General features: G+C 40.5%; 1 protein-coding gene, 1 non-coding gene and 2 pseudogenes across 8 annotated transcripts; 2 read left to right on the top strand and 2 right to left on the bottom strand.

Moving 5' to 3' along the window:
• Positions 1 to 84,739: 84,739 nt before the first annotated feature.
• MAPRE2 (microtubule associated protein RP/EB family member 2) lies at positions 84,740 to 270,908 on the bottom strand. 7 transcript variants are annotated; one of them, XM_053571095.1, is made up of 9 exons: positions 266,794 to 270,908; positions 242,540 to 242,601; positions 170,199 to 170,326; positions 143,348 to 143,493; positions 139,870 to 140,083; positions 101,350 to 101,489; positions 95,634 to 95,792; positions 92,743 to 92,872; positions 84,740 to 87,859 (listed from the first exon to the last, which is right to left on the bottom strand). In XM_053571095.1, the coding sequence occupies exons 3-8, from the start codon at positions 170,317 to 170,319 to the stop codon at positions 92,744 to 92,746; spliced, it is 909 nt and encodes a 302-aa protein (XP_053427070.1). In that variant the 5' UTR covers positions 170,320 to 170,326; positions 242,540 to 242,601; positions 266,794 to 270,908; the 3' UTR covers positions 84,740 to 87,859; position 92,743. The 7 variants fall into 7 exon arrangements, with proteins under 7 accessions (XP_053427070.1, XP_053427067.1, XP_053427069.1 ...); XM_053571092.1 differs by lacking the exon at positions 266,794 to 270,908 and adding an exon at positions 265,284 to 265,437; XM_053571094.1 differs by lacking the exons at positions 92,743 to 92,872; positions 266,794 to 270,908 and adding an exon at positions 265,284 to 265,437.
• LOC128572243 (uncharacterized) lies at positions 90,949 to 91,080 on the bottom strand (annotated as a pseudogene).
• On the top strand, positions 102,494 to 104,185 carry LOC128571579 (protein spinster homolog 1-like; annotated as a pseudogene).
• A 2,913-nt stretch (positions 270,909 to 273,821) lies between the features above and the next one.
• On the top strand, positions 273,822 to 273,928 carry LOC128572255 (U6 spliceosomal RNA). Its single transcript, XR_008376147.1, has one exon. It is a non-coding gene; the product is annotated as a U6 spliceosomal RNA (small nuclear RNA).
• The last annotated feature ends 14,430 nt before the right edge of the window (positions 273,929 to 288,358 follow it).

Genomic DNA, 288,358 nt, shown 5'->3' with positions numbered 1-288,358 from the left:
TTTTGGTGTTGTTGATGTTGTTTTATTTTTTAATTTCAACCTTTTCCACACAGATCCTTTTTCTTTCTCAATTTTTCTAGTTTAATTATAATTTCCCATTGTTACCTTTTTCAATAAATAGAACTTCATTTTTGCTAGTGTTTCTACCGCTATTATTTGGTTTTCCACCCAATTTTATCCCGTAAAGTTTTCTGTTTGCTTGTTTTGGATGATTTATAGCATTTTTGTCTTTCCTCTCTACTTGGTGGAGGTGGGGTACTGTGTCTGATCAGGTTGGCAAAGAGCTGCTGACCTTAAGGGAACCAACCAACTGAGCACCCCTAGAAGGTGGGTTTTTTTTTTTTGTTTGTTTCAACCTTTTATTTTTATTTTTTTTCCTTTTTGTATTGTTGGGGATCCATTGAGGGTACAATAAGCCAGGTTACACTGATTGCAATTGTTAGGTAAAGTCCCTCTTGCAATCATGTCTTGCCCCCATAAAGTGTAACACACACCAAGGCCCCACCCCCCTCCCTCCTTCCCTCTTTCTGCTCCCCGCCCATAACCATAATTGTCATTAATTGTCCTCATATCAAAATTGAGTACATAGGATTCATGCTTCTCCATTCTTGTGATGCTTTACTAAGAATAATGTCTTCCACTTCCATCCAGGTGAATACGAAGGATGTAAAGTCTCCATTTTTTTTAATGGCTGAATAGTATTCCATGGTATACATATACCACAGCTTGTTAATCCATTCCTGGGTTGGTGGGCATTTAGGCTGTTTCCGCATTTTGGCGATTGTAAATTGAGCTGCAATAAACAGTCTAGTACAAGTGTCCTTATGATAAAAGGATTTTTTTCCTTCTGGGTAGATGTCCAGTAATGGGATTACAGGATCAAATGGGAGTTCTAGCTTGATTGCTTTGAGGTTTCTCCATACTTCCTTCCAGAAAGGTTGTACTAGTTTACAGTCCCACCAGCAGTGTAAAAGTGTTCCCTTCTCTCCACATCCACGCCAGCATCTGCAGTTTTGAGATTTTGTGATGTGGGCCATTCTCACTGGGGTTAGATGATATCTCAGGGTTGTTTTGATTTGCATTTCTCTAATATATAGCCATGATGAACATTTTTCATGTGTTTGTTAGCCATTCGTCTGTCGTCTTTAGAGAAAGTTCTATTCATGTCTCTTGCCCATTGATCTATGGGATTGTTGGCTTTTTTCATGTGGATTAATTTGAGTTCTCTATAGATCCTAGTTATCAAGCTTTTGTCTGATTGAAAATATGCAAATATCCTTTCCCATTGTGTAGGTTGTCTCTTTGCTTTGGTTATTGTCTCCTTAGCTGTACAGAAGCTTTTCAGTCTAATGAAGTCCCATTTGTTTATTTTTGTTGTTATTGCAATTGCCATGGCAGTCTTCTTCATGAAGTCTTTCCCCAGGCCAATATCTTCCAGTGTTTTTCCTATGCTTTCTTGGAGGATTTTTATTGTTTCATGCCTTAAATTTAAGTCCTTTATCCATCGTGAATCAATTTTTGTGAGTAGGGAAAGGTGTGGGTCCAGTTTCAGTCTTTTACATGTAGACATCCAGTTCTCCCAACACCATTTATTGAATAGGGAGTCTTTCCCCCAAGGTATGTTCTTGTTTGGTTTATCAAAGATTAGGTGGTTGTAAAATGGTAGTTTCATTTCTTGGTTTTCAATTCGATTCCAAGTGTCTATGTCTCTGTTTTTGTGCCAGTACCATGCTGTCTTGAGCACTATGGCTTTGTAGTACAGACTAAAATCTGGTATGCTGATGCCCCCAGCTTTATTTTTATTACTAAGAACTGCCTGAGCTATACGGGGTTTTTTCCGGTTCCATACGAAACGCAGAATCATTTTTTATAAATCTTGAAAGTACGATGTTCGTATTTTGATAGGAATGGCATTGAATAGGTAGATTGCTTTGGGAAGTATAGACATTTTAACAATGTTGATTCTTCCCATCCATGAGCGTGGTATGTTCTTCCATTTGTTAATCCTCTGCTATTTCCTTTCTGAGGAGTTCATAGTTTTCTTTATAGAGGTCCTTCACCTCCTTTGTTAGGTATATTCCTAGGTATTTCATTTTCTTTGAAACTATGATGAAGGGAGTTGTGTCCTTAATTAGCTTCTCATCTTGACTGTTATTGGTGTATACAAAGGCTACTGACTTGTGGACATTGATTTTATATCCTGAAACATTACTGTATTTTTTGATGACTTCTAGGAGTCTTGTGGTTGAGTCTTTGGGGTTCTCTAAGTATAAGATCATGTCATCAGCAAAGAGGGAGAGTTTGACCTCCTCTGATCCCATTTAGATTCCCTTTATTTCCTTGTCTTGCCTAATTATATTGGCTAGAACTTCCAGCACTACGTTGAATAGTAAAGGTGACAGAGGACAACCTTGTCTGGTTCCAGTTCTAAGAGGAAAAGCTTTGAGTTTTACTCCATTCAGATAGCTTCAATCAGTTTTAGAAATGTGCCACCTATGCCTATACTCTTCAGTGTTCTAATTAGAAAAGGATGCTGGGTTTTATCAAATGCTTTTTCTGCATCTATTGAGAGGATCATGTGATCTTTATTTTTGCCTCTGTTAATATGGTGGATAACGTTTATGGACTTGCGTATGTTAAACCAGCCTTGCATCCCTGGGATGAAGCCTACGTGATCATGATGAATAACTTTTTTGATGATAAGCTGTAATCTATTGGCCAGGATTTTGTTGAGACTTTTTGCGTCTATATTCATGAGTGAGATTGGTCTGAAATTCTCCTTTTTGTTTGGGTCTTTTCCTGGTTTTGGTATCAGGGTGATGTTTGTTTCGTAGAATGTGTTGGGAAAGATTCCTTCTTCCTCAATTTTTGGGAATAATTTCTGCAGTACAGGAATAAGCTCTTCCTTGAAGGTTTGATAGAATTCTGGAGTGAAGCCATCTGGACCAGGGCATTTTTTGGTTGGAAGAATTTTTATTGTTTCTTTGATCTCAGTGCTTGAAATTGGTCTGTTCAGGAGCTCTATTTCTTCCTGGCTGAGTCTAGGGAGAGAGTGTGATTCCAAATATTGATCCATTTCTTTCACATTGTCAAATTTCTGGGCATAGAGTTTCTCATAGTATTCGGAGATGATCTCTTGTATCTCTGTGGGATCAGTTGTTATTTCCCCTTTATCATTTCTGATTGAGGTTACTAGAGATTTTACTTTTCTATTCCTCGTTAGTCTGGCCAATGGTTTATCTATTTTATTTATTTTTTCAAAAAACCAACTCCTTGTTTCATTAATTTTCTGAATGATTCTTTTGTTTTCAATTTCATTGATCTCTGATTTGATTTTGGATATTTCTTTTCTTCTACTGAGTTTAGGCTTAGATTATTCTTCTTTTTCCAATTCCATAAGATCTCCTGTGAGATTCTTGATGTGCTCTCTTTCTATTTTTCGAATGTGGGCATCTAAAGCGATGAATTTTCCTCTCAAAACTGCTTTTGCAGTATCCCACAGGTTTTGGTAGCTTGTGTCTTCATTGTTGTTATGCTCACAGAAGGTAATGATTTCCTGTTTTATTTCTTCCTTCACCCATCTGTTATTCAACAGAAGATTGTTTAATTTCCATGCCTTTCGGTGGGGTCGAGCATTTTTGTTAGAGTTGAGTTCCACCTTTAGTGCCTTATGGTCTGAGAAGATACAAGGTAAAATTTCAATTCTTTTGATTCTGTTGATATTTGTTTTGTGTCCCAGGATATGATCAATTTTGGAGAATGTTCGATGGGGTGATGAGAAGAATGTATATTCTTTATCTTTGGGTTGGAGTGTTCTATATGCGTCTATCAAGCACAGTTGTTCTAGGGTCTCATTTAAATCTCTTATATCCTTGTTTAATTTCTGTTTAGAGGATCTGTCCAGCTCTGTAAGAGGAGTGTTAAGGTCCCCTGTTATTATGGTATTATCAGATATCATATTGCTCAGACTGAGGAAGGTCTGTTTCAAGAATCTGGGAGCATTTAAATTGGGTGGATAAATATTTAGAATTGAAATGTCTTCTTGTTGTATTTTTCCCTTGACCAATATAAAGTGACCATCTTTGTCTTTTTTGACTTTAGTTGCTTTAAATCCACATGTATCTGAAAATAAGATTGCAACTCCTCTTTTCTTCTGAACTCCATTTGCCTGAAAAATTGTCCTCCAACCCTTGACTCGGAGCCTTAATTTGTCTTTTGAAGCCAGGTGTGTTTCTTCCAGACAGGAAATGGATGGCTTGTGTTTTTTAATCCAGTCAACCAATCTATGTCTCTTCAGTGGGGAATTCAAGCCATTAACATTTATTGAGATAATTGATAAGTACGGTAGTATTGTATTCATCTTATTTTGTGAGAGTCCATTGCTTAGTTTTATCTTTTCCATCAGTGTGGAGGTTAGGTTCAGTCCTTTAATTTCTGAGTTCTTACTTTGCTGCTGATCCATTGGGGTGGTCAGGGTGCAGAACAGGTTGAAGTATTTCCTGTAGAGCTGGTCTTGTCATGGCGAATTTCCTCAATGTTTGTATATCCGTAAATGATTTGATTTCTCTGTCAATTTTTAAGCTTAGCGTAGCAGGGTACAGAATTCTGGGCTGGAAATTGTTCTGTTTAAGTAGATTAGAGGTAGATGACCATTGTCTTCTTGCTTGGAAATTTTCATTAGAGAAGTCTGCGGTCACTCTGATGGATTTGCCTCTGTAGGTCAACTGGCGCTTACTCCTGGCAGCTTGCAGAATCTTTTCTTTTGTCTTGACTTTGGACAGGTTCATCACAATGTGTCTTGGAGAAGCTCGATTAGAGTTGAAGCGACCTGGGGTCCGATATCCCTCTGAAAGCAGTGTGTCAGAATGTTTGCTGATATTTGGGAAATTTTCTTTTCTAATATTCTCTTGTATGGCTTCCATTCCTCTGGGGCATTCTTCTTCCCCTTCTGGAATTCCTATAACTCGTATGTTGGAACGCTTCATGAAGTCTCATAATTCTGACAGTGAACGTTCTGCTTTCTCTCTCTTCTTTTCTGCCTCTTTTACTATCTGAGTTATCTCAAAAACTTTGTCTTCTACCTCTGAAATTCTTTCTTCTGCATGGTCTAACCTGTTGCTGATACTTTCCATTGCATCTTTAAGTTCCCTAATTGACTGTTTCAGTTCCTTCAGCTCTGCTATATCCTTTTTATATTCTTCATATCGTTCATCTCTGATTTGATTCTGTTTTTGAATTTCCTTTTGGTTATTTTCCACTTTATTAGCAGGTTCCTTCATTGTTTCCATCATTTCTTTCATTGTTTTCAACATGTGTATTCTAAATTCCCTTTCTGTCATTCCTAACATTTCTTTATAGGTGGAATCCTCTGCAGTAGCTACCTCATGGTCCCTTGGCGTGGTTGTTCTGGGCTGGTTCTTCATGTTCCCTGGAGTTTTCTGCTGATTCTTCCTCATGAGTGATTTCTTTTATCTGTTTCCTTGCCCTAATTTTCCTTTCACTTCCTCTTGCTCTTTAAGTTCCTGTGCCTGTGGACTAAGGGTTAGAGGACCAGAAGGGTGAGAAGGTTGAAGAGCAAAAAAGGGATGAAAGAAATGAGGACTGAGTGTTAAGAAAAAAAAAGAAAAATAGAGAAAGGAGAGGGTGTGGGTAAAAGGAGTATTTACAAAAAGAAGAGAGGCACAGAAAGAGGGAGACAGAGCAATATAAGTGTACAGTAGGGTACTTTGATACAACCTTAAAAAAAACCACCTTCTAGGGGTGCCCAGTTGGGTGGTTCCCTTGAGGTCAGCAGCTCTTTGCTAACCTGATCAGACACAGTACCCCACCTCCACCAAGTAGAGAGGAAAGACAAAAATGCTATAAATCAAACCAAAACAAGCAAACAGAAAACTTTACGGGATAAAATTGGGTGGAAAACCAAATAATAGCAGTGGGAACACTAACAAAAATGAAGTTTTAATTATTGAAATAGGCAGCAATGGGAAATTATAGTTAAAGTAGAAAAATTGAGAAAGAAAAAGGATCTGTACGGAAAACGTTGAACTTAAAAAAGAAAACAACATCAACAATATCAAAATAAACAAAAAAAAAAACAACCAAACAAAAACAGAAAAAAAAAAAAAAAACACAACCAAAAACAAAGCAGTATGTATATGTTATTGAGTATTGTCTGGACAACATGTGGTCTTCTGGAGTATGAGATGTTAATCACAGTTCTGATACGACTGGAGGCTGCTAGTTTCTCAAACCCCAGCAGGTAGACACCCTAAATGTCTCTTCAGCCCACTTAAAAGGCACTTTGAACTTGTTCACTGTCTGAGCAGAAGCTTTCCCAGGGAAGTGCTTGTCGCTGGAATCACTGCTGAAGTGGCTATCCACTTACCCAGTGTGCCAAAACTGGTCTCCCTCTGCCCCCGAGTGTTAGGGCTGCTAGGCGGCTCAGACCGTGCCTTTAGGCTACTTGGTCGCTGGGTTACCGGCTCCCACCCAATTCTAGCTCTGCGACCCTGAGGGCGGAGCTTGCCGCGGCAGATCGCTCAGAATGGCTGCCTGTGACCCAGAGCCAAACACTATTATCTCCGTCTGGCTCAGCGGCTCAGACTTGGGCCCTAGACAACGGCCAAAGTTCTCCACACTCCTGCTCAGGCTCTCCCCAAGGCAGTTCAACTGAGTGCCAAGTCCAAAGACACCAAAACAGTTCACAGGTAAGGCCTTTCTGGTCTGCAGTCTCGCTGCTACTGAACTTACAGTTGCTGGCGGGTTTAGACGGATTGAACACACTCGACCATTTGCCGGTTTTCCACTGTTTTAGTCCTCCTCTTGGGGTCCAGAAGTCTCTCGCTGACTCCCTGTATCCTCCCAGGGGTGATGATAGGCAGATCCCACCAGCCAGAGATGCCTGGAGTCCTATCTCCCCAGACTCACGGTGCCCAGATGCAAGGAAGCTGTTACTCGGCTGCCATCTTGCTCCGCCTCCGAAGGTGGGTTTTTTTTTTAAGGTTGTGTCAAAGTACCCTACTGTACACCTATATTGCTCTGTCTCCCTCTTTCTGTGCCTCTCTTCCTTTTGTCAATATTCCTTTTTCCCTTCCTTTCTCTATTTTTCTTTTTTTTTCTTATCACTAGGTCCTCCTTTCTTTCATCCCTTTTTGCTCTTCATCCTTCTCACCCTTCTGGTCCTCTAACCCTTAGTCCACAGGCACAAGAACTTAAAGAGCAAGAGGAAGTGAATGGAAAATTAGGGCAAGGAAACAGATAAAAGAAATCACTCATGAGGAACAATCAGCAGAAAACTCCAGGCAACATGAAGAACCAGTCCAGAACAACCCTGCCAAGGGACCATGAGGTAGCTACTGCAGAGGATTCCACCTATAAAGAAATGTTAGGAATGACAGAAAGGGAATTTAGAATACACATGTTGAAAACAATGAAAGAAATGATGGAAACAATGAAGGAAACTGCTAATAAAGTGGAAAATAACCAAAAGGAAATCCAAAAACAGAATCAAATAAGAGATGAACGATATGAAGAATATAAAAAGGATATAGCAGAGCTGAAGGAACTAAAACAGTCAATTAGGGAACTTAAAGATGCAATGGAAAGTATCAGCAACAGGTTAGACCATGCAGAAGGAAGAATTTCAGAGGTAGAAGACAAAGTCCTTGAGATAACGCAGATAGTAAAAGAGGCAGAAAAAAGAGAGAGAAAGCAGAACATTCACTGTCAGAATTATGGGACTTTATGAAGCATTCCAACATACGAGTTATAGGAATTCCAGAAGGGGAAGAAGAATGCCCCAGAGAAAAGGAAGCCATACTAGAGAATATTATTAAAGAAAATTTCCCAAATATCACCAAAGATTCTGACACACTGCTTTCAGAGGGATATTGGACCCCAGGTCACCTCAACTCTAATCGAGCTTCTCCAAGACACATTGTGATGAACCTGTCCAAAGTCATGACAAAAGAAAAGATTCTGCAAGCTGCGAGGAGTAAGCGCCAGTTGACCTACAGGGGCAAATCCATCAGAGTGACCGCAGACTTCTCTAATGAAACTTTCCAAGCAAGAACAATGGTCACCTACCTTTAATCTACTTAAACAGAACAATTTCCAGCCCAGAATTCTGTACCCTGCTACGCTAAGCTTAGAAATTGACAGAGAAATCAAATCATTTACGGATATACAAACATTGAGGAAATTCGCCACGACAAGACCAGCTCTACAGGAAATACTTCAACCTGTTCTGCACACTGACCACCACAATAAATCAGCAGAACAGTAAGAACTCAGAAATTAAAGGACAGAACCTAAACTCCACACTGATGCAAAAGATAAAACTAAGCAATGGACTCTCACAAAATAAGACGAATAGAATACTACCGTACTTATCAATTATCTCAAAAAATGTTAATGGCTTGAATTTCTCACTGAAGAGACATAGATTGGCTGACTGGATTAAATATCACAAGCCATCCATTTGCTGTCTGCAAGAAACACACCTGGCTTCAAAAGACAAATTAAAGCTCCAAGTCAAGGGTTGGAAGACAATTTTTCAGGCAAATGGAATTCAGAAGAAAAGAGGAGTTGCAATCTTATTTTCAGATTCATGTGGATTTAAAGCAACTAAAGTCAAAAAAGACAAAGATGGTCACTTTATATTGGTCAAGGGAAAAATGCAACAAGAAGACATTTCAATTCTAAATATTTATGCACCCAATTTAAATGCTCCCAGGTTCTTGAAACAGACCTTCCTCAGTCTGAGCAATATGATATCTGATAATACCATAATAACAGGGGACTTTCACACTCCTCTTACAGAGCTGGACAGATCCTCTAAACAGAAATTAAACAAAGAAATAAGAGATTTAAATGAGACCCTAGAACAACTGTGCTTGATAGACGCATATAGAACACTCCACCCCAAAGACAAAGAATATACATTCTTCTCATCACCCAATGGAACATTCTCCACAATTGATCATATCCTGGGACACAAAACAAATATCAACAGAATCAAAAGAATTGAAATTTTACCTTGTATCTTCTCAGACCATAAGGCACTAAAGGTGGAACTCAACTCTAACAAAAATGCTCGACCCCACCCAAAGGTATGGAAATTAAACAATCTTCTGTTGAATAACAGATGGGTGCAGGAAGAAATAAAAGAGGAAATCATTAACTTCCTTGAGCATAACGACAATAAAGACACAAGCTACCAAAACCTGTGGGATACTGCAAAAGCAGTTTTGACAGGAAAATCCATCACTTAAATGCCTACATTCGAAGAACAGAAAGAGAGCACTTCAAAAATCTCACAAGAGATCTTATGAAGTTGGAAAAAGAAGAACAATCTAAGCCTAAACTCAGTAGAAGAAAAGAAATCTCCAAAATCAAATCAGAGATCAATGAAATTGAAAACAAAAGAATCATTCAGAAAATTAATGAAACAAGGGGTCGGTTTTTTGAAACAATAAATAAAATGGATAAAACATTGGCCAGACTAACGAGGAATAGAAAAGTAAAATCTCTAGTAACCTCAATCAGAAATGATAAAGGGGAAATAACAACTGATCCCACAGAGATACAAGAGATCATCTCTGAATACTACCAGAAACTCTATTTCCAGAAATTTGACAATGTGAAGGAAATGGATCAATATTTGGAATCACACCCTCTCCCTAGACTCAGCCAGGAAGAAATAGACCTCCTGAACAGACCAATTTCAAGCACTGAGATCAAAGAAACAATAAAAATTCTTCCAACCAAAACATGCCCTGGTCCAGATGGCTTCACTCCAGAATTCTATCAAACCTTCAAGGAAGAGCTTATTCCTGTACTGCAGAAATTATTCCCAAAAATTGAGGAAGAAGGAATCTTCCCCAACACATTCTATGAAGCAAACATCACCCTGATACCAAAACCAGGAAAAGACCCAAACAAAAAGAAGAATTTCAGACCAATCTCACTCATGAATATAGATGCGAAAATTCTCAACAAATTCCTAGCCAATAGATTACAGCTTATCATCAAAAAAGTCATTCATCATGATCACGTAGGCTTCATCCCAGGGATGCAAGGCTGGTTTAACATATGCAAGTCCATAAACGTTATCCACCATATTAACAGAGGCAAAAATAAAGATCACATGATCCTCTCAATAGATGCAGAAAAAGCGTTTGATAAAATCCAGCATCCTTTTCTAATTAGAACACTGAAGAGTATAGGCATAGGTGGCACATTTCTAAAACTGATTGAAGCTATCTATGACAAACCCACAGCCAATATTTTAGTGAGTGGAGTAAAACTCAAAGCTTTTCCTCTTAGAACTGGAACCAGACAAGGTTGTCCTCTGTCACCTTTACTATTCCACGTAGTGCTGGAAGTTCTAGCCAATACAATTAGGCAAGACAAGGAAATAGAGGGAATCTAAATGGGATCAGAGGAGGTCAAACTCTCCCTCTTTGCTGACGACATGATCTTATACTTAGAGAACCCCAAAGACTCAACCACAAGACTCCTAGAAGTCATCAAAAAATACAGTAATGTTTCAGGATATAAAATCAATGTCCACAAGTCAGTAGCCTTTGTATACACCAGTAACAGTCAAGATGAGAAGCTAATTAAGGACACAACTCCCTTCACCACAGTGTCAAAGAAAATGAAATACCTAGGAGTATACCTAACGAAGAGGGTGAAGGACCTCTATAAAGAAAACTATGAAATCCTCAGAAAGGAAATAGCAGAGGATATTAACAAATGGAAGAACATACCATGCTCATGGATGGGAAGAATCAACATTGTTAAAATGTCTATACTTCCTAAAGCAATCTACCTATTCAATGCCATTCCTATCAAAATACGAACATCGTACTTTCAAGATTTGGAAAAAATGATTCTGCGTTTTGTTTGGAACCGGAAAAAAACCCATATAGCTAAGGCAGTTCTTAGTAATAAAAATAAAGCTGGGGGCATCAGCATACCAGATTTTAGTCTGTACTACAAAGCCATAGTGCTCAAGACAGCATGGTAGTGGCACAAAAACAGAGACATAGACACTTGGAATCGAATTGAAAACCAAGAAATGAAACTAACATCTTGCAACCACCTAATCTTCGATAAACGAAAAAAGAACATACCTTGGGGGAAAGACTCCCTATTCAATAAATGGTGTTTGGGGAACTGGATGTCTACATGTATAAGACTGAAACTGGACCCACACCTTTCCCCACTCACAAAAATTGATTCAAGATGGATAAAGGACTTAAATTTAAGGCATGAAACAATAAAAATCCTCCAAGAAAGCATAGGAAAAACACTGGAAGGTATTGGCCTGGGGAAAGACTTCATGAAGAAGACTGCCATGGCAATTGCAACAACAACAAAAATAAACAAATGGGACTTCATTAAACTGAAAAGCTTCTGTACAGCTAAGGAGACAATAACCAAAGCAAAGAGACAACCTACACAATGGGAAAGGATATTTGCATATTTTCAATCAGACAAAAGCTTGATAACTAAGATCTATAAAGAACTCAAATTAATTCACATGAAAAAAGCCGACAATCCCATATATCAGTGGGCAAGAGACATGAATAGAACTTTCTCTAAAGATGACAGACGAATGGCTAACAAACACATGAAAAAAATGTTCATCATCTCTGTATATTAGAGAAATGCAAATCAAAACCACCCTGAGATATCATCTAACCCCAGTGAGAATGGCCCACATCACAAAATCTCAAAACTGCAGATGCCGGCGTGGATGTGGAGAGAAGGGAACACTTTTACACTGCTGGTGGGACTGCAAACTAGTACAACCTCTCTGGAAGGAAGTATGGCTAAACCTCAAAGCACTCAAGCTAGAACTCCCATTTGATCCTGCAGTCCCATTACTGGGCATCTACCCAGAAGGAAAAAAATCCTTTTATCATAAGGACACTTGTACTAGACTGTTTACTGCAGCTCAATTTACTATCGCCAAACTGTGGGAACAGCCTAAATGCCCACCAACGCAGGAATGGATTAACAAGCTGTGGTATATGTATACCATGGAATACTATTCAGCCATTAAAAAAAATGGAGACTTTACATCCTTCGTATTAACCTGGATGGAAGTGGAAGACATTATTCTTAGTAAAACATCACAAGAATGGAGAAGCATGAATCCTATGTACTCAATTTTGATATGAGGATAATTAATGACAATTAAGGTTATGGGGGGGAGCAGAAAGAGGGACGGAGGGAGGGGGGTGGGTCCTTGGTGTGTGTCACACTTTATGGGGGCAAGACATGATTGCAAGAGGGACTTTACCTAACAATTTCAATCAGTGTTATGTGGCTTATTTTACCCTCAATGAATCCCCAACAATAAAAAATAAAAGAAAAAAAATAGAAAATTAAGTCATATAACTGCTACAGGAAAAGGATCTGGTATCATTTTGAAAAGCCTGCATATCAAGGTGACAAAATCAATTACCTCTATGGAATTTCTTTATTCTCTGTATTCTGTGAGACTTAGCAAAACTTATACATCTTTATTTTCACTGGCCTTTTTGGATACACAGGTGACATTTCAAGGGCTAAACAACACCTTAGCCATATTAGTAACACCCAGGGAAGTACTGGAATTATTAATTCATGTTAGATTCCAGTTGATGTTAAATTTCTTTTCTGGTCCTTGTATTTTGCAGTGTAATCTCTATAAGTTGACCATCCAAGAAACTGTAACAAAGTGGTCCACATACAGACGTGGTCCACATAAGGAACTAGGCCTCCTGTACTGACATGTACATGTGGTTCTTATCCAGTCTGTGAAAATTAGATCAACTTAAGGACGTGGTCAGTGTAGGGAGGTGATCAACTATGGTGGTTCCTATTGTACTTTTAATTTTTTTTTCAAATTTTTGATAATAGTTACATAAATAAGTTACTACAATTATCTTTGCACAGATGAAAAGGAAATGATTCTAGATTGATTAAATTTTATTCCAGGCAGAAACAAATTGTTTATGATTAAAGCTTCCTTAATTGCCATATAAACTTTTAACTGTGGCTTATATCCTAAAAATATGAGCCACTAAAATTGGAGAGTCTCTTGATCTGTGCATACAGTTTTCACGTGTCCTTTGCGATGCTTTATTCTAATTAGTAAGTAATCAAATTGCCAAGTTATGTTTGCAACTGGTGTTCTAATTAGTTTGAGATGGCAGCTCATTCATATGAAGTTACATTAGAAGGCAGAATTAGTATTGTATTTTTTAACTGTATTATTATTTCAGATCAGGTTTCTGCTGAATTTTACCTTCTATTTGTTGGATTTGGTATCTCCCTATTTATTCAAGAGAGAGCAGATCCCACGTATGTGTTCTGTAAACTTTGCCATTTCCCCTCTCCAGAAGGTTATCAGATACAGAGTAAGACATTCTGTAAGTAGGGATGATCCTGACTTCAAAATTATATATTTTCCTTTGCAAAATGTGTCAGGCAGCAGAGATGGTAAAACAATATAGGTTTTGAAGTTAGGCCAAAGTTGGAATCTTAATGTACTAATTACTGTTAGCCCTCCATAGCTCCAATTCCTTAACAGGGATTCAACCAACTGCAGATGGAAAATATTTACAGAAATAAAAAAAAAATTAGGTTGGTGCACTGGCTTATACCTTGGCACTTTGGGAGGCCAGGACTTTGAGATCAACCTGAGCAACATAGTAAGACCCCATCTGTGCAAAAAATAGAAAAATGATCTGGGCATGGTGGGGTGCACCTCTAGTCCCAACTACCCTGTTTCCCCGAAAATAAGACATCCTTCGAAAATAAGACCTACTTACAGGAAAGATAAGATGTACCCTGAAAATAAGACCTAGAACATCTTTGGGAGCACACCTTAAAATAAGACACTGTCTTATTTTTTGGGAAACAGGGTACATAGGAGGCTGAGGGAGGAGGATGGCTGACAATGAACTTTGCTGGGTGCCACTGCATCCCAGGTGCCTGAGCAAGACTCTGACTCAAAAGGAAAGAGAGAGGGAGAGGGAAAAGAAGGGGAAGGAAGGAAGGTAGGAAGGAAAGGAACCCAGTAAAAAATAGTACAAATAAAAAGGCAATGCAGTACAGCAACTATTTACATAGCATTTACTTTGTATTATGCATGGTGAGTAATCTAGAGATGATTTAAAGTTGTGAAAATTGTTTATACGAATTTATACGAATTATTATTGTCATACCCAACTAAATTGGAGGTGAGAGATCACAGGGATAAAGCATTCTGTGAACAAAGTGCCTTCTCTAAAAACTGACTCAGAAGCCCAGCTGCTGAAAGGACCTGCCATAACCTTTAGACAAGTTTCAGAAAGGACCTGCCCCGACTTTAAGGCTAGTCTTTCCTTCCATCATCACTCAGTAACCAGAGCTTGGCAGCTTCTGAAAGACCTTGACAGAGCCAATGAACTTTCTTTCAAAATATTTTATGTTACATTTCTCTTTTTCAGTAAAACCCCAACTGTTTTTTTGTTCTCTGGACATACTGAAGACCACTCTGGTTGGTGAGTATGTCCTGAATTGCAATCTGTTTATATATACATTCTCAAATAAAACCTTTTTGCTAAGAGAGTCTTCTCTATATTTTATTTGATTTTTTGGCAGTCTATGTGAAGACATACTTCAGTTATACACAAATACTATACCATTTTGTACAAAGGACTTGAGCATCCTCAGATTTTAGTACCTGCAGGGGCCCCCTGATAAGAAGGGAAAGCTGTGCTAGTTACGTTGTGCAACTAGTAATGTACACTACAAATTAAGCTTTCTAACACACAGTTGCTTTAAACTTAAAGTAGGCATGTCATCTCATCCTGCCACGGAGTTTTGAGCCACAGTATGAAAGAATACAAAAGGTGCTCAGGCTCTGCTGGGCATCTGTGGTTTTATTTATTTATTTATTTATTTATTGTTGGGGATTGATTGAGGGTACAATAAGCCAGGTTACACTGATTGCAATTGTTAGGTAAAGTCCCTCTTGCAATCATGTCTTGCCCCCATAAAGTGTGACACACACCAAGGCCCCACCCCCCTCCCTCCGTCCCTCTTTCTGCTTTCAAGCATGAATCCTATGTACTCAATTTTGATATGAGGACAATTAATGACAATTAAGGTTATGGGGGGGGAAGCATCTGTGGTTTTAAATATGGCCTTTTAATTCAGTTAGCATCATTGAGTACTCACTATTGTCTCCATATCATTTAAAAACAAAATTTCCAAATGACTTCTTAACAAAAGGATACAGCATAGAATATTTTACTACAATAAAATAGTAATTGATGTTTTATTTATTTATTTATTTTTATTATTAAATCATAGCTGTGCACATTAATGCGATCATGGGGTACCATTCACTGGGTTTATAGACCGTTTGACACATTTTCATCACACTGGTTAACATAGCCTTCCTGGCATTTTCTTAGTTATTGTGTTAAGACATTTACATTCTACATTTACTAAGTTTCACATATACCCTTGTAAGATGCACCGCAGGTGTAATCCCACCAATCACCCTCCCTCCACTCACCTTCCCCCTCCCTCCCATCCCTTTCCCCCTTCCCCCTATTCTTAGGTAATAACTGTGTTATAGCTTTCATGTGAAAGCCATAGATCAGTTTCATAGTAGGACTGAGTACATTGGATACTTTTTCTTCCATTCTTCAGATACTTTACTAAGAAGAATATGTTCCAGCTCTATCCATGTAAACATGAAAGAGGTAAGGTCTCCATCTTCCTTTAAGGCTGCATAATATTCCATGGTGTACATATACTACAATTTATTAATCCATTCGTGGATCGATGGGCACTTGGGCTTTTTCCATGACTTAGCAATTATGAATAAGGCTGCAATAAACATTCTGGTACAAATATCTTTGTTATAATGTGATTTTTGGTCTTCTGGGTATATGCCTAGTAGAGGAAATAGGATTGATGGCAGATCTATTTTTAGATCTCTAAGAGTTCTCCAAACATCTTTCTAAAAGCAATGTATTAATTTGCATTCCCACCAGCAGTTCCCTTTTCTCCACATCCACGCCAACATCTCTGGTCTTGGGATTTTGTGATCTGGGCTAATCCTACTGGAGTTAGATGATATTTCAAAGTAGTTTTGATTTGCATTTCTCTGATGATTAAAGATGATGAGCATTTTTTCATATGTCTGTAGGCCATGCCCCTGTCTTCTTCAGTGAAGTTTCTCTTCAAGTCCCTTGCTCAGCCTGTGATGGGATTGCTTGTTCTTTTCTTGCTAATGCGTTTGAGTTCTCTGTGGATTCTGGTTATTAAACCTTTGTTGGAGACATAACCTGCAAATATTTTCTCCCATTCTGAGGGCTGTCTGCTTGCTTTACTTACTGTGTTCTTGGCTGTGCAGAAGCTTTTTAGTTTGATCAGGTCCCAGTAGTGTATCTTTGAAGCTGCTTCAATTGCCTGGGGGGTCCTCCTCATAAAATACTCACCCAGACCGAATTCTTCAAGGGTTTTCCTCGCACTCTCCTCTAGTATTTTTATAGTTTCATGTCTTAAGTTTAAATCTTTAATCGAGTGAGAGTCTATCTTAGTTAATGGTGAAGGGTGTGGGTCCAGTTTCAGTCTTCTACAGGTCACCAGCCAGTTCACCCAGCACCATTTGTTAAATAGGGAATCTTTTCCCCACTGAATGTTTTTAATTGGCTTGTCAAAGATCAAATAATGATAAGTAGCTGGATTCATCTCTTGGTTCTCTTTTCTGTTCCATACATCTACTTCTCTGTTTTTGTGCCAGTACCATGCTTTTTGATCACTATCGATTTATAGTATAGTCTGAGGTCTGGTAGCATGATTCCTCCTGCTTTTTTTTTATTTCTGAGTAATGTCTTAGCTATTTGAGGTTTTTTCTGATTCCATATAAAACCAAGTATTATTTTTTCAAATATTTTTTAAAGTATGACAGTGGAGCTTTAATAGGGATTGCATTAAAATTGTATATTGCTTTGGGTAGTATGGACATTTTAACAATGTTGATTCTTCCCAGCCATGGTATGTTTTTCCATTTGTTAATGTTTTCAGCTATTTCTTTTCTTAGAGTTTCATAGTTCTCTTTATAGAGATCTTTCACATCCTGTGTTAGATAAACTCCCAAATATTTCATCTTCTTTGGCACTACTGTGAATGGAATACAGTCCTTAACTGTTTTTTTCAGCTTGACTATTGTTGTTATATATAAAGGCTACCAATTTATGAATGTTGATTTTGAAACCTGAGACACTGCTGTATTCCTTGATCACTTCTAAGAGTTTTGTAGTAGAATCCCTGGTGTTTTCCAGATATACAATCATATCATCTGCGAAGAGCGAAAGTTTGATCTCTTCTGATCCTATATGGATACCCTTGATCACCTTTTCTTCCCTAATTGCAATGGCTAAAACTTCCATTACAATGTTAAAGAGCAGTGGAGACAATGGGAAGCCTTGTCTGGTTCCTGATCTGAGTGGAAATGATTTCAATTTAACTCCATTCAATACGATATTGGCTGTGGGTTTGCTATAGATGGCCTCTATCAGTTTAAGAAATGTCCCTTCTATACCAGTTTTCTTAAGTGTTCTGATCATGAAGGGATGCTGGATATTATCAAAAGCTTTTTCAGCATCAATTGAGAGAATCATATGGTCTTTATTTTTTAATTTGTTTATGTGCTGAATTATCTATCCTTATAGATTTATGTATATTGAACCAGCCTTCAGGATAAAACTGACTTGGTCATGATATATAATTTGTTTTATGTGTTGCTGGATTCTGTTTGTTAGGATCTTGTTGAATATTTTTGCATCAAGATTCATTAGTGATATTGGTCTATAATTTTCTTTTCTTGTTGGGTCTTTTCCTGGTTTGGGGATCAGGGTGATGTTTGCTTCATAGAATGTGTTGGGTAGTCTTCCTTCTTTTTCTACATTTTGGAACAGGTTGAGTAATATAGGTACTAGTTCCTCTTTAAAGAGTTGGTAGAATTCTGATGTGAAGCCATCTGGTCCCGGGCTTTTCTTTTTAGGGAGATTTTGTATGGTTGATGCTATTTCAGAACATGATATAGGCCTGTTCAACATTTCCACTTGATTCTGGCTGAGTCTTGGAAGGTGACATGCTTCCAAGTATTGGTCAATTTCCTTCAGATTTTCATATTTCTGAGAATAAAGTTTCTTGTCATATTCATTAAGGATTTTTTGAATTTCTGAGGAGTCTGTTGTTATTTCGTCTTTGTCGTTTCTGATTGATGAGATTAGAGATTTTACTCTTTCTTTCCTGGTTAGTTTAGCCAAAGGTTTATCTATTTCTTTCTTTCTTTCTTTCTTTCTTTATTTTTATTAAATCATAGCTTTGTACATTAGTATGATCATGGGGCACCATTAACTTGGTTCAAAGACCATTTGACACATTTTCATCACACTAGTAGACATAGCTTTCCTGGCATTTTCTTAGTTTTTTTGCTAAGACCTTTACATTCCACATTTACTAAGATTCACATATACCCTTGTAAGATGCACCGCAGGTGTAATCCCGTTAATCCCCCTCCCTCCACCTACCTCCCCCTCCCTCCCCTCCCTTTCCCCCTTCTCCCTATTCTTAGGTTGTAACTGGGTTATAACTTTCATGTGAAGGTCTTACATTAGTTTCATAATAAGGGTGAGTACATTGGGTACTTTTTCTTCCATTCTTGAGACACTTTACTAAGAAGAATATGTTCCAGTTCCATCCATGTAAACATGAAAGAGGTAAAGTCTCCATCTTTCTTTAAGGTTGCATAATATTCCATGGTGTACATATACCACAATTTATTAATCCATTAGTGGATCAATGGACACTTGGGCTTTTTCCATGACTTAGCAATTATGAATAGGGCTGCAATAAATATTCTGATACAAATATCTTTGTTATGATGTGATCTTTGGTCTTCCGGGTGTATGCCCAGTAGAGGGATTACAGGATTGAATGGCAGATCTATTTTTAGATCTCTAAGTGTTCTCCATATCTCTTTCCAAAAGGAATGTATTAATTTGCATTCCCACCAGCATTGCAAAAGTGTTCCCTTTTCTCCACATCCACGCCAACATCTCTGGTCTTGGGATTTTTGTGATGTAGGCTAGTCTCACTGGAGTTAGATGATATCTCAAAGTAGTTTTGATTTGCATTTCTCTGATGATTAAAGATGATGAGCATTTTTTCATATGTCTGAAGGCCGTGCGCCTGTCTTCTTCAGAGAAGTTTCTCTTCAAGTCCCTTGCCCAGCCTGTGATGGGATCTCTTGTCCTTTTCTTGCTAATGCGTTTGAGTTCTCTGTGGATTCTGGTTATTAAACCTTTGTTGGAGACATAACCTGCAAATATCTTCTCCCATTCTGAGGGCTGTTTGCTTGCTTTACTTACTGTGTTCTTGGCTGTGCAGAAGCTTTTTAGTTTGATCAAGTCTCAGTAGTGTATTTTTGAAGCAGCTTCAATTGTCCGGGGGGGTCCTTCTCATAAAAAACTCGCCCAACCCAATTTCTTCAAGGGTTTTCCCTGCACTCTCTTCTAGTATTTTTATAGTTTCATGTCTTAGGTTTAATCTTTAATCCAGTGAGAGTCTTTCTTAGTTAATGGTGAAAGGTGTGGGTCCAGTTTCAGTCTTCTACAGGTCGCCAGCCAGTTCACCCAGCACCATTTGTTAAATAGGGAATCTTTTCCCCATTGAATGTTTTTAATTGGCTTGTCACAGATTAAATAACGGTAATTAGCTGGATTCATCTCTTGGTTCTCTATTCTGTTTCAGACATCTACTTCTCTGTTTTTGTGCAGTACCATGCTGTTTTGATCACTATTGATTTTTAGTATAGTCTGAGGTCTGGTAGCGTGATTCCTCCTGCTTTGTTTTTATTTTTGAGTAATGTCTTGGCTATTCAAGTTTTTTTCTGATTCCATATAAAACGAAGTATTGTTTTTTCAAGATCTTTAAAGTATGACAGTGGAGCTTTAATGGGGATTGCGTTGAAATTATATATTGCTTTGGGTAGTCTGGACATTTTAACAATGTTGATTCTTCCCAACCATGAGCATGGTATATTTTTCCATTTGTTAACATTCTCCACTATCTCTTTTCTTAGAGTTTCATAGTTCTCTTTATATAGATCATTCACGTCCTTTGTTAGATAAACTTTCAAGTCTTTCATCTTCTTTGTCACTACTGTGAATGGGATAGAGTCCTTAATTGTTTTTTCAACTTGACTATTGTTGGTATATATAAAGGCTACCGATTTATGAATGTTGATTTTGTAACCTGAGACGCTGCTGTATTCCTTGATCACTTCTAAGAGTTTTGTAGTAGAGTCCCTAGTGTTTTCCAGATACACAATCATATCATCTGCGAAGAGTGAAAGTTTGATCTCTTCTGACCCTATGTGGATACCGTTGATCGCCTTTTCCTCCCTAATTGTGGTGGCTAAAACTTCCATTACAATGTTAAAAAGCAATGGAGACAATAGGCAACCTTGTCTGGTTCCTGATCTGAGTGGAAATGATTCCAATTTAACTCCATTCAATATGATATTGGCTGTGGGTTTGCTGTAGATGGCCTCTATCAGTTTAAGAAATGTCCCTTCTATACCAATTTTCTTAAGTGTTCTGATCATGAAGGGATGTTGAATGTTATCAAAAGCTTTTTCTGCATCAATTGAGAGAATCATATGGTCTTTATTTTTTAATTTGTTTATGTGCTGAATTACATTTATAGATTTACGTATATTGAACCAGCCTTGAGACCCTGGGATAAAACTGACTTGGTCATGATGTATGATTTGTTTGATATGTTGCTGGATTCTGTTTGTTAGAATATTGTTGAATATTTTTGCATCTGTATTCATTAGTGATATTGGTCTATAATTTTCTTTTCTTATTGGGTCTTTTCGTGGTTTGGGAATCAGGGTGATGTTTGCTTCATAGAATGTGTTGGGTAGTCTTCCTTCTTTTTCTACCTTTTGGAACAGGTTGAGTAATATAGGTACTAGTTCCTCTTTAAAGGTTTGGTAGAATTCTGATGTAAAACCATCTGGTCCCGGGCTTTTCTTTTTGGGGAGATTTTGTATGGTTGATGTTATTTCCGAACTTGATATGAGCCTGTTCAACATTTCCATTTGATTTTGGTTAAGTCTTTGAAGGTGGCGTGCTTCCAAGTAACGGTCAATTTCCTTCAGATTTTCATATTTCTGAGAGTAAAGTTTCTTGTAATAGTCATTAAGGGTTTTTTTTTTTTTATTTCTGAGGAGTCTGTTGTTATTTCATCTCTGTTATTTCTGATTGATGAGATTAGAGATTTTTACTCTTTTTTTCCTGATTAGATTGGCCAAAGGTTTATATATTTTGTTGAGCTTTTCAAAAAATCAGCTTTTTGGTTTATTGATCTGTTGTATTATTCTTTTGTTTTCAATTTTATTTAGTTCTGCTCTGATTTTGGTTATTTATTTTCTTCTACTGGATTTGGGGTTGGAGTGTTCTTCCATTTCCCGTCTCTTGAGATGTCCCATTAAGTTGCTTACTTCCTCTCTTTCTGTTCTCCTGAGGAAGGTTTGCAGTGCTATAAATTTCCCTCTTAGAACTGCCTTTGCGGTGTCCCAGAGGTTCTGATAGTTCGTGTCTTCATTGTCGTTTTGTTCCAAAAATTTGGCAATTTCCTTCTTTTTTTTTAATTTTTAACATTTTTTTATTATTAAATCATAGCTGTGTATGTCAATATGATCGTGGGGCACCATACACTTGTTTCATAGAATATTTGACACATTTTCATCTCATTAGTTGACATAGCCCTCCTGGCATTTTCTTTGTTACTTTGCCAAGACACTTACATTCCACATTTGCCAAGGCTCACATGTACCCTTGTAAGATTCACCACAGGTGTGATCCTTTCAATCCCCCTCCCTCCCCACGCTTTCCCCTTTCCCCCTGTTCTTAGGTTGTAACTTGGTTATAGCTTTCATGTGAAGGTCCTAAGTTAGTTTCATAGTAGGGGTGAATACATTGGATATTTTTTCTTCCAGTCTTGAGACACTTTACTAAGAAGAATATGTTCCAGCTCCATCCATGTAAACATGAAAGAGGTAAAGTCTCCATCTTTCTTCAAGGCTGAATAGTATTCCATGGTGTACGTATACCACAATTTGTTAATCCATTCGTGGATCGATGGGAACTTGGGTTTTTTCCATGACTTAGCAATTATGAATAGGGCTGCAATAAAGATTCTGGTACAAATATCTTTGTTATGATGTGGTTTTGGTCTTCTGGGTATATGCCCATCAGAGGAATTACAGGATTGAATGGCAGATCTATTTTTAGATCTCTAAGTGTTCTCTATATTTCTTTCCAAAAGGAATATATTAGTTTGCATTCCCACCAGCAGTGCAGAGGTGTTCCCTTTTCTCCACATCCATGCCAACATCTCTGGTCTTGAGATTTTGTGATATAGGCTAGTCTCAATGGAGTTAGATGATATCTCAAAGTAGTTTTGATCATCATCTGATGATTAAAGATGATGAGCATTTTTTCATATGTCTGAAGGCTGCTCACCTGTCTTTTTCAGAGAAGTTTCTTTTCAATTCTCTTGCCCAGCCTGTGATGGTATCCCTTGTTCTTTTCTTGCTGATGTGTTTGAGTTCTCTGTGGATTCTGGTTATTAAACCTTTGTCAGTGACATAACCAGCAAATATCTTCTCCCATTACGCTACCAGACCTCAGACTATACAGAAATCGATAGTGATCAAACCAGCATGATATTGGCACAAAAACAGAGAAGTAGATGTCTGGAACAGAATAGAGAACCAAGAGATGAACCCAGCTACTTACCGTTATTTAATCTTTGACAAGCCAATTAAAAACATCCAGTGGGGAAAATATTCCCTGTTTAACAAATGGTGCTGGGTGAACTGGGTGGCAACTTGTAGAAGACTAAAACTGGATCCACACCTTTCACCACTAACCAAGATAGACTCTTACTGGATTAAAGATGTAAACTTAAGACATGAAACTATAAAAATACTAGAAGAGAGTGCAGGGAAAACCCTTGAGGAAATTGGGTTGGGTGAGTTTTTTATGAGAAGGACCCCCCGGGCGATTGACCCCCCAGGCGATTGAAGCAGCTTCAAAAATACACTTTTGGTACTTGATCAAACTAAAAAGCTTCTGCACAGCCAAGAACACAGTAAGTAAAACAGGCAATGTCCTTCTTGATCTCATCTCTGACCCAGCTATCATTCAGTATAAGGTTATTTAACTTCCATGTTTTTGTATGAGTATGCAGATTCCTGTTGTTACTCATCTCAAGTTTTATTCCATGATGGTCCGAGAAGATGCATGGAATAATTTCTATTCCTTTAAATTTACTGAGGTTAGACTTGTGTCCTAAGATGTGATCGATTTTGGAGTAAGTTCTGTGGGATAATGAGAAGTATGTGTATTCAGTTTTATTGGGATGAAATGTTCTGTAGATGTCTGCTAATTCCAAATGTTGGATGGTTAGATTTAAATCTAGAATTTCTTTACTCAGTTTTTGTTGGAGGATCCATCCATCACTGCCAAAGGAGTGTTAAAATCTCTGACTATGATGGAGTTGGAGGAAATCAAGTTGCTCATGTCTGTTAGAGTTTATCTTATGAATTGAGGTGCATTCTGGTTGGGTGCATAGATATTAATAATTGAAATCTCATCATATTGAGTCTTACCCTTAACAAATATTAAGTGACCATTCTTGTCCTTCCTTACTTTTGTTGGTTTAAAGCCTATTGTATCCACAAATAAAATTGCAACACCTGCTTTTTTCTGGTTACCATTTGCCTGAAATATGGATGACCATCCTTTCACCCTGAGTCTGTATTTGTCTTTTAAGTTAAGATGTGACTCTTGTATGCAAGAAATATCTGGCCTAAGTTTTTGTATCCAGTCAGCTAACCTATGTCTCTTTAGAGGGCAGTTCAAGCCATTCATATTAATGGAGAGTACTGATAAGTTTGGTGAAATTTTGGGTATTGAGTTTTTTGAAAGTCCAGTGGGCATTTTTAATCCTTTGCCATTGAGGAAGTTGTAGTTTGATCAGAAGTTTCTGAGTGAGTTTACTTTTGTAGTAGAGGATTTGGTTGGTTATTATGGAGGATAGGTCTGAGTATATCCTGAAGAGCTGGTTTGATTATGGCAAATTTCTTTAGCACATGAATGTCATTAAAGTATTTGATTTCTCCATCATAAATGAAACTCAGTTTAGCTGGGTACAAGATCCTGGGTTGAAAGTTATTTTGCCTCAGGAGATTAAACGTTGACGACCACCCTCTTCTGGCTTGAAAAGTTTCAGCAGAAAGATCTTCAGTCATTTTAATGTTCTTCCCTTTGAAGGTAATATTTTTCTTTCGCCTGGCTGCTTTGAGAATTTTCTCCTTCATGTTAATTTTAGTGAAGTTAATTATGATATGCGTGGGGGATGTCTTATTGAGGTTGAGTCATGCTGGGGTTCTGAAGCTATCTGCTATCTGAATTTCAGGTTCTCTAGGCATGTCTGGAAATTTTTCTTTCATAATTTCATGCAGAAGGGCCTCTGCACCCAGTGAGGCCACTTCATCTGTTTCATGAATTCCTATGAGTTGGATATTTGCCTTTTTCGAGTTATCCCAGAGCTCTCTGAGAGAATGATCCATTTTTGCTCTCCATTTCTCTTCCTCTCTGAAAATTTGGCAGTGTTCAAAGGCTTTATCTTCAATGTTGGAAATCCTTTCTTCTGCTTGGTCCATTCTGTTGCTAAGGGATTCTACTGTATTTTTCATATCTTTGAGGGCTGCAAATTCTTGCTTCAGTGTGTCTAAGTCTTTGGTGGTTTTGTCTTTAAATTCGTTAAATTCTTGAGACAGCTTTTGAATTTCTCCATGAATTCCTAGTTCCATTTTGTTAATCTTGTTTGCCATCCAAATTCTGAATTCAATGTCTGACATCTCAGCCAGTTGTTTGTGAATGGGATCTTCAATTACATCTGCCATATCTTTCCTTGGGGGGGGGGAGTTGATCTATTCTGATTATTCATATTACCAGAGTTTTTCCGCTGATACCACCCCATGATTGTTTTACTGCCTTTGATTTCTCCCCTGGTGTTTTGTCAAGGACCCGTACAGTGCTGTGGCCTGAGAAACTGGGGCCCTCTTTGGTGTAGAGGGGCTAAGTGGTTCTGTCTTGTTTTCAGCTGGTTTCTATTTGACCCTAGTAAAATAGTTACTCTGGGTTGAAGTCTCAGCTATGGAGAAATACCAGCAATTAAGTCACCCCACCCACCACAGGCAACAAATGGAAAAGGAAAATCAAACCTTCCTACAACCACACACTCAGGGCACTACCTGGATAGTCCCCAGGTGAGTGGCTCAGTTCAAAAGGTCCAAATCAATTGTCTCAGTCAGCAGCTGCCTTGGGTGGGAGAGTTCAAGAGGTCCCTGGGAACTGGATCACAGGGGTCTGGTGACTGCTCTAATATGGCTTGCTCCAGTGCTGCGTGGAGTCAGGAAGAGCCTCCCAGTAAATAGATCAGTCTGGGAAGATTGATGCCTCCTTCCCCACCTTGCAGCTCTGTCATACCCAGTCGCTGCTAGCCCCACTGGGCTGTGACCCAGTCAGTTGTCTGCGGTAAGCAGATACTCCGGGGGTTTGTACCTGCCTAAGTCACAGGGTAGTCTGTGTCTGCTTGTCTAGGCTGCTACTCTCTGTCTTTATCCAGCAGGGGGTGGTGTGGCCTGTCAACCTCGGGCACTTGATGGAGTCTGGAGGTGTTCACTCGGTTCCAGCCCCACCCTTAGTTTATGTTACTGAGTGAACGGAACAACCCTGTGGGAGTTTGTTTCTGACCCTGCTAGATTCCTCTGCAGAGGAGAGGCTGATTTGAGTTCCCAGAACCTGTGCCTCAGGCCCTGTCTTTAGTCCTGTGGGTTTGTATTTGCAGCACAATCAGTTGTCGGCTGTAGCCTCTTGGCCTCCTTTGTCTATAGGCTGGTGATTCCCTGAGGGCCAGGAGCATCTTAGGCTCAGTAAAGCGGTCCTCTGGATCAGCCCCACCCTGGGAGTTTCCTGGCTCTGCAGGTGCATTTTCTAGTCCCCGTGTTCCACCCAGGTCAGTGCCACCTCAGGCAAACCCTTTACTCACGGGGCCTGTGTTTCAGTCCCAGGTCTGTTCCATGGTGGTTGCCATCTGAGAACAGCCTCATCTGGTTGCCCAGGAAGATAGGACCAGAGGCTATGGGATATCTTGGGGTGGGCCTTGTTATTGCTGAAGACGGCTTTTGCTCTGCACCTCGGGGCACCTCCGCTCCAGTGTAATTCCCTCTTAGCCGACCATCGTCTTCTCACTCTTTTGCTACAGAGTCAGCACTGGCCAGCTGCAATCCAGGTCCTGTGTACACCTCTCAAGAGTTCACCCAAGAATCTGGACTCCTGGGGGGGCACGTCTCCAGATCACAGAGTGAGAGTGGAGGGGAGTGCTATGAACTCAGAGTTGCAGGTCGTAACATCAAGCTCATTGAGACCAAATGAACAAATAAACAGATACAAAGGTTACCAGGCACATGGGGCCATAGATACAGAGACAGACGGAAACACATAGACATACAGGTAACATCCACGACAACAGCAATATAAGAACAACTGCAATAAAAATAGTGATAATCGTAAAATAATTGAAAGAAAGGGAAAAAAAGACAAAAAGTGGTGTTAGTAGGAATGTAAAAAGAGAAACAAGAAGAAATTAAAATTAGAAGACATAGAAATAAAAAATACATCTATATAAAAAGTAATAATAAAAAATTATCGAAATCTCCTCTAAGAAAATGGTGAGGAAAAAACAGACAAAAACAAAACAAACAAAAAACCCCCCACCAAAAAAACAAAAAAAAAACAAAAAAACAACAACAAAACAAAACAAAACAAAAAGGCACCAACTACAAAAATATTCTTGCATGTAGAAATATACCTATATATATCTATATGTCTGCTGTCGGGATCAACTTTCGTAGGAATATATTCATACTGCAATATATTTTCTGGATACCAGGTGGCTCTGTGAGTGGTTCCGAGGCTTATACCTGATTTACAGTTTATACTGACACCATGGTAACCACCTTCCATGGTCGATCGCCATTTTGGAATTTCTGTAAAAGTTTGTCACCTAAGAATTGTGTAACCTTGGCTGTTTTTTTCCAGACAGCACTTGCGACCGACGTTCCCACTCAGTGCAGGTGTCCACAATTCTTAAGTCTTTCCACTCTGTTCCCAGGTTCTCCTGCAAACTGGCGACTGCAATCAGTTGTAGGGGGAGTGGTGCTGAGTTCACGCCGTCGTTGGCGGGTTTGCGGTTTTAGCTGCTGTAGCTGGCTCCCGGGGCTGAAGCCAAGTTTGCAGCTTTAGCAGCTAAAGCTGGGTCCGCGGCTTCAGTAGCTGTAGCCGGTTCCCATGGTTGGACCATTCGGGGGACTTATTCTGAGTTTTATGGTTCAGAGTTTCCCTTTTGGATTGGCACCCCCCAGTTCGCCACGCAGCCTGAACCGCCAGCCCCCTCCAACACCTGGGGGAAAAGTGCCCACCCTTTGGGGTAGTTCAAAATGTCTGTTTCCCAGGCAGGATACCTTCCCTCCAGTTGTCCAACAGTTTGCCCAGCTCCCCAAGGTTTTGAGTGGCTCTCCTTTCAGATGCCTCCCTCAGTTCAGGAATAATTATTTGTCAATTGGGTTTTGTCAGCATTTACAAGCTGCTGACCTCCGTAGGGGAGGGGCCTGTTGGCTGGCATGGCCGAGCAGGGGAGAATCTCTACAACAGAGTCTGTGGTTTTATATTACCCCTCATATATAGCAATCTGCCAGTTCGCTGGGCGTCTCCAGCTGTCTGTCCACTCCAATAATCCACAAACAGGGAAGGTCCAGACCACCTTTACTCTCACCTGATGGCTTGGGAGAGGTGGGCTACACGTCTGTCCTGTCCGCCATCATGCTCTGCCCCTGAGGTTTATCTATTTCATTGACCTTTTCAAAAAAACAACTTTTTGATTTATTGATCTGTTGTATAATTCTTTTGTTTTCAATTTCATTTAATTCTGCTCTAATTTTGGTTATTTCTTTTCTTCTACTGGGTTTGGGGTTGGAATGTTCTTCCTTTTCCTGTTGCCTGAGATGTCCCATTAAGTTATTAACTTCCTCTCTTTCCATTCTCTTGAGGAAGGCTTGCAGTGCTATAAATTTCCCTCTTAGGACTGCCTTTGCAGTATCCCAGAGGTTCTGATAATTTGTGTCTTCATTATCATTTTGTTCCAAAAATTTGGCAATTTCCTTCTTAATCTCATCTCTGACCCAGCTATCATTCATCTTAAGGTTATTTAACTTCCATGTTTTTGTATGAGTATGCAGATTCCTGTTGTTACTGAGTTCAACTTTTATTCCATGGTGGTCCAAGAAGATGCAAGGAATAATTTCTATTCCTTTAAATTTACTGAGGTTAGACTTGTGACCTAAGATGTGATCAATTTTGGAGTCTGTTTCATGAGCTGATGAGAAGTATGTGTATTCAGTTTTGTTGGGATGAAATGTTGTCTATATGTCTTCTAAATCCAAATGTTGGATGGTTAGGTTTAAATCTAAAATTTCTTTCCTCTGTTTCTTATTGGAGGATCAATCCAACACTGCCAAAGGAGTCTTGAAATCTGTGACTATTATGGAGCTGGAGGAAATCAAGTTGCTCATGTCTGTTAGAATTTCTCTTATAAATTGAGGTGCATTCTGGTTGGGTGCATAGATATTAATAATTGAAATATAATCATATTGAGTATTACCTTTAACAAATATGAAGTGACTTACTTTTTTGGTTTAAAGCCTATTGTATCTGCAAATAGAATTGCAACACCTGCTTTTTTTCTGATTACCATTTGCCTGAAATATGGACTACCGTCTTTTTACCCTGAGTCTATATTTATCCCTTAAGGTAAGATGTGACTCTTGTATGCAGGAGATATCTGGCCAAAGTTTTTGTATCCAGTCAGTTAACCTGTGCCTCTTTAGAGGACAGTTTAAGCCGTTGACATTAATGGAAAATATTGATAAGTGTGGTAAAATTTTGGGTATCGAGTTTTTTGAAAGTTTTTTAATCCTTTTGCCACTGTAGAAGTTGGAGTTTGATGAAAAGTTTCTGAGTTTACTTTTGTGGTAGAGGATTGGGTTGGTCATTATGGAGGATAGGTCTGGGAATATCCTGAATAGCTGGTTTGGTTATGGGAAATTTCTTCAACATATGAATGTCATTAAAGTATTTAATTTCTCCATCATAAATGAAACTCAGTTTAGCTGGATACAGGATCTGGGGTTGAAAGTTATTTTGCTTTAGGAGATTAAAAGTCAATAACCACCCTCTTGTGGCTTGAAAAGTTTCAGCAGAGGTAATGGATTTCTTACGTATGGCTGCTTTCAGAATCTTCTCCTTCATATTAACTTTAGTGAAGTTAATTATGATATGCCTGGGGGATGTCTTATTTGTACTGAGTCATGCTGGGGTTCTGAAACTGTCTGATATCTAAATTTCAGAATCTCATGGCATGTCTGGAAAATTCTCTTTCATAATTTCATGGAGAAGGGCCTCTGTGCCTTGCGAGGGCACTTCATCACTTTCAGGGATTCAAATGAGGTGGATATTACCCTTCTTCAAATTATCCCAGAGCTCTCTGAGAGAATGATCTGTTTTTGCTCTCCATTTCTCTTCCTCTTTGAGAGTTTGGGAGCATTCAAAGGCTTTGTCTTCAATGTCAGAAATCCATTCTTCTGCTTGTTCCACTCTGTTACTGAGGGCTTCTACTGTATTTTTCAGATCTTCGAGGGCTGCAACATCTTGTTTCAGTGTGTCAAAATTTTTGGTGCTTTTGTCTTTAAATTCGTTAAATTCTTGAGACAACTTTTGAATTTCTCCTTGAATTTCTAATTCTGACTTTTTAATTGTTCTTCGAATTTCTTTCTTTCTTTCTTTTTTTTGTTGCAGTTCAGCCGGGTTTGGGTTTGAACCTGCCACCCTTGGTATATGGGGCCAGTGCCTTACCTACTGAGCCACAGGCGCTGCCCTTGTTCCTCGAATTTCTAATTCCAAATTTTCCTCCATTCTATTAATCTTGTTTGCGATCCAAATTCTGAATTCGATTTCTGACGTCTCGGCCAGCTGTTTATGAATGGGATCTTCAGTTACATCTGCCATATCTTTCTTTGGGGATGTTGATCTATTCTGGTTATTTATGTTACCAGAGTTTTTCTGCTGATTCTGCACCACGATTGTGTTACACCATTTGATTTTTCCCCTGGAGCTTTGTCGAGGACCCGTACACTGCTATGGCCTAAGAAACTGGGGACCTATTTGGTGTGGTGGGGCTAAGTGGTTCTGTCTTATTTTCAGCTGGTCTCTGTTTGACCCTAGTGAAACAGTTACCTCTGGGTTGAAGTCTCAGCTGTGGAGAAATACCAGCAATTAAGTCACCCCGCCCCCCCCCCACAGGCAACAATTTTAATAGGAAAATCAAACCTTTCTATAACCATTCACCCAGGCACCACCTGAATAGTCCTCAGGCGATTGGCTCAGTTCAAAAAGTCCAAATCAATTGTCTCAGTCAGCACCTGTCTCAGGTGGGAGAGTTTAAAAAGTCTGTGGCAACTGGATCACAGGGATCAGATGACTACTCAGATATGGCTTGCTCCAGTGCTCCGTGGAGTTCGGAGGACCCACCCAGCAAATAGGTCAGTCTGGGAAGTTTGATGCTTCCTTCCCCACCTTGCACCTCTGTCACACCCAGTCACTGATAGCCCTGCAGGGCTGTGACTCAGTTGCCTCTAGTGAACAGATACTCCAGGTGTTTGCACTTGCCTGAATCACAAGGAAATCTATTTCTGCTCAGCCAGGCCCCTGCACTCTGCTTCTCTCTAGCAGAGGTAGGTGAGGCCTGACAACCTCGGGCACTTGATGGAGGCTGGGTTGTGTTCACTCAGTTCCAGCTCTGTCCCGATTGATGTTACTGACAGAACAGAACAGAACAACTTTGTGGGAATTTGTTTCTGTCCCTGCTAAATTCCCCTGCAGAAGAGAAGCTGTTTTGAGTTCCCAGAGCCTGCACCTCAGGCCGTCTTTGCTTTTGCAGGTTTGTATTCAGTTAGTTGTCCGTTCTAGCCACCTGTCTTCCTTTGTCTATAGGCTAATGATCCCCTGAGGGCTGGGTGTGTCTTAGGCTCAGTAAAGCGGTCCTCTGGGTCAGCCCTGCCCTGGGAACTTCCCAGCTCTGCGTGTGCGTTTCTAGTCCTTGCGCTCCACCCAATCTGGTACTGCCTCAGGGAAACCCTTTACTCATGGGGCCTGCATTTCCATCCCAGATCTGTTCCGTGGTGGTTGCCACCTGAGTAGCTGCCCGGCCTCCTCTGGTTGCCCAGGGAGACAGGGGTGTGGCTTCAGAATATCCAGGAGTGAGCCCTATTGTTGCCAAAATCTGGCTGCTGCTCTGTGCCTCGGGGCACCACCACTCTGGTGTGGGTCCCCCTCAGTCGACCTTCCTCTCCTCACTCCCGTGCCATGAAGTCAGCACTGACCAGGTGCAGTTTGGGCCCTGTCCACACCCCTCGAGAAATCACCCAATAATCTGGACTCCTGGGGGACAGGACTCCAGACCTCAGAGTGAGAGAGGAGGGGAGTGCTGGGAGCTCAGAGTTGCAAGTAGAGAATATATACAGTTTTATACAGTTTTATGCCTGGCAGGAGAACACTGTGGCACCCTAGTAGGGGAGGTAGGTCCAGTTTTTAGAGGGTCTCTCCCGTGTGTAGTGGGAGTGTAGTGGAAGGACCTTTGAACTCTGCTCATTTGTTTGTGAGGCACTCCAAGCTGTTCTCACGGGGGAGGGAACTCCCGTCAGCTTGGTGATGGATTTTGTACATTTTGTTTGTATCCTTGGGGTCGCAGCTCACCTCAGCGGGGTTGATGTGTGTTCTTCAACCTTCTCTCTTGGTGCAGCTCTAATCCTCCAGGTTACTTGCTAAATTTCTGTCCTTTAACTTGCCTTCTGGACGGGAGCCTCTGTGGAAAGCTGGCTTCAGTCAGCCATCTTGTCTCTGCCACTGTAATTGATGTTTTATCATAAAACCTCTCTTACTTGTATTTCTGCACATCTATTATACATGTATAATAGTGATTAATATTGATTAGTGCACACCTAAACCCAGAGGACTTTTCCAAATGATTAAAAAAGGCAGGTGATACGATTTAATTTTTAAGCATTTTTATTATGTTCTAATTCCATAAAAATCAGTAATCCAATTGACTGGCTTTCCTTTTGGGTCCAGGCAAAAAAGTCTATAGTTTCATTTTACATACTACTTTTGATGATGATAAATACATAAGGAAACTGCCTATTGACTAGAATATTTTTTTTATGATAATTCCAGATAACCAACACATTGAAAATTATTAAGAGTACTATCACAGCTCCCATTATCCAGGGCTTACTATGTTCCAAGCTCTGTGTATTTTTTATCTAATATCATTTAACATTAACTCATACAAGGTTAAGTAAATTGCTTAGGGTCACATTGGCAGTAAGGGGCAGAACCCATACTTGAAGCCATAACCACCTTCACGTAAAGCTTGGCCTCTTGATTACTATGTGATTCTAGAGTATTTTTATAATGTCCTGTGGTTAAATCCTTTCTGAAAGTTTCTGTGCTAGGAAAATGAATTGTGCCTTAGTTATCTTATAATACACAAATCAAGGCTATTGCAATAGGAGGGAAAATGTATTGACAATAACAAACTAACACCACATCCCTGAGGTGTCTGGGGTAAAAGGTCTCACTGTCTTTAACATCATTGTTGAAGACTTGAGGATTCAACAGTGTGAAAGTCTATTGTGAGTCATCTCCCTACGGTCACAGCGAGGATGTAGTAATGGAAATTGAACATTTCACTTCAGTAGAAAACAAAAGCAAAGAATGGGAGTGCTTGCTGGTTATCTCTGCAGAGAGACAACCTAGCAACCTGAGTATGTGACTATGAAGGATTCTAATCCGTTGGTGGAGACACCCTTAAAGATGGCAGCATCGAGACCTATTGCATGTGTGATGTGTGCTCTTTATTCTGGCTGGAGGATCTGTTCTCAATGGCATACACGAGGAAAATAATATTAAGAACCAGCTCATCCAAATTTAGCCTTAAAAAGTAATTTTTGAAAAGATATAGTTGAAAACAATCTATGAGCATACATTTATGTGTGGTTGTATGCTAACCATTCAGAATAAAGAGAACTCTGTGAGCAGTATTGCTCAACGTGAAGAGCAGTAGCGTTTGGGAGTCAAAACTGGGGTTTGAGTCATTGTCACTGTCCTGCCCACTTCTAATGTAACTTCTAAGGCTCAGATTCCTCTCCTGTACAGTGGAGATAGTAATATGTACCTCACTGTGTTGCTGTGGGGATTACATGAGGGAATTGAATCGTCTCTATATAGAAAATATAAATTGTCTATGGAAAGCAAACAGTGTGGAACTTGGTTTATAGGTACTCAGTAAATGATCATAGTCAGAGCCCTGTAGCCTTTATTTTAAAACTTAAAACAGCTGAGCTAATACGGCTGACACCCAGGACACAGAAAACAACAAAAAGAATAAATTAAATTAGCTCAAGGTAAGAAAAGTGAATTTTCAGCAAAATCAAGGTGGGAAATAATGAGGAAAAAGAAGCTTGTAAGTTGTGTTTGATAAAGCTCTCCAGGTCGCCAGGGAGAGCGTGTGGAGGAGTGAGGATTTAGGTGCAATCTGCTCGGGCAGCTGCAGGAAGAGTGTGATACGAGGCTGCTTTGAAGTTGGCTCAGGTGCAAGCGTAAGTCACATGCCCCCACCAGTGTTCAGATGCTCCAAAGTTTAATTATTCAAATGACTTCTCCGGGGGATATTCCAGCTGCTTGCAAAGCCACTTCAACCATGCCTCATTTATCACAGTCGGGAACACACAAGCGTCCTCCTACTAAAAAATATATTAGTTTATAATGGAAGATTGGGAGATGGAAAGAAGGGCTTATAAGTGAAAATGCTCCAGAGCTTCCGTTGCTGCTGGGGCAGTTCTAAGATTAGCAGGCAACATTCTTGACCTTAAGCAGGAGTAAGATTTCTTCCCAGGTAAGTTCCTCAGCCTGCTTTAAATGAAAGTGTTAGGGTAGAAGAAAAACGTGTTTTCCCAATATAATTAAAATTTTCCAAACAGCAATTGAAACAAGAAAATATAAATATTTTAAATGATCATTTGGCAATCTTCAGCACTTGCCAATAGAAACCTAACATTTTCAACTAGCTTTTTTTTTAATGTAACACTTTATGTTACCTTTCCTAGCACACAGTGTGGCACATAGTAGGCCTCATGTATTTTCTTTTCCTCTGCCCTTTCTTATTTTTCCTATTCAGTGCAAACTTCAGAGCTTATTAGCAACCCAGCTCACAATACCACAGTAGTGTTTTCTAATGAATGACATGACATATTTGCATGATAAAAATCCTTTTTTTTTTAACTTACAAAAAATGTCTTGTGTAAGATTTATGCTCCCCTTCAGGGTCAAGCGTTCCCTGTTCTCACAGGCTGTGAAAGCTGAAGGCTTTTGACAAATGGTAACAGTGGATTTTCTTTTCTCTGCAGTAAAAGCCATAGAAAAGTTTATGGACTTGTACTTAGGTTTTATGAAGGGGAGATGAAAACATCCACTTCCCTTTCCCAGAGGCTATTTCAAAGAATAACCTACTTATGTTCTAAATTCATGTGCAAAGCTAGTAATTTATAATTGCTGATTTGACTGAATGTATAATCTCAATCTTAAAGCATTTCAAGTTCTCTTTGGCAACCGCAGGGAGTTTCCATGTTCTGAAAGAGAATGTTCATTTTATTTTCTTCTTTAATTATCAGAGATAGTGGTTTTTATACAACCAAAAGAGGTAAGTTTTGATCAAAAGAACAATACAGATGATATGATGGGATGATGTGGGATACCAAATCATGTAGAATGTTAGGTAAGCACAGACTTAAAATCGAACTCCTGTCCTTAGTACTATCAGAACACCTATAGTTAGGTTTTGTTTACCTTATTCAGACTTAAAAGAGAGAAATTCCAAACCTTACTTTAGTATCCCATTACTTATGATGACAAAGATAAATTTCTTCTCCTTTGGTTGGCCCATAATTTTGTGTTGCAGGAGAACCTCAAGCTAAATCATTCAACCTCTCTCCCTTCATTCCGTCTTTCCTTCTCTCTCTCTCTTCCTCCTCCAGAGTCTCTTCCCTCTCCCCAATATTATAAAAAGCAGAATTTTTCTCTCAGTTCTGGATGCTGGGAATACTGAGATCAAAGTGCTTATAGATTTGGTAACTGCTGAAGGCTACTTTCTTGTTCATAGATGGAATCTTTTAGCTGTGCCCTCACATGGTGAAAGGGCCTAAAGTTTTTATTTCTATAGTCATTAATTTGACCTGAAACACAGCAATTTTCCACTGTCTTTTCTTGTTTTGTTTTTTGAGACAGACTCTTACTATGTCACCCTCCCATAGAGTGCTATGGTGTCACAGCTCACAGCAACCTCAAACTCTTGGGCTTACTTGATTTTCTTGCCTTAGTCTCCAAAGTAGATGGGACTTCAGGTGCTTGCCACAAAGCCTGGCTATTTTTTTGTTGTAGTTGTCATTGTTGTTTTTAGCAGGCCTGGGCTGGGTTCGAACCCTCCATCCCTGGTGTATGTGGCCGGCACCCTAACCATCGAGCTATAGACATCAAGCTACTTTTCTTGTTTTTTGTATTTATTTTTCCAGTTTTTGGCTGGGGTCGGGTTTGAACCCGCCACCTGTGGTATATAGGGCTGGCGCTCTACTCTTTTGAGCCACAGGCACCACCCCTCTTTCTTGTATTTTTTTTTTTTTAATAGGACATTTTGGTAGCACAGTATTGTCACAAATTATTTCTTAGAGGACACAGTAACATCTCAGCTTACAGCAAATTGAAAAAAAGTGTTGGATAAAGCTCTTGTGGCCATCACAAGACATTTGCGAACCTCTAAGTACCGTGGTGGATTTAGAAACCTCAGGTCTCCCTGTGTTTCCTTTTCTAGAAATCTAACATGGGATTAGAGTCAATTCCCAGTCACCTGGGAATCTACCTGGATGAATAGCAAGAAATAATCTGCTCTAGGTGCCAGCCAGACTTGGGGGAGCTTAAGTAGTCCCTAGAAGGGTAGATAAATTTTTGAAAATTCTAGCACAGTTTTAAAACCTCATAGGAGAGGGTGGCAAGCTATGGTCCCAGTGTTGTACAGCCTTGGGGACATTACTCAATCTCTCTGGGCCTTAGTTTCCTCACCTATAAGATGGGGGTGATGATAATAGCAGAGTCATTTTGAGGACAGAATTATTTTTTGAAATGTATATATGGCCTGGCATATAGTGACTCTGATTGTATATATTTACAAAAGAAAATCCCAGAAAAGGAAGTTACCAATGTAGTCTAGAGCAAGAGCTAGTAGACTCTGATCCATGGGCCAAATCTGCCCTCCCATCCATTTCATCTCCAGTTTTGCTGGAACGCTGCCATACTCATTTATTTATGTATGCATTTAGGTATGTTTCCATGATACCACAGCAGAACATAGTAGTTGTAACAGAGACCAGGTGACTAGAAAAACCTAAAATATTTGCTTTTGGCCCTTTACAGAAAAAACTTACAGGCTCTCATTTACAGTTTTCGTTCTATTGCATTGGTATGTGGTATACTTTCTTTATTCAGTACTAAATGGTTTTTGCCACAGATTCGGCAAAGTGCCTCCAGCTACTCCTTCCTTTCCCAAATGCCTGGGAGTCTGTAGGTCATGAAACTCCCATGAAGCAGCACATTGTACCACCAAGGAAGCCGACAGGCTGCCCAATGTCACAGAATGAATTGTGACTGGATCTTTTGTGGTAGTACTGTGGACCATTGATACTAATATGAAAATTACCTTCTGAGCATTTCTGCAAGATAATTTAATTTTAGAGCTCATAAACAAGATGAGAGTTATGTGGTTTAACAAAAGGTCTCCTTATGTGTACATACCCTTGCCAAAAACATGATGAAATCCTGAAATATGGCAAACTTAAAGTGCACTTTTAGATTTACATGAGGCAAACAGAATTGACTGGTGTCTCTGTTCGTAAATATTACTGCTGCTATTAGGAGGAAACGTGGACAGTTCTGTCAAATATGAAAATCATTTTCTTCCTCACTGTGGGGCCCTCATCCAAATAAACCCACTCATGCCAAAGTCCTGCAGGCAATTTTTCTTTTTAAATTTTGTTTCATAGTAAACTTACTCACTCTTCCTAGCATCTTAACTGTGAGGTCTGATAATAAAGTTCATGAACTCATCTGAAAAAAAGTGCTGCATGCCTCATTGCTGAATATCATTGCAGTCACCTTCAAAGTACTTCCCCTTGGAAGCTATGCACTGATCTCAGCACCTAGTTCACCCTTCAAAGGAATTTTGTAACTCTTTTTTGGGAATGGCCATCAGAGGTATCATTGTATTACCCTGATGTCCTGAATGTCCTCAAAATGTCTTCCTTATAATATTTCCTTTATCTTTCGGGTAAAGAAAAAAATCATTGGGCCAGATCAGGTGGGTAGGGAGGGTTTTCCAATATAGTTATTTATTTACTGGCTGAAAACTCCCTCATAGACAGTGCTGTGTGAGCTGCCGCATTGTCATGATGCAAGAGCCATCGGTTGTTGATGAAAAGTTCAGATCATTTTGATCTAACTTTTTCACGCAGTGCTTACAAATAGTAAACTCAGTGAACTGTTCAGTTGGTACGAATTCATTTTTTTAATTCTTTTTTTATTATTATTAAATCATAGCTGTGTACATTAATGTGATCATGGGGCACCACACACTGGTTTTATTGACCGTTTGACACATTTTCATCACACTGGTTAACATAGCCTTCCTGGCATTTTCTTAGTTATTGTGTTAAGACATTTATATTCTATATTTACTAAGTTTCACATGTACCCTTTTAAGATGCACTGCAGGTGTAATCCCACCAATCACCCTCCCTCTGCCCATCCTCTCCCTCCCTACCCTCCCTCTCCCCCTTCCCCCTATTCTTAGGTTATAACTGGGTTATAGCTTTCATGTGAAAGCCATAAATTAGTTTCATAATAGGGTTGAGTACATTGGATACTTTTTCTTTCATTCTTGAGATATTTTACTAAGAGGAATATGTTCCAGCTCCATCCATGTAAACATGAAAGAGGTAAAGACTCCATCTTTCTTTAAGGCTGCATAATATTCCATGGTATACATATGCCACAATTTTTTAATCCATTCGTGGATCGATGGGCACTTGGGCTTTTTCCATGACTTAGCAATTATGAATTGGGCTGAAGTAAACATTCTGGTACAAATATCTTTGTTCTGATGTGATTTTTGGTCTTCTGGGTATATACCTAGTAGAGGAATTATAGGATTGAATGGCAGATCTATTTTTAGATCTCTAAGTGTTCTCCAAACATCTTTCCAAAAGCAATTTATTAATTTGCATTCCCACCAGCAGTGTAGAAGTGTTCCCTTTTCTCCAAATCCACACCAACATCTCTGGTTTTGGGATTTTGTGACATGGGCTAATCTTACTGGAGTTAGATGATATCTCAAAGTAGTTTTGATTTGCATTTCTCTAATGATTAGGATGATGAGCATTTTTTCATATGTCTGTAGGCCATGCACATGTCTTCTTCAGAGAAGTTTCTCTTCAACTCCCTTGCCCAGCCTGCGATGGGATCACTTGTTCTTTTCTTACTTATACATTTGAGTTCTCTGTGGATTCTGGTTATTAAAACTTTGTTGGAGAAATAACCTGCAAATAACTTCTCCCATTCTGAGGGCTGTTTGCTTGCTTTACTCACCGTGTTCTTGGCTGTGCAGAAGCTTTTTAGTTTGATCAGGTCCCAGTAGTGTATCTTTGAAGCTGCTTCAATTGCCTGGGGGGTCTTCCTCATAAAATACTCGCCCAGACAGATTTCTTCCAGGGTTTTCCCTGCACTCTCTGCTAGTATATTTATAGTTTCATGTCTTAAGTTTAAATCTTTAATCCAGTGAGAGTCTATCTTAGGTAATGGTGAAAGGTGTGGGTCCAGTTTCTGTCTTCTACAGGTTGCCAGCCAGTTCACCCAGCACCATTTGTTAAATAGGGAATCTTTTCCCCACTGAATGTTTTTAATTGGCTTGTCAAAGATCAAATAACGATAAGTAGCTGGATTCATCTCTTGGTTCTCTATTCTGTTCCATACATCTACTTCTCTGTTTTTGTGCCAGTACCATGCTCTTTTGATCACTATCGACTTACAGTATAGTCTGAGGTCTGGTAGCGTGATTCCTCCTGCTTTGTTTTTATTTCTGAGTAATGTCTTGGCTATTCAAGTTTTTTTCTGATTCCATATAAAACGAAGTATTATTTTTTTAAGATCTTTAAAGTATGACATTGGAGCTTTAATAGGGATTGCATTAAAATTGTATATTGCTTGGGGTAGTATGGACATTTTTACAATGTTGATTCTTCCCAGCCATGAGCATGGTATGTTTTTCCATTTTTTAACGTTTTCAGCTATTTCTTTTCTTAGAGTTTCATAGTTCTCTTTATAGAGATCTTTCATGTCCTTTGTTAGATAAACTCCCAAATATTTTATCTTCTTTGGCACTACTGTGAATGGAATACAGTCTTTAACTGTTTTTTCAGCTAGACTATTGTTGGTATATGTAAAGGCTACCGATTTATGAATGTTGATTTTGTAACCTGAGACGCTGCTATATTCCTTGATCACTTCTAAGAGTTTTGTAGTAGAGTCCCTAGTGTTTTCCAGATACACAATCATATCATCTGCAAAGAGCGAAAGTTAGATCTCTTCTGACCCTATATGGATACCCTTGATCGCCTTTTCTTCCCTAATTGTGATGGCTAAAACTTCCATTACAATGTTAAAAAGCAATGGAAACAATGGGCAGCCTTGTCTGGTTCCTGATCTGAGTGGAAATGATTTCAATTTGACTCCATTCAATACGATATTGGCTGTGGGTTTGCTGTAGATGGCCTCTCTCAGTTTAAGAAATGTCCCTTTTATACCAATTTTCTTAAGTGTTCCGATCATGAAGGGATGCTGGATATTATCAAAAGCTTTTTCAGCATCAATTGAGAGAATCATATGGTCTTTGTTTTTTAATTTGTGTACGTGCTGAATTATACTTATAGATTTACATATATTGAGCCAGCCTTGAGATCCTGGGATAAAACTGACTTGGGCATGATGTATAATTTATTTTATGTGTTGCTGGATTCTGTTTGTTAGGATCTTGTTGAATATTTTTGAGTCTATATTCACTGGTGATATTGGTCTATAATTTTCTTTTCTTGATGGGTCTTTTCCTGGTTTGGGGATCAGGGTGATGTTTGCTTCATAGAACGTGTTTGGTAGTCTTCCTTCTTTTTCTACATTTTGGAACAGGTTGAGTAATATAGGTACTAGTTCCTCTTTAAAGATTTGGTAGAATTCTGACATGAAGCCATCTGGTCCCGGGCTTTTCTTTTTAGGGAGATTTTGTATGGTTGATCCTATTTCAGAACTTGATATTGGACTGTTCCACATTTCCACTTGATTCTGGCTGAGTCTTGGAAGGTGACATGCTTCCAAGTATTGGTCAATTTCCTTCAGATTTTCATATTTCTGAGAATAAAGATACTTGTAATATTCATTAAGGACTTTTTGAATTTATGAGGAGTCTGTTGTTATTTCATCTTTGTCATTTCTGATTGATGAAATTAGAGATTTTACTCTTTTTTTTTCAGGTTAGGTTAGCCAAAGGTTTATCTATTTTATTGACGTTTTCAAAAAACCAACTTTTTGATTCATTGATCTGTTGTATAATTCTTTTGTTTTCAATTTCATTTAATTCTGCTCTAATTTTGGTTATTTCTTTTCTTCTACTGGGTTTGGGGTTGGAATGTTCTTCCTTTTCCAGTAGCTTGAGATGTCCCATTAAGTTGTTAACTTCCTCTCTTTCCGTTCTCTTGAGGAAGGCTTGCAGTGCTATCCATTTCCCTCTTAGGACTGCCTTTGCGGTATCCCAGATGTTCTGATAATTCATGTCTTCATTGTCGTTTTGTTCTAAAAATTTGGCAATTTCCTTTTTAATCTCATCTCTAACCCAGCTATCATTCAGCATAAGGTTATTTAGCTTCCATGTTTTTGTATGAGTATACAGATTCCTGTTGTTACTCAGCTCAACTATTATTCCATGGTGATCCAAGGAGATGCAAGGAATAATTTCTATTCCTTTAAATTTACTGAGGTTAGACTCGTGATCTAAGATGTGATCGATTTTGGAGTATATTCTGTGGGCTGATGAGAAGTATGTGTATTCAGTTTTGGGGGGATGAAATGTTCTGTATATGTCTGCTAAATTGAAATGTTGGATGGTTAGTTTTAAATCTAAAATTTCTTTGCTCAGCTTCTTGTTGGAGGATCAATCCAACAATGGCAAAGGAGTGTTGAAATCTCTGACTATTATGGAGCTGGAGGAAATCAAGTTGCTCATGTCTGTTAGAATTTCTCTTATAAATTGAGGTGTATTCTGGTTGGGTGCACAAATATTAATAATTGAAATCTCATCATATTGAGTATTCCCCTTAACAAATATGAAGTGACTATTCTTATCCTTCCTTACTTTTGTTGGTTTAAAGCCTATTGTATCTGCAAATAGAATCGCAACACCTGTTTTTTTCTGATTACCATTTGTCTGAAATATGGACAAGCATCCTTTCACCCTGAGTGTATATTTATATTTTAAGGTAACATGTGAATCTTGTATGCAGCAAATATATGGCCTGAGTTTTTGTATCCAGTCAGTTAACCTGTGCCTCTTCAGAGGACAGTTTAAGCTGTTAACATTAATGGAGACTATTGATAAGTCTGGTAAAATTTTGGGTATCGAGTTTTTCGAAAGTCCAGTGGACATTTTTAATCCTTTCACCATTGTGGAAGTTGGAGGTGGATGAAAAGTTTCTGAGTGAGTTTACTTTTGTGGTAGACGATTGGGCTGGTCATTATGGAGGATAGGTCTTAGAATATCCTGAAAAGCTGGTTTGGTTATGGGAAATTTCTTCAACATATGAATGTCATTAAAGTATTTAATTTCTCCATCATAAATGAAACTCAGTTTAGCTGGATACAGGATCCGGGGTTGAAAGTTATTTTGCTTTAGGGGATTAAAAGTTGATGACCATGCTCTTCTGGCTTGAAAATTTTCAGTAGAGAGATCTGCAGTCATTCTAATATTCTTCCCTCTGTAGGCAATGGATTTCTTACATCTGGCTGCTCTCAGAATTTTCTCCTTCATATTAACTTTAGTGAAGTTAATTATGATATGCCTGGTGGATGTCTTATTCAGATTGAGTCGTGATGGGGTTCTGAAACTGTCTGCTATCTGAATTTCAGAATCTCTTGGCATGTCTGGAAAATCCTCTTTCATAATTTCATGGAGAAGGGCCTCTGTGCCCAGGGAGGCCACTTCATTAGTTTTGGGAATTCCAATGAGGCGGATATTACCCTTATTTGAATTATCCCAGAGCTCTCTGAGAGAATGATCCGTTTTTGCTCTCCATTTCTCTTCCTCTTTGAGAGTTTGGGAATGTTCAAAGACTTTGTCTTCAATGTCAGAAATCCTTTCCTCTGCTTGCTCCACTCTGTTACTGAGGGATTGTACTGTATTTTTCAGATCTTTGAGTGCTGCAAATGCTTGCTTCAGTGTGTCAAAATCTTTGGTGGTTTTGTCTTTAAATTTGTTAAATTCTTGAAACAACTTTTGAATTTCTCCTTGAATTTCTAATTCCGACTTTGGCATTGCTGCTCAAATTTCTAATTCCAAAATTTCCTCCGCTTTATTAATCTTGTTTGCAATCCAAATTCTGAATTCAATTTCTGACATCTCAGCCAGCTGTTTATGAATGGAATCTTCAGTTACATCTGTCATATCTTTTCTTGGGGGGTGGGGGGGGTTGATCTATTCTTGTTATTCATGTTACCAGAGTTTTTCTACTGATTCTGCCCTATGATTGTTTTACACCATTTGATTTTTCATCTGGAGCTTTGTCGAGGACCCATACAGTGCTATGGCCTGAGAAACTGGGAACCTGTTTGGTGTGGTAGGGCTAAGTGGTTCTGTCTTGTTTTCAGCTGGTCTCTGTTCAACCCTAGTGAAACAGTTACTCTGGGTTGAAGTCTCAGCTGTGGAGAAATACCAGCAATTAAGTCACCCCACCCCCCACCCCCACAGGCAACAGTTGGAAAAGGAAAATCAAACCTTCCTACAACCACACACCCAGGGCACCACTTGATTAGTCCTCGGGTGATTGGCTCAGTTCAAAAGGTCCAAATCAATTGTCTCAGTCAGTACCTGTCTCAGGTGGAAGAGTTTAAAAGGTCTCTGGCATCTGGATTGTAGTGGTCTGGTGACAACTCAGATATGAATTGCTCTTGTGCTCCATGAAGTCAGGAGGACCCGCCCAGCAAATAGATCGGTCTGATGCTTCCTTCCCCACCTTGCACCTCTGTCACACCCAGTCACTGATAGCCCCGCAGGGCTGTGACCCAGTTGCCTCTAGTGAACAGATACTCCAGGTGTTTTACCTGCCTGAATCACAAGGAAATCTATTTCTGCTCAGCCAGGCCACTGCGCTCTGCCTCTATCTAGCAGGGGGAGGTGAGGCCTGACAACCTCAGGTGCTTGATGGAGGATGGGGTGTGTTCACTTAGTTCCAGTTCCGCCCCTGATTGATGTTACTCACAGAACAGAATAACTCTGCGGGAATTTGTTTCTGTCCCTGCTAAATTCCCCTGCAGAAGAGAAGCTGTTTTGAGTTCCCAGAGCCTGCGCAACAGGCCCTGTCTTTACTCTTGCAGGTTTGTATTTGGTTAGCTGTCAGTTCTAGCCTCCTGCTTTCCTTTGTTTATAAGCTGATGATCCCCTGAGGGCTGGGTGTATCTTAGGCTCAGTAAAGTGGTCCTCTGGGTCAGCCCCACTCTGGGAATTTCCCAGCTCTGCGGGTGCATTTTCTAGTCTCTGCACTCCATCCAGGCCAGTACCGCCTCAGGCAAACCCTTTACTCACGGGGCCTGCGTTTCTGTCCCAGATCTGTTCCATGGTGGTTGCCTCCTTTGAAAATGCCCGGCCTCCTCTGGTTGCCCAGGGAGACAGGGGGTGTGGCTTCAGAATACCTGGGAGTGAGCCCTATTGTTGCCAAAAAACGGCTGCTGCTCTGTGCCTTGGGGCACCATGTGGTTCCCTCTTTGCCGACTGTCCTCTCTTTACTCCCATGCTGCAGAATCAGCACTGACCAGCTGCAGTTCATGCCCTATCCACAACTCTTGAGAAAACACCCAAGAATCTGGGCTCCTGGGGGACAGGCCTCCAGACCTCAGAGTGAGAGTGGAGGGGAGTGCTGGGAGCTCAGAATTGCAGGTAGAGAATATATACAGTTTTACACAGAAATTTAATGTTTGTTCGTTGCTCTAATTTAAGCTCCAACATTCTCAATGAAGGCACATAAAAACACGCAACAACAATAATGAACACCACTCAGCAACACACACAGACAGGAACACACTGATATACCAAGATTGTGAAACCTTACTGAGCTGTTTGTACCATGCTGCCAACATGAGCGCACAGTGGTAAGTGTGCAAACCTAAACATCAGACCTCATGTTCATTGGATCTGTCCGTATTCATCCTGAATGCTCATTTCCAATAAGAACTCCTATCCTCAGACTACTTTACAAGTTCAGTGGTGTACAAGAACAGGTAAGTTTGCATAGGTCCTACATGAAAAATAAAATTTTATTAGTTTACCAAGTTTTTCCAGATAGTTTGACATAAAAAAAACAACTGTTATTCTTTCAACCCATTTGAAAACACTAGGCTAAGTCATGCCTACATATCGACTGAAAAAAAAAACTGATAGAAGAAAAAGTCTTCACATTAATCTAAAGATATTGAGAAACACATAACCACTCAGTAATGCACAGATAATTAGGGGCTTTTTTATTAGCATTGAGACTGGCAGAAAATGCCATCAGTGACCTGTTTCATTCAGCAAGTACTGATTTAAAACAGACTCTATGTAAAGCATGTGTGACCAAGCTTCTTTATATTGGGTTAGATACACTGGAATCAAAGTCCCAATATAAGGCTCAAATAAATATATTTTAGCAATTCTTATTTCCCAAAATATAAGTTGCAAGCATTTATCCACTGTAAATATGATAGCATGTATGAACAAAGGATGGTGTAATCTTATTATAAAACATTCATAATGTATAAAACCTCACATAATCAAGAGAGGTAGCTGGGCATGGTGGCTCACACCTGTGCTCTGGGAGGCTGAGGTGGGTGGATTGCTTGAGCTCAGGAGTTTGAGACCATCCTGAACAAGAGTGAGACCCTGTCTCTACTAAAAATAGAAAAATTAGCTAAGCATTACAGTTTGGGTGCCTATAGTCCTAGCTACTTGGGAAGCCAAGGCAAAAGGATTGCTCAGGCACAAGAATTTAAAGTTGCTGTGAGCTATGATGCCATGGCACCCTACCCAGGGGGACATAGTGAGACTCCATCTCAAAAACAAACAAAAAATGAAGCAGATAAAAGTAAGGTTTCTTAACTTGTGGATTGGCAAATTGAAAGTTTGACAATGTGTTGGGTGTGAGGGGGAAATGACTGCTCTCAGACATTGTTGTTGGAGGTTCAAATTTGGGGCAATTTGACAATATACATATATGGAAATGTTTTCCTTTGAGTCAGTAATTCTACTTCTAGGAGTTTATTCTATGGATAGTCTCACCGATGTATAACAACGTATGTACGAGGATGTTCATTGCAGCAACATTGTTATAACAGTAAAAAGCTGGACCCAACAAAGTCTATAATGTGTCTGTTATGGACTGAATTTTCTTCCCCAAATTCATTTGTTGAAGCTCCAACTCCCCAGTACTTAGAACGTGACTGTATTTGGAAATAGGGCTTTTAAGAGGCAAGTAAGGTTAAATGAGATCACCACAGTGAGGCCCTACTCCGATGTGACTGCTAGCGTTATAAGAAGAGGCAGAGACACCAGAGAGTAGTTGTCATTCACTGTCCTAAAGAACCTGAAGAGAAATATTCACAGCAGTTTTTATTTCCCTGCTTAGATTCTCATAAAAGAAGGAAAACTAAGTTCTACACAACTGAGACCTAGAAAGTGCAATTTTCTGAGAGATCAGATTTCATTGGGAATTATTAATTTTGTATTTATTAATATTTAAATGGATAATTCTATACCACAAAAGAAAATATAATATGATATAGAAAGGAATAAAGCAGTAAAGGGAAAGATGTAAGGAAATGATTTAACAGAAACTCTGATTCTATGGGACTTCATGGTGTTGGAGACTATAAGAAGTTCATACTGGAGTCCAGTTAAATTTATTCTAAAGTGTGAAAAGCTGAGACTGTAAATAATTTAGGAGGTAGTTTAATCGGATGGTTGAGAGCATAATTTTTGGAGTTAGACTATGTTAGTTAGGGTCCCAGATGGAATCGCCTGATAACATTCCAATTAGGTTGATTTATGGGAGATTTACTACAGGGGCTACATACAAGAATAGAGGGAACTCACACCAAGTCATGTACTATCAGAGCTAGCAACAACAATGGGTGTTACCACCTCTGACTTAAAGGGGTGAGGGGCAGGGGATTCCTGGAACCCTGAGAGAGAGACTCATGCAGAGAGCATCTTCTTGGGAAAACAGTGATCTTCAGTTGAGGGCTACAGAAAACTTGAGGCAACTCCATCGGGAGGGGGCATGGGGAATAATCACCCCAGCCTTTGTCTCATTCCTCCCTCTGATCTCCTGCTTGGGCTCTCATTGGCTGAAAAAACTAGATTCTGGAAGGCAAGAACACCCATTGAGGCAATTCATAGAGGTCAACCACCTGGTACCGAGCTTATCTGGGGGGCAAGTGAAGAAGTCGGCACACAGACCCATCTGAATTTGAGTCGCAGCCTTGCTGTTTCTCAGCCACGTACCTCTGAGCAAGTTATTTAGTCATTGGAAGCCTATTTCCCCATATGTAAATTGGGATTGGCAATCCTAATCCAGAGGGGTTTTGTAAGGATTAAAAGAGCTAATTTCTATCAAGCCTTTGGTGAGACGCTTCACTCATAGCCCTGATCAATAAATTCTATTTTGTTTTCATCTTTATTGTCATCATCATTGCATTTAATCCTCTAAAGATGGTATTTTTAACACATGCCAGCTCTGTCTTGATTTCACAAGGATTTTGGGGCTGTTTTGAACCCTTGATGAGGGGAAGCAGCATCTTGTGCTGTCACTTGGCCCCAAATTGTCCCCAGTCAGCTAAGCCTTGGAAGCCCCAGTTTGACTCCTATCATAGGTCTGACAACATATCACTCAGCTTTTTTGTTTATAATTTTTCATTTTACATGAATTTATTATGTTGTCAGAGGGTGATGATGTCACCATAACTGTCTGGTAATAATTTCTGGAAAGACCAGGAGACACCAAATGCCATTGTGGCTGGGAAAAGGACAATCACCTTGTTTTTTTGCTTTTGAATTCACTTTTTATTCAGTATACAAAAGTATGCAGTTACTATATTTTCATTTATTCAACTTCCAGAATATTCCTTGTGTCATTCTTTCTTTTCCATTTAAATATTCAGGAAACCAAAATAAGAGAATAAAACACACGACTTGTTCAAGGAAAGAAAGAACAAGAGCAAGAAAATAAGGGCCTTTTCCAGGGTCTACTAAGTGGCATGGAAAATGCTGGGAATTTGACACATTTCACATTTAATCCTTAGAGCTACAAATTAATTAATGATGAAAAATCTAACAACTGAGTAACAGATTTAGAGGATGATTCCTTTAATACATTAATTGCCAGGATCCCTCATGTAGTTTCTGCAAAACGGTAAACATTTTTGTAGAGCCTATTATGGACAATTCATTTTATTTTTGTTTAGAAACGTGATGTTTTTTGAAATGCCTTTGGAAGAAGCATCTGTACATCTCAAAATAAGACACACAGAGTGAGTAGAACATAATATTTCATTGAATGGGAAAGCATTAACTTTTCAACACTGTGCACAGCTTAATTTATCATAGAAAGAAAGTACGTGAGAAAATTTCTTAGAGTAACATGTCTTCATAATTGTGATTTCTTGGGTTGTGGTTATTTTTAGCATAACCACCATCTAGCAAACCCTTGATTTTGCAACACATAACATGAGCCCATGAGCACTTTCTTTTCAGCTCCTTATTGCACACACTCAATTTTTCCATCATAATCATTGGGACTTTCCTGGCTTTCCTTTTAGTTTGATTCTCCCTTCTCATAGTTAATAAAATGACCCCCACTCCGGCCTTCATCTGACATTAACTGTTTTTAAAGCGAAAAAGGAAAAGTGGATGGTATATTCCTTAAGAGCTCTAATAAAGGCAATGTAATAACCAGTGTTCTCCAATATTAAAAAATAATATAAAATTAAACACTTTCCCCTCATGCTGGCATGGATGTAGAGAGAAGGGAACACTTCTGCACTGCTTCTAGACCGCACACAAATACAATCTCTGTGGAAAGAAGTATGGAGAATTCTCAAAGAACTAAAAGTTGACCTTCTGTCTGATTCCACAATCCCCATCCAACTAGGCATCTACCTAGAAGAAAACAAATCATTTTACCACAAGGACATTTGCACTAGAAAGTTTACTGAGCTCAATTCACAATTGCCAAGACATGGAAGCAATCCAAGTCCCCTCCAACTCATGAATGGATTAACAAACTGTGATATTTGTATACCATGGAGTAGAATTCAGCCATAAGAAAAGATAGAGACTTTACATCTTTTCTGTTTACCTGGATGGAGATGAAATACATTCTTCTTAGTAAAGTATCACAAGAATTGGGGAAGAAAAGTCTCCAATATACTCAATATATTGGATATGAAACCAATATATAAACAACTACACGCCCCACACGGAAAAAAAAAAACCCACAAGTACAGACTAGCAAGGGGAAAGGGAGAGGTGGGGGGGGGAGGGAAAAAGAGGAAGGGTTACTGGCAAGTTCTCACCTAATGTGCACAAGGTGAGGGTTTTCAGCACGCCTCCCGCGAGACAGGCTCAACTACAACTTGAAGTTTACCATAGAAATGAAAACAATGTAACCTAAACATTTGTACCCTCCTATTAATCCGATATTTTAAAAAAGATGTCCTTCTTAATTGCCCTCCTTAAAGCAGAGAAGATACTAACCCAGCTGGTTATAGAGACCTTTGATGGTCTGAGGGAGTGTAGATGGGGGACATTTCAGATGGAAGCAGAGCCAACAGACCAGAAATCCCACTGAAAAGCTCTCATCCAACTTCAGAACCCCAGTTCAGACACAGTCTCCATTCCGCCAACGGGCCCTGTCTAATTCAAGGACATATGGCAAAAAACTAAACAAAACAAAACCAATAAAACAAAGCAAAAAAGCCCAGTCCCTTTCATCTGTCATCCAGAATCAAGAATCCAAGGAGCAATGAAAATGTCACAATAAAGAAACCTCAATATTACTGCCCCGGAAAATAATTTATTTACACCATGTCAGTCCGATCTCTTCAAGGTTCTCAAGACCCCATCCTCTTCCCACTCCCCAAATCCATCGCAAGCTTCCACAAGTGAGGTGCCCCCGCCCGTTTGTGAAAGCCTTTCATCCTACACAGCTGCTGAGTGGCAGGGGCACCAAACCTAGCATTAAAAAAGGAAATGTCGGGCAGCGCCTGTGGCTCAATCGGTAAGGCTCCGGCCCCATATACGGAGGGTGGCGGGTTCAAAGCCGACCCCGGCTGAACTGCAACTAAAAAAATAGCTGGGCATTGTGGCGGGCGCCTGTAGTCCCAGCTACTTGGGAGGCTGAGGCAGGAGAATCGCTTAAGCCCAGGAGTTGGAGGTTGCTGTGAGCTGTGATGCCACAGCACTTTACCGAGGGCCATAAAGTGAGACTCTGTCTCTACACAACAAATAAAACAACAACAACAACAAAAAAGGAAATGTCATAAACATTGCTTCCAGTGAAGATTTCATAGATTTTTTTAACCTATTAATGTGAAGATGATAAAATTTAGATGATAATTTTTAATTATTCTAGAAACACAGAACATTCTTTGAAGTAATTAAATCAATGCCTCACATACATAAAGAAATTCTGACATTCTTTTATATAACGTATTAGTTTATTTCTGTATGCTGGATTTCATTTCATTCCAGAAAGGATTTGTGGTTATCAGAATGCCTTATGATCTTATGTTAGAGGCTCTCTTCCTAAAATGCTTTTGAGTTTGTTCTTTAAAAACTATTTTTTTTTTTTTATCCTAGGCATTCCCTGGTTCCTCTTACAGCAACTGAAGCTGGAAAAAGGTAGCGCCAAACCAGAGCTCAGAATCTCTGGATTGACTACCTCTCCTACCATGATAAACAGGGAAGAATGTGTTGATGAATGTAATTCTAAAACACAGAAAAGGAGAATCTAATTTGGCTATACTGGCTCTGCGCCCATAGCACAGTGGTTATGGCACCAGCCACATACACAGAGGGTGGGGGGTTTGAATCCAGCCCAGGCCAGCTAGACAACAATGACAACTGCAACAAAAGATAGCCGGGCATTGTGGTGGGCACCTGTAGTCCCAGCTACTTGGGGGTCTGAGGCAAGAGAATTGCTTAAACCCAAGAGTTGGAGGTTGCTGTGAGCTGTGACATCAGGGCACTGTACCAAAGGGTGACATAGTGAGACTCTGTCTCAAAAATTAATAATAATAATAATAATAATAATAATTTGGCTATACTGATCAAATGAGTAGGGGAGGAAGAGATGGTAAATTCATACCTATTGAGTATAGTACGCACTATTAAGGTAAAGGGCACATTTATAACTTGGACTCCATCTGTACAAAAACAAAGCATGTAAACAAAATATGTATCCCCTAATATTTGGAAATTAAAAAAAATGTTTAAGAAGAAAAAAGGATAAAAGCAGATAGTTAATGTCAGAAAGTTGTAAGGAGGAAAATAAAGATTAGCAATAAAATTGTTAGGTTATTGCAGATTTCTTTTTCTAAAAATTCAAAATGCTTCTTATAACATAATTTTATGTAATATCATATTCTAAATAAAGTTCTATATCAACTTCCTCCCCCCCCCCATTTTCCCTACACAACACACATATAAACATACACACATGTGCTGAAGGGGAAATCAGTTTGATCCTTAGAAATGGTTTGGTTAAAACTGAATCTCGTCCAGTATCAAAATACAAATGTACGGAAAATCAACTCCAGAAGAGTATGGGAAATATTTCCTAAGTTCACCAAAGTTGGTTTGGTTTTTTTTTTGTAAAGAAATCTAGCATAGTGATTCAAACAGTTGAGTTTATTCTAAAAGTTCATTTATAAACCACTTGGCTAGCACTCAAAGCTCAATTTTTTGTATAAGCAATGTTACACTGTTATTTCCATTTTCAGGCTGGCTCCTAAAAGTTTAACACAAGTGAAATTGAACAATGTTGCTCTAAACTCACAGATTATTTTGTACTTGAAGGGTCATCAAAGATCTTCAAGTCTAGTAAAACCATTAAATTGTAAAAGGGATCAGAGAGGTTAAGTGGCTCACTTGGGGTTATCAGCATAACCAAGAGAGGACACAGGTCTCCCAATTTCCAGGCCAGTGACCTTTCTAGTATATTATAATTTATGAAATGGAATCACCATTTACCACCTTTTATCTCTGAAAGGTTACTTCTGAATGAGTAGATATCACTTTAGCACTTAAAAAAATGTTTTCCCGTGTATTAGGTTCACAAAATCTTCACTACAATCTTATGAAGATGGTGAAGTAGATCCTGTCCTAGTTTTAAGTGTTAATGACCCTGAGGCTCCAAGAGGTTAAACCAGCCATCCCTAGGCACACAATTAGTAAGGGGAGGACTTGGGAGCAAACCCAGCTCTTCCAATCCTGAGGCCACTGTCCTCTCTTCCATTGACTTGGGACAGGAATTTGGCCCGCAAGGCTGCCCTAGGGTGTCCCGGGCAGGGGTAGCTAGGCAGGTGGGAGGCTGGATCAGTCATGGAGATAGGTGGGACCTTCCGGGGAGGCTGCAGCTTTGCTGAGGCAGCAGACATAGGACAGGGAGATGGGGAATGAAGACCCAGGGCTGTGCTGATCATGCAGCTTACGGTAGTTCCCAGTGCCATGGTGGGAAGGTGGTGGTGGGTGGTCTTCGGTGGTAGGAGGCTAAAAAAAACGACAGAGGGAGTGAACCATGCTTACTGTTCTTACGTTTATGTCGCTTTTCCTTAGAAACTACCCATACGTCAGTGCTATCTTTATAGATCATCTGGCATATGGTTGATTTTTAAATAAAATTTTTTAGATGGACAAATGATAGTTGAGTCTATTCACGGGATACATAGTGATGTTCTGATGCACATAAGAGACGATGATCAGGGGATTAGCGTATCTACCATCTCAAATATTTATTATTTCTTTGAATGGGGAACAATCAGTATCTTCTAGCTATTTGAAACTGTGTGTTATTAATTATAGTCATCTATGACAGCATAGAACACAGCACTTAGTAGAACCTGGTGTGGATTAGGCCACAGCTCCGTGACACTTCACAAGTACATGTTAAGGATTTAATTTGAATCCTTATTGAATTAACCTAAATGGAATTAACCTAAACCTTCTCTTTAAACAGAAGAAAAAGCTACAAAATGCCTTTTTTTTTTCAATGAATTTCTGCTTGAAGAACAAGTGTTCAATTGGGGAATATAAACTTAACATTTTTAGTAAATCTGCCACTACAGCTTTATGGATTTTTAACCTTTACCTTTTTAGAAAGAAGGAATCTACTGAGGCTGGAAGAAAAATTGATTTCAGCTGCAGCTTTAAAAAGTCTCTGACACTGTTTGCATATTATGAATGTGATTTTTTTTTTTAATTCCCCAAAGAAGAGAGAAAAAGTACTGGGACCTTTATACAGACATGTGTTGCTGCTAATAGGACAGGCTGGGAGGAGTGCCGGTTGGGTACATTTGGGCTTAGGGGTGTGCGCAAAGATTCCTACTGCTTGTTTGGTAGTGAAGAGGGAGTTGGATTCCAATCTACAGCTTGGTGCACTAAGGACAGAAGAAATAGAATGTGTGGGTGGCGCCTGTGGCTCAGTGGGTAGGGCGCCGACCCCAATCACCGAGGGCGGCGGGTTGGAACCTGGCCCTGGCCAAACTGCAACAACAACAACAAAAGTAGCCGGGCGTTGTGGTGAGCTCCTGAAGGCCCAGCTACTCGGGAGGCTGAGGCAGGAAAATCGCCTAGGCCCAGGAGTTGTAGGTTGCTATGAGCTGTGACACCACAGCACTCTACCAAGGGTGATAAATTGAGACTTTGCAAAAAAACAGCCGGGCGTTGTGGCGGGCGCCTGTAGTCCCAGCTGCTCAGGAGGCTGAGGCAGGAGAATCCTGGAAGTCCAAGAGCTGGAGGTTGCTGTGAGTCCTGTGACGTCATGGCACTCTACCGAGGGCGGTAAAGTGAGACTCTGTCTCTACAAAAAAAAAAAAAAAAAGAAATAGAATGTGTAACAGCAGCCTGCAATCTGGAGGCTTAATGGACTTGAAAATGGCTCCACAGTAACATCGCGCTCCAGTGCCACACGCCGCAGTTCTAGGTATTATGTCACGTTGGGATTTAATTTGCATTCTGCAGCGCTTCGTTTTCATCGGGAGGGGTCTGTTTGCTCACTGATGTTTTTAATTTATTACCCCGCTGTTGCAAAATGTATCACTCGGAGTTGCTGGTCCTGTTCAAGTCAGGAGAGGGAGGGGAAAACCCACATGGCAGGACATGGAACTAATTTATGAAACGACCAGAAGGCAATGTGGGCCTTCTTCATGCTGTTTGGGTTACCTCATTCTTTCTTTATCCCTCTCTTACCCTTAATTTTTTCCTTTTCTTTAATTTTTAATTTTTCTTGTTCTGTACTCCTTTGATTTTTTTTTCTAACTCTTGTCTTTCTCCATCCAGATTTCACCTCATCTCCTACCTATATTGATGCTGTTTTTCTTTATATAATCATTTCTCTCCCACTTCTTCTATTCTTATTCTTTGGGTCTCAGAATTCTCTCCCATTCTTCCTCCAGAACTCACCCTCAGTTACCTCCTACCCACCTGTTTTCTTTGGTTTACTAACTTTTCCTTCTTTGTCCATAGTATTTTCTGAATTTAATACTCCTTATTTTTAATTGTGTCATGGAATGTAAGAAAGAGAGGCTGGTTTTAAGCTTATAGCCTATACGCTAAGATGCTGTTTAGGTATAGGAGACAGTTTTCCATTTCTCCTTGTCTAGGCTTACTGAATCATCTTGAAGACGTTGGATAAAAAATAGTTTGTGAATCCAAAATATTTTTCACGTTCGTATAATAATTCTGCTTAATTGTGAGTTATACCTACCTTGCAAATCTTCTAACTTGGTTATATACTAGTTCAAGTGTGTGTAAAATAGTTTCCATTTGGGGAAAGACAGCACAATATTGTGGGAAAAAATACGGACCTTTGAATCAAACAGATGTGAATACAAATCTGGGCTCTGCCGCTAATTATCACTATAAAATGGGAAAAAATTATTACTAACATAATTTATCGATTTATTCATTATTCTTATTATTATCTCAAAGTTCACAGAGAAGTGTGTACTAGAAAGGTGAGCCCCAGACTTTTTGGCACCAGGGTCCACCTTCATGGAAGACAATTTTTCCATGGCCCTGGAGATGGGGGGAGGGATGATTTGGGGATGGTTCAAGCTCATTACATCTCCACCTTGGATTATCTGGCATTAGAATCTCATAAAAAGTGTGCAACATACATCCCTCACGTACACAGTTTACGGGAGGGTTTGTGTTGCTATGAGAATCTAAGGAGCTGGTGATCTGACAGGCAGCAGAGCTCAGGCGATGGTGCGAGTGAGGGGGAGCGGGTGTGCGTGCAGATGAAGCTTGGCTCACGGGCCGCGGCTCGCCTCCTGTTTGCAGCTTGGTTCCTAACAGGTTACAAACCAGTACTGGTCCCTGGCCTGGGGGCTAGGGATCCTAGTACTAGAATGTCTGCTTACCCACCAGTTAGCTGCATCAAATTTTATCATTTTTTAATATTAATTTCAGATTTCTTTCTTTTCATTGAGGATTAAAATATTATAGCAATTACTTAATTGCTGTAGTCTCTTCAACTCTGAATAGGTCTATAACCATTTGGGTATACCTGTACCCAAAGACATGAGAATTAAACAGCATGATATGTCTAAAGTCTCTGCTGTATGGTAAGTGCTTAAAAATAAATTTCTCCCCTTATGTAAATAATTTTAGTGGCCCTTTAGGCCCCATACAAATTTGTTAAAAAGATACAGAACATAATTTTCCTGACTGTAGGTAGCCTCTAACCATGATTTTGTTTTTATAAAATAGAGATGATTTCCCTACCACTTATTTAGAAACATAAGCCAAAATTTAATACTTAACATGTTAAATTTTGGTCAGCATTTCAAGAACCAACTACTTCTTCATTAAGTGCATTTTGAAAATAATATTTTCTAGTCATTGGATTGTTTGATTATAGAAAGTGAAAAGGCTACTTTCCCTGGCACATGAGCACATGGGAGTTGAAACACTTTCTAAATGACTTTTCCAGATGTCACGATGGGAAGTGTTTCCTTTTGGCAGGTGATTCGGCTGCAGTAGCATCTGCCCTGAAATAGGCTGTGTCCAGGCAAATGAAGAAAGGATATCCCAGGTAGGGAGAGGGGGGCACACCAGGAGGAATGACTGGTAGGGAACCGAGGAGAACCATTGCCCAGAAAACTCTACAGCCATCTGAACCTAGCTGAGCAGCTCAGGCTAGTCCTTCATCATACGTATTAAATGCCTGCCAAGTGCCAGGCACCATGCTGTGCTCCTGGCTACAGAAGCAAACCTCCAGTCAAAATTCCCTTTTGTCATGGAGCTTATGTTGGGGGTGGGGAGAGTGTTGAGGACAAAGACATAAGAAACAAAAGAAATAAGTTAATGTATGTTATGTTAGAAGGTGATTAATAAGTGTGATGGAGGAAAGAAGGGAGTGGGATTAGGGCGTGCTGGGTAGGGATGTGATTTACGACAGCTGCGGTTTAATTTGCTCAGTCATTGACAACATTGATAACAACAAACATTTGCTGAACGGACATTTCATTCAGTGTAGTAAGACATGGTTCATGATCTCAACTGACTTCAGGTCCAGTGGGGCAGCCTAAGTTTGGCAGGATATGATGGAGGTGTGCCATGGGAAGACAGGAGTGGGGTGTTTCACCTCGTGAGGGACAGGGAAGTGTATCTCGGAAAAGGAGAGAATGAGTGATGGTCAGGAGTTGAAATCTACAGGGCTTGACTACAAATTGGGAATACTGGAGGTTAGGACATAAGGCAGAGGACTGGTTCCTGTTTGACCCTAGGTGGAATTGGTTCTCTGGCTTGGAGTCAGAGGCAGGGAATGCAGGAGGGGCACAGAGGTCTGGGGGACAGACATTGACTGGGTTTGATGTTGTGGGGGCCTCAGGCAGTCAGAGAGATGAGCTCACAGCAGAGAGGTCGGGCCTGGGGGAGCTGCCTGGGCTTGTTGCCCTGAGTGTGTCCAGACCTCAGCACTGAACCAGATAACTGATCATTTATCTTGATTGTAAGACCTAGACCACTACACAGTTTAATAACTGGGTCTTTATTTTCCTGGGCTTTAAATCCTGTCCTGATAACTTATTCCCTTGAGACTGGTTCCCTGCTCTGACCTTGATAATGCAGACCCATTTGTTTATGAGCAGCTGCTGAGTTCTGGGCACCAAAGGCACTATGCAGATGCTGAGATTAAAGATTTAAAAAAAGAATAAAACTGGCTGGTTGTGGGGGCTCACATCTGTAATCCCAACCCTTTGGGAGGCCAAGGCAGGAGGCCAAGGACCTCCTGCTTGAAGCCAGGAGGTCAAGACTGGCTGAAGCAACATAGTGAGATTCCTTCTTTGCAAAATAATGAATTAGCCAGGTGTGGTGGCAGGTATCTATAGTTGCAGCTACTGAGGAGGCTGAGGCAGGAGGATTGAGCCCAGGAATTCAAGGTTACATTGAGTTGTGATCCCATCACTGCACTCCATCCTGGGCAATAGAGTGAGACCCAGACTCTAAAAAGAAAGAAAGAAAAGAAAAAGGAAGAAAAATAGAAAATGAATAAAAATGTTCCCTGCTGTTATAGTGTATTAGTTTAGTGGGAGAGCTGGTCACATAAGCACGATGGTTCTGTATGATGTGATGCGATAAGAGCAGAACATTTAGTAACAGAGGAAGTACTGCTCTGTCCAGGGAGGGGGACCCCAAACCCAATTCTGGCTCAAACCGCCTGCTACCTGCTACCAAATTTCCTGCTGGCCACCAACAGGAAATGACCACTCTTGTCATTCTGCTTTCATGGGTTGACCCATCCATGTCTTTAAGCATCTTGTTGGAGTTTAGAGACTGTGTTTGGCCTGTTGCCTTCACAGCTGTTCCCTGAAAAACACATGACCTGTGCAACCTGCCTCCCCAGTGTAAGAGACAGGCATCTCTCTTCTCCTGGCCCACTGAGATCTCAACTGTAACATACCAGGTTCCAAGTGTCTCTTCTGAACATGGGAAATTGACACCCATACATGTTGAGAGTCTTGAATCTGTAACAGAAGTTCACTCTAATTTCCCAGCGTCCTGCTGCTGTGTGCTCCATCCATTAAAGCTCACATGAAATGGCCACATATTTGAAAGGACCAGTGAGGAATCTGCATTTTCAGTAAGCAAGTACAGACAGTCCCTGAGTTACAGACATCCAACTGACATACAATTCACACTTATGAACGGAGGCTCTTATAGGTAATAGGTAAATATTTCAACTTCACACAAACCCGCAGAACCTATCTTGTTTGTAACCCAGGGGACTGCCTGTATGGTGGTTTTAAAGCACATCTGCAAATTCTCTGACACAAAAGACTAGGTTGGAAGAGGGGACACAGCTTCTGGCTGGCTTTCTCTTGGGATGAGCCACCTTGTTGTGAGGAAGCCCAGGCCACATGGAAAGGCTTTGCGTTCTGGCTCCAGCTCCAGCTGAGGTCTCACCCAACAGCCAAATTCCACCACCAGACTTGTGAATCACTGAGCCTTCAGCTATCCCAGCCCCCAGCCTCTGAGCCATCCTAAGTAGCTCTGAATGGAGCGCAGATGAGAAACTTGCTGAATTCTCCCCAGACTACAGTTAAGATAGTAAGTTTTATTTTATTTTCTATTTTTATTTTTTTTATTATTTTATATTTTTATTATTTTTTTGAGACAGAGCCTCAAGCTGTCTCCATGACATCACAGCTCACAGCAACCTTCAACTCCTGGGCTTAAGTGATTCTCTTGTCTCAGCCTCCCAAGTAGCTGGGACTATAGGCGCCCACCACAACGCCTGGCTATTTTTTTTGTTATTGTTGTCATTATTGTTTAGCACACCCTGGTTGGGTTCGAACCCACCAGCCTTGGTGCATGTGGCCAGCACCCTAACCACTGAGCTATGGAAGCAAGACTTCTTTACCTTTTTTAGCAAAGTTTCCCTGAGCACTTGGGCCTGAGAAACTGAAGAATGATGAAATCAGTTTTAGCAAGGGTTTATTTAATTAATTATTTTTTTATATATTTATTTTTTGAGATAGAGTCTCACTCTGTCACCCTGGGTAGAATGCTGTGGCATCATGGCTCACAGCAACCTCAAACTCTTGGGCTCAAGTGATTCCCTTGCATCAGCTGCCAGAGTAGCTGGGACTACAGGCTCCCACTAAAACACCTCACTGGTTTTCTATTTTTATTGGAGATGGGGTCTTGCTTTTGCTCAGGCTGGTCTCTAGCCCCTGAGCTCAGGTGATCCATCTACCTCAGCTTCCCAGAGTGCTAGGATTACAGGTGTGAGCCCCCTTGCCCAGCCTTAGTGAGGGTTTAGCTATAAGGACTGGACATCCACCATCCATGCAGATGGGGTGGAGAGGCTGGTGTATGTGGTGGTGGTAGAGGAACCGTAGGTAATATTAGTTCCCCAAATACTTAGTAATCACAGCAGACGGGAACTTCTCAAGTGACTTAGAACCTGATGCTGTTTTGAAAGGGACCTGAGATTTAGTCACAGAACACCTGGGTTAAACCTGGGGTTTTGTTGGCTATGTGATCTTGAGCAAGTCACTGGACCAGATTTCAGTTTCATTGTCAGTAAAATGAGGATAATGATGTAGCTGGTGTCTATTCCTGTGGCTGAAGTGACCAAATGAGAGGCTGTCCATGGAAATATTTAGAAACACTGTGACCCGTCACAGAAAGGGTAGCTTTGCCTTGTACACTTAGTCTTTTCTTTGCCTTTTTGCCAAAGAGAACCCAGATTCTCAACCAAGGGAGAATTAATCACAGCGTAGTAGTCTGAATTCAAGGCACCTCCTCCTCATTTTCTGCCAAGCCAATTTCTCAGTTAGTAGCAGGAGAGAAATACGGGCCAAGATGAGCCTCTGAAAATGAAGTAAAATGAATAAAACAAATGGACTCCTGCACGTTGGCCTGTCTTGATACCTACCTCTTTTCTCGCCATGTGTATGTCCCCCTGCCTCCAGTTGGGATTTCCCTTTTAGTACATTCATTTACTTATTTGTTTCAATTTATGTAAGTCAAATGAAGAGCATAATTATTTGGAAGATAGAAAATGCTTGCTGCTCTGGACACTGACCAGGAGAACTTGGCTTTTGCTACCTGGGATCATATTTTTTCTTCCTGTTACTATGTCATCATTTTCCCTTAGTCCTTTGTGCTTCCTCAGGTGCCCTGCCCTGCTCTACTAGGCCCTTGAAAGTGAGCCTGGTGTTCCAAGGGGCACTGGCCTAATCCTGAAAATGTCTTGGCAAGGCAGCTGGTGCAGTGGAGGGAGCCTGGGTTGGAATCTTCAGATCTGGTTTCTCATCCACTAGGTGGCTTGATATGACACAAAAAGTCAATTCATCTCTCTGAACTGTGCCTTCCACATATGGAGAACAGGGAGATGACCACCTCCCCCATAGGGTAGGTTATAATGATTCTAAATAATGTAGAACAATGTGCAATTCAGGGAGGAAGGTCTTTGGGATGTCATCCAGTTCTGCAGTCCACTAGCTGTGAGATCTTGGGTAAGTCCTTTAACCTTCCTCAGCTCCTGTCCTGTCATGTGTGACACAGATCACAGCGATACCCATCTACGAAGGTTGTTCTGAAAGTTAAGGGCACAGGTAACACAGTATTCCTAGAGCTTTGCATCATTACTTGTTCAGCAGCTTAGTTTGCTTCCAGGCAGGTCTAAGTTTAAACCTAATTCTGCCACTTAGCCTTTTTTTTTTTTTTTTAAGAGACAAGGTTTCTTCCCTTCCTGGAAGGCCCCAGGCCTCCCTTCATTGCTCAGGTTGGTCTCAAACCTCTGGCTTCAAGTGCTCCTCCTGCCTCAGCATCCTGAGTAGGTGGACTGCAGGCATGAGCCACTGTGCCTGGCTCCCTTAACCTTTTTGAACTTCCTTTTCCCTCTAGTAAAATGGAGACTAACGTCTTCCTTGCATAGTTTTGCTGATAATTAGAGATAATTCTAGAAAACATCTAGCATTTTAGGAAAACTGCTCAATAGATGCTAGACTTACTGTAATTGGCTGCTTTTTGTGTATCTGATTTGCTAATTATGATTCTTCATTTACTGAAAAATATCCAATAACTGGCAGGCATGTTTAAACTTTAATTATTCTCTTTTCAGACCTGGCACATTGTGGTAAGTTTGAAGTCTTTCATGCCTAGATGTGGCTCAGTGCACATCCTTACACCTAGGAAAGGCCTAGTAACCTACGTCTGTCAGCCTACAGAAGAAGTCAGCTGGGTTTATTCCTGAAGTATAAATTTTAAGGCAGTAGTTCTTATTTTTTCCCTTTTAGACTATGCTGTGTAATGTTCTGCCAAATATATGTTGATTTACAAACTGAAGGACTGTAGATAGCCCAAATAACTCAAACCAGAATTTTTTCTAGAATGTGAACTAATTAAACTGAATTTAGTCATATTTGGAAAATTTATATAATTTTTCAAATTTTCCCCTTTCATGTAATTCCAACTCAAATATATACTTGCCAGTCAATAGTGTAGAGTGTTTTCTGACTTTCAGTTTTTTACGCCAGCAGAAATTATAAAGGCGTTGAATGATCCTTTCTTGTGAGCATCTTTTTGGTAACTAGATGGGAAAGCCAATTTCCTTATTCCCAATGATGTTATTTTGTTAGTGAAATTATTGTAAACTACTAATTCAGAAGTCTTTTTATAAACGAGACAATTGGTCGAAGAACTTTAGTTTGAGGAAATATGTTGTAACCTGAATAACTTATAAATGTAAATTTTATAACCAGGTCTCAGCTTGATCTATTACACCCAGATAATGGGTGTATTAATTTCCTAGGACTATTGTAACAATGAAACACACACCAAGTGGCTTACGACAGAAATTTATTGAAATCAAGGTGTTGGCAGGGCTGAGCTCCCTCTGAAGGTTCTAGGAAAGGCTCTGGTCTATGCCTCTCTCCTAACTCTGATAACCTTGGGCATTCCTTGGCTCACAGACCCATCATTCCAATCCTGTCTTCACATGTGGGTCTTCACATCATCTTCTCTGTGTCTGCTTCTGTGTCCAAATGTGGACATTCTTGCAGCCAATAGAATTATTTAATGAATTGAATGGGGCGTGTGAGAATCAAGTGTGACACTATGGTTTCTGTCTTAAGCAACTGTAAGGATGGAGATGTCATCAGCTGAGAACAAGAAAGCAGTGTTCTCGTGGGATCGGGGGGGAGAAATCAGGTATTCGGTTTAAAACAGATTGTGCTCGAGATGTATAGCAGCCATCTAACTGGAGGTATTAAGTTGGCAGCTCAGGAGAGAGGTCTGAGCTAAAAGCATAAATTTGGGAGTCGCTAGCATGTGTAGATTAGATGAGCTCTCAGGGGTGTGAGTAATGACAGAGAACCAAGGACTGAGCCCTGGGGCCTTCCAGGAAGGGGAGAAACTGGCAAAGGAGACTGAGGAGGAGTCACTGAGGACGTGGAAGAACAGCACTATGATTCATTTGGCTCTAGTGGAGGGTTAACAACCTGTGAAGATAAGACAAGGAATAAATTGGTAAAAGGTCTGGAAGATCAAGCATAGAATCTGGATTCCTTAGATGCTGAAACTAAGCATAAATTGATACAAGATTTGTCTAAAATGACTTCATGGTAAATTTCTCTTTCTAATCCCAGTTCCTTGATTCAGGCAGAATCTTCACAGTTGAGAAAGTCTTTATAATGGGTGAGGTTTAGAGATATGCCCCTCACTCTACCCTGCAGTTTGGCAAGAGAGGCGAATTCATTCTGCATGGTTCAGAACAACAAACTCCATCTGTCTGTGTGCATGTGTGTATAGACTTTTGGTCAATGTCAGCATTTTATTTTGTTTTCTTTCTTTGATGGGAGCCTTTTAGAAAAGCTTCCATATGGACACATAGTAGGACAGCATTTCTTCCCTAAAACTCACAGTTTTCATCCTAGAGCAGGGTGAGTTTTACTCACAGTTTTACTCTCAAGCTTGACAAGGAAGAGGTTGTAGGTGTGAAGGGCAGACTTAAGGACAGCGTTTTCGAATCCTGATCCTGGCCTCGCCATCTTTAGTTGATGTGATAATCTTTCTTGCTTGTTGTCCTTTGCCTACTGCGACCTGGGGCTTTCTTGCAGGTTGGGTTAAGAAGTAAAAGAGCAGTCAATTTCAAAAGGAGAATGAAATAACATCGTTTGAAATTTAAGTGTCATGTAAGAACATGCTAGAGAGGAAGATGTGGAAATTCAACAACACCTCACAAGAGAGATGAGAATCAGAGGAGGGGCTTTAACACCTCCTGTGACACAGACCCGGGCGTGTCGTCCCTAACTGGGAAGGGGAGTTGAGCACGGTGGCTATCGGGTAACTGCTGACTACACTGGCGCTTCAAGGAAGTAATTACGTGTTGGCATTTAATAGCTGTTGAAACACGCCTTAAGACGTTTTGGGTCCCATTTTCTTTGCTGCCTTTTTGATCTAGAGTCTCCAAGTCTTTCAGGAAATTTAGATTTAACCTCAAGAGTCAATGTTTTGTCTTCTGTCTCCTCTAATACAACACAGATGTTAGGACAGCTATATTTTACTCAAATACTGACTGAGTTTCTGCCTTACTCGCCTTCTTTTTTTAATGAGAAACAGTCTAACTCTAGTGCTCATTAAATGAAGAGAGCACAAGTTGTAATCTTGAGCATGTTCCTGGGGAGAAGATATATTTAGATTATTTACTTAGATTACAAGTCCTCACAATGTTTCACTATTTGAGGGAAAGACCTTCCCTCTGAGAAAAAGGCATTGAAAAACAAACAAAAATATTAAAAATGAAAAAGTGGCCCTCCTAAATGCCTTTTTTTTTTTTTTTTTTGATTAGTATGAGTATCATCCTTACCTGGGCCGTCAGACATGGGTAAGGCATCACTTTTTAATACTCCATGTACTAAGTTCACAATGTTTATATTTTCTATCTAGAAGGTCTGTTCTCCTAAATTGCAGGATTTCAGAGAATTGCACAACCCATCTGAAGAGGTTAGCAATTCTTACTTTGTCCGGTTTTGGTTCTGTGCCCTCACTAGGTCAGCTGGTCAGAGGACCCAGTACATCCAGTGACTCTGTAACAGTAAAACTCTTTGTGACAATTCTGCATTTACCTATTAATACTGAATCAACAATCTGATTTTTTTCCAGGTCAGTGGCAAATTTAAGCGGAAAAAGAACACTGCATAATGAGGATGCAACAGGTAGACTTTTATTCTTATGCTCTAAGTCTATCATTTCCCTGCTGGCCCAGTTACCTGATATGCTTTAAACTGGTCTAGACATATGTGTCACAATTATGTTTGTACCCTCTTTAGAGTTCCTCGATCAGAGACATTCTAGTTTATTTGTGTTACCGAGGAAAACACATATCCGTGTGCTCAGACCAATCACTGACTTGTTTATTGCGAGGATTACAACTGGTGGTAAAGCAGTCAGAGTTGTTCAAAGATGGAGGGATGGCCTCTCCCAGGATGCAGTGAGCTCTCAGTCCATGCAGCGGGGTGGCTGGCCTTGCTCTGGCATGCTGCAGGTGACTATGTGGCAGGGACCTTGTAAAGACACTTGTACTGTGAATGGGTGATTGTTCTCCATGATGTCCATGACCACTTGTCACTCCTGTGTGCTCTATTAGTGAGTTTTTTTTTTTTTTCTGAGATAGTCTCCTTCTGTCATTCTGGGTAGAGTGTGGTGGCATTGTCAGAACTCACAGCAACCTCAGACTCTTAAGCTCCAGTGATCCTCCTGCCTCAACCTCCCGAGTAGCTGGGACCATAGACGTGCACCACACGCCTGGCTAGTTTTTCTATTTTTAGTAGAGATGGGGTCTCACTCTTGCTCAGGCTGGTCTTGAACTCCTGAACTCAAGTGATCCACCTGCCTCTGCCTCCCAGAGTGCTGGGATCGCAGGCATGAGCCACTGTGCCTGGCCATATTATGCATTTGATTCCGTGCTTTCCGGATTGATGATATCTGGTGAGACTCATTCCTACACAAGCAATTTGGAGTTCCCGTCTGGTCTATTGTGTGCTAGTGAACCTGCGAAGGATACATGTGTACACTTGGCTGTGGTGTGTAGAATCAGCATTTTGTGGGAGGAACATTTAAAATCATTTATTATTTTGGCATTGACATTTTATTTGAAATTTAAAATTTCTATCATCTGCTTAGTAGGAATGTGAGGCATCTGGTTTTAGAAACCCAAATAATCTGTGTTAGCTGGGACTTCAGAAATAACGTATACATAGGAGACAAATGGCACCGATTACGATGTTAGGGATGCTGCGTCTCTGCAGGCAGCAGTGTAGTGGGCCTGCCCGTGACCTATACTATTTTATAATCGGACAGTAAACTTTTTTTTTTTTTTTTTTACTATGGTATAGTTTATCACTGTGGAATCATAACACATCTTCACTTATAGATGTCTGGCTTTTTTTTCCATCAGCCTGCCGTGTATTTGTTGCCTTTATACAGACTTTGCATAGCATTTACTTGGAAGTTCAAACCTAAAAAGGTAAAATGGAAGGGATGTGAGGCAACAGTAAGGGGCTGTTGGTTCAGATCAGCCTGAATTTGAAGCTCAGCTCTGCAACTTACTAGCTGTGCAGCACAGTTTCTAACTTTGTAGATTCTTCAGAGACTGCACCTCACAGCATTTGACTTGACATGGGTTCTGCGTCCAGAGAAGGACATCTTTCATGAGAGCAACTGCTGTCCCCAGCGGGGCACGGGGCATTTGCAGGAACAAGGAGCAGGGAGCAGGGTAAAGGCACCATCAGAACTTCTCACATCCTCTTTCCTCATCTCTGTTATTGGTTTGCACCTTGTTCACTGGTCGGTAGGTGGTCAGGGTCTCACTTTGTTACCCTTGGTAGAGTGCTGTGGCATCATAGCTCACAGCAACTCTTGGGCTCATACAATTGTCTTGCCTCAGCCTGTGTAGCTAGGACTACAGGCACCTGCCACAACATCTAGGTAGTTTTAGAGATGGGGTGTAGCTCTTGCTGGTCTCGAACTCCTGAGCTCAGGTAATCCACCCACCTCGCCTCCCAGAGTGCGAGGATTATGGGCATGAGCTACCATGCCCTGCCCAACGGTGAGGGTCTTGATGTTTTTAAAAGACAGTATTTAGCTCAAATACTTCTGTGTGGCATAGTTGAAAGCCTGTGTAGTATTATACTTCTGAGTTAACACGGTCACTGGAAAGTCTTCTAATTCAACTTTATGTTTGTAGAGCGTATCTGAAGGAAACCCTGGATGAGGACAGATTTCATGAAGTTTTCCTCTCTTTGGTGTTTCCTGCCTCTTGTATTCTCTCTTTATTCTATGGGTGGCCTTACTCCATGGGATATGTTGACAGGGCAACCCAGACTGTTTATATTCATATCTGATGTTATTTTCTCCAGTGTGAACGAGAATCTCAAGGCCTCCTGCTGTCATTTCCCTGGCAAAGGCTCCTCCCAAGTGGCGCTGTGAATCCTTGACCCATCCTTGCTTTGCTCAATGTGGGCAGTATACACAATGCTTATGTATCAGACATCTACCTTTTGAAAAGACTATTTCAGGCCTTCTGTTGCTGGGGATGGGTAAAGCTGTCTCAGGATGCCCTCAGCTTTGATGATTCTACACAAAGACCTGGAGTTTACCAGGGTATAGAACAGTGGTTCTCAACCTTCCTAACGCTGTGATATATTTTCATTGTTACAAAGGGGTCACGATCCACAGGTTGAGAACCGCTGGTATAGAAGATTCTCCAAACTAAAGATCTTGGATTCAAAGGACTTGAATTTAATTCAACTGACTTAGATGTTTTGGCATTTGTACCTGCTAATGATTACAAGTTATCATGTAAATTTACTTATGGAGGCTCCATCTATAAATACTCTGAATATAGTGACATTAATGTCCTAATTTTTAATTTATAGTGGTATGACTGACAGATTTTAATGAATTTGGTTAACACAGGGCACAATACACCTTATACCATCATAAAGACTCTCATGTATGTGACTGTTTTTGTTGGGCATGCTGAATCAGTGAATCATTTCCTTCTGCTTGGGAAGGTGCTGAACTTGAGCGACATGGGAGGAAGCTCAGTACTGTTGGAGGATGCCTGTAGCTACAACTGATCTGCACCCAAACTGCTGCACCCAACAGAGCAGCAGCTCAGAGTTCCAGAAGACTGAGCTGCAAAGCACGGAGTCCTGGGAGATTAGATGACAGCTTCCAGGCCAAAGTTCTACTGGGACAGACCAGACCCAGAGCAGGAGCAAACCAGAGCAGGGAGAAACCCTGGCTTGAGGTTCCAGCAAGGACGCTGGACAGAGCAAGTGAGTATGCGAGTGCAGACAGGAGGCAGAACTCTAACCGGCCCTGGGCAGGGTCTGACAATCTGCCTGATGGGAGAGCTAGCTGTAACCAGCTTACTAACTGTGCAAGGGAAATGACTTAAGGCGCAGGCTCTGTACATGAGATTAAATCACTAGATACCCCGACTGGGCTTGCAGGTCTCTCTGTTCTGATTTTGGGAAAGTGGGCTCCAGAAAGTGCCTAGGTTATGCTGATAGAAGCAGAGCACGTCAGACTCCGCCCTACTCCACTGTCCCCCATCATCCAAATCAACAGCAAAGCACATAGCAAGGGTCAGGACTTGTCATGGTTAAAGGAAAATGCTGGAGAAAAGGTAGGAAACTTTTGTTCTTTACAGTTGATTTGGAGCTTTATAATCTGGCAGCTAAAGACATAGTGATTCCACACCCCTGCTATCTGATTTCGGTATTCGGCCTACAGTGTAATGCATCTGATGAATGTCTATTCTTTCATTGCAATGTGGTCCTTTAAATATTAGAAGTTTACAGTGAAGGGGACAGGGGTATCTTACGGGAGATAGTCATTAGACGCTCTTGGTTTCCAGTTTCATTTTAATACATGATGGTCTGCTCATTTTAATTTGTAATACAAAGAAGCTATTGAAGTGAAGGAATATTTTCTTGTTCTCATATCAGGGCCAAACATGCAATGAGCAAAACATGCAAAATAGTAGTCGCAGTTGTTTCCACATCAGAAAAAGTTCTCTATAATTTTCTCATTCTTTTTATATTTTCTGTAGAAACGGAGTTGTGGGTGTCATACCAATTACCTTTTCTATATTAAATTCTGAAACTTGGATTTTTAATTATTTTTATTATTTGTACCTCATAGCAGGAAAAGACTCAGCAGATGTAATTATCTCCTTTTTTAAATGACAGCTGGCCAGAATGGATCTTCTAAGCTGTACCTTATTACCATAAGATTTTTTGGCCTCTGAATAAAAGGATTCTTTAAGATTTTATTTTGTTGGACCAGGAAATGGTCTTATGCATGGTTTGAAGAGGAGAGTCCATGAGTCCTGGTACCCACCATCCTTCCCTCCCTTAAACACCCTCAATGAGGCCCTCAGCAACTTCACGTCTGTATATGGGTGGTCCTGGTTAAATACCAAGAAACTTTGTTGGATTTTGTTTCTTTTCCTTTCTGCCAAACTTTTTATTTCCTTCCTATTGCTTTTGAATTTGTTTCTAGGGAGTTTCCATGCGTTGTTTTTACCCCATTACTCTACTCTTCAAAAATTCTTTTGAGACTGACAGTGATGCAATTCTCATCAAATCCATCCGTGTCTTGGAATTTATCACTGGTGTCTTTCATGTGGCTGTGCTATTGTTGACACTGAAGCTGTTCCCTCTGGTTTTCTTCTTTCTATCTTTTGTCCTTCCAACTTCCCACCCACTCATTGGCTGTGTTACTCCAAGGTGCTTTTCAGGGCCCTGCTTTACTCTGGCCTCTGAGGGGCCTTTCCCAACAACTCCTTTCCCCAAATGGGCTCCTCCCCCAGGTGCTGCATGATGTGGCTCCATGTTCCACATTCATTTACTCGGTAGGTTTGTTCACCGTTGGATGCTGCCTGCCACTACAGAGGGCTGACATTCAAACGCACACCACTGGCTCTGACCGCTGGCCTGCAGAGTAGTTCTGTATCCCCGTCTGCCTGACATTGCCATGTTCAGTACCTGCCACCCACGTCTGGGTTCACAGCTTCTCCTCCCATCTCAGGGTGGCTGTTCTCAAACACGAGAAGCACTACTTTCCTACCGGGGGACAGTTGGACTGTTACATCTGCTTCCACCTGCTGTGGTATCACAGACTCACTGCGACAAATTATAACATCTTAGTATCATTATGAAAATGGTTTTGATTCCAAAGACTCTCTGAAAGGCTTGTGGGGACCCCAAGGGTCTCAGAATCACATTTTGAGATTCAATGGTGTAGATGGCTGCTAAGTCTTTTCCTAACTTGACATTTTATTTTTCGTGTTCATGACCTTTCAATTTTGGTTTTGAGGTTTATTTAGGAAAAGTTCAAAATCAGACACACCATGTAGTCAGAATAAAATATTTATTGATTGAATTCAGTCTCCAAGGCTTGAAAAGGCATAATATGATAAAGTGGTAGCTTTATAAAAATCATGATGTCAGTTGGCTCCACGGCACAATGGATAGTACCTTGATTTTAGGTGACTTCTAAAGATCATGATGTTAAACTGCCATGGTTGTGAGGATCAGGTTATACTTCACTTTATCCCATGTGTCCTGATCACCCAGATCAGCTTTCTCTAACATAAAATTAAATTTTTATTCTCTGTGTTAATTGAAGGCAAAATGGATATACAGGAAATAACTCTGATGTTAAACTCCATCATTGCGTCTTTTATCCTCTTTCTCTTATTTTTATTTGGTAAACTGAGTTCTACTATGAGTTCTAAAAGATGCTAGGGAAATGACATTTGTAGACAAAATGGCCCTAGTAAGAATACAGGCTTCAACACCAATAATCACGATATAATGTTTTAAGGGAGAAGATCAAACTCCTTCAAGAGAAACCTGTAGTGACATAGGACAAGGCACTTCTCTCTTCTAAGACAATCGTAGGTGACAAATGATCTCCAGTCCCTTTTCTGTCAAGAGACCATTCATTTAGAAAGTGTAGATCCCAAGATTCCTATCCCCTACCAGTTAGCTGTGGGAGTCTTTATTCTTCTAGGGACTGAACATACCTCAGAGAGCTGAATGTACGGCAGATGGGTGATCTGTGGGGAGGGGAGGTAGGAATTTAGAACTAGACATGTCAACATGGCCTGGGCACCTAAAATGAAGGAGGAATGGAGGTATGTCTCTGAGTGATGGGCTTAGTTTCTGGAGAGCAGAGAGGCTATGTCCTTTCATGTTACACTTTAATTCAGGGAAGGAATGAGAGAAATTATACCAATACCACCACCTCTGATGATACCAAGCTGTGGGAAATACAGTGCCTAAACAGGGGGGTCTATTCACTGATGCTTCCTTCCCACCTGCACTCACTCAATGATTCCTCTATTAGCACAGTGAATAAGCACCCACCTTTCAAGTCTGGCAAGCTGTTTGGCTATTTACTGAAACTTCCTGAGTTTCCTTGTCTGGAGCATAGGGATAGTAACAACAGCCTTATTGCATCCCTACAGCCTGGTACAGAGTAGGTGCTCAATAAATACAAGTTATATACATCAGAGGTGGCTAAAGGAGTGTGCTGGGGGTCCTACCAGGCAACTGGGAATCATTATCCTGATAAATGAGGTAACAGTTAGGTTTCCCCTTTGGGTATTCAAAAGTTGGGAATATAGAGAAAGGCATATAGTATGATTTCTGTGTTGAAAGTGAACAGCATGTCCATAAAATATGTGTTTTAAATTACTCCTCAGCTGTTTTTTAAATCACAACCAATGAAGATATTGGTCCAAAGGGAGCATTTCCCATAACTTTCCCTTTGGAAATAATCCAGGTTTTCTAGTGTCCTTTCATGAGAAGGAAGTCTGGGGAGAGAGCAAGACAGGAAGAAGGGGAAATTTTCATAGATGATGTTGATTTTCAATGAGCTTCCTCTAGTCTGTGCTGCCTTGCTGGTCACCAGGATGCATGCTTGCTTGTCACTCAGCAGTGCAGAGTGATGGCTCCATCACTGGCATCAGTGCCCTTTCACTGGCCCCCAATCCTCTCTGCAGTTGCAGGGCCCCTGGAAATTCTGCGTGGAAAACTGCATTGTGGCCACAACTGAATGTGTATGGTAAATATATGATCTTTTATTTCTTTTTGGGAATGAGAGAAAAAAGTGCCATAGTGAGATGGAGCCAGATGGGGCCACGTCCTTACTATGGAGAGATGATTACATGAAAGATGAGTTTTGGATGTAACAGGTGACTCATCTGTGGCTCTGACCCACTCATCCACCCTGGGAAGGCTAATTCAACAGGCAGCAGGTTAGTAAGCCTTGCCTATTGGCTGAAAAACTTCAGGAACTTTGGTACAAGTCTATAGAGGAGAGTGAAGGAACAAAATGGAGATCTTTTCTTTATTAACTAATTCATGTTGAAAATTCACTTTCAAGATCCAAGCAAGATGGTGGCCGAGTAACAGCTTCCTTGCAATTGGGCACGGTGAGTCTGGGGAGACAAGACTCTAGGCATCTCTGGCTGGTGGGATCTGCCTATAATCATCCCTTTGAGGACACAGGGGGTCAGTGAGAGACTTCTGGACCCCAAGAGGAGGACAAAAGCAGTGGAAAACTGGCAAGTGATTGCGTGTGTTTGTTCGGTCTAATCCTGCCGGCAGCTGTAAGTACAGCAGCAGTGAGATTGCAAACTGGAAGGGCCCTACCTGTGAGTTGTTTTGGTGTTTTTGGACTTGGCACTCAGTTGAACTGCATTGGGAGAACTTGGGCAGGAGTGCAGAGAACTTTGGGCATTGTCCAGGGCCCCAGACTGAGCTGCTGAGCCAGTTGGAGCTAATAATGTTCAGCTGTGGGCCGCATAGAGCCATTGTGAGAGAACTGCCCCAGCAAGTTCCACCCTCAGGGTCACAGAGCAAGGATCGAGCGGGAGCTAGTAATCCAGTGACTGAGCAACCTAAAGGCAGGGACTGAGCCACCTTATAGCCTTAACCGTCAGGGGCAGAGTGAGACCTGTTTTGGCACACTGGATAAGTGGATAGCCACTTCAGCAGTGATCCCAGTGACAAGCGCTTTTCCTGGGAAAGCTTCTGCTTAGCCACGTTTACAAGTTTAAAGTGCCTTTTCAGAGGGCTGAAGAGAGATTTAGGCTCTCCACACTGCGGGGTTTGAGAAATCAGCAGAGGCCTCCAGTCATATCAGCATTATGATTAACATCTCATACCCCCAGAAGATCACCTGTTGCCCAGACAATATTCAACAAAAGATATATATTGCTCTTTTGTTGTTGTCGTTGTTGTTTTGTTTTTTAATTTCAACATTTTTCCTATAGATTTTTCTTTTTTTCTTTCTCCATTTTTCTAGTTTAAATACAATTTCCCATTGTTGCCTTTTTCAATAATTAGAACTTTATTTTTGCTAGTGTTTCGACCCCTATTATTTGGTTTCCCCCCCAATTTTATCCCGTAAAGTTTTCTGTTTGCTTTTTTTGGTTTGATTTATAGCACTTTTGTCTTTCCTCTCTACTTTGTGGAGGTGGGGTACTGTGTCCAATCAGGCTAGCAAAGAGCTGCTGACCTCAAGAGAACCACCCAACCTGGCACCCCCAGAGGTTGGGTTTTTTTAAGGTTGTGTCAAAGTACCCTACTGTACACCTATATTGCTCTATATCCCTTTTTCTGTGCTTCTCTTCTCTTTGTCAATATTCCCTTTTACCCACTCTCTCTCCTTTCTCTTTTTTCTTTTCTTTTTTTCTTTCTTTCTTTTATCCCTTCTTGGTCTTCAATCTTCTCATTCTTCTGGTCCTGTGCCAAAAGGACTTATCGAAACCCTAGTCTATAGGCATGGCAACTTAAAGAGCAAGAGGAAGTGAAAGGAAAATTAGGGCAAGGAAACAGATAAAAGAAATCACTCATGAGGAAGAATCAGCAGAAAACTCCTGGCAACATGAAGAATCAGTCCAGAGAAACCTCTTCAAGGGACCATGAGGTAGCTACTGCAGAGGATTCCATGTATAAAGAAATGTTAGAAATGACAGAAAGGGAATTTAGAATATACACAATGAAAACAATGAAGGAAATGATGGAAACAATGAAGGAAACTGCTGATAAAGTGGAAAATAACCAAAAGGAAATCCAAGAAGAGAATCAAATAAGAGATGAATGATATAAAGAATATAGAAAGGAAGGATATAGCAGAGCTGAAGGAACTGAAGCAGTTAATTAGGGAATTTAAAGATGCAATAGAAAGTATCAGAAACAGGTTAGACCATGCAGAAGAAACAATTTTGGAGGTAGAGGACAAAGTTCTTGAGATAACTCAGATAGTTAAAGAGGCAGAAATGAAGAGAAAAAAACAGAATGTTCACTGACAGAATTATGAGACTTTATGAAGTGTTCCAACATATGAGTTATAGGAATCCAAGAAGTGGAAGAAGAATGCCCCAGTTCTATAGGAAATACTTCAACCTGTTCTACACACTGACCATCACAATAGATCAGCAATTAAAGGACAGAACCTAACTTCCACACTGATGGAAAAGATAAAACTAAGCAATGAACTCTCACAAAATAAGATGAATAGAATACTACCACACTTATCAATTATCTCAATAAATGCTAATGGCTTGAATTCTCCACTGAAGAGGCATAGATTGGCTGACTGGATTAAAAAACACAAGCCATCCATTTGCTGTCTGCAGGAAACACACCCAGCTTCAAAAGACAAATTAAAACTCCAAGTTAAGGGTTGGAAGACAATTTTTCAAGCAAAGGGAATTCAGAAGGAAAGAGGAGTTGCAACCCTATTTTCAGATACATGTGGATTTAAAGCAACTAAAGTAAAAAAAGACAAAGATGGTTACTTTATATTGGTCAAGGAAAAGATACAATAAGAAGACATTTCAATTCTAAATATTTATGCACCCAAATTAAATGCTCTCATATTCTTGAAACAGACCTTACTCGTCTGAGTAAGATGATATCTGATAAAATCATAATAACAGGGGACTTTAACACTCCTCTTACAGAGCTGAACAGATCCTCTAAACAAATTAAAAAAAGATATAAGAGATTTAAATGAGAACCTAGAACAACTGTGTTTGATACACGCATATAGAACACTCCATCCCAAAGATAAAGAATATATATTCTTCTCATTGCCTCATGGAACATTCTCCAAAACTGATGATATCCTAGGACACAAAATAAACCTCAACAGAATCAAAAGTGGCTCAAAGGGGTAGGGCGCCAGCCCCATATGCCGGAGGTGGCAGGTTCAGACCCCAACCCTGGCCAAAAACTGCAAAAAAAAAAAAAAGAAAATTTACCTTGTTACTTCTCAGACCATAAGGCATTAAAGGTGGAACTCAACTCCAACAAAAATGTTCAACCGCATACAAAGGCATGGAAATTAAACAATCTTCTGTTGAATGACAGATGGGTGCAGGAAGAAATAAAATAGGAAATCACTAACTTCCTGGAACATACCAACAATGATGACACAAGCTACCAAAACCTGTGGGATACTGCAAAAACAGTTTTGAGAGGAAAATTTATCGCTTTAGATGTCTACATTTGGAAAACAGAAAGACAGTGCATCAACAAACTCATAAGCCATATTATGGAATTAGAAAAAGAAAAACAATCTAAGCCTAACCCAGCAGAAGAAAAGAAATCTCCAAAATTAAATCAGAGATGAATGAAGTTGAAAACAAAAGAATCATTCAGAAAATTAATGAAACAAGGAGTTGGTTTTTTGAAAAAATAAATAAAATAGATAAACCTTTGGGCAGACTAACTAGAAATAGAAAAGTAAAATCTCTAGTAACCTCAATCAGAAATGATAAAGGGGTGGCCGGGCGTAGTGGCTCACGCCTGTAGTCCCAGCACTGTGGGAGGCCGAGGTGGGTAGATTGCCTGAGCTCAGAAGTTCGAGACCAGTATGAGCAGCAGTGAGCCAGAGTAAGACCCTGTCTCTACTAACATCAAAAACAGCCAGACGTTGTGGTGGGCATCAGTAATCCCAGCTACTGGGGAGGCAATGGGAAAAAGAATCACCAGAGGAAGAATATTTAAAAAAATAAAATAATAAAATAAACAAACAAAAAAATGTACTTCAAACAAAGAAGAATGGATAAGCAAGCTGAAATTAAAAAAAAAATTAAAAAAAAAAGACATGATAAAGGGAAAATAACAACTGATCCCATGGAGATACAAGAGATCATCTCTGAATACTACTAGAAACTCTATGCCCAGAAATTTGACAATGTGAAGGAAATGGATCAATATTTGGAATCACACCCTCTCCCTAGACTTAGCCAGGAAGAAATAGAGCTCCTGAACAGACCAATTTCAAGCACTGAGATTAAAGAAACAATAAAAAAGCTTCCAACAAAAAAAAAATGCCCTGGTCCAGATGGCTTCACACCAGAATTCTATCAAACCTTCAAGGAAGAGCTTATTATCATACTGCACAAATTATTCCAAAAAATTGAGGAGGAAGGAATCTTCCCCAACACGTTCTACAAAGCAAACATCACCCTGATACCAAAAGGTGAAAAGGTGAATTTCAGACCAATTTCACTCATGGATATTGATGCAAAAATTCTCAACAAATGCTAGACAATAGATTACAGCTTATCATCAAAAAAGTCATTCATCATGATCAAGTAGGCTTCATTCCAGGGATGCAAGGCAGGTTTAACATATGCAAGTCCATAAACGTTATCCACCATATTAACAAAGGCAAAAATAAAGACCATATGATCCTCTCAGTAGATGCAGAAAAAGCACTCGATAAAATCCAGCATCCTTTTCTAACTAGAACACTGCGGAGTATAGGCATAGGTGGCACATTTCTGAAACTGATTGAAACTATTTATGACAAACCCACAACTAATATTTTACTGAACGGAGTAAAACTGAAAGCTTTTCCTCTTAGAACCGGAACCAGACAAGGCTGTCCTCTGTCACCTTTACTACTCAACATAGTGCTGGAAGTTCTAGCCAATACAACTAGGCAATACAAGGAAATAAAGGGAATCCAAATGGGAGCAGAGGAGGTCAAACTCTCCCTTTTTGCCGACAACATGATCTTATACTTAGAGAATCCCAAAGACTCAACGACAAGACTCCTGGAAGTCATCAAAAAATACAGTAATATCTCAGGATATAAAATCAATGTCCACAAGTCAGTAGCCTTTGTATACGCCAATAACAGTCAAGATGAGAAGCTAATTAAAGACACAACTTCCTTCACCAGTTTCAAAGAAAATGAAATACCTAGGAATATACCTAACAAAGGAGGTGAAGGACCTCTATAAGGAAAATTATGAAAACCTCAGAAAGGAAATAGCAGAGGACTTTAACAAATGGAAGAACATGCCATGCTCATGGATAGGAAGAATCAACATTGTTAAAATGTCTGTATTTCCCAAAGCAATCTACCTATTCAAGCCATTCCTATTAAAATACCAACATCGTACTTTCAAGATTTGGAAAAAATGATTTTGCATTTTGTATGGAACCAGAAAAAAACCCGCACAGCTAAGGCAGTTCTTAGTAATAAAAATAAAGCTGGGGCATCACCATACCAGATTTTAGGCTGTGCTACAAAACCATAGTGGTCAAGACAGCCTGGTACTGGCACAAAAATAGACACATAGACACTTGGAATTGAATAGAAAACCAGGAAATGAAACTAACATCTTACAACCACCTAATCTTTGATAAACCAAACAAGGGGAAAGACTCCCTATTCAATAAATGGTGTTGGGAGAACTGGATATCCACATGTTAAAGACTGAAACTGGACCCACACCTTTCTCCACTCACAAAAATTGATTTCAAGATGGATAAAGGACTTAAATTTAAGGCATGAAACAATAAAAATCCTCAAAGAAAGCATAGGAAAATCACTGGAAGATATTGGCCTGGGGAAAGACTTCATTAAGAAGACTGCCGTGGCAATTGCAACAACAAAAATAAGCAAATGGGACTTAATTAAACTGAAAAGCTTCTGTACAGCTAAGGAGACAACAACCAAAGCAAATAGACAACCTACACAATGGAAAAGGATATTTGCATATTTTGAATCAGACAAAAGCTTGATAACTAGGATCTATAGAGAACTCAAATTAATCCACATGAAAAAAGCCAACAATCCCATATATCAATGGGCAAGAGACATGAATAAAACCTTCTCTAAAGAAGACAGACGAATGGTTTCATAAGAACAACCATATGAAAAAATGTTCATCATCCCTAGCTATTAGAGAAATGTAAATCAAAACCACCCTGAGATACCATCTAACCCCAGTGAGAATGACCCACATCACAAAATCTCAAAACTGCATATGCTGGCGTGGATGTGGAGAGAAGGGAACACTTTTACAATGCTGGTGGGACTGCAAACTAGTATAACCTTTTTGGAAAGAAGTATGGAGAAACCTCAAAGCACTCAAGCTAGACCTCCCATTTGATCCTGCAATCCCATTACTGGGCATCTATCCAGAAGGAAAAAAATCCTTCTATCATAAGGACACTTGCACTAGACTGTTTATTGCAGCTCAATTTATAATCGCCAAAATGTGGAAATAGCCTAAATGCCCACCAACCCAGGAATGGATTAACAAGCTGTGGTGTATGTCCATGAAATACTATTCAGCCATTAACAAAGATGGAGACTTTACATCCTTCTTATTAACCTGGATGGAAGTGGAAGACATTATTCTTAGTAAAGCATCACAAGAACAGAGAAGCATCAATCCTATGTACTCAATTTTGATATGAGGACAATTAATGACAATTAAAGTAATGGTGGGGCTGGGAGAAAGGGAGAGCAGAGAGAGGAAAAAGGAGGGAGGGGTGGAGAAAGGAAGAGCAGAGAGAGGGAAAGAGGGAGGGGGTGGGGCCTTGGTGTGTGCCGCACCTTTTGAGGGCAAGACACGATTGCATGAAGGACTTTGCCTAATGAATGCAATCAGTGTAACCTGGTTTATTGCACCCTCAATGAATCCCCAACAATAAAAAAAAAAAGAAAGAAAATTCACTTTCAACCTGTTTATAATTCTTCCTCCTTATTTCATTTGCATAAGAAGCAACCTCAGATCAGATAACTGAGAAAAATTAAAGTTGCCATGAAAATGCCACTTCAATTCAGCCATTTCTTTGAGCATGTATGGTGTGTTGGGGAAAGTGATATAGCTGGGATTTGAATCTGGTTCAGATAATTTTCAAAGCTATTCTCTTTCTTCACTGTGTGATTATCACTGTGAAACCATTTTGCAACCTATAAAGGGTTCTATAGATATAGTTGAGATTTTTATTAAAATATTGTCCTCTTTTTCCCTATAGACTTAGGTTTTTACTAGGGAAACATGCCCTTATCAGGGCACGTCCTCCAGGATAATTTTGAGGGTTACAGTAGTGTGTAACAACCAATATTTATCACATGCACTGAAAATTTTCCCATTAGTAAATTGCCAAGGATAATTGGAAAAGGCTGAAACATAAACAGACTCACCAATGTCTAACAGTTACAATGCTTTTCGGGGAAAGTGTGACCCTGGCTGTGGCCCTCCTGCCTCTCATCTGCGTGTTGATGGGAGTGGGGGAGGACAGGGGCTGGCCTGTGTCCTGGCCAGGTCCTCAGCCCTCAGTGTGAGGGCAGCCCCACTCCTCAGTTTTCTGACTGTTGGGACTGAGTCTATCTGCAGCATTCAGTGTCTTCTAGAACTTGTGAGGGGTCTAAGGTCACACTCTGACCCTCAGGATTCATCTAAGGCTGCAGGGAGCAGCACTTGGAGTGGGCTCCGCATCATTCTTCCTTGATGCCCGGGTATACTGGGGATGAAGCTGAACCCTGCCCCTGGGGCCGTTGACATGTGAAGTTCCAGCCCCCGTAGATGGCCTGTGACTACACTGCATCTTGGCGTCATGTCATGAGGGACAGTTGGAAGCAGGTCATTACAGTGTTACTCTACTTGCTGTGAGATGTCCTTAAGGTCAGGGCTCCCTACATCATTTAATTTCTTCCTAGGAGGGGCCATGTCACCATTTCTATTAGGCTAAGAAGCCAAAGTCCTAAGTAATTGATTTGTTTTCATCTTAAGGGCACTTTAACCAGGACTCTATGGATAAAAAAATCTGAGGATGCTCAAATCCCTGATATACAACAACATAGTATTTGCATATAACCTACACAGACCCTTCTGTATTCTTTAAAGCATCTCTGTATTACTTACAATGCCTAGTACAACATAAATACTGTGTAAATACAGATGCTCTTGACTTACTTCTAGATATATGCATTATAAGTTGAAAACATCATAAGTGGAAAAAAACATTTAATACCCTGATAAACCCAATGTAAAGTTGAACAATTGTAAGTCAGGTACCACATGGAGCTGTTATACTAAATTTTAAAAAGTTATTTAGAAAACATTTTTGGTCCCAGGTTGGTTGAATGTACAGATGCAGAACTCCTGGATGCAACAGCCGAATGTTATTTCCCTCTCTGAGTTGGCTACAAGGAAGCTTGGAGATAATTTTTTTCCTGTAAGTCCTAGTAAATCTAAAAGAAGTTAGGGTATGTGGAAGGCTACAAACTAGACCTCTGGCTTCATCCTTTCCCTTCCTCCTTACTTCCCCTTCACTATGATTTTCTCACAGGTAATATACTGCTTTTAAAAATATGCAAATGACTTCAGTTTACTTTTTTGGACTAAGGTGGAACCTAGATGTAATGGATTCCAAGTGCCTCTTCCTATAGAGCAACATTAACATAACCAGGATAGTGATGTGATGGTTTAGGAGTGAACAGTTACTTTTACAGCTGTCATTCACCCATATTGGTGCTCAGCTTTTTAAAATAAATTGGAGGAGGCTGGGCACAATGGAGGCCACAGCAGGAGGATTGCTTGAGGATAGGAGTTTGAGACCAGCTGGAGCAAGAGCAAGACTCTGCCTCTACAAAAATAGAAAAGTTAGCCAGGCGTGGTGGTGCACACCTGTAGTCCCAGCTACTTGGGAGGCCAAGGCAGGAGGATTGCTTGAGCGCTGGAGTTTTGATTGTAGCAAGCTTAAAAATTTGTTTTGGTGCCCAATTCATAATTGCCAAGTCACAGAAGCATCCCAAGTGCCCATTGACCCATGAATGGATTAACAAATTATGGTATATGTATACCATGGAATACTATGCAGCCATAAACAGGATGGAGACTTTACATCTTTTATGTTTACATGGATGGAACTGAAACATATTCTTTTTTAGTAAAGTATCTCAAGAATAGGAAAAAAGTGTTCAATGTACTCAATACTATTATGAAATCAATATATAATCACCTACACATAGTCCAGAAAGGAGGATGGAAGAGGAGGGAGAAGGGAGGGAAGGAGGGTGAGGGGAGGTCCGGAGGAGGACAGGAGGAGGGAGGGTATTTGGTGGGACTTCACCTATTGTGCACAAAATTGTGATGGCACATTTCAAAAACTATTGAGAGTAGAGTATAAATGTCTTACCACAACAAAGAAGTGAGGTGATGGTTATGTTAGTTTGATGTAAGCATTCCACATTGTATATCAAATCAGCACATTGTACCCCATAAATGTGCAGTTATGATTTAATAAAAAAATTATTTGGGGGTTTTCTTAGTGTTAGCAGCTTCCTCAGTTTTACATTTAAAGCAAGGCCATGTTTGGTAATTTTCCCCTCCTATTTTCTTTTTCTTTTTCTTTTTTTTTTTTGTGGTTTTTGGCCAGAGCTGGGTTTGAACCCACCACCTCCAACATATGGGGCCGGCGCCCTACTCCGCTGAGCCATAGGCACTGCCCCTTCCCCTCCTATTTTCTTCCTGGGGAGACAACTGAGTCAACGCTTGAATGCTTACATCTATCCTTTCAGTAAAGAAAGGTGGCTGTAAGGGAACAGTCCTTCTGAAAAGCAGCAGCCACTTCCTTCTCTGCTTTCCAGGGCATGGTTTCTCCAGAGTAGCAGCATTAATGGGCCAAAGACCAAATCCATTCATGTGACGGATGGAAATACGCCGGGCTCTGTGCCACTCTTGTGCCAACGGTGCAGCCTCCGAAGTCCCTGCCAGCCCCAGGGCAGCCTTCAGCTTCCCATTCAGACTTTTGGTTGTCCTATGAAGTGTGCACAGTTCTTGCCTCAAACCAATCTCATTGGATGAGGACTGCTTCTCTTGGGCCACATCTGGCTACTGACACAATCAAGTCCCTCGCTAGGCTACATGTGACTTGAAGCGTACAGGAGTATTTTAAAGATACTTCCCTTAGAAGGGAAGAGAGCCCACCTCCCATACTACTGGCAACTTTTCCATCCTTCCCCTTTCCTTCTGAAGGAAAACTGTCCCACAGGAAGCCCACTGACAAGGTACCACTCGGGGGATATGCAGGGCGGAGGCTGCAGAGCTGCAGTTTTCAAAGGCACAACTAACAGTCCAGGATCCTTCATTCTAGTTTTTCAAAAGCCTACAAGGTTAGCCCTATAAGCACACTCAGATTGGGTGTGGGGAGCACTTCACTTTTTTTTTTTTTTTTTTTTGCTTTGTGGAATGTAGCAGAGTCACATAAGACAGTCACTCACAGCTGTCTGAAAACCAGTTTGGGTAACAGAACAAACATCACAATGATCCATGCTAGATTATGACAGTCACTGTCTTCTTAACAGCTACATGATGTTATTTCATAATGTTATGTGTTGAGTGTGTAACTGTGGGGGCCAAGGCATCATTTTAAAGCCTTTTGTAAACTGGGTATTATGGAGCAAACTTGTGTGTTCTAACTAGGAGTTATTTGCACTGTAGAATTTTTACTTAGTAAAAAAAAGGTGGAGATATAACATGTCTGCCAACTTCTACCATTGTGTTCTCAGAAGAGACAAATTCTTTACGAGTCTTTTAAAATCTAATGTGGCCTTTTAAATCTTTTAAAAGGAATGTTTCTTGACTGGGTGGGGTAGCTCATGCCTATAATCCTAGCACTTGGGAGGTTGGGGCAGGATGATTGCTTAAGCTCAGGAGTTCGAGACTAGATTGAACAAGAGTGAGATCCCATGTCTACTAAAAATAGAAGTATTAGCTGGGCATTGTGGCAACTGTCTGTAGTCCCAGCTACTCAGGAGGCTGAGGCAGAAGGATCATTTCAACCCAGGAGTTTGAGGTTGCTATGAGCTAGGCTGACATCATGGCACTCTAGCCTGGGCAACAGAAACTCTGTCTCAAAAAAAAAAAGAAAGAAAGAAAAGAAAGGATATTTCTCATCCTGAAGTAAATGTTATCCAAATTTTTAATAAAGTAAAACTAAGCAAAACCTTGGATGCTTTGGTAATGATGTGTTAAGTATGACTGAGCAGCATTTTGTGCTATTTCAAAATCATTCTCAAAGAATTGAAAATGTTCTGAGGTAAAATTATTATTTTCTTTCCCTGCATTTTTTTTTTAAACTTCAAGTGATCATAGGACACAGTGGCTCCTGAGCCCACCTTGACACTGTTGAGCCTATGAAAAGCCTAACATTACATCGATTTTCTGTTGTCTTTTTCTTAAAAATCTTCTAAGAAACCTAATTCATTAGTAGGATGTTACACTTCAGCCATATAATAAATATACCAGATTGGAAGAGAGCAACTTTAGTAGTAAGCTGTGAATTTGGATCAGAATAAGATGCTGAATGCATTTATGAGAACTCTTCATTCATCACTTTCTAATTTCTAGAACTAATTCTAATTTCATTTAAGCTGACCAAAACATTTTAGTGAATAAGATAAACATATCCTTAAAATTTTTATTTTATACAGATGACCTTCAAGAAGTAAAGACGCACCACAGGATATAGATATGAGAGATGCTGGTTACAAAGAAGGAAATGGGTAATTAACTCTTATTCTCTGGAAAAGAACATATTTAGGTATTAGACTGACTCCCCAAGACAATCATAAATTCAAAGGCACATTAATAATGTCATTACCCTTTTAAAACACTTAATTTACCCCCAGTCTTGATAAAAGTGTTACTAAATCCCACAAGGAACCCATTTAAGAAATTAGAACTTGGCAAGCTAAAAAGTTTTAATATTTTTTTCTTTAGTGGAATGACAGAAACCGCATTACAACAAATTAACTTCAACTGGGCCTTCCACTTTGCCTGCCTCCTAAACCCCACAGAGGTAAGCACAACCTCAGTGAACCACCTTCTGAACGTTCCTAGTCTGTACAAGACATGGAGTCTGGGTCAGAACTGGGGCGGGGGTGTCTGCCCTTGGAGAGTCTGGTGAGCTGACACCCTGGTGGCACAGGAGGGTCCTCCTGGGATTGTTGGACTTCTCTTCAGTACTGGTTTCCTTTTAGGCAAATAAAGCCAGAGCTCTTCTAATAAATGGAGAACTGCTTTTCTTAGTTCCCAGTTCAGCAAAACAGAAGTTGCTAGACATTCGGGGAGAAGCTCTGATCTAACACTGGTGCTGTTCGCCAGCACTTCTTCACTACTGAGAAATAGGGTCAGTAAAAGTTTACTAGTGATAGTCTACTAATGATCACAGCAGTTGTGTTCTAGCTGTTGAAAGAAAGAAGAGGTCAGAAACTAAGGGTGTGTGTGTAATTCTAGAGAACTGGCATTTTATAACTCAAATTTAGTGGAATTTCATGAGACCTCCGGATTCATGAGCCTAGCCAAAATGCCAGGAACAACACACTGTGTTTTTAGGGATGATGTCGGATTTAATAAAATAGAACAAGCATGTTATTTCACTGAACCATCAGTGACAGGTCTACTAGACTCCACCAGTCCACTTTTAAAATGAATAACATGTATTTTTACATGTTATTTGTACAAAAATGTCTAAGTGTAGGAGCTAATATTTAAAGCCCAAGGTGAATTCAATGGGCAACCAAGTGTTTTGAGCATGAGATTTCATAACGCGGTGATGGATTGAATACTTCACAAATGCACTGGGGCGGGGTGGTGGTGGTGGTGAATGTAGGGGGAGAAGAGGGTACCGTCTTTATCTTCTGTTATTTTCTCTCTTAATAGCAAAGTTGCCTAAAGGCAAGTGAATGGAAAATAGTTGCCAGGGGACAGTAGAGAAACAGAACTGGCCTGTAGGTGGCGCTAGAAAGAATTTAGGGGTGGCTGGCGTCCTCGCGGCGACCCCTTGGTCCCACTGTTGTTACTTGCTCTTAGGTCTCCTCAGCTGGTTCACTGGGCCAGTTTAACATTTCTTTTTTCACCTATTTCTGTGCCTGTTAAGTTTTGTATTCCATTTATAGCTCATGTTGATAAATCACCGCCATATAAAGTCAACAAACAAGGGGGTGAAACACACTTATTCGAAGAGCTTTTGCCAGTCAGGTCATTCTGTTTACAAAGCACATCTGCCTGCTTCTCCCAGAATCCTATTTACCCCTCCCTACCTCCTCCAGATGGAGTGGGCTGGACTTGCATGAGCTAGCATTTTGTTTGCTCACAAGTGAATGTTTCCCAAGGGAATGTTTTATTTTTATTATTATTTTGGTAAAGTTTTAAAAGGTGTTGTAGCTGCTACATTTGATATCAAATACTGATCTATAATTTGTTAAACATTTGCCACTGATAAAAACAGAGACACCCCTCTCCCTGCATAAAGCATAATAAAACGTAGGTTTTATTCACACAAATTTATTTATTTGTGTGAATTCACACAAATCTCCTATTCATGTTCACATGTTCACTGTAATGGGAAGCTTTAGCATAGAATCCATAAATCCAGGCAGATTTTAACATATGCTTTTTTTTTATTAAATATGTAAAAAGGTCAACGCAAGTCAAGTTATTCACATATTCAGAGACAAAATACTATTCTACCATGCAACAATAGGTGGGTAATGTAAAATGAATGTGATACATCTGAATAAGACTTTTTCATCTATTATGTCATTACTTATCTATATTTATAATTAACAATACATATGTTTACATTCCTTTCAGTTTACATTTAATATATAACAAAAGCTTTATGGTGTACTATTTAGTAAAAGTAATCTGAATGCATCATAAATCTTAACGGAATAATGGAAATACTCACCAGGGAAGGAATTCTTGGTTCCCTTCTGGAGTTTACCTCTCTCGGTCAACAGATTGTTTTTTTCTTTTCCCTGCCTTTCTGCTTAGAATAAACATGGGCTTTCTCTTTGCCCCCTGCTTCGATCACTTCCTATCTGATGGTAACAGTGGAAATGCTATAACCAGCCAACAGTGGACATGAGGGGGGACGAAGGGTGAAACTGGGCTTTCTGAGAGGGAGGAGCAGAGCACATACCCAGGGATACTTCTCAGCCTAGCCTAGTGACACATGACCAGGGGCACAGAGGACAGTGTGCCCTAATGCCGAGCTGACAGAAGGATGGGATTCTACCATTCATGGGGAATGAGTGGTAGCCTGCACAGAGACCAAGATGACTGACTCAGAAACTCAGTTGTTACAGATTCCTCCAAAGCATCTGTGACATCCTCTGGAGTATAGCACAAAAGATGATGTGTAAGATGGGGACACAGAGAGGAACATATAGCTCTCCTGTAAATAAGTGAATAGTCTGCCCAAGCCTTTAAGAAGGAAAATGAAGTATGGGGACCAGGAAAAGTTCTCTTCGTGGGCTAAGAGATCTGGCCAGGGAGTTGGAGAGAGACAGAGTGGTCCCATCAAGTCATGGGCAGGTGTACACAAGTTATAACAGTATTAAGTGGATCCTAGAGAAGACATGATCTTGACTCCTTGCTTACCCCATTCGTGGAATGTCATCCACACGAACAGAGTCTGGTCACAATCTACCCAGCACTGGGTATGACCGTGATGTCTACAGCAGGCAAAGAATGGCCTAGGAACCACTCAAGTATGATTGGCCTGGAGTTATTTATTGTGACCTCTTTACAAGAGCTATTTAAAAAAAGGAAAATCCGTGAGTGCAATAGGCTCAGGAGGGCAACACAACATTAACAGGATGCTGTGTATAGCACAGCCACTACCTGTGACCAGGAGTGGGAGGACGTCACTGCCGAGAGCCAGGCTGTCGAGCCTTAGAGAAATGAGCTGCCGCTGTAATGCAGGGTGAGCAGGAGAGAGAAGAAAGGGAAACCAAACACCATGGAACGTCTGTCCAATTCCGCACAGTGTGTTGCAATCATCTAAAAATACAAGCCATCTTTTCCACGTAAAACTTAATAAATACCACTTTGCTGCAAGAGATTTATTTTGGAAAGACTTCTTTTGGTGAAAAGCTTCAATGTCAGAATTTAGAATTAGTATTTCATCAATTAATAAGGAACTTTCAAAACTTCATGATCCATAATTCAGAAATTTATTTTAAGCTTTTCAGTTAAGTGGAAAGTGGGGTGGGGCACAATTGCTTCTTATTTTTGTTGTACCTGCTAAGTCAAATAACAAGTGAAAGTAACAAGTTAGAAACCAAGTGCAATGAATGACCCAGGAAGGGATACCATCTGTTACAGGAGGAGAAAAAAAGGCCAAGGTTTGGAAAGAGACTAAGAAAATGTGCAAATATTAGTTAAAAAAATAAGGAATGCTTTTAATTGTTTTCTCTATGAATTGCCATGGTTTATCAAAGATCAATGACAAGGAGGGCCCTTGTGTCAAAGAGAGGAAATTCCTTAGTCTGGAAGATACTGGGTGTCAAAGATTTTCCTGCGTGTCATAGATTTTCCTGTGCTGTGATTTCAGTGTCAACACCAGACTGCAGAGCCATGATTCTCCCTTGGAATTACGCTCCTATTAAGAAAGTCTTCACTTCCAACCTTCCACCAAGCGTGCAGCATGACACGGAGCCCTGCAACTCCGAGACGCAAATCCCGAAGCTATCTTTTGGTAGGAGTGCCCTCGTGTGACTGACAGTTTGGGGGCTGAAACCCACAGGAGGAAGAGAGACAAGGCAGGAAGATCTGGACCCACCCAGACCCCCTTTGGACTGCAGGTAAGTGATGACAACTTCTTGGGGAGAGTGGCTGCCCACCAAAGAGGACCCTGAGAAAGAAAATAGCATGAGAATCTGGGAAGGGGATGGGGACAGGGGCACATGGTGAGAGGGTAAAGCTGAGATGCTGTTTTCCTTGAGCAAATGTCTTTCAAAAGTAACAACATACTGTGTGGTTGTCTAACATGCTGATGTATCAACATTACTGGGCCCTGAATTCCTAGCTTTGAATCCATTTTTTTTCCCTTTAGTGTTGTGAACAGAGGGAAAGACTAACCCTACATTTCCCCCCACAACACAAGTCACTGTCTATGGCTTTCATATCGAGTATCTATTTCCCTTTGTTCCAATTAATTATTTGACCAAATTTACGTTCAGAGGTTAGACTTGCAAACATCAAAGCACCACAAATGCATGTGACATCTAGTGACACTGGGTTGAGAAATGCCAATATAAATACCATTGATGAAATTACCATTGTTTCACACCAGGATAAAAAGAGGGGGAGGGGGTGGTAGTGTTGGGGTAGGGGTAGGGGAATAGTTCTGGAAAGAAATGAAGGAAAGAGCAGAACCAATCTCAAGCAGCCAAGTGGCGAAGTTGAATGGATGTGACCCTATGATCTCTCGGGTAGGTGGCCAGGATGGCCACCTGTGAATACATCTTGGCAAAGGAAATGGGAACCGGGTGCGGTGGCTGGCGGATGCACAGTGTGCTGATGGTAACGGCCAATTGGGAACAACTGCTTTCTGTCGAGCTTGAGGCCACACATGTTCCAATTCTCCAGAAGAAAAGTTCCCATGCACAAGAGAGTGTCAAGAGCTGCTGGGATGGGTCAGTACTCTTCCTGCTGCTGGAGCTGCTGCTCGTGGACCTGCTCCTCTGCTTCTGGCTCTTCCGTGTGGCCCTCCTGCGGGGGCAGGGGAGAAGTTTCAGCCGAAATAACTCACTCTGTCTGAGGCCCCATGGAGACCCAGCCCATGGTCACCGCCCGCATGGCATCTTAGGACTATGGAGAGCACCAGGCTCGGGCACAACTTGCCACACAAATGTCCCCTGCCTCCCACAGACCGACACACACACAGACACCTTAGCTTCCCTGAGCCATCAAAGAACAAATCATCTTAGCACAGTTGTCAGGCTTTAAGCCAAACTTCTCTTCTGTTTAACAGAAATCTTCCTACGTTATGTACTTTCCTACCCTCTATAAAAGTTTAAACCAAACACAACGATGCAAGGATGTCATGACAAGCACAGGTAAAGCTCAGTGATGTAAATGGTACCCCCAGTCCCCGAGGGGTGTCAGGTGGTCACCCCTGCACTGATGACCCGGACGCCCTATTTCCTATCCCCTCGTCCACTGTCATTCTTCTTGCCTGGCAGCATCTGCCTGAAAGAGATCCTTAGTTATAATCTGTTGGGAATCTTGTGTAGGCTTAGAGGCCAGAGAAGTACTTGTTAGCCTTCCAGGGTAAGGAAAGTATTTCAGCCACAGTCCAGGGACCACCCTGGGCAAGGAAGTCCCTCCCACCAAGGAAGCTCGGGGATCTGGGGACATTTATTTAGGGCACTGAGGCCTTTTGGCTACTTTCTGCTTTGACTGGGAATTTGGCACCAATGTCCTGTTCACTCCTGTGCCCAATCCAGTGAAGCACACCACGGACACAGGCTCCAGGGAGCATCAGCCTCAGCTAGCCACATTTGCAAATTCTTTCACGTTCTGACCTCATAAAGAATAATTTGCTCTTTCTTACCCAAGCAGAGGAGCACAGCTAATCCATGTGAGCTCACTGCCCCTCTGTCAGGGTAAGGCCTTCTGTGACATGGTCAGGTCAGGGTGCTGGCACAGCTGGAGGTGCTCACGTCCTCTCATGCCTGACACCTAAGTGCTGACTGCCCGTGTCCACCCTGACTGTTGGGCCCTACTCACTGAAGCCTAGGATGAACCTGTTGATTGCTAATTCACAGGTGGTTCCATCATCTCAGAAGCCAGAATTACTTTTCTCCCTTCTGCTATGAAACTAACTGGGAATCTTGTTTGTCTTGAACCTTTTGGCCTCCCCCACTGGAATTCTAGGCTACTGGAATCAGGAATAGGGCCTTGGTGCCCCCGGGGCCACACGTCGCTTACTGTATGACCCAAACTGTGTCGTGCTGAGAGGAAGAATCACACTGGATTCAAGAGCGGATAGCTGAGATGATCAGACCACCAGCCAAGGCCACCCCTTGCTGCCTTTCTGAGAGGCAGTATAATGTCAAGGTTATAAGCATGGCTCTGGAGTCCACAACTGGGTTCTGCCATTTATAAGCTGTGTGAATTCGGGCATGTGACTTAACTGCTCAGGGCCTTAGTTTTCTTATCCATAAAACTGGGGACAATAATACCCATTAACAGTTTCTAATGTGTGTCATCAATCAGTGAAATCAATGGTTTCACTGACTCCAACAGAGGAGTTATTAAATTAAATGCCCAGAAAATGTTTGGCAGGTAATAAACATTAATGTGAGTTGTGATCATTATTTCTTAGTGAAAGAACTCTTTTTTTTTTTTTTTTTTTTTATTGGGGATTCATTGAGGGTACAAGAAACCAGGTTTCACTGATTGCATTTGTTAGGTAAAGTCCCGCTTATAATTCTCTTTGAAATACTCTAGAAGCCAAAATAATTATAAGAAAAGTAACCCTTTCTGTGATGTCATAGTGAAGACTGGGATCAATCTGGTGCTGTCCCTTGCTGGGTCTGTGCCAACATACACATTATGTAGTAAATGTGAGCTTTCCTATGCCTATGATCACCTCTGCGGTCACCACCTGATCTGCTCCTCCTCTGGAAGGTTAAGGCCCAGCCCCTGCTCTGACCACATCATGCATCCTCTGACTTGGGCATTCCTCAACTGCAGGTGCTCTCTGATCTCAGGGGACCCAGAGCCCTGAGCCCCCTCCTTCCATCCCTCCAGGCTGCCCCAGGCATGACTGCAGCCGCACTCTTGGTAGCCTCCTCTTGCAAGCAGCTCTGCCCTGTCCCTGGCACATGCGAGGGTGGTCCTCTCAGCTCAGAGACTCAGGGCCTCCACTGGCAGCAGGACTGCACACTCTCCTGGGGGTAGGGAGTGTCTCTTGCTGGGCCAGACAGGAGACAGACAGTGGCCTCCCTCAGTCCTGGCTTTCCTTTCCTCTGGGGATGGAGAATAAAACAATGCTTGTGGGAGTTTCAAGAAAAGCTGGACTGGGCACTCCCAGCTGCCCCGTGCTCCTCTAAATTATGAAAATGCCACTCCTTCCTGGAGCCTCTCTCACCACCTCTGCCCTGAATTCATGGCTCCTCTCTCCAACCTTTGCATCCTTGGTTCTCGGTTTTGTCGGGGGCCGCAGCCCTGCGTGTGTTTCTGCTGGGTGGATACACTGCTGCCTCCCACCGGGCTCCCAGTGCCCCACGGGTAAGTTACGTTGTTTTATGCATCATCTTAACTCTCACATGCTAGTGTGCTGACCTCTGTACTGTACCAAACTTCAGCTGTTCTCAAGTACACTTTGCTACATAATTGTTTTTGTGCATGTTATTGGACTGCTGGAAAGATCTCAGAAATAAGAGTCTGTTTTACATTTTACAGAAAATCTTGTTTGCTGACATCACTACTGGGAGTTCACTGACGGATAATGGAGTCAGCTGAAGTTGCAAGACCTTGATTCAAGTAATAGTTAAGTCTGTAACAAGCTATAGAACCAGGAACCTACAAAGCCAGGCTGCCTTTCCAGACATGTGCAGTGAGGCAGTGGGTTCGCTGTCCTTGCCTATGAGGTCTCCACTGGCCAAGTGCAGCTGCCAGCACACACTGGGCCGATGTCCCAGTCACAAGATGTTGCCACCAGTAACGTCGTACCTCTGCAGGAACTGTGGGCCTCACACCACTCTTTCTGGGTGACAGTAGCCTAAAGAGCAAACCTCCCAGATTATCAATGGCTTGCCAATCTTTGGGGTGCAAATTAAGGTAGTCTGAAGGTCTGGCAGAACACACCTATAATTTCTGAGACATTTTCAAGTCATGATGGGGTACTGGGAAAAGTTTTCAATTAGCAATAATTGAGCCTCGGATAAACTTCATTGGCTACAATACTGCCACTGCACAAAGCTGTAATTCTGAGATATTACACATCACAGCTGAGAGCTCCCAACTTAGGCAACTATAGGCTCACCAAAAAAGAAAAAAATAATCTTTTTCTTACCCTCTATAGGAGAGTGAAGAACTTTATCCCATGAATAAGTATGAGGCCAGGTGAAACCTATGTCCAATTGGGGGCTAATGTAGTAGAGTGTCAATTAATTCTAATATACGCACATCAAGCCATCACATCTTTCTAAATGTCTAGCTGTGAGTGACTGTGTTAGAATTATTCTTCTTATAATCATTGGGAAGGGAAGCAAGTTGGAGGACAGTATTGAAGAAGGCCCTTGGCCACAGTGGGAGGAAATGGGGACAGAGGAGGGTGGGGTGGGGCCTTGAGTAGCCCCAGTGGCACCCTGCTCCTGGCCGTGGGAGGCGGCACTGCACAGCTTCATCTCCCGCCACTCCCACCGGCTGTGGCAGCTGTGCTTTCCTCTCTGCTGTGTTCACGCTGTTTCCTCTGCCTGCAAAGCACTCTTAGCTCTGTAACTCTCATCATTATTCCCAGTGTCCTTCAACACCCAGCACAAATGCTACCTTCTCTGGGAAGTCTTTGCTTGGGCCTCCAGGCTGTTTCTATCCGTGCCCCACGCACGTTTATTTATGTCTCCATTATCACACTTATCATAAGCTGACACATATTCCAGTTAGTCATGTCCCTGTCTGTCTCCCTCACTGGGACTGTGAGCTCTTCTGGGGGGAGTGGGGAGAAGTTGTGTCTTTTTTTATATATATCCAGCTCTTAGTCCAGTGACAGAAACATAGCTCATGCCAAAAAGTGTTGGTTGGAGGAGAAATGGTTTTAGGCCATTTTAACAGTGGCTCCCAAGACAACCAGTACCTCAGGAAACAACTGCTTAGAAGCTGGTGCAGCTCAGCTGACAGACTCCAAAGGCAGCGGGGAGCCAAGGACTAAGCCCACACACCTGTGGCCCTAAGTGAAGTAATTAAGTACTAAGGGAAAACAGAATGGAAATGATAAAGATCTGCTCTGGAAACTCCCATTACATTTCTGTAACTGGGAATTGAATCACCTCCGTTGACTTCCCTACTAAAACTCCCATCCAGATTTTCACATCTTCCAAACATTGTATTCCAGGATGGCCTGACTTTAGGAATCAGAGACCAATCATCCAAACTGTTTAACTGAAGAACAAGGGCTGCAACCCAGCCTCCCACCTCCAGGAAGACTTGGGAAAAGACAGACAACCACACATCTTTGCCATCTTAGATCTAGGCACACAGCTGTACCAACAGCATTCTGAACAAAGTGCTGACATTTCTTCCCAGACAACATGTGCATTGCACCCGCACACAGGTGCAACCCTGCCCGCCAGCCAGGTGTGGGAATGGCCTGAAAATAGGACACAGCATCGGGTTCAACCATAGTGGGGCAAACAAAGGACTCCCAGAGCTGGAAGCGGGGGTATGGTGGTCTTGTAAGTACTGAGCACAGCTTTTAGGAAAGTGACACAAGGGGATTGGCAGGCCACGCATTAGCAAAGCTCACTCCCCCAGCGGTGGAACCTGGTGGTGCTTCTGGGAGGCTGCCAGAGAAACAAGATTCATTATCCACAGGGAGAAAGGCAAATGCTTGAAGGCTTTACGATATCTAGGATGAGTCCTTGAACCTTAGCGGGGGAAGCAGAAAGCAGAGCAGGCTAGCTGCTCCCGGGCCTCTTCAGCAGAGTCGCGCGCGCACGCCGCATACGGAAAGCACCCAGCACAGCGTCCAGGCACACTGCAGTCTTCTCTTTCTTTCTGCACAAAAACCAAGGTTAAAAAAAAAATGGGTCTTGTCGTATTCTAAATAAGGACACCTGGCATATTCTAGATCAAACAGCTAATTCTCGGTAGAAAACTCAGTACAGCCTGACGTGCCTCTTTGGGAGTTTTCCAGATGCAAAGTTGCAATAAAAAAAATATCCTGGAACTAGAAAAATTAAGCCAGCAATTGCATTTGAAGATTTTGTTCTGGTAACCCACACATGTAGTTTTTGTTAAGGCTATTTTCTTTTCCAGATTCTAATTGTCTGCGTCATCTAAGCAATTCTCTTCTTGGATTTTGGATATGCCTTAGCATATACTTAAATGGTCTCTCTCTCTCTCTCTCTCTCTCTCGGGAGTTATTGGAGAAAATCCAGTTAGGAATTTGGTTACTTCCTTTTTCAACACACAAGGCATGTTCCACTGAAGACTATCAAGCAGACAGTAGATCCTGACGTTTTTCCCTAAGGAGCATGACCTGTATTTTCTCCTTGTTTCATGGCACCCAGTATGCCAAGAGGGAGGGAACAAAGTCTTTATGATCTGGGGCTCCTGAGTTAGATAAACCTGGGTTCAAATCCTTGTGCCAGAGCTTATTAACCACGAGATGTTGGACATTAGTTTCATCTTGAGAATGTAGGTAAGTAACAGCACCCACAGGGATGGAGTTAGGTCAGAAATGTAGGTAGGGGTGAATGTAATACCCAGTACATGCTAAATGCTCACTTCCATTTCTGCTGTCATGATCTCATTTGAAGGTAGCTCAGACTTGGAGAAGGGAAGAGCATGAATTTAGGGTTCAGATGTTAGAGTTCAAGTGCAAATTATACTTGGGAAAGCATTTAACCTCTCTACTGCCTTAGCTTCTCTCATCTGTACAATGGGATAAAACAACATCTACCTAATAGGATTCTCAAGAGCATTAAAGGAGCTAATAATCTAATACACATAAAGCTCTAGGCTTCTTCCCCTCAAGTCCCATTGCAGGTGACCTAGGAAAGGAACTACTATAATTCATTATTCGGTCTAATGAGACCTAAGAAGGTTTTAAAGCATTAATTCTCCCTGGAAGTCTGCATTTTAGTTGCCATTCACCACAAGAAAGGCTCTCTGAATCTAGACCACAGCAAGGTGATACCAGGTGTGTGGAGGTGGTGGTGATGGGAATGGTAGAACAGAGCTTGAGTGTGGTCATCTAGATCCCTAAAAGGCACATCGAACAGGCAAAAGCTCTTACCCAAGGTGGCTGCCTGCCCTTAGTCAGGCAGCAGACCACGCTGACACCCTGTCTGGAGTCCCCTGTCCACTGACAGTACTTCTGCACAAGGACTCCCTCTTATTATAAATCTGGAGGTTTCCCTCATGCTGGAAGTGCAGGGAAGAAGATTCAATACGATACACCAGCAACTGCCGTGCCAGCCGGCATCACCACAGACAGCACACCACTCACTGTGTTGACCTCATCTGACTCAGCCTTGACCAAGTGAGGGAAGAGCATCACCCTGACCCATCCAGTGCTTGACAGATTATACGCACTCTGCACACCGGGGACGTCATACACATGCCAATCTGGGGGTCACAGATATGCTGCAAGTCAGCCTCTGATTTTCCAACAGATATGGAAATATAGAGAACAGTACTGTGTGCAGCCATCACAGCCTCTGGGGTCTAATCAGGTGGAGTCCCAGGACTTCGAAATTTACATTCAGAGCTACTGATAACCAAGAAAAAAGTTTAAAAAAAGAAATGTGGGGTAAATAAAAGAAAATGGTGGAAAACTCCCAAACCCTAGACAGGGTTCCTTACAGTTTGGGAGAATTTCAGTGCTAAAATTGTGAGTCATAGAGTAAACACTTGCCCAGTATTCGGCTGGAATAAGGCAAAGTAAACCTGCTGATGGCTGGCAACATTTCATGGGAATGTTCAGACACACGTGACTCCACCAGAGAGCCCGCAGAGCGTTCAGAGAAAGGCTCCACGGTGCATCCCCTCGTTCCCTGCCTCCCGCAGTTCACTCTGGAAGGTGAAGCCCCGTCTGGCTCCTGCTCCTGCCTGGCCACTGGGCCCCTCCCTCCTGGCCTGGTGTGCCTGGTCTCCATCTCTGCCATCTATCCTGCCCCTTCCCCTCCTTGCTTCATGAGACTTTGTTCCTCCCCTGCTTCTTATCACCCTGATAGAGCCACATCCAGGGACTCTCTCAGCACTTGTGAGCAGCAATTCTGGTGGCAGGTGCTCCCCACCAAATAGGCCTTCTAGAGGTATTTTCAGGAAAGGGCCGTCCCACAGTTCTAGTCTGTCCTGGCAATGAGTAACCAAGACAACCAGCTATGAAATAAAAACGGACAGTTGTGGGGCTTAGGGGGATGAGAAAAGCATCTAGATTATTTTCTCCTTTAACCACACTCCAATCTTTCATGAAGAAAGAAGAATCCATATATAAGTTCTGACTGCTTGTTTGCTCAGAGAACTGAAAACCATTTGAGATTTGGCTGCATAAGCATCATACATGTACTCTTCTCTCTCAAAATCTTCCATCCAGCTCTTCCCAGATTAATTTATGAATGCATGTCCCCCAGGCATGGGTGGATAGATGATGATGATAATGATGCTTGTTACTCTGGGAATATCAAATGCACCTAGCTGAGCTGTAATCCTCTCTGAGGACCCGGGGAAGTTTCTAAGGCATGTTGATCCACTGCACTTTGACCAAGAAAGTCGTTTTAGAACATGGGAGTCCAGGGCTCCTCACACTTACGTGTTCTTCTGAAGCATAGAGCACGTCCATTACTCGCTGCACGAGGTCATCATTTTCCTGCCCATGTTCTTGGCAGAGCAGCTCAATCTCTCTCAACTTCCCAAAGTAGAAATCCCTTTCCTTTTCCACACCTTCAAGGGCAAGTTTTAACGAATGTACCTGTAAGGCAGTGAAGGTAGAGGGGAAAACCCCTAAAATTTAGGATAAGAAATATGTGACCAGTTATGTCTGTGAATGAAGAGCCCAAACATACAGAGGGAAACATGCAAAGTGTCCAGTGTGTAAGTCTGAGGGAGAAACAACAAGGCTGTTGTTTGGAGCTTGAGCCTGAGCCAGACAGAACGGCTAGTCAAGGGGTCCTCAAACTTTTTAAACAGGGGGGCCAGTTCACTGTCCCTCAGACCGTTGGAGGGCCGGACTATAGTTTAAAAAAAAAAAACTACGAACAAATGCACACTGCACATATCTTATTTTGAAGTAAAAAAACAAAACAAAACAGGAACAAATATAATCACACTGCCTCATGTGGCCGGCGGGCTGCAGTTTGAGGACCCCTGGTCTAGTCTCTATAGAATGCTAATCATTTCCTTTAGGCTAGTCAATGTTTATTAACTGGTGGTCAGAGCAATCGTGCTACTTGTATGACCCACCCAGGCAGAGAGTAAGCTTTCCTTTCTTGCTAGCATGGACTGAACACATCCTTCTCCTAAAACTTGTTGCTATGGTTGCAAAGTTGTGTGGCTCCAAAATTTACATTGAATTGAAATCCTAGAGGTGAGGAGGTCATGAGGGTGGAACCCTCATAAATGGTATTAGTGCCCTGGTAAAAGAGACCTAAGGGAGCCCGTTCATCCCTCCAGTATGGGAAGACAGTGAGGAGGCGCTGCCACAAGGGTCCTCAGGCAGACACTGAGTCTGCTGGCACCTTGATCTTGGACTTCCTGGCCTCTGGAACTACTGGGTATAAATTTCTGGTGTTTTTAATTCACCCAGTGCATGGTATTCTGTCACAGCAGCCTGAATGGATGAAAAACACTTGTTCATAATCTGATGACGAGGAAGGGGAAGTAAAGAGGGAGGCTGTATGTATGGCTATTTAGAGGTACACACTGAGGGTCCTCCTTCATTCAGATCACTTGAATTAAGAGCCCCCCTTAGCTTTGGACCCCTTTACAAGTGATACTGAGCCAAACAGATATATGGTCCCTACTGAAAAACTGGAGCTTGGTGACACTGAAAGCCTGGCTGAGTGGATCTGCCTCACTTTCTACAGTCAAGGCTTGGGTGGATCACTGGAAAGGCAGGAAGGCACAGAAACCCCACTCACTTCCTCAAACAGCTCTCATTTCCTCTTTCCCCCCTTAATTCTGCTGCTGGGATCTTCCAGGGCTATGTGGCTTCTCAGGGTGGTGACAGAGATAGTGCAGGTGAAGAGCCAAAAGTCAAGACAGGGCCAAACAACTCAGGCACCCCGGGCTAAAGAAACTTGACAGGGTGCAACTAGATCAGGTTTCAAATCTCAGGTTGCGACACTCCCTAGGCACAGACTATGGCCCGTTCTTGGTCTCTGAGAATGCCTCCCCCTCCTTTTACACTTTATTTTTACACAAAGTATATTTTTTATGAGGTAAATTAACTCTTTCACAGTTTTCCTAAGGTGAAATCTCTCAGATTTTTAAAACATTACATTTGTCATTTTTTTTTTTTCCTGAGACAGGGTCTCACTTTGTCACCCAAGTTTGAATGCAGTGGTGTCGTCATAGTTCACTGTGACTTCAAATTCCTGGGCTCAAGCGATCCTCCTGTCCCAGCCTATCTAGTAGCTGGGACTATTAACCACGCCTGGCTAATTTTCTATTTTTTATAGAAATCAGCTCTCACTTTCACTTGGGGTGGTCTCAAACACCTGACTGCAAATGATCCTCCTGCCTCAACCTCCAAAGCATTAGGATTATAGGTGTGAGCCACCATGCCTCATATTAAAATTACATTTGGAATGCAAAATTTTCTTCTTTTCCTAATAATCCTGGGCCTTTGTGCAAGCAACTTATCTATCTGGAATTACAGTCTCCTTCAAATACACACTGAGCCCACACAGTGGAATGCCTAACCCACTGTCCATCCCCTTCCTATGCACCTCGCAAACCTAAATCCATTCTCTAAGACTCAGAAATATGATTCCACAGTGTTAACGTCACTGTTGCCTATGGTGGAAGCTCTGTTTGTGAACTTTTAACTGATTTCTGTTAATATCATAGCTTGAACATTTGTAAAAGGTAAAAAAGATGCCCAAGGCAACTAGTTCGTATTCCAGAAAAAGGAAAATGCCCTTTATTCTAGAAATCCTTTCCTGTTGTACATACACCTCCCCAGGCTTGGCCACGGGATCCATCTCAACCTTGTGTGGGTGCCAGCGATACGGTCTGTGGAGCTTAGGTATGCCACCCCTTCCTAGCTCCCCCTGGACCAGGCATGGACACCCCCAAGCAGGGAAGCTAGGTTTTCCTGCCTCCTGAGTGCTCTGCTCTGCACAGTGAGCAAATATCTAAGGCTTCTATAGAAACAGGTAGCCCAAGGCAAGCCTTCGTGATACTGCAGACGTGTTAGGTAACAGGTGCTTGGGCTATAAACATCCCCTGATAAGAACCAACTGCAGTTAACTTATATGAAAGATCCTCTGTCATATTTCTACTCACAGAACTGATGCCAGCCTCATTCTTCGCATGTCGTGGCAGAAGCCTAAGTGATGGAGATGCTAGAGATGGCTTCTTGAGCAAAGTCAAGGGCAAGCATCGAGGAGGGGAAGTTCCTGTCTCCTGATTCTCCTAATTCCTCCCAGCAAGTCCAGGGGCTGCAGGGCCCCCAGGCCTTGCCATCTCAGTGCCAGCCACCATCTCTGCCTGGGCTAACACCCTCCCACCTCCTGCACCAGTGGGCCCTGACCATGGCAGCGACTCCAATGCACTTCCCATTGCCTAACCCACTGACAGAAAGGGCCCCTTGTTGTTTTATTTATGCCTTTTTATCTCCTATGTCTCTTGAATCATCACTATCACTGGCACTGTCTATATCTGGGGAGACTGCCTGAGGAAAAGCAGATGGCCAAGCAAATGAAAATCTGCCAGGTTTGTGCCCCTTGTCACTTTCCCTATCACCACTGTGATGCACCCTTCAGCCTTGATATCTTCACTCAGCCTCTGCTCACCCCAGGTTCTCAGTTCCAATACTGTGAGCCTGTGTGGCCCCCATGGGCCTTGGGGGCATCCTGTAGGCTTCAAGGACAGAAAATAGGAAGCAGTGACAGTGAGCTACAGAAGTGAGTGTGCAGTAAGTGCTCAGTAAACACCTGGTGATTGAAGGACTCACAACTTAGGGTGCATCAGACCTTCACTCTTAGTAAGGGTGGGGAGGGGGTGGGCATGCTCCTCTTGATGGGAAGGCATGGGGGTGGGAGGGAAGGGATGTGAGGCCTTTCGGAAGGAATTCTAACAAGGAAGACCCCTGGATTGTTCCGTGCTCTCTCTTCTCCCTCAGTCCCCTCTGGAGTGGCATTTTGATGCAGGGTGGTTTAGCTAAGACATTATAATGGTCTGGATCCCCTCTGGGACAGGCTGTGTGATTTGCAGAACCACAGGGAGCCTTGAGCCAGCCCCAAGGACAGGAAGAGGAGCTGGCTGGGGGCAGGCTGCAGGGGAAGGAGGGACTCAAAGAGCCTGGAGGCTTCCATGTGGTTATACTTTGGGCCATAGGAGATCCTGGGTGTGGTAAAGAGGGGTAGAGAGCATAGGAGTCACGAAGAAACATGAGACAAAAGAGATGTTAAAAGAATCTGAACTTCTTAGCAGTAAAGAAGTTGTCCCTGGGCATCCAAGAGAGACTGATTCCAGGACACTCCCTCTTGGATATCAAAACCCACAGATGCTTAAGTCCCCGATACAAAATGACACATAGGCATATAACCCGCTCATGTCTTCTCATACACTTTAAATCATCTCTAGATTACTTATAAAAAAACATTTAAATGCTATGTAAGCAGTTGTTATACTACATTATTTTGTATCATTTTGTTACTTTTATCATTGTATTATTATTTTTTATATTTTGAAAATATTTCCATCATGGTTGGTTGAATCTACAAATGTGGAACTTGTAGATATGGAGAGCCCACTGTAAATCCAAAACAGTATGGACCCACTGCCTGACCCTGTGCAGGTCTGCTGTGACTTGCTAACACAGGCGCATGGCCCAAGGCGCCTTGTGGTGTCTTTACTGCCTTTTATTTGAAAAGTCATTATTAAAACTCTATGAGCTCAAACTGAGAATTAGCAGGTAATTAGAACATTCCACAGTTTCTAAAACCACATCCTACCCACTGGATGACTTAAGGTTTTACCTTTTCTGTGAATGTGTTCAGAATTATTTTTAAAAATGGGTTAAGCAACTGCCTGCTTTTGAACTAGTTGTTGATTGCAAATATACAATTATCTCAAAAACTGCTTCTAGACTCTTGCTGGCTCATCAAGAATAAGATGGACTGGCCCAGTGAGTGGCTGGGAACAGCCTGAGGACTTTGAATAAAGGCTCCCCTCACAGTACACAGGATAGAAGGGTCTCCTCCACCCTGGGGGGTGGGGGGTTGGGTAGCTTCTGCAGTGGGCCCTACCCTACCCATTATTTCATTACTTTTAAAGTATATACATAACCTTAGGCAAAATTAGCCATTATTAAAAGGGCATCTAGGATTTTATAATGACAATTACAAAGACGGTGGAAGTAGATTTACTGTAATTGTGAGGAATATTAGATAAAAACGATTTCTACCTTAAACATACCTGTAGCCTTTCAGGTCCACCCAATACTGGTGTTCCCACAGCATCCAACACCTTTGTGGGAAGTGCCAGGTTTTGGGTTTTGCTTATGTAATAACTCACCGTGTGTACCTGCTGCCTGTAAGTGCGGCTCTATCTTGCTGCCATTATGTTACTAGCATTAGGCACAGTATCTGATGCATAGAACAGGTTCAACTAATAGCTGCAGAAAAAAAAGGAAGGAAGGGAAAAGGGGGGAAGGAAAAGGAGACAGAATAGCCCTAAAGCAGTCTTTATCACTGCCTAGAATGACCAGAAGTAGGCAAGATGGGCCACAGTCCAGCCCGGAGCTCATGAAAGCCACAGAGGAACAGAGGAGGGAAGGGTGGCTTGCGAGCGTGCCCCAAGGCTGAGACATTTGCTCTATCTTAATGTATAGCTTTGAGATTTCTGATTAACATCTTTTATTCATCACGGGTTACTGATTTCATCTTCTTAAGCAATTGTTTTTATTCTTTTTTTTTTTTTGTAGAGACAGAGTCTCACTGTACCGCCCTCGGGTAGAGTGCCGTGGCGTCACACGGCTCACAGCAACCTCTAACTCTTGGGCTTAAGCGATTCTCTTGCCTCAGCCTCCCGAGTAGCTGGGACTACAGGTGCCCGCCACAACGCCCGGCTATTTTTTTGGTTGCAGCTTGGCCGGGGCTGGGTTTGAACCCGCCACCCTCCGCATGTGGGGCCGGCGCCCTACTCACTGAGCCACAGGCGCCGCCCTGTTTTTATTCTTACTTGCACGAAAGCACTGACTCTGCTGCACCTTCCCTCCCATACCCCAGCCCAGTGCTTTGGCTCCTCAAGGCTTACATGTGCCACTGCTCCCAGGGCCACAGCCAGGCACGCTGAGTTACCTGCTCATTAAGCTGTATGACCTGTGTTTCTAAATCTTTATCAGATTTGGATGCTGAGCTGCTGGACGAAGCCCTTTTGGCTGAGGAGGGACGAGAAGGTGTGGATCCTGGTTTAGATGCTGGACTTGATCTTGCTGCGCCTAAAAGCAATCAGAATAAATTATACATATTGGTAACATAAAAAAGTTCTTAAAATATACAGGATACTTATAACACAAAAGGAATTTACTAAAACATATAAAAAAAAGATAACTCTAGTGATCCCTTCCCATGAAGAAGGGAGTACAAATATGCCTAGAAAAAGCACATATGGTTAAATGAAGGTGCTATTTTGGGCAAATTTATTTAACCTTTGTGAGTGCTGTGTTTGGCTTTGAGTAATAGGAAATTAATGCAATTGTCCCTCCTCCCTCCAGAGAGATAAAAGTAACAGAAACAAAGGATTTTAAAATTTTTAAGAGGAAAGGCTTTGAGGTAAATTCACTCTAATTGAGTTTCTAACAAACAAAAGATCTTATACATAGTCATAGATTAATACTTTAGAAAATATCAATACAAATGTATTGATTTTTCTCTTATATTTCCTAGCTTTAGCCACTGAAAGAGCCTAGGCGCAATGACATCTCCATAGCAGTCAGCACTCCTAGTGCCCAAATCTTGGTTTCTAAATGTTGCTCTGCAAAGAAAGGGCTTCTTGAGAAATGGCTGATTCCAGGGATGAGGCAAGGAAAGTTCAAGGTGATCTTAGGATACCATGTGTAAAAAGCAAGGAGGTACTCAAGGCTTATGGTCAAAAGGATACAGGCGCCAGCCTAAGGGGGTTCCCACCTAGTCACACTTTGGATAGTTTTTATATCAGGAAGAATAACAGCTGTAATTTACTGTAACACATCAGATAAATGGATCAGCCTATGATATGAGGGGGACAGGGACAGGGAGAGAAAGAATATAAAGACTTTCTTAACGGAACTTGATAGCCAGTAAATATAGAAAAATATTAGACATCACATGACCAGCTCCAAGCCAACATGGTGGCTGCCGCGGTGCAGTGCCAGGGCTGAGTGACAGCGAGCGCAGTGGGCTCCTGACTGGGGTGGGATCATCGGTGGGACCGGAGCACAGGCGAGCGCGATCCCCCAGGACCATGGCTGGGTCTGACAGTGCGCCCTTCCTCAGCCAGGCGGATGACCTGGATGACCGTCCAGTGCCCAGCACCCAGGGGTTGGGGGCTCCATTGGGAAAATAAAGTCCAAGGAGCCTGAGGTCCTGGACCGGGAGAGGTTGCAGTGCATCACAGGCTTGTCTCCAAGCCATTTGGCTCTCATCGTGGCAGTGCTGTGGCAGTATGTAATTCAACATACTGAATTACATGGACTGCTTCACGGTGGCCGGAAGGAGGCCGGAAAGATGCCAGACATTGAGTAGTTCTTCATCATCGGAGACAGCAGCTCTAGCCTCATCCAGACCATATTCATTTCCAGTTACATGGTGTTGGCACCTGTGTTTGGCTACCTGGGTGACAGGTACAATCGGAAGTATCTCATCTAAGGGGGCACTGCCTTCTGGTCCTTGGTGACACTGGGGTCATCCTTCATCCCCAGAGAGAGTTTCTGGCTGCTGCTCCTGACCCGGGGCCTAGTGGGGGTTGGAGAGGCCAGTTACTCCACTATTGCACCCACGCTCATTGCTGACCTCTTCGTGGCCGACCAGCGGAGTCGAATGCTCAGCATGTTCTACTTTGCCATCCCGGTAGGCAGTGGTCTGGGTTACACTGCAGGCTCCAAAGTGAAGGATGTGGCTGGGGACTTGGCACTGGGCTCTGAGGGTGACACCAGGTCTAGGAGTGGTGGCTGTTCCTGGTAGTACAGGAGCCACCAGGAGGAGCTGTGGAGCGTCCCTCAGATTCACCACCCTGGAGCCCCACCTTGTAGTGGGCAGATCTGAGGGCTTTGCCAAGAAATCCGAGTCTCGTCCTTTCTTCCCTTGGCTTCACTGCTGTGGCCTTTGTCACGGGCTCCCTGACCCTGTGGGCTCCTGCATTCCTGCTGCGTTCCTGTGTGGTCCTGGGAGAGACCCCACCCTGTCTCCCTGGAGACTCCTGCTCTTCCTCTGACAGTCTCATCTTCGGGCTCATCACCTGCCTAACCGGGGTCCTGGGTGTGGGCCTGGGTGTGGAGATCAGCAGCTGCCTGCGTCGTACCAACCCCTGGGCGGTTCCACTAGTCTGTGCTGCTGGCCTCTTGGGCTCTGCACCCTTCCTCTTCCTGTCCCTTACCTGTGTCCGTGGTAGCATCGTGGCCACCTATATTTTCATTTTTATTGGAGAGACACTGCTGTCCATGAACTGGGCCATTATGGCTGACATTCTGCTGTAAGTGGTGATCCCCAACGATGCTCCACTGCTAAAGCCTTCCAGATTGTGCTATCCCACCTGCTGGGTGGCGCTGGGAGCCCCTACCTCATTGGCCTGATCTCTGACTGCCTCCGCCGGAGCTGGCCCCCCTTCTTCTTGTCCGAGTTCCGGGACCTGCAGTTCTCACTCATGCTTTGCGCCTTTGTCAGAGTGCTGGGCGGTGCAGCCTTCCTGGGCACCGCCATCTTCATTGAGGGTGACCAACTGCAGGCCCAGCTGCATGTGCAGGGTCTGTCTGAGGTAGGGCCCACAGATGACCGGATCGTGGTACCCCAATGAGGTCGCTCCACCCGGGTCCCCGTGTCCAGTGTACTTATCTGAGAGGCCGTCATGCACCTATGTGTACGTCTTTCACCAGTGGCCCAGGACCTACACAATGAGGTGCCTGGGCCTAAACCTCTGGCCCAGCCCAGCTTCAAGGAGGGACCCTGGGTCATGACCCAGTTCCCAGACACTACATGGGCAGCCTGGGGAGGAGGTGGGGGTCCAGGAGAGGAATCCCCTCCACAGGGGAAGCCCCAGGGGCTTGGTGCTATTTGTAATGGAATAAAATTTGTAGCCAGACCTCAAAAAAAAAAAAAAAAAAAAAGAAAGAAAGAAAAGAAAAGAAAAAAGAAACATATTAGAACTAGAAAAATCATAATTTTATGACATCTGTGATTAGTAGTAACAAATTCAGGAATGGCTCATCAGTGGACACTAAAACTTTAGGTGAGAGGTTTTGGGGGGCAAAAAATTTTGCGTGTCTCAAGTATTACCCTACAAATTACTTGCAATAAGGGGTAAAATGTACCCCTTTACAATGGGGAGATCCAGAGGTCAGCACCTTGAGCAAGTGACCTACTGCTAATTATGGTAAAAAGTGAAAAAAAAAAAAAAAAGGCCACAGGTTTCAGGTAAGACATTCCTACCTGGAGCTCAGCTCACAGACTCTCATTACACAGAACATGGCACGGATGCAGGCATGGCACACGCAGCCCAAACCGAAGTGCCCACATACATGCAGTGAAGTTGACATGCTTCATGAACTGAGAATTCTAGGCCATCATGAGGGTCCACTGTCCCCCTTTCCTCTAAGCACGGCCTCTGGGCAGGGGCGGCTCTGCTTCCCCACCTTTGGTCTGGTGTGGGCGTTCCTGCCCACCCCACCACCCATGCTACTCTTCTAGAAGGTAAGGAGGGCAGGGAATACATCTTATTCCTCTCAGTAACCCCAGAGCAAAGCACAGTGCTCAGCTGAACATATATTTGGTTAAGGAAAAAATGTTTAATGTAAATACATGAACAAGTACGGAGTGATGTGGTTTCCATTTTTATAGTTTATTAGCACCAACATATTAGAAAGAGGCAGGTATGGGACAGCAGTGATAAGTTTCAACCAACATCTTAATTACAAAGCAGCAAACAGGAAGGCTGTACAATTTATGTCTGTGTGCCTTCAGGGTCTGCAGTCAGTTACAGAGAAGCCCTGACCGCACTCCAGCTTTTAAAACACATGCCCCTCTGTTACAAAGAAATAAAAAAAGAATCTTCTTTAAAACTAGAGGGAAATGCCTAATATACTTTAAAATGAGAATGGCTAAATTGGGAATGACTTAAAATAGCTTGAGTATTCAAAGGGTAAATCTGAAGATTCCTGGAAACCTCACCTATGTAGAAGAGCTTCCCAAGGATTCTAGAGAGCAGATGTTTTGCTTTATTTGTGATCGCCAGATGTCAAAGTCACTGACAGGAAGAGCCAGCAATGAAGGAAACAGGATAAAAACCATCAGCCTCACAGAAAGAGCCCTCTTCCTTGGTTTGCTTCTAGGATCACCTTCCATTATTCCTTACCTACACAGAGTCAGGATGACAGGTTGAGTGGGCACGCTCAGCCATAAATGCCAACTGAGTGGTCTGTGCTGTCCAAGTCTATGCCATGTTCACGGACCCCTTCTGACGGACACAGCCCTGCAGAGCGGGCTTCTCTACAGCACATGTGACCCACCTCGCAGGTAATCCTCACTGGCAACTGAGCAGCTCTGAGGTGGCTGGTTGCAATAACCGAGCTCAATTCCTTATACATACTCATGTTTTGCTGTTTGGATTTATTCAGTCCAATGTCCATTTAAAAAGAAAAAACACAGAAGGAAGAGCTTGTAAAACTGGGCTACCACTAATTATTTTCTTAAGATATCATCAAATGTAGCTTTAAAGAAACTAAAATGTTTGGTAAGAAGCAGAAGGGGTCATGGCAGCCAAACCCCTGGGCAAGGCCATGGCCATCAGGGAAGAGCAACCACAAGGAGCAGAGGAAGCTGGCGGGAGAGAACAGAGGCGTACAGGGAGGGGACGGAGGCGTACAGGGAGGGGACAGAGGCGTACAGGGAGGGGACAGAGAGGTACAGGGAGGGGACAGAGGCGTACAGGGAGGGGACAGAGGCGTACAGGGAGGGGACAGAGGCGTACAGGGAGGGGACAGAGAGGTACAGGGAGGGGACAGAGGCGTACAGGGAGGGGACAGAGGCGTACAGGGAGGGGACAGAGGCGTACAGGGAGGGGACAGAGGCGTACAGGGAGGGGACAGAGAGGTACAGGGAGGGGACAGAGGCGTACAGGGAGGGGACAGAGGCGTACAGGGAGGGGACAGAGGCGTACAGGGAGGGGACAGAGAGGTACAGGGAGGGGACAGAGGCGTACAGGGAGGGGACAGAGGCGTACAGGGAGGGGACAGAGGCGTACAGGGAGGGGACAGAGAGGTACAGGGAGGGGACAGAGGCGTACAGGGAGGGGACAGAGGCGTACAGGGAGGGGACAGAGGCGTACAGGGAGGGGACAGAGAGGTACAGGGAGGGGACAGAGGCGTACAGGGAGGGGACAGAGGCGTACAGGGAGGGGACAGAGGCGTACAGGGAGGGGACAGAGGCGTACAGGGAGGGGACAGAGGCGTACAGGGAGGGGACAGAGGCGTACAGGGAGGGGACAGAGGCGTACAGGGAGGGGACAGAGGCGTACAGGGAGGGGACAGAGAGGTACAGGGAGGGGACAGAGGCGTACAGGGAGGGGACAGAGGCGTACAGGGAGGGGACAGAGGCGTACAGGGAGGGGACAGAGGCGTACAGGGAGGGGACAGAGAGGTACAGGGAGGGGACAGAGGCGTACAGGGAGGGGACAGAGGCGTACAGGGAGGGGACAGAGGCGTACAGGGAGGGGACGGAGAGGTACAGGGAGGGGACGGAGGGGGACAGGGAGGGAACGGAGGGGTACAGGAAGGGAACAGAGAGGTACAGGGAGGGGACAGAGGCGTACAGGGAGGGGACAGAGGCGTACAGGGAGGGGACAGAGGCGTACAGGGAGGGGACGGAGAGGTACAGGAAGGGAACAGAGGTGTACAGGGAGGGGAGAGAGGCGTACAGGGAGGGGACGGAGAGGTACAGGGAGGGAACAGAGAGGTACAGGAAGGGAACAGAGAGGTACAGGGAGGGGACGGAGGCGTACAGGGAGGGGACGGAGGCGTACAGGGAGGGGACGGAGCCGTACAGGGAGGGGACGGAGAGGTACAGGGAGGGGACGGAGGGGGACAGGAAGGGAACAGAGAGGTACAGGAAGGGAACAGAGGCGTACAGGGAGGGGACAGAGGCGTACAGGGAGGGGACAGAGGCGTACAGGGAGGGGACAGAGGCGTACAGGGAGGGGACGGAGAGGTACAGGGAGGGGACGGAGGGGGACAGGAAGGGAACGGAGAGGTACAGGAAGGGAACGGAGAGGTACAGGGAGGGGACAGAGGCGTACAGGGAGGGGACAGAGGCGTACAGGGAGGGGACGGAGGCGTACAGGGAGGGGACGGAGAGGTACAGGGAGGGGACAGAGGCATACAGGGAGGGGACAGAGAGGTACAGGAAGGGAACAGAGGCGTACAGGGAGGGGAGAGAGGCGCACAGAGAGGGGACAGAGGCATACAGGGAGGGGACAGAGAGGTACAGGGAGGGGACAGAGGCATACAGGGAGGGGACAGAGAGGTACAGGGAGGGGACAGAGGCATACAGGGAGGGAACAGAGAGGTACAGGAAGGGAACAGAGAGGTACAGGGAGGGGACGGAGGCGTACAGGGAGGGGACGGAGGCGTACAGGGAGGGGACGGAGAGGTACAGGGAGGGGACGGAGAGGTACAGGAAGGGAACAGAGGTGTACAGGGAGGGGAGAGAGGCGCACAGGGAGGGGACGGAGAGGTACAGGGAGGGAACAGAGAGGTACAGGAAGGGAACAGAGAGGTACAGGGAGGGGACGGAGGCGTACAGGGAGGGGACGGAGGCGTACAGGGAGGGGACGGAGGCGTACAGGGAGGGGACGGAGGCGTACAGGGAGGGGACGGAGGCGTACAGGGAGGGGACGGAGCCGTACAGGGAGGGGACGGAGAGGTACAGGGAGGGGACAGAGGGGGACAGGGAGGGAACAGAGAGGTACAGGAAGGGAACAGAGAGGTACAGGGAGGGGACAGAGGCGTACAGGGAGGGGACAGAGGCGTACAGGGAGGGGACAGAGGCGTACAGGGAGGGGACGGAGAGGTACAGGGAGGGGACGGAGGGGGACAGGGAGGGAACGGAGAGGTACAGGAAGGGAACGGAGAGGTACAGGGAGGGGACAGAGGCGTACAGGGAGGGGACAGAGGCGTACAGGGAGGGGACAGAGGCGTACAGGGAGGGGACGGAGAGGTACAGGGAGGGGACAGAGGCATACAGGGAGGGGACAGAGAGGTACAGGGAGGGGACAGAGGCATACAGGGAGGGAACAGATAGGTACAGGGAGGGGACAGAGAGGTACAGGAAGGGAACAGAGGCGTACAGGGAGGGGAGAGAGGCGCACAGAGAGGGGACAGAGGCATACAGGGAGGGGACAGAGAGGTACAGGGAGGGGACAGAGGCATACAGGGAGGGAACAGAGAGGTACAGGAAGGGAACAGAGAGGTACAGGGAGGGGACGGAGGCGTACAGGGAGGGGACGGAGGCGTACAGGGAGGGGACGGAGGCGTACAGGGAGGGGACAGAGCCGTACAGGGAGGGGACGGAGAGGTACAGGGAGGGGACAGAGGGGGACAGGAAGGGAACAGAGAGGTACAGGGAGGGGACAGAGGCGTACAGGGAGGGGACAGAGGCGTACAGGGAGGGGACAGAGGCGTACAGGGAGGGGACGGAGAGGTACAGGAAGGGAACGGAGGTGTACAGGGAGGGGAGAGAGGCGTACAGGGAGGGGACGGAGAGGTACAGGGAGGGAACGGAGAGGTACAGGGAGGGGACGGAGAGGTACAGGGAGGGGACAGAGGCGTACAGGGAGGGGACGGAGAGGTACAGGGAGGGAACGGAGAGGTACAGGGAGGGGACGGAGAGGTACAGGGAGGGGACAGAGCCGTACAGGGAGGGGACGGAGAGGTACAGGGAGGGGACAGAGGGGGACAGGAAGGGAACAGAGAGGTACAGGGAGGGGACAGAGGCGTACAGGGAGGGGACAGAGGCGTACAGGGAGGGGACGGAGAGGTACAGGGAGGGGACGGAGAGGTACAGGAAGGGAACGGAGAGGTACAGGGAGGGGACAGAGGCGTACAGGGAGGGGACGGAGAGGTACAGGGAGGGGACGGAGAGGTACAGGGAGGGGACGGAGGGGGACAGGAAGGGAACAGAGAGGTACAGGAAGGGAACAGAGAGGTACAGGGAGGGGACAGAGGTGTACAGGGAGGGGACAGAGGCGTACAGGGAGGGGACAGAGAGGTAGAGGGAGGGGACAGAGAGGTAGAGGGAGGGGACAGAGAGGTACAGGGAGGGGACAGAGGCGTACAGGGAGGGGACAGAGGCGTACAGGGAGGGGACGGAGAGGTACAGGGAGGGGACGGAGGGGGACAGGGAGGGAACGGAGAGGTACAGGAAGGGAACGGAGAGGTACAGGGAGGGGACAGAGGCGTACAGGGAGGGGACGGAGAGGTACAGGGAGGGGACGGAGGGGGACAGGAAGGGAACAGAGAGGTACAGGAAGGGGACAGAGAGGTACAGGGAGGGGACAGAGAGGTACAGGGAGGGGACAGAGGCGTACAGGGAGGGGACAGAGGCTTACAGGGAGGGGACAGAGGCGTACAGGGAGGGGACAGAGGCGTACAGGGAGGGGACAGAGAGGTACAGGGAGGGGACAGAGAGGTAGAGGGAGGGGAGAGGTACAGGGAGGGGACAGAGGCGTACAGGGAGGGGACAGAGACGTACAGGGAGGGGACAGAGAGGTACAGGGAGGGGACAGGCGTACAGGGAGGGAACAGAGACGTACAAGGAGGGGACAGAGAGGTACAGGGAGGGAATAGAGGCGTACAGGGAGGGGACAGAGAGGTACAGGGAGGGGACGGAGAGGTACAGGGAGGGGACAGAGGGGGACAGAGGGGGACAGAGAGGTACAGGAAGGGGACAGAGGCGTACAGGGAGGGGACGGAGAGGTACAGGAAGGGAACAGAGGCGTACAGGGAGGGGACAGAGGCATACAGGGAGGGGACAGAGAGGTACAGGAAGGGAACAGAGGCGTACAGGGAGGGGAGAGAGGCGCACAGGGAGGGGACAGAGAGGTACAGGGAGGGGACAGAGGCATACAGGGAGGGGACAGAGAGGTACAGGGAGGGAACAGAGAGGTACAGGGAGGGAACAGAGAGGTACAGGGAGGGAACAGAGGTGTACAGGGAGGGGACGGAGAGGTACAGGGAGGGAACAGAGAGGTACAGGAAGGGAACAGAGGCGTACAGGGAGGGGAGAGAGGCGCACAGAGAGGGGACAGAGGCATACAGGGAGGGGACAGAGAGGTACAGGGAGGGGACAGAGGCATACAGGGAGGGGACAGAGAGGTACAGGGAGGGGACAGAGGCATACAGGGAGGGAACAGAGAGGTACAGGGAGGGAATAGAGGTGTACAGGGAGGGGACAGAGAGGTACAGGAAGGGAACAGAGGCGTACAGGGAGGGGAGAGAGGCGCACAGAGAGGGGACAGAGGCATACAGGGAGGGGACAGAGAGGTACAGGGAGGGGACAGAGGCATACAGGGAGGGAACAGAGAGGTACAGGGAGAGAACAGAGGCGTACAGGGAGGGGACAGAGGCCACGGGAGACACTCTTATGAGGCTCATGGCAGGGAGGCGGGAGCTTCTGATGCTGTCCCAGTTCCGGCCACACAGAGCCTTATGGGGAAACCGTTTTTCTCCCCCTCCTCTTCCACTTGAGGAAACACACCTCTTCCTGTTGACAGAGTCCAACTGAGACGTGCCTATGTGGCTCTGACCCCATCCGTAGAGTCTCAGCCTTACAATGACACCTGCGTTTCAATCTGGCAAATGTCAGGTGGGGGCCTCAGGCCCCGGGTCTTTCACACTGGCTCTCACACATGCACCTCCTGGATCGCACTGAGACGAGAGGGAGGAAGGCAGTGAAAATCGGACCCGGCATCCTCGCCTGCTCCACCTGTGCACATGAGGGACGGAAGAACTGCTGCCCCCACCCTTCACAGCTGCTGACAGGGGGACGCGGTGCGGCCGAACAGAGGAAGGAGTGGAACAGAAAATGAATTTAAAAATTGAGTAGTAGGTCAATTAGGTCATTAGTATCTGATATTTAACATTAGAGGGGTTTTAAAATTCTGATTATTGGGAAAGAAACTGGTAAGAAATGAGTAAAAGAAATGAGATACAAGGATGTTAAGTGCTTGACACTAGCTAACCGTATGTTTACACCTTCAAAGGGATATACGTGGGGAAGTTAAAGAACAGAAAAGGCATGGGAAGGGTCTCAGTACTGTTAGAGGTTTAGGGGTATTGTCATTGCACTTGTTTAAAAAAAAAACACCGCCACTGTGATTAAGGGCTAAACTACAAGCTCATTTTCAAATAAATGTGAGCTCATTAAATCATCACAAGTCGCAATATGAAATGGAAGTAATTTACCCCTCACAGCTGTCACACAGTTAAGAAATACTAAATACATAAAAATGAAACCTTCTGTCCTCATTAGGATTTCATGTTTTCCTTTTTAGGATAAATAGGAGACAATACCCTAAAGTATAGCACCTTCTCTCAAGTGTTAAGAACTATTTTTTGACTATTAAGAAATGAGTATAAGTGTGATGGATGTGTTACTTAATTCAATGTAAGTGCTTCACATTATACATTGAAGTAGTACCCTGAACCCCATAAATGCATCAATGCACAAAGTTATGATTTAATAAAAAATAATTAAAAAAAAAAAGAACTAGTTTTTGTTTATTTGCTTTAAAGGTCTTGCTGTCTTTTTTGAAACAACCACACTCTAGTGTTTCCAGCTTCTGGGGCTGCCCATATGCTTTGCTCACTTATTCTGGCCACTGAAAGAAGGATGTTATCAGAAAAACCATATAGTTATCAATGTGAGTAAATTTAACACTGACCTAATACTTTTATGTAAGCTACTGTCTGCATTCCCATCTCATGAACTGATACAATAGTGATCTTTCACAGTGTCCAATCCTGATTTTAGGTACTAAATTCTCAAGGGCTGTTTACTTGCTTCCCAGAATGGCCCCACTCCGCCAGTGGTCTGACTTCCGTATCTTCCCCTGCCTCCTGACTCAAGGTTACTTATGTGGGAATCATTTGCATAATGGCTTTTGCAGAGAATGTACCTATTTTGGCTGTAATACAGATACAGATTGTTTTTTCTTGCAGCTGATTCAAATATTTCAATTTTTTTTCCAGCTGTATTTGATGATGTCCTGAGAACATAATTTGTGGTAGCCTTGTTTTACAAGCCACTGGTTTTGCCCTCAAGCTTTTCTCTCCCTCCCCTAATTTTCCCTTTGAAAACAAAAAGGAGTTTCGGAAGCACAGGAAAATAAGCATAAATTCTGTAGAAGTCTCTGTAATTCTTTGAATTTACTCATTGGACATGGACATGATTTATAATGCTAGTCTTTGAGCAGTTGTGTCTTAATTAAAGCCTTTAGGATTTGGGGTATAAATATAATGCTAAGACATTCTAGTTGTAAAAAAAACCAAAGTGGTCTGATTCATTGCCTTAGTGAAGCCAGGGCAATGTTGTGTCTAATGTCAATAATTAGTAGCTTGCTTAATGTTTATGGAAAATGCCACAACATTTTGAGCATATGAGGCCCAGTGGGTTCGGAAGGATGGAGCAAATAAAAGCACTATACTTGGCTTTAATTCTTCATGGCCAGGGCTGTGCTGCAATTTGGAAATTGTTCTCACATAATCTGGCGTATTCTTTTTGCCAAAATCATAAACAGAGGAACTAAAAATATAACAATATTTTTATTGTTCACAAGAACCACGGAGACATTAAAAACATGGACGTGTGTGCAGATACACTCAAGAAGCCAATGCTCTTCTGGTCATTCCCAATGTCTTTCCTACTTCTGGAAACCATTTCCCTCCCCACTCCACTCCCATTAGTTCTCGCTAAATTAAAACCTCCTCTGAAAGGCTAGGTGTGGTGGCTCAGGCCTGTAACCTTGGGAGACCAAGGCAGGAGGAATGCTTGAGGCCAGGAGTTCAAAACCAGCCTAGGCACCATAGTCAAATCCCATCTCTATGAAAAAATAAAAGATTAGCTGGACATGGTGACATGTGCCGATAGTCCCAGCTACTTGGGAGGCTAAAGCAGGAGGATCACTTGAGACCAGCAGGTGGAGGTTGCAGTGGGCTATGATGCCACTACTGCCCTCCACCCCAGGGGAAAGAGCAAAACCCTGTCTCCAAAAATAATCCAACCCCCCCCCCTCCAAAAAGACTATGGCAGAAGATACATTACATCTGCATTGATTAATCATTTGTGGACAGACCAGACATCACTTTCCTGTCCCCTTCACCTTAGCAACTGATTTTATTTAACTGAGATAATGAGTTTGGTTAAAAAAAAAAGTAAGGTGACTGTTGGGAAAAAGGCATGAGCTAGTAAGACTGATGAGGGGAGCGAATTCCCACAGGAAGAAGATTTCCTCAGTGACTAAGCTGACACCAGAGCCCTCAAAATGCAATATGACTGACAGCTTCCACACAATCCTGACTGCTGCAAACATAAGTAATAAAGACCTCATCCTTTCCTTCAAAAGTAGCCCCATACTTTCACTCTTAGATCCAGACATGCACTTTGCTCTGAAGGTGAAAGAAGCAACCTCAGTGGTCAGAGTTCAGTCCAAACGGGACATTCACAGGGTTCAGGGTTCCAGGAAGGTCTGATTGATGAGACCACTAAGAGGCTGGCTCCTTCTCTTTGCAATCAGCGGCTCACATCTCTTTTTTTTTTTTTTTTTTGGCCGGGGCTGGGTTTGAACCCACCACCTCTGGCATATGGGGCCGGTGCCCTACTCCTTGAGCCACAGGTGCTGCCCAGCGGCTCACATCTCTTATGCCTCTGTTCTTTCCAGTAGTAGCCCAGCTCAGCCTGGGGCAAAGTTTGGCTACCCTTCCTTTTCACAACTTCAGTGTCAGCAACTAAAAGTGGGCAGCTCCATGCAGTGAGACTGAAGACCTGGGACAGAACTCGATGTCCTTCATTTCTGTCTGCAGGGAGGCAGCAGAGTGCAGACAGGAGGCTCTGAAGCCAGCCTGCGGGAGACTGGCTCTGCTGCTGGTGAGTAGTGTGACTTTCGTGGCCACCTGTGTGTTTTACGTTTAAGACGGGCACAGCAGGGCTGACTTCCCAGAGTTGTGAGGAAGAGCCTGGTGTACAGTAAGTACTCAATAAATGGTAGCTTACATTCCTAATGTTGCTCAGCAAATGAGACCTAAAGATTCAACTAATGATGCAAAAGTACCCTGATTTTCTACTTCTAGATATTAGCAAAACAACATCTAAATTGCTGAAATAATAAGTAAATAAGATTTTTTTTTTTTTTTTTTAAAGACAGTCTTGCTCTGTTGTCTGGGCTAGAGCACCATGGCCTCAACCTAGCTCGCAGCCACCTCAAATTCCTTGGCTCAAGCAATTCTCTTGTTTTAGCCTCCTGAGTAGCTGGGACTATAGGAGCCTGACACGACACCTGGCTAATTTTTCTATTTTCAGTAGAGAGAGTGTCATTTTGCTCAGGTTGGTCCTCAACTCCTGACCTCAAGCAGTCCTCCCACCACACCCTCCCAGAGTGCTAGGCTTATAGGCATGAGTCACTGCTCCCAGCCTTAGACTCATTTTTATTTAAAGAAAATCTTTACAAAAAATTGATTAACCCATAACCCACGAAGATGTAAGTTCCTTCCATTCCATACACTCTCTCTTTTAGAAAAATCAGTGTGTGGTAGTGTCTTTGCTCCTTGTAAATTACCCGAATTCACTCATTTATGCAATAATATCAAAACCCTATTATGTGTCTGGCAAGCTAACAGGCACTTGGGATAAAAAAAATGCATGAAACACAAAAGGTGCCTGTCCTGTGGAGTTTACATCCTAATAGGGGGAACTAGGCAATAAATCATAATATAATAAATCAGGAAGCGACAGAGTCAACTAGCAGCTAAATGCTCTGGACAAGAGCAACATGGAGCGGGGAACGGTAGGGGAGCAGGCCTACTGGGGTGGGTGGAAATTTCCAGTAAGAATTACAGGGAATGCCTGAGCATCTGCTATTGGTCTGTGTTCAGTTTCAACTATCCTCATCTCAGATCCATGGGGCTTCCACGGGCTACAATCAGTTGGAGGCCACTCAGAAGAACAGAGGTCAAGGACACCAAGTGCCAGCAGGTCAGTACTAGGTACTAGGACTCCCCCTTAAGGGAGTCCTGCAGCTGTCTAGCATAAAAACAAGGTGATAGCCACACCAGGCCTATGTGGGATCATCCTGGCCCAGAAGTTTAATTCCTCAGAGGGGCCAACATCTCTGGTATTGTAACAACTCCACAGTCACATGCAAAGAGCATGCCAGTTGCAGAAGCAACCTCCCTTCTGCAAGGCCTGAGAGTGACATGTGAGCCAAGACCTGAGGGCGGGAGGCAGGTGGCCATGTGGACGGCTGAAAGCAGAGTAGCCCAGGCAGAGAGGCCGGTGGTGGTGCTAAGGCCCTGCTGTACCTGTGCAGGAGCCAGGCCAGGGGGCAGGGGCAGAAGGAGCCTGGGACACTGCCAAAGAAAAGACTTACTGGAGGGCAGCTTCCACAGGACCGCCCAGGAGCTCACTGTCTTTCTCAGGGAAAAGGGATGCCCGTGCAGGACCTTGGGCAGAGTGACACGATCTGACTTTGGCTTGTAAAGGCTTGCTCTGTCTACTAGAACCAGGGATCCTCAAACTATGGCCCACGGGCCACATGCGGTGGTGTGATTGTATTTGTTCCCGTTCTGTTTTTTTACTTTAAAATAAGATATGCCCAGTGTGCATAGGAATTTGTTCACAGTTTTTTTTTTTTTTTTTTTTAAACTATAGTCCGGCCCTCCAACAGTCTGAGGGACAGTGAACTGGACCCTTGTTTTAAAAGTTTGAGGTGAGGACCCCTGGACTAGAGGGCTGAGGGTGGATGCACAGAGGCCAAGTCAGGGACTAACTGAGCGATTCCTCTGGGTGTGAGCAGTGGGCGCTCAAGACAAGTTTTTTTTTTTTTTTTTATGTTTTTGGTAAAGTACTTGCAAAGCTATAGTCTAGAAAACCTTAATCTATACCTCAGAGCAGTCACCAAATGTCCAGCCATTTCACACAACGTATGCTCTGTAATGTTAACAGCAATAAAAGACATTTTGTGATCAACAATAGCATCTGCTATTGACTCCAAGGGGGAAGACTTACGGAAAAACAGGCAGAGAAAAGAGCTGTGAGTCAGCCCATGTCCCTCCCAATCCACTCACTGCTCAGGGGTCATTTCGGTCAATAAATTGCTCTGGCCTGGAGGAGTGTACCAGTGAGGCACACTGAAGGTGTGGGCACCGCTGCAGAGTGAACAGTGCCCGAGGACCTCTTTGCTGACCAGCAGTCACAACGCCTGCGCCTGCCTTGCGCAGACGGCTGCCACCACTGAGCATGTCCAGTGAGTGTGAGCCTTCATGTGCTGAGTTACTTCTGCCCTGCTTACTGTCCCTGCTGGAGACGATGTGCTTATTTTTAGCTATCATGTGATTCTTCAGTATTTTCCAGGCCCTGCTTGAGTCACTCTGGTTTCAGAGAATTTTTCATAAGGGGGAAAAATGCAAGAAAGCACTCTGCATCTTAAAATGGCTCGTGTGTTAAACATTCAAACTTTTAAATAGTTATTTCAATATGATAGGAATTTCTTTTCATAAACTACTAACTTTTCACACCTCTTACTTCTTGGAAGCAAATTAAGTGTGCTTTGAAACACGTTAGGCAGCAAATCCAATCATTACCTTAGTTTGAAATGTGTTTTCAATCATTTAATGGTGGGGATCACTCATCCCAATAAAACTCACACAGATCACATCCCAATAGTAATTTAGAGGAGCACCATCTCTTTGCCTGTGCACTGCACTAATAGGGAGGGTGGTGGCTCCAAGAGCCCACTACACAGACATGGCCCCCTGAGAATAAAGCACACAGGTGTTACCATGACAACGACATCATGGGTGCCACTGTACTCCTGGCAGTCATTTAAGCAAAAAGCTTATAAACTAAGATGGCCATTTGGGGAGAACATAAGTGCTTAATTTATGAAGTGCTGTCCTTCATCTACCAGAGTCTGTTGACAGATAATTGGCAATATCTGTGTTTGAGGCTGTACTTCTAATGGTCAATTAACACCACATTATCCAGATTCTGTCTAGCACAAAAACAAGGAGGTAAGAGCCATACCAGGCCTGTGTAGGGGTCACCCTTGCTCAGAAGTTTCATTCCTCAGAGAGGCCAACATCTCTTTTATTATAACAATTCCACAGACAGACATGATCTGAGGCCAAAGAGCAGGCTGGAACTCAGAAACATGAGAAATACAAGCAGAGCCCCACTCGAATCATCCACTTTCTTTTACTTACCAGGTTCCTAGTCCAAGATTCTTTGCTTCCACTAACCACCAACCACATCGGAAACATGGACATCATTTATCCTCCTCCCCTTTACTTCCCATGTCCTAATAATTGCCTAGTTTTGTTATTATATCTTCTTAGGGTCTCTATTACCCACATGGCTACCACCTCTTAAGCTATCCTCCTCTCCACTGTGGTTTGCTGCAACAGCCTCTTAGCTAGTCTTCTGGATTGTAACTGTGCACCTTCTAATGTAAAGCCTTCAATGACTCCTGACAGTCCTCATTATAAAGTGTAACCTCACTGTGACCAGCAGACCCTAAAATGATCTTCCCACCAATGATCTCCACGTCTCCTGGTGTTCATGCCTTTGCTTTGAGTGTGCATGAGAACTGTGCCCTGACTCTGACCCAAAGAATAACATGGCAGAGGTGACAGAAGTCACTCCCACCATCACATTACTATATACACAACTCTGTCTTGCTGTCTGCATACCAGATAGACTCTTCTCACTAGTCTTAAAGAAGTATTGCCATGAAGAAAGCCCTTTTGTTGGAAAAGCCCACAAGGCAAAGAGGTGCAAGTGGACTGAAGGAACTCAGAGTGGCTTTCAGCAAGAAGCTGAAATCTCAGTCCTATCACCTCCAGGAAACTGCCAACAACTTAAGGGAGCTTGGAAACAAATCTTTGCCCAGTTGAACCTGTGATGAGACCACAGCCCCTGTGGGCAGCTGCACTGTAGCCTGGTGAGACTCCAAAGCAGAGAACTCCATGACGCTGTGCCTGCACTTTAGAATCTGTGGGAGAATATAGGTGTGTGGTTTTAAGCTCCTAAGTTTGTGATTCCAAAAATATTTTTAATTAATAACAAAGGCCCTGCTTCCCTCTGCAGACTCATGTCCCAAACTCCGCATAGAACCACATGGACTTCATTGAACAGAGCACACTCTCTCTCGATTTCAATATCCTTTCTCTCTGCCTGGAATATTCTCCACCCTTCATCTGACTAACTTCTATTCCTTCATTAAGTCTTGGTTGAACCTCATTTTTTTCCCAGGAAACCTTTACAGAATATGCAAGACCCGCTCAGGTGGTCTTCCTGCCCATCCTGAAACATGTGCCTCACAGTACTGTAATTTTCTACTTTCTGTCAAGTTTCCCTACTAGGCTGTAATTTCCTTAAAAGCAGAGGGTCTTGTCAAAATCACTGTATATCACCAGCATTAATGGCAGTGACACAATAAATACTTGTTAAGAAACCAAATGAATAAGTAAAAAAGGATGAATGAGAATTCAAGTAAAGCTTTCACAATAAGGGCAAGAAACCACCGTTTAAGAAATAGTTTCTGAGCTGCCGGGCACTCTGTTCTGAGTTACAGTACCAGGGCTTCCCAAGTGACGAGTGTGACTGGAGCGTGCTGTAGAGACAGCGGCGCGTGGGCTACATACTGCTTCTTCCTTGATCCAAACAGACACCGCAGAGATTCAATTTAAGTTTGCTCAACTTAATAAATATTGAATGAGAACCTTCTCTGGGCCAGCCAACAGGGAAACAGGGAAATAAGATTGCATAAGACAAAACTGGTTTAGAGTTTAGTTCACTTGATTCCAAGGTATTCTGGAAAATTCTTCAAGTCAAAACTGTTTTCTATTCCTGCCCAACAAACAAAGTAACAGAGAAAGGTACCAATAATAAAGAAAAATCGGTTCACAGGCAGTCTGTACTATTTTGCTTATGACAACTAAGAATGAATGTTAAGTCATTGTTTTCTGAGGTCTGTCAAACAAGTTTTATTGTTAGGCCAACAAGCAAATTCTCAAGGGATTACACCTATGCAGAGAAAAAGCGATGATCTATTATAGTGACAAAGGGTATTCAGTAATTGATTAGTATCTCAATATCTATAGTGAGCAGCTCCATGAGAATGACCCAATACTGGTTTTGAAAGAAGTCAGTCTTACTTAAAAAGGGGCTGGGAAGGTTTGTTTCCTGGTGCAAGTGGGACGACAACAGAGGCCACCGGCCTTCTCCCACCGTGTCCTGTGTGAGGGAACAGACCACACAGGCCAAAAAGCAGCCAGTTCTGTCTCAGGAGCTTCACTCGGAAATCCCAAGTCATTTACATAGAGAGTTACATGAATTGGAGGATTAAGAAGTCAGACAGTAGTAATTCTACTAATCCCAGGCTCAGTATCCTGGGCTTTGTACACATTCCTGCTTTTAGCCTAATAAGAAGCTTGGAACATGTGGCTTACCATCTCCTACATTATAAACGTAGATAAAATACAGTGCCACTCTATTATTAGGGCAGATAATAAGAATCTGCCTAAAAAAAGGTTAACAATAAAACAACGTATGTTCTGTTGCCTTCCGCCTTAGTAACACTGCAGCGCTCTTAACTTCCTCCATACACGGATGAATCTGGTTTACATCGATAACTTACTGTGGTTCAGTGTAATGTAGGGAGAAAGAACGAACATAAAACAAGGCCATATTCCTGACATTTGAGAAAAGCTGTGTAATGATTAAAGAATGAGGGTTCTGGAATCAGAGAGTCCGGCCTTAAATCTTGTATTCCCTGCTTCAATAGTGTGTGATTCTGGCAAGTTACTGAACCATTCTGTTCCTCAGTTTCCTCAACTCTAAAAGTCAGAGTAATAATACTGCGTATCTCTTAGAATTGATGTGAAGGTAAATTGGATGAATGTATGTTACATTCCTAGGATAACAGTTGGCACTTAGTATATGCTCAATGAATATTCACTACTATTACCGATGAATGCCCTCTACATTTTAAATGTTTTTTTTTATTTTCCTTAACGCTCATGAAAAAATTCTATTCATATTGGATTTAAATTGAGTTATACAATCATAGTACCACAAAATTTTGTAAAGTTTTGCTCTTTGAACTTTAGAAACCTCTAGTCTTTTTAAAAACTATGCAGATACTTTGACACAGAAAGGCAAAATAATTAAAAACTGCAAATTGGCCTGCAATCCTAGCACTCTGGGAGGCTGAGGTGGGCAAATTGCCTGAGCTTATGAGTTCAAGACCAGCCTGAGCTAGAGTGAGGTGCTGCCTCTAAAAATAGTGGGGCGTTGTGGCGGGCGGCTGTAGTCCCAGCACTCGGGAGGCTGAGGCAAGAGAATCAGTGAGGGGCACAAAGTGAGGTGACAAAGTGAGACTCTGTCTCAAAGAAACCCTTAAAGAACTGCAAATGGAATTAGTAAATCATCTGTCAAAAATGCTGTCTCAGTAAGAAGGGAAATTGGGATGCCCATGAAAAATGAACGGCTCTCCTACAGACACTGTCAGGAGATTCCTCCCTAAAACTCTAGAATTCTTCATGATTCTTTGCTCTTCTTTTCACCCAATATTCCAATCTCAGAGATATTCAGTGTGATGGGAAGACAGAGGACTGCTCATGTTTTATGTTAGGTTTTTTGTCATAATTGTAGGTAGGTACTATATTCTGAATGTTTGTGTCGTGCCCTCCTCCCCAAATTCATATCTTAAAATCTAATCCCTAATGCAATTGTGTTGAGAGGTGAGGCCTTTAGGTGGTAATTAGGTCATAAGGGCAGAGCTCAAAGGAGTTTAATTGCCCCTTCCACCATGCTAGTAAACAATGTGAAGGTACCATACGTGAGAACGGCCCCTACCACTGAATCTGCCAGTGCCTCAACCCGGACTTCTCAGCCCCCAGAGCCGTGAGAAATAGTCTCTGTTGGTTGCACAAAGCTATCCAGTTTATGGTATTTGGTTACAGCAGACTGAATGAAATGAAACTGTAGGGAAATACAGCTTCCATTATTCTTTGAGGAGAAAATACAGGCAGTATCCCTATGAAACAAGTTCTGTAGATTTGTTCTGAAGTTAAATTTGTATATACATTGGAACAGATAATTTACCTATTATCTGTAATAGCCCTTGTTTCTAAGTGCTAGATACATTAGTCAGATGTTTATAACTCAGGGACTTACTATAATAGCTTCTGTTTGTAAGTGTGAGTTGTATGTAAGTGGGATGTTTGTAACTTGGGAAATGCCTGTAGCCCAATGCCTAGCAGTGTCTCTTAAACATCCTACCTATAGGTATATCACTAGAAAAACAAAATCAGGGAATGGACATCTCCTCTAAGAACCTAATTAGTGAGGCTGTTACAGTGTTTCCTTCTATTTTCTCCAGGTCTTAATAATGTATTCATGAGAGCAGTCATTAAGTGGTATGCAGCCTAGCAGTTTCTTAACATGAACAGGTCAAATGGACAAAATGATGACATGGAGTAGGGGTGGAATGCAAGATACAAATACTGTTTCATATAATAATGAGAACTGTTACAATAACATGCATTTGAGAAAAAGGTCTTACCAATTATGGGGTTTGTAAGAAAAATGTATCTCTTCTTTGTTCAGAATTGGTATTGCATAATGTCTGAAAATAAATGTTTGATCCTTAAAGAAGTAAGTAGGTATGTAGATAGTAGAGTATGTGGTTAAATGGCTGGGGGCGTGAGACAGCAGTATTAAGCAGGTATCTACCAGCAAGTTGTAGGAATAAATAGGCCTGACTTTTATCTTGATGGAGAGACCTTAAAGGACAAGAAGGGTACCTGGAACTACCCCCATAGGCTCAGGGAAGTTAAATGGCATCATAGACTGCTCTAGTATGAAGAGAAGACATTAAAACTAAATTTCTTGGTGTAAATAATGGCTTTAGGGTAAGACCAACATTTGTGGCTAAAAAGAGGAGTTTCTCAAAAGGTTAACAGAGATTGAGAGCATCCTGGCAATAAAAAAGAAAAGGAAGTCTAAGACACAGGCCTGAGGTGAGGGTTAGAACCCCTTGAGTAGGGATTTAACTTCTACAGTATTTTTCCTTTAGAAGGCTCTAACTGAGTTAAGTGTCTATTAAATCCAAAACATCAAAACTATTTGCAGCAATATAATAAAATCCAGTCTCCATAATGTGATGAGTCATAATATCTAGGTTATAATCCCAAATTATCTAATATATGCAGAGCTAGGAAAATGTAACATAGTCTCAAAATAAAAGAAAATCAATAGATGGCAATTGTCAGATGGCCAGAATGGTAGAATTAGTGGACAAGAATTTCAAAACCTTTAAAACTTTAAACCATAACCATGCTTATTTAAGGAAAATATGTTCACAATGAATGAAAATGTAGGCAAACACAGAAAAGAAAAAAGGTTGAAAAATTTAAAAATGAGAAACCGCTGAAATTTTCAAAAACTTAGAATTCTATAATAGAATGGAGGCATCTAAGGAAAGAGAGGGTAAACATGAAAATACAACAATAGAAATCATCTAAAGAAAAGAGAAAATCGAAGGAATCGGCTTGGGTGAATATTTTATGAGGAGGACTCCCCAGGCAATTGAAGCAGTATCAAAAATACACTACTGGGACCTGATCAAACTAAAAAGCTTCTGCATAGCCAAGAACATAGTAAGCAAGGCAAGCAGACAGCCCTCAGAATGGGAGAAAATATTTGCAGGTTATACCTCTGATAAAGGTCTAATAACCATAATCCACAGAGAACTCAAATGTATTAGCAAAAAAAGAACAAGTGATCCCATCTCAGGGTGGGCAAGGGACTTGAAGAGAAACTTCCCTAAAGAAGACAGACACACAATCTACAAACACATGAAAAAAAGCTCATCATCCTTAATCATCAGAGAAATGCAAATCAAAACTACTTTGAGATATCACCTAACCCCAGTAAAAGTAGCCCACATAACAAAATCCCCAAACCAGAGATGTTGGCGTGGACATGGAGAAAAGGACACACTTCCACACTGCTGGTGGGAATGCACACTAATATGTTCCTTCTGGAAAGATGTTTGGAGAATACTTAGAGACTTAAAAATAGATCTGCCATTTGATCCTATAATTCCTTTACTAGGTTTATACCCAGAAGACCAAAAATCACAACATAACAAAGACATCTGTACCAGAATGTTTATTGCAGCCCAATTCATAATTGCTAAGTCATGGAGGAAGCCCAAGTGCCCATCAACCCATGAATGGACTAGCAAATTGTGGTACATGTATACCATGGAATATTATGCAGCCTTAAAGAAAGATGGAGACTTTACCTCTTTCATGTTTACATGGATGGAGCTGGAACATATTCTTCATAGCAAAGTATCTCAGGAATGGAAGAAAAAGTATCCAATGTACTCAGCCCTTCTATGAAGCTAATTTACAGCTTCCACATGAAGGCTATAACCCAACTATAGCACAAGACTATGGGGAAAGGCCCAAGGAAGGGGAAGGAAAGGGGGAAGTTAGGGTGGAGGGAGGTTAATGGGTAGGGCCACACCTATGGTGCATCTTAGAATGGGTACAGGAGAAATTTACTAAATGCAGAATACAAATGTCTACATACAATGACTAAGAAAATGCCATGAAGGCTACGTTGAACAGCTTTATGACAATATTTCAGATTGTATATGAAACCAGCACATTATACCCTTTGATTGCACTAACGTACACAGCTATGATTAAACAATAAAAAAAAAAAAAGAAGAGAGAAAATAGGTACTAGAAAAGTCAACACTGTCTCAGGGACTTCTAGTATAATTTCAAAAACTCTAACAAATGGATAAATGGAGTCCCCTCATAGGATAGAAGAAAAAATGGAGCTGAAAAACTACTTGAAAAACATGAGGCTGCAATCCTCCTAAAGACAAAACTTTACAGATTTAGGAAGCTTAATGAACTCTAAAATAAAATAAATTCAAAAACAATCATGATTAAGTATATCACAGTCACACTACTGAAAAGTGAAGATAAAGAGAAAATTTTGCACCAGAAAAAAAGTACATTACGTAAAAGGAGAAGAATGATTAGAATGAGTATACACTTACTATCTTCGGGGGCCATAGGCAGTGCAGTGAAATGAAATCTTTAAAGTGCTTAAAGACTATATATATGTGTATATATATGTTTATTTAAACATACATGCATATTTATATATAAATATGTTTATATATAATATATATGCTTATATACATTTATATATATTTTACTTGAATTCTTTATCAAATGAAAATATCATTTAAGAATGAAAGTAAAATAGATATCACAAAGAAATTTCTTTATAATACATGACTATTTATTTTTATTTTATTTTTTATTGTTGGGGATTCATTGAGGGTACAATAAGCCAGGTTACACTGATTGCAATTGTTAGGTAAAGTCCCTCTTGCAATCATGTCTTGCCCCCATAAAGTGTAACAAACACCAAGGCCCCACCTACCTCACTCCTTCCCTCTTTCTGTTCCCCCGCCATAACCATAATTGTCATTAATTGTCCTCATATCAAAATTGAGTACATAGGGTTCATGCTTCTCCATTCTTGTGATGCTTTACTAAGAATAATGTCTTCCACGTCCATCCAGGTTAATAAGAAGGATGTAAAGTCTCCATTTTTTTTTAATGGCTGAATAGTATTCCATGGTATACATATACCACAGATTGTTAATCCATTCCTGGGTTGGTGGGCATTTAGGCTGTTTCCACATTTTGGCGATTGTAAATTGAGCTGCAGTAAACAGTCTAGTACAAGTGTCCTTATGATAAAAGGATTTCTTTCCTTCTGGGTAGATGCCCAGTAATGGGATTGCAGGATCAAATGGGAGGTCTAGCTTGAGTGCTTTGAGGTTTCTCCAGAATTCCTTCCAGAAAGGTTGTACTAGTTTGCAGTCCCACCAGCAGTGTAAAAGTGTTCCCTTCTCTCCACATCCACGCCAGCATCTGCAGTTTTGAGATTTTGTGATGTGGGCCATTCTCACTGGGGTTAGATGATATCTCAGGGTTGTTTTGATTTGCATTTCTCTAATATATAGAGATGATGAACATTTTTTCATGTGTTTGTTAGCCATTCGTCTGTTGTCTTTAGAAAAAGTTCTATTCATGTCTCTTGCCCATTGATATAAGGGATTGTTGGCTTTTTTCATGTGGATTAATTTGAGTTCTCTATAGATCCTAGTTATCAAGCTTTTGTCTGATTGAAAATATGCAAATATCCTTTCCCATTGTGTAGGTTGTCTCTTTGCTTTGGTTATTGTCTCCTTAGCTGTACAGCAGCTTTTCAGTTTAATGAAGTCCCATTTGTTTATTTTTGTTGTTGTTGCAATTGCCATGGCAGTCTTCTTCATGAAGTCTTTCCCCAGGTCAATATCTTCCAGTGTTTTTCCTATGCTTTCATTGAGGATTTTTATTGTTTCATGCCTTAAATTTAAGTCCTTTATCCATCTTGAATCAATTTTTGTGAGTGGGGAAAGGTTTGGTTTCAGTTTCAGTCTTTTACATGTAGACATCCAGTTCTCCCAACACCATTTATTGAATAGGGAGTCTTTCCCCCAAGGTATGTTCTTGTTTGGTTTATCAAAGATTAGGTGGTTGTAAAATGTTAGTTTCATTTCTTGGTTTTCACTTCGATTCCAAGTGTCTATGTCTCTGTTTTTGTGCCAGTACCATGCTGTCTTGAGCACTATGGCTTTGTAGTACAGACTAAAATCTGGTATGCTGATGCCCCCAGCTTTATTTTTGTTACAGAGAACTGCCTTAGCTATTCGGGGTTTTTTCCGGTTCCATACAAAACGCAGAATGATTTTTTCCAAATCTTGAAAGTACGATGTTCGTATTTTGATAGGAATGGCATTGAATAAGTAGATTGCTTTGGGAAGTATAGACATTTTAACAATGTTGATTCTTCCCATCCATGAGCATGGTATGTTCTTCCATTTGTTAATATCCTCTGCTATTTCCTTTCTGAGGATTTCATAGTTTTCTTTATAGAGGTCCTTCACCTCCTTCGTTAGGTATATTCCTAGGTATTTCATTTTCTTTGAGACTATGGTGAAGGGAGTTGTGTCCTTAATTAGCTTCTCATCCTGACTGTTACTGGTGTACACAAAGGCTACTGACTTGTGGACATTGCTTTTATATCCTGAAACATTACTGTATTTTTTGATGACTTCTAGGAGTCTTGTGGTTGAGTCTTTGGGGTTCTCTAAGTTTAAGATCATGTCGTCAGCAAAGAGGGAGAGTTTGACCTCCTCTGCTCCCATTTGGATTCCCTTTATTTCCTTGTCTTCCCTAATTGTATTGGCTAGAACTTCCAGCACTATGTTGAATAGTAAAGGTGACAGAGGACAACCTTGTCTGGTTCCAGTTCTAAGAGGAAAAGCTTTGAGTTTTACTCCATTCAGTAAAATATTGGCTGTGGGTTTGTCATAGATAGCTTCAATCAGTTTTAGAAATGTGCCACCTATGCCTATACTCTTCAGTGTTCTAATTAGAAAAGGATGCTGGATTTTATCAAATGCTTTTTCTGCATCTATTGAGAGGATCATGTGATCTTTATTTTTGCCTCTGTTAATATGGTGGATAACGTTTATAGACTTGCGTATGTTAAACCAGCCTTGCATCCCTGGGATGAAGCCTACTTGATCATGATGAATGACTTTTTTGATGATAAGCTGTAATCTATTGGCTAGGATTTTGTTGAGAATTTTTGCGTCTATGTTCATGAGTGAGATTGGTCTGAAATTCTCCTTTTTGTTTGGGTCTTTTTCCTGGTTTTGGTATCAGGGTGATGTTTGCTTCATAGAATGTGTTGGGGAAGATTCCTTCTTCCTCAATTTTTTGGAATAATTTCGGCAATACAGGAATAAGCTCTTCCTTGAAGGTTTGATAGAATTCTGGAGTGAAGCCATCCAGACCAGGGCACTTTTTGGTTGGAAGATTTTTTATTGTTTCTTTTTTCTCAGTGCTTGAAATTGGTCTGTTCAGGAGCTCTATTTCTTCCTGGCTGAGTCTAGGGAGAGGGTGTGATTCCAAATATTGATCCATTTCTTTCACATTGTCAAATTTCTGGGCATAGAGTTTCTGGTAGTATTCAGAGATGATCTCTTGTATCTCTGTGGGATCAGTTGTTATTTCCCCTTTATCATTTCTGATTGAGGTTACTAGAGATTTTACTTTTCTATTCCTCGTTAGTCTGGCCAATGGTTTATCTATTTTATTTATTTGTTCAAAAAACCAACTCCTTGTTTCATTAATTTTCTGAATGATTCTTTTGTTTTCAATTTCATTGATCTCTGATTTGATTTTGGAGATTTCTTTTCTTCTACTGAGTTTAGGCTTAGATTGTTCTTCTTTTTCCAATTCCATAAGATCTCTTGTGAGATTGTTGATGTGCTCTCTTCCTGTTTTTCGAATGTAGGCATCTAAAGCGATGAATTTTCCCCTCAAAACTGCTTTTGCAGTATCCCACAGGTTTTGGTAGCTTGTGTCTTCATTGTTGTTATGCTCAAGGAAGTTAATGATTTCCTGTTTTATTTCTTCCTTCACCCATCTGTTATTCAACAGAAGATTGTTTAGTTTCCATGCCTTTGGGTGGGGTCGAGCATTTTTGTTAGAGTTGAGTTCCACCTTTAGTGCCTTATGGTCTGAGAAGATACAAGATAAAATTTCAATTCTTTTGATTCTGTTCATATTTGTTTTGTGTCCCAGGATATGATCAATTTTGGAGAATGTTCCATGGGGTGATGAGAAGAATGTATATTCTTTATCTTTGGGATGGAGTGTTCTATATGCGTCTATCAAGCACAGTTGTTCTAGGGTCTCATTTAAGTCTCTTATATCCTTGTTTAATTTCTGTTTAGAGGATCTGTCCAGCTCTGTAAGAGGAGTGTTAAGGTCCCCTGTTATTATGGTATTATCAGATATCATATTGCTCAGACTGAGTAAGGTCTGTTTCAAGAATGTGGGAGCATTTAAATTGGGTGCATAGATATTTAGAATTGAAATGTCTTCTTGTTGTAGTTTTCCCTTGACCAATATAAAGTGACCATCTTTGTCTTTTTTGACTTTAGTTGCTTTAAATCCACATGTATCTGAAAATAAGATTGTAACTCCTCTTTTCTTCTGAATTCCATTTGCCTGAAAAATTGTCTTCCAACCCTTGACTCGGAGCTTTGTCTTTTGAAGCCAGGTGTGTTTCTTGCAGACAGCAAATGGATGGCTTGTGTTTTTTAATCCAGTCAACCAATCTATGTCTCTTCAGTGGGGAATTCAAGCCATTAACATTTATGGAGATAATTGATAAGTGTGGTAGTATTCTATTCGCCTTATTTTGTGAGAGTCCATTGCTTAGTTTTATCTTTTGCATCAGTGTGGAGGTTTGGTTCTGTCCTTTAATTTCTGAGTTCTTACTTTGCTGCTGATCCATTGTGGTGGTCAGTGTGCAGAACAGGTTGAAGTATTTCCTGTAGAGCTGGTCTTGTTGTGGCGAATTTCCTCAATGTTTGTATATCCGTAAATGATTTGATTTCTCTGTCAATTTTGAAGCTTAGCGTAGCAGGGTACAGAATTCTGGGCTGGAAATTGTTCTGTTTAAGTAGATTAAAGGTAGATGACCATTGTCTTCTTGCATGGAAAGTTTCATTAGAGAAGTCTGTGGTCACTCTGATGGATTTGCCCCTGTAGGTCAACTGGCGCTTACTCCTGGCAGCTTGCAGAATCTTTTCTTTTGTCTTGACTTTGGACAGGTTCATCACAATGTGTCTTGGAGAAGCTCGGTTAGAGTTGAGGCGACCTGGGGTCCGATAGCCCTCTGAAAGCAGTGTGTCAGAATCTTTGGTGATATTTGGGAAATTTTCTTTTATAATATTCTCTAGTATGGCTTCCATTCCTCTGGGGCATTCTTCTTCCCCTTCTGGAATTCCTATAACTCGTATGTTGGAACGCTTCATAAAGTCCCATAATTCTGACAGTGAACGTTCTGCTTTCTCTCTCTTCTTTTCTGCCTCTTTCACTATCTGAGTTAACTCAAAAACTTTGTCTTCTACCTCTGAAATTCTTTCTTCTGCATGGTCTAACCTGTTGCTGATACTTTCCATTGCATCTTTAAGTTCCCTGATTGACTGTTTCATTTCCTTCAGCTCTGCTATATCCTTTTTATATTCTTCATATCGTTCATCTCTTATTTGATTCTGTTTTTGGATTTCGTTTTGGTTATTTTCCACTTTATTAGCAGTTTCCTTCATTGTTTCCATCATTTCTTTCATTGTTTTCAACATGTGTATTCTAAATTCCCTTTCTGTCATTCCTAACATTTCTGTATAGGTGGAATCCTCTGCAGTAGCTACCTCATGGTCCCTTGGCGGGGTTTTTCTGGACTGGTTCTTCATGTTGCCTGGAGTTTTCTGCTGATTCTTCCTCATGGGTGATTTCTTTTATCTGTTTCCTTGCCCTAATTTTCCTTTCACTTCCTCTTGCTCTTTAAGTTCTCGTGCTTGTGGATGAGCAGAAGCTTTCTCAGGGAAGTGCTTGTCGCTGGAACCATACGTGACTATTTAAAGCATCACTGTTAACAGAAATATGCAAACTACACAAGTAATTTAAAATTTTCTAGTATCCACATCCAAAAAAAATTCAAAAAGGCTAATTTTAACATATGTAAAATACATACAACACATGAAACATACTTTTCTATGTATCAACATAAAAATTATTAGATGTTTTATGTCCTTTTTTATACTAAGTCTTGTAAATTCAGAATACATTTTACATATATGTGTGTGTATACATCCATACATTATATATATTCATAACATCTCAATGAAAAATGAACACATTTCAAGTGCTCAAAAGCCACTGTGCATTGAACAGTGTGGGTTAAAGCAAAAGTTATGAAATTGCCATGTAGGATTTATAACATATATAAATCTAACATATATGACAACTAAGAATATGTTCCAAGGTTTCCACATTTTACATGAAATTATAAAATATTAATTTTAAGCATACTGTGAAAAAATAATATATGTTATAATCCTTATAACAACCATTAAGAGCAATTAATGCAAAAAGGTATAGTTAAAAAGGCAGCAAATAAATTAAAATAAAACTCTAAAAAATACAATAAGAATTCAGAAGATGACAAGAAGGGAGAAAAAGCAAAATAAAAACCAGAGGAGACAAATAGAAAACAAACAATAATATGTTAGATCTAAATACAAACAAATAATTGCATTAAATGTAAATGGACTGGACATTCTAATTAGAAGGCAGAGATTATCATAATGAATACAAAAGCAAGACCCAATTACATGCTGTCTACAAGAGATCAACTTTAAATATAAGGACAAAAGAGAAGTAGAAATTTAACTTATCCTGGGAAAAATATACCATGTGAACAGTAAGCATAAGAAAGCTGGAGTGTCATCAGCAAAGAGGGAGAGTTTGACCTCCTCTGCTCTCATTTGGATTCCCTTTATTTCCTTGTCTTGCCTAATTTTATTGGCTAGAACTTCCAGCACTATGTTGAACAGTAAAGGTGACAGAGGACAGCCTTGTCTGGTTCCAGTTTTAAGAGGAAAAGCTTTCAGTTTTACTCCATTCAGTAAAATATTAGCTGTGGGTTTGTCATAGATAGCTTCAATCAGTTTTAGAAATGTGCCACCTATGCCTATACTCTTCAGTGTTCTAATTAGAAAAAGATGCTGGATTTTATCAAATGCTTTTTCTGCATCTATTGAGAGGATCATATGATCTTTATTTTTGCCTCTGTTAATATGATGGATAACGTTTATGGACTTGCGCATGTTAAACCAGCCTTGCATCCCTGGAATGAAGCCTACTTGATCATGATGTATGACTTTTTTGATGATAAGCTGTAATCTATTGGCTAGGATTTTGTTGAGAATTTTTCCATCTATATTCATGAGTGGGATTGGTCTGAAATTCTCCCTTTTGGTTGGGTCTTTTCCTGGTTTTGGTATCAGGGTGATGTTTGCTTCATAGAATGTGTTGGGGAAGATTCCTTCTTTCTCGATTTTTTGGAATAATTTTTGCAGAACAGGAATAAGCTCTTCCTTGAAGGTTTGATAAAATTCTAGTGTGAAGCCATCTGGACCAGGGCATTTTTTGGTTGGAAGATTTTTTATTGTTTCTTTGATCTCAGTGCTTGTAATTGGTCTGTTCAGGAGCTCTATTTCTTCCTGGCTAAGTCAAGGGAGAGGGTGTGATTTCAAATATTGATCCATTTCTTTCACATTGTCAAATTTCTGGGTATAGAATTTCTGGTAGTATTCAGAGATGATCTCTTGTATCTCTGTGGGATCAGTTGTTATTTCCCCTTTATCATTTCTGATTGAGGTTACTAGAGATTTTACTTTTTATTCCTCGTTAGTCTGGTCAATGGTTTATCTTTTTCATTTATTTTTTTCAAAAAACCAATTCCTTGTTTCATTAATTTTCCGAATGATTCTTTTGTTTTCAATTTCATTGATCTCTGATTTGATTTTGGAGATTTCTTTTCTTCTACTGACCTTAGGCTTAGATTGTTCTTGTTTTTCCAACTCCGTAAGATGGCTTGTGAGATTGTTGATGCGCTCTCTTTCTGTTTTTCAAATGCAGGCATCTAAAGCAATAAATTTTCCTCTCAAAACTTCTTTTGCAGTATCCCACAGGTTTTGGTAGCTTGTGTCTTCATTGTTGTTATGCTCAAGGAAGTTAATAATTTCCTGTTTTATTTCTTCCTGCACCCATCTGTTAGTCAACAGAAGATTGTTTAAATTCCATGTCTTTGTGTGGGGTCGAACATTTTTGTTAGAGTTGAGTTCCAGCCTTAGTGCCTTATGGTCTGAGAAGATACAAGGTAAAATTTCAATTCTTTTGATTCTGTTCATATTTGTTTTGTGTCCCAGGATATGATCAATTTTGGAGAATGTTCCATGGTGTGATGAGAGGAATGATGACATGATCTAATAATTAGAGGATCCCAAACACTCAACCACAAGACTCCTAGAAGTCATCAAAAAATACAGTAATGTTTCAGGATATAAAATCAATGTCCACAAGTCAGTAGCCTTTGTATATGCCAATAATAGTGATGATGAGAAGCTAATTAAGGACACAACTCCCTTCACCATAGTTTCAAAGAAAGTGAAATACGGAGGAACATACCTAACAAAGGAGGTGAAGGACCTCTAAAGAAAATTATGAAATCCTCAGAAAGTAAATAACAGAGGATTTTAACAAATGGAAGAACACACCATGCTCATGGATGGGCAGAATGAACATTGTTAAAATGTCTATACTTCCCAAAGCCATCTACCTATTCAATGCCATTCCTATCAAAATACGAACATCGTACTTTCAAGATTTGCAAAAAATGATTCTGTGTTTTGTATGGAACCAGAAAAAAACCCATATAGCTAAGTCAGTTCTTAGTAATAAAAATAAAGCTGGGGGCATCAGCATACCAGATTTTAGTTTGTACTACAAAGCCATAGTGGTCAAGACAGCATGGTACTGGCACAAAAATAGAGACATAGACACTTGGAATTGAATAGAAAACCAAGAAATGAAACTAACATCTTACAACCACCTAATCTTCGATAAACTGAACAAGAACATACCTTGGGGGAAAGACTCCCTATTCAATAAATGGTGTTGGGAGAACTGGGTATCCACATGTAAAAGACTGAAACTGGACCCACACCTTTCCCCACTCACAAAAATTGATTCAAGATGGATAAAGGACTTAAATTTAAGGCATGAAACAATAAATATCCTCAATGAAAGCATAGGAAAAACACTGGAAGATATTGGCCTGAGGAAAGACTTCATGAAGAAGACTGCCATGGCAATTGCAACAACAACAAAAATAAACAAATGGGACTTCATTAAACTGAAAAGCTTCTGGACAGCCAAGGAGACAACAACCAAAGCACAGAGACAACCTACACAATGGGAAAAGATATTTGCATATTTTGAATCAGACAAAAGCTTGATAACTAGGATGTATGGAGAACTCAAATTAATCCACATGAAAAAAGCCAACAATCCCATATATTAATGGGCAAGAGACATGAATAGAACTTTCTCTAAAGAAGACAGACGAATGGCTAACAAACATACGAAAAAATGTTCATCATCCCTATATGTTAGAGAAATGCAAATCAAAACCACCCTGAGATATCATCTAACCCCAGTGAGAATGGCCCACATCACAAAATCTCAAAACTGCATATTCTGGCATGGATGTGGAGAGAAGAAAACACTTTTACACTGCTGGTGGGACTGCAAACTAGTACAACCTTTCTGGAAGGAAGTATGGAGAAACCTCAAAGCACTCAAGTTAGACCTCCCATTTGATCCTGCAATCCCATTACTGGGCATCTATCCAGAAGGAAAAAAATCCTTTTATCATAAGGGCACTTGTACTAGACTGTTCACTGCATCTCAATTTACAATCGCCAAAATGTGGAAACAGCCTAAATGCCCACCAACCCAGGAATGGATTAACAAGCTGTGGTACATGTATACCATGGAATACTATTCAGCTATTTAAAAAAATGGAGACTTTACATCCTTCTTATTAACCTGGATGGACGTGGAAGACATTATTCTTAGTAAAGCATCACAAGAATGGAGAAGCATGAATCCTATGTACTCAATTTTGATATGAGGACAATTAATGACAATTAAGGTCATGGTGGGGGGAAGGAAAAGCAGAGAGAGGGAAGGAGGGAGAGGCGTGGGGCCTTGGTGTGTGCCACACCTTCTGGGGGCAAGACATGATTGCAAGAGGGACTTTACCTAACAAATGCAATCAGTGTAATCTGGCTTATTGTACCCTCGATGAATCCTCAACAATAAAAAAAAAAAAAAAGAAAGCTGGAGTGGCTACATAAATATCAGACAAAAAAGATTTATAAGACATTAAGTATTACCAAAGATAAAGAGAAATACCTCATAAAATAAAAAGGTCAATTCAAAAGATGACTGAACAATCACAAATATATATGCACCTAATAACATAGCCTTAAAATACAGGAAACAAAAATATAGAGAATTCAAGAGAGAAATGGATTATTCTACAATCAATGCAAGAAAATTTAACCCATTCTTTGTAGGAACTGTTAGAACTGGACACGAAAAACATCCACAAAAACAGAGGATTCAATTAACACTACCATTTTGATAATCAATATTTTAAAAACATTACACTACCAGCTAATGCAGAATACACATTGTTTTTAACTGCATATAGTATACTGACCAAGACAGAGCATATTCTCAGCCAGAAAGCCAAGATCAGGCTGAGGATAAAAACCAGTCCTTGTTGTTGTATTTTAACTGCCTCTTTTAACAAACAAAACTAAACAAAAAAACAAAGTAAAAGCAATTCTTCTTTCCCCAAAAAGGTGAGAGGTGATGCTTACTTAGATTACAGGTGCTAAACAAATGTTCACACATTGCCAAACAAAAATTAATAAACACTGTCACCTTTTATAATTGTATGAATAGCCTTGGAAAACATAAAAGTAAAAGTAATTGAGGGTGTGAATATTCAAATATTCAATGTAGTTTTTGAAAAGTCTTAGAATTTATTTAAATCTACATTTAGGGGTTTAATTATGATTGTTCAAATACTTTATTCTATTATGCTTAGGTTATCGCGTTTTTGAGAACACTATTTTAGCATTCCTATTAATTTGATTTTAAGGCTCAAACACTGACGTCCTTAAGGAAAAGAGAAAGCTCAGACTCAATTCCCATAGCAACTCTAAATCTATCACACTATATTTGTATTTAGGAGTTTGATTTAAATATATGAATGTATGTGAATTTGCAATGTGTCTAAGATGTAGTTGCTATAGAAACCATAACTTTGAATCTCCTTTTAAATTTAGTAAGTGCTCACACATAAAAACTGATCCCCCTAGACAGCTATCTGGAGTTGCAGATATGGCTCTTAGCAATGAATTTATAAACATCATGATTCACAATGATTTATGTACTTAATAGATATCTAACATTATGCAAATATGTATTTGAATACATGCCTCTTGGTTGTTAGGTCAAAACCAATTCAGGATGCATCTCCTCAGAATATAGACAATAAAACTTCCAAGCAGCTATCCAACTGTATGTGAAAGCCTCTGCTTATGCTAAAGCTCATTACAGTATAGGTAAGTTACCCAACTACACACAGAAATCAAACTACGCTCCAGCTTCTCTGAATCCATAGTAGAAAAGCTTTTACTTGTATTGAAATGGCAGAAAAATCTAGCATGCTCTCAAAAAAACAGAATGTACTAAGGATGTGGAGTGTATGCATTCTATACATAAACAAACAATCTCTGGCACATAGCTATGTATTAGTATGATGTGAAAGCAAATTTTTTTTTCTTACTAATGTGGACAGAGTCCTCTTTTAAATAATGTCATGGTGATAATCCATTTCATGATCACTCTCTCCACGCCAATCTGGTCCTTCCATCATACAAAATGTTTTGTAGCAGTCACTTACCATTTTTACTGTGCAATTAATATTAGCCTAAGAAAATATTTGGGGAGAGAGAGAGATTCACTGCAAAATGAATGGAGTATTCCAAAGTCAAAAATGAAAAAGTAATTGAGGACCATCTCCTGTTTCCACTAATGCCAATAATTAAGAAACAACTAAGTCTTAGAGATGGGAACAGAAATTACTACTAAATGTTACTGACCTAGCACCACTGTAAGATAAACATGATAGAAATAATGTGAATTCCCCAAGGATCTGACCCTCACCTCATCAAGCACTTTAATTTGTCCCGAATTTTAGATGGACAAAATCAGGCTGGTGAATAAAGAGAACTGCTTTGAGTGGCTTCAGACCGGAGGCCTGGAGACCAGTTTAGAAGATTGCAAACATAGAATTCATGTGGGAAATGATTCAGAGTCACTATTACAGTACAAACAGAGAAGTATAACAATTCTACGAACTATAAGCAACCAATGATAGTGTCGACAACTGCATGCTGATGTCATTCATGCACTGAAGACTACTGAGAGGCAGGGTGCTATCTGGTTCCGCAATAAAGACCAGTACTAGGCTCATTAGTGAGGCTTCGCTAAATTGTTTGGCTCTTCTCTTACTGATATTTATACTTTCTATTGGTCCCTGTGTACTCTTTGCCCTAAGGAGTTATGTACTGAGAAGCCAAATCCCCACGTTAAGAAAGAGCAAATAGGCTGTGGATAAGTATCCTAGAAACTTTCTCACAAATATAGAACAAAATGTATAAATTTTATAGCACAGATTTTATAACCTTTCTTTTGACTCTTAGAAGACATTCTGGCTTACATTTTCTTGGCTGTATTCCCTGTATGTGAATACATGACCTCTAGAAAAATGAGGTCTGAATGTATTTATAGGAGCCTTCCTCCTATCATGCCTTTTAACAATAATGTTCTATATATGATGTATACCTTGCTATATTTTTTTCTCCCAGTATATTTTTATTATCCCCAAATGCCCAGAACTCAGAACATATTTTATTTAAAAGGGAATCACTGGTTTGATTTCTCAAAATATCCTTTCTCCCTGATGAAGATCAATGAGGTAAGCATGGTTGGGGTATCAGGAACACAGTCTCCAGAATTACTGCCTAAGGAACCTTAAAAACCAAATTTGTTATCTGTTGATTTTAATGAGTTTGCTGAGCTTTGTTACCTGAGAGGTTAAGCTCTGGAAAATATATATTTCTCTTTCAGGTTCATAGACGTTCTATCAAAATGCCAAGTTTCTTTGTGGCTTTTGTGAAAGACAGACGAGGGAATTCCTGGCAAATGAGGCCAAAGCAGCATAATGACTGTGCTGTTTGGCGGAGGTGGAATGTTGGTGTCAACGTCCAAAAAAAAACCACCAAAGACTAAGGACACGTTTTGATTGTGGAAGAAAAATATTCTGAGATCTATCCAATTTCGCTGTTAAAAACTTGGAAAAAATGGCAGTTGAGTTTCAAGACCAATCTGTGCATCATTCACAGCTATAAAAAAGGACATTAAGATGAAAAATACCAGACACCCTTGATTTTCTCACCTCCTTGTCCTTGCACTCCATGTACCCCCAAATCCCAGACTCTGTAGAGGATATATCGTCGTCCTTCCCCACTTCAGATCTAGACTGATGAAAGTTGCTGGTAGAGGGCCAATTAGAATGGCCATAAATGTTTGCTTCCCAAACTCCTTGTGGCTTAAATTTTACCTAACCTCTTTCATCACTTCAGCTTCAGAAAAATATCCCCTTTCCTTTCTAACCCTCTATGTCATGAATCTCATTTTTTCTCTCTCCAGCTTTAGTATAAAGTTCCACTAATTCCCTTCTTTTTCCTATTTTCATTTATTCCTTCTCCAAGGACCTTTTCCCTACCTTACAACTTGCTCATTTTGCCTTATTCTAAAAGCAAACAAAACTAGATCCGTAAGAATGCCATCCCCTCACTTTCTTACACCAAACATTTTTTATTTTCTTCAAATTTTTTCCTGACAAATTTGTTAAAGGTTGAATCTGCTCTTCCTGCCTCTACTCCACACTCCACATACCACAATCTAGACTTATATACTCAGCATTTTAATGGACCAATTCTCTGGAGGACTATTAATCACTTGTTAGGAGTCAGGTTTCTTTGGCCTATTTTTCAGGCTTCACCCTATGTGATATCTCCACAATTAATACTTGGCACTGCTGGCGACTCCTCTTTCTAGAAATTTCCTACTGTTTGTTCTCTGAGGCGGTGCTTCCCTGGGTTTCTTCCTGATGTTCATCTTTTTCTCAGCTTCCTCTTCCTTCTTTCCCCCAAAGAGCCGTGATTAGTCTTCTTTGTTCTACACAGACTCACCCGTTCTATGACTCCAAAGTTAGACTGTTACACTGCCTCCATTTCCTTCCTCCAACTCATCCCTAAACCCATTCCTGTTCTCACTGTTCCACAGAAGGGAGGAATCACTCAAGTTGAAAAATCCAGTGGATTCTCCCAGGCCACATTTTATTGACTTCTCAGCAGATTTAGGCACTGTTGACCATTCGCTCTCCCTTTTGCCTGCTTCCCTGACAGACCACTGCCTCATTTCTGTCAATCTTTCTGACATCTTCCCTGCTTCCTACGCAAGCCCTTCCTCTTCCACTCAAACGCTACATGTAGAGTTCTTCAAGGCACTTCCCTCTTATCGTTCAGTATTCACTTCCAGTTTTCAAACTTGGATGTACGGAAGACTCACAAATGTTTCCCTCTAGCCTACATACACCCCTTTGAGCACCAGACACACATGGGCACCCCCCGTATACACACAAGTTGCCTATTTAGATCTGTTCTTAAATATTGCAAAGCAATCTCAAACTGAATGAGTTCATAATAAACTTATGATTTCTTCCCAAGTCTGATTTTCTTCCAACTCTTCAGCATTACTCTCAATCCTTCTAGATGCTTGAGACAAGCCAAGAAGTCATGACTGAATCTCCCTTTTACCCAGTATTCATCCATTACTGGTATTGAACATGAATAAGAAATGTGTATCATTTACAGAATTAAAAGTACTGATTTAACAAGTACAAACACTGGGTTCCACATATGGGATGGAAACATGATTTCTGAAGATTTCGTTGTTTAACTGACCGGTACTTGACTGGTGTTTATAATAACCCCATTTTTACAAGAACACATTCTGCTTGGTAAACTCGGCTTTTTATAGCAGGGATGTTTGTAACATATTTTAGAAAGATTTTTTAATCAGGAAAGTTTAAAAAGTTCTAAAGTTCCAGGTAATTGTCCTCAATGACTTCACTTTTGGACAAAGTTGGATAAAAGGTGTACTGCTGAATATTATTACATTAAAACTGGCACTGCCTATAAAGGAGATAGGATGTACAGTTCATGAATTTCCTATGGATGACTATAGATGGTGATCCAGATTTAACAGCAGAATTTAGTTAATATTCTGGTCTGTACTGCCAGCAATTAAGCAGTAACCATACTTCAGTCAAAACTTAAGACTATTTCAAATTTCTCAGGAAAACTAGAAGGGGAAAAAAACTATCTCTGGAGTATTAACACCCACCTTCAGTGACAGAACGTGAATAAGTCTACCTTTTTAATATTTAAATCAAGATTGTTAGATCAATGAGCAAATGTATCATAGGAAGATTAAATGTGGTTAAACAGAAAACAATCAAAACCATTCAAAGGCATTAAAATATTGACTGCTGGGAAGGATCCATCACACTGCAAAGCACAGGAAGGCCTAAGTGATCTTCTAAAATGAAAGTGACTTGGTGATTTCATCGCGACAATACCTGCTGTGGGGGAGTTTGCATGGTGAGACTTTTTTGGCAGGTTGAAGATCTGTTCACCAGGGTCGGGGGGAGGAATTGCATCTTGCCCTTGTCGCGCCTCTACGGGATCATACTCCTTCCCATCGTAGTTAGCATCATAGAACTTCTTAAACCACTGAATAAAATCCAGGTTGTCTTGGAAACGTCCTTTCACTAGCTTCTCCACCGGAATTACCTGCGATATAAAATCACTGTGTGAGTTATGAGCCTCATGTTTGTGTTTGAACTATTTCCCTAAATATAACTATTTCCTATATGCCTCCAATCGTGACCACTGACCTCTCCCCTAGCTGCTTACCCAGCTATATTCTAGAATATAAATTTTTTTTAGAATATAATTTTTCATTATATCAAAGAAGAACTAAATCAAAACATCACTGTTGGTTATCTTGAAATATTTAATACTTATGAGTAAACAGACAAAAGAAGGAATACCCCTAGCTGACAAGAGGGACTGGTTTCTTTCACTGTATATTTTTGTCAAAGCATCTCCCCACAAAAACAGAGGTCTGGGATGTTGTACTGTTTCAAGATTAATGAACTTTTCTTATTTTTTTGTTAACACTTGTCCCAGTTGTGTTGGGATAAACTCTTATAAAGATTAAAGCTACTAGAGAGCACAGAGGAATAAGATTTAAATAAATGAAAATAGATACTAATTTAATGTTCACATGAAACAAAATGAGCTTTCCTGGAGCTTATTTATAATATATAGAGACAAATACGAAAATGACTAACCATGATATAGGGCCCAGTAATTCACGGGTTATCCAAAAACACAGCTTGGTGCCAGGGAGTAGAGAGGAAAAGAAATGGAGGCTGACTAAGGGGCTGTCGGGAGCACAGAGGAGGAGGAGGTACACAGCAGTCACCCCAACTTCCAAGACATGAATCTCAGCCTTTCACAGGGTATGAGTCAAGCAATATTCCCTACACAGGTTTTACAGGAACCTTTGGAATTAGGGCAAGGAAAAAATATGTTTCAACTCTTAAATTTAACTCAGTGGGCCACTATTTTTTGAAGGGAGATGGAAAGGTACCTAACCTATCCACAGTGTAGCATTCCTGGATTCTTATGCTCTCTGTCTCTGGGTGGAAACACTGGGTGAATGTGAACTACAAGAGAGTTACAAAGCTCGGGCGTGAGTCTGACTGGCATGTGAGTGTGTGGGCACGTGAATCATTAAGCACATGACTTTGCTGTGGGAACAGAAGCTGCAGAAATTAAACTTTCAGCAAGGCTTTGCCACTTGAGGAGCTGTGTGATCCCTGATGTCCTAAAATGTATCAATAGGGTCACTTCAAAAAATGTGGAAAGATCTTACATATTGATGACAACCTGGAAGAAAAAAATCAACTGAAACATATCTGGCCATCCATTAAATTAAATCATGAGAAATATGTTTTTCCTCACAAAAGTTTTTTATGTAGCTAAAAATAAAAACTAAACTAAGTACAGAACAAAACAAAGAGAAGCAAACTTTTGGCGGAGACCACATTTTCCATGAAGCCTCTTCTGGTAACAGATCTCAGAGTTGATACTTCTCTGCTCTCACTTCCCTCAGCTCCAGTGAAGTCTGCTCACGAGGAAGAATCCTGCAATACGCGCACTTCTGTGACTTCTCATTGTACGCTTTATTTACTTCCAGGTCTTCTGAGTTTCAAGTTTTTGTTTATGTTGATACTGATCGTTAGAAAGTGACTTCTTAGTGGGTTCTGAGAACACAGGGCCCTTGAATTAACATATAACTGTATTTTGTCTATTGCTAGACACCACACATGTAAAAATTTATAAATAGTTCTAGATCAGCTGCTCTCAACCTGTGGGTTGTGATCCCTTTGTAACAATGAAATTGCAGCAGTAGGAAGGTTGAGAACCACTGTTCTAGATGATGATGGTATATTAGCTGTTAAAAGAGGCATTTTATTTCTGTTGACTTAATTTTGTATTCCCTGTTGAAATGAAAATTTCAGAGGCATAAATTCAAATCTGAGGTGTCAAGCAAAGCTTTGCCCAGAACCTTCCATCACATCATTAGGGTATGACAACCATGAATGAGGGTACTAAACACTGTCTCTCAGGACTTCTGATCAGATCACAGCACACTAAAGCTAGAGAAGCTAAGGGTCATCTAGGCCAGACCCTTTCCATGGTGACATTTTTAACTGCTCACCCATTTTGTGTGTGTATACTTCTAGAGATTTGTAGCCCACCAATCTGAGGCATAGCAACTTCCATCAATAAAACCATGCAAAGGTGTTTTTCTTTTCAATCTAGGAGTATGTATAGAGAAATGAATACCCTCCAATATGGCTCTTGTTTTTGAACATATATGGAAATAGATCATTGGAAATTAACCATAGCAAAGGACTTACAGTTGGAAAGAATTCAAAGGCTTAAGGTGGTAAAAAGAATGTGTTTTGAAATAAAAACTCTGAGGAAATAAAAAGCCAAGATTTTCATTATTATTACTTTGATAATAATGCCTTTATTTTGGAAGATATTAAATGCAGCAACTTAAAATATAGGTTATCATATTTTTCTTTCTTTTAACTTGTACCTCTTATAACCCAACATTTTTATTTCCATAGCTTATTTATTACTACTATTTATGCAAATAAAAGTTTTCCATTTCTCTCCTGCTGGTTTGTCTCTTTTCTCGTATTCAAAATTCATCTCTTTCCAGGCTTATTCATGCTAAGAGACATATCCTAAACAAGGAATACATTCTGCAGGCTTAGTGCTATTCAGACATTTGAATAGCACTAGACATGCAGAAAGAGACTTGGTGGGTTTTAGCAATAGTCTCTTATTGAGGGGAAAAGAACTCCAGACCTCACTCCATTTGTACACATATTACTCTAGGGCAAAATTATAATAATTCCAAGGAGGAATAAAAGGTGATTCTGGATTGTGAGAATCTGAGTGCACACCCTATGATGGATATTTTCTCTCAGTTCAACTTCGTCACCATGAGTAAGGGGGCTTTAGTCCCATTTTATGATGGGTAAATTCAGTCTCAAAAAATCTAAATAACTTGCTCAAGTCATGAAGCTATCGTTGAAATCCATGCTGTATCTGCATAAAATGGAATTCTCCAAAGGGAAAAAAAATACACAAAGAACTACAGTGGCATCTGGTAAACAAAGACGTTTCTCATCCGCAATGCTAAAATATAATAACAACATTTGAACATTTGTGATCCCTGTTGAGAGTTTTTCATCCAATGGCTACAAATTTAGAAAACATCCTGAAATAAAAACCTTGTAGAAATATGGGAAGTTAGGGTTGATGCTTTAAGCTGTGTACAGTCTCTGACCTACTACTGAGCTATTACTATGTATTCCATCAATATACTTCTAGCTTTTTGGATTCCTGCACAAAAACAATTTTAAAGAAAGACAATGTATTTTAGGGAGGTAAAAGTGAGTCTCCTACCTTATCAACATTCATTCGCTTAAATGATGCTTGCAGAAGTTTAAAATTGTGAATATACTCATGTTCCAACTTTGCCTGAAATTTTACTTTCTTCAAACTAATGCAGCCTGGAAAGAGCATGTCCATGAACTGGCAATAGGCGGCTCCTGCAAAGAGACAAGAAAAGTACTGGTGTGAGTTTCACTGTACCCAGATGTGACGGAGGATCTCTAAACAGGAAGGGGATCATGCGTTCAGCTGCCGTCATCACTCAGATCACAGCCTTCCTGGCCATATGTGTCCCTCTCATCACTGCAATTACACCTCCTTGTCTGGACCTCCTGTAGAGAGGGAAGGGACTGTGCCTCAACACCGCAGCTCCTGCCAATTCCCCATTCCTAACCACTGTGTGCACGTTTTACACTGCCCACACCATAGTATCATCAGGTTCCATGACCAATGAACAGAACCTCATACTATTAATATAATGCCAAGGACACCAGGGTAAGAATAATTTTTAATTTCTGCCAAAGAAAAGGAATATATTGCTTCTTCTGTCTAGCTACTATCTGCTTCAAGTCACCAAAACAAATTTAAGGGGAAAAAGCTACCATGAAATGTTTAGCTCAAAAAATACACATTGGCCCATGCTGTTTTATACTCACCTTGCAAAATCACTAGGATGAAAACAGTAAAAATAAGCCATCTAATACACTGAACAATTGCATACCAGTTTAATTCCAGTCTAGAGCAATGGAGTTCCCATGAACTACAAAGGCACAGATGCTCTGAAACTTAGCAGAAATTCAGAGTCATGATATTTATGGTGAGAAATGAACATGACAGCAATGTTCGATGAGGCCCATCACTAAAGTGAGCATAAGAAAAGGGTTTTTCTTTTTTCATATGAAGAACTCTTAGACTATGACCAGTTCAACAAGAAAATCCTGGCAAGACCACATTTAGTGATTCACATCGTCTTACAGGCTAATGGCACTGAGGAAACGAAATTCACAGCCAGATGAATTTCTTTTTCTTGTACAAGAAAGAAAAGCAACTGAGTGGCAAGGAAGGGAACAAGCGGCCATTTTTATGCTCTTTCTTTCTTTGCTGTCCCTAGATCTGTTGGTTTGCTCCTGGGATGTGTCAACAATCAAGTCTTTCTGGAAGATGAAGGGTCTCCCTTTATCCTTTACCATCAAGGCTTCTGTGAGAAGTCTGCGTGTGACTCACCTTTACCTAGGAAGAACTCTCTTATGTCAAATAGATGCTGAACACCCTTTCCTGAGATACAAATCCAAAGAGGGAAGACACCAGGAATCTAAGGGATGCCAGATTGGGAAATGTTGAGGCAACTCATATTTTGTAGTTAAGAGCACACAATGATGCAATGTAGACCATACCAAGTATCTCCAGAGTCTCTGCATCTGGCTTCCCCTTAGACACCAATACCCTGAATACAAACTAGTGAGTTCCTAGTCAAACAGATGGGTTCTCTTAAAAACAAGACAAAATAAAACAAATCAATTCAAAAAAAACCATGGGAAGTTAACAGAAACATTATGATGGGGGGGACATTCTTAGAGTCATCATCTAGTATTTAGTTTTAATTTCAGAGGGGCCACCAGATGAAGCAAGTTCCAACTGCCACGTTACCATCATTTGTATAAAATACAGGTGGGAATGTTAATACACAATTGCCTCATTACCTGCTCTTTAAAGTTTTCTTTCACTTTTATAATGTTTACCATAAAATTTATCTATGGAGAACAAATCAACCAACCAAACCATTCACATATCAAATTTAAGACAAAAAAAAAAAAACAGCTTTAAGAAAAGAAAATCTTCAACATAGGGAGGAAAGGAAAGAAAAATAATCTCTTTAGCGTCATCATCCAGAGATACCCACTGGTAGTATTCTGATATGTGCCATTCTAATCCTTTTAGGGAGAAATAAAGGGTTTGTATATAAGAATATATATCTATATGTATTCCTTAAAAGAATATATATAAAGAAGTGATCCTACTGTAAAAATATAATTATATCTATGTTACATTAAAAAAAAACTTTTTTAACTTAACAGACCATGATTCCCTTTAATATTCTCTACCAATATTTTTAATGGCTCTCTGATTTTTAGATCATGGCTATCAACTTTCCCAAATCAAAATTACATAAATATTCATGCATATTTTCATCAAGTACTTTTACGATCTCAAGTTTTACATTTCAATTCTGAACCCACATAGAATTTATTTTGATTTATAACATAAAGTATGGTTATAATTTTAGCCATTCTAATGTTTGTGGAAATCTGTCAGTTTTACTTCCCCAGCAAGTGGACACCATCCTACCTGGGGAGATGCTGCAGTCTTCTACCTCCCACCACAGAAGCTAAAGGAGAGAAAATATCCTTTTCCTGTCCCCCACAAGAGGGATACAGGCTGATGACCTAGGCTCTGCACCTGAAGCTTTCCTGTACCTCTGAGTGGAGGGGATGGACTATTCCTAAATACACAGGGACTATTACTGAGTTTAGTCAATGGCAGTGGTGGGGTCTAGACTTCTGTACAGCAACAGCAGATTGTGTCATCCTAACCATCTAATTCCTGGGGCCCAAGGCAGGCTGTGTTCCAGATTTTAGAATCCTTTGATTCTGTCATCTTCTGAGCTTGGCTGTCTATTGCCTCTGAGCTGCCCAATATTTTTTTCCTATAAATTCTCCCTCTGCTTAAGCTTACCAGCATTAATTCCTACCCAAAGCTATTCATGGATAAAGCTTGTGCGGACCACCACCATTTAATAGATAATCTATACCATCCCCATTGATTAGAAGCAGTATCCATATTACATATTACCTCCTAATACATGTACTTAGGTCACTTTCTACACTTTAAAGTTTTTTTTTTTAATATCTCCATGAGAATTCCATACTCTTATTTAAAGTTCTGCAATAGGTATTACTATCTATAGAATAATTTTCCTTCTTCTTTTTCCTAAATTTTATTATGCATCTATTTATATACATTATATAATAGTATATCCATTATATTATTGAACTTGTTGTTCATGGCATATAGAAAATAACAGCTTTCAAAATAAGTCACCTATTTATTTTTATTTTGTTTTTAATTAACAACATAATAACTGTACATATTTATGGGGTACAGGGTGATGTTTTAATAACTGTATACATTATACAATGATAAAATTAGAGTATTTAATATATATGTCACCTTATCACTTACATTTCTTTGTGGTAAGAACATTCCAAACCCTCTGTCCTCTAGCTAGCCTCCAGCTATTCTGAAATATACAATACAATACTGTTAACCACAGTCACCCTACTATGCAACAGAAGCCTATCTAACTATCCCTTTGTACCAGTTCACAAATCTCTCCCCTGCTTGCCCTCCCCTTCCCTGCCTCTGGTAACTGCTACTATACAAGATCAACTTTTTTAGATGCCACATATTGGTGAGATCATGTGGCATTTGTCTTTCTGTGCCAGGCTTATACATTCCACCAGGTTTATGTATGTTGTAGTAAATGACAAGATTTTATTCATTTTTATGGCTGAATAGTAAGTATTCCATTTTGTATACATACCATATTTTATCAGTTCAACTTTTAAGTTTTTGTGGAATTTCTCTATCATTTTCCACAATGGCTGTACTAATTTATTGATACATTGCCACCAACAGCATGTAAGAGTTCTCCTTTCTCCACACCAACATTTGTTATTTTTGTCTTTTTGATAACAGTCATTTTAATTGGGGTGAGGTGATATCTCACTGGAGTTTCGATCTGCATTTCCCTGATTAGTGATCTTGAGCATTTTTTCATATTCCTATAGCCATTTGTAAGCTTTCTTTTGAGAAATGTCTAACCAAGTATTTTGGCCACTGTTTAATCAGTTTTTTTTTTTCTATTGAGTTGTCTTTCTGAATCTAGATATTAACCCTTTCACAGATACATAGTTTGCAAATATTTTCTTCCATGTAGGTTCTCTCTTCACTTTGTTGATTGCTTCCTTTGCTATGTGGAAATTTTTTACTTTGATATAACCCCATTTGTCTATTTTTGCTTTTGTTGCTTGTGCTTATCCAAAAAATCCTTGCTCAGACCAATGTCATGAAGCATTTACCCTATATTTTCTTCTACTACTTCTATCACTTCAGGTCTGATATTGAAATCTTTAATTCATTTTGAGTTGATTTGTACACTGGGAGAGATAGAGTTTCATTCATCTGCTTGTGGATATCCAGTTTTCCTAGTATTGCTTATTGAAGACACTATCCTTTCCCCAATGTGTGCTCTTGGTGTTTGTGTTGAAAATCAGTGTGTGAATTTATTTCTGTATTATTCTTTGTTTTATCCCATTCATCTATATAGCTCTTGTCACACGGGTACCATGCTGTTTTGGTTACTATAGCTTTGTAGTATATCTTGAAGTCAGTGTCATGCCTCCAGTTTCATTCTTTTTTCCTCAAAATTGTTTTGACTATTTAGGGTCTTCTGTGGTTCCATACATGTTTTCAGATTGTTTTTCCTATTTCTGTAAAGAATGTCATTGGTATTCTGATAGACATTGCATGGCATCTACAAATCAATTTGGATAGTATAGGTTGAACAGACCTTACCTGAAATTCCCGGAACCAGAAGTATTTCAGATTTTTTCAGATTTTGAAATATTTGCATATACATAATAAGGTATCTAGAAGATGGGACTGAAATTTAAATATGAGATTTATGTTTCATATAAACCTCATGCACATAACCTGCAGCTTACTTTATACAACATTTTAAATAATTTTGTGCATAAACCAAGGTTTTGAATGCATTTTGACTGTGACCTATCACAGGAGGTCAGGTGTGGCATTTTTCACTTGTAGAATTATGTCAAAGCTACAAAGTTTTGGATTTTAGAGCATTTTGAATTTCAGATTTTTGGGATTAGGGATGCTCAACCTATAGGGATATTTTAACAATATTGATTCTTCCAATCTATAAACATAGGATATATTTCCATTTGTGTCCTCTTTAATTCCTTTCATCAATGTTTTGTAGTTTTTATCATAGAGACCTTTCAACTCTTCATTACATTTATTCCTAGGTATCTTCTTGTTTGTTTGTTTTTGCAGTTATTTTAAATGGAATTGCTTCCTGGATTTCTTTTCTGATAGTTTGCTACTGGCATCTAGATATGCTACTGACTTTTTAATGTTGGTTTATCCTGCAACTTCACTGAATTTCTTTATTAGTTTTAACAGGTTTTTTTTGGTAGAGTCTTCAGAGTTTGAAAACAGGAACAATTTGATTTCCTCTTTTCCAATTTGAATTCGCATTATTTCCTTCTCTTGCCTAATTGCTCTAGCTAGAACTTCCAGTGCTGTGTGGAGTGGGAATGGTACAAACAGGCATCCTTGTCTTGTTTCAGATCTTAGAGAGTTTAAACTTTACCCCATTCAGTATGATGCTAGTTATGAGTCTGTCAAATATGACCTTTGTTGTGTTAAAATACGTTCCTTCTATGTCTAATTCTTGGGAGTTTTATAAAAGGGATATTAAATTTTATCAAAAGCTTTTCCTGTAGCTATTAAAATGATTATATTTTCCCTTGAATCTGTTAGTTAATGCTAGCCTTGTCAAATGATTTTGGAAGAATTCCCTCTTCTTCAATTTTTTTTGAAAGATGTATTAGTTGTTTAAATCTTTGGTGAAATTCAGCAATGAAGCCATTAAATTCTAGGATTTACTTTGATGGCAGAATTTTGATTACTGATTTAATCTTGTTATTCATCATTGGTTTGTTCAGGTTTTCTATTTCTTCATGATTCAATTTTGGTAGGCTGCAAGTGTCTGGGAAGTTATCCATTTCCTTTCAGTTTTGTAATTTGTTGGCATATAGTTAGTCTTAGTAGTCTCATTATAGTTTCTTATGATTCTTTGGGTTTCCATGGAATCTGTTATAATGTCTCACTTTCCATCTCTGGTTTTATTTGAGTCACTTCTCTTTTTTTCCCTTAGTATACCTAAAGGTTTATTGATTTTGTCTTTTAAAAAACTCAACTCTTTGTTTATTCCATCTTTTGTAATTTTTTTTTTTTTTTTAGTCTCTGTCCTGTTTATTTCTGCTTTGATCTTAATCTATTTCCTTCTACTAATTTTGGCTTTAGTTTCTTCTCGTTTTCTTATTTCTTGAGGTGCAACAATAGGTTGTTTATCTAAGATCTTCCTACTTTTTTCCCTCTTAGAGCTGCTTTTGATGTGTCCTATCAGGTTTTGGTGTGTTGTGTTTTCATTTTCAGTTGTCTCAAGAAATTTTTAAATTTCCTTTTAAATTTTTTCATTGATCCACTAGGCATTCTGGTTACTTAATTTCCAAAGTTCCTTCTGTTATTGATTTCTAGTTTTGTTCCATTGTGGCCTGAAAAGATACCTGATACAATTTTAATATTTTAAAGTTTATTCAGACTTGTTTTGTGGCCTACCATACAATCTCTCTCAGAGAAAGTTACATGTGTTATTGAGAAGACTGTGTATTCTGCAACTGTTGGGTAAAATGTTTTGTAAATGTCTATTAGGTCTATTTGGTCTGGAATGCAATTTAAATCTGATGTTTCTTTGTTGATTTCCAGATTCGATGGTCTGTCCATTGCTGAAAACAGGGTATTGAATTGATCTGAAATCCCCTATTATTATATCTATCTCTTCCTTTAGATATAATATTTGCTTCCTATGCAAATATGGTGTTGTGTGTACATATATTTAAAATTGTTACAATATCTTGCTGAACTAACCCTTTTTAACAATTTAAAATTGTTACAATATCTTGCTGAACTAACCCTTTTACCATTATATATTAATACTCATGGAAGTGTGCATCCATAACCACTACTTAGTTTGAGAAGTTTTAATTACTGCAAAACAAACAAACCCCAAAATGTTTTTACTCATTAGCAGCCACTCTATATTTTCTCCTCCCTCTAGACCCTTGCAACTATCTCCATAGATTTGACTATTCTGGACATTTCATGTAAATGGAATCATACAATATGTGGCCTTTGTGTATAATTTCTATCAGGAAACTTTTTTCAAAATTGATCCATGTGGTATGTGTCAGAACATCTTTCCTTTTTACAGCTGAATAATATTCCATTTAATGAATATACCAGGTTTTACTGGTCCATTCATTAATTGATGAACATCTGGTTTGTTTTTACTTTGGGACTATTTTGAGTAATAACAGAATGAATATTTGTGTGTGTTTGTATGGACACATGCTTTCAATTCTCTTGGCTACATACGCAGAAGTGGAATTGCTGGGTCACATGGTACATCTATAATAAACATTTTTTTAAAAATCACCAAACTCTTTTCCAAAACAGGTGTACCATTTTGTATTCCCACCAATGATTTATGAGGGCTCCAATTTCCCTACATCTTCATCAAGACTTGTTGTCTATCTTTTTAATTCTAGCTATCTTAGTAGATATGACGTAGTATGTCATTGTGGTTTTGCTTTGATTTCTCTAATGACCACTGACATTGTGCATCTTTTTAATGTACTTTTTTGCCTTTTGTCTATCTTTTTTGGAGAAATGTCTATGAAAACTCATTGCTGATGTTTTTAACTTTATTAAGTTGAGAAGGGTGAAGAAAGAAAAGCAACCATTTGATTTGATAACAGAGAAGATTTTGATGATCTTGACCTGATGAAGTCAGAAGACAATTTAATTTGTATTGAATTGAACTGGATGGCAGATGAAATGACAGAAGGATAATAAGGTTAAGAAGTTTTACAGTGAAGAAGAGGATATAAATGTTTCAACTTCTTGATAGTATCTACCCCTGTTGACCACTCCCGCATTCTTTAAATTCTAGATTTTCTTCCTTGATCAGACAAAATAGGTACCAAAAAAACCCTGGAAAATCCAGGAATCACTGTCACTGTCCAAGAAGTCTCCTCCTGCCACAAATCAGAATATTTCTCATCAACAGCTAAATGGATTCTTTTTGGTTGTTATTGTACTCCCCTTACAATAATGTGACCTATTTTGCATGAATCTCACTTTTATCACATTATATCAAGGTTACCATTATTCACACCATATACTGCCCCTGCTAAGAATATTATGGGTTTTTTTTTATGAAACTATTATAAAACCTAAATTCATTCCCTGGCCTATCCTATATTACCCTGTGACAGACAGGCCTCTGTCTACCTCTCTTTTGCTAACTTCCTTTAGGAATCTCCTTTTACATTGGCTTTCTTGTTCCTATATCAGGTTTGCTCCTGCATTAGGACTGCTATGCACAGTTTCATCTGGAAATTCATTCTGTGACTTCTTTCTTGCCATTCACATCAAGGCTTAGATGTCATCTCCTCACAGAAGTCCTCCATTATCATGCCATCTGAAGTGGCCCTCCAGTCACTCTTCACCACCATAATCTGTTTTATGTCTAGTATTTTGTTAACATATATGTTGATGCTATGGTTTAAATCCCCCCCCACCCCCCGAAATTCATGTTGAAATTTAATAGCCATTTTGACAGTAGTAAGAGGTAGAACCATTAAGAGGTGATTAGGTCAGGAGGGCTCTGCCCTTCATCAAGGGATTCAGGCCATTTATGTGGAATCAGATTCATAGTGAAAGGCCAAGTTTGACCTTTGCTTTCTTGTTCTTACGTGCTTTTCAGTCACAAAATGGTGCAGCAAGAAGGTTATTCGCTACTCCCTTGATCTTGGGCTTCCCAGCTTCTACCCCGTTTCCCCAAAAATAAGACAGTGTCTTATTTTAAGGTGTGCTCCCAAAGATGCACTAGGCCTTATTTTCAGGGGACGTCTTATCTTTCCTGTATGTAGGTCTTATTTTCAGAGGATGTCTTATTTTCGGGGAAACAGGATAGAATAGTGAGCCAATAAATTTCTGTTCATTATGAATTACCTAGTCTGAAGTATTCTGTTATGGCAGCACAAAACAGACTCAGACAGTTGGTCTGTGGCTTATCTTCCCTTATTGGAAGACAAATTACAAAAGTACTTATGTCTTATTTGTCTTGGTCCCCTTGGTATTTATGCATTTAATACAGTATCTGGCATATGTGAGTTTCATAAATTGTCTCGTTAATGAATGAAGGACTATAGGTGATAGCAGCTAAACCCCAACAAGGGCTGGTAAACAGTAAAATTTTAACATTACCAAATTCCCAACTAAGAGGCATTATAAGAAGAGTTGCTATAAATTCTTTGAAGAAGTGATGGGGTGTACACTTAAAAAAAAAAAAGCCTAAATAAACCATGAATCATTTTAAAGACCAAATTTGCAGAAAAGTGAACGATAAGCTTCAAAAGGCTAAATATGACATCACACAGGTAAAAGGCAATCCAAATTGTAGGATGTTGTGTTTACCAAGAATTACAATGGGATATACTCTGAGCCTACTAGCTCAAAGTGCTACTGCAGGTATGAAGGTCAATAAGATTCTGGAAATGATATGGAAATAAGTAGAAAAAAGGGAAACTAACTGTCTTTTTGCAGTATTATTTTATTTTTATAAAAATGGTTGCAGTTGTTGCACGTCAAAAATGACATTAATAAGACTGACAAGTTTGGTGACAGGAATAAAAAATGAACAGTTGGAAGACTGTAGGAAGAAGGCAGAGCTCAAAAATGAACATTCATACATAAAAGATCTGAGGGTATATATGATTCAAGTCTATGAAATAATAAACAGCATAATAAGACAAATAATCTCATTTTCACTCAGATCCTAGGACTTCAACAGTAGAGTAACATCAGAATAAATGGCTATTTTAAAAAGAAAGTTTCCAGGTAAATGTTAATATTACTTAATAAATTTATGGAATATATTATAAGAAAAAATGAAAACATTCATATTTATGTAAAATCTGTGACAGCTTTCATATGTATTTTTAGCATTCTAAACCCCATAGTCTCCTTATGAGAGTTAAAGTATTTTTGTTATCATTATCCTATTTTACAGATTTGGGAACAAGGCTCAAAAAGTCATCCAGCTAATGAACAGCAGAGTAGAATTTAAACGTTAATCTTAACTTCAATTAAAAAAAAAAAAAAAGATTCTTCTTCTCTACGTTGCTTCTAGAAAATTATAAGTGAAAATTCAAAGGTTAAAAGAAAGTTTGGAATTTTTTCTAGATCATGATTCTGTAAGTGATTACAAGAGAAAGTGCAAGAGAACACGTAACCCTTTTAGACTGATGCTAGGAGTCTTAGTCATACCTTTCCTATTCATAGTAGAATCCTAACCTGTATAGGCAAATCATAATGTACTCCAAAGCTGTGATTTATATTTTCATATATATACTCATAAGAACGTAATCATATATACATGTATGTATATAAAAATAAGCATTTCATCTCTCATCTTATTGCTCTCTCATATATATCTTATTTTCTTCTGTCTATATATATCTCATCGCTGTCAAAAAAAAAAAAAAAATCTCCCAGCACTTTTCCAGAAATGCAACATAATCTGCTGGAAAAACATCAAGCTATATTAGGTTCTGCTTGGCATTGTCACTTGAAGAGTTACTCAAATTGCCCATCTGATTTTCTAACAGGCCCAAAGTATTATACAGAGATGCCTCTACCACTGCGGGATTTAGTTACAACTTTCCACTTTCTATAATCTTATTTGGTATTGCTGAAGAATAGGAAGAAAAGCATGATGGCCCTGATTTACTGGACATATTTATGCAATCATACATTTCATTACAGGTAAATGATTTGGAGAAAAGCTTATTCTCTCAAGGAAACATCAGCGAGAATGGGGAAGGTGGCAGAGAACTGCAGTGCTGGACCTTAGATCTGAGAATTCACTTCTTGAATAAACTGTAACATGTCATCACACTCTTCTAAGCCAACAGTACTCTTATCTGCAAAACATTAGGGTTGGATAGAGTCTAAGCTCTAAAATTCGATGATTTTCTAATTCTCAGGCTGTCACTAACTTCTCTTTTGATACTCAATACTTTTACTAATTAGGAGACAATGGTACTCATCCTCATGTGACTAAGACATTTGCCAGCACTCTCTTCTAACCATCACATCTTTTGCCCTAGTTGATAGCAGGTAAAACCTTAGTAAGTGGCTGCATCTGGTAGGATGCCCCTGGGGCACACACTGCCTTTCTAGATTCCAGTTCTGCTGACCCTATCTTCCATGTACTTCTCTTACAAGTCTTGATATTTACATACTCAGTAACATAACCATATTTCCTGTTATCTTCAATAGTTGAATATTAACAGTTAAAAATACCTTTAATATTAGAATTGTTTTTACTCAATAAAATTGAGTACTCAGAAATTTGTTCCAGATTTACTCAGAGAATTGTTCCAGATTTATTTTTGTATTCAGCCTTATTGCTCTGCAGAACTGATGTTTCTGCAGAACTACAACTGTGACCAATGCCCAAGCCTCATGTTGAAGAAGTATTCTCCTTTGGGAAGCTAAGGCTTACTTAGGAGGAAAGTGAGGCAGCAAAATATACACTACATTCTTTCCAACACATTAGCAGAAACCTTTCTACCTACACAAATATAAAGCTTCAAGAGTTTAAATGGCAATTGTGAAGGGCTTTGAAAGATTAACATTTTAAAGGAATTAAAAAACCCTAAAGTTCAAATGCATTGCTCTAATCCAGCGGTTCTCAACCTGTGGGTCAAGACACCTTTGTTACAATGAAAATACACCCTGGCATTAGGAAGGTTGAGAACCACTGCTCTAATCCATCAAAGATATGATTAAATTAGTAGCTTTCTGTTGTTTTCATAGGCATCTTTCACATTCCAGGCACAAGGAGCCTCTTGATAACTTCAGCTACTACAGTATTATTTAACTCTGTTGAAGGGAATTTAGGACACTGTTTACCTTACTCCTATTCTAAGTTGCAAACCTACAATTAAAAGATCAAGAGTTCAGAAGTCTGGCTTCAACTCAGATTGCTCTTTAGAATTACCAACGTCTTCACTGAGCTTCCTATTTCTTCCCACTGCTTGGCGTTGTCAGAAACTTTTATTTTGATTGCACGTAAGTCTCAAAGGCAAGTAGCTTTCAAACTGATCCCATGTAGAGGAAAGGGGTAATAGCCAGCAGGAAGACTTCAACTCCCGCAGAAAGAGATGCTTATGTGAATATGGAGAGAGCTGAAAAACACCTCATCTTTACCCTTCAACACACAGACCAAGCTGTCAAAGGACATTTTCATCTCTTTTCTTATACAGAAAAAGAAATAAGCTAGGAATTATTATTCAAGCAAATGGATTTTTAAGAGTATCAGCAGATAAATTAAAAGGCCTTGTCAAACCACGATCTGTCTTTCATCTGATAAATGCCCACTTTTTTTTTTTTTTTTTTTACTAATTCATATGATACAAAGCCTTTTGAAGAATCTTATAAGGTTGCAGGAAATTTCAATTAAAGGTATCAGCATCCTCTGTTCATACATGCCTTCTACAAGAACCAAGGAATACTTTTTGAAAAAAGTAATGTCACCTTTAAATTAGAATTTGATTAGAAAATCTGTAGAACGACATTGAAAGTTAACATGCTGTAGAAAAAATTGATCACATGTTAAAATCACTGTACTCAGTTGAGTATAGTGCTTCTGCATGGAAATACCATGGAAGAATGAAGAATATTTTCTTCTTAGTAGCTGTTGGTTAAGATTTAGATATCAATATTTTTATTAAAAAGTAAATTTCAGAGATTTGCAGATTATAACAGACTGAAAAAAGGAGCTTATATTTTAAAGTGATGTTTGCAAAAATAACTTTCAGAGACATTAACTATTATAACTCTGCATTAAAAAACTAGAACACTACAAGGAAGCTTAATTATTCTACTTAGAGTTGTTTTATTTAACCAAATCATAATTACCCCATGATTCTCAGGGTTTAAACTTCGCAAATGAATGCTTTAAGAAAAAATAATCTAAAACTTCAAACCTAACTAATGATACAGAAAAAGATTCAGACAACTGAAAAAAAATTTTTAAATGGCAAGTAAGGAATTATCTTAGTGATAAAGATTTTTTTTTCATCAGCTAATCAACGATCCAGTGCCAGGTGCTCAGGCTCATGCCCAGTTTCTCTAAAACCAGTGATTTCTTTCAGGGCAATCAAAGTTGTTACATTTTGAGTGCTCCTCAAATTTTACCACAACAAGCTGTCTAAGATATCCTGCTTTGTACAATAAGATTCAGCTTCTACACAGGAGTCAAGAATGAAGGAAATGGGAGAGGCCCTCGGAGCTGGAGCAGGAATAGTGTGCGGTACAAAATGTCACTGGCTCCTAGGGAGTCTGACACTGAAGTTGGCAGCAAGATGTCCCAGAGGCTACAGTATGAGAATAGAGCTAAAGTTAGAATTTAGCATTCCAGACAAAGGAGTAAAGGAGACATAAAAAACCTTTATTATAAATGGAAAACAAGATACAAATGTACATATGAAACCCATTCTGTAGGGGTCATGAAAAGAGAAAGCTTCATACAGCCAGAGTATCAGCGGTACAGCTTCCTACATGTGCACTCAGGAATTCTCACACATTTGTTTGTGCTACCTCTTTACTTTAATGAACAGAAGGGTTTAAAAAATACTGAAGTATGTGATTGTGTAAAAAAAAATATTTAAATTAAGACAAGCCTGAGTAGCATCTGAAAAGATGATAGCCTATCTAATTTTTGTGGTTCGAGGTCACCTTTAAAGAAATGCCCATCTGTAGGTGACATAGAGAGATGTTACTCTGTTTATTAATCAACAAAAAAATCAATAAACCAACAAATACTTAATGATGAATATGATCTTACTCTTAAAGAACCAAGTAACTTAGTCCTGGGATCAGAGAAATATACATGGAAAAAAACCCAGAGAAACAGAAAACTAGAAGTGCTGAACTACATGCATAGATACCTAAATACCAAAGGAGTTAGCTCTTGCCAAATAAAAATCCAAGAAAGAGTAATCAGTATCATTAAACAGATAAAATCAAATCCAGCTTACATAATCATTTTCAGTCCTCAAGAAGCTTAACTCCTAATGCTAAAAGCTTAAAACAAATACTCAATGACCTTTTATGTTTATTACAAACTATAAGGCTTTGTAAAGCTTAGAAAATTGAGATTAGAGAGCACTCACCTCTTGTTGATCAGGAGGAATGAGGGAATGTGGCATTTGAGATGGCCTTCAAAGGAGGCATTCCAAGCAAAGACAGGGGATCATGGCATGTAGTAAAAGTTGTGTTTGGGCAATGGGCAAAAGTAGGTTATGGGTAGGGAGCTGTGTGAGTAAATGCTGGAAAGGTGCATTGCAGCCAGATTGCTCAAGGCTTTAAATGCCAGGGGGAAAAAAGGAGCTTAATCTAATTTGGTAAACAGCTCAATGCTGATTTCCAGGCACAAGTGTCTTTAGAGAAGAGTGCCTACACTATGTCATTATTAAGTTCCAATTTTCAGAACATGTCTACTGTTAAGGGAAAATAAACTAAGGGGAAGAAAACTAAAACTGATCATTTTTCCCATTTTCTCAGGGAATTTCTACAGAATCATAGTTGATCACTTAAGTGCTGATTGACCAGTTCCAATTTAGTACTGAGTAAATGCGGTATTTGTCTTTTCATTCTTCTGAGACTTCCCTTAGAAGAATGGTCTCCAGCTCCATCTAGGCTGTTACAAAACATACTAGATCACCACTTCTCTTATGAATCCGTTCATGTATTTTTGGATACTTGGGTTTTGTCCACATCTCTGCAATTGTGATTTGTGCTGCTACAGACATTCACGTGCAAGTATCTTTTTTATGATTTTTTTCCTTTGGGTAAATACCAAGGTAATACATCATTTTATCAACAGTTACATATGCCAGGCTACTACATTAACTCCAGATACCAAGTTCACACAGATTGTAACTCCAGTAGACGATGGAGAGGCTTTTAGTATATAGCGTGAAATACAGTGGTAGGAATGGACCAGCACGAGACTATAGTCCACCTACACAATGCACCCTTTTCTCAGGTTGCTCTTTTTATGGCTGAGGTCACAATCCCTGGGACTAGTGACTGGGTGTTCCAGGGTTCTTCCCCAGATCGAAGCCATTTCACCCTCTCCCCAAGACTTACAGGTGAGGGCTCCATACTCATAAACTTCCTTTGAATCCAGTCCACCAGATCTTACCCACACCAATAATATTCTTTACTGCCACTCTCCAGAGGAGGGCGCTCTTCCCCATGCAGCTCCCTTGTGGCCGGAGACAGCCCCGAGAGCCAGGCATGGCACCAAAGGAAGCCCCCTGCCCTTAAAGAGGAACTCACAAGTAGCTACCATCTAACATTCACACTGATTGTAATATGTAACAGAATATTATTTTATAGTTAGTTTCTTTCTTTATATTTCCTAGGTTAACCCAGAATATCCTCTGTTTTCTAAGCACAATCTAGCATTAGAAGAAACCCAAATTAGTATGAGAAATATACAGTATTTACTTGAGGGATGCAATCATACGACCACAGTAGAAATAAAAGAATGGTATAATAAAAATTAAAATGAGTAAGAAACAGAAAAGAAGTTCCATAGATTTTTTTCAATAGGGGGTTTGAACATGACTATGTATAGTGTTAAAGCTGATGTACATGTTTTCATTAAAATTTGGCTGCTTCTACAGTTTTCAACAGTTCTTCCCAGAGCTGTCCCACAAATGTAATCTAGGAGAAACAAAAGCGGAGAACGATCCTCCGAAGGCAGAATGTTAAGGGAAACTGCAGGGAATGGCGCTGGCATTAGTTTCACATGTATAAGCTTCTTACTATCAAATAATTGGTCATAAAAAGCTTACGAGTGTTAAAACTTGGGTAAGAGCACACCCTTGGAAGGGAAGGGACAAAGAAAAGAGAGGTAACTTGATGTCTGTCGCAGTTACATCATGGTTTCAGAATGGGGAAAAAAAACCCAACCTGAAAAGGGATGGTGACTTTGAGACTTGCCAAGCAATCCTATTATTCTGTTTCCAGGTATGCAATTCCAGCATAACCAAACATTTGACAGTGATTTCTGACAGTCTTTTTAATAATCTATGTATCTAATGCACTATAATTTTAAAAACACAATTCAGAAAAAAAAATGGTTAGAAATGATTTCTTTTAGAGAGTACCAGACTCAAAAAGAACTAAAAGAAGACCTACCATTTGATCCAACACTCCCACTACTCGGTATTTACCCAAAGGAAAAAGAAACCATAAAAAAGACACTTGCACTTGAATGTTTATAGCAGCACAAATCATAATTGCAAATATGTGGACATTACCCAAGTGCCCATCAGTACAAGAGTGGATTCACAAAATGTGGTACATGTATACCATGGAGTACTACTAAGCCATAAAACAGGGGTGATCTAGTATCTTTTATAACAACCTGGATGGAGCTAGAGACCATTCTTCTAAGTCAGCGGTTCTCAACCTGTGGGCCGCAACCCCTTTGTAACAATGAAAATACATTGCGGCATTAAGAAGGTTGAGAACCACTCCTCTAAGTGAAGTCTCATAGGAATGGAAAAACAAATACCACATGTACTTTAGCACTAAACTGGAAATTAGTCAATCAACACTTAAATGCACATATGGAAGAAATGCCCCCAAAATACAAGTCTACAAAGACAGAAAGCAGATTAGTGGTTGCCCAGGGCTGGAGGTGTGGGGGGAAATGATGAGTGAATGTTAATGGGTATGGAGTTTCTTTTTAGGGAAATGAAAATGTTCTAAAATTAACTATGGTGATGGTTGCACAATTCAATGTGCTAAACATCACTGAACTATATACTTTAAATGGGTGAATTGTATGGCATACAAATTATATTACAATATTTTCAATATACTGAAATATAATTTGTTGTTGTAAAAAAAGACTAGCACAATCTGGAGACGTTTGGCTTGATGATCTTAACTGCGTAGGAGCAGGATGGGCTGCTAATACTTCAGACGGCGTCTACACTGTCTGCTGGTAAGACAGGCTGCCTGTCCACTTCGATGGTCTGAATAGAAATTTGTCAAAAAGAACATGGGTCATAAAAGAACAAGTTCTAACTGGGTATGATCTGTGCTTTTGTTGTATATATCCTTAGATCCTAGCTCACCATCTGACACATCGTAGGGACTCAATCTGCTGATTTCAGGAATAAAGCAATGTACATAATATCAAGATGATCTAAATGGTATCTCTAATCAAACTCACTATTTTCCTCTTCACTGTCTGAATCCTAGCCATATTAAAAATGTAGTTTGAATGGCATTTCAATTCAATTCAACTTCATAAATATTTATTGACCATCCACAAAATTTGCATAGTTGCTTGGCCAAAGACCCGAAACAAGGGTAAGACAAAAAGCTTTTCTAGATGGAAATAATCTTTCCTTTCTTTGAATACAGGACTTATTATGTGAAGCATTACTGTCTTCTTTTGCTACTTTGAATACTAATAATATACAGAAGTCTTACACATGTACATGCATGAAACACTGCATCTTCCCTCTGCCTTGATCAAATCTCTTCTGCTTAAAATGTCCTTTTGTCATTTTTCACACATAAATAGAAACTTCAAAAGCTTACAAACATCATCTCCTTTATGAAACTTTGCTGTTCTCAGCCCAGAAGTAGAGGGGAAGCCCAATAGCAGTTTGACTTGCATGTTAATTAGCTGTCTTTCCTGGTTGATTAACAAGTAGCTGTTTAAGATTTGGGGGTGGTGTCCAGTTCATTTTTCTACTGTGCTAGCACAGCGTCTGCTATCATAATTATCAGCAGATCTACAATTTCTATCCAGTAAAGGTTAGGAACTGGACTCTGGGTGGAGCTGGGAAACAGATATGGGAACAAGGGAACAGAACTGAACAGGAAATGGTGACTACTCTTAAATGTTGCATTATCACCTCCCTTTTTATAAGACTCAGAAAATACCAACTTCTCATAGAAGGGGTTGAAAAAGTATTGATGGAGCCTCTTAGCAAGGCCACTGCAATACAGGTTTCCTGAACAGAATTAAATATATGGAAAACAGTGATAATTTGATGAATAAGTCCTTTGGAGGACCAAGCTTGTAACAAACTCATTCTAGAAGATGTGCTTATCTTCCTCAGAGCATAGAAAGAGGAAATGAAGATGTAAAGGCCTCTCAATAGTTGTAATCCTAGCACTCTGGGAGGCTGATGTGTAGATTGCCTGAGCTCAGGAGTTTGAGAGCAGTCTGAGCAAGAATGAGATCCCCTCTCTACTAAAAAAATGAAAGAAAGAAAGAAGGAGAGAAGGAAGGAAGGAACTGAGTAGCTAGGAGTTATGAGAGGTGCCTGTAGTCCCAACTGCTCTGGAGGCTGAGGCAAGAGGGTTACTTGAGCCCAGGAGTTTGAGGTTGTTGTGAGCTGTGACACCATGGTACTTTGTGAGAGTACCATGTGACAGAGTGAGAGTGAGAGACTGTCTCAAACTTTAAAAAGAAAAAAGTTCCTATTCTTCTTCTTCACAGAGATGTTACATGAATTAAATAATACAAATAATAAGCATAGTTGAGAGAGATATAAAAGCTGAGGCATTATGACATCATTCTACCTCTAAAATACAAAACTAGGTATTATGTGCCTGGTTAAAATAATCAGAACTATAAAAATGAATAGGCTTGAATGGGACTGCTTTGGATATGAAATATGAATCTCCAAAATGCATGTTTCATATTCGAGGGTCACAAAACCAAAGAACAAAATGAAGTCCTTGGCTTCCTACTAGTGAAGAAAGGGTATGAACACATTCCTAAGATCCTCTGGTTTATCTGCTGAACAACTTCGGCAGGTTTCACCAACTCTTAAGTCTTTTCTCAAATAAACATATGAGGTGCTTAAGCAATCATAAATTCATTTATAAAAGGAAATGACTATTTTCTCCCAAATTTACACTCTTCATGTTTAAGTCTTTAGATGATTTAAACTGACAGAGAGAAAAGGAAAAGAAAAAAAAAGCAATATAAATATAATATTTTGTACAGAATGTATCCATCATATAAAGTAACTGACATCTTTGGAAAAATCAAAATAACTTTAAGTGTGCTGAAACATACTCTTTTTTTCTATTAAGAGACTGGTTTTTATTGACCTTAGAGAATGATTTCAAAATAAACACGTCATTATGTATTTTAAAAGTAAGTACTTATGGGTGGCTCCTGTGGCTCAAAGGGGTGGGGCACCGGCCCCATATGCCGGAGGTGGCAGGTTCAAACCCAGCCCCGGCCAAAAACTGCAAAAAAAAAAAAAAAAAAAGAAAAAGAAAAAGTAAGCACTTATCATAAAATGGAGACCCAATTAGAAGGGGCTCTAAAAGCTTCTGTAATTAGAATTATCAACTATAATTTTTTTTTTTTTTTTGAGACAGAGCCTTAAGCTGTGCCCCTGGGTAGACCTGGGTAGAGTACTGTGGCATCACAGCTCACAGCAACCTCCAACTCCTGGGCTCAAGCGATTCTCCTGCCTCCACCTCCCAAGTAGCTGGGACTACAGGCACCTGCCACAATGACCGGCTATTTTTCGGTTGCAGCCATCATTGTTGTTTGGCAGACAGGGTTGGATTTGACCCCGCCAGCTCAGGTGTATGTGGCTAGCGCCTTAGCTGCTTGAGCCACAGGTGCTGAGCCATATAAATGGGTCTTAAAACTCACCTTATCCTTAGACTCCAGCAAAGTTTCCCACCACCTTTACCAAGAACCCTGGGGCCATGGATTTAGGGCTCCAGGCAGGAAAGTCAATGCCAGGGCTTTGAGACTTGTTAATGTTATCATCATCATCACCTTCATCAAGTGTATCTACCTTAGACGTCTTCTTCTTTTTTTTAACTTTAGACTTCTTTTGATGACCCATCTCTTGGTATACTTCTCACCTCTAGGTCACAACCACTGATCCATTTGTGGTTTTTAAGCCAGTAAAACTCAGCAGGGTCTTATTACAGTAGATAGAGTAGATATAACAGAATTTGTGAATTATTGATATACCAAATAAGAACCCTGAAGACCGCATTCATCTGTGACATCTGAGAATTTTCCCACATGGGCGGGGGAAGAGATGGAAGTGTAGGATTTAACTGATGGTACTGTGTGGTACAAATTCCAAAATTATTATGTTGTTTGAGCTTACCGAGAATTCTCAAAGGCAACCACCAATCCTGTTTCTAATATGTTACCAATTTGCTTTGCTCCTGTGATAGTACTGTATTATGTTTATTGTGATTATATGTTTCCTGACTTTTTGTTAAGGAGATCTACTGCCAGCATTCTACGAAATAATTACACTCTAGGTGATCAATTTTCCTTAGCCAATTTTTCATTTCCCCTCATTTACGATGTTCATCACTACCCAGGAGAGACTCCAGTAGAAATAGGTAAGAATAGGATGCAGAGACATATATGTCTATTCCTAAGAAAAGTGCTAATTGAAATCACATGACACCTGTCCAGTTAGAGACCTGAATATAACACTGAGGTTTGGCTTCATGGAATTTAAAAATATCTGTTGTGTTCTTTCTTCCAAAGAAGTTAGCCAGTCTACAGTTTCTTGAGAATATGCCACATGTATGCATAGTTGCTTCAAACACGTAGTATAAAAACAATTTTCACATACTCACATGATGAGATCATCAGGAAAATTGTTCATATTTCTCTTAGCAAAGACAACATGCTTTGTGTACTCAAGGGCTGTCTATACTTTGTAAAGCACATGCCTTTCACTGACCAGAGTCCCTATATCATAAGGGGCCAATCTAACCTGGAGAGCCTGTTAGGGTAGATGAGACTAAGCCCCCCCCCCCACACACATTATCCTACCCACTAGTCTCTCCACCTGGCTCCGAAGGGAGGAGAGCATTTCTGACATGCTCCCCAAACTATGACCGTTCTCAACCCTCTAGGAGCACCCAAGTATTGCCAAAGAATTGGAAAGAAAGTCTCTCTCCACTGACTCCCTATGTCCCTACCTTCATTTTCCTACTTCCTCCTTTGGGCATCCCAATGCCCCCCAACCAGCACTCACCCCAGTGTGGTCTCTAATCTAAGAGAACAGAACCCTGCTGTATTGGTGTCCCCCGAGCCTAGCTGAAAGGAACACTCAAAACATGTTCGTTAAATAAAACTAAACTGATTGGCACAAATGAACGCAGTAATGAGATAAGTGAAGAGCAGCTGATCATTTTCCAAGATATACCATCCATACAGCAAAATTTACAGGAGCATTTGGCAAATGAAGGTGAATGCATATACACTTTCCCTCACTATGGCATTTTGCATTACAAAAGGCAGCACGCAAACAACCCCAACAAAAATAAAAACGCCAGTTTATGTTTATCTTTAGTAGCAAAGCATCAGGATATATGTAAATAAACAAATACAGAAGGGAAAAAAAACCCTAACGTATTTGCTATTCTGCTCAAAAAAATAAACTCCCTTTTGATCAGTGCATTAGTGAAGACACTTGGCCGTATTACAACTGCACCCTGAATTACCCAGCTCCTTTTTTGTCCCCTTCTCCAGTGAGTTGGTATGCTGAACCTGATCTGATTTTAATATTAACTCAAGTGTCAGCAAAAAAGCCGAAAAACAAATCGTAATACATCACAAGTATGGAGACTATTCCACTATATTAGTTATCGCTCTACCAACAAGAATATAATCTGATATGATGCAGTCTTTGTACAGAAAATAGAAAATAACACTCTGTGATTCATAAAGTCAAGTAAACTCTTGGGCTTACAGACACAGAATATCCTTACTTGGTTTCAATACCTGAGAGCTAATATGAGAAGCCCTACTAAATTTAGACTCTGAGCTGATTTCATCACTAACCTGTCCTGACAGAGGTCTCTGTGGAGAGAAGGGAGGAGGCACAGGGGATGCTATGCGAGGCTGGGATCAACCTATTTAACAGGCATAGATCTGTAGCCAGAAATGGTCACAAAGAACAGTCTGCTGGACTCAAGTCAGGGACGACTGCATCAGTGCAGAGCCCAGAGCACCTGTGGCACACATGGACGCATGTATGTGAATCCCAGAGTATACTATATATCCTAGCTCCTTCCACAGAGTTATCATGAACCCAGAACTGTAAATGTGACTATGATTATCATCAGCCAAATTCAGAAGCTTCCCAGAAGAACAAAATATTAGAAACTTGTTCCAAGACAAAGCTTGAATCAATTTGGAGAAGCACAAATTGAAACTGAATCAAACCCTAATCATTTTCTTTTCTTTTTTTTTTTTTTAAGCCAGTCAGGAAAATACCTAAAATTTTCATTTGAAAATGGCTTAATTCAAGTAACATTGTATTAAAATGCTAACATGCTCTGGAAAATAACTGAGCTCTTAACCAGCAGAGTGGCATTCCCCAGTAAAGGGACAGTCCAGGCATTGCCCACCCTGCATGTGGACTGTATCTCAGCCTGTGCCATAAATCAGGCATTTGCCGGTCCTGAGACATGAGTGGGAAGGAGGGAAGGAAGGTGCACAGAGAGGAAAGGAAAAGGGCCAGCGGTGCTGCCTCCTGCTGGGGGGAGAGTCACAGCCCCGCCCTTAGCAGACAAAGACCCAACATGGGACCCAGCCTGGGGAGAGGATCCAGACCCAGAGAAAGGATGTCAGAAAGAAATATCGGAGAAGGCTTGATGTGTCAGGGCAGGAGTGAGGGATGAGGAAGAGGAAAAGGTACTTTCTTCTACTCCATCCCACTCCCCTTGCCATTGTTTTTTCCTTCTTCCTCCATACAGACTATCTTCTCTTTCAACATCTCCACTAAAGTATCTGAAGTTGCTTAAGATGTTTTTAGAGATTTTTAGCATCATGCTGCCCATTCACCCTTGTTACTGCCTTATGAAATATCTAGTGAATTGGTTTGGGCTGATATTAAAGTAAAAATATATCTCTTACCCCCCTAAAAGTCCTATAAATTTCATTAAGCAATAGAAAAAAAATACAAAATATTTCTAAAGCTGAACTAACCTGATGTTACAAGCGGTCCAATGTATCCTCTCACCCCTATTCCACCTTAGGAAATTCACAACTATTACACATTTCAAAACATATTTAGGTGAGCAGTATATTGTCACATTGTTAGAGATAGTATTCACAGGCAGTGACAGTCTGCTTTCTGCTCATATAGCCCACTTTTTAACTTGAAACTTAAAGGCTGCTTTTCACAAGAAATAAATGCAAACCAGACATACATAAAATTACATGACCCAGATTTAATGTTCAAAGAAAATTCTCATAAGGCTGCATCCCTGGAGACATAAGTGGCACATTGTTTTCACTATTTTGCAACTTAATACAATGTATTTCCAAGTGTCCTATCTTCTCATACCATCTTTCCATTAAAGACCTTTTTAAAAATAATTACATGGAAACAAATGAGATATAATATCATAGAGCATAAAGGCAGAAAATACTGAAACAAATGCAACACCAACGTGAGGAAGCATTTCAGCTCTTTATGAGCTAAAGAAAAGGTGGTGATAGTTTTAATATTAAGCTAAATGGAGATCTCTTAGCTGGAAATAGAAAAAAAAAAAAAAAGAAAGAAAACGCAATAAGAAAAAAAGGCAAAATGGGAATCACCAGGATTGGAGCATAAAGTTTTAAGAAACAATAAGAAATAATATTGCTGAACAAGAAAAAATAATAAGTTTAAACATGTGAAGGCAGTTTATGTTTTTCCAGAGCATACCACTAAAATAAAATGCCACACAGTAAACTAAAAGGCATTAAATGTTGAAAAAAATTTATCCAAGAAATTTGACTACTCATAAGGGTGAAGAGGATAAATCACTTAGATCAACAATATTTGGTTTTGTTTTTATCCTAATAACACTGTCCAAGCTGCCTTAAATGTCTCCTAGAACAATGAAGGGTATAAATAAATAAATAGAAAGAAAGATAGCTTCCTCCTGAGAAATGTCATTGCTGAGGACAAAAGTCACAGATTAAATTACAAATAAGGGAAGTTCCAGATAGGTTCTGGATCATTTAACTTCATTTTAGTGGTTTGGGGTTTCTCAAAAATGTACTGTAAGTTCTAGCCTTTTGCAGAAAAGTATAGTGGGTTGCTTGTTAAAAGCAGATTTCTAGGCTTTGCACTCAGAGGTACCTATTCAGAAGGTCAAGGAATCCAAGCATGTGCTTTTTCAGCAGCTCCCCATGTGACTATCTATGCATATGGGCCACAGCTCATACTCTGAGAAAACTACTGCCAAAAATAAAAGACCTGTCTCTCTACTATGGAGATTAACACTTTTTTTTTTCTAGCAAAAAAACAGTTTCAGAAAGAAATGAGGGGATGAAATCTTTAAATATGCTTTCTTCTTCTGAACTGTCAACCTTATAACCTTAGGTAGCCAGCAACTTACCCTAATCAAAATTTCATCTATTTAGTAGTGATCAAAATTGCTTCTACAGGTTTTTATCAAGTCACACTTGGCAGCAATGTAGCTACAAATGATTGTAAATGTGCATCAATGCTTTAAGACAACTATGTAAGAATCTTTCACAAATGCTGCTTAAAATTTTGTTGAATCTACCTTCTGAGCCATTTGAAAGTTCTGAAAAAGTTATGTATATTGCTCATAAAACATCTACTACTGTATCTAAAACTACTCCAATTCACTCTTATTTCATCTGTCCCTACCAAATTACATGACCCCCAAACTGTCCAAGGCATTGCACAAAAAGCTCCTCATGGGTTCCTTTGACATTTCAGACTCATGACTGGGAATTTTCTCTACGGTCCTTCCCTTTTCCTTATCCCATTCCTTTCTGTGTCTCTTTTTCTTGGTAACCAATCCATTCTCCTCATCCACATGTACACGCACCCCCTTGGTGAGTAAGATGGACATTTTTGTCTTTGCCTCTTAGCAGTTATAAAACCGTGCAGCAGGTACTGAGGGGAAAGGGACAATTTCACAAATAATGACAACAGGAAGTGGTATGTGCCATTAATAAAGGGATTGCTAAGAACAGGGAAACTCTATTATTTTTTCCCCAGCAAATTGAACATCAAATATCAGTGAGCTCCAGAATGCATAGCAAGAATAGCACAGAAATAGTTGAATGAGTAGAGGTCTGAAGTTAAGTAAGATACAATAGGAATTGTTTCTGAATAAAACTTTTAGAGCCATTTCAGTAGATCTCACACACACACACACCCCATCAAGATGGTCTAAGTCTGCTTTTCTAAGAACTGGTTAGTTAGCACCCACTATTCACCTCATAAATCAATGGACTTTCATGTCTGAGGTCTAGGCACAGAGAGGCAGGTGAGGAAATGCCCAGGTTCTAGCCCACCCATCACTGTCTTCCGAATGGGGAAAATCATCACGGGGGAAGAGATGTCATTAGTATTAAAAGTCAGTCTTCTATGGTATTCTGATCAAATCCAGACCTGGCAAAGGGAGAATACCTAAATTGTTGGGTGCTGACTCAGACATGATCTGAGAGTGACTACAGGGGTTTTCCGAATTCTGAAGGTATTGCACAAAATCTTTCTTCCACACATGACCCCTGGGAAAGACAGCAGAATGTTCAATACCAATGCATCAGCTAAAATCGGTAACTCCTTCATATCTATTCTGGCTCATGGGAATTTCACAGCAGTACACTGCAGTAACATTTTCTGTTTTCTAATATCATTTTTGTGCTAGAGCCAGAGGCAAGGAGGACATATCTTATCTATTTAGTTTACAAGAAGAAAATAATCCCTGTTTCCAAAGGAGAACTATTTATTTGATAAATACAGGAATCAAAGAATAAATTACTTCACTAGCAACATTTTTTTTTTGCAGTTTTTGGCCAGGGCTGGGTTTGAACCCGCCACCTCCAGTATGTGAGGCTGGTACCCTACTTCTTTAAGCCATAGGCGCCACCCTACTAGCAACTTTTTTTTTATACTATGCCCTTACTTTATCATTGAAGTCAAATCTTATTTTTAAAGCAAGTTTAATTCAACATGAATTCTTTGCAGACCTACTTTATACCAGGTATAAACAACTGCAAGCATTCAACAAAAAATAAAATTGGGACCTGTCTTCAGGACTCGCATACCTTTAGGGGCAGTAAGAGTTAGCCGTTCTAACACAGAGTGGCAAGTGTTATTCCGGAGGGATGGGCACAGCATGTCAGGAACACCACGGAGCCTGGGAGGCTGGGGAAACATTTCACAGCAGGATTGGCAGGTAGGCTAGATTTTAAAGTGTGAACTGGATTTTCCCACAAACAAAAATGAGGGGAAAGACCTTAGCAAAGGAAGCATGAAAAAAGCTTTGTGATGCAAAAGGAAGAGTCTTTAGGGAACAAAGAGTATTGTGGGGGGCTGAGGTATAAGGGAGAAAGATGTGGAGCATGAAAGTGAGAAGATGGGTGGCAGACAGAACAGAAACAACTTCATCAGCCCCTTGAAGAGAGTTTGAAGTTTATCCCAGGAAGGACAATGGGAGCCTGAGGTTTTTAAGGAGGGATGTTGCAAGACTTGATCTGTGTTTTCAGGAGGTAAGTATGTGGGCCGACAGAGGATAACAGAATAAAGGCTAGGAGACAGAAGGCATTTCAAGGCTCCAGCAAGAGACCATTCAGGATGGCTCTACATGCTTGGAGGCTCATAAACATCCCTACCCCCACCCCAAAGACATGTTCTTTTGTTATACCTGAGCTTTTCCCCTTTAATTATCTATCAATATTCTTCCTATTCAAAATATATCATCTAAGTTCATAAAATCACATTCCACATGATAGACAGGAAACATTTAGACAAATACTTAAAAGATAATCTCTTACCTGAACAAAGCTGCTCCACTTTTGTGTAGTTTAAAGATACTATGTCATTAACCCAGGCAATGATGTCATGTCTGCTCATCGTCTCTTGGGTTATCGAGGTAGAATACACATTGACTGCCATTCCCCAACTAGAAAAAACACAAAACCCAAGTTATCCACCTACAAGAACACAATTAACACAGAAACATAAGAAACCTATCCAAGATTGGGGTCCCTGGCAGAGCTTTAGGGGATGGAATAGTCCTGCTCTGGCTGAGCTCTTTTCTCTTTCTCTATTCTACATATTTGCCTTAATATTAAATTATTATTTAAATATTAATTATACAATAATTAAATTTCATACTTTTTCACACACTTTTCATAGTACCATTCTATACCTTCCCAACTAGATCCAAAAGTTCCTGAGGTTCTGAGATTCCTAATTTAAATTACAATTTAGAGCTTCACTCTTGACCACAAGTCTGTGTGGTATTAAAAAGTTATCAAGTCTATAACAAGGTACATCAAAGTAGTCTTTTAACTTTATTCATTATTTCACAGTAATTTCATTATAAGTACTCGTAAATGTCAGAGTTTGGCCATTCTTATAGGTGTGTAATGATACAGGTTTCTTTTTAAAATTTAAACCCCACTGAAACTCTGCAATTTTGCCTATTGTGTAGAATATACGTGTGTGTGTCTACATATTACAGATAAGCATTAATTTTTATTTTAGAAATGTTCAAATACATGCAAAAACACAGAGAATGAAATAATAAACCAGTTAAGTTTACTCTTTGGCTTCAATATTTATTAATACAATCTTGTTTCACTCATACTTCCATCAACGCCCCCTCTGCAATTCTACCCCTTGCTTCCTAAGCCAGATTATTTTGGAGTAAATCCCAAGCATTACATCATTTCACCTATAAATATTTCGATGTATGTTTCTGAAAAATAAGAATATTACCAAAAAAAGACCAAACGACAAAACTATCATCACATCTGAAAATGAAAATAATTACTTAATGTCAAACATGCATTTCAATGTCTTATAATTCTGTTTCAGTGTGTTTGAATCAGGATTCAAATAAGGTTCATACATTGTGATTCTCTAACATGTTCTTTAAATTTTGTATAGGTTTCTCCGTTTCTAGTCTTTCTTTGCAATTTCTTTTTTTTTAATAGTTGAAGGAACTGGGTTGTTAGGTAGAGTTTCCATATCTGGATTTTTTTTGTTCTTGCATCCATTAGTGTGTTTTAACATGTTCCTCCTTCCTTTCCATTTCTATGGTTGGTAATTCCATACAGAGGCTTGATTTGATTCAAGTTCTAATGGGGCAGGGGTTGTGCCCAGACTACCACATGCCATATTAGAACTTCCATCAGGAGGCACGCCATGTGGAACTGACTCCTTCTCTGATATTGTCAGCCACTGATGATATCTGCTTAGATCCAATAATTCATTAGAAACTTCAAAGTGAAATTCTATTATTCATTCTTGATTTATTAGCTGGGATAATCTACAAAATATTTCCCTCTGCATTAACAATCACATAGGAAAGGCAGGAGAGATGCCTGATTCTTTTTCTGTTACCAGTTTGCAAAACAATGAACTAACTGCGATATTCTCGAAACACAACCAATGAGGTGTTTTAGTTTTTTGGAGTATAATTATTAATTGATGGACTTAAACATATTGGATATGTCCCAAACCATTGCAGTTATACTCCTTGATGTACGAAGCTTATGAGAGTTTATTCAAGCTGGCTTCTGAGTTCTTTTGACAAAGTTCTAGTTGTCCTTGATAACCTCTCTGCTTCTAGTATGACCAGATGTTCCTCGTTCAACCTGTACATTTCCTGCCTCAGACCTAGAATCAGTCACTTCTCAAGGGTTCTTAATTACTTTTTTTTTTTATTGTTAAATCATAGCTGTGTACATTAGTGCAATCAAGGGGTACAATATGCTGCTTTCATATACAATCTGAAATATTCTCATCAAACTGTTCAACATAGCCTTCATGGCATTCTCTTAGTTACTGTATATTGACATTTGTATTTTGCCTTTAGTAAGTTTCACCTGTACCCATTTAAGATGCACCGTAGGTGTGGCTCCACCCATTACCCTCCCTCCACCCTGACCTCTCCCCTCCCTTCCCCTTCCTTGGCCCTTTCATCATAGTCTTGTGCTATAGTTGGGTTATAGCCTTCATGTGAAAGCTATAATTTAGCTTCATAGTAGGGCTGAGTACATTGGATACTTTTTCTTCCATTCCTGAGATACTTTGCTAAGAAGAATATGTTCCAGCTCCATCCATGTAAACATGAAAAAGATAAAGTCTCCATCTTTCTTTAAGGCTGCATAATATTCCATGGTATAAATGTACCACAATTTGCTAGTCCATTCGTGGGTCGATGGACACTTGGGCTTCTTCCATGACTTAGCAATTATGAATTGGGCTGCAAAAACATTCTGGTACAGATGTCTTTTTTATTTTGTGATTTTTGGTCTTCTGGGTACAATCCCAGTAAAGAAATTATAGGATCGAATGGCAGGTCTATTTTTAAGTCTCTAAGTATTCTCCAAACATCCTTCCAGAAGGAACGTATTAGTGTGCATTCCCACCAGCAGTGTAGAAGTGTGCCCTTTTCTCCACATCCATGCCAACATCTCTGGTTTTGGGATTTTGTTATGTGGGCTACTCTTACTGGGGTTAGGTGATATCTCTAAGTAGTTTTGATTTGCATTTCTCTGATGATTAAGGATGAGCTTTTTTTCATGTGTTTGTAGATCGTGCATCTGTCTTCTTTAGATAAGTTTCTCTTCAAGTCCCTTGCCCACCCTGAGATGGGATCATGTGTTCTTTTCTTGTTAATATATCTGAGTTCTCTGTGGATTCTGGTTATTAAACCTTTATTGGAGGTATAACCTGCAAATATTTTCTCCCATTCTGAGGGCTGTCTGCTTGCTTTACTTACTATGTTCTTGGCTGTGCAGAAGCTTTTTAGTTTGATCAGGTCCCAATAGTGTATTTTTGATACTGCTTCAATTGCCTGGGGAGTCCTCCTCATAAAGTATTCACCCAGGCCAATTCCTTCAAGAGTTTTCCCTGCACTTTCTTCAAGTATTTTTATAGTTTCATGTCTTAAGTTTAAATCTTTCATCCAGTGAGAGTCTATCTTAGTTAATGGTGAAAGGTGTGGGTCCAGTTTCAATCTTCTACAGGTTGCCAGCCAGTTCACCCAGCACCATTTTTCAAATAGGGAATCTTTTCCCCACTGAATGTTTTTAAATGTCTTGTCAAAGATTAAATAATGGTAAGTAGCTGGATCCATCTCTTGGTTCTCTATTCTGTTCCAGACATCTACTTCTCTGCTTTTGTGCCAGTACCATGCTGTTTTGATCACTATCGATTTATAGTACAGTCTCAGGTCTGGTAGCGTGATTCCTCCTGCTGTGTTTTTATTGCTGGGTAATGTTTTGGCTATTTGAGGTTTTTTCTGATTCCATATAAAATGAAGTATTATTTTTTCTAGATCTTTAAAATATGACAATGGAGCTTTAATAGGAATTGCATTAAAATTATATATTGCTTTGGGTAGTATGGACATTTTAACAATGTTGATTCTTCACAGCCATGAGCATGGTATGTTTTTCCATTTGTTAACATCTTCAGCTATTTCTTTTCTTAAAGTTTCATAGTTCTCTTTGTAGAGATCTTTCACGTCCTTTGTTAGGTATACTCCCAAATATTTCATCTTCTTTGGCACTACTGTGAAAGGAATAGAGTCCTTAACTGTTTTTTTGGCTTGGTTATTGTTGGTATATATAAACACTACAGATTCATGGGTGTTGATTTTGTAGCCTGAGAAATTGCTGTATTCCTTGATCACTTCTAAAAGTTTTCTAGTAGAATTCCTAGCGTTTTTCAGATATACGATCATATCATCTGCGAAGAGTGAAAGTTTGATCTCTTCTGACCCTATGTGGATATCCTTGATCGCCTTTTCTTCCCTAATTGCAATGGCTAAAACGTCCATTACAATGTTAAAGAGCAATGGAGACAACGGGCAACCTTCCTGGTTCCTGATCTAAATGAGAATGATTTCAATTTAATTCCATTCAGTACGATATTGGCTGTGGGTTTGCTGTAGATGGCCTCTACTAGTTTAAGAAATGTCCCTTCTATACCAATTTTCTTAAGTGTTCTGATCATGAAGGGATGCTAGATACTACCAAAAGCTTTTTCTGCATCAATTGAAAGAATCATATGGTCCTTATTTTTTAGTTTGTTTATGTGCTAAATTACATTTATAGATTTACATATATTGAACCAGCCTTGAGACCCTGGGTCTGGTGAATAATTTGGTGTATAACTTACTATGTTCTTGGCTGTGCAGAAGCTTTTTAGTTTCATCAGGTCCCAATAGTGTATTTTTGATACTGCTTCGTATGGTCCTTATTTTTCAGTTTGTTTATGTGCTGAATTACATTTATAGATTTATGTATATTGAACAAACTTGGTTGTGGTGTATAATTTTTTTGATGTGTTGTTGGATTCTGTTTGTTAGGATCTTACTGAGTATTTTTGCATCAATATTCATTAGTGATATTGGTCTATAATTTTCTTTTCTTGTTGGGTCTTTCCCTGGTTTGGGGATCAAGGTGATGTTTGCTTCGTAGAATGTGTTGGGTAATATTCCTTCTTTTTCTATATTTTGGAAGAGGTTTAGTAATATAGGTACTAGTTCTTCTTTAAAGGTTTGGTAGAATTCTGACGTAAAGCCATCTGGTCCTGGACTTTTCTTTTTAGGAAGATTTTGTATAGTTGATGCTATTTCAGAACTTGATATAGTCCTGTTCAACATTTCCACTTCATTCTGGCTCAGTCTTGGTAGGTGGCATACTTCCAGGTATTGGTCAATTTCCTTCAGATTTTCATATTTCTGAGACTAGAGTTTCTTGTAGTATTTGTTAAGGATTTTTTGAATTTCTGAGGGGTCTGTTGTTATTTCATCATTACCATTTCTGATTGATGAAATTAGAGATTTTACTCTTTTTTTCCTGGTTAGGTTGGCCAAAGGTTTATCTATTTTATTGATCTTTTCAAAAAACCAACTTTTGGATTTATTGATCTGTTGTATAATCTTTTGTTTTCAATTTCATTTAATTCTGCTCTGATTTTGGTTATTTTTTTTCTTCTGCTGGGTTTTGGGTTGAAGTGTTCTTCCTTCTCCAGTTTCTTGAGATGTCCTATTAAGTTATTAACTTCCTCTCTTTCCGTTTTCTTGAGGAAGGCTTATAGTGCTATAAATTTCCCTCTTAGGACTGCCTTTGCAGTATCCCAGAAGTTCTGATAACTCGTGTCTTGATTTTTGTTTTGTTCCAAAAATTTGGTGATTTCCTTCTTGATCTCATCTATAACACATCTATCCTTCAGCATAAGGTTGTTTAGCTTCCGTGTCTTTATATGGGTATGCAGGTTCCTGTTGTTATTGAGTTCAACTTTTATTCCATGATGGTCTGAGAAGATGCAAGGACTAATTTCTATTTTTTAAAAGTTGCTGAGGTTAGATTTGTGGCCTAGGATGTGGTCTATTTTGGAGTATGTTCCGTGTGCTGATGAGAAGAATGTGTATTCAGTTTTTCTGGGATGAAATGTTCTGGAGATGTCTGTTAAGTCCAGATGTTGAATGGTTAAGTTTAAATCTAAAATTTCTTTGCTAAGCTTCTTTTTGGAGGATCTGTCCAGCACTGCTAAAGGGGTGCTAAAATCTCCAACTACTATGGAACTGGAGGAAATCAAGTTGCTCATGTCTGTTAGAGTTTCTCTTACAAATTGAGGTGCGTTCTGGTTGGGTGCATAAATGTCAATAATTGAAACCTCATCGTGTTGAGTATTACCTTTAACAAATATGAAGTGTCCATCCTTATCCTTCCTTATTTCAGTTGGTTTAAAGCCTATTGCGTCTGTGAATAGGATTTCAATGCCTGCTTTTTTCTGCTTTCCATTTGCGTGGAGTATAGATGACCATCCCTTCACCTTGAGTCTATATTTGTCTGTTAATGTAAGATGAGATTCTTATATGCAGCAGATATCTGGCTTGAGTTTTTGTATCCAGTCAGCCAATCTGTGCCTCTTTAGGGGACAATTTAAACCATTCATATTAACTGAGAATATTGATAAGCCTTCGAGAGTCTGGTGGACATTCTTAATCCTTTTGCGACTGTGGAAGTTGGAATTTGATCAAAATTTTCTGGGTGGGTTTACTTTTATGGTGTAGGATTATGCTGGTCTTTATGGAGGATAGGTCTGAGAATATCCTGGAAGCTGGTTTAGTTATGGCAAATTTCTTCAACATGTGAATGTCATTGAAGTATTTAATTTCTCCGTCATAAATGAAACTCAGTTTAGCTGGGTATAGGATCCCTATTGAAAGTTATTTTGTTTTAGGAGTTTAAAAGTCGATGACCATCCTCTTCTAGCTTGAAAGGTTTCAGCAGAGAGATCTGCAGTTATTCTAATATTTTTGCCCTTGTAGGTGATACTTTTTTTTTGTCTGGCTGCTTTCAGAATTTTCCCCTTCATATTAACTTTAGTGAAATTGATTATGATGTGTCTGGGGAATGTCTTATTTGGGTTGAGTCTTGCTGGAGTTCTGAAACTGTCTATCTGAATTTCAGAATCTCTTGGCATATCTGGAAAGTTTTCCTTCATAATCTCATGGAGAAGAGACTCTGTGCCTTGTGAAGCCACTTCATTGCTTTCGGGGATCCCTATAAGGTGAATACTGGTTTTCTTCAAATTATCCCAGAGCTCTCTGAGAGAGTGATCTGTTTTTGTCCTCCATTTCTCTTCCTCTTTGAGAGTTTGGGAGCGTTCGAAAGCTTTGTCTTCAATGTCAGAAATCCTTTCTTCTGCTTGTTCCATTCTGTTACTGAGGGATTCTACTGTGTTTCTCAGATCTTTGAGGGCTGCAACTTCTTGTCCCCATGTGTCAAAATCTTTGGTCATTTGGTCTTTGAATTCGTTAAATTCTTGAGATATCTTTTGTGTTACTGCTTGGAATTCTAATTTGATGTTATTTGCTATCCAGATTCTGAATTCGATTTCTGACATCTCAGCTGTTTGTTTGTGCATGGGATCTTGTGCTGTGTCTGCCCCACTGATCCTTGGGGTAGTTGATGTACTCTGATTATTCATATTGCCAGAGTTTTTCTATTGATTTTGCTTCATGATTGTTTTTCACCATTGCCTCTGGCTGTCCTCAGAGTTGGGGAGGTGTCTCTCCAAGATTAGACCCCAGTGGGATCACTCTATTATTGCTGGATCTTTGTAGGTAGTTACCCTGTGTAGTTCCTCTGGGGCTGCCCCGTCCAGGTTGTTGTGGTTGTGGAAGCAGCTCCGGAGTGTGACACACCAGATCCAGGAACAGGGTGGGGAGTGGCGCGCATGGTTCTGGGAGTGTCTGGCGCCCAGTGACTTTGGCACATAGACCCCAAGGCTCCAGCAGTCTCTGGCCAGGAGAAGGGCTCTGCACAGAGGCAGGGAGGGCTCCAGAGGGCACGCAGATACCAGAGTCCCTGGTCAGATGAGTGGGCCGGTGTGGAGGCAGGGAGGGTGCAGGAGGGAGGATGCAGGGTTGTGCAGCTCCTGCAGGTCCTAGTCAGGGCATGCGGAGGCCCGGCGGGCACGGGTTGGGGGTCACGGTGCAGCTCTTATGGGGGTCTGGCAGTGCCAAGCCCAGGAGTTTGAGGTTGCTATGAGCTGTGACACCACGGCACTCTAACCAGGGCAACAGCCCAAGGCTCCAGTGTGCCAAAACCTGTCTTACTCTGTCCCTGAGGGTTAAGGCTGTAAGGCAGCTCAGTCCCCACCTTTAGGCTGATCAGTCACTAGGTTACTAGCTCCCGCCCTATCCTTGCTCTGAGACCCTGGGGGCAGAGCTTGCCGGGGCAGTTCTCTCACAATGGTTCCCTGTGGCACACAGCCAAACACTATTAGCTCCATCTGGCTCAGCAGCTCAGTCTGGGGCCCTAGACAATGCTCCAAATTCTCCACACTCCTGCTCAGGCTCTCCCCAAGGCAGTTCAACTGAGTGCCAAGTCCAAAAACACTGAAACAGTTCACAGGTAAGGCCTTTCCGGTTTTCAGTCTCACTGCTGCTTGTATGTATGGTTGCCGACGGGATTAGGTCCATTGAACACACGCAATTACTTGCCAGTTTTCCACTGTTTTTGTCCTCCTCTTGGGGTCCAGAAGTCCCTTGCTGACTCCCTGTATCCTCAAAGAGATGATTATAGGCAGATCCCACCAGCCAGAGATGCCTGGAGTCTTATCTCCCCAGACTCACCGTGCCCAGTTGCAGGGAAGCTGTTACCCAGCCACCATCTTGCTCCACCCCCACCTTGATTCTTTTTATTGCCAAATGGTATTCAGAGATATGGAAGTAATGTTTTACAGCAAGACTAGATATGATAACAAAATCTATAGTTTATAGGTTTCACACAAAAATCCATGTATTTATGAAACAGTTGTGCTTAGAGTTCTGACTTACTCTTATCAAAGTAGTAAAAGTCTGCTTTCTACTTCAAAGTGCTGAATGAAACTTTTATTCATAAATAAATGTAAAAATAAATAAACATTCATCCATCCCCAGAGACACCCTTATCTCTAAACTTATATTCTCCTGATGATCAGAAAAATCTCCATGGCATTGGAATCTCAGATAATGTGATCATAGTTACTGCTTTCTGACTCATTATTCAAGGATTTAAAAAAATATTTTGGTCAATAACTTCCACTGTTTTCTTTAATCTATCATTGATGAAACAAAAACATTTGCTTTTAAAGTCTAGTCAATTATTTTTATCACTTTTGTAAATGACATAAAAGCTTAATAGGAATAAATAATTCAAAATTTAAATATTTTGGGCTTCTGATGTAATTTCCATTTACTGGCATAGCTAATGGCAGTTGATGTCCTCTTCTACCATCTCTTCTTCAGGTGTCAGGGTATACTTTTGTATTACCAGGCAATGTACTGATGCAGAGGGAGGCGCTGAGGCCCAATTATGCTAGATGGCACCCAACCAGATTGAGATGGAGTATTTGTTCTAGATGATTTAAAAATAAAACTGAACACAAAGCAGGAAAGAAAAATAATTCACATATAAGTGAGTATGTTCTGTGATTACATAAAAGGAAGAAATATACAACAAAAAGGGGAGAAGAGCCATGGCAGCTTTTTAAAAAATCTATAAGAACAGGGTGAGACACAACTACAAGAGGGATTCTACCAAACAAATTCTGATATTGCGACCTGGTTATTTACCCTCGTGCTAACCTGAAATTAAAAACAAAAATAATCCATAAGAACAAGGAAGTAAGTCATTTGCTGAAGTTAGTCAACGAAACACACTTTCTTCCGGGTCTTTATTGACATAATTCACCTAAGGACAATTAACTGTATTTTCATAATCAAAACATACACTTAGCACATACAGGCAAGTAAAGCCACTGCCTGACTTCAAGGAGCTCGTTAAGATGACCAGGAAAATCATGAAACTAGCACTGAATTTGTGCTTTGGAAAAACACTGAAAATTCAACCAGTGGGCTGACTACTCAAATCTCTACCACACCCTTCTCTAGCTGACAGAGCAGCAGTCTGCAGAAACCCTGCCATGGGGGCAACCATGTGTCAAGGGACTTGTGGGAAAAATAGGTTAGAGGACAGATCAAGAGTAAGGGTGAGCCAATAAAGGTTAGTTCTTTTTTCTTTTTTTCTTAAAGTTTCTAAAATAAAACAACATTAAATAATTAAGACTTTAATATTTAGTTCAAATTAATGCCAATGAAATCAATATGTTTAATTTCTATTTACCATCCATGCTGATTAAGATATTCTTATAATCTATCTTCCTTTTTCAAATTTCAGCAAGGTACTTCTAAATTCATGCCACTCTGTTGGCTATCTTTTGTTCCCTTTTTCAGCCCCAACCCCAACATCCAGCTCTTCCGATTGACAACTTTGAGTCTGTACTCACCCTCCACGGAAGGAGAACATCCCTTTTTAAGTCAGGTGGTGATCAAAGCAGAAAAAGAATTCTGTTTCTGCACTGCCCTCCACCCTTTTCTCTTCCAGATTTCTTCAGCTCCCATTTTTTTCTGCAAGTGCAACTTTAAACACAGCCAAACGTCAATGATCTGGCTCAGGTTAGAGAGTATTAAATAGTCCTAGTCCTTCTGTGGACACATCCTAAATCTTACAATTTCATTATAATTTCCTGAGTCTCAATCTGTATGACAGCATAAGGGTAGAAGACCCCGTCCCTGCGTAGTCTACAGAAATGTTAGGTGGATAACACAAGGAATTTCTCCATTCTTTTCAAGTTACAGTGATTCCACTGATCCTTCAAAGAATCCTGTTAGGAGGAAAGCAGTGTAAGAGTTCCATGCTTCCCTTACAAATGTGGACACAAACAATCCAAGCAGGATTCTCAGTCCTTGAAAATATTACCAAATATGTGAACTTCCTATTAAAGGTAGGAATTCCAACAATTCAAAATATGATTTTTTTTAATTCACTGAGTAACTTCCAAAGACTCAGTCAAGAAAAATCAATGGCTATGAAAGGTAAGGTCTTAATGAATGCTGTGGAATACAAGCACTGCAGCACACACGGTTCCTCCTGAATCTGGGAATGCAGCATGCCTTTTACATGGAATGACCGTTTATCCTTAGATGACCTGCTGGGTGGCCTCCGGGACATAAGCATTTCTCTCTGTGGGTCTTTGCAAAGATAAAAGTCAAAGCACTATCCCCTGCTCTGTGGCATTCCATCCGCATCTTAACCAGATCACCATGTGTTTAAGACCTGGTTAGTGCAGCAGCGCAGAGGACAGGAGATGAGGGAGGGGCGCTTTCCTGCCATTACAGTCCTTGGGTCACTGTATTTTAATGCTGTATTTAAAATTGTATTTTAAAATACATTTTCATTCATTGCTCCTACTTGAAAATAAACAATCACAATATTCTTATATACTGTTTATGTGAATGTTGAAATGCCCTTCTGGGAAGGTGGCAATATGTGGTTGTTTTTATGTTTTTCTTCAAGCAGGAGAGAGAAAAACACCCAGATAAAGAAAAATCCCTTCAGACTTTCATCAGGCCATGTGATGATTTGGGCTTGTTTGTGGATAGTAATTTGGGCTTGACTTCAGAAAAAGAACAGCCTCAGGCTGAGGACCAATGTGTTCAATCTACCCAACTTCACCCTTTATCAACATTTAGGGGAATGGCTGGGCAGGGAGGTACAGCAGGTTTATGCTCTGCACCAGTTATTGAGCCAATTAGACATTGCATTTCTGCTTACTAGAACAAATGGAATTTTTTGTGAGACTTGAGTTACACTACTGAGCAAAGCTTGGATAAAGGCCTGGCAAGCCCCAAATTCTGTTAACCAAAATATGAACCTACCACCTTACCAGTCCTGAGCCCAAAACCGAATTGCAAAATATTCTACAATTCTGTGTCCAGGAACAAATTTGGCAATTATTTCAGAGGAATGGTGCTTCAAAATTAATAAATAGGTAAAATGTCACAGCTAGCATTGTGTGTTAACTGAAATTATTTATCACAGCCATCCTTCAGGCCAGGGAACTACCTTTCCTCATTTTTTCTCTTCACACTTTCACTGATCACTCTTTTCAGAGGACAAAACAGTGGGTAATTTGTTTATTTGTTTAGTGAAAGCTATTATAAATTCGATTTTTTTTTTTTTTTTAAGTATCTAACATCTGAATTCACCAAGCTTCCTCAGTTTAGACACGACCATCCTCAAAGAAAAACAGTCTTCCGTAAGGGGTTGGCTAGTGTCTGCTGCCCTGCACAGAAGCCCCCATTTGGATTAGTTTACCCCAAACTCACTTTGAAGCTGAACCTTTAAAAGGCCTTTTGGACCCAAGTTCCGTTCTCTATGTCACTCCCTAAAGAAATCCAGTTGGAAACTTCATGTTCAATACAGAATGTTCTGAGAATTCAACCCCTCCCATGCTAATGTACTCTGTTGACACATTTTGCACTGACAACCAATACCCATATTTGTGACTGTCTTTTTTCTCTTTTATAACAGTCTTTGTTTTCAGCATGTTCCCTCAGCTATGACCAGCAGTTTAGGACAAGTGTATACAGTGTACTTTTCACCCATTTTCACAGGAATAAAACAAAGAGCAGACTGGAAAAGAGATACAATTTTTCTTTCACTTGAGAAACTTACTTCATTTCACATAATGATTTCTGAAGGCCTTATAACCCAAGTGGTTTCTTAATTAATGTTTAGAAATATCAGTGCTTGACCGGAAGAAGCCATGTCCAGCTGACCAGGTATTAGAGTTCCTTTCAAAAATGTCTGTATTCGAGGCGGAGCAAGATGGCAGCCGAGTAACAGCTTCTTTGCATTTGGGTACCGTGACTCTGGGGAGATAGGAATCCAGGCATCTCTGGCTGGTGGGATCTGCCTATCACCACCCCTGAGAGGATACAGGGAGTCACCGAGAGACTTCTGGACCCCAAGAGGAGGACTAAAACAGTGGAAAAATGGCAAGTGGTCACATGTGTTCAATCCGTCTAAACCTGCCCACAACTGTAAGTTCAGTAGCAGCGAGACTGCAAACCAGAAAGGCCTTACCTGTGAACTGTTTTGGTGTCTTTGGACTTGGCACTCAGCTGAACTGCCTTGGGGAGAGCCTGAGCGGGAGTGCGGAGAACTTTGGCCTTTGTCTAGGGCCCCAGTCTGAGCCACTGAGCCAGACAGAGCTAATAGTGTTTGTCTCTGGGTGACAGGCAGCCATTGTGAGCAATCTGCCCCGGCAAGCTCCGCCCTCAGGGTCGCAGAGCTGGAACTGGGTGGGAGCTGGTAACCCAGTGACCAAGTAGCCTAAGGGTGGACTCTGAGCCGCCTTGCAGCCCTAACCCTCGGGGGCAGAGGGAGACCAGTTTTCACACACAGGGTAAGTGGATAGCCACTTCAGCAGTGATTCCAGCGACAAGCACTTCCCTGGGAAAGCTTCTGCTCAGCAAGTGAACAAGTTCAAAGGGCCTTTCAAGTGGGCTGAAGAGAGATTTAGGGTGTCTACCTGCTGGGGTTTGAGAAATCAGCAGCCTCCAGTTGTATCAGAACTGTGATTAACATCTCATACCCCAGAAGACCACGTGTTGCAAAGACAATATTCAATAACATATACATACTGCTTTGTTTTTGGTTGTGGTTTTTTTTTTTTTGGTTTGGTTGTTTTTTTTGTTTATTTTGATGTTGTTGATTGTCGTTTTGCTTTTTAAGTTCAACCTTTTCCATACAGATCCTTTTTCTTTCTCAATTTTTCTAGTTTAATTATAATTTCCCATTGCTGCCTATTTCAATAATTAGAACTTCATTTTTGTTAGTGTTTCTACCGCTATTATTTGGTTTTTCCACCCAATTTTATCCCGTAAAGTTTTCTGTTTGCTTGTTTTGGTTTGATTTATAGCATTTTTGTCTTTCCTCTCTACTTGGTGGAAGTGGGGTACTGTGTCTGATCAGGTTAGCAAAGAGCTACTGACCTCAAGGGAACCACCCAACTGGGCACCCCCAGAAGGTGGTTTTTTTTTTTTTAAGGTTGTATCAAAGTACCCTACTGTACACCTATATTGCTCTGTCTCCCTCTTTCTGTGCCTCTCTTCTTTTTGTCAATATTCCTTTTACCCACACCCTCTCCTTTCTCTATTTCTCTTTTTTTTTTTTTTTTCTTATCACTCGGTCCTCCTTTCTTTCATCCCTTTTTTGCTCTTCAACCTTCTCACCCTTCTGGTCCTGTAACCCTTAGTCCACAGGAACGAGAACTTAAAGAGCAAGAGGAAGTGAAAGGAAAATTAGGGCAAGGAAACAGATAAAAGAAATCACTCATGAGGAAGAATCAGCAGAAAACTCCAGGCAACATGAAGAACCAGTCCAGAACAACCCTGCAAAGGGACCATGAGGTAGCTACTGCAGAGGATTCCACCTATGCAGAAATGTAAGGAATGACAGAAAGGGAATTTAGAATACACATGTTGAAAACAATTTAAGAAATGATGGAAACAATGAAGGAAACTGCTAATAAAGTGGAAAATAACCAAAAGGAAATTCAAAAACAGAATCAAATAAGAGATGAACGATATGAAGAATATAAAAAGGATATAGCAGAGCTGAAGGAAATGAAACAGTCAATCAAGGAACTTAAAGATGCAATGGAAAGTATCAGCAACAGGTTAGACCATGCAGAAGAAAGAATTTCAGAGGTAGAAGACAAAGTTTTTGAGTTAACTCAGATAGTAAAAGAGGCAGAAAAGAAGAGAGAGAAAGCAGAACGTTCACTGTCAGAATTATGGGACATCATGAAGTGTTCCAACATACGAGTTATAGGAATTCCAGAAGGGGAAGAAGAATGTCCCAGAGGAATGGAAGCCATACTACAGAATATTATAAAAGAAAATTTCCCAAGTATCACCAAACACTCTGACACACTGCTCTCAGAGGGCTATCGGACCCACGGTCGCCTCAACTCTAACCGAGCTTCTCCAAGACACATTGTGATGAAACTGTCCAAAGTCAAGACAAAAGAAAAGATTCTGCAAGCTGCCAGGAGTAAGCGCCAGTTGACCTACAGGGGAAAATCCATCAGAGTGACCACAGACTTCTCTAATGAAACTTTCCAAGCAAGAAGACAATGGTCATCTACCTTTAATCTACTTAAACAGAACAATTTCCAGCCCAGAATTCTGTACCCTGCTAAGCTAAGCTTCAAAATTGACGGAGAAATCAAATCATTTACGGATGTACAAACATTGAGGAAATTCGCCACAACAAGACCAGCTCTACAGGAAACACTTCAACCTGTTCTGCACACTGACCACCACAATGGATCAGCAGCAAAGTAAGAACTCAGAAATTAAAGGACAGAACCTAACCTCCACACTGATGCAAAAGATAAAACTAAGCAATGGACTCTCACAAAATAAGACGAATAGAATACTACCACACTGATCAATTATCTCAATAAATGTTAATGGCTTGAATTCCCCACTGAAGAGACATAGATTGGTTGACTGGATTAAAAAACACAAGCCATCCATTTGCTGTCTGCAAGAAACACACCTGGCTTCAAAAGACAAATTAAAGCTCCAAGTCAAGGGTTGGAAGACAATTTTTCAGGCAAATGGAATTCAGAAGAAAAGAGGAGTTGCAATCTTATTTTCACACACATGTGGATTTAAAGCAACTAAAGTCAAAAAAGACAAAGATGGTCACTTTATATTGGTCAAGGGAAAAATACAACAAGCAGACATTTCAATTCTAAATATCTATGCACCCAATTTAAATGCTCCCAGATTCTTGAAACAGACCTTACTCAGTCTGAGCAATATGATATCTCATAATACCATAATAACAGGGGACCTTAACACTCCTCATACAGAGCTGGACAGATCCTCTAAACAGAAATTAGACAAGGATATAAGAGATTTAAATGAGACCCTAGAACAACTGTGCTTGATAGACGCATATAGAACACTCCATCGCAAAGATAAAGAATATAAATTCTTCTCATCACCCCATGGAACATTCTCCAAAATTGATCATATCCTGGGACACAAAACAAATATCAACAGTATCAAAAGAATTGAAATTTTACCTTGTATCTTCTCAGACCATAAGTCACTAAAGGTGGAACTCAACTCTAACAAAAATGCTCGACCCCACCCAAAGGCATGGAAATTAAACAATCTTCTGTTGAATAACAGATGGGTGCAGGAAGAAATAAAACAGGAAATCATTAACTTCCTTGAGCATAACAACACGGAAGACACAAGTTACCAAAACCTGTGGGATACTACAAAAGCAGTTTTGAGAGGAAAATTCATCGCTTTAGATGCCTACATTCAAAAAACAGAAAGAGAGCACATCAACAATCTCACAAGAGATCTTATGGAATTGGAAAAAGAAGAACAATCTAAGCCTAAACTCAGTAGAAGAAAAGAAATATCCATAATTAAATCAGAGATCAATGAAATTGAAAACAAAAGAATCATTCAGAAAATTAATGAAACAAGGAGTTGGTTTTGTGAAAAAATAAATAAAATAGATAAACCATTGGCCAGACTAACGAGGAATAGAAAAGTAAAATCTCTAGTAACCTCATTCAGAAATGAGAACTGATCCCACAGAGATACAAGAGATCATCTCTGAATACTACCAGAAACTCTATGCCCAGAAATTTGACAATGTGAAGGAAATGGATCAATATTTGGAATCACACCTCTCCCTAGACTGAGCCAGGAAGAAATAGAGCTCCTGAACAGACCAATTTCAAGCACTGAGATCAAAGAAACAATAAAAAAACTTCCAACCAAAAAATGCCCTGGTCCAGATGGCTTCACTCCAGAATTCTATCAAACCTTCAAGGAAGAGCTTATTCCTGTACTGCAGAAATTATTCCAAAAAATTGAGGAAGAAGGAATCTTCCCCAACACATTCTATGAAGCAAACATTACCCTGATACCAAAACCAGGAAAAGACCCCCAAAAAAGGAGAATTTCAGACCAATCTCACTCATGAATATAGATGCAAAAATTCTCAACAAAATCCTAGCCAATAGATTACAGCTTACCATCAAAAGTCATTCATCATGATCAAGTAGGCTTCATCCCAGGGATGCAAGGATGGTTTAACATACACAAGTCCATAAACGTTATCCACCATATTAACAGAGGCAAAAATAAAGATCACATGATCCTCTCAATAGATGCAGAAAAAGCATTTGATAAAATCCAGCATCCTTTTCTAATTAGAACACTGAAGAGTATAGGCATAGGTGGCACATTTCTAAAACTGATGGAAGCTATCTATGACAAACCCACAGCCAATATTTTACTGAATGGAGTAAAACTGAAAGCTCTTCCTCTTAGAACTGGAACCAGACAAGGTTGTCCTCTGTCACCTTTACTATTCAACATAGTGCTGGAAGTTCTAGCCAATACAATTAGGCAAGACAAGGAAATAAAGGGAATCCAAATGGGAGCAGAGGAGGTCAAACTCTCCCTCTTTGCTGATGACATGATCTTATACTTAGAGAACCCCAAAGACTCAACCACAAGACTCCTAGAAGTCATCAAACAATACAGTAATGTTTCAGGATATAAAATCAATGTCCACAAGTCAGTAGCCTTTGTGTATACCAATAACAGTCAAGATGAGAAGCTAATTAAGGACACAACTCCCTTCACCATAGTTTCAAAGAAAATGAAATACCTAGGAGTATACCTAACGAAGGGGGTGAAGGACCTCTATAAAGAAAACTATGAAATCCTCAGAAAGGAAATACCAGAGGATATTAACAAATGGAAGAACATACCATGCTCATGGATGGGAAGAATCAACATTGTTAAAATGTCTATACTTCCCAAAGCATTCTACCTATTCAATGCCATTCCTATCAAAATACCAACATCGTACTTTCAAGATTTGGAAAAAATGATTCTGCATTTTATATGCAACCGGAAAAAAACCCATATAGCTAAGGCAGTTCTTTGTAACGAAAATAAAGCTGGGGGCATCAGCATACCAGATTTTAGTCTGTACTACAAAGCCATAGTGCTCAAGACAGCATGGTACTGGCACAAAAACAGAGACATAGACACTTGGAATCAAATTGAAAACCAAGAAATGAAACTACCATTTTACAACCACCTAATCTTTGATAAACCAAACAAGAACATACCTTGGGGGAAAGACTCCCTATTCAATAAATGGTGTTGGGAGAACTGGATGTCTACATGTAAAAGACTGAAACTGGACCCACACCTTTCCCCACTCACAAAAATTGATTCAAGATGGATAAAGGACTTAAATTTAAGGCATGAAACAATAAAAATCCTCCAAGAAAGCATAGGAAAAACACTGGAAGATATTGGCCTGGGGAAAGACTTCATGAAGAAGACTGCCATGGCAATTGCAACAACAACAAAAATAAACAAATGGGACTTCATTAAACTAAACAGCTTCTGTACAGCTAAGGAGACAATAACCAAAGCAAAGAGACAACCAACTCAATGGGAAAGGATATTTGCATATTTTCAATCAGACAAAAGCTTGATAACTAGGATCTATAGAGAACTCAAATTAATCCACATGAAAAAAGCCAACAATCCCTTATATCAATGGGCAAGAGACATGAATAGAACTTTCTCTAAAGACAACAGACGGATGGGTAACAAACACATGAAAAAATGTTCATCATCTCTATATATTAGAGAAATGCAAATCAAAAAACCCTGAGATATCATCTAACCCCAGTGAGAATGGCCCACATCACAAAATCTCAAAACTGCAGATGCTGGCGTGGATGTGGAGAGAAGGGAACATTTTTACACTGCTGGTGGGACTGCAAACTAGTACAACTTTTCTGGAAGGAAGTATGGAGAAACCTCAAAGCACTCAAGCTAGACCTCCCATTTGATCCTGCAATCCCATTACTGGGCATCTACCCAGAAGGAAAAAAATCCTTTTATCATAAGGACACTTGTACTAGACTGTTTATTGCAGCTCAATTTACAATCGCCAAAATGTGGAAACAGCCTAAATGCCCACCAACCCAGGAATGGATTAACAAGCTGTGGTATATGTATACCATGGAATACTATTCAGCCATTAAAAAAAATGGAGACTTTACATCCTTCGTATTAACCTGGATGGACGTGGAAGACATTATTCTTAGTAAAGCATCACAAGAATGGAGAAGCATGAATCCTATGTACTCAATTTTGATATGAGGACAATTAATGACCATTATGGTTATGGGGGGGGGGACAGAAAGAGGGAAGGAGGGAGGGGGGTGGGGCCTTGGTGTGTGTCACACTTTATGGGGGCAAGACATGATTGCAAGAGGGACTTTACCTAACAATTGCAATCAGTGTAACCCGGCTTATTGTACCCTCAATGAATCCCCAACAATAATAATAATAATAATAATAATAAAATGTCTGTATTCACCAGGGTGAGAGAAGAACCCAGGCTCCATAAAAACTTACGCTTAGCCCAGGTCAAGGCCACACTATTAAATTCCATCTCACAGAGTGTTCGTTGGTTAAAAATTTTAGGATTATCAAAGTCAGCCTGTTCCTAAATATTACATAAAAGTGATGCACATTATTTCAAATGCTCTTGAAAACAGATTTTTATTCAGAAAGAAAACAGAATATTTTGCACTATTCTAAAGAAATAGTCATTGTGTAAACACTTCTAAGTATTGACAAATACTATGAGAGTTTAAAAAGAGATTTTGTCAATAAACGTTTTTCTTCTCTTATAAGCAGCATCTCTCTAAAATAAGCTATAAATATTTAGAAGGAAAAAAATGTACATTTATACTCACAGATTAAAAACCGAGCAAAAGGTAGAAATGTCAAAAGCTGTTCTCAAAGATCACTTCTGCATTAGAATATACTATGCATATTATCCTCCTGAGGAAGGATGAAGAGATTTGGTTCCCCCACAGACAATCACTCAAACGTGTGAATGTCTTCCTCCTTTTCAGAGGAAAAGCCTTATAACAACAGATATCTTCTGCTTGCCTGTCTCCTTCAAGGCTCCCTCCTAACAAAAGGCTGATGTTAAATCTCCCATGGCTAGCCCTAATAATGAACTGGGCTTCTACAGGGAGTGATGGACTAAATGTGTCCCGTAAACCAGAAACTTCCCTGCTCTTCATCCGTGCATAATTCATTCTCTCGACTCAATACCTCGAGGGGTCAGGTTTAAACATTTCACCAAGGACAGAATAGCAGCAGGTCATTCTTGATTCATCATTTTCTCTTTATTTGTTACCTGAAATGTGGGGCAGGCAGGAAGTATTTGTTTAAGGTGGGGAGATCATTATGGAGTAAGGGGAAACCAAAGAGGCCATCTTTGAAAGACAAACCATGACAAGATGAAATCTCCCCAGGGAGACAGTACAGCAGCAGCTACAGCGTTCCATTTTAAAAATTGGGTAAAAAGCTTCTGTTGAATGTGTGGACTAATTGCTGTATGCATGGATTCAGGGCTGGAATGGGAATTTAGGAGGCCATTTATTATGTCCAGGTAATAACACAGGAAAGCTGGGTGGGCGGATGCGCAGGGCTCCGGGACTCTGTGATGGGAACACACAGGCAGTGTGGACCAACTGGTCAGGGGCCACTCTGGGGGGGAGCAGAGGTCTGAGTGCAGTACCAGCTTCAATGCAGGGATGACAGAGAAACATCAGGACACTGCCCACAGTGACAAAATACACACATCTTACTAAAACACAAAGACACAGACTACTTTTTTCTCAAAATTAGGCATTTGTAGCTTAGAACTATGAAGAAAACCAACGTCAGGAACTTTAATACTAAGCTGCTTAGAGAAGCGTTAGATAAACCCAAGTTTTATCAGTGCACTGAGTTGCCGACTTCTGATTCCAGGCTTTTCAATGCTGCTGCCTACCATTCCAGTATTAATGTGTGCTTTGTTACCAGTCATTGCTTAATGATAATCCTTTTAAGGTGGGTACAAAGTTCCATTTAGTCTGACAACCAGAACTTCTAACTCTAGCTAATAGCTGGCACCTCTGGGAGAGAGCGGACAGAAAAACAGAAAAATTATTCTCCTTTTCTGGGTGCCTGTTCCTTTTACCATTACTATTACTTTTTAAGACAGATTAAATTCCTTCTTGCCATATCACAAAGTATGATAAAGTACTATTTTTAAAAAATAGAATGTGAGTAAAATTCAAATATTTCTACTACCTGCAAAAGGAGATTCCATAAGTCACCCTGAAAATAAAATCAACCCCCACTTTTAACAGCCTCACAGTTACCTGTGTTAACCTCACTGAGTTCTGTTTGCTAGGTGGTCCCTGCACATGGTTGCTAGTTTGGCTACCCATCATATAGTAACAAAATGGGAAAAACAAACAAACAAACAAAAAATCCCTGAAACTTTCAAAACAGCATACATAGGTAGGTTGTTTGTTCAATTTAACAAGTCAATAGCTACAGCCCAGACTTGATTTGGAAACTTAGCTCTTCTCCGAGAAATGAAGAAATTTTGGAATTCTGAAAAAAAGCTTCTGTGGCATTCATAACACCCATGGATATGAATGAAATTTAAGTGTGTACATGAGGAAAAAGCTAGGGCTATAAACACACACACCAGGGGCATACGTTTCTTCATATGGTCAGAAATGCAGCTGATTATATTTGCCTAAATGTCCATCTGCTTCTAACAGTGGGTGACTTCATCTACTCTCGGAAAATAATTTCAATGACCCGGAGCAGGTTCCCATGCCACAGGGCTTGGCTGGCCTCCTCAGGGCACCAACTCCTGCTCTGTACCTCAGCCTCCCACACTTGGCTCCCAGCACATCCCTCCTTCTTAACCATATGCCTTCTGTTGACTTTCCCAGCTCTACTTGGCCTCATTCCCTCTCACCCTGACCTTCGCTCTCTCTCATGATCCCAAGTCATTTCTAATCATGCCCACGCTGCCCCAACCCAGGATGGCCCCAGGTCAACCTTTCAGGACATGGGCAGTGCTGGTACCCCAGTGGGTGGTCACCCACTGCACAAAGTTAGGCACTCAGGATACAGCACAAGAGTGTGTGGTGCTCAATGAACATGCTGCCATTGGGCAGCCCTCTGTGGATACATTTTTGTGGGGACCATCCCCCACCTCCTGGTTCTGAGCTCTTTTGTGTGCATGGTGGTGCTAGTTCTTCCTGGGATACTCAGTGCCTCCTCATCTGCCTTCTCTAAACCTTTGCATTTTAAGGGACAAACGATGGATGACCGCCTCAAGGTTTATCCTTAGAACTAAGTGGGGCTTTCAAGGCCTTATGCAAAGGAAGAGAAGCTTGATGCCAGCACTCGCCACTGCACACAGCCTCCCAGGCTTCAGGATCAGCTCAAATGTCAACTCCTCAGTGAGTCTTCCCTGCCCACCTGTGCAGTGGCCACCTCCAGCTGCACCCACAGCACCCAGTTCTCTCCTTGGTGGTGCTAACTTCACTTGATTGTTTACTGTCCACCCCCCACCTCCTGCCCCCAGGATGTAAGTTCTATCTATGAAGGCAGATACTTTATAGAACATACACTATGTCCCATAAAGGTCGCCCCTAAAGTCACCATACATATGGAAAATTGTAGCTGCTGTGCCTTTTTTTACAAAACAGTCATTACAAAATTTTACAAAGAGGTAGCAAACATGTAGAGAATATTTTGTAAGTATTTTGTAAAATCTGTAATAAATATAGTATTTTGTAAATGAAAGGTATATTTAGCTACAATTTTCCATTTTCTCTATATATGGCAACTTCAGTGGCGAATTTTGGCCCCTCCCCCCATATTTTGTTTACATTTGTGTCTCTCATGTCAGACACACGGTAGGTGCACAACAAATTGATTCTGAAAGAAGCATACATGGAAGAGTCTTACAGGAAGGGGAAAGTCCCAAGGTGCCCAAACTTTACCATGTAGGAAACTGTCAATGTGTCTCCCTAGTGCTATGGGAGACACTAGGGGGCAATAAATAGGGATTGAGTAAATTAAAGGACTCCGTCTTCCAGGTCTGAAAAAAGAAAGTAAGTAGAGAAATGCGCTGCTGTCCATGACTGGAACATGGATATGAGAAGCTCCCTGCTTCTGTTGCAGCTTTGTGAGCTCTCTGAGCTAAGACTCGGGGCACCAGCTTCTAATCCCAGAGCTGCCATTAACCAGGGGGTACACTTGGGCACCTGTGCCTCAGCTCTCTGGAATCTCCTTTTCTTCCCTGGTAAAGCAAAGGGACCAGATAAGTTGATACAGTATCCTAACCAGCATTTCCTGAAAACCTTGCAGGTGCCCAGTCCAAGAGGAGATAGTTCATAGTCATTTTCTCATTTAGCATTCACAACAATGCCACGTGGTGGTTGCTGCTTTTATGCCATTACACAGGAAAAGATGGAGACTCAAGACAGCTTCAGTGACTTGCCCAGTGGCAGTGTGGGGATCTGGACCAGATCAAGTGGCAGAGTGGGGATCTGGACCAGATCAAGTGGCAGAGTAGGGATCTGGACCCAGCACTGACTCGAGGATCCTGTACTCAGTTAAGACCCTCCTTGTTCTCTGTTTTTACTATGTTGTGACAGTGAGTGGAAAGAAAAAGACCCCAATGAGGGCACAACTCTGGCCTTCAGTAAAACCATTTTTCCTTTTTAATTCTACCAAGACCTCACTTTATACTTTTATTTTAACCAAGATAATGTTTTAACTTAAGTTTCCCTGAAGAAGAGCCTGGCATGTAGAGATTTGGGTGGCTAGTTACTCGGCTTATTGCCGGGAATGATTTTTGGCTGGCAGACCTGCCAGCTGCAACATACAAGCCATGCTAATATTTTAGGAATTGACACATTTTATATGTCTAGTTACTATATATTTTGGGTTCAAGTCTCTCAATTTGTTTTTTGTGGCAAACTACTCAAAATGGACGAGACCATGTACATTACTGCTTGTAACTTTTTTCAAAGCTAATAAAAGAGTTCAGATTGGTATCCTGAGTGCATGTTTAGAAAAATTTATTTCTTTAGAAAAAATAAACAAATCTCTTGGTATCTTACTCTTAAGAGATTGGTGCCTATCCAAAGGTCTGTATTTACATTATGGTAAAATCCATTTTTAAACTCATGAGAACATTTTAAAATGGAAATGGAAAATGAAGTACCAATAAAATTATGCCTATTAACAGGGCAAGGAAAGTGCACGATGGCATTAATATTCCAGTGACAATGACTCCAGAATAGGTAATATACGTCCACATCCCCCAACCCTATTCATGCCCATCTACTCTTATTTTTTCTGTTGTAGACCCTGAGACAGAATCAAAATGAAAAATTTCAAACTGAAAAATATCACAGCATTACATTTGACTCTTACCTTTAGTTGGCAAAGTACTGATCAGCTTCTATATCAAATCTACTCCCCAACCCCAGAGAACATCCTGAAAGTTATGAGATGGGTTCTCTCGTATACTTTATGAGGAAGAGCCAGTGGAAATTTCGGTCAATGCTATAGCTCAGCTAAGATCAGTGATGTTCAGCCAACTTGGTGGGGGAGTAAGGAAGTATTACCAAAACTAGGAGCATTATTTCATTCCCAGTTCCCCAGGGCACTGACCTCCAAACGTCCCTTCTCAAGTGAAATGATTCTCTCAATTCAGTCAGAAAATGAATTTCCTTAGCTCTCTCTACAAGTCCACTTCAGGATCAGAATTCATCTTTCTTTCTCTTTTCCTGGTTCCTGGTGCTCTTGTTTGGGCAACCAGATACCATCCCAGGGCATAAGATGAAGATTTTTTTTAAATCAATAAGCATGTACCATTTATTTACTGGAATGAAGAATGAAGAAAGGAATGACAGACTCTGGCATCAGAAGTATCCAGCAGCTGGTGACAAAAACCGCTCATGGACACACACACACACTCACGTACCTTGCAGTACTCCTTGGCTCTCTCTACTGCTTTGTCACAGGTCAAAAGTTACAGTTCTAGTGTAAGTGCAGTATTAATGCAATTCTCACAGGACAATACAGAAACTGAGTGTTCTTTGTACAGAGTGAATAAAAATTGTGCCACATTCAAACCAAATCAGGTACAGAAGCAACAGAGAGGCAGACACAGGGAAGACCCTTGGGTTTGGGAAAGAGGGCAGAAGCTTCTTGAATTGGCAGCCTCCCTTTCGGACTCTGCAGGTTTATGGTATGAGGACTCACAGGAACAAAGGACAAAATTTAATATAGCATACTATAGTAGTTTACCAAATGTGGGGGAAGTGGTCACTATTCAATTTAGCATGTTTTGTTAAACTTAAGATACTTCAAGATAGAATAATTGACTCATAAGCATTCAAAGATAATTAAAAGAAGAGAAATTACGGTCAAGACTTAATAAACTATTTGACTAAATAACCAGAGATGTTAACTACAGGCAGAAATATCTTCTAAATAAGAAGGGTTGGCCAGGCCTGTAATCCTAGCACTCTAGGGGGCCGAGGAAGGCAGATCACTTGAGCTCAGGAGTTTGAGACCAGCCTGAACAAGAGTGAGACCCGGTCTCTACCAAAAATGAAAAACTGAAGCAAGAAGATCTCTTGAGCCCAAGTGTTTGAGGTTGCTGTGAGCTACAACACAAGGGCATGACACTCTACTGAGAGTGAAAAAGTGACTCTTTGTCTCGAAAAAAAAAAAAAAGGAAGAAAGAAAGAAAGGTGAATGAAGGTGGGTGTGGTGGCTCATTCCTGTAATCCTAACACTCTGGGAGGCTGAGGCAGAAGGATCCCTTGAGCTCTAGAGTTTGAGACCAGTCTGAGCAAGAGCAAAACCTACCTCTATTACATATTGAAAAATCAGCTGGGTGTCTCAGGGGGTTCCTACTCGGGAGGCCAAGGCAGAAAGATCACTTGAACCCAGGAGTTTGAGGTTACTGTGAGCCAGACTGACACCACAGCATTTTAGTCTGGGCAAAGAGTAAAACTGTCTCAAAAAACAAACAAACAAACAAACAAAAATGGAAGGAAGAAAAAGAAGGGTGAGAATGAACTTAGTTCTGGAGTAGATAGAAGTTACCCAGTATTTGAGTCAATCTGAACAGATGAAATTACTGAATTTGGTAAGGTACCTCCCCAGCTTGCCTCCATATGTAGTTTCCAGGTTCCTGGATTAATTAGACTTAGAGACTTTAAGAACATGTAAAAAAGGGCCGGGCGCAGTGGCTCACGCCTGTAATCCCAGCACTCTGGGAGGCTGAGGCGGGTGGATTGCCTGAGCTCACAGGTTCGAGACCAGCTCTGAGAAAGAGCGACACTCGTCCCTAAAAACAGCCGGGTGTTGTGGCAGGCGCCTGTAGTCCCAGCTACTCAGAAGGCTGAGGCAAGAGAATCTCTTGAGTCCAAGAGTTTGAGGTTGCTTCAGCTGTGATGCCAGGGCACTCTACCGAGGGTGACAAAATGAGACTCTCAAAAAAAAAATAGGTTTGAATTCAGCAACTGAGTAATAATTGTAACTTTCAAAATTGGGCTTTTAAAACTTAAACCAAAGACCTAATATCAATGTTGGTTGATTCAATGTTTCAAAGATCTATTTTACTTTACATTATTTCAGGTTTAGCTCTTGTTATAATAAATAATCAGCATAATAAACAGTTAAGGTAAATAAATTGATTCACTGAATATACTTATATGTATGTATATGCTATAAAGTTTAAAATTAAGGCTAAAAATACCTCATAACAATTTGATGAAGCAAAGAAACAACAAACTCAATATAGGATGCTACTAAAAACGATACAGGTGTCCCAAAGGTTGGCCCCTAAAGTTGTCGTACATAGGGAGAATGGAAACATTTTACTAAGAAGTGGCCAACACAGAGAATATCTTGTAAATATTTTGTAATATTTTGTAAAGAAAGATACATTTGGGGGCGGCACCTGTGGCTTAAAGGAGTAGGGCACCGGCCCCATATGCCAGAGGTGGAGGGTTCAAACCCAGCCCCGGCCAAAACCCCCCCCCAAAAAAAAGAAAGATACATTTGGTTACAATTTCCCATTCTCCCTATGTACAGTAACTTTAGGGGCCAACCTTTGGAATACCCTGTAAAACCGCCTGTGGCTCAAGGAGTAGGGCGCCAGTCCCATATGCCGGAGGTGGTGGGTTCAAACCCAGCTCTGGCCAAAAACCACAAAAAAAAAAAAACCCTATTATTATTTTTTTAATGTCAATTATATTTTTAAAGATTTTTTGTATTAAAAAATCTGTACATTTTAATTATAGAAAAAATAGAAAACAGATAAAAATAAAATTAAAGTACCCATAATACATTCACTCAATTATAACACTCATATTTATATCTTCCTAGACCTTTTTTATGCAGTGTATGTGTGTGTGTGTGGGTGTTGTATAGGTGTATGTGTGTCTCATACAAACATACTTATTTACCCAAAAGGGCTCATACACACACACTGTGCTGAATAGCGTCCTTCCAAAACTCATGTTCACCCAGACCCTCAGAACGTGACCTTATTTGAAAACAGGGTCTTTGCAGATGTCATTAGTTAAAATGAAGTCATACTGGATTAGGGTAGGCCCTAAATCCAGTGACTGGTGTCCTTAAAAGAAGGCCATGTAAAAACACATAGATGAAGTAGGTGGTGGCCAAGTGATAACAAGAGGCAGAGAGTGGAGTGATGCGGCTGTAGGCCAAAGAAAAGGTGAGGCCCACAGAAGTGGGAGGAGATAGGGAGTGTGGCCCTGCTGGCACCGTAGTGCTGGACTTCTGGTCTCCACAACTATGACAGGATAAATTTTAAGCCATCTAGTTTGTGGTAACTTGTTATGGAAGCCCCAGGAAACTAAGAAAATACATATACACTTCTATAATACTCAGCTTTTTTCTGTTCACATTTGTGAGTATTTTTCTATCTTCTTCACGTGTAATATCTGCATTATGTTTGATTGTGTAGGAATAACAAAATGTGCCAAATTTCAGAATTTTATTTTAACCTGTTCAATTGATTCCAAGAACAACTTCCTTGGTCATTTTCCCCTCTTCTGTGATTGGTTATTATTTCAAGACATAGAAGTAATGGCCATTTAAATGTTAACAATGACCAAATTATTGTTGGTGTACATGAAAAGACGTGGATGGTTCTTCCAATGCGCAGTTCTTCAGGTGATTTGGGGGTGGGGAGGAGCTTAGTTGTTTGCTAGTTAGAGTCCCCAAACCAAAGTGGACAACACAGTCGGGCTCCCTTGTTAACAGGAAAGAAAGTAAGCAATTAAAAAGAAAAAAAAGTCACATCCTTGGCCGTAGTCAACTAAGGGAATCACAGGACATCCTGTCTAATAGAACTTGGCTTCCTTTCACGGAACATCCTCAACTAAAGCAAAAAGAACACTCTCAGCTGACCCTTAAGTGGCTGTGGTCTGCTCAGTCCCAACCAGAGCACAGAAAACAGTCATATATACACCAGATAGCAAGAGACTGCTGTTCTCAGGGAAGCAGTAACTCACCCCATAGCTGACCTGAAGGCTTTGGCAGTACAATGAATAAAGGATAAATGAAATAAAATCTACTAGTAGCCCTAGGGCATTTGTGAAATCATGAGTGAACTTACAGTTTATATTTTTGGATTTTGAAACATATGTCGTTAAGAAATTGGCATTTAGTTGGAACAATTTACAAATAGGTTCTGGAAGTCAAGTATTCCCGGGCCTCTCAAAACATAACAAGGTTCCTCAGCAGCTCCTTTTAGGTAAACCTGTGAACTTTTATAGGCTTTTATTTCCCAGTTTCTAAATTTTACTTAAGACAATTTCTCCTTAGGGGCTTAGGGAAGTCAGGATCCAAACTGGTAACAACAACAAAATCACCAAATTAGAATGAGAATGGAGTGAGGGTGAATTGAAGAGAGGTTTGCCTCAGAATTAAAAAAGAAAAAAAGAGGGACTCTAATGTTTTCACTATCCTTAGCAAAATTTTAAAAGGGATACAAATGGTTTCTTGTTGCATTTAAAGAAAAAAAAATTCTACACACATTTTCCTCACAGTGCAATGTTTGATCTAGTTAAATGAACACACAAAACAAAGAATACATAATTAGAGGGTTCTTCTCCACAGAATTAAAAAACCACCTTATTTTCTACCAAGACCCCAAAGAAAACCTGTTCTTAAATTTAACACCTCCATATGAAACTTTAAAAATGGATTTTTAGCAGAATCATTTAATATACACTTTCTGAGAGCTAGACCATGAGCGTAATTGGTATAAAAGTCATTGTAGAAAAAGACCAGATAGAAGCAACTATGTTTTTTCTTGAGAGGTTTACATTCAGATTAAGAATTCAAGATTAACACACATCAAAATCTAATTTAAAACTATAGTATACGTGTATCCTGAATATATTTTTACTAACCTTTCATAAAAAATAGCCTAACTTTTTTAAATGGGCAAAAGATTTGAACAGACCCTTCACTAAAAAAGACATACAAATGGCCAATAAGCACATGAAAAGATAGCCAATCATCCATCATTAGTCATTGGGAAAATATAAATTAAAATATCAACAAGCTACTCCTATAAGGATAGCCAAAACTTAAAAGTCTGACAATAGCCAATTGCTGCCAAGGATGCAAAACAATTGGAACTCTCCTACTTTGCTGGTAGGAATGTAAAATATTATTAATATTGCCATTTTGGATAACTGTCTGTACTTTCTTAAAAAGTTAAACAAACCTTAGCCAGATGACCCAATCATTCCACTTCTAGCTATCGACCCCAGAGAAATGAAAACAGGTCTCCACGGGGACTATACATGCATATTTATAGAAGCTTTATTCATAATTGCTAAAAACTGGCAACAACCCAAACATTCATCAACTCATGAATGGATAAACAAAGTATGGTAGAGTAGCCATATGATGGAATACTACTCAGCAATAAAAGATAAGAAGTGCTGAGACACTCAGTGTGGGTGACTCTCAGAATCACCATGCTGAGTCAAAGAAGCCAGACACTACACAGTTCATTCTGTGTGATTCCTCATTTATAAAACGCAACCTAATCTGTGGTGATGGAAAGCAGATGAGTGGTGCCTGGGGCTGTGGGGAGAGGAAATACGGACTGCCAGGGGTATAAGGAATCTTTTGGGGATGATAGAAATGTTCTACATTTTGACTGTGGTGACTGCTTCAGGGTATATACACTGCTAAAACTCACTGAATCATACACTTTAAATGGATGCAGTTTATTGCCTATAAACTAATTCTTAATAAAGTTGATGAGAGGGAAAAAGACTATAGTATAATTTGTTTGAGTGTTTTGCAGATTCAATTTGGACTTTTAATGAGCATCTGATACGTGCCAGGTACTGGTACAGGACACAAAGATCATAAATTATTATAAAGAGAGGGTGAAAGGGTAGATTTAAATCACAAGCAATAATACTAAGGAACATTCTTTAAGGCATTTACTTTGCACCAGACACCACTTGGTGTAACTTTACATTCTATATCTCATTTAATCCGCCTAAGAACCCTATAAAGTTGGTACTGTTATTACTTCCATATGCCCAGCAGGAAAATGAGGCTTAGAGAAGCTAAAAGCCTTGCACTAGGTCATACAGTTGGAAAGGGGTGTAGCTTGGATAGAAAATGAAAGTCTCATACCAGAGCCAAGCTTTGCCCACAACACCTCACTGCTTCTCCAAGCAGCTCCCTGGCCAGGCACTTGGGTAACAGGAAAAGAAGTGCTGGATGATTCAGGCCCTTTTTCAGTCTAGACTAATTTTTGAACTGGAGTTCAAGTAGCAGCAATTCACTGATCACACTAGGCTAGAAATAGGTATATAATTATTCGTGCTGACATCTTAAAGTCAGTGTTATGACAATGATACCTGCCCGAGAGAAATTACAGAAAGAGAAAAATCAATTTCCCAAATGCTAAACTTGCTTCTCAAATTTTTAAGCATTCCAGGCCCGCGAAGGGATCTGTGAGATCCTTGCTGGTCCCCTTTCCTCCTGTGGCCAGATGCCTGCTGGGCTGACACAGTGCTCATCATTTTCTCATGCCCTTGGAGAACAAGCTTTGGAGGGGCAGGTTTACTATGCCCATGGAAAGACAGGGAAAAGGATTGGGGGCAGAGGTGCAAAGTCTGGCACATTCACCCCGAGGAACTCTCACCCTCCTCTTACAGCTCCTCCCCACCCACCCACAACCCTGTCTTCCACTTCCTCCTTTTCTAGAAGAGACATTCAGCTCATAAGCTTTTTTATTTCATGGCTTCTGACAATGAGCACGGCCCTATAGGTGGATTATGCATTCAAAGCTTTCCTCTTTGTTTTTTCTTAATTGCTCAGTACCCCTGGAGGGACTCTGGTGAGAGAGATGGAGCAGAGTGGCCTAGAGAACACAGCTGGCTTGTTTCCTGGCGCTCGTCACATTCAGAATTACCCAAAGACCAGATAATGCTCAAATCACTTCCCTAAGGTAGGAGGTTACATTGAGTTGGTGGGGGGAGTGGACAGTAGACTCGGAGTGTTAGAAAAAACAGCAATTACCTGCAATCTTCACACTGTAGCTGGCAAACAGCAGGTGCTCAATAAATGAGAAAAAACAAAAATACAAAGAGGACATTTAAAAATAATCGTCACAGAGGATTATTTTGCAGTTAGTGTAAGATTCACAGAGCATACTAAGCAGGCTGGACACATCACAAAAAACAACCCAGGCAGCTCCCATGTACTCTGGAGAAAACGAAACAAAATCTGGACTACGGAGAGCTATGTGTGGAAGCTCATAGGGCTAAATGAGACAGATGCTGGAAGGGCACGTTTCTTCTGTGACTTGTGATGTTAAAGAACAAAACTTGCAACAGGCAAATCTTTAATAATCATTCATATGACTTCAGTTAAGTCCCTGAATCTTTTGAGATGTTTTCTAACATATTTCAACAAATAAAACTCATTTAAAATTTAAAATCCATGCTACCAAAGCATTAAATGTAATACCACTGGTTGACCAGGTAATACATTTACATAGTTTTAATGTTGTTTTTTTTTTTTTAAATACATGAAGAGATACACGGTGACTAATCTGCCCAGTTTCCCATCATTATTGGTTTAAATCTTTTCAGTTTCTCTATGGCTGTCAAGTAACTATGAACTATGATCTCATTTTTTCTCCCTTTTTACATGAAAGTTAGCATACTACACTATTTTTAACCTAGTGATAGCCGACATAAATATCATAAAAATTGGAGGATCAAAAGAGGTAAGCCTTTTACTTTTTCTGAGGTGACTTTGTTAAGGGGGGAAGTGACCTTGTCACCATGAAAGTCAGCCAACAACACTCAAACTGGGGTCTCCAGGCTATGTTCATGAAACATACACAGAGGTCATGGCTGGGTACACACACACTCTCTCACTCAAAGACTATTTTTACTTAAGTGCTCCATGTCTGAAAGCTTTTGAAAAGTACAGGAGTGACTATTTTGCCACAATAATCACAAAATTACTTTTATTAAGACAACTATCCAGTAGCTTTCTGAACCAATGACATTCATATCCCAGAAAAAAACAAAGCAGACCCACTGGGGCCAGTGAGTACATCCCTCCTCATCTCTGATCCACCCTGCCAGGGTGCCAGGTCTTGGGATGCTTTTTCAAGGAGTGACTATGCATTAATTTATCTTCTTATTCCAAGGACCCAGTTTTGAGGTTGGTTCATAGAAGGACCTTAGTAAAAGTCTGCTGAAAGAAGGATTTGGGCTTATATTTTAATATTATAATTAACTGGGTAAAACCCAAGAGTGGGAATTTAAAAAATGGTATTAGCAACTTAAAAATATGTTTTGGCATTCCAAAATGATAAAAAGGGAGTAGATGGGGGGGAGGAGAGGAGATCAGTTTAGTAGCTTCCCTTTCTCCTCATTTGCACTGCATCAAATGAAAACCATGCACAGAATTATAGAGGGCTCTTAAATGAAGAAGCTCACTGATTATAATCAAAGTGTAACTGTGAACACAAGAAAGCCTCCCAGAGATGTCAATGCTTCTGGCATTTTTTGACAAATTATCTACCAGGGATTTGCCAAGGTAGGCTGACACTAAATAAAGAACAAAGAATTAATGTCTTTAAAAGCGAAACAAAAACAAAAACAAATACTCCTTCTGAGAAATGAAATGGGGTCACAGAAATCTAAAGAGTGCCTCCCATGGACAGCACCATCATTTTAGGCTCATGGGACAAAAACACTAGCCGTTAACTTCAGGGTCAATTCTGCACACATTCAAATTTGTATCTGTAAGATATTTGGTGTATAAAAATCTAAAAATGCCTTTAGGAAGTATAATGTTGATACCAAAATTACACGTTGGAAAAAGACCACAAGTTTACAGACACACATATGCACATACATATAAGAACATGTACTCTTCCCTCTCAAATCTCTTACCCTATTCCTTCTCTCTTCCAAAATTACAGCCCAAATCAGATTCTTTTGGCACATTTTACCTGCCAGAACCAAAAGAGGCCTAGAAATAACAGAAAAGCTGTGCTCTTGCCATATTTCTTAACTAGATAAGCATTAAAAGTATCATCACTAAAGACTGCCATCAACTCTATCGTCTAATAAATCTATCACCAACCTCTACTCCTTTAGAAAAATAAAATGATGCTTTCAGAATGTCTGACCTTGTTCAAGTGAGTAAAATCCTAATTCACTTGGGGACATTTGACACTGAAAATATACAAGTTTTGTTTTTTTTTAATTTTAAGTAAACTAAGAAATCATTTTAGTTGATGATGGCGGTCTATGAAACTCTAATCTATACTTCATTTAAAAATAAATTTATGATTTATTTTCATTAAAATAAATAATCATCTTCGGAGATGCATTTCACAAAAACATATTTAGGGGAAATTTCTGTAATTCACACTATAAGGCAAATAGCATAATTTTTAAATTTAAATTGTAGGTTTCCATATTAAAAGAATTTTCTCAACCTAATAATAAAGATTAAGGGCCAGAAACACTAAGATAAACAACCAGAATTTTAAAATGAGCTAAGAAAAAAAGTTTATTTGATACCAGTGGGATGTATGTGGAGTGTTAAAAGAAAAAGAGCTGTTGGAATAGTGTTTGAGATGTTGGCTAAGTAGGAGATATCCAATTTAGTGTTATAGAAGCTGATAGTTGAAAGACAGCCTGAAGTCAAGAAGAATATTACTATTTTAACATATTTAACTCTGGAAAAAGGTACATTTCACAGGGGGTGGCGGGAGCAAATCAACTTGGCCTTTATAAAGTGAAATGGACTAAATTCAAAAGTAAACAAATACAAGATCCAGTAACTGCCACCAAGGCGATCCTTCTAACCATAAGGAGATTTGGCCCCCAACATCATATGAAACATTTTGATTTGTTTCATCTGCCACATCTGTACATTTTATGGCATTAAATACCAAGCGAGGATCCTTCACAATGAAGTGCCAGGTACACTGCTTCTGAGTTTGGGAGATTCAGACTTGGGTAAGCTCTCCAACACTAGCCACCCCTTAAAGAAGGCAGCTTTGCATTTGAGCGAAGCACAATCCCATTATGAATGAGCCAAGCTACACTCATTGCTTCTACTCAGGGAAAGATCCGCTGAGCCAGAGAACATCTATCTACCTTGATTCTTACACATGAGGGGTCTCAAGCTTTCTTGTGGCAAATCAAGAATTCTCTAGTAATTCTGGACTCCACAGGGCAGAGGCACTGGTAGACCCTATCTTCCTTTTGACTCTCCTTTCAAAGCAGAAGATTCACCCCACTATGTGTCTCTGCTTTCATTATGCTGTTTTTTAGTCTGTAAGCGTTCAGTGGCTTCCTATTTTCAAGTTCCTAATACCCTGCCTGCCTTTCAGTGCCCCTGCTTTATTTCTACTACTGTCCAACTTGCCCTGGCCTGGCCAGTGAAAATTCTGCCTTAAAGCCTACACTCTTTCCACGAAAATTTTTGATTTTCCCCCTTGAGTGGGCTCAGGAAATACAAATTACTTTTGCTATCAGACTATGCAAAATATTGACAACAATGTAAATCTGTTAGAAAATGACTTTACATGTTTGACTTTACTAAGTTAGGACTCATCCAGCACAGACTTTGGCCAGAGTGGCCTCAAATATTTGTTGAATTAATTACCAAATGAAATATTTAGATTAGTCCCAATATTTACCCCTCCATTCATGTAGGGAATTGGTCATTGCAGCTTTAAGCGGCCCCTATAAATATGGACAAGATGCTGTATATGGAAATAGACCTTCTAAATACCTGAGGACACTCTCACACTATTGCTTTGTAAGATCATATAATGTAAGCAGATACCACAACAACCAGCTGTAGTGTAGGGGTGACCTTCTCCCTAAGGGCAAGAGCACCCGGAGGACCATCCCATTAACTGAAGTTCCGACACAGAATCCAGAAAAGAAGTCCCAAAGCTAGGCACCTAACAAACGCATTAAGTAACCCTTTACGAACATTAAGAAAAATATTAAGGAAAAAAATCCCTATTTTTGAAAACCTCCTTTGAAAGTATTGATATGATACTAATATACACATAACAGAGATCTATGAAGCCGACTTCTGCTGTCTGTAGAAAGCAGAAAATGTGATCTGAAATCCACATCCTGGTGACAGTGACCCATATTATAACAGCTTCTACTGAATGGGACATGGTCTCACAACCCTATTTTATGTGTGTGTGTGTATAATGTACATGAGACACTTCTCTTTGTTTTTCTTAACAACAGTTTGTTTTTGCAAAATTGGCAAAGCTAGAGGGTACAGTCAGTGCTTTTTTAGGTTTAAATCTTACTTCTTTCTTTACAATCCATTTCTGGGGGCCAAGCAATATTTTTTCAAGTATTCAGAAACATGTGCTACTGTATTGAATGTTCAAACACCCATGTGGACTTATACATTCATTCTTAAAAGCCTGGAGTATGCAAACAAAGATGCAGTGGGCAGAGGGCCAGTTAATAAATCTCATTTCTGACTAGCATCTGCATGAAACAGCTATGGGGAGGATCCTCTCCAGGGAGAGCAAGAGCACAACTCATGTGCTCTGCGAATTAAACAGTGTCACCTTAGATGGCCCACACCACATTTATCTTGTAAGCAGCTCTTAAAACGTATGAAGTTCTAATGCACATAAACCCAGTGAGGAAGCTGAAGCTGAGAAGACAATCACACAGCAGTGGACATGAGCTGCAGAGTCGTTTTTGTATTTGCTCTTTTCAATTATAATTACCAACCCAGGGATAACTTTCTGAAAGAAATTTGCTTTTCTAATCTATATGCACACTAGTTTCAAGAATGAGTTACCACCCACTCTACTCCAGGCTGTGAAATGGGCTCTGTTTACACTAATAGAGCCCTGAGTTAAGCTATCTGGGTCAGAAACCACATTTGACTTATTTAAGAACTTGGTACAAATGCTGTAATAATAATGTCCTCTCCAAAGAGTGACTGCTCACCAATCAACAGTGCTCAGGAGCACCGTCCTATTCTCCAGGTGTCCTGTCCTCCTCTCACCTGCACTGCCAGCAAAGGGAGATATTTTGCTGGCTAACAGTTCCTGATAGGGTCCCCTTTCAATAAAACAGCATTCTTCTCATATTTACAGAGCTCTTAAAAGAAATTATTTGTTTTAGGATGGAGTTGGAACATATTCTTCTTAGCAGAAAGTATCTCAAGAATGGAAAAAAGAAGTATCCAATGTACTCAGAACTATTATGAAACTAATTTACAGCTTTCATATGAAATCTATAACCCAATTATAACCTAAGAATATGGGGAAAGAGGAAAGAGATGGGTGGAGGGAGGGTAATTGGTGGTACCACACCTATGGTGCATCTTACAAGGGTACATGTGAAACTTACTAAATGTAGAATATAAATGTCTTAACACAATAACTAAGAAATTGCCAGGAAGGCTATGTTAACCAGTGTGATGACAATATGTCAAACTGTATATAAAACCAGTGTGTGGTGCCCCAAGATTGCATTGATGTACACAGCTATGATTTAATTAAAAAAAAAGAAAAGAAAAAAAAAAGAAATTATTTGTTTTAAATATTTGAAATTAGCTTCACAATATCTCTATTAAGAATAGAGCTAGATATTTTTATATGTAACAAGCAAAGGTAGGAAATAAAGGATCTACTGGTGCCTACGTAGGAGTTAGTAAAGAAACAAGGAAAAGAATTCCCTCTAATATCACCAGGGCACTGGCCTCACCCAGGCCTCCTCTTACGGGATTTCACAGAGAACTTCCAAACACAAGTCATTGTTGAGTGCTATAACAAACCTATAGCCAAAGTAAAACTTTTAAATGTTTAAATCTCTACTCTGGCTTTCAAATTGCCTTTCAAGTTTTCTCAGCCATTAAATGGCTATATTATTCCGTATTGGGATGCCAAAGAAAATGATGGAATGCTTCCTGGAGAGAAAAATGTGTCACATTTTTCCTTTCCTACATCCCTCCACTTTGAATGAAAAGCAGATCAAGTGTGTGTCTCCATGTGTACCCTTTGTATAATACAATACAAATGCAATTCTGGAGACTTCCTTCTTCATCTAGCCTATGACATCTCTCACTATAGTATCCAGTAATCCTATTATATCAAATATAAATGCAGTGATGCTCTTAGTGACATAAGAATTTGTTCAGTCAGATCTTTTTAAAATTCAGTTTGTCTGTTTTTACATAATTTCAGGTACCATTATAGGGACTCAGAAAGCAAATGAGAAATAATTCAGGAAATTATTATTATTCAGGACATAATAACCTGGACAAGTTAAAGATGTAAACAAAATTCCATTTGAAAGCAATATTTTGTCACTAAATGGTAACATTTAACCTTTCTGTCAAATGATTTTCCACTGCCATCTCAGGTTAGTTCACATGACTAATGAAATCCAACTAGGTAACTTCCTTTCGCCTGAGTGGTAAAATTCGAACTGCTACCTACCCCATAGGGATTAAAACATTTAAAAAAATGAAGGCTTCAAATTTATTGCCTATAAGAACAGTTCAAATAAGTGAGATTTAAAAGCAACTCAAGTTTTTTGTTTTTACATTTTATTTTTAGGCTTTGGGATGTTCACAGAGGAGAAAGGTAAAGAAAAAAGAAGAAAAGGAGCCCAACTTTCCATTCACAGGGGCTCCAAAAGCAGAGTCTCAGAAGTTGTGAGCCAATTTTTGTTTACATTAAAAGAATAACAAGCACTTGAAATCTGTAAGAATGCAATGTCAACACATTAGTTGGAACCATAAGGCATGAGATTTTGGTGATCTCATGGGCACAGCCAAAATTAACTCCCAGTATTTATATAACTGCCAGAGACAAGAGGGCAAAGGTTGCCTATAAATTTTTTTTGAGTCAACAAAATAGGGTCTTTTTTTGATCAAAGAGAAAAGAAGTAAGGTATTTTCCGTCTTACTTTATGATATATAATACTTGTTCTTCTATACACAGAATATTCTACTCATAATATGATCTGAATGTTTACATGAAGGCTTTAAAAAAAGAAAAAGAGCTATTTCCTGTTGCTCAGTAGCTGAAAGGATGCGCTTAAGAGGTATGTGTGCTCTGCCTCAAAGCAAAAGCATTGTTAGTGGTTATCAAGGTAACATTTAAAAATAACTACCCCAGTACAAAAGAACTTCAGAGGAAATATGACTGAAGCTATCAGTCCCCTTCACGTCTGGCCTTGAGCTTCATAAGATTCTAGCTGCATTCTCCATCACATTGTTATTCTTATCAAACAATGCAAACAATTTTAATGAGCTTATCTACTAGAACAAATTGCCAGATATGTTAATGTAAAAATGATGCCAACCGTACAGGCTAACTCATTAATCAAAAGGTTCACAATGACTAAGATCAGTCCCATCCTCAAATGATACCTCAGCAAAACACCACGAATACCTTCCTACTGTAAATAAGAAGGAAGGGCTCCCCCACCCATGCGGTGGCCATAAACTCTTAAGAAAATGCATAACAGAGCCCAGTTTTTTTCCAGGTCCTTTGCAGTACAGTCTCTTTCTATTAAACCAAAGGTTCTAGAGAGAAAATTTTGGTGAATATCTGACACTGTGACCTCTGCTGTCAATCCCTCCACCAATCAGCGAGCAGAATTCTTACAAAGCTCCATCAATCTGGCGGTTTAACATCACAGACTGCAGCTTAATCTAGAGGATTCCATCTTTCCTGCACACTCTCCAGGTTAAGCGCAAACGTCTCTCCATTCTCCCGTTTTTCGCCTTTGGCACAGCTACCAAATGGTTCCTTTAAATTCTAGAAGGGAAGGAGGAAAGGAAGTACTACAGCCTGTCTCCCTTTGGACAGGGGTAAAAAAAAATAGCATACATTTTTATCAATGTGGAAGGAAGGAGATGGAGGAGACCCTTCACAGGCAGCAAGCCTATTCACAAAATGCTTTCCATCTGCACTCCTGAAGCCTCAATGCAAACCCAACATGACACATGGAAACAGACATCAAATAATCACAACCTCCTTCACAAATGCATGCCTGCAGCCGGGGTCGCAGGCGTGTCTGCTCCATTATATAACGGGCGGGATTTCCGCGGCCCCCACAGCGGTCCCGGCGCCTCCCCGGTGCCAGCCCCATTACCTGTAGGAACGCTCCCCGCGCACTGTGTGCTTCCGGAAAGGAATGATGGTCCCGTTATTATCTTGGATAATGTCGTTGTTGTTCTCGCCATTTGGGGACAGGGTTTGGGTCGGTCCAGGCATTGGAGCTCTCCCGAAAAAGGGAACAAACCGCTGTGGGCTGGCTGGTGAGGAAGGTGGCTGCGTCTTCCCGCTCGCTCGCCTGCTCCGCGCACAGACGGTGCCTGCAGCTTGCTCGCTTCTCCCAGCTACCTCTCGGCCCCGCCCTCCCGCGGCCCCGCCCTCCGGCTGCTTACGTCAGAGCGCCGGCAGCAGCACCCGGGTCACGTGGCCGGCCCGTCACCGTAGCAACCCGCTAACTCATCACCTCGCCTCAATTCGCACAGGGCCGCAGCGTGACCAAGCCGGCAGCTCCAGGCAGGCACCAGGGCAGGCCTACATCTGGCATGTAAAACCCCAGGCCACCCCGCAGCCCCCCTCGCAGAATCGCCTCGTCTGAAAACCAGCTTTTCCTCTAACCATTTCCTTTCCGACCCGAGCTCCAACTGCAGCTGTGTACACAAAAGAACGATTCATGCAAAGGGGTGTGGGAGACCCTTTAACTCCTTCAATACCAAGTTCCTATGCCATGAAATTTAAACTCAGTCAGGTTGCAAAAAAATATAAAAAGACCCGGTAGCCAGCTTCTAGAAAAGGTGTTAGACTAAGGGGTTAATATTTCTGACTTCCTCCCCCAATTAATCAAGTAGCAGCAACCTCCTCCCCAGAATAAGCCCCCCCAAAACCTGAAAACCTAAAAGGAAACTGTATTTCCTTCTAATCAATGTAGCCTTTAATGTGAGGATTAAATATTGCAAATTATATTTTCTATACCAAAGAATCTCCAAAGGATTAAAAACAAAAGGTAACCACCATTTTAGAATATCCCAGTTACCTAAGACCTCCCAATTCAAATTCTTTATAATCCTTCCTGTTACAGATCACTGATTCCTTGCCATTTACTCTATTTCTATTTGAATTAAGAGTGGTCACCTTATTCAGTATTTGGAAGCTCTCAACTTTCAAGCTGTTCTATACCCTTGCAATGCAATTTTCTAATACATTGGCTGTGAGACAAGTACTACCATCATCCCCATTTTTTTTTTTTTTTTTTTTTGAGACAGTCTCACTTTGTCCCCCTTGGTAAAGTGCCATAGTGTCCTCGCTCACAGCAACGTCGACTCTTGGGCTCAAGTGATTCTTTTGCCTCAGTCTCCCGAGTAGCTGGGACTACAGGTGCCTGCCATAAGGCCCAGTTATTTTTAGAGACCGGGTCTCCAACCTGTGAGTTAAGGCAATCCGCTGGCCTAGGCCTCCCAAAGTGCTAGGATTACAGGCATGAGCGACTGCACCCAGCTCATTATCCCCATTTTAAGGATATGTAAAACTAGTAAGATAAAGTAAATTGCGTAAGGTCACATAGTGAGGGAGTGACAAACTGAAACTTCAAAGTAACACGCTTTTATCTGTATGCAGGGACAGTAGTGATCTGTATATGACGTGAGCTCAATAAATATTGTAGATCAAGGTTAAAGTCAAATACATCAGGTATGCTCCTAATGTGACCGCTGTGAATAGAATTGCTAGCATAGTGCAAAATCTATGAATTAGATTATAAACACTGAACAGACCCTGCATATGTCCAGAGAAGAGGTTGAAGGATTCTGTTTACTAGTGGTGACATCTGACCTTTTTGTGAGGTGAGAAGGGAAGAACTTGGGGGTAGAAGACACAACATAAATATAAGTGGCAGAAAATACTAGGCTATATGGGTCACTTCTTCACATCATTGTATAGCTTATTAGCTTCATCATTTTGTGGTGTAGATACTAAAAAACAAGTAAATACTTTGTCATTCCTGACAATTCTCCAGCATATTTCCCTAATAAGAAGTTATTTCTGGCATCAAGCTTCTGGAATTAGAATCAAATTTACAACCGATGGTAATGATAATCTCAAACTGGGGGGGGGGGCTTTTTTTTTGCATTCTTATTTTATACTTTCCTTCTGGGCTAATATTTTAATAATTTTATTTTCTGCTTCTCCAACTAGTGCACAAGTTGTTTCCTTCATCCATATCTCAGTTTGCATGTGAATTTTTTTCGCATACAATCAGGATCCAATTCTGACCTAAGAAATTACAATTTATACAGATAATTATGTATGGACAAGATACCAAGCCTTATGTTGCTCAATGAGGTAAGGGGTACATGAAAGTATAGTCATTCCTATAAAGATCCATGCTTCCTCTTATTATTTTGGTTACTTGACCCACTGTTGTCAATTTCCTTACTAATTTGTTCCCTTTACAAAGCTTCCCCTTTCTTTGGAACAGTCTGAAGTTGAGAGGCACAGTCTGCAAATCAAATATTTAATGTTTTCAGAGTAAGTCCTCCCAATTTGGATTCTTTAGCACAGCCTACTTTTCCATGACCCTGTATTTAAATAATATGTTAGACATAATTGGTGTTACAGGGATTAAATTTATCAGAATTTGAATGTATAGTTCATTGATTATACCAACTGATTCTGTGGATGGAGTACTCCCACTTTGTTTCTAGGCTGCTTGTGAAGGAGGGGATTACTGTCAGAATTTGGGTTGATGGCTAAAAGGGGTGGGATTGTGAGTCAGGTGAAGGAGGTATCTAAGAGCCATGTAAATCTTCCTCTACGACTGCTCTGAGCCACACTACTATAAAGGGATCCAGAGAGCTCCAGAGACCAGTGATTACCCTCTGAGATGCTGGGGTAACAGGGGTAATAATTTGAAAATATTAAACAGATGTGTTTTTATTCCTCTCTCCATAAATCAGGTTACCTGGCAGCCATTCTCTAGTTTAGCCCTAGGGAAAAGGGGAGGGTAAATTCCATGTTGAGAAGGAGGTTGATATAAGGAAAGTGCAGAAAACACAAAGAGGGAGGGAAAAGCCCACCCTTTCTAGCCCCAAATGAGTGTAGGAAGAATAGGATAAGGGAAGGACCAAGCACTGAGTCACCCATGCCTAGGTCTCCAGGCTCAAGTCCCAGGAGGGACATGAGAACAAAACCTAAGACACTCTTTTGCCTTGTTTCCCATTTGACACTCTAGGAAACAGGTCTGCCTTAAAGAGTTGGGTCTCCCCAAACAAAGTGAAGCCACACTGTAGTAAAGACTAAACTCACCGGCCTGGTATGTTTAGGGAAAGGATAGGCTTAGATTTCACTTTAAGCATCTCCTTTTGCTGGCATGCAATGTGGAAGGTATCTAGAAGTTTCTGTCTGCCCTATAAGGGCATAGCAGGAGGTTAAGCTGATCTTGCTATCAGAGGACTGAGTTTATGGTGATGGTGGTGGTAGGGGTATCATAAAGAAATGTTTTCACAACAGAGGCAAAGGGATATTTATCTGGGTCCACAGGGTGGAACATTTAAGGCAGAACCCAAGTAAGAGAAATAGCTAGCTTTGAGGAAGCTGCACAGAACCAGAGCCTGAGCCCAAACCAAGCCTGTAGAGAGAGATGGCAGCTGAAGGTTTCAGCAGAGGTTCCAGCACAATGCCCATGAATGAGGTCAGACCAACTACTCAGCAGACTCGATACTGCAAACCCATGGACCAGCCTGAGACCAGGAGGCCCCTGCTCTCCCCATCTCTTATTGCTATAAGCCTCACCCCTTTACTCCTCCAGAAACAATCTTGCAGAAGGGTCAATTTCAAAGACTGAATATTCACCCGAGAAATGGAGACATCCAAAGATTGTCTAAACTGGAAGAGATCATAATATTGTGACGTGGCAAATTTAAAACTGTTTCTGGTTCCTTACAACCCAGCAGGGTGGGGAATATCACCCAGATCATCATAAGGAAAAATGACTAAGACTAAAATGTCTTTGTACATATGACCGTAGATTAAGGGTTTTGTCTTATGTAAACAGGTATACCTAAAACTAAGTATGTGCTGACCAGGCCCCTCCAACTGCAGCTGCCCCTGGACCAACTACTCAGGAGTAGTTGGCTCTTCTCACCAAGGATCAGGATTTAAAAAGGGGCCCTGGAGTCAGGCAGACTTGGGTCTTGGGCTTGACTTTACCACCTGCTGGCTCTGCGACCTTGGAAAATCACTCTGTATCTCTAAGATTTAGTTTCCTCATCTATAAAGTAGGTGTAATAATACTATTTTCACAGTGTTTCTGTGAAGATAAAATTACATAATATATTTAAAGCACTTAACACAATATCTGACTATATAGCAAATGCTCATTAGTGGTAAATGTTATTATTTTTATTTTTTTATTAAATCATAGCTGTGTACATAGATATGATCATGGGGCATCATACACTAGCTTCATAGACCGTTTGACATATTTTCATCACAATGGTTAACATAGCTATTTTTAAATAATATGTTAGGCATACTATAAAACATTCATTCATTTGATACTCAGCAGTGGCTTTCTTGTGTACTAGAAGCTGGTAAAAAAAGAAGAAAAATATCCCTAAAGTCTTGAGTAATTTTTTTGTTCACTTTCTATGCACCAGACAAAATGTGAAGTCCCTTGGGGCAGGGACTTGAATAGTTTCGTTTTCTGCTATATCTGCAGTTCCTACAACAGTGCCTGACACACAGTGAATCTATAATTCATTAATTTATTCATATATCTGGTTGGATTCTCTTATCAATCCTAATGAAAAAACTGAGGCGCAAAGAGGAAAACAACTCATCCAAGATTGGATATCAGGTTTTCTTCATCTTAAAGATGACAGGTTTATTCATTAGGCTATATTGTCATTTAAAAGAGCAATAGCAGTGTAGAGAGGATATAAAGGCATTATCAAGAAGATATTCATTGCTACAGAAGTAGGAAAGGGTTATAACATCTCTGGGAAACAACAGGTGTTTCATGTGGACAGAGAACAGAGTATACAGTGGCAGGAGGTGGAGCAAGGACCAACAAGCAGAAAGGTCTTATAGTCAAGCTTTTCCTTAATCCTGAGGGTGATCTGGAACCATGAAGTGCTGTAGGAAGAAAAATTAATGGTGGCATTTGCATATCAAGAAGGTCTAATACTGGGCAGCACCTGTAGTTCAAAGGAGTAGAGCGCTGGCCCCATATGCCGGAGGTGGCGGGTTCAAACCCAGCCCTGGCCAAAACTGCAAAAAAAAAAAAAGAAGATCTAATACTGACAATAGTATGTATGGAAGATGTATTGAAGACCAAAATGAATAAAAAAATTCATGAAGACCTGAACTAAAACAGAAACCAAGGGGTTGTAGAATCTGAGATAGTCAGAAGGTATAACTCTTAGAATTTGGTCACTGAGTGTGGACAGAATCACTGGTGGGAGCTAAAGTCGGTAATGAAGAAGAGATATCTCAAATGAATCCCAAGTTTACGGCATGGGTGACCAAGTGGATAATGGTAGACATGATATGGAGACATGGTAATTTAATGGTAATACAGATTAAATTGTTCTTTTAGAAGAAAGTTTCTCAGCACTCTGGGAAGCTGAGGCAGGTGGATTTCCTGAGCTCACAGGTTTGAGATGAGCCTGAGCAAGAGTGAGACTGGTCTCTAAAAAATAACTGGGTGTTGTGGCAGGTGCCTGTAGTCCCAGCTACTCTGGAGACTGAGACAAGAGAATGGCATGAGCCCAAGAGTTTGAGGTTAAGGCCAGTCTCGGTGGCTCACATCTGTAATTCTAGCACTCTGGGAGGCCAAGGCATGTGGATAAGCTTGAGCTCATGAGTTAGAGATCAGCCTGAGCAAAAGTGATACCCTGTCTCTACTAAAAATAGAAAAAAAAAAATTAAGGCAAGGGGATCGTTTGACCCCAAGAATTTGAGGTTGCTGTGAGCTATAACACCATGGCACTCTACCAAGGGTGACAAAATATATAAAATCAATTAACAAATATAGAAGAAAGTTTCTCATAATATTTTAGTTTTATTTGATGTACCTGACAATCACCAGTTAGTTCTCATCCACATTGACTGTAGAGTTTTGAAAGTGGTAACAGGTACATAGGTAACCAAAGTATAGATCTGGTTTGATTCTCATATCAATCTTGTTTGGTGAAACTTCATCTTCATTATGTTTTCTGGACTGCCGCATATGGATACCATATGGGACATTCCTTATGCCTTTGGCCCAGACAGCTTTGTTGAGCCCGGTATCAATGCGCTTGTCTGGAGTCCCCATCTCTTTCATGACAAATTTTTGGATCTCTTTGAGTGCCCGAGGGGCACACTTCTTGAAGCCCACTTCATGGATGTGCTTGTGAATGTTGATGGTGTATTCTCAAGTCACCACCTCCTTGACCGCAGAACAGCCTTTTTCTTCTCACCATCTTTCTTTGTGGGAGCTATTCTGGCGGGCCCAGGTTGGAAAGGAAGACCACGAGGGATTGTCATATATGTTTTGGACACAGAGAAGTACCTGTAGGACATCCTAGTAGTCAATGTGCTTCACACATAGTGGATGTTCATTAAGTATTAGTTGAATAAGGGAATATATAGGTCTTGACCTTATAAGATGACTGGGAGATAATGTAGTGTGTGAAGGGAATTATCCCATAGGTGATCACTGCAGCTGTGGGTGCTCTCATACAGGGAGAAAGAGATGGAACTCTTTTAAGGCTGAGTGATAAAAGATACCATCAAAGATTTCTGTTAGTGGGCCAACTCACAGGCAGGAGTCATTTCAGTGGGCCCAGGGGAGAAGTAGTGCTCACGGGGGAGCAAAGAGTCTCAACGGTCAAGTATCCCAGGGAGTTGGAATCAGATAATGGGCAGAGAAGTGTCTACTAGATTTGATAAGGTGTTCTCAAAGATATTTTTAAGAGTCTAAATTTTGTGTCAGACCCACCAATGACTATTGAAGAAAATAAATCTTTTAACAAGTAGGAAAAGCTGTAATTCTTTGTAAAAGAAAGAATTTTAAGATCAAACCAAGATATTCAAGTAAGGAGGATATATATATTCAGTAAGTAATGGAAATCAACAATAATTTCCATTATAAAGCCCCTAGGATTAGGCCAGGCAGGTGCCTTACTCCTGTGATCTTAGTACTCTGGAAGGACAAGGTGGGTGGATTGCTTGAGCTCAGGAATTCAAGATCAGACTGAGCAAGAGGGAGACTCCCTCTCTACGAAAAATAGAAAAATTAGCCAGGCCTTGTGGCAGACCCCTGTAGTCCCAACTACTGAAAAGGCTGAAGCAAAAGAATTGCTTGAGCCCAAGAGTTTGAGGTTGCTGTAAGCTATGTGCCACAGCACTTTAACCTAGGGCAACAGAGCTTCTGTTTCAAAAAAAATAGGTAGCTCCTAGGATTATTGGAAGCAGAGGTTAATCAATGAGCACCTATTAAGCACCAGATGAATGATCCTACCTTTAGGCTTCCAGTCTACCCTGTTTCCCCGAAAATAAGACATCCTCCGAAAATAAGACCTACTTACAGGAAAGATAAGACATCCCCTGAAAATAAGACCTAGCGCATCTTTGGGAGCACACCTTAAAATAAGACACTGTCTAATTTTTGGGGAAACAGGGTAGTGAGGTCAGGATCCACCAAAAAAAAAAAAAATGACAGTAATGATAATAAAAGAAAATAAATACTTTACAATGCATGTTTGGAGAACAGAATTTTTAAGGCAGAGTCAGAGGACACAGAGGCATGAGGACAATGAGCAGAAAAGAACCAACAGCAGTTCCAATCGGGAAGACTCAACTGGGTGCTAACTCAAATTTTAATTTTCAGAGTTCCTAGTCTGTAAAACAATCACGTTTCTCTTAGGACTTAGGTCAGAGAACACAAATAATTGTATATTGACAGAAATCATTGCCACTTTACTTTTCCCAGAGAACCAGGTTTTTTGCATTGCCTTTGGATTTGAGAAATACAAAATACAATAGCAGAGAAGATATTAATTCACTAGCCAGGAATGGCTGTTAATCTTGATTCAATCCCAGAAGCACCTACTCATCATGAATGCTTTTTCCAGGTTCACATGTGTTCATTGAAGCTAATAATCACTGCTGTCAAAGGCATTCACAGCTGTCACGCCACCTTACACGGGGGCTTCCTTAGATCGTTATCACCTCACACACAGACAGAAGATTCCATTTAGCAGTCACCTCTGCTGCTCCAGGACAAGTCATTTTTCCCATGCTTATGTCCTAAGATATTTTCCAGTAGGAAATAATAGGTACAGGTTATCAACGACTAAAAATATACTCTGCACCCAAAATGGCAACAGTGAATAAACACATGATGGGCTAGCCAGGAGGGCTGGCCCTGAAATTGCATAGGTGGCATATGGATGCATTTGAGATTGATCCTTGCTCAGAGGCATGGGAAGATTCTCTCTAGTCACCGGATCTGATGAGAATTTATGATATATATAAATTCATATATTCAGAAATACATGCCTCCTCTGTGTATTTTAAGTAATAGCATTTTATTTAAGAAAAAATTGATGAATTATGTTTTCTCCAACATGAAGAAAGCCCTCTTCAAGATCAACCTAGGAATTCTCCTCCAGAATTGACTTTTGAGATTACTGGTCTTTACAGATGATTTATCAGCAGCTTCTATGACTATGCTGATAGTTCAGAAGGCAGAATGTTGCAAGTCTCCCATTCGCTAGCAAAATAGCAAGATTTTACTTCATGTCAAAACACAGAACACACCATCATATAAGATAAGATTTCTTGGTGTGTTGGAATTTATTTTATTTTATGTTATTTTATTTATTTATTTATTTATTTTTTGCAGTTTTTGGCCAGGGCTGGGTTTGAACCCACCACCTGCGGTATATGGGGCTGGCACCCTACTCCTTTGAGTGGAATTTATTTTTTAATTTGCTTTTTCTTAGATTTTTCACAAGCGTGGATTTAATTTAGCGGAACATAATATAAATACAATTTTAAAACACTCAAGAGTTGTGATTTCTGTAATCATTCACTCAAACCTGGGTAACGAGGTTTCAGTCTAATAAATAAATTTATTTTGAATTATGCTTTTGAATTATGTCATTCAGTTAAATTTAAGAGTTTTATATGGCATAAAAATATCATATATGTCATGAAAATACAAGGTGATGTATGTTATAATCAAAGAAAGTATTACAGGAAAATAGAAAAGTAACCATGCTTAGAAAAACTACAAAATGCTTCATAAAGGCAGAAATACTTGAACTGGGGCTCAGTCATTCACACAACAATAGTTACTGAGCACTTAATGATGTGCCAGGAATAATCTTAGATATTGGAGATAAAGAGATGTACAGACAAAATTCTCTCCCTTCATGGAACTTATACCTGGGTATATGAGTTTGTGTATGTGGTGGGCTGAGGAGACAGATGATAAACAAGGGAAATACATTTGTGTCAGAGGGTGGTAAATACTATATGGTCAAATAAAGCAGGAAATGGGGACAAAATGTACAGAGAAGGTAAATATGTTGTAATTTTAAATAGGGTGACCAATGTAGACAGTCCTGAGGAGGTGATATTTAATCAATGACATGAAGGATATCAGAAGAAAGAATTTTCAGACAGAGACAACAGCAGGTACAAAGGGCCTGTGGTGGGAGCATGACTTGGGTGTTCAAGGAACAATGAGGAAATTAGGTTACATACATGCGGCATGTCTGTAAGTAAGTGTGCATGTCTGTGTATTTTTCTGGGATGGGGGAGACAGTTGTAGAAGATAAGGTCAGAAAGATCACAGAGACTGGAATGTACAGGATTTGGAAAGGCCATTGTGAAGGCTTAGGCTTACAACAAAGGTTAGAAACCATTCATTTGTAGGAATCTTAGCAATGTCAGCACCGATGTAGAATATTCTATAATCATAGTAACAGCAACACCTAACATTTGAGTACATTTTATGGGCCAAGTGCTATGCCCACAATACATAGATATTTTAATCCTTACAGAAATGTATGAGAAGGGGGCTATTCTAAGTCCCATGTGTCAGAGGAGGTAACTAGTTCAATAACTCAGCCAGATCACCAGGCAAGAAGCGGTAGAGCGGGGCAGAATACACCTTCCAGATGTCAGAGATCCCACACTTCTTCACTGGCTCAGTCTGCCTTCTACGAGGGTCTGATTAACCAGGGAGCAGAATGTAGGATCCAGAGATGAGCCTGGGATAAGACAGCAGAGGACACAGAGGCAAGGGATTGCTGTCATAAAGGCAATTCTGCAGAGGGAGCAAGGAGATAAAGCCAGAAAAAGTCTGAGAGAAGCAAAAGGCCTGAGAATGGAAAACTGTACAGGACAGCAGTAAATGGGGGTGAGAGACTGGAAGAAATGGAAGAATAGGAGCTGTAAATTATGGTAAAGAAAAGAGAGGGGGAGGAAGGAAGAAATACCAGAATTTGGGGGTAGCAGTGTATGTGATTAATAGAAAGAAGGGTTTTCTTACACTTATTTATAGTGATTAGCTATTTTATTCTGAGTAAGACTCAAACAGCAATGGCCGTTTCTTTGATACCTTCTGGAAGGAAAGGAAACCACAGGATTTTTTTGGTATTTGTATTCAGAGCTAAAATCTGCTTTCATTTTCACTATGCCAAGACAGTTATAATTCAGACATCCAGCAACAGACATGCCTCCTTGAATGCTCTCACTAGAATGTGTCTGAGTCCAAATTTATGAAATTCCTTTATTTCCTTCCTCTACTTTATTTCCATGTTAAAATAAAGTACATCTTGTTGAAGTGACTTGGTAAGAACCTGAAAAAGGGATAAAAGGCACCGTGGCTCAGTGGGGTGGCTACTCTGAGTAGCACTAACAAATACATAATCAAAAAAGACTCCCCGAAGGACTCTCAAAGACCAACTAACCCACTGGGCTTTATTTCTGATTTTGTTGTTAAAAAGTACCAACTGAATGAAGAGACTCCGTAATATAAATACAAATCCGCAAGAAGCTGGGAAAACAGTTGTTCTCCCAGGTACTGGGCACTCAGGGACATTGGGAGGAAGGCTCTTCTCTGCCAGGCGTGGCGTGCGCCTCAGCCGAGCTACGGCTTACTGTGGCTCCTTGACAGCGTGTCAGCAGAACATGAGGCCGGCAGCTGGGAAGCAGTGTGAGTAATGGAAGAGAAATTCCTCAATTCCTGACCTCATCCAAATAAAATTTTTAAAAAGAAAATTAAAGCAGCTTACTACGTGAGAGAGAGAGAGAGAAAAGAATGCAACTGGAAATCATGAAGTAAGACTTCAGTTTCCATCAGAAACGTTTTAATTAGAGCTTATATTTTGTTTCCTGAAGTGTGTAGAATGCCCTGTATCTTGCTGTTCTCAGTTCATATTCACTCAGCATCCGTAGGATATGAAGATGGGTCCAAACTACAGAGTGCGGCAGACAAAAAATATAACGGGTCACCTTCAGGAAGCTTTCATTTAATTTCTTCTCTGTAAGGCAATCAGATCCCTGAGAAAACTAAAGGGATCTCAACCTTAATATGACACAGAATGAGTCAATAGTTAGCTGATAGATCTGAGATCAGTGTTTTTGTTTTTTTTTTTTTTTGAGACAGAGCCTCAAGCTGTCGCTGTGTGGTGGCATCACAGCCCACAGCAACCTCCAACTCCTGGGTTCAAGCGATTTTCCTGCCTCCGCCTCCCAAGTAGCTGGGACTGGGACTACAGGCACCCGCCACAATGCCCGGCTATTTTTTTTTTTTTTTAAGTTGTAGTTGTGATTGTTGTTTGGTAGGCCTGGGCTGGACTTGAACCTGCCAGCTCAAGTGTATGTGGCTGGCACCTTAGCCACTTGAGCCACAGGCACAGAGCCTCAGATCAGTTCTTGTCTGTCATCACACCCTCACCATCAGCCCACAGTTCCAAACTCTTCAGCCTCCAAGGATGAAATGGAATCATTACAGGTGAGAAGTAAGGGCATGTAGGACAAAGAGCATGTTCAATGAATATTACTTCGTTTGTTCCTCCTTTTCTTGGGAAAGATTTCTTCAAACCATGTGGTCCTAGTGCAGCTGGCCAATTCGTTCAGAGATAGTCCTATCATGCAAATCAGGCCAATTAGAATATTTCTCTTGGATTTTCTAAAATTAGATCTGCAAATTGTGTGCATGTTTGGGGGTGGGAGGATGGTATCTTCGTATTAAAAATAATAGTGCTGGGGTGGCGCCTGTGGCTCAGTGAGTAGGGCGCCGGGCCCATATGCCGAGGGTGGCGGGTTCAAACCCAGCCCCGGCCAAACTGCAACAAAAAAATAGCCGGGCGTTGTGGCGGGCGCCTGTAGTCCCAGCTGCTCAGGAGGCTGAGGCAAGAGAATCGCGTTAAGCCCCAGAGTTAGAGGTTGCTGTGAGCCGTGTGACGCCACGGCACTCTACCTGAGGGCGGTACAGTGAGACTCTGTCTCTACAAAAAAAAAAATAATAATAGTGCTTTAGAATTAATACAGTATAAACTATACATTTATTATATTTACACAGAAGAAAAGAGTAGCAAAGTACAAAGAATTCAAGGTTTAGATTAGTACAGACTTGGATTTAAATCCAAGTTGTGTAACCTTGGCCAAATTACTTAAATTCTTCTAGCCTCTGTTTCTTCATCCATAAAATAGGCATAAGATTTACAAGGTAACATTTTGAGACTTAAGTCTAGGTTCTTGCCTTGTCCCCTGTGGCTATAATTTTTTGTCATTCTTCCCTTCAAAACATTGAATTTATTTCTCCTTCTTTTGAATCCCTGTATCTTCATGGCAGCTTTGATCAATAGATTTTGGTGGAAATGAATGCCAGCCAGTTCTTGGCCTAGACTTTACAATGACTAGCAGCTTCTGGCTCAGTTGCTATGAGAAGTTTGACTACCCAGGGACCACCAGGCTGGGGGGAGTACAAGCCATGTAGAGAAGCCCAGAGGATAGGACAGCTTGGGGGTACAAGGGCAAGAGAGAGGGGGCGATCCCATAGAGTATCACAGCTCTAAAGATGTGGTCCAAGAAGCATCTCGCAGCCCCAGCTGAACCCACATGGATATATACAGCAGGAAACTGCCTGGCCAACACTTTCCTGGACTTCTGATTCATAAAACCATGAAGTATTTACTTGAAATAATCATTTTGTAATAAGTTTTGGGATAGTCTGTGGTGCAGTAATAGGTAACAACACCACCCTGTTGGTTCTCTCTTGGTACCTAATGAATCACCCCCAAACTTAGTGGATTAAGACAACAGACATCGTTTTATTATTATCTCTTGTCATTCTGGAGGTTGACTGGGCTCAGCCAGGTGGCTTTCACTATGGCGTCTCATGCAGCTCTAGTCAGAAAGTGGCTGCCTACGGAAGCCATCTTAAAGCTTCCTCAGGTTCATGACTGGTGGCTGATGCTGCCTTTAGGTGGGCTCAGCTTGGGCTGTGGCTGGAAGACCTACACAAGCCCTGTGGCCTGGGCTCCCGCTCAGTATGGTGTCTGGCTTCCAAGCTCAATTACCCACAAGGAGCAGGCAGAAGGTCATGCCAGTTTTAAAACCTATCCTTGGAAGTCACAGAGCATCACTTGTGTTATACTTTGCTGGTCAAGGCAGTGATAAAGTTCCACCCAGATTTAAGAGAAAGAGATGTCAACCCCATTGGTATCCTACATAGGAGGAACATCAATCTCACACTGGAAGAAAACCGTGGGGAATGGGAGATACTGTGGTAGCCCACCTAGGAAATTCTGCCCCATGCATCAAGCTCTGCCTACTTACTCTCTGTTTGCTCAGCATGGGGCAGGAATGCAGGGTAGGAAGAACCACTGCTCAGGTATTCAGTTCAAAATAGACTAGGCTGGTAAGCCCGTGGCAAAGAGAATAACCTGCAGAAGAAAAGTCTATGAGCCTCAAAAGTCTGATTTTCAAGTATCAAAAGCTTAAGATCCTTTAAAAACCCAGAAGCTAAAATTTGTGCCATTAGCCACAAGACCATGTGACTAGTTGCGAACGATTGAATTAGGAGTTGGTAAATGTTCCTGAAAAGGAATGCTTGCCTTTTTTCCTATCTTTAGCCTTGCCCCAAGTCAGCTTGGGAATATGGGAGTGGAGAGAACCTGTCCTCTGCTTTATATCTGAAATCCTGAGGGTGCCAAAGCCATGCAGAGATTTGCCACCCCAGTGCAGGAACAAAGGGTTCAGGTACAGGTGAACAGTTTAAGGTAACAATTTTTCTGCAGAGCTACCAAACATTTTGGGAGAAGGAGGAAGAACAAACTTGATCCCACATGGTAGTGACAGAAACATCAGCAGAATAGAATAGGTCTCCTGTGCAGACCAGGCCCATTTTCCATAGGGAGAGTTGCCATGGACGCAGCTCAAAAAATCACATCTCTGTTCATGTTTCCAGAAGCACCTTGTAAAATTGTGAGCCTATGGTTTGGTATCTATATTTATCACTGTATTCTCTGAACCAATGAATCAGAGGCAGAAGCAGATATTAGGCTGCCACCATGGGTTTGGACCACACACAGTGAATTTAACAAGGAAACTTCTTGCCTACTTGGCTCTCCTTCCAGATCTCCCACATGAGCTGAACCCATAACCAGCACTCATTTTTGAATCTTCAGAACTCTCCCCTTCCCCCCAAGACACACACTGTCTCATGAGGTTCTCTGGAAAGGTTTCCTTGATTCTCAACAAGTCTGACATTTCACCACTAGCTCTATACCCTCACTTTCAGGATTAAAATTCCAAGTTTCACTTTTGGTGCTTATGGCCCTATACAATCTACCTGCCTTTACAAACATATCTCCTACCACATATAGTAATAGGAGGTGGGTTATTTGGTTATCTCCTAACTTGGAATGTCAGTTCCGCCTCCTGGTACCAGCACAAGCTGATTTGCATAAGCAAAGCCTTCCTCTACATGTGATAGGCAAAGAGAAGAGCCTATAAACTATCCTATTTTGAATCCTTCACAAATGCTCTTGTGGAAATAGATTCTTCCATCCAATTATTCTATTGGACTCAGTTCAATGGGACTGCTAGACTTCTAAGTACCATTTGAAAATAACTTCAGGCTGTTTCATTAAAAAGCTAGGAACAGGATAGCAATTTAGTCAAACGAATTATGATGATGTAAATGTAACCATGTCTGAATTGTTACCTCCTGAGGGTCCCTGTCCTCCTAGGGTCGGGAGAAAGACTTGGGCACATTCAGCCACTGCTGTTTCATCTTTACAATGGCTTTGGTTGTCATTAGATTACATCCTTAAAGTCAGAATCACATTTTCAGTGAATTAAAATATGAGATTAAAAATTCATAGGGAATTATTGGTTGGAAGAAGTAAAGAGTTAGAGGGCTATTTCCTTCTGATGGCCAGAGCATTCAAATTTCTGCAGAGGCTGGATGACAAGTCCAGAAAAAGTTCCTTTGGCCAGTCACTCACATTTGGACACAATGGGCTGAACAGCAGCCTCACATTCTGCACGCCAAACACTCAATTCTGAGTAAAGTAAATCATTCCACAAGTGGCCTCCTTCCACATTCACAAGTCCTTGAGAAGAGTGCCCGAATTTTGGACATGGTGCTATGGAGCAGAGCCAATAAACTTCATCGTGGTTATGAAACAGCTGCAAATCCATGCTTTTGTCATGCATTACACAAATACTCTATAAAGGACGCATTTGATCAAGAGAAGAAATATGGCTTTGCTTGTCCTAATCAAGGTGAGAAGCTGGATTTCACCAAAAAGGACGTAAGAATAACCCCCTAGTGTTTGTAATCATGTAATCCTAAAATTCGTTACTTTTCCTATTTTACTTTCCCCACTCTCCCCCCTCCAAGCAAAAGAATCACTTACTCCCATCCTTTAAATTCATCACTGTAGCTATTCACACCATGGAGGGGAAAAAGCTACATGAAAGCAAAACAAAGAACCAGTCAGTCCTTTCAGAGGTTAACAGTGACTCTACCTGGCAGAAGAAAACGCCCTGCAGCTGTGAGAGATGTTGCTGTCCTTAATGTTGGCTGTGGGATAAAGGAAGATACCACATTCACTGAAAAGGTATCTTTCTAATTCCCCTTGACTGTCAGTCAGGCAAAAGCCAAGTTTTCTGCATGACTGAAATTCTCTCCAAAATGGGAAGTGGAGATCAAGTGAACTTTTGGATCCTGTTGTGTACATAATATTAATAAATTTTATTGATCTCAAGACTCTTGTTTTCATTTGCTAAAGAAAAGCCAATTATGTAGTTATCAATAGAATTAAAATAGTTTTATTTGTATAAAATGTCTTATTCTATTTCAGTCTAGAGAAAATGGTATTCACAGACGAGCTTTCAGCAAATACTGCAATGGACACTCCATGAGTCAAGGACGATGTCAGGGTGAGAATGAAAGGGAGAGGGACACACACTGATAAAGGGGCTGAAAAAGATATCTCTATTCTCCCTGGCTTCAAGTTAAGAGTTTAAAGACCTTTAAGAAATAGGATCAAGACCAGAAAGTAGCTAAAAATCCCCCCTCCTGGTACCAGAACAGGATAAGAAGCTCACTGGAAACTCAACGAATATCTATAGCCTTGGAATTCTGGCTGCTTCTCGTGCAATGAAACTGGCCACCTTCCCCTGCCGCAGACTGATTTGGTTTGTGGAGATCATTGGAAGATGTCTGATGGAACTGGTGTTATACAGTGTTAGCCTGAAGCTTCCATGGTTTATTGTTTGCATGAAAATTTTGACCACAAAATGATGTTATTTAACTTATTCTTTACTGTGGCCTATGATGATTCTTTAATGTATTTGACATTTATGATCAAACAAAAACATATCTGAGTTATCATATCCTTCTTATAACAAATATTTGACCATACTTAAATATTAGCTAATAAAATGGTTATGATGTTTTGCCTTCTTGTCCAAACTAGAGATGTGCCACCAGGTAAAATAACAGCAAGGCATTACTTTAAAGATAATTATCCTGGGTACCACCTTGTCCTTGGCTTCAGTTTAGATTACCTCTTCAATGAATCTAAAATATTGTTCATCTTGTCTTTCTTTTTTTTTGCAGTTTTTGGCTAGGGCTGGGCCTGAACCCACCACCTCCGGCATATGGGGCTGGCACCCTACTCCTTTGAGCCACAGGCGCCACCCTATTTTATTTATTTTTTTTAAGGAAAATCTATTCTGCACAAATATCAATCACCAAATTCTATCAGCTCTTCAACTAGATAGATGGGCAGGACAGTGGAGTTTAATGTATGCAGTATATTTCATCTCTTTAAGGATAATTATTAAATTTCTTATTTTCTTTTATTCTCTGGATTTTTTCAATGGTAATGATTGTTTTAGTTTTTCATATTTCTTTTTTTGTTCTTTATTAAGCTAGCAATGTAATCCTGTCCCCCCTCATATTCTAGAAGTTTATGAAAATTGTGTTTAGATTGCTGTCTTAAAACTCACTAATTTTTCTAGAGAATACTTGCATCATCTCCCATATTTCCCCCATTGTCCAAAATATAAAGTCTAAATAATAGTCTGATATTTGGGACTCTGCACAGGGTGACCCTACTGTATGGTTCTGCCTTAATCCTCTGTTATTCACACACATTACAGTATCTTTCTTTACCCCCTTAAGATGGTCTTTTCTCCTTTCACCTGCCAGGTAGGCTCAGCTCGAAGTCCATCTCTTCTGAAGCCTTTCTGACCATGCGAAGATACCCAGAATTCTGTATCAAAGTTGGTGGTATAATGGTGAGCATGGCTGTCTTCCAAAATTCTGTGTCAGCTAAAAATATAGAGAGAGTTCCATCCAGGGGAAGGATTCTGTTTCATGGGCCAGCAATGCCAATTTTTCTAACCAGAATTTTCTCCTCTACTCTTCTTGCCATATAATCTAAAATCATTTCACCTAAGTGAAATTAAATTTTAAAAGCAAGTATTTCACATGTTGATATCTTGCTACACGATGAAAATATCAAATAATCAAAATAGTGTTCTTCAGCTAGGCAATTTTTATTTAACCTTATAGGGGACATGTTTTCTTGAGCAGAAGGCAAGAGTGTTTGGATATTCTTATTCTAAGCTACCTTTATTAGAAATAGGTTGCTCTTAGTTGGAGCCAATAACGTGATTACACAATGTTCTAAGCACTCTATCCATAGTTCCTGACAAACTAAGGAAAGCTTTTTCTCTAAGCCAAGCACTGGAAGGGACTGTCAACGTCTCCATTCAGCTTATAAACCAAAGTAATGTTGCGTGAGAGGCATTACATTCACACAGGTCTGAAACACATCACTCACCAAGGGCAAAAATAAAGATACAAGAATTCCACGAGAGAAATCCCACCAAGCAGATATAAAGCCCACTGGTTGTCTTGAAAACTCGAAACAGAATAACAAATCAGCATCCAAAGTAAGATTCAGAGTCCCGCTGGAAAATAAAACCTCCCCATGGCCTAGAATCTAATCCCTTAGAGAAGCACCATGAAGCGTATGTTGACCTTTACTATTCAGGTTCCCTGGAGTATAGTTTGATATTAACCTGATAACCTGTGATTCATCTGATTTGCTTTCTTGAAGACTGAAGCATGGCTAACTTTAGAACAAAGACAAACACGTCAGTGCACCCATTTTAAGCAGAATGATATTTGAGGTAAGGGATGCTGGAAATCTGTGTCATCCACAGTACAAGTAGCCAGGCAACCCGATGCCAGGCTAGTTTTATAGACTGCACAGAGCTCAGAAGGGTGTGTTCAATGCCTAATATCTGGGGAGATAATTACAACAGAATGCATCATCCATTGCTCTTGAGACTATCATTATTTGGAAAGTAAAAGTTATACATGTGAAAATATTTTTTAAAAATATGAAGTAATATCCAGTGCAGAATTCCATAGTATAATGAAAACTGCATTATATTCACAGGAGATGTGGGGACACGCAGTATGAGACTGCCACTCAGGAAGATTATTTAACCACTTATGATCCGTAAGGTTAAAACATACCAAATTTAGCTTTGAAACAGGCTCTATATATCAAATGATGGCAGGTTGGATAAATAACGGTCTGTCAACTTTACATTGCTTTGCAGACATTAAAACTACAATCATATATAGTAGCATAGAAAACTGCTCATGGCATAAAGCGAAGTAAAAAAGAAAAGTAACAAAATTTGCACAAGGTCTGGTTACAACTATGTGAAATTATTTGAAAACTAAAAGAAAAATTCAAAAGTGATATGCTCAGGTAGGATTAATGGTGATTTTCTTTTCATGATTTCTGTATTATTTTTAATAACAAAACTTTTAGAACTATTATAGAAGTAGAAAGTATCTCACATGTAAGATACATTGAAAAGGGAGGTAGGCAGCAGTTGTCTGGTAGTTGTTTGACTAAATGTTTGTTGATAATTGAATATATTTATCATAAAATATAATTATATGTAACTACCAAGTAGCTTGTTATTTCTGCCTAGATTGTAAGTAAAATGTTGGATATGTCATTGGTTTTCTGATCTTTATTTGTTTGTTGTAGAGACGAGGTCTCACTATGTTGCCCAGGTTGGTCTTGAACCCCTGGCCTCAAGCCATCCTCTTGCTTTAGCCTCCCAAAGTGCTGGGATTATAGCTGTCAGCCACCACTACTAGTTAGCTGTTATTCCTTGAGTAATTTTATTTTATTTATTTTCTTTTTTTGAGACAGAGTTTCACTTTGATGTCCTCAGTAGAGTGCCATGGCATCATAGCTCACTGCAACCTCAAACTCTTAGGCTCAGGTGGTTCTCTTGCCTCAGCCTCCCAAGTAGTTGGGACTATAGGCGCCCATCAAAATGCCCAGCTATTTTTAGTGACAAGGGCTTGCTCCTGAGCTCAAGCAATCCCCTGCCTTGGTCTTCCGGAGTGCTAGCATTACAGGTATAAGCCACTGTGCCCAGCCTATTTCTTGAGAAATTTTAATCAAATGATCAATTGTACATTTTCTATGACACTAGTGGTTATATTTCCATGAAAGGATACTATATAATCAATTTACGTGGGGGGAAAGGAAGGGGAGGGATTATCTTCTGAGATAATCAGAATTTAAAAATACAAACAAATCACACACACAAAATTAAAAGTCAAGTCATTGGCATCTCATTATCTCTACTCTACCTCCAAACCTACCCTGACAGTCTTCTACTTCTTGGGTAGTTACAAACATGTGTACCTACCTGTGAGCACTGCTTGTGGAGACAAGTTTGCATTCATGCTTGCGTCCTAATCTCGTCTCTACGGCTTACTATACACGTGTCTTGAACACGTTATTAACCTCTCTGATACTCAATTTCCTCATTTGTAAAAAGCATAAAAAAGTTTCACACAGGACATATAAGGATTAATGATACAATATATGTACAGTTGGTAGCAGAGTATGGGGTACCCTGTAGGCATCAAATAAAGTTTGTTCTCTCCCTGTTTTTTCCCTTTGTACACAGGGACTCCCGTGTTTAACCACAAGACAGACAGGTTAGGTAGAAATGAAGGTCAATCTACCTGGGCTGCAGGTTGTTCACAGATCCTGTTTCTTCACCCCCTACTTACCCTCACCAGGACCAGGACCCTTAGGCTCTCACCACTTGTTGATGGCAGGACTTGTTATCAGGAAAGTAAAGTCACAAAGTGAAGTGGGGTTAGAAGGAACACATTTCTTGATTAGGGATCTCAGTATACTCAAGCATTCCAGGCGCTAGCCCATGAGACATCAGTAGCATTCTTTCCACATACCACTGCCCACTTGTAAAGAAAATTCTGATAAGATATGTCAACCTCAGAATAATTGTAGGGACATTTTTATTTGCAAGAGTAAGTGTTACTTCACTGGATCCTGGTACTCTACACAAAACACAGAACTCTCTAGGGATGTACAATGTGTTAAGGGGGTACTAAGCAGGCAGCAGGTTTATTTCTACATGAAACACAGTAGTTGCCTCTGAGGCCACAAATATCCGTGACAGGGAATATAAGTTTGCGAAGGGGAATTTTATACCAAACTACTCAATAAACTGTTAAAAGTTTTGCTTTGAATCAATCAAATCAATTGTTAATTAAAGCTGGTCCCCAGTGATCTCTGTAGTCAACAGAAGGCCTTGGAGAGTTAGTTAAAATCCCTGCACAAGTATCAAACTCATTATAAGCAAAACAATCAGCAAGTCCTAATCCAGTCATTTGTTTCTTACAACATTTTAAAGAGAAAGAGTAAACCACGAGCCCATTTAAAAATAAACGCATCGATCTCATTCTCAATTCTCATGTTTCCCCAAAGAAAAGCTCTCAGAAAGTTTTCATTTGCAAGGTACACATACCTCATATAGACTGCTGAGTCCTGCTGGGACCAAACAAAACAAAACAAAACAAAAAACACCTTGTCTAGAAGACCAGCACAACTATAAACTCATGGCTACCAAACTCAAGTGGGTCTCAATGCTTCCCTTTGCTTCTCTAGTCAGAGCTGTCATTATCCATAAACCAGATGTTTCAATATTTTTTCAGTTTCCTTTTCTCTCTGAGCCCATCTCCTTCATATCTCTCAGCAAATGGCCTTGCTTCTGGCTTTACAGAGAGTGTTGAAGCCTTTAGACCAGAACTTCAGTTTTCTGTCCCCCAAACCTACACATTTACCAGAAGGACAGCCAGCTTCCTCCAATCCTTGCTTGCCTAAATGAAGAGGTGTACCTTGCCTCCTGCCTTCTCAAAGCTCTGGCTTGCTTAAATCTGAAAGTAATTCACTGTATCAAAGAGACATCTGCACCCCCACGTTCACTGCAACACTAGCCAGGATACGGAATCCACAGAGGTGTCCAAGTACGTGGGTGTGTTCTTTTTATCTATTAAATATTGGCGATCTTCAGGGTTGTACTCTGGATTCCCTTTTCTCATTCTACACTCTCCTTGGGTAAAGAGATGGATCAAGAAAATGTGGCATATATTCACAGTGAAATACTATTCAGCCATAAAATAGAATGAAATCCTGTCATTCATGGCAACCTGGAAGGTACTTGAGGACATTATCCATGCTGAGACAAGCCAGGAACAGAAAGTTAAACACTGCCTGATTTCACTCATATGGGAAAGCTAAGAAAAGGTTGATCTCATAGAAGTAAAAAGTAGAACAGAGGATACTGGAGACTGGGAAGGGTTGAGGGAAAGGAGGGATGGGGAAGATTTGCTGGAGGGTACAAAATTATACCTAGATGGAGAAATAAGTTCTAGTGCTCTAGAGCACTGTAGGATGAATATAGTTATCAATGATATTTGTGTAGTTTTACATATAGGAGGAGGATACTGAATGTTCCGAACACAATGAAATGCTAAATGTTTGAGATGACGGATGTGCTGATTACCCTGATCTGATCACTATACATTTTATACATCAAATGTCACTATAGGCAGAGAGTGGGGGCTCATGTTTATACTCCTAGCACTCTGGGAGGTAGGGGTGGGAGGAGTGCTTGAGGCCAGCAGTTCAAAAAACCAGCCTGAGCAAGAGCAAGACATGTCTCTCCAAAGAAAAAAGGAAAAAGAAAAATTAGCCAGGCATGCTGGGGCACACCTCTACTCCCAGCTACTCAAGAGGGTGGGGCAGGTAGTTCCCTTGAGCCTAGGAGTTTGAGATTGCAGTGAGCTATGATGCCATGGCATTCTAACCTAAGTGACATGTGCCTCATCAACATCTACAGCCATTATTTGTCAATTTTTTTAAAAAGCCCTGGCGTGTAACTTTCTACCAGCTCTTTCCTTGACTCTTCCATTGGCCCCTTCGCAGCAGCATTTGAACTCCTCGAGTCTCTTCCACCCTAAATCAACTCTCCACTCCCACAGGTCCTGCTTTCCCTCCTTATCTTTATAGTCAGATACTTACGGGTTATCTAAACCTGTCTTTTCCACTTCTCAATTTCTCCCTCACTCCTCAACTCCTTGCCTCTGGCTCCTACCCTCTTCAAGTCATTAAAATTACCCTCACCAAGATCACTAACCACCTTTTTGTTGCTAATTCAATGGGCATTTTTTGTTATTTCACTCACCCTCCGTGGAGAACTTGGACTCACTGCTTATTCTTGAAATGCTATTTTCTGTTTGCTTCTATAACAGCACCCTTGGCTGGTCTTTCTCCTGTATTTCTGGGGTCTGGCTGATCCTCGTGTGTCTGCCTGCCTGTCTCTCCCCCACCCCTCATATTGTGATAAAATATGTATAACAAAAATTTACCACTTTAACCATTTTTAAGTGTATAATTTGATGGGATCAAGCACATTCACATTCTTGTGTAACCGTCACCACCATCCGTCTCCACGCCTTTTTCATTTGCCTAAATTGAAACTCTATGCCCATTAATCACTAACCCTCCATTCCCCCCACACCTCAGCCTCAGCAATCACCATTCTACTTTCTATCTCTGTGAATTAGAGTATTCCAGGGTAGCTCATATAAGTGGAATCATGCACTATTTTTTGTGTGTGTGTGATGGTAGATGTGTAGATGCATCAGCATTTATTTTCTCTTTAAGGCGTAATAATATTCCATTGCATGTATATATCACACTTCACTTATCCATTCATCTTTCAGTGGACATTTGGATTGCTGCCACCTTTAGGCTATTGTGATAATGCTGCTATTAACACGGGTGTACTCTTTTTATCTATTAAATATTAGTGATCTTCAGGGTTGTACTCTGGATTCCCTTTTCTCATTCTACACTCTACTTGGGTAATTAATTTCAGTTATGCTTACATGACAGTGATTCCCAAAATTATAATTTCTTTCTTTCTCCTTTAGGGTTCACTATAATTTATTTCTTTGTCCTTTAGGGTTCAGATCCCCAATCCCTATTACATCCTCTTGGGACATCACAGGAACCCCAATATCAGCATGTGCAACACTGAGCTTCTGACTGTTGTCCTCACATTCACAATGTGTCCTATCTCAGTAACACTAGCCAAAGCTCCCACTTACTGATGCCAGACACTGGGCACATCCCTTGCCAACCACAGTACTGCCACTGGTGGAGCTCCCAGGAGCCCACAGAAGCCCAGGGTCTCCAAGTGACACAAGGGGGTCCTTAACCAATAATGTCTGCTCCTGCAAAGACCCCTCTCCATTAAATAGCAACTCCAGGCTGGGTGTGGTGGCTCATGCCTGTAATTCTAGCACTCTGAGACTGAGGCAGGAGGATCATTCAAAGTCAAGAGTTCAAGACCACCCTGAGGAAGATTGAGATTCTGTCTCTACAAAAAAAGAAAAGAGCAATTCCTCTAGCTGTATTCCCTGCCGCCTGCCCTTCCTTCACTTTTCTTCTCAGCACCAAAACATCACTTGTCATTCACACATTTGTTGAATGATTGAATGCTCAACCTTTCCCTTATCCAATTCTATTTTGTCATCTAAACTATACCCAAATCCAGCCACTTCCTTCCAATGCAGCTGTCACAGCCCAATATTCATTGCCTTTCATCTGGTCCCTCTCTTTCTAATCTTGTTCACCCTTCTCAATCCATTCAGCAGCCCGAATGACTATTCTAAGATATAAAATTGGTGGCTTTACTTCTCTGCTTAAAACATTTCAGCATCCCTTAGGATATAACCTGAAGTCCTCCATAACCTCACAAGGCCCTCCCATCTGTCAGTCTGTCCAGCCCTATCTTTTACTTCTCCCTTGATGCTGCAGCCCATTACTGAATTGCTTTTAATTTCATTAACATGCCATAAACTTCTCTTATTTTCTCATCAGATCTTTGAAACTGCTATGCTGTCTTCCCAGACAATTTCCCTTTCTCTGGAGTGCCCCTAGCTCCCACTTTCCCTTCAAGACGTAGGTTAAATGTTGATGATCTTGAAAGCTTTGTCAGGCCTCTGCTTCTTGCTTAGCTGACACTGGTTATGGCTCCATGATTAGGACTGACTGGCTCAGTAACACTCCCCCTACAATGGACCTTCACTCCATCAGAGCCAAGATCCTGACTGGCTGGCCCCAAATCTGCCCTCTGCCTACTGTACAGTGATGGAGCCATAGAGGAACTTAATTAATATTTAATACAAAATTCTGCAAAAAATTTGGCCTGAGACATTGCAAACATCCAGAAGAAGAAAATAAAAGGTATAACAGTGTAACATACTTTTATATCTACCAGCTATATTCAGCACTTAACATATAGTCGTATTTCCTTTATCTAATCATCTACCTCTTTATTTGACAAATTAAATGCCAGAGAAAAGGAGTGAATTCTTAAGTCTTAACAACATGTCCATAGAACATATAACAAATTAATGAAGAAAAGGAGGAAGAACTATGAAGAAAAACTTCCAAATCTCTACTTCAACAATTACGTAAAATTCAGAAGTGATTACAATAAACTCTGCACCTCAGAGTTTTCTATGTGGACTGTCACACCGTCATTTAATTCTCATGAGTCTTGTAAGATAACATCATCAACAAACAGAAAGAACCCCATAAAGAACCTGTGGTTCAAGGAGGGACAGGGAAAGAAAATCAATATTTTCTGAGTGTCCTAATGTACAACTCTTACGTTACTTTTTTTTTTTTTTTTGGCCAGGGCTGGGTTTGAACCTGCCACCTCCTGTATATGGGGCCAGCGCCTTACTCCTTTGAGCCACAGGCACTGCTCAACTCTTATGTTACCTTTATTTTCATGAAAAACTCAAGGTGTATTATGCCTGTTTTGAAAGTGTTGAGAGGAGGGCTCAGTGAGGTAAAGCTACTTGCCCAGGTCCCGAAGGAGATAAGCAGCAGATATAGGAATGTGTTCCAAGTCTCTCTCTCTCTCTACCACTCAACTATTCATTACTATTTAAGATTTTAAAAAAATAGTAAATTAAAAATGAGATGGGTAAAATACATGTTATTGCTTTTACTAGCACAAGGAATGCTTAGGCTAATTGTCTTTTTAGTTCTGATTAACCTATGATGTGGTAACAGATGAGGCAGGGAATTAGGGCAGTGTGCAGAGAACAAAAGGAATCCAAAGCCAGGTTTCTGCTGCTGTGGGATGTCACTGTCTGACCCCAGGGAAGTCACTCAACTCTGCTCACCCAAGAACATTCACATGTAAAGGGAGATACTGGGTTAGACTATAAATGAAGTTCCCCCCAGCTGTTTTGAAAACAAAATACAAGTGAAACCCTACAACTCTTAGAGATTGCTGCAGTCATCAGCTGGTGCAGGCCTTCCTGATTCTGACCTGGGCTCTGTGCATTTTCAGTAAATGTAGTCACTGGGGGACTGTCAATCTAGGCCAACTTTAATTGGAATATTGGTCAGAATAAGTGCATCTAACCTTCAAACTCCCAGAAACAGATCTCCTGCAGATTCTGATGCAATAACTGATGAGTGTGCCTTGAAATAAAGAGCCACAAAAAAAGCTTCATTCCAAAGGAAATCCCCGTTCATCCTACCCTATGTATCTCCTGCCAGACAAGCTATCCTACCTATAAAGACATTCTACCCCACAAGATAGTATAATCTAAGAACTCTGTCTTGGTCATTTTTATATTACTAGCTTTTAGCATACAATTTTGCACAGTTGCTTATCCATAAACATGTACAGAATAAATAGCAAATTTCACTACCCCTGAGTATCCCAAAGCAACTTGCCTTCATGGCTCAGCTCAGGTGCCATCTTGATCTCCCCACTCCCCAAACCCCATAATATTTTAACTTTATTTTTTTCTGATTGTTCAACCCATTTTCCATATTTCATTATACTTATTTAGGCATATATTTTAGCTGTCCAATAAAGTAAACTTTCTTTTTTTTTTTTATTGTTGGGGATTCATTGAGGGTACAATAAGCCAGGTTACACTGATTGCAATTGTTAGGCGAAGTCCCTCTTGCAATCATGTCTTGCCCCCATAAAGTGGACACACACCAAGGCCCCACCCACCTCCCTCCTTCCCTCTTTCTGCTTTTCCTCCCCCCCATAACCTTAATTGTCATTAATTGTCCTCATATCAAAATTGAGTACATAGGATTCATGCTTCTCCATTCTTGTAATGCTTTACTAAGAATAATGTCTTCCACTTCCATCCAGGTTAATACGAAGGATGTAAAGTCTCCATTTTTTTTAATAGCTGAGTAGTATTCCATGGTATACATATACCACAGCTTGTTAATCCATTCCTGGGTTGGTGGGCATTTAGGCTGTTTCCACAGTTTGGTGATTGTAAATTGAGCTGCAATAAACAGTCTAGTACAAGTGTCCTTATGATAAAAGGATTTCTTTCCTTCTGGGTAGATGTCCAGTAATGGGATTGCAGGATCAAATGGGAGGTCTAGCTTGAGTGCTTTGAGGTTTCTCCATACTTCCTTCCAGAAAGGTTGTACTAGTTTGCAGTCCCACCAGCAGTGTAAAAGTGTTCCCTTCTCTCCACATCCACGCCAGCATCTGCAGTTTTGAGATTTTGTGATGTGGGCCATTCTCACTGGGGTTAGATGATATCTCAGGGTTGTTTTGATTTGCATTTCTCTAATATATAGAGATGATGAATTTTTTTTTTTTTTTTTTGCTAGTTAGCATTATTTAATCATGCATATTGTGTGCGTATATCAAAACATTGCACCTCATAAATCTAAACAACACCAATTTATCAATCAAAGTTTTAAAAATTTATCAAAATTTTTAAAAACATATTAGAAGTATAGTGTTTCACTGCCAAAAATATACATAGAATTAAAGAAAAAAGACAGGATGAAATCATTTTAGAAATACGTATACAATAATGCTTTTGTGGTTATTGAACAGGATTTATTGTTGGAATAGAATAGAGATGCCTCAACTCCTGATACAGTAGATGCCAACAGTGAAGAAAACCAAGGGGATTCAAGGGAAGGCAACGGAATATGAGGTTTGTAAACCATTTTTTTCTTTATGGATATGCAATGTCATTGTTATAATAAACAAAATTCTCATTTGAACTTGAGCATATTATTTGTGGAATCCGTATCCATTCCAAGGATCAGTTTATTGCCAGGATCTCATTATAATAAGTAGCGTAACTTTAATGCATATCTGGGAGGACTAGTCGTGTCCATTACTATTATCTTCCAGAATTTTCTAGACATACTTGTATGGTTACTCTTTCATAGAAACTTGAAAATCAGACTGTCTGGAATTGAAAGTTGCCATGTTGATATTTCTATTGAGACTGCATTAAATTTTTTTTAGCCAAACATTATCAACTAAGAAACTGCATTACATTAATAAATTAATTCAGGGAAAGTGTATATTTTTATGATTATTAAGTCTTCCTATCCAATAGCAAAGTTGACATTTCCATTTCTTCAGGCTTTCTTTTGTGTCTTTTAGTAGTATTTTAAAGTTTTCTTCATATGTAACTTGAACATCTCTTGTTAAATTCATTACTAGTTTTCAGTTTATTATATGTGCAGAAGTGAGTATTTTCATTTTGTTTTCTGATGTCTTTTGAATTTTATTTTTATATTCACCAATTTTCTGAATTCTTTTACAGAGATGATGAATTTTTTCATGTGTTTGTTAGCCATTCGTCTGTCATCTTTAGAGAAGGTTCTATTCATGTCTCTTGCCCATTGATATATGGGATTGTTGGCTTTTTTCATGTGGATTAATTTGAGTTCTCTATAGATCCTAGTTATCAAGCTTTTGTCTGATTGAAAATATGCAAATATCCTTTCCCATTGTGTAGGTTGTCTCTTTGCTTTGGTTGTTGTCTCCTTAGCTGTACAGAAGCTTTTCAGTTTAATGAAGTCCCATTTGTTTATTTTTGTTGTTGTTGCAATTGCCATGGCAGTCTTCTTCATGAAGTCTTTCCCCAGGCCAATATCTTCCAGTGTTTTTCCTATGCTTTCTTGGAGGATTTTTATTGTTTCATGCCTTAAATTTAAGTCCTTTATACATCTTGAATCAATTTTTGTGAGTGGAGAAAGGTGTGGGTCCAATTTCAGTCTTTTACATGTAGACATCCAGTTCCCCCAACACCATTTATTGAATAGGGAGTCTTTCCCCCAAGGTATGTTCTTGTTTGGTTTATCGAAGATTAGGTGGTTGTAAGATGTTAGTTTCATTTCTTGGTTTTCAATTCAATTCCAAGTGTCTATGTCTCTGTTTTTGTGCCAGTACCATGCTGTCTTGACCACTATGGCTTTGTAGTACAGACTAAAATCTGGTATGCTGATGCCCCCAGCTTTATTTTTATTACTAAGAACTGCCTTAGCTATATGGGGTTTTTTCTGGTTCCATACAAAAATCATTTTCTCCAAATCTGGAAAGTACGATGTTGGTATTTTGATAGGAATGGCATTGAATAGGTAGATTGCTTTGGGAAGTATAGACATTTTAACAATGTTGCTTCTTCCCATCCATGAGCATGGTATGTTCTTCCATTTGTTAATATCCTCTGCTATTTCCTTTCTGAGGATTTCATCATTTTCTTTATAGAGGTCCTTCACCTCCTTCATTAGGTATATTCCTAGGTATTTCATTTTCTTTGAAACTATGGTGAAGGGAGTTGTGTCCTTAATTAGCTTCTCATCTTGACTGTTATTGGTGTATACCAAGGCTACTGACTTGTGGACATTGATTTTATATCCTGAAACATTACTGTATTTTTTGATGACTTCTAGGAGTCTTGTGGTTGAGTCTTTAGGGTTCTCTAAGTATAAGATCATGTCGTCAGCAAAGAGGGAGAGTTTGACCTCCTCTGCTCCCATTTGGATTCCCTTTATTTCCTTGTCTTGCCTAATTGTATTGGCTAGAACTTCCAGCACCATGTTGAATAGTAAAGTAAACTTTCTGAGACAAAAGCCTTCTCTTGCTCACTATTGAAACCCTGCAATATACCCAGCTCATTATAGGCACACCATAAAAGTGGAATGAGCACATCATTTATCTATATGATACATATAAATTTATATATATTATACACACATAATATATACATATATATATACATATACACCAAAGCTATTAGCATAGTGCTTTACAGATAGTATTCAGTAAATATTATTGAATAAATTAAATGTTCTTCCTTATAAGTTGCAATAAAACTAGTACCTTAAGAATTCAAATATATGTAAGTTATTCTAAACCTTTTGGGGAAAAAAATATAGTCAACTACATTAAAATTTATAAAAATTGGCTTGGCGCCTGTAGCTCATTGGCTAAGGTGGCAGCTATATACCCCGGGGCTGGTGGGTTTCAACCCAGCCCAGGCTTGCTAAACGACAATAACAACTACAACAAAAACAACAGCCAGGTGGTAGTGGCGGGCGCCTGTAGTCCCAGCTACCTGGGAGGCTGAGGCAAGAGAATTGCTTAAGTCCAAGAGTTTGAGGTTGCTGTGAGCTGTGATGCTACAGCACTGTACCGAGGTTGACATAGTGAGACTATCTCAAAAATAAATAAATAAATAAAAATTGACATATATTTGACTAATAATCCCACTTCTGAGATTTTTGTCCTTAGGAAATACATAAATAGATCCAAACCAAACTAACCGAAACAACAATAAAATCTGTATTAAAAATTTAGCCTGTTTGATAGTGAAAAATTGGAAAACAGTAAAAATTAAAGTATATATTATGGCCCATTGATTTAATATTATTCCATTCTAATGATAGTCCTGATGACCCATGGAAGACGTTTATAACTAATGCTAAGTAAAATTCAAAGTTCAAATGATAATATCCACTGTTGAAAAATAGAAATAGTCATGGAAAAAGCAAATATGCAAAAAAATAGAAAAATAGTTATTTGGGGGTATTGTTATAGGTGATTCTTCTGCCAAGTTTCATTTAAATTTATTATATTATTTTTAATAAAGGAAATTTGGTATGGTCAACATTAACTTTTCCCTAATGTAGCTATATTTCCCAGAGACAGCTGTTTAGTGAGGGCCAACGTATAAAATTAGATTTTCTACTGATTAGCTGTTGCTTCAGTATTGAATCTTGGACACTGGTGACACCTGAATTATATATCATGAAGTAGAAAGGAAGGCACCTTGTGCATGGTGCAGAGTATAAACACAGATTTGATGAGAAGCAGTCGGACCCCGGAAAGGAATCTCAGGAACCAGGTAACTGGTGACAAGATTACTCACTTCAGGAAACTAGTAACACTTGTTCCTGAGAGGGCTCGACAAATGTGACTGCAATCCAGAAGAGGTATGAACAGAAGGAAGAGGAACTAAAGATGGCTGTCTCCTTGGTTCTCCACCATCTCCTAACCCCCTTACCATGGGGTCATCTAACAGGGATGATCACACTATGGCCTGGGGGCCAAATGTGCACACTGCCTATTTTTGTAAATAACATTTTATTGAACACAGCCAAGCCCATTCATTTAGGCATTATCTTTGGCTGTTTTCTCACCACAATGAGCTGAATTGTTGTGACAGAGACAAGACAGAAAATATTTACTATTTGGCTTGTTACAGAAAGATGCATTTGTCCTCTACCCCCTTAGATATAAGGTGATTTATAAAAAAACATCTTACTTAAGTAATGGGCCACCTTTTCCTATTAATTTTTCTTCAGATATAGTAGCCTTGAAGATAGGATGATGATACAATTTATCATCCAAAGTCAGACACTTTTAGGGTGAAAGGGGGTGCTAACTATATACTCCAGGGCAACAGAAGTAAACCAGGACTGTCCCAGACACCACAGACCAATGAGCCTCCTACCAGCAGAGCTAGCAGTGCAGATCACTTTCCAAAGGGCACTCACAGACTGCTTCTATATGTACACAGAAAGCTTAGGTGGCATTTCTTCTTGGTTCTTGCTAGTTTTACTGTCTTCAGATGCTTTTTCCCTGTCCACTGTCCCAACTCTGCCCTAGAGCTTGCTCTGGCCTGTGAAGAATCTACCTGTTGGGACAGCCCTTAGGGTACCATCTCTCCACTTTCACTATAGCAAAGGGGCAAAGTTTACTTGTCTCCTTTAAATCAATAATAAACTTTGATAATACCAAGTCAATACTAGTAAGAATTTCATACCTGCAAATTTCACTTGGTTTACTATGAAGGCAACCTCCTAAAATGCTATTCTTCTTGAGAAGAATTTCAAGTTTCTCTTCTCAAATAATTTATTTAAAAATTGCCATGGTATTTATCACAATGAGACCTCAAAATACATATGGCATGTGATCCATTGATTTAAGTTTTTAATGTTCACCAATGCGGTCTGGAGACTTCTTGTTTAAGAATGAGGTTTTCTAATTGTATCGTTCCAGAATTTAAAAGCAGAAAACCCATATGCTTTTTTTTTTTAGTGAAAAATTTTGATGCTGTGGGGGAAAAGGAGTAGAACAAAAAATGTTTATAGCACCTTTAAAGAAATCTAGCACAATGTACATTGCGAGCCTATGTGAACAATAATAGCTTATAGCTCTGAAACCTCTCTGAATGGCTTTCCACATACTGCCACCTGGTGGAATTTCAGTTAATTGTTCCTTTGTTCTAGGGAGCTGATGGAGGTGACTCTCAAAGACATTACTTAGAGCAGCGGTTCTCAACCTGTGGGTGACGACCCACAGGAAGTACATTAAAGGGTCGCAGCATTAGGAAGGTTGAGAACCACTGACTTAGAGAGATTCGGAGTACCGGGGTAAATAACTGACAGTCAAAATTCTTATGTCTCAAAGACAAATTTCAAACTGAAAAAATGAGGTTTTCCAGGTTCTTTGTCTCTGTTACTAGATTGATCTCTTTCTCTCTCATAAAGTCAACAGAGTGGTTGCCTTTAACAATACCAAGAAAAAACTATTTATTCACAAATAATTAGAAATGTCATGAGGTCATTTTGATCATATCTTGATATTTTCTCCAAAATAAAACTTTAATTGCCTTAACCATTTTTAGAGGAATTGCTAATAACAGTCTATGCGCACTTAGTACACTTGGGAAATGGTGTAGTTTGAAAATTATGTTTTAATGGAGCATATTCATTCAAATATTGGCTTTAATGTATACTGGAATTGTGAAAATAAACTTGTTATAAAGGCAGTAATGCTCACTTCAATTTAGTATGTAAACAAAGAGTCACGCAATGTCATTTATATTTAAGGCTTACCTTGGGCATCCAGGCTCTCTCCCTGGCTGTCGAAGTGAACTGTTCCTCTGGGAAATAGGACACTGGGATAGTCAAAATAGACAGAGAGAGAGAGAATATGAATTTAATACAATGAAAACAGGGGAGCAAAGAGTTATAATTTAGTTCACTGGGTGTGGCCAGCAGTGGAAAAGGAAATTAAAGAAAAAACACATCCCACATCACTAACGTCAGCTGATTTTATCATACGAGAGCGATTAAGCCAGCCAGACAACAACAGAATTATGCTCTCAATCTGTACCTATCAGCTCAATTCTTAGGTTGATAATATAGTTTGTGTAAATTTAGCATGTTATCAGTCCTATGACGATAATTTTTCTTTTACCTTTTCCCTGCCTCGATAGTGTGATGTGATAGGCATCGTGTCAGCAGATAACCCCAAGAACCAGTTAACATCAATGAAAGTAGGGACTTCCCCAACTTAGGTTTATTTGCAGGTTTTAAAACTGGTATCCATACAGGCTTATTTTGGTCAAAAATATTTTTAATTTTGACAGGATAAGCATTATAAACTACGTGAGGATCAAACTTTATAATATAAACACCAAGAAGCAGTAATTTACTTTCTTTACATGACTTAGTTCTCTTTTCAAAAAATTCTCTGACTAAATCCTAAAAGAAGACGGTAAACTAATGAGAGGTAGATCCAGTTCCAGGGGATGAGAAATACATGAGCTCCAGGCTCCGAGGACCTTGGAGGGCCAGACGTTAAAGGTGGATGGCTGCTAACTGCGGAGTTTGCTGTGGGTCAGCCAGACGCTGCTAAAAGTGACCTGACACCTGGGTGTGCATGCTCCTTACCTGTCCTTCCCACCACCTCCAGACACAAAATTAGAAATGACCCTTCCTACCTTCCATCTAAGCCCTATCATCATTCTTCTGGGTTTTCTATCTATGACCTTTTCAGAAATGCCTTTGGTGCTTTTTTACTTTAAACTGAATTTTACACAAATAAAGTAAAAATTGTATAAAAATAATTATACAAAAATATAATTAAACTAAGTAATTTAGTGCCAACTGCACAAAAAATAAACGTCATACAGTAACATATACAATAAAAATAAAACTATTTAGCAAAGGTGCTCAAAAGTAATTCATACATTTTGCCTTATTTAAAAACCACAATATTTAACATGAATGGTGTCAAGAACTGAATTCAGGGAAACTGACAACAATTTAATTTTTTTTCTTCAGATAGAACAGAATTGTTTTACATATTTTATGGCAGAATTTGATTTTATTGGTATTTCACACCTTTCCATAACTTAATGACAATTGAAATGTTCATTAAAGAAAAAATGAAAGGAGAAAATATTTGGGCTCAGAGCCTGGCAAAGTGTTCTTAGCCTTGACACCAAAATCACAGTCTATAAAAGGAAAAGTTGGCAAATTTGACTCCAAAAATTAAAAATCTTTGCCCATGTGAAGTGATTATAAATACAAGATATAAACTAGGAGAAAATATTTATAAACCGCATATATGACAAAGAACTAGTAACTAGAATATATAAGAACTCACAAGTATTCAACAGTAAAAAAACAATTCATTTGGAAAATGGGGAAGATATGAACAGACATTTAACCAAAGAGGCTATTCAGAGAGCAAATGAGCGCATGAAATGAAATTCAACATTAGCCATTAGGAAAATGAAACAGTGAAACATCACTCTATGCCTATCGGAAGTAAAAAATAGAGACAACACCAAATGCTGGTGAGGATTCAGAGCAACTAGATCACTCAGATGATACTTGTGAGAATGTGACATGTACGGCTACGCTGGAAAACAGTTCGGTACTGTTTTGTTTTGTTTTTTAACTAAATGTGCAAGCACCTACAACCCAGTGACTGCACTCTTGGGTAATCTTAGAAAAGGAAAACTTATGTTTATATCAGCTTTACATTAGCCCCAAACTGAAATGCCACAGATGTCCTTCAACAGGTTAATGGTTAAACAAACTATGGTACGGCCATGCTATAAAACACTATTTAGCAATAAAAAGGAGACAATTATTATTGATAGAAACAACAACCTAGGCAAAAAAAAAAGCCAGTCATTTATTTAACATTGTTAAAATGAGGAAACTCTAGAAATGAAGCCAGATTAGTGGTTGCCAGGGGTCAAGGAGTGGGTGAGGGCTGGCGGGAAGTGAGTGTGGTTTAAAAGGGTAACACAAGTATCCTTATGGTGATGGAAATGTTCTGAACTTGACTGTACCAGTGTCAATATCCTGGTTGTGACATTGTACTACAGGTTTGCAAGATGTTACCATGGTGGACTGGATAAAGGATACATAGAATCTCTATTATTATTATTATTATTATTATTATTATTTTACCTTTAATGTTATATTTGGGAAGAGAGAATTAAAATTCAGGGCAAACACTCAGAAAAAAGAGAAGGCTAGGAGTTTTTTAGAAAGGGGAAATGTTAGCTATTGCTCTTTGAGAAGGTTCATTGTAACTGAGGAGGGTTGGGGTGCTGGCAAGTCCCACTGGTGAGCAGCCATGGTGGGTAACCCGTCCTGGACTAGAGCAGTTCATCGCAGAGGCAGAGAAGCTTCTCCAGATGGGACACTAGTAATTGATAATTTTCACTCAATCTATTACAAGGCACAAATCACATTCCCAAATTGTGCAGAAAACGTGGCCCAACAGTGTTTAAGTTCTTTGGAGGACCTGATGGGCACGTTGGCCCCTTTCTGACATGCCCTACAAAGGCCCTGCTGTATCTCTGGGTGATCTTGGTGGCCTCATAGTGGTGGTCGGGGACATCTTGTCCTGGACCCAAATCAGGAAGCCCATTTCTGCAAGGTGAGGGGTCCTGGAAAAGACCTGGTTTCGGAAGAACCCCATGGAAGGAGCCAGGGGATTGACTCTTCTCATTTCCTTTCACCTCGAAGCACAGCCTGGTGTCCTCCCAATCAGAGAGGGCAGGTGTCTTGCTGAACTGCTTGTGGAATATGTTCAGAGACGTTCACTCTACTGGTTCCCTGAGCTTGGAGACCCGTTCTTCATGGTTTTTCTTTAGTCTGTTCCCTCTATTGACCCAAGGATTTTCCAGATTGACAAAGTTTTCCCAACAGTGTTCAAATACTTCAGAGGACAGGATGCACTCCTGGGCCCCTTGCTCAACCATCCTGAGCAGCACCTGGCATAATCCTGTTTCCAGAAATAGTAGAGGCAGGCAGCATAGATGGTCAGGCTCACGTTTTCATGTATGGTCAGGAATTCAGCCACTTGCCATGCACAGTCAGTGCAGAGACTCCAGGACACGTACCAGGTGACCCTGCAGTGGTGGTCAGGGGACAGCATGGGCCTGGCTCAGGGCAGGAAGCACACTTCTGTGTGCCAAGGAGAAATGAGAGGGCCTGGTTTCTGAAGGCTCCACTGTAGAAGGAGACAGGTGAGTTGTTCTTGTTTCCTTTCACCTCAAAGCACAGCCAGGTCTCGTTCTGGAAAGAAAGGATGGGTCTGTTGCTCAAGTGGTAGGAGAGTGTACCCAGAGACGTTTGCACTTGCCGGTCTCCCATCTCTGGATTTGTGCTGCAGCCTACTAGGCAGCCTGTTCCTGCCCTGCTCTTTGTCTGGGGTGCTAGGCTTCTGTTTTCTCTATTACTTCTTATAATTAAATGTTAATGTACAATTATCTCAAATTAATTTTATTTTTTTTAATCAGGAAACTGGTCAGCAAGTACAATTGAGCAAGAAACCTCGCTTTTTTTTTTTTCTTACCTTTTCACAGGAAAAGAAAAGCCCCAAGGCAGTGGCAAGATGGGTCAGGAATTTTCTCTACTTTGCACAGATCCAAGAACAAAACAACTCACCTACAATATTAGCATTCAGAAACCAGCCAACATTCTGCTGTCCAATCTTGCCTGTTCTGGAATTTTCTTTGTTATCCCTTTTACCTCCTGCATTTACCTTCCTAATCTATTAAAAATCAAAATATTGATACAATTACATACATTCAAAATCAGAAGTGAGTTGGAAATAGCCATTCAATAACACTCTATATTTCTGAGCTGATCTATTATACCCTCAAGTTCATATTATCCAGGAATTTCCAAATTTTCTAGAAGTCTTGCATGTTCTTTACACAGGAATGGTGCGTAATATATGTATTTTTTTCTTTAAGAGGTGGGTTCTATGATGCCCAGGCTGGAGTACAGTGGCCATTCACAGGAGCGATCACAGTGCACCATGTCCTCCAAGCCCTCACCTCAAGTAATCCTCCTCCCTCAGCCTGCTGAGTAGCTTGGACCAAACATGTTAACTGTACTTTGGATTTATGACTTAACATTAAGGCACTATAATTCTCAAATTTCATTCTCTGCTTATCTTCTCTATTATTTATTAGTTATTTCTAAATGTTTACAAGTGAACTTAATTTTTTATTAAAATTCAAGACTGATTTTTTTTTTTACAGTAGCCTTTTAATACATATTATTCCATGAATTCATAGGGAAAATGTTCCTGCAGCTCAGGGAAGGGCTTTTCCCTGAATGCGACAAAGTTGGCTCTGCCTATTATACCATGAATTCATGGGGAATAGGTTCTCCACGTGCTCCTGTTCCTCTGGTTCTCTGGGTTCTCCTGTGTGCTATGCTGTACACCTACTATGCCAGGAATTCATAGGGAATGGCTTCCAGGAGCTCAGGCTCCTTTCCACTGGTTCTCACAAAGTGTGCTTCTCTGGGTGGAGCAGGCTAGCGCTTCAGTTGAACCCAGGTCCCTTTCTCTTTGGCTTCCTTCTTTTTCTGATCATTTTCCTTCACATGTTTCAGGAAGCCATCTCGGCTGTTTGAGTGCTTAATATGGTCAATATGAACATCAACCCCCTTGGCAAGAATCTTAACTTGTTTACAACAATGCCAACAGCATGCGGGGTGACACTGTAGACTCTTCCAGTTTTGCTGTGGTGACATCTGTGTGGCATGCCTTTTTGAACAGTACCCATTCCCTTGATGTCTACAATATCACCTTTCTTACAGATTCTCATATATGTGGCCAAAGGAACAACTCCATGTTTTCTAAAAGAACATGTATCAGGGGCTTCTCCTCTTTCCCTTGTGTTCTTCATTTTTGTGAATTAATGGAAGATGGTGTCTCTGGCTGAAATCTAAAATTCAAGACTTTAAATCTTGTATTTTATTTTTTGAGACAGAGATCTCCTTATGTTGCCCAGCTGTTCTTGAACTCTGGAGCTTAAGTGATTCTCCTGCGTCAGCCTCCAAAGTAGCTGGGACTCTAGGTACGTGCTACCGCACCTGGCCTGGATGGAATCTCATCCTTTTTGCTGTTCTGTAGATGATAAAAACACAGGCAGGAATTCTATATTCTAAACTGGATCACGGCTAATTAAAGATATGACCCTAATCACTGCAACCACCACCAACAAAAAGAGCTCCGTGTTCTCCCTTGACGTTAGAAAAGACAACACTGACTTTTATTCTTTTGTCTTTTTGAGCACTAAGCAGGCACCTCATTGGAAATGAGCAGCAGCTACTTTCTCTGGGCCTGTTTGTCTTTTTTTCATTGAGAAGACCAAATAGCTTTGTTAGGATAAGAGTCACGACTCTTCAACAATGCACATTCATTTTTTCTATGAAAGTCCATTTCCCCCCATCCTTTAGGAAAATCAGATCTTCTTTCTTTGAACAAACGTAGAATTCTAACATCCCACATCAAGGCACAGCAGTAGAACACCCGTCTATTTTACCTGGGGAGCCCCCCGCCCAACACCACCAAAAGACTACTGCTACCATGTCTGTCCACAAAGTCACAAAAGCATAAAAGGTATATTAGAATAGAAAAAAATGGTTTTAAAACTATTTCATATTATAACATACCAAGAAACATTTTATTCTTTTTTCATTGCTATGTGTCTAACCAACGAGGCTCTGTCAACACAAGGCTAACGCGTCCTCCTCACAGGGAGACCGCAGCTATATTGCCACCTCCCAGCTGTTCACAGCTTTTCCAAGAAGAGAACCCCCATGGGGCCTGAGCCCAGGTTTTCCTCTCAGGAGCTGACTAAGCTATATTTGGATCTTCAGAATGAGCTGTATCCTGAATTCCAAACTCCCCGTGGCCACACTGAGATACTGAGTCACTCTACTTGTAGATGACATTCTATAGTGTGTGAGGTCCACAGCTTTCTAGGAATGAAGCAGCTTGCAAGCATTAACAGAAGGTCGCAGGCCAGTAATCCTGAGGCAGAGCCCCTCCCTACAGCTTCTCAGAGAGCTCTGCCTCCACCAAGCACTTCTCCAGGAGTGGGCCGGGTAGGCTCAGGGCCTTCCCCAGGGCAGCAGAGAGAGAGACCTGGAGACCTCCCAGAACAGCTCCCCCAGGGTGTGACTGCCAGGAAGCATGCAGCTGAGCACACACCAGGGAGGCCGAGAACCAGATGAGCGCATCTGGCATGTAAAGGAGGTCAAATTACCCTGAATCTGGAGTATTAAGTCTGGAAAAACTCTCCTCTCCTTAAGAAAAATAAACCACCAAATGACCCATATGTGTGTGTGTGTATATATATCTTAAAAAGATTACACCTGGCTGATAAAGGAACTTTGGTGATATACGTTGAGAATGGTAAGGCTGTTATAAACCATGGTTTTGTGATTTGGATTTCTATAAAAGATAGTCCCCAGAAACTACCTAAAATCATAGCTACAATAAAATAGAAATTTGGTTCTTTTCATACACAAATGTAGCCTAACCTCCTCTTCTTGGAATCTTCATTTATCCATCTGCTACTTTCCATGTGAACCAGAATTAAAATAATTTTTAAGATTGCCCTTTCTATTTTAGCATAAAATATTCCCAGTGCTAAATGTACAAAAGTAAAATTCTTTCAAAAGATTATATGAGACAAAGTACATATATGAAAAATACCCCATTCCTTATAATTCTATGAAATGTTTTTAATATTATTTTCACTCATCCTTTTATCCATTTTTAAATATTTTTGAAAGCAGAGCACAGACACAGAATAGCTCCTTTCTCATATGTGAGAAATGTTGTGAAGCAGCAGAGTAGCATAGAGAGAGGTTCAATTTCCAAGCCCAGGGTTCAAGTTCAGTGTTCAAGTCACATTGGAAACTAAAGTCCTCCTTTCCACCCATCTTATCTGTATAGTCTGCAATTCCTTTGCCCATTCAAAGAAGGCACATGGTAACACATTAAAAGAGTTACACATGAGATCTAAATAAGGCTTGACAGTGGCAAGAGGGCTGTTAAGACATTAAGTTTGAAGGGCTGCTCTGACCTCCCTTAAAATATGGAAAAGCCTTGTCCAACTTTTGTGATGTGCTCTGTGGAAATCTGCTCAAATTCTTACTTAACATTTTCAGCCGTGTCTCTTCAAAGTGTTGGTAAGTACATGGAACTTATAGAAACGGGCAAGAATGTGTTTGGACAGCTTCTGACCACAAATTTCCTGTTTGAGCCGATGTGGAGACCCCAGAATGCTGATGTAACAACAACCCACATTGCACTTGGGGAGGGCCTGACAGAGGAATCTACTTACAAAAGATTTGGGGCTATATCAGTCACTAAGTTTCCTGATGGGGGAAATTCCTGCTGAATTCCACTCAATTGGGAAATATTCTAGGGAAGTCGTAGAGCAGAAGCGCACTGTCAGGGATAAAATCAATATGGGGAAAATCAACATACTGTTGGAAATAAATCCAAGTAAAATACCCAACTTGAAAATATTTCTTACAGGCTTTCCCCTCCATAATTGTGCACTGCTATAGCTCTCAATTTGGCAAAATTCTTTTTCATATATTATCCTACCCAGCCCCTTGAAATTGTAATTCTTTCATTACTCCTAGGGATTGACTCTGGTTGCCTTTTAGTTAACTGCTTTTCTCTCCTTTATGCTTTTCCTTAAAAACTCTGATGTGGTACTATGTTGCAGAGACCTCTAATTGTGTTTTTATCGAACTTTTTTTCTTTATCGTCTTCCTCAGCCTCCCCCCACCCCCCCAGGCTAGGAACCTTTTTATCCCCTGAAGATGCTAAGAAATCCTTTAGAATCCCCTGAATGCTACAGAATAAGGTTTTGTCTGCAAGGTTAAGTGTTGGAAGTCACAAGCCATTAGAATACCCAGTTTTCATCCCCATTAAGGGTGCGTGCTCTAATCCAGTTGGACACGCAGGCGTTATTGGGCTCCTCCTGTGTGTCAGGCACTGTCCTCAGAGGGAGGAGTACAAAAACAAATAAGGCAGGCCCCACCCTCCTGTTTTGCAAGTTGTCAAATGTTTTGGACAACCCCATGAAGTGAAGAGAATTAACACCATACTTTAGGTGAAGAAACTGAGGCTTAGAGACCTTGTTTCTTATATGAGTTCCCACAGCTGGTAAAGGACCATGCTGAGATCCAAACACTGGTCTTTTGATTCTAAATCCCACACTTTTCTTATGGATCCATTCTGACCCATTCTACCTTTTCTCTTTATATATATATTTTTTTCTCTGTATATTATCTTTAAATTACATTTCATGTATTTGAAGCCATTGGGTAACTAATTTTAACTTCTTAAAACTTTTTATATGAGGTCCTTACTCCTTCATTTGTTCAACATTTACTGAGCACATAAAAACAACAACAGCTGCCGTGTATGAATAGCTAATAGGAATCAGGTGCTAAGTCTGTTGCACGCATCAGTGATCTAGTCCCCCCAGTAGCACGAAGAGGAGTGTTATTCTTCATTCCCATCTCACAGATGCATGAACCAAGGCTTGGGGCAGGGCTGGGATTCAAACCCAGGTTTGCTATACTTTGAAGCAGGAGCTTCTGAGTACCACGGGATGCACCTGTTAGATGCCCAGCACCATGCTAGTGCTGGGACCCTGAGGGGGAACATACACAGCACAGCCACCAAAGACTTCACAGTCTATTTGGGTGACAGACACACACACATTAATAATTAGACCATGGGGTTGTGAATGAGTGGAAAAAGAAAAGGGGACACATTATGACTGCTGTTTTCTTAGGCGGCAGGTAGAGTGTGAAAGTCATTTGTTTTTCTCGTTATGAAAATTAGAGGGAAACAAGCATTTTACTCCTCAGGATCCTCTGTGGTTATGCTTTCCCAACTTTATGGATCACCCAAGAATTTTGTTAAAATGTAGAGTAGGATTTAGTACATCTGAGATTCTGCCGTTTTTAAAACTTTTAGGTGCTGCTGACACTGTGTTTGCAAGGTGTATAATCTCTCTGCTTCAGAGCTTTTTCTAAAATCTGCTGCACTGGGAATCTAACAGGAACTTGCCGGATGATCCCAACTGAAACAAACCAATTTGTAGCTCAGATCTTGGTACCAAATGATGAACTAAAGTAAAATCAAGAAGGTAAAGCCCATCCTTGGGGCATGATAATTTTTTCTTCCTCCTCCTCCTCTCCCTCCACATTTCGAACATGGGTAATGCACTCATCCAGCTTCCCAGGACCTTGGGGGGAAATTCTTTCCTTTCCAAGATGATATGTACTCGATTGACTAATCTGTGCAAATGCGTTAGAGAGCACTGATAACAAAAATTTGTTATTTTTTCTCTGCTGACCTAACAGCATCTTGTTACATGAGCACCTTCAATGCAGCCACTGTGATTTCCATGTAGACAAGTGAGTGAGCTGAAGTTACCACGTGTACATCCAGCATGTTGGAGAGAAAGGTGCTCCGATGATCTGCAAATGCTGTCAAAAGCAAATGTGGGCTAGAAACCTAAAAACCTTGCATTGCCGTTTCCAAAACTGTACGGCCTACTTGGATCATCATTCTGCCTAAAAGTGTCAGGTTCAAAGTGACTTTTGAGACTGCCTGAACTTTCTAACAATGTTCTTGAACAATTCATCACGTCCTCTCTGGGTGTACTCACGTTTTCAAACTGAGGGGAAAGTAGTAACTATCAATGCTAGAAGATCAGGAATCGTAATCTATGGTGGACTGTGTCTCAAAAATGTTTCTGTCAAATAAAATTTTGAAACCATATGCGTCTTCCCATGGAAACATAGGTGGTTAGAAATTAACATACTGGGGGGATTCAATGTCATTATGGGAGAAAGGACCTTAGAGGGCTATCCTGAGAACCCAACTATCATTTGTAAACCTGGCTGTTATAAAGAGTGTTGGACTTGGAGTAAAATTCCCTGAGTTTGAGGTTTTCCCAATTATGTGACATTGGCCATGCCATTTAAACTCTGGGCCCTGGTTTTATGGTTTTCTGGAAAGTTCAGCTATTTAGAGGGTTGCTGCTGTGTATAAAAATTCTTTAGCAACTATAAAATTCTATGTAAGTGGACAATATCTATTAAGTTTATCATGATTATTAAATAATTGAATTTGAACATATCTCCCTGGACGATAGGGTCTGAATAAGAAAAGGTCAGGAAATATTAAAATAGAATCAACTCTAGGGAAGACCAACAGGTTAAATAGATTGGGAGAGAACATGTATCTTAAGGGATCCTGTAGATGTGGCCTTGATGAAAAGGGCCCCAAGGAATTTGGGGAGCAGGACTGTCATGGGCCTTTCTGGGCCTGCTGAGCTCTCTTTGGCTGCCTCTTCTGTAATCCATGATGTGGGAAAACCCCACAATTGACTACCGTCTCTCTGAAGTTTGCAGGCTAGGAATAATAATAATGAAAAAAGGTGAAAAACAGAATCCCAAACCAAAACTTTATCTTCTGACCACAAGTAAAACTGCACCTGTTAGCTTTTGTGTTGGATGGCAGCTCATAGACTGTTACAGGGATTATATACTTCATAAAAATCATTTCATTTAACATGGTGTTCAATATTTTTATTTTCTTCAAGGCTTTTGGACCCTAGAGAATCTGTTTTTCTTCTTGTTCCTCCTCATCCCACAAGGTGCTTCCTTTTTTGCTTCCCTCAGGGACAGCTAACATATCCCCTAGACTTCCCCATCTGTACACTGCACTACAGAGCAAGGAAGCAGCTCAGGCAACCTGCCCAACACTGTCAAAAGCAAACAGCACTAAAAACTTTAAAACTTTATAACTTCCAAGTGGTTTTAATAAAAAAAAAATCTCCATACCTCAGTTTTTCATCTAAAAGGAATGGGATCAAATGAGATCTCTCCAATGTCGCCCACAGCTCTGAAACCACTAGGATTCGACTTGGCATAAATAATGGCAGGCGTGTGTTCTGGAGAGTTATGTTCTGACTTTGTGAGATCTTTGCTGTCTGAATACTCTGTGTCAGACATTCAGGACAGGTGGAACACAACTAGGCTCCTTTGTCCCCTCTAGGAGAGGGAAGGTGCCCTGGAGCTGTGCTTCGGAAATTGAGAGTGCAGAGCCATTACAGCCTGGGCTTTGCTCACTAGACTCCTCCTTGAGCACCATTTGACATTAATTTTCAGGTACCAGAGTCATAAATGGAGCAATGGTTCCTACCTCAGGTCACAACTGTTGACCTGTGGCTTTTCTACACTCGTTGTCACAGCTCAACTGCAGTCTTCAGAAGGGGAACTCCATTTGTGTTAGGCTAAAATAAAGGGTTTGTCACTGTTGTTGCGATCTCTGTGTTTTAAATCTCTTACCTTCCTGTCCTTGTATGTTCTGGTACCTGTGCCGGTGATGTATCAGTGTCCAGCAAAGGTGCAGAAACACAAAACCCTGAGGCCTTTTTGTCTTTACCTGTGTTTTGAGGTGACACAATACAACTCACTGCTAGACGTGGTCAGTAGTTCTTCTTTTCCCACATCTTCCCTCATCCCTAACAGGATTAGGCTGACTGATGGGGAGATGACCCAATGCTAACAACTGCATGCACAGGGAAACGTGAGCTCAGGAAGGCTTCTGAGAGTCGGCTTTTTAAAATGTGTTTGTTCTGCCAGAAATCACATTGCTTTCATATTGTGAGGAGCTATAATGGCATTCCCCATATGTTAAATGGATGTTTAAACTTATCACTACATCTGCCTGTTCCAATTTAACTAAAGAATTCAATGTGCTAATGGACGATCAAAATTACATATCTTCCTCATGTTTAGAAAGTAATTTATGGATTCTCCAGAGGAAAAAAAATATAGTTTGCACTGTATTTTCTATTATATTTTATTCTAAGGAGAAAGAATTAAGAACCACCTTTCAGAGCACAGGGATATTCTGTGGAGAGAGGAGAGGTAAAGGCATGAAATATTGGGCCAGGTGGAGAGGCTGAGGCCTGTAATCCCAGCATTTTGGGAGGCTGAGGCTGAAGTTCAAGACAAGCCTAGGTAATATAGCAAGAACCCATCTTTACAAAAAAAAAAAAAATTATTTGGGTATGGTGGTGCATACCTATAGTCCCTGCTACTTGGGAGGCTGAGGCAGGAGGATTGTTTAAGCTCAGGAGTTTGAGGCTGCAGTAAGCAATGATATTACTCTACCCTGGGAGACAGAGCAAGACCCTGTCTAAAAAGGAAGGTATGAAAAGGTGAATTGAGTTGGCTTGGGGTGCTCCTTAGGCACAACTGGGACAAGAACCCAGTCTCTTGAAAATCAGTTCAAATTCATTTATTTTTAATATAATAATAAACAATGTATTGTGTCTAACTTGCAAATGTTTTGAGTGAAGATTGTTGTTTAGACTTAAATTTTGAACTAAGTGGGTAGAGATAACCATTATTTGTCTTCATGTTTTCTTTTGAAAAGTAGCTATTGCTGTTTTCTCTTTGACTATTACTTAATTCTTATCTGTAATGCTTTTCACTTAATGTTTTGATATTTTAATCTCTAGAGCAGTGATTTTCAATAGGCATGCTGCAGCACACGCGTGTGCCATGAGAGGAGCTTAGGTGTGCTGTGGACATTTTTAAAGCTCATTAATTAAATTATTTTTGAAAGAAGTTCAAAGCACTATAAGTATATTCTCTTTTTTTTACTCTCTCTCCCCTTTTTTGTGATCAACACAATTTAAGAGTGCTGGGAAGTTTAACTGTAGGTTCAAGTGTGCCATGGGGTAAAAAAGTTTAAAAAATACTGCTCTCGAGTCTCTACTCATGATCATTAGTAAAGAAATTCACATAATTTTTCAGATAGAGAAGTCAAGTTATAAAAAACTCTCAAAGTCATAGATAATTAATAACAGGCTGGTAACAAAGTTCAAGGTTATTAACCTTTAATATTTAAAAACAAAACTCCTGCAATTGTGAAAAACAAAAAATTCACGTGGCTTTCAGATTCAGAGAGCGACTTTTAAAACACCACTGGGATTAACAAAATATAGTGTTCAAAATCTCTTCCCATCGGGATGGGCTACAAACCTCAAGAAAACATATGACTCAGGTGGAGTTAGGTTGGATCTGATAGGGCGTAGAACCTGCTTGTTACACCCATTGCGTGGCTCACCAGCACCAGATTGCTCAATAAGGCATGCTCCAAAGGTGCTGGGTGACTCTTAGCATACTCCACCCAAGGTCCCAGGTCTGGGCAAATTACCATGAATAGCATCATCACAGACACTCAGGTAAGCAGTTTAGGAAAGACAACTTAATACACTCTTCCACAAAAGAGATGAACCTGACTAACACGGATTCACAAATAAACTGGAGTTGGTGTCCATAGTGACGGGTAAGTATAGCAGTAGACTCCCAGGAGGAGAAAAAAGGCCACACATTCTTGAATATAAATGCAATCCTTTTAGTCTTGTGGTCTGTGTGACTAATTGTGAGAGCTGTTAGTAAGCAGTACCATGAGCGTCTAGTTCCTTTCAAATAAGACAAATAACAGCCCCGTAGGACAGATGTTTCTTGTTTCTGGCACAACTTGATTCCAATGCTCCCATCAGCTTCCTGCTACTCAAAACAGGGGCTCAAGAGCTGAGCTTCCCTCCATTAGATGGTCTGTTCCTGAGTCCACTAAACATTCCTTTCATAATGAAAAATCCATGTGAACTCTGGGTACAAGGAACATTCCGTATAACTCAGTTATTACTTAGTTTTAACATAAGTTTAAAAATATCTGTGTAGAAGTACCTGCACTTTTGACTGTCTAGAATTTTAAAACAAATATCTGGAAAAAAAAATCTCTAAGTTATCAGTGGTTCACTTTGAATGTAAGGCTGGATAAATTTGTCATAGATGAGGAAGGACAGGAGAAAAAGTCATATCCTGATAAGAAATGTGTTTTATTTTTCAAATGAAAAATGACCTACATTATTATTCAAGACAGAAATATGCTAACATCTGTCAGAGTCAGATTTCACCATTTCTCTTTTCCAGCATCTATTAGTGCTCCCCGCTTCCTCCTGTCAGAGAACCATGACCTCTGTGTCTGTCTCCTGAACACTTACCAACACCTACTGGTCAACCTTCACACCAAGCCTAAAGAGGGATTCTTCCCAGAATTATTGGTATTTAACAAGTGTTAATATTTTAAGCACTGGAGACAAGTTCTGATAAAAGATTTTCAGAAATTATTCACAGAAAAGCATTCCTCACCAAGTATGTTTCCCGTGAGAAAGGCTGCCACAAAAGGGAACGCTTTAATAAACTGCTATGAATGGAAACCACTCTGAGTACATAAGAAAACTCCCACCTGCAATTCTCCATCTACAAAACAGTCATGTCAGAAAAGGATGAAACAGTTCCCCAAATTGAACTCTTAGGTGCCAAGTCCTTATGCTAGGCTCTGGGATGTGGAGGTGAATGGAGTCCATCATAATCTTCAACCAATTCATGTTCTCCCAGATGAAAAGGCAAATCAGACACGGGCCACTTAAACCTACTGGACAAGGGTGGGCTGGTGACAGGTGGGTGGAGGCAATGGTTGGGAGGTGAGGAAGGGCTCTTCACACTGAGGCTTCTCAAATGTCAATGCCTAACGGCAGACTAAAGTACAGATTCTGACTGAAGCTGTCCCAGGAGGACCCTGAGATTCTGCATTTATAAGATGCTCTCAGGCGATGCTGATGTCACTGGTCAGCAGACCACACTTTCTGAGCAGTGGAATTAAAACCTGAGATAAGACAACGCTTGAGCTTGAATTAACCCCGGAAAGCTGTCCAAGGCAGAAGAGGGTGCAAAGGTACAGGCAAAAGACACCAAAGCTAGAAACATTATACTGGATACAGGAGACACTAAAAATGCTAAGGGAACATTTTACATAAATTATTATTGAATGCAAATATAGGCTAGAGCTTTACACAAAAATAAAAATAGTTTTTAAAATAGTTGCATGAGGGTGGTTAAGATAAGGAGTACTTCCTATCATACCCCTTCCCTACCTCTTTTTAGACCCTCATTAATGAATTTATTTATTAAACACAAAAGAATAAATAAGTTTATCCTCTGTGTGCTGGCAGGAGAAATTTGCCCTGGGGTCCTTTTAATAAAATGACCACTCAGGCTTTTCCAATTTGGGGTTGTATGAGTGGATAAAAAGAAACTTAATAACTAATTGTAAGCATGTAATAATGTGGTTATGATGGCTACATAAACACTTTTTTTTTTTTTTTGAGACATGGTCTTGCTCTGTTGCCTGGGCTAGAATGCACTGGTGCCTTCATAGCTCACTGTAACCCCCAACTCCTGGGCTCAAGCGGTCCTCCTGCCTACGCCTCTGAAGTAGCTGGGACTACAGCCATGTCTATCATGCCCAGCTTTTTCTTTTTTTTTGATTTTTTTTGTAGAGAAGAGGTCTTGAACTCCTGATCTCAATCATTCTTCCAGCCTCATCCTCCCAAAGTGCTAAGATTACAGGTGTGAGTCACCACACCTGGCCAAAACATGTGTTTTTGAAGAAATAACATTCTATAAAGTGAGTTGAATGATTTAAAATATTGAAAAACGTTTCTATAATCTATTAATAAACTTTTTCTGGGACAGAGTGCAGCGAGATTATACAAAATTCTGGCAGAGGCCTGGTGTGGTGTCTCTGGCCTGTAACTCTAGCACTATGGGAGCCAGTGTTGGAGGATTGCTTGAGGTCAGGAGTTCGAGGTTGCAATGAACTCTGATGATGTAGCTGTACTCTAGACTGCCTCAAAAACAAACAATAATCAAAAACCTCTTTGATTAATGGCTTTTTTCAGTAGGTGAAAGTAGCTAAGATATTTTAATTCATTATTTCAGAAATATAATCTCAGATCAGATATTTTACAGGCCAGGGAAGAGAATCATTCATTTTGACATTTATTATATAATAAAAGTAGGGTTGCTAAATTTGGCAAAAATTAATAAAAAATGATAAAATTCATGCTAATTCAAATTTGAATTTTTGATGGAAGACTAAATTTTTACTATAATTACATCCCATGTAATCTATGGAATATATAGGACATATACTAGAAAAATCAATTTTATACAAAAATAAAAATGGTTTTTGAAATAGTTGATTGAGGGTAGTTAAGAAAAAGAGTGCTCTCCCCATCCCTCCCCCACTCTATTTTAGACCTTCATTAATGATTTTATTTATTAAACAAGAAAAGGATAAACAAGTTTCTCTCCATGTGCTGGTGGCACAAATTCTGCCCTGAGGTCCTCTTAATAAAATGACCATGTAGGCTTTTCTAATTTGGGGTTGCAAGATTGCTCTTGCCCAGATTGATTTGTGAAAATCAAATTTAACTGGGTATCCTGTACTTTACCTGGCAAGCCTAGATTAAAGCATACACCAAATTCTAACTTGCCTTGAGAGGGCAGATTCTTGGGAGGAAAACTAACAGAGCTACTGACAGTGTTGTTTAAACATTCCAACTGTCCCAGGAATCGCTCTCTGGACTTGCCAGTCCCACATAACGCACTTGGTCATTACTGATGCTGAATCGTGGAAGCCCCTGTAGGGGATCTGCACCCAGAAGACCACACTTAAAAAAAATAATGATGAAGCTATGCAATAGCTTCTTTCTGGGGAAGGGACGAAACAGGAAGGTTTTTCTTCTAGCTCTTTCTTTTCCACTTTATGGAGGGCTAAGCAGCTCAGTGGGGAAACTAAGATAGAGGGTTCTTGGTAAAAATCATGAAAGGTTTTTCTTCTTAATACCAAATTTTGTCAAATTGCTCTGATTTAAGAAGATCTTTGAAAGAAGGAAAACCTAAGGCGGTTGCTGGTGCTCTCTCATCGGTTGTTGAAAGCCTTTGCCAGCTTTTAAAGAGGGTTATCTAGTCCTCTGATTTCACTCTTTGTATGATATCCAATAAATAGTTTCAGACGCTTTCAGCAAAACTAAAAGGAACTACTCATTTTCCAGTTGCCTTTTCTTGCTTACTTGCCCATCTCCTACCTCCTTCAAATACCAAGTCATTATAACAAGTTGGGACCAAGGTTTGCCTGCTAGTTCAAAATTGAATGTTTGGCCCCTGTTTAACCATTGACAATTGTGAAATCCCTACTCTAGTAAGAATATAGCAAGTTTTTCCTAATATTAGGAATGAATTTAGAGAGAAATTGCTAGTGCTAGGTACATGGCATGAGCTATATCAAACAATATATTTAATAACAATGTGAAATCTATATTATGATAAGGGAAGACAGGTAATTTCACTTAGACTGGTCCTTTACCCAGTCAGCATGGAGTTATACACTCTTATCTCCAGCCATGTCCTCCTCCTCCTCCTCCACCATCTCTTCCTTTCTCCCCCATCAGGAGTGCTAGGGTATTAAGTGTATTTGGGAGTTAGAGATCTATATACCATGACCACCGGTAGTTTTAGGATGGGGTTAAATACACTTACAATTTTTTGGTTTTGATTTTAGAAATGCTTTAGCTGATGTCCAACACTTTCATTGTAATTCATTGTTTGATTTAGTTAAAAAAAATCCTTTTATCATAAGGACACTTGTACTAGACTGTTTATTGCAGCTCAATTTACAATCACTAAAACGTGGAAACAGCCTAAATGCCCACCAACCCAGGAATGGATTAACAAGCTGTGGTATATGTGTACCATGGAATACTATTCAGCCATTAAAAAAAATGGAGACTTTACATCCTTCGTATTAACTTGGATGGACGTGGAAGACATTATTCTTAGTAAAGCATGACAAGAATGGAGAAGCATGAATCCTATGTACTCAATTTTGATATGAGGACAATTAATGACAATTATGGTTATGGGGGGGAAGCAGAAAGAGGGAAGGAGGGAGTGGGGTGGGGCCTTGGTGTGTGTCACACTTTATGGGGGCAAGACGTGATTGCAAGAGGGACTTTACCTAACAATTGCAATCAGTTTAACCTGGCTTATTGTACCCTGAATGAATCCCCAACAATAAAAAAAAAAAAAAAACTAGGAAAAAAAAAAAAGAAACCCCTTTGTTTTTTCAGTCTGTAAGTTACAGGTGGACTGGTTATGAAAGGGATGAGGAGAACACCAGTTACATGTAACTTAAAGTTGCCCTGTAGGTCTAAGTGAAACTCATCTGCAAACTCCCAAGTCTGTGGTATTAAAAATTCATCAAAAGGAGGAAGTCCTGTCAACTGAAGAAAGTTTTATGACAGGCTACACTTAAACAATAAAATACTGAGGCAAGTCCCTATCAATATAGTAATTCTTTCAAGTCATCCTTCTAGAATCTTAATAGTAATCTTTCCAGCCTCAAGTATCTGGCAAATAATTTGAATTTCTAGATCATAATCTGGTTTTCTTTTGAATTTGGAAATTTTAAACCAAATTGTCCACAGCAGAAGATCAGCCTTTAGCTGTGTTCTACATGTCTGTCTTCTTAATACTTGCTGATCCTTGCCATTGTAAGTAGCAATTTACATTAAATGTGTACTTCAGAAAAGTAGTACTATTTCTCCAAACCACAAGTTTCCTCATCATGTTTTAAGTGTATAAAATGATACTCAATAAAAAATCTTCTAAATCTGAATAAAATCCCAAATTATGCCTTCATATACTAAAACGAATAAGCATACAAATGCTGGGTTGGAGAAAAATGAAGTTTCTACCACTAGAGTTAGGGCAAATGCTCACACTGAGATTTCTCTTCAGGATGATGTGTTTTCAGATTTTCAAAAGCTCCGGAGACAATGACTAGTTAGTACTGAACTTTTGAGGCTTGTTTCAGTCAAGAAGTTTTAGAGTTAGTTGGCCATATTGTAGAAATTCATGTATTATTTAGAAATGGACTGCTTTTGCAAAGTAAATACACAAGAATAATATGAAAATAAACTATCTTATTTCTTTAGTGATTAGTTGACTTATGATTGGTGACATTTTTTCCTTCTCTAAAGGGGAAAAATTGAAAAAGAAAAAAAGGACTAAAGTTTTAAATGAGCAAATTCTCATTTAAAACTGGAGTATGTTAAATTGGAGTAAACCAGAGGTCTGCACATGTTTTTCTGTATATATTTTAGGCTTTGTGGGCTGTACGGTCTTTGGTGTTAACTATTTTACTCTGCCACATATGCAGAAAAGCTGCCACAGACAAGACGTAAAAAAGTACGGCTACAGTCTACAAAGTTTTTTTATATTTCAGACACATAAATTCAAGTTTCATATAATTTTCAATTGTCCTCTAATGTTTTTTTCTTTAACTATTTTTCAGTCATTTAAAAATATGTAAAGCAATCTTGTCTCAAGGGCTATAGAAAAACATACCCATGGGTCAAGGTTTACTAATTCCTGAAACAGATGGAGCCATGAGTTTTAACTCAACACAAGCTTAATGTAATTGTCTGAACTTTGTCAGCAGTCATTTTTGATGTATGTCACTTATTAGGTTGTTGGAAGCAAATTCATTAATTTATTCTATAAAGTGCTGGTGTAATATAAATTGAAGTAACTTCTCAAATGTTGCAAACTGAGAGGAAAAGTTTGTGGAATTATGAGATTTGAAATACTACAGCCAGATTTTTCCACATCGTACGTTAAGAAGAATAAATTCCCTTTAAAATTTTAAGATGGCTGCAGCAGGTAAGTTCCGTAAGTGAGCTGTATTTATTCTTTGTGGCCTCCAATGAGTGAATGCTGGAAAGAGAGCTGCTCAGGATGGGAACATGATTTGAGGGAGGCATTCAAGCATAAAATGGAGAGCTCCTTAGTGAAGATGTTATACAAGGCTTTTAGACTTTCTTTGGGTGGTGGGGCTAACTTTTAGGGCTCCTAATAAGACAGTTTATGCTTCTGTGACTTGGGGAAAGATTTAAAGAACTTATTACCTTTGATTACCTAGATAAGAATGTCAAGAAGGCCCAGATTGTTCGGGCTTGGCCTAGCCCAAAGGTTAATTATTTACGAATAAAGTCACTGAGGGCATGATATACGAATGTGAATGGTTTCTACTATTTTAAGGAGGGAGGAGATAGTTAGAACTGATCTTGTCTTGCCAAAGCCTCCAGGCAAGACTACATCAAAACGTTATGACATGATAGATACTGGAAAGGGAGCCAATTATCTAGTGTTCTAGACTTGACCTTGCTACTTTTGGAAGATCACTTAACTTTTGAGTTCACTGTGTAATTTTCCACCTGGGAATACCAATTGCAACTCGGTTATGTTCAAACCCTGATATGTTAGTAAGATGAAAGGGCTATGTAAATTTAAGGTAATAAGACTAGGTGGTTCTCATTTGTTCTCAAACTCTTAGAGCTTCTAAAATTTAGATTAGGCCCTTTCTTTCTACCCCACCCCTTCTGACCTACTTGTAAATATTATAGAGCTAGGAATACATCATCCTCTGATTAACAGTTTCTGACTAATACAGAATAATCCTATTAGTCTTATTTTTTAGACTACTTTCAACCTTTCAGTGTTTTACATCTCCCAAAAAAGGGATTGACATTTCCAAAGTGCATTCCCAGTTCCCTTTCTAAGTTAGGAAGAAGTGAGAATGGATGCATTACTTTGGCCTTTGGAAAGTTTTATTAACATTTATTTTTGGTGGTGTCTGTCAAAAAATATATCCAACTGCTAGCTTAATGAATTCCTTTAGGCATGCCCATAAGTGTTTTGTTTGTTTTTCATAATAATGGGCACAAAAAGAACTTCCCTGAAGTGACTCTTGGGCCCATGAGAGTGTGGTTACATGTTGTAACAATTATTAACTACACTCAAAATGCTACATTGTTTTGTGTAAAAATGTAAGTGAACAAGTGGGTTATCATTTTATAACACTTAAGAATTGTAACAGAACTTTGGCTGCTACACATTTGGAATGTCTGCCTTGAAAAATAACAACACTACTGTCCTCAGGATGCTTTTTGTCCAGTGTCTTGCCGACCTCCTGATAATCAGTACCAGTAACACTCATAGTCTTGTGCTCCCTGGGGCTGCAGTCATAAAGCTTCCCATACACGAAGTGCTGATGAAGTTCAACGGCTGACAACACTGACTGATTACTAAATGCAGGGCAGCTGTTCCCCTTAAAGAAATTGGGGACAAGGAAGAAAGCATTTGGGAAATAGTATAGAACCCATAAGGAAAGGAGAGGCATAAAAACTGAAAGTAATAGTAAAAAATTTAAAAAGGTTATTGAAGAAACTTTGCCCGCATGTTTAAGCAGGCTATCTCAGATCCTCTTGGGGGGATGGCTTTTTATTTTTAAAGCAAGAAACCTTTGATTGATAGCAAACAAAATTTTGTGTGCAAGATGACCATTTCTATCTAAATAGGTTCTTTAACTTACTTCTGAAGGTATAATCAAATAGTAATTGACTTTTTCCCACTCAAAATCTGCGTATTCCAAATTCATCCTCTTTACTTCGAATAGAAGTAAGCAAACCAGCGTACACGTTTCCAGCAGCTTTTGACAAGATGTGTAAGGAGCTGGCTTCCCGTTTCCCCTCCTAACAGGAGAGAGCATTGAGTGAAGCGGGTGGAGTGGGGTGTTGGAAGAGGGAGTGGCTCCTGCAAGCAAGCAGATCCTGACAGATGTAAAACGTGCTCTCAAAAGAAGGGGCATATGTGTCACTAAACTACCTGCTGTAATTACTTCCTATTCAGCGGGCCGCGGCGGCCGAGCGTGGCTGCTGCCTCACCAGGGGGCTGGAGTTGGTTTCTGGGTCTCCCTACCGCCTGCTACACATGAGTCATCCCAGGAATGAAAAGTTTCTACTCAGCTCCCTTAACAACAGCGCAGAAGCCAGGCAATGACAGCGAACTTCGATCTCTCCAACAAGAGCCAAACCCTAGCCAGGGAAGGAAAACAAAGATGTGGTAGGTGTCACCACCCCTAGCCTGCCAGGTGACAGTCCTCCGCCCCACGGCGTTAGTCAGCGCACCTCAGTTTCCAGCGTCTCCTCTCTCGCCCTGCTTAGTGGTTAGACCAGCGCCTCCTCTGCAGCGTCGGCTGCTGCTGCCCCCCCGCCCCGAAGCTTCCTCTGCAAACTTGCTGCCCAATGAAATCACCTGGAGTTCACCCCAAACAATCTGATTTAAATGGTTTGCGGTGTGATCAGGGCACTAGGTGTTGTCAAAGCTCTGCAGGTGATTCCAATATGGAACAAAGTTTGAGGACCAGGGCTGTGAACCAGCGTAGTCCTACCCATCCGATAAAAACGAACCAATTCAGAGCACCTAAGGACCGATTAGTCCACCCCCAAATCTCCTATCTAAAGACATGTTCTCACACAAGGTCGCTGAGTGATGTCTTTAAAGAACGTGGCAGAGAAGAACGACAACCAAGGGGGCATTTCCAACAGGGGCGCTGGCTGACCAAGGCCCATCTACTACTTTCCTTGCCCAAACCTCAGCCCAACCTTGCGTCCTAGCGCAGCGTCTCTGATCTTGCCATTCTTCCGGTTACCTTTCGGTCTCTGTTCTGTTTCATTCCTGTGTCCTGTTAGGTGAAGTTGTCCGCCGCGGGTCCTCGGGTCGGAGTAGGTGCGCGTCCCACCTCCGGGCAGAGCCGACCGCGAGCTGCGCCGCGGCTGGACCGAGCCGGGCTCGGCGTGCAGCGCGCCCGGGGCAGAGACTATGCAAATCGCCAAAGTTCTTCCGCCTCCCGGCGGGCTGCGCGGGTCTGCGCACTTAACTCCTGATTCTGCACTGACCGCACTATCGTGCTTCTCCTGACCTCCTCCTCTGGCCTAGAGGGTCTGGACCATTTTCTTTTTTCTTTCTTTCTTTCTTTTCTTTCTTTTTTTTTTTTTTTAAGAGGATGTGAGCAAGTGCTGAAGTGCTATAGAGAAGACCACCAGGGAGGGAACAGAGTGTCGGCTGGTACCGAGGTGAAGGGACAGCTAATGTTCCGAATATCAATCACTCCACGCGCTACTGACCCGGCAAGGACCAACAGAAGGTGAGGGGGTTAAGACAAAGGCTGCTCAGGATCAAATGGCTGCAGCGCCCCCTCCTCCGAGGCCACAGCCCTGCCCCCTGCACTGCACCCGCAGAGTGACTCCAGGGGTGACCAAGGCCGCCAGCCCTTTCGGGGTTCAAGGAAGTCCACTCTGGGAGCTCTCTAGGAGGAGGGGAGAGGGTTTTCTTTCCCGAGCCCACCCCTCCTTCCGGGTCTTTGTGGGATTTCTGGCTTCGGTGCAGCCCTTCTACGGGGTAGACACAATTTCCCACCTAAGTAGGATAGGGAGTCGCGCAGCAACCCTGGCTGGGCGCGCTGGGTGCTCCCAGCGCAAGAACCATTTCGGTGCAGAGTGAGAACCCGCTTCCTTCCCCACCCAGCCGGCTCCTAAGTCCTGGGCGCCCGGAGCGCGAGCCGCAGCCGGAGCCAGAGCCTGGATGGTGGGGCTGTTCCCCGCGCAGGGAAAGCACCACGGCGGCAGCAGAGTCGGGGTCCCGGGCTGCACCCCAGCTCCACAGCCGCCGGGCGCCCGCGCGCCGCGCTTCCTGCTTCGCTCCGAAGTGCGCAGCCCCTGCCAGCGGCCCCCGCGCCCCAACTCGGCCTCCCGGACTGTGCGCTGCGGTCGCTCACTAGTGCGACCCCCTCCTTGTCCGAGGCCAAGTCTGCCTTCTCTGGATTGCCCCCGTCCTCAACACCCCCGCTCGTCCACTTCGCTTTTGCCAGCGTGGCAGCCCGACTCCCTCCGCTTTTCTGGGGTGCGCAGCGCTGAGTCCCGGAAGGAAGGAGCACTGGGCGAGGGAGCACTAAGCGCTGGACACCTGGGCCGCGGGGCCCACCCCTGCGTAACTTCTCGGTGGGCTCGGGGACCCCCGGCTCCACTGGCTCGGCGACGCGCAGGCTGCAGACCAAGTGGCGGGAGGAGGCGCGGCCAGAGCCCAGCCAAGGAGGGGCCACTCCAGAACAGGGTGTGTAGGGGCGCGCCAGGGCAGTACCGCTTTAAATGCACTTGACTCACCTTCTCCGGGGCTGTAGCCTCCTTCCTCTGCTGACAGCTGGGGGCTTTGTTTTCTCCGCCCCTCCAGCGGGCCGCGCTCCGCCCCCCAATGTCGCACGTGACTCTCCGTCTGCCACCGCCGCCTCTTGGCTTGTCCACCCGAGAGAGAGCGGGGCCAGCACCGCCCCTTCCCGGAGGTGCAGGCGCAGGTGCAGGTGGGGTCCTCAGTGGGGAGAGTCCAGGATAGCCAGGTGACCCGCCTGAGGACGCCGGTTGGGCCTTAGGAAGCCAGGCTGAAATCGTGACAGGGAAGAGAGTGCCAGCCGGTGAAATGAACTGGGCTGTTTGTCTCCACCCGAGAGAGGAGGCGGGCGCTGCTTGCCAAGGGGATTTGAAAAGGCTACGCCACACGCTGAGTTAAATACCTGCAACCGGGGCTTGCCTAGCAAACGCAGTGTATCTGCTTTTTGCACCAAATGTTTGAACTCATACCCGGAGTACAACTGAGAATGAGCGGCAAACTTGTTTTGGTACGAACATTATTAGTTAGACAATTCTAAGAATAATATGATTAACAATATAATAGCACGTTTTATCGGGAGTTTTAAAAGTGCTTCTTGATGCTGTTGATATTTGGATTGTATTTGGAAAATGGAATCGAAGCTGAGGGAGCTAACTCCAGAAGATTATTGGTGTGGGCACTTGTCCATTTGGAACAGCACCTATTTTTAATGAAATAAATTGAGGAAATGTTCTGGCTTCAAGACCCTGCTCCGTGTCTGCTGCCTGTGGAGTTGGTCCCACCCTCCGTTGATCAGAGTGATCGCTGGTGTTTGCAACTGCGAGGGCGTTCTGAATCCTTCCTCTTAGCGGCTGGAGAACACCAAATTGCAGCCCAGGGGAAAGATCGTCTGTCTCCCTCAGCGTTCATTAAAACTTCATATTGGCGAGAGTTAGCACAGTGCTTCTCAAACTTCCATGTGCAGAGGGATCACCCAGAGATTTTGTTAAAACCTAATTCTGAATGAGTGGGTCTGGCCTTGGGCCTGAGATTCTGCATTTCTAACAAACAGGATCCTAGGTAATGGCAGTGCTGCTAGTCTGAGGATCAGGCTTTCAGCAGCAGGGCTGGGAGCATCTGCTTTGGCATTGGCCAGCCACAGCATTTTGTGTCCTGGCTGCATGGCTTGCCAGGTGCGTGACCCTAGACAAGTCTCTTAACGTTTAAGCCTCACAAGCTATAAAATAGGGATGGTACTAGTTCTCTCCTGACAGGGTTGTCTTGAAGATTAAGTAGGAAAAACCCATATAAGGCACTTAGTACAGTGCTTGGCACACGTACCTGGGGCTCAGAATATGTTAACTAATTCACTGTCAAGGTCATCTTGAGGAGCAAAGCTGGCACAAAGTCCAAAATGCTGCAAGGGGAGTAGAGTGTAAAATGGGCACAGGGATGAGGTAGCCAGCCCCCAATTGGGCACTGTGCTCCTACACACTTGATCTTAGCCAGAGGCTGAGAAGAGATGGGGACTGTGCTTCCACAGTGCCTGGTGCATGCCAGATGAGATGCGCAACAAATCACACATGTTCAAAAGTTGTTTTGTTTCTACTTTAAATCTTTTTTTTTTTTTTTGAGACTCAGTCTCACTTTGTAGCCCTGGGTAGAGTGCCATGTCATAGCTCACAGTAACCTCAAACTCTTGGGCTCAAGTGATTCTCTTGCTAAGCCTTCTGAGTAGCTGGGACTACAGGTGCCTGCCACAACCCTGGCTATTTTTAGAGATGAGGTATCACTCTGTCCTAGATTGGTCTGGAACCTGTGAGCTCAGGCAATCCACCCTCCTCAGACTCTCAGAGTGTTAGGATTACAGGCCTGAGCCACCACGCCCCACCCTTCTACTTTTAATCTTGATAAATTAGTTCTGAGACATTGAATTAAAAAATAATTTTGCTTTCTATTACAGATAATGTCCAGCTGCCTGGCAGATGGGTAATCTATTTTAATATCAGAGAAACTAAATGGATTGTTAAGGAGTAGCACATTTTTTATCCTCGTTAAAACCCCTGAAATTTAAATTTAAATGAATTTATTAATGAAGATATGGTATTATTAGCTCTCAGAATGAATGGGTGTTGTCATCACAGTTCCTCTATCTTCCTTCTCCTCTCTGTGCCCCAAATGTGAGTGTTTCTTAAGACTCATTGTTTGGTTTTGGGTTTTTTATTTGTTTTTTGGGGGAGGATTGTGCTTTCTGCCATTTCCCTCAGAAGTCTCATTCATGCATGTCTTACATTTAACTTTCAGGTGTGTGGAGATTACTTTTGAATCCATACACATATCCTTGATTCATTCCGGAGCCCTGTTTCTGCCTCTCCTATTACAGTTAGGCATTTCTATTGAATTTCCCACTAGCTTTTAGTGTGTTCTAAATTAAACTTGTGCTCGGTTATAAATCAAGGTGGGCTATTTGCATTGTGATGCCCTCTGTGCTAATCCTGAGACCTGGCAAGGGGGTGGGACACAAAATACGATTTATCCTAGAGATCTTCCAGCTGCTACCAGTTATTCCTTTGAGTCTTTATCCTCAACAGGGACTGGAATCAGTACAAATACCACTTATGCAGTTGTAGGGTGCAGCATGAATGGTGGTCAGAGCGAACTGAGCGAGGGAGAGACTACACCTTAAGCTGCTGTGCCAATGCCACTCAAATCTCAGCGGCTTCATATAACAAACGTTAACATGCACTCATGCAGATCTCCAGGGCATCATCATTCTAGTCTGCTGCTTTCCTGTGACACTTCCACCAGCACCCTGGCAGAGGAAGAGAGTGTGGAAATTGTGCACCGAACCTTAAATGCTTTCACCCAGCAGTGATGCAGGTCACTCCTCACATTTTGCTGGTCAAGGAAAGTCACAGTCATTTCCTAACTTTAGGGTTATGTACTCATAAGCAACAGGCAGGTAGAAATCTTGGTACATGTGAGTAATGCTTGTTATAGGGGTCCATTTTACATGAGAGGGTTAGGGATAAAATAAAACTGGAAACAGTCTAGTTATGGTGGGGAGTGAACAGAGATCACCAGTGTAGAGTCTTTGGGGAGAGCATTACTGTTGTTGTTATTATTATTATTACTATTATTATTTGTTAAATCATAGCTGTGTACATTAGTGCAATCAAGGGGTACAATGTGCTGGTTTCATATATAATCTGAAATATTCTCATCAAACTGTTCAACGTAGCCTTCATGACATTTTCTTAGTTATTGTATGTAGGCATTTGTATTCTGCATTTAGTAAGTTTCGCCTGTACCCATTCTAAGATGCATGGTAGGTGTGGCCCCACGCATTACCCTCCTTCCACCCTAACCTCCCCACCTCCCTTCCCCTTCCTGGCCCTTTCCTCAGATTATTTCTTTTTTTTTTTTATAAAGAAAATAAATTTTTATTTTACAGTTATGGATGTTACATCCAAGGTCAAGGGGCCAAATCTGGTGAGGGTCATCTAGCTGGTAGTGGGTTATAGTCTTCATGTGAAAGCTATAATTTATCTTCATAGTAGGGCTGAGTACATTGGATACTTTTTCTTCCATTCCTGAGATACTTTGCTAGGAAGAATATGTTCCAGTTCCATCCCTGTAAACATGAAAGAGGTAAAGTCTGTTTTATTATTATAGTACAATAATATTATGTAGAAATACACTTAAAAGTGAAAAATTCTGTCCCTTTGCCTGTCAGGGTTATCTTATGAATTAGCTAAGGATGGTCTACTCCAGGCACTGGTCATCCAAACTCTCCCGTGATACAGCAGCCAGGAAAGATCATCCATCTTAATTATGGATAGGAAACCCTGGGAAACCCACCAACCATTAAATAAGGAAGGGTCCATCAACACAAGTAAATGTGCTGACATGGACGGTCATTCTCTGCTCAAGGAGTGAATATAAGCGTTGAAAGAAGGAAATATTTCAGCAGAATCACATGGTCCCATGTTTTCCCCGTGATTGTCTGAATTAGACCTTCACAAAGAATTTCCTGATATTCGTGGGAATGTTGAAATAATAGCTTTGTGAATAAAAATCAGTTCATAAACAAGGGGAAAAATAAACAATGTGAGAAAAATAAAATCATACTTTTCAATAATCTTTGGGCTTCTTTCTCTCAAAAACAGAGATTATGATAATCAAACTTGCTTTCTGCATGTACCTGAAAGAGGCGAGGTGCTGGAGAATGCTGTAAACTGAATTGCTGTGCAATTCTAGATATTGCAATGTGTTGCTGGGTAATGAATAGCATTTTTGAAACTATCAATTTTATGTCATCTCGGTCCACATCCATCAGTGACATCTACTCTCCTTTTAAAACATTTACCTCTTTATAATAAATTGTTCTAAAAATTTTTTATATAACATGATCACTCCCTAAAGCTAATTTTTGACAGCTTCAATCACACTTTTCCAAACATATCTAATATGAGGGAGTAAAAAGGAGAGGCTGCGTTTGTCAATTGTTTTAAACTGTTTGCTCAAATCCTTTTTATCTGATTACTTTTTACCTCTGAGTCCTTGCTAAGATGTAATTCTGCTTTAGGTATAAATTATAACTTCAAGAGACAGGCTATAGTGAACCACTCATAAATATATCTATAATAGCCTGTAAGACTGAGATGGAAGTGTTCATTATCAAGATCCAATAGTTTTTATTAAGATGAGTAGTAAAGGTGGCGTAAGATGACAGCTCACAGGGATTGCTGCCTTGTGAGGACTCTAGCATCTGTTCACAGAGTAAATATTGAAATAAAAAGCAATACCACCTTCAAAGCATTGTGTGGGCTCTTATGAGTAAATATTTGTGAGTTATTTAGCTAAAAAATTATCATTTTTACAGGAAGTTCAGAGATAATCTTAAATAACTTGCCCAAGTCATAATTTCTAGCTATGACCACTGGCAAAAACTGCTGCCTCCATAGGTAACATAGAACGGAAGAACAAAAATACATTTATTTTGTAATAGATAGTGAGGTATACACTGTAGGCTATGTTTAGTGTACCTCAAAAGGAGACAAATATTGCCTTGGCTTATGCAAAATCATTGTGTTGATAGAAACATTTGTAATTCTATACCACACTGAAAATAACCTCATATACAAACAAATAGGATGTGTATATTTTTATATGCTGCTTTAAACATATAGCTGAAAGGGAATCAACCTTCCATGACAATTTTTTTATCACAGTACATTTTGAAGGCAGCAGATTCAAATATTTAATTTGTTCATTAATAATTATCTCCTAGGCTCGGCGCCTGCAGCTCAGCGGCTAGGGCGCCAGCCACATGCACCAGAGCTGGCGGGTTCAAAACCAGCCCAGGCCTGCCAAACAATGACAACTAGAACAACAACAACAAAATAGCTGGGTGTTGTGGCAGGTACCTGTAGCCCCAGCTACTTGGAAGGCTGAGGCAAGAGAATTGCTTAAGCCCAAGAGTTTGAGGTGGCTATGAGCTGTGATGCTACAGCACTCTACCGAGGGCAACATAGTGAAATTCTGTCTCAAAAACAATTATCTCCTAAAGAGCAAAATCATCTATTAACTTCCTCCTCTCTGAGGCCAAGAGATGAAATCTTTTAACGTTTTCCCTTGCAGCTCCATGAAGCTCAATGCCTGAATGGGACCAAGGAGATCACCAGTGTCTCATGTTGCAGCTGAGTTTTGTTGCATCGAAAGCTATTCTTGATTAGTTAACCTTGCCAAGCACATCTTCTTTGCAGTTCCTTGTATTTTGTCTATGAATGGATCAGCCAGCATAAAAATAATAGGTCATTGTAATAGGCAATGAATTCCTTGTCACTCCTGGATCTCTTCAGAAACATTTTGAGCTCATTGTAGCCTCAGAATCCTGGGCTTAAGTAATTCTCCTGCCTCAGCCTCCTGAGTAGCTGGGACTCTAGGTGCAAGCCACCAGCCTGGTCGTGCTACGCTGCTATTTTGCCTATGTTGTTCTCAAACTCCTAGGCTCAAGTGATCCTCCTGCGAAGGCACTGAGTTTATAGGCACGAGCCACTGCTTCCAGCCTCAGGAAGTTCTTGCTACTGGTCTTCAACTCTTCAAGAAGTATGTGTCTTTCTTCAGCTTTTCTAACTTTAAAATTGCTTCAATCTTCAATATTTCAAGTTGTAATTTATTCTTTCAACATTTTTATGGTGCATTCTACAGGCTGTCTCTGTGTTATTATAGTTGCTGTGGTTACCCAAGTAGTTATTGGTTTTGAGGGGCCAATAGCTTAGGGAAGGACAAGTATGTACATAGCATGGCTCACGTGCTGGTAAAAGAATGAATGAAGTGCAAAGAGAACACTGGGCAGTCAGGAAGAGCACCAGAGATGTGTTCTCATTTGAGTTGTGTCTTGAAAGATGAAGAGGAATGTTCTAGGTGAAGATGGCTTTCGGTGAGGCAGACAGTGTGGGTAAAAGTACTCTAGAGATAAAATGCAAAAGACAAAGATATAATCAGAGATTTGAGGATGAAGAGAAGTTCATGAATGAGTAGACCGTGTGGACTGAAGTGGTCAGTGGGGTGCACTAGGCAAGTTCTGGTACGTCCAGCTGAGATGTCTGGATGTAATATACTGGCCAATGGTCTTCAAAGTGGGGTGAGAGCACTGTAGGCTTGTGTGGCATCTGTGAAGTAAGTGTTAAAACTTGGCTATCATAAGAAAGAAAGAATTTAGGCTTACTAATAAGTATCATATGGGCTGAGTGCAATGGCTCATGCCTATAATCCTAGCACTCCGGGAGGCTGAGGTAGGAGGATTGCTTGAGGTCAGAAATTCAAGTCTAGCCTGAGAAAAGCGAGACCCCATCTCAACTAAAAATAGAAAAATTAGCCAGGCATGATGATGGGCACCTGTAGTCCCAGCTACTTGGGAGTCTGAGTGAGGCAGGAGAATTGCTTGAACTCAGAAGTTTGAGGTTGCTGTGAGCTAGGCTGAGGCCGTGGCCCCTCTAGCCCAGGCAACAGAGTGAGACTCTGGCTCAAAAACAAACAAACAGTGCTCGCTTCGGCAGCACATATACTAAAATTGGAACGATACAGAGAAGATTAGCATGGCCCCTGTGCAAGGATGACACGCAAATTCATGAAGCGTTCCATATTTTTTTCATAATTGCTAAGTCATGGAAAAAGCCCAAGTGCCCATTGATCCATGAATGAATTAATAAATTGTGGTATATGTACACCATGGAATATTATGCAGCCTTAAAGAAAGATGGAGACTTTACCTCTTTCATGTTTACATGGATGGAGCTGGAACATATTCTTCTTAGTAAAGTATCTCAAGAATGGGAGAAAAAGTATCCAATGTACTCAGCCCTACTATGAAACTAATTTATGGCTTTCACATGAAAGCTATAACCCAGTTATAACCCAAGAATAGGGGGAAGGGGAAGAGGGAGGGGAGGGAGGGGGGAAGTGGGCAGAGGGAGGGTGATTGGTGGGATTACACCTGCGGTGCATCTTACAAGGGTATATGTCAAACTTAGTAAATGTAGAATGTAAATGTCTTAACACAATAACTAAGAAAATGCCAGCAAGGCTATGTTAACCAGTGTGATGAAAATGTGTCAAACGGTCTATAAAATCAGTATATGGTGCCCCATGATTGCATTAATGCACACAGGTATGATTTAATAAAAAACAAACAAACAAACACAAAAATGTACCATATGGACTGACATTGTGCCTTCACTTAAGACAGTGGGACTTACCCTGTGCCTGGAATTCTGAGGAAAGGACTGAGAGCCACAACATTGAGGGGTGTCCTTACCCACCGTACTCATTCTCATTGCACATTACAATTTATCAGCAGTTTATGGGTACTTGATTAAATGGTTATGTATTATATTATATAGTTTGACAAACCTAAGCCTCACAAATAGATAAATAACTTTAAAAGACTGAAGATAACATGAATAGTACAAGAATTAGTGAATTTTAACAAAAGTACTTAAAAACTATGGATGGTTTTGAAGAATGAGTACTATAATATTATGAGGTTGCCCAATGACAAGCTTCCTCTGCATGTGGGTCTCAGTGAGAGCTGTTCTCAGGTCCCCTAGCCATCAAACTAAACATCAAAGTGAACTGCACTCAGAGCCTGATTTATCCAAGCAGCCTTGTCACAATAAAAATTTCCAAAAAATTATAAAACATATTCAACCACATTACTTTCACTAAACTGTAGTGACACCAAAAGCTTTCATCTACCATTAATAAATAGAATAGAAAATAGGGTTCATTTTCGTCTTTAACTTTTATGTTGTTTTCTTAGTATATCCACACTATTTACAAATGAATATGTGTATGGGACCTAAATGTCTTATTTATTGGAATGTATAGGCAGAAGGAAAACCAAAAATGGTCTGAGAGAAGAGGTTCAATGATCTGGTTTGTTTTTAGGAAGATGACTTCAGCTGTTGTATGAAACAGAGGAGGAAAGACCAGAAGATCAGCCACAGGGCAAATACTTTGATCCAAATGAAACTGGTAAAGACCTGGCCTAAAACAGAGAGGAGAGATCACCAAAACATGTGGTCTTCGGTAGGAGAGAGCATGTGTGTGTGTGTGAGAGAGAGAGACAGACAGAAAGGGGGAGAGAGAGAGAGAGAGAGAAGTTATTCCCAGGTTTGTAGTTTCCCAGTCTAAGAGGATGGTGGAACTGTTACCAAAGACGATGAAATAGGATATCAAGCAAGATACAGAGTTCAGTTTAGGACATGTTGAGCCAGAAGTGCTCAAGAGAGTCTGGGAAGATGTCTGGTGGGTGGTTGAAATAAAAGCCTGAAGCTCAGGAGAGCTTAGAGATACACATTTTACAGTAGCTTTAATTTCTTGATCTGTGGCCCTTCCTGTTTAACAGCTTGCTTTGAAAAAGATCCATTCTTTTAAAGACAAATTAGCACAAGAGTTTAATGTTTATAATTATAATGAAATGAGAATGATTAACAATCAACTACTAGCATTGTATAATGGTAATGGTAATACATCATTATTAAACAGACAATCCTAGAGTTTTTGAGTGAACTTAGGCTAGTTTTGTACCCTGCTTGACCTCTTTTTTTATTTATTGTTTCAGGTTAATTGAGGGTACAAAGAATTAGGTGAGAATGTTGGCACTTGTTATGTAAAGTCCTTCCTATAATTGTGTCCCACCGCTCAGAGGTGTGCCATACACCCCAACATTTGCCCTTAGGTGGGAGCACACTCACCCCCCTCCCCTGCATGTTGTCCTTTGCAGGTTTCCACTATTTTGTTATTCCTCGAGGGCTCTCTAGACTGTAATTTATTGTAAGATAGTCTCTTTTTCATACCACCTGAAACCTTGTTGTGAAAGCCAGCCGTTTATTGTCTTCAATTATATTATAGAAATTGTGAATGTTTTCTGATCCTGATGTACATGTGACCCTTCCTCAGGAACCTTGAGCATTGTAAAACCATGGCATGACGTCATTAACCCTCCATCCTTTCCAGATGTTTATTGAACAACCTGTCAGAGCATGCTTCTTCTAAGTTATGATGATGCCTTTCCTACCATAGATTTCCTCTAATTCCTTACTGTCATAGATATATGATCCTAGCACAAAACTCCTACAAACCTTAGCCTGAGAAATAATGGTGCTATTTGTACTCCCTCATGTTTGGTCTTTGACACCTCTTCCTGATGGAGCTCCTAATCCTTTGGAATTTCCTAGATAGGAGCATCTTGTCCTAGATAGGAACATCTTTTTTTTTTTTTTTTTTTTTTATAATGAAATGACTCTTGGTGGACTGGGATGGGGGCTGGCACCAGAAAGACCAAGCCATGATTAGAAGCCCTACTCACATCTTTTAGGAAGGGGAAAGGGGCTGGAGATTGAGTTAATAATCGATCACGCTTATATACCGAAGCCTTCATAAAAATCTATGAACTGCAGGGTGCAGAGAGTTCCAGTTGCTGAACGTGTGGAGGTGCTGGGAGGGCGGCTCACCCAGAGAAGGCACAGAAGTTCTGTCCCCTTCCCACACACCTTGCCCTGTGTCTCTCTTTCATCTGGCTGTTCGTCTGTATCCTTTGTAATATACTTTATAATCAACTGATAAACATAAGTAAATTGCTTTCTCTGAGTTTTGTAAGATACTGTAGCAAATGAAAAGAACCTTAGGAGAGGGTTGTGAGGACACCAGTTTATAGCTGGTTGTTCAGAAATTGTGGAGGCCTGGACTTGTGATTGGCATCTGAAGTGGGGGTTAGTCTTGTTTACTGCCTACCTGTGAATCTGATGCTATTTCTAGGCAGACAGTGTCAGAATTGAGTTAAATTGTGGGACCACCCACTTGGCGCCCATAGGAGAATTTCTTGGTGTGTGGAACACCCAACCACACAGACACATTTTGGTGATTAAAAGTGTTGACTGTATAAGAGGAGAAGTGGTTTTTCCCTTACACTTACTTACACTGGTGAAGTATTTACAGGCAATTTAACAGTGTAATTTCCAGGCTTCATACAATTCTATTTCTAATCGTTTATCACATAAATATGGTTTTGTAATTAAATAATGCCAGTTATATATTTATTTAGATTTTGAAAAGTTTTATATTATGTTTTTGTGGCATTCTATTTAATGTTGTAAACCCTCATGCTCTGTTTTCCTTACTAATTTGGAATTTATTTCAGTGCAGGGATGCCAGAATGCAAGGCCCATGAGGACAGAATTTTGGTCCCTTTTGTTTACCGCTCTGTCTCCGGTGTGTAGGACTGTGTCTGGGACATGACAGATGATAAACAAACACATTTGAGTGAATGAATGAATATATAAATAAAAGAGCAGAAGAGATTCATACATGACTTGTTTTGAATTATCTTCTTTTCTATGCTTTTTTTTTGCAGTTTTTGGCCGGGGCTGGGTTTGAACCCGCCACCTCTGGCATATGGGGCCAGCATCCTACTCCTTTGAGCCACAGGCCTCGCCCCTTTTCTATGCTTTTTAGATCCAAATATTCTTTATTTTAATAACTCTTTACATTAAGAATTCATTGCATTATTTTGCTGTAATTTAGCAACTCCATTTATTTTAAAAACCTCAGTTTAATATGAATTTATTGTAAGCTAGGAACTTTCATATATACAATAAGTTCTAATCTTTCAACACATAGGAGAAAAAGCCCTTTCTATCTTCCTTTAGCTCACGGACATGCTGAAGACTACAGACACATCTTACGTGAGACTGCGCGAGGTTTAGGTAAGAATGATAAGATTAGTTTCAAAAATAAAACTCAGCGTTTCTATGATAAGAAACAGTTTTCTATAGAAAATGGCAAATAAATAAATAAAACAAAATAATGAAAAGACATAACATACAGTGTATAAAAATAAGAGCAAGAAACCTTGAAATCAATTTCTCAAGGACAATGACTCCGTGTCAGTGAAGTGCTAATTGTACACTACATTTCAAGTCATAGCCAAAATAGCATTATCCACATCTGCAAATTAATTCTTGCCATTACTATTCCCAGCTCATAAAATGTTTTCTCACCTATTTTAATTCTGAGAAGAGCAATTGGAAAAAATTGCCGCTTAACCATCTTGGAGAATCTAGCTGCTCTGAGCTGTCTGTTGGCACTGGGGACTTGGATCAGGACCTGTGTAAACGGGGACAGTGGAGAGAGAATAAAATCTGCAGTGGTGGGGGAGGTGGGCCTGGAACTCCCTAGTTGATTGTGCTTGAGAGAAACACTCATGTGGTTTGCCACGTTCCCATGTGTTTCTTTGTTCTCCAAGAACATCCATTCTGTTCACCCCTTGTGAGTGCACATTTAGTTTTGTCTCATAATTGGGAATGTAAGTGAATAATTGTAGAATGCAAAATATGTTTCTATTGGGATTCCATATGGGTACATTCATAACTCGTCTCCCTTCTTTTATTTTCTTTGTTGATTTTCTTTCGTAGGATCTAACACGAGTAAACAGATTTGGAACAAGTCACGAACATTACTATGTTAGTTGGAAACAAATGCACGCTCACAATAGCGATGATGACATAGGAGCAGGGCTCAGGAGTCCACATTACTATCACAAGGAGCTTCATGATGGGTACAGATCATTGTGGTTATCTTAAGAATGGTGAGATTTTTTGACGCAAGGTCAGACTTGCTCTGGCTAAAGGCCAAGTTGGAAACATGATCTTTATTCATAACGAGCTCTAGCTTGCATGAAGTGGAACCAAGTGCCACACTTTTGATCCTGAGCTCTAGAGACTACAGATTTAAGCAACAGAATCTAGCTCACTTTTCTTTTTTCCAATGACCCACACTTTCTCTTTTATTCCTTTGGCCAAAAATGCATTTTTTAAACCTTAGTAAGGAAGCTTAAAAAGAAAAACCAACATTTCTCTTTTCACATTGCTATGGTTAATGTTCATCCAATATTAAATGTGTTTATTTAAGATGGCACCATTGAACCTACACAGTAATGTACAAGTCCAGCCTTAGATTTGGAGTCAGAAAGATGATGATTCAGCTTCCAAAGCTACCATTTTCTCACTTTGAGCCAATGGGGGAAAAGCAATCCCTCTAAGCCTCAGTTTCTTCACCTTTAAAATAGGACAAGGAGACAATACTGATTTCATTGGAACATTTTGAACTAAATGAGATAATGCATGTGAAGCCGATAGTATTGCTCTTGAAACTGGCTGAGGCTCAGTAAATATTAACTAATACTGTTCCAAACTATTCTGAGCACCTGCTGCATGTATATGCCAAACTTTTTATTGAATCACTTGCTTGGTCTTCAAACTTTTAATCATATGTCCCTAACAGCAATTGGTTTTTGACTATGCATCTTCGGTATTTGCATATTTATTTATAAATTATATACATGCCTCATTCTCAGTCCATTTACTAAACATCAGGGAATTTTTTTTTTTTTTTTGTTGGGGATTCATTGAGGGTACAATAAGCCAGGTTACACTGATTGCAATTGTTAGGTAAAGTCCCTCTTGCAATCATGTCTTGCCCCCATAAAGTGTGACACACACCAAGGCCCCACCCCCCTCCCTCCTTCCCTCTTTCTGTTTCCCCCCCATAACCATAATTGTCATTAATTGTCCTCATATCAAAATTGAGTACATAGGATTCATGCTTCTCCATTTTTGTGATGCTTTACTAAGAATAATGTCTTCAACGTCCATCCAGGTTAATACGAAGGATGTAAAGTCTCCATTTTTTTTAATGGCTGAATAGTATTCCATGGTATACATATACCACAGCTTGTTAATCCATTCCTGGGTTGGTGGGCATTTAGGCTGTTTCCACATTTTGGCGATTGTAAATTGAGCTGCAATAAACAGTCTAGTACAAGTGTCCTTATGATAAAAGGATTTCTTTCCTTCTGGGTAGATGCCCAGTAATGGGATTGCAGGATCAAATGGGAGGTCTAGCTTGAGTGCTTTGAGGTTTCTCCATACTTCCTTCCAGAAAGGTTGTACTAGTTTGCAGTCCCACCAGCAGTGTAAAAGTGTTCCCTTCTCTCCACATCCACGCCAGCATCTGCAGTTTTGAGATTTTGTGATGTGGGCCATTCTCACTGGGGTTAGATGATATCTCAGGGATGTTTTGATTTGCATTTCTCTAATATATAGAGATGATGAATATTTTTTCATGTGTTTGTTACCCATTCGTCTGTCGTCTTTAGAGAAAGTTCTATTCATGTCTCTTGCCCATTGATATATGGGATTGTTGGCTTTTTTCATGTGGATTAATTTGAGTTCTCTATAGATCCTAGTTATCAAGCTTTTGTCTGATTGAAAATATGCAAATATCCTTTCCCATTGTGTAGGTTGTCTCTTTGCTTTGGTTATTGTCTCCTTAGCTGTACAGAAGCTTTTCAGTTTAATGAAGTCCCATTTGTTTATTTTTGTTGTTGTTGCAATTGCCATGGCAGTCTTCTTCATGAAGTCTTTCCCCAGGCCAATATCTTCCAGTGTTTTTCCTGTGCTTTCTTGGAGGATTTTTATTGTTTCATGCCTTAAATTTAAGTCCTTTATCCATCTTGAATCAATTTTTGTGAGTGGGGAAAGGTGTGGGTCCAGTTTCAGTCTTTTACATGTAGACATCCAGTTCTCCCAACACCATTTATTGAATAGGGAGTCTTTCCCCCAAGGTATGTTCTTGTTTGGTTTATCGAAGATTAGGTAGTTGTAAAATGTTAGTTTCACTTCTTGGTTTTCAATTTGATTCCAAGTGTCTATGTCTCTGTTTTTGTGCCAGTACCATGCTGTCTTGACCACTATGGCTTTGTAGTACAGACTAACATGTGGTATGCTGATGCCCCCAGCTTTATTTTTGTTACAGAGAACTGCCTTAGCTATACGGGGTTTTTTCCGGTTCCATACAAAATGCAGAATCATTTTTTCCAAATCTTGAAAGTACGATGTTGGTATTTTGATAGGAATGGCATTGAATAGGTAGATTGCTTTGGGAAGTATAGACATTTTAACAATGTTGATTCTTCCCATCCATGAGCATGGTATGTTCTTCCATTTGTTAATATCCTCTGGTATTTCCTTTCTGAGGAGTTCATAGTTTTCTTTATAGAGGTCCTTCACCTCCTTCATTAGGTATATTCCTAGGTATTTCATTTTCTTTGAAACTATGGTGAAGGGAGTTGTGTCCTTAATTAGCTTCTCATCTTGACTGTTACTGGTGTACACAAAGGCTACTGACTTGTGGACATTGATTTTATATCCTGAAACATTACTGTATTTTTTGATGACTTCTAGGAGTCTTGTGGTTGAGTCTTTGGGGTTCTCTAAGTATAAGATCATGTCGTCAGCAAAGAGGGAGAGTTTGACCTCCTCTGCTCCCATTTGGATTCCCTTTATTTCCTTATCTTGCCTAATTGTATTGGCTAGAACTTCCAGCACTACGTTGAATAGTAAAGGTGACAGAGGACAACCTTGTCTGGTTCCAGTTCTAAGAGGAAAAGCTTTCAGTTTTACTCCATTCAGTAAAATATTGGTTGTGGGTTTGTCATAGATAGCTTCAGTCAGTTTTAGAAATGTGCCACCTATGCCTATACTCTTCAGTGTTCTAATTAGAAAAGGATGCTGGATTTTATCAAATGCTTTTTCTGCATCTATTGAGAGGATCATGTGATCTTTATTTTTGCCTCTGTTAATATGGTGGATAACGTTTATAGACTTGCATACTTTAAACCAGCCTTGCATCTCTGGGATGAAGCCTACTTGATCATGATGAATGACTTTTTTGATGATAAGCTGCAATCTGTTGGCTAGGATTTTGTTGAGAATTTTTGCGTCTATATTCATAAGTGAGATTGGTCTGAAATTCTCCTTTTTGTTTGCGTCTTTTCCTGGTTTTGGTATCAGGGTGATGTTTGCTTCATAGAATGTGTTGGGGAAGATTCCTTCTTCCTCAATTTTTTGGAATAATTTCTGCAGTACAGGAATAAGCTCTTCCTTGAAGGTTTGATAGAATTCTGGAGTGAAGCCATCTGGACCAGGGCATTTTTTGGTTGGAAGTTTTTTTATTGTTTCTTTGATCTCAGTGCTTGAAATTGGTCTGTTCAGGAGCTCTATTTCTTCCTGGCTGAGTCTAGGGAGAGGGTGTGATTCCAAATATTGATCCATTTCTTTCACATTGTCAAATTTCTGGGCATAGAGTTTCTGGTAGTATTCAGAGATGATCTCTTGTATCTCTGTGGGATCAGTTGTTATTTCCCCTTTATCATTTCTGATTGAGGTTACTAGAGATTTTACTTTTCTATTTCTCGTTAGTCTGGCCAATGGTTTATCTATTTTATTTATTTTTTCAGAAAACCAACTCCTTGTTTCATTAATTTTATGAATGATTCTTTTGTTTTCAATTTCATTGATCTCTGATTTGATTTTGGATATTTCTTTTCTTCTACTGAGTTTGGGCTTAGATTGTTCTTCTTTTTCCAATTCCATAAGATCTCTTGTGAGATTGTTGATGTGCTCTCTTTCTGTTTTTCGAATGTAGGCATCTAAAGCGATGAATTTTCCTCTCAAAACTGCTTTTGCAGTATCCCACAGGTTTTGGTAGCTTGTGTCTTCATTGTTGTTATGCTCAAGGAAGTTAATGATTTCCTGTTGTATTTCTTCCTGCACCCATCTGTTATTCAACAGAAGATTGTTTAATTTCCATGCCTTTGGGTGGGGTCGAGCATTTTTGTTAGAGTTGAGTTCCACCTTTAGTGCCTTATGGTCTGAGAAGATACAAGGTAAAATTTCAATTCTTTTGATTCTGTTGATATTTGTTTTGTGTCCCAGGATATGATCAATTTTGGAGAATGTTCCATGGGGTGATGAGAAGAATTTATATTCTTTATCTTTGGGATGGAGTGTTCTATATGCGTCTATCAAGCACAGTTGTTCTAGGGTCTCATTTAAGTCTCTTATATCCTTGTTTAATTTCTGTTTAGACGATCTGTCCAGCTCTGTAAGAGGAGTGTTAAGGTCCCCTGTTATTATGGTATTATCAGGTATCATATTGCTCAGACTGAGTAAGGTCTGTTTCAAGAATCTGGTAGCATTTAAATTGGGTGCATAGACATTTAGAATTGAAATGTCTTCTTGTTGTATTTTTCCCTTGACCAATATAAAGTGACCATCTTTGTCTTTTTTGACTTTAGTTGCTTTAAATCCACATGTATCTGAAAATAAGATTGCAACTCCTCTTTTCTTCTGAATTCCATTTGCCTGAAAAATTGTCTTCCAACCCTTGACTCGGAGCTTGAATTTGTCTTTTGAAGCCAGGTGTGTTTCTTGCAGACAGCAAATGGATGGCTTGTGTTTTTTAATCCAGTCAACCAATCTATGTCTCTTCAGTGGGGAATTCAAGCCATTAACATTTATTGAGATAATTGATAAGTGTGGTAGTATTCTATTTGTCTTATTTTGTGAGTGTCCATTGCTTAGTTTTATCTTTTGCAACGGTGTGGAGGTTAGGTTCTGTCCTTTAATTTCTGAGTTCTTACTTTGCTGCTGATCCATTGTGGTGTTCAGTGTGCAGAACAGGTTGAAGTATTTCCTGTAGAGCTGGTCTTGTTGTGGCGAATTTCCTCAATGTTTGTATATCCATAAATGATTTGATTTCTCTGTCAATTTTGAAGCTTAGCTTAGCAGGGTATATAATTCTGGGCTGGAAATTGTTCTGTTTAAGTAGATTAAAGGTAGATGACCATTGTCTTCTTGCTTGGAAAGTTTCTTTAGAGAAGTCTGCCGTCACTCTGATGGATTTGCCCCTGTAGGTCAAGTGGCACTTACTCCTGGCAGCTTGCAGAATCTTTTCTTTTGTCTTGACTTTGGACAAATTCATCACAATGTGTCTTGGAGAAGCTCGGTTAGAGTGAGGTGACCTGGGGTCCGATAGCCCTCTGAAAGCAGAGTGTCAGAATCCTTGGTGATGTTTGGGAAATTTTCTTTTATAATATTCTCTAGTATGGCTTCCATTCCTCTGGGGCATTCTTCTTCCCCTTCTGGAATTCCTATAACTCGTATGTTGGAACGCTTCATAAAGTCCCATAATTCTGACAGTGAACGTTCTGCTTTCTCGCTCTTCTTTTCTGCCTCTTTCACTATCTGAGTTATCTCAAAAACTTTGTCTTCTACCTCTGAAATTCTTTCTTCTGCATGGTCTAACCTGTTGCTGATACTTTCCATTGCGTCTTTAAGTTCCCTGATTGACTGTTTCAGTTCCTTCAGCTCTGCTATATCCTTTTTATATTCTTCATATCGTTCATCTCTTATTTGATTCTGTTCTTGAATTTCCTTTTGGTTAATTTCCACTTTATTAGCAGTTTCCTTCATTGTTTCCGTCATTTCTTTCATTGTTTTCAACATGTGTATTCTAAATTCCCTTTCTGTCATTCCTAACATTTCTTTATAGGTGGAATCCTCTGCAGTAGCTACCTCAGGGTCCCTTGGCGGTGTTGTTCTGGACTGGTTCTTCATGTTGCCTGGAGTTTTTTGCTGATTCTTCCTCATGAGTGATTTCTTTTATCTGTTTCCTTGCCCTAATTTTCCTTTCCCTTCCTCTTGCTCTTTAAGTTCTCGTTCCTGTGGACTAAGGGTTACAGGACCAGAAGGGTGAGAAGGTTGAAGAGCAAAAAAGGGATGAAAGAAAGGAGGACCGAGTGATAAGAAAAAAAAAAGAAAAATAGAGAAAGGAGTGGGGGTGGGTAAAAGGAATATTAACAAAAAGAAGAGAGGCACAAAAAGAGGGAGACAGAGCAATATAGGTGTACAGTAGGGTACTTTGATACAACCTTAAAAAAAAAAACACCTTCTGGGGGTGCCCAGTTGGGTGGTTCCCTTGAGGTCAGCAGTTCTTTGCTAACCTGATCAGACACAGTACCCCACCTCCACCAAGTAGAGAGGAAAGACAAAAATGCTATAAATCAAAGCAAAACAAGCAATCCGAAAACTTTATGGGATAAAATTGGCTGGAAAAACCAAATAATAGCGGTAGAAACACTAACAAAGATGAAGTTCTAATTATTGAAATAGGCAACAATGGGAAATTATAATTACACTAGAAAATTTGAGAAAGAAAAAGGATCTGTATGGAAAAGGTTGAACTTAAATAACAAAACAACAATCAACAACATCAAAATAAACAAAAAAAACAACCAAACCAAAAAAAAAAAAAAAAAAAACACAATCAAAAACAAAGCTGTATGTATATGTTATTGAATATTGTCTGGGCAACACGTGGTCTTCTGGGGTATGGGATGTTAATTACAGTTCTGATAGGACTGGAGGCTGCTAGTTTCTCAGACCCCAGCAGGTAGACACCCTAAATCTCTCTTCAGCCCACTTAAAAGGCACTTTGAACTTGTTCACTTGCTGAGCAGAAGCTTTCCCAGGGGAAGTGCTTGTCGCTGGAATCACTGCTGAAGTGGCTATCCACTTACCCTGTGTGCCAAAACTGGTCTCCCTCTGCCCCTGAGGGTTAGTGCTGCAAGGCGGCTCAGACTCCGCCCTTAGGCTACTTGGTTGCTGGGTTACCAGCTCCCACCCAATTCTAGCTCTGCGACTCTGAGGGCGGAGCTTGCCAGGGCAGATCGCTCAGAATGGCTGCCTGTGACCCAGAGCCAAACACTATTAGCTCCGTCTGGCTCAGCGGCTCATACTGGGGACCTAGACAACGGCCAAAGTTCTCTGCACTCCCGCTCAGGCTCTCCCCAAGGCAGTTCAGCTGAGTGCCAAGTCCAAAGACACCAAAACAGTTCACAGGTAAGGCCTTTCTGGTTTGCAGTCTCGCTGCTACTGAACTTACAGTTGCGGGCGGATTTAGACGGATTGAACACATGTGACCACTTGCCGGTTTTCCACTGTTTTAGTCCTCCTCTTGGGGTCCAGAAGTCTCTCACTGACTCCCTGTATCCTCTCAGGGGTGATGATAGGCAGATCCCACCAGCCAGAGATGCCTGGATTCCTATCTCCCCAGACTCACGTGCCCAGATGCAAGGAAGCTGTTACTCGGCTGCCATCTTGCTCCGCCTCTAGCTCACTTTTCAAATCAGGAGAAAGCCCTGTGTATTTAAAGAAGAAAAAGAAATCATCGGAAAGCCCAGAAACAGTCAACTAGTTAAACAGATAATAGTTCAGTTATGTGATGGATTATTTGGTAACTTCTGAAAAATCACATTAAAAATATTTAGGGACATACTAAGGTGATTGCTTTAATATATTAAGGGACAAAAACAGGATTCAAAGGTTTTGAATCTGATACATGGATTATGATGTCATTTAAGTATAATAAGTTCCCATATATTTCTATATATAGAAAAGTAAGTAAATAGATGAAAAATAGTTACATTCCTGTATTGGGGAGATTTTTATTCTCTCTTTTATAATTTTCAGTTTTTAATAGACTTTTTGTTGGCTTTTGTGTATGTATATGTTACACACATATGCATGTTTATGCAAAATATACAAACACATACAACTATATGGAGAGAGAGAGTTGTTTATTTTTAAAAATTGGTTCCCATGATTATGGAGGCTGACAAACCTGAGATCTGTAGGGAAAACCAGCAGGCTGGAGACTCAGGTAAGAGGTGATATTGCAGTCTTGAGTCTGAGTTCTCAGGTAAGCAGGCTGGGTTTGATTTCTATGTTGCAGCCTTCAGGAGAATTTCTTCTTCTTCAGGAAACCTCAATAATTTCTCTCAAAGCCTTTAACTCAGTGTCTAAGGTCTTCTCACAGTTTGGAAGGTAATCTGCCTTATACGAGGTCTGCTGATGTTGGTGTTAATCACACCTAATAAAAATACTCTAACAGTCTAGATCAGTCTCACAATCTAGATCAGAATTTGGCAAACAACTTGGCACCATAGCCTCGCCAAGTTGCCATGTAAAATTAATCTTCCTGGCTTTCTTTCAAGCATTCATTTTCTTCTTCTTTTCTTTTTTTTCTTTCTTAGTAGTAGGTAGAGTTTTCAGTTGGATATTATTACCTTCCCTGTGCAGTCCATGTACTTTTCATGTACTGTTTTCATTTTTCCAGAAATGGTTACAATTCAGTGAGGCGAGATGATTTAGATGACTTTATCAAGGCAGGTAAATTTGAGAATTCTTGCCTGGAATTCTGAGATAGGAGTTCATCTCCATTATAGCGTAGGGTTGCAGATGGGAAACCTGGAATGATACCACGAAAGAAGCTTACTCACCCATGAAGGCTGACATTACGGAAGACAGAGCGGGAAGAGGCAAAGAAACTGCCCTTGGAATAGCCTTTGGTTCCTGAAATTAAATTAACCTGAGCCTCTGTCCTTCCTCTGAATTTTCAGTGACAAGAAATTTTTCCTATATAATCTAGTTTTCTGTTATTTGCAACTATATTTCTGCTAATATGCTGTATTTTCATATTTTTAACAAATACAGGTTACTTATATAATGACAAAGTAATTTTTATAGTCATTGATTTTAAGACTTTTTTTTTTTTTTGGCTCAGCGCCCATAGCACGGTGGTTACAGTACCAGTCACATACACTGAGGCTGGTGGGTTAAAACCTGGCCTGGGCTAGCTAAACAACAATGACAACTGCAACAAAAAATAGCCAGGTGTTGTGGTGGGCACCTGTAGTCCCAGCTATTTGGGAGGCTGAGGCAAGAGAAATGCTTAAGCCCAAGAGTTGGAGGTTGCTATGAGCTGTGATGCCATAGCACTCTACCAAGGGCAACATAGTGAGACTTTGCCTCAACAAAAAAGATAATTTTTTTTTTTTTTTGCATTTAAACATTTTAAAGTTGGCATGTGTCATGTCATCCAGGAACATGACACAGTATAATGGAACTTTCTTTCAGGGTGTACCTTTAAAAATAGTGCTCTAAGGCAGAGAAAGACAAATGTTGCATATTCTCACTCATATGTGGAAGAAAAATAAATGGATCTTGTGAAGAGAGTAGGTTGGTGGTTACCAGAGATCATGAAGGGTAATAGGAAGAGAGGAATGAAGAAAGGCTGATTAATGGGTACAAATATATAGTTTAATAGAAGAAATAG

This window comes from Nycticebus coucang, chromosome 19 (assembly GCF_027406575.1).
Source record: "Nycticebus coucang isolate mNycCou1 chromosome 19, mNycCou1.pri, whole genome shotgun sequence".
NCBI lineage: Eukaryota > Metazoa > Chordata > Mammalia > Primates > Lorisidae > Nycticebus > Nycticebus coucang.
This window is presented reverse-complemented; position numbering and strand designations above follow the sequence as displayed.

Excerpts from the sequence above, each read along its gene's own strand:
- MAPRE2 (XM_053571091.1), bottom strand. The coding sequence starts at position 209,597 with ATGCCTGGACCGACCCAAACCCTGTCCCCAAATGGCGAGAACAACAAC. Across the intron at positions 143,494-170,198 it reads AGTGGAGCAGCTTTGTTCAG|GAGCCGCCTATTGCCAGTTC; the intron begins GTAAGAGATTAT and ends GTCTCTTTGCAG. Across the intron at positions 95,793-101,349 it reads TCATACAGCTTAATGAGCAG|GTACATTCGTTAAAACTTGC; the intron begins GTAACTCAGCGT and ends ACTGCCTTACAG.